The sequence below is a fragment of the Balaenoptera acutorostrata genome, chromosome 2, assembly GCF_949987535.1.
Source record: "Balaenoptera acutorostrata chromosome 2, mBalAcu1.1, whole genome shotgun sequence".
NCBI classification, from domain to species: domain Eukaryota; kingdom Metazoa; phylum Chordata; class Mammalia; order Artiodactyla; family Balaenopteridae; genus Balaenoptera; species Balaenoptera acutorostrata.
In genome coordinates this window covers 182,628,367-182,862,612 of record NC_080065.1, presented here as the reverse complement: position 1 = coordinate 182,862,612, position 234,246 = coordinate 182,628,367, and the positions used below count along the sequence as shown (strand labels likewise).

Sequence of the window (234,246 nt, the reverse complement as noted above, 5' to 3'; positions counted from 1 at the left end):
GACAGGATTTGAACCCAGACCCAGAGCCTATATGCCAGCAGGCTGTCTGTGGGTGGGTGTGCAGGCAGAGAAATGACTGCTACGCCCTCCCTGAATGCCCCCTGCCCGCCCCTGGGACAGGGGTCCCAGCTGTGTCCAGTTGATGGCTCTGGGTGCTAAGCTGGGAGGAGGGAAGGTCCAGCCACTGGGCCTGATGACCCCCAGGTCGTTTCCTTGGAGCCATCACTGTGTTTGCCAAACAGTTGGGGAACAAAACAGGGGTGTCTCCCAAACTCTCTCCTCAGCCAATGCTTCCCAAAGGTGGTGGAGAAGGGGGGTGGGAAACCCAGGGTGTGCCTCTCCCCTCCCCTCCCCTCCCCTCTCCGCAGGGCTGCCACAGCATAGCGAAGGGGCAGAAACCCAGCAAAAATAACAAAAATGATCATAAACACCGAGTTAGGTCCCTTCCTTCCTCTGCCCACAGCCCTCCAGGGCTCCCACCTCCCTCAGGGTAAAAGCCCAAGTCCTCCCTGTGGCCCACAAGACCCACCCTGTTCCCTCCCTGCCCTCCCCTCCTCCCTCTCTCCCCATCGCTCACTCTGCTCCAGACACATGGGCCTCCTCACTGTTCCTCCAACGCACCAGGCCCGGTCCTGCCCGCAGAACTTTGCACCAGCTGCCCTTTGTGAGGAATGCTCGTCCATCTTTGCACGTATGTCACCTTTTCAGAAAGGTCTTCCTGGACCCCTCCTCTCCTATTTAAAAAAATATCGCCCTCCTTGTACCCCTGCACACTCCCCCATCCTCCAGCTTGTATTTCTCATCACCTACTAAGACAAATAATTTACGTATTTTTCTTGTTTATGGTCTGTCCCTCCTAGAGGGCAGAATTTTTCTGCATTTTGCTCACTGCCGTGCCCGCAGGGTACAAGACTGCCTGGCACACAGCAGGCGCTATTTAATAACTATTTGTTAAATGAACCAACGAATGAGTGAATGAACGATAGCTTCCACAGGTGAACGGCCTACTAGGATTGAGGGCTTACTTACTTAAGGTAGTAAGGGCTACCTTACTCCTACTTTCATACCCGTTTCACAGAGGAGAAAACTGAGGTTTGGAGAGGAGCAGTTGTTTACCCATCCGTTTGTAGGCAAGGCGGGGACTCAACCTCAGGGCCTTAACTACTGCTCCCTCCCCCCAAATTCCAGGACTTACCTCATGCTCTTTCCCTCCCCTCAGTGCTGGTCAAACTGATTCCCCACTGCCGTGCCTTTGCCTGAGCCTGAGCCGGTCCCTCTGTCACATGCCCCTTCTGTGTGTCATTCGGCTCATCCTCACCAAGCCTGGCCCTCCAAGAGCCCCCAGCCTTGTGAGGGAAGAGAAGGCAAGGCTGCCTGTGGTTTATATCCAGGTAGAAAGCACTTGGAGCCCCAAGAAGGTGGGCTGCAGAGGGTTGGAGCTATCCCACCAGGGGAGAGTCAGGGAAGGCTTCCTGGAGGAGGTGGCATTGGGGCTGGGCTTAAGGATGGATGAGATGTATCTGAGAGATGGTGGGAGGCATTCCAGGCACAGCCTGAACAAAGGCCCTGAGGTGGGGGAATGTGCACAGTTCAGTGGGACTGCAGCAGTGTCTCTGTCAGCCCAAGGATGAAACCAGAAGTCCTCAAATGCTAGGGTGAGGAGCGTGGATGTTTGGTCTGAGGGCAAAGGGAGCCACGGACATTCCCGAGGAGGGGCAGGGAGGTGAATCTAACTGGTGGGAAGTGGTTGGGACTCCCAGAGCCACCCATGGACCAGATCCCAAGGAAGGCAGGGAACACCCTGACCTCACCACATCAGACCGTGCTTTCCCAACACCCTGCCTGGCCACAGGGGAGTTTGAGGGACAGCCAAGAACACGGTCAGAGGACGGGGGGCCCCCACGAGACTGGCCTGTGCCCCTTACCCTGCGTTTGTCTCCCCCATCCTGACCAGTGCAGCCAGAGAAACCACAGCAAGCTCAGCTCCTACAGGTCCAGTGAGGAGGGCATAGGAGGGGCTGCTCCCTCTGAGCCCCCTCCTCTCGATCCTGCTCCTTGCAGTTTCCAAGAAATTCATTAAAGTGGGAACAGCTTCCATTCCAGGAACCTACATCCGAATGCTTAACCCGGGTGGGTGGGGCACTAACGGGGAACTCCAGACAAGATGTCAAGCTGGTCAGGGAGGCGTCACTCCTTTCAAATTTCGAACCCTGGCTTGTGCCATACAGTCGCACACCTCTGAGGCCCCCAGCACCCCGACACTGAGACCCACCTCGGCTGGAACAGAGGCCACTGGCCTTTGGACAACACGAAGCACCTTTATTCTGGAGAGCAAAACCCCAAACAGCAAAGCAAGTGGGTGTGGCAGGTCCAGCTGTTGAAGCATCTTTGGGGACCCCTCAGTCCGGGATAGACAAGCTGGGGGAGGAAGGGGACACTCACTTTTCAAAACCCCAGACAGAAGCGTGTGCTTCTATCTGGGCAAAACATGCGACTCTCTGGGGAGTTTTGATCAGCTTCTTGGGGTGGGGCAATGCGGGACCACAGCCAGTGAACGCAGCTTGGGGCTAGTCAGACCTGAGTTAGGTTCAAGTCCTCATATGTCCAAGGGAAAGACTGGGGATGGTCTAATATCAGTGAAGCTGGTCTAGGATTCAGAGTTAGGTCCCCAGCCCCCAACTCCGTGCCTGGGCCAAGGCCAAGGCATCGGCTAGTAATGCTGATGCATGGCCGCTAGGGGGCAGCAGGGATCTCGGGGTGCAGGACGGCCTCCAGCTGCTTTCGCGGTCCCACGGCCCCATCGGGTCAGAAGTCCAGTTCTGGCATCAGGGTGTGCTTGCGGCGGCTGGGGGACTTAGGCTCCTCCTCGAGAATGTCCCCGGGGAGGCCCATCCCGTCCCCGTACTGGGCCTGCCAGGCTCTCTGCTGGGCCGGCCAGTTCAGGTGCGCCCAGCGGGGGTCGGGCCCCCCCACGACCTCGTCCACCAGGGCCTCCAGGTCGGGCGGGGGCCCGGGCCGCTCCACGAGGATGGGCGCGAAGGGCCCGACCAGCCAGGGCAGGGGCACGGCCTGCACCACCAGCTCCAGCAGCTCTTCCACGCACATCTGGGCCCGGGCCACGCGGCCCCGGCCCTCGGCCAGCACGGCCGCCGGCACGTCCTCGAAGCAGCTGGCGTCGGCGAAGGCGGCCTGCAGGGCGTCCACACTGCGCCGCACCTCGGCCACCTTTTCCTGGGCGCTGGGGGGCAGGCCCCGCACGCTGGTCTCCAGCGCGTCCACGGTGCTCTGCAGCTCCCGCATCAGGCTTCGGGACAGCACCAGGGTCTCCAGTTCCGCCTGCGGGGGAGGGGAGGGGAGGGGAGGGGAGGGGAGGGGAGGGGCCTGGGTGTCCCGGATGGACCCCCGCCAGGACCCCCGCCCTGCCTCAGTTTCCCCATGGACTCTCGAACCAGCTGACCTCAGTACTTGGTTGGAGCCGGCTGGAGCCCCGCCCCTGGCAACCCCTGGCAGATCCAGAACCCCTCCCACGCCCCCCCAACCCCCCTCCTCCACGCCATCTTACCTGACTGCGGCAGCTGTTTTCTGGGGAGTGCTGGCTCCAGCCCTCCCACAGCTCATGCACCTTCCCAGGGCAGGCTGGGGTGATGGGCGTCACCCCGCACTGCATGTGGTCAATCTGTGGGGACAGGGGCCACAGTAGTCAGAACTGGAGGATTTGGAATGTTGGGGGGACCAGGACCCCAGCCTGGATCTGGCCTCAATAGGCATTTCCGGAACATCCACTGTATGCAAACCTTCCGCGCCTACGGATCCAGCCTGGCCGATCTGCCCATTTTCTCCCCTGCCCGTGGTCAGACCTGAGACCTGTAGTTCCCCTGAAACTCAGACTCACTGCCAGGTTTTGCCTATGCTTGTGCCTCTGCTAGGAACACTCTTCTCTCCATCCCATCCCCCTGCCTGGTTCACTTCAGTTCAAGTCTCACTGTAGACGTCACCCACTCCAAGAAGCCTCCCTTCCCCGGCTCCTGGCTGGGTGGATCCCTCCCTCCGGGTCCCACAGAACCCAGCATGCTCTCCCATCATGACCCTAGCCCCCCTACTGGCCTGTGAGTGTCCTGAGGGGGCCACTGTGCCTTCAGTGCCCAGGACAGGGCAGGTATTAGAAGATTAATAGAAATAAACTGTGATCCACACAGTAGAACACAGTCTGCCCTCCGTATCCGCGGGTTCTGCATCTGCGGATTCAACCAAGATTCGCAGTTGGTTGAATCCGTGGATGCAGAACCGGTGGGTACAGAGGGCAAACTGTACTGCGCCATTTTACAGAAGTGACTTGAGCATCCTCGGATTTTGGTATCCGTGGGGGGTCCTGGAACCAATCCCTCGCAGATACTAAGCGATGACTGTTATTCAGCCTTAAAAAGGGAGGAAATTCTGAAACACGCTACAACATGGATGAACCTTGAGGACGCTCTGCTCAGTGAAATTAGCCCACTCCGGTGCTCACAGGTGCCCTCTGGTGGCTGCTTCAGGAAGGACAGACTGCGGGGTCCAGGATGGGAAACCAGGACCAGGTTGAGTAATCATGGGGGCTGGACCCAGGTGGAGCAAGAGGAAGGAGGAGGTGTGGGCGGGTTCTGGGTAGACTTTGAAGGCAGAGCCAACAGTACTGGCTGATATGTCGGATGTGGGAGAGGAGGAGAAGAGGGAAGTTGAGGGTGACTCCCCGGTTTTGGCCTGAGGCCCTGGAAGGACAGGGCTGTCATCAGTTGAGATGGGGAGAGGGATGCAGGAGGAGCAGGTTGGGGGCGTCTGAACTCATCAAACCCAGAAAACAGGAGCTGTTATGTTCCTTTGGAGCAGGGAGCGATGCACAACGGGGAAAGAAGCTGGGTTATCAGCTAGAAACTAAAGGCTGGGAAGATTGTGATTGGTGATGGGAGAGCCCGGGAAGAGGTACCTTCACTCTCTTCCCATCCATCTTAACCGCCTATAACTTCCCCTCCTCCACAAAACCTCTTCCTGCCTCCCCAGGCTGAGCCTTGACCCCCACTGAATGCCTCCAGCCCCAGGTCCCTCTGCCCCAGCCCTGCACATACACGGTTCTGCCTCCCCCTTTCAGACTAGCAGGGGACCAGGTAGTCCGCGGGCACTCAATCCACGCATGCTGGCCTGCATCACGAGGTGGGAAAGGGGGCAGGCAGAGGGCTCTCACCAGCTCCAGAGTCTCCTGCAACTGGGCCAGTGTGTCCTGGGCGTGGTGTTTCCTCCGTCTCAGTTTCCCCAGAGAGTGCTCATATGCCAGGTGGCGGAGCCGCGCCGACAGGGAACCCAGGCGTACAAAGTAGCCCTGCTGTCTCCGCTGCTCTTCCACAGAGCCCACTTCCGGGCCCTCAACCTCCGCTGCCAGCGCCGCTGGAGGACAGGATGGGGAGGGGAGTCAGCGTGCCCACGCCCTCTGCTTCTGGGTGGACACGCCCATGGGCTCTCCCACAGCTTGTATATTTCCCCTCTACAATATCAATTCATGCGACCATCCCCAAGCCCTCCGATGTAGGCACTATTATTAGCTCTATTTACAGATGAGGAAACCCAAGGTAAATAGAGGTGAAGTCCCACAGGGTGCAAGAGGCTGACCCGGGATTCGAACCCAGGCACTCGTAACCACTTTACTGACTGCCTCGGTTCGAATCCCGGGTCTCTTTACCTCGATTTTCCTCATCTGTGAATGGAGCTTATAATAATGAAAGAGTCGCTTACAAGTGTTCGGCCCACAGAAGGTGCTTCAAAAATGGCTCACAGCCTTTCTGCGAAGGAGGGGGCACGCCCCATGTTCCTCTAGTGCCATAAAGCAGGGTTTGGAAGTCAGACTGTCTCCAGGGTCAACGGACCAGATGTAGAACACTGGAGAATGGTGGGGTTTAAGGGAACCACGTAAAGGGGAGGACGCCATTCAACCCAAATGTCTGATTTTCCAAGGCAAGTTAGAAATCAGGATTTGTAGGGCAAAACCTGATTTTTAAATGCATGTGATGAATTAAACCATTTTAAAGGCATTGCACAGGCCAAATACTACAGTATGGGGGGCCACCAGCTGGAGGCCGTGGCCCTCAAGGCTATAAGCCCCATATACTCTTGGGGCTCTGGGTAGTCAGATTTCTAGTAGGATGCGGGTTGGGGGAGGTCAGGCCTGGGCTGGAGCTCCATGTTCCCTACTGATCTGCTATGTGGCCTTGGGTGAGGCCGGGACCTCTCTGATCCGTCACCGCCAGGGATGGGTAGGAGGATTCAGGGGCGAGCGGGGAGGGCTCTGGCCTTACCAAGCTCCTCCTCAGTCATGGGCAGGAAGTGGTCTACCAGCTCCTCTGACTTGCCCAGCACGACGTCCACGGCGTGGCTCATGGATCGTTTCAGCTCCACACTCCAGCGGCGGCCTTGCCGAGCCAGGCCCACCACGCCTGTCATGCCACTGGCCACTGCGTCCTTGGCCGAGTTCACCACCTGGCGGAAGGGGCCCAGCTCCAGTTGCTGTAGGTCTCCAGCTCCCTTCCCCTGCCCCCAGCTCCCTGGGGCTGCGGGGCAAGGACCCCTGGCCCCTGTTTGGCTCTGGGCCACAATTTCCCCTCTTACAAAGTGTAGGAAAATCAAATCTCTTCCTCATGGGGTTGCTGAAGGGATTCCCAGCACCAGCTGGCACATATTATGTGCTCAGTAAACACGGGTGTCAATGATTTTCATCTGGCTGCTGTTTTGTTCCAGTTGACCAAAGCCTGACTGGGTCCTGGAGTCCAGCTGGCCCAGGTGTTCAGGCTGCGTTTCTCGCTGCCACCTCCACCCCCTACAGCTTCCCCACAATCTGGTGGTGCTGGGTACCGTCTCTGAAGGTTGCTGGAGAAAGGGCAGCTTCTCCCCCAGCTTGTCCAGGCCCCTGCAGGCGAGATCGTTCACTGTGGCCACTGGAGACAGAGAGGCAGCGAGCGAGAATTGGGGAGATGTCGAGGGAGAGAGGGACACAGGGACATAGAGAGAGGGGATGCTGGAGGGAGAGGCAGAGAAAAAAGGAGACACACACACATACGGAGGGAAAGACAGAGGGGGCACCTGGCTGGCCCCCTGCAAGGGGCCGGGACCCTGAGCGTGTGGGTGAGCCACCAGGCTGGACGCTGCCTCTCTGCCCTTCCCGCCTCCGCCCTGCCACCGCTGCTGCCAGCACCAAGGTGACTCCTCACCCATGTCCAGCTCAGACGCCCCAGCGAGCAGGCTCAAGGTCACACAAGCTGGCTGAGAAGGAGGCGGGTGAGGCCCTGGGCTGGGACCCTCAGGTGATCCCCTTCCTTGGTCAGATGCGAGGCCGAGGGTCTCTCTGTCCCCCAACCCCACTGCCAGGTTGGACCCCCTGAGCTGGTCACAGGCTCAGGACGGGTGGAGGAAGGGGTAGACGGGAGGGAGATTGGACAGGCAAAGGGACCCAAGGCACATCAGGCTAGCCAAAGGGAGGAGGACAGTGAGACAAGATGGGGACAAAAGGAGGGGGCCCCAAGGAAACAGCTAAGGGCAGACGGGCAGGTGATCAAACTACAGAGGGACAAATAAGCAGAGACAGAGGGCAGAAGGGATGCAGGTAGAATGGGGGACGGGACAGGCAGAGAATGGAGGGTGAGATGGCACAGGCAGAAGGACCAAGAGAGGGGATGACACAGGTGGATGGGGGACAGGCAGGTGGACAGAGTAAAGGCACGCAGCATAGGTGAGACTGCAGAGGGACACCCGTCTCAGGGGGTCCACTGCAGCACCTGTCATGCAGATGGAGCATGAGAGGGTGGGGCAGTGGGACAAACCACAGGACCCAGGACTCTGGCCAGGGGGACTCACGCTGGGGCTGCAGGTGGCTCAGCAGCGGCTGGGCGTGGTCCAGGGCACGCGTGGTCAGGCCGCACACGCAGTGCTCAGCCAGGCGGCAGGCGGAGCCCAGCAGCGGGTGCTTGTCCTTGGCGGCGCTGTAAGCATCGGAGACCGCGGTGCACGTGGCCCTGACCAGGGGCAGGGCCGCCACACGCTGCACCACGTTCTGCAGGAAGGGGTGGCATCAGAGGGGTCCCAGGTGGAGGTGGGGGGCTCAGCCACATGCTAGAGAGCCCATTCACCCTCTCTGGGCCGGGACGAGGGGCAGGTGAGAGGGGTTGGGGGGGAAGTGTATTGAGCGCAGCTGCGTGCAGGCAATGGACACCCACGCCGAGGTGCGCCTAGAGCTCCTGTTCTCAGCAGCATACACAGAGCGGGACCGGTTCTGAAAGACTCAAGTCTCCTTAAGGGAAGAGCCATTAGTGTCTGGTCATTAAGGGCACAGCCTCTGGAGCAAGACCACCTGCGTTCAGTTCTGGTTCTCCACTTTCAAGCTGTGTGAGTTTGGGCAAGTGCGTGAACTGCTCTGTGCCTCAGTCTCCCTATCTGTAAAATGGGTTTCTAGGGCTGTGATGGGGATTCAAGGAGTACAATATGTGAAGCGCCTGGAACAGTGAATGATGCAGAGTATAGGCTGTGATTGCTGCTATTATTATTGTTGTTGTTGTTAAGAGTGCCATGATGGTGGACACAGAAACAGAGAGATACAGGTAGAGACCCAGAGATGGGAGTGGGAGAGAGCTGGGCAGAGGCCAGGTAAGCTGGCTGGGAGTGTCTGGAGAGACACATCCCAGAGACACACCCTTCCCTGGGCCTCACTTTGCCCCTCTGGGAAATGGGTAGAATGTGCCTCCCCCAACCATGCTCCAAAATGCCCTCAGAGTAAGGTGCTCGAAGCAAGGGCAGGGGGACCCAGTCTGAAACTGTCCCAGGAGGGACTGCTCCCCCACCTCCTCCCGTGCCGAGCTCCATGGGAGGAGAAGCCCCTTACCTGCTGGTCCTGCTCCCACAAGCTGGGTCTGGGGGCCTGAGCCGCCTCGTCTTCTGACATGCCTACTGCAAACAGGGTCACCCTGGGGGCAGGACAGAGTGACGGGCCCCTGCACGCCAGCCCTCCCGGCTCCCGCCCAGGCCCTGGGTTCTGTCTGGCTGGGCTTGGTGACCCGGGCAAGTCTCCTCCCCTCTTGGGGCCTCAGTTTCCTCATCTGCAAAATGAGGTAATGATAATGCCTACCTCAGAGCGCCCTGGGCAGGGACAATGCATGCACAGGGCCCTGTACACAGTAGGTGCATAGTAGAGAACCTCTGACAAAGTGGAGGCCCTGCAGTGATTCAAAGCATGGGCTCTGGGCAGAGAGACACCTGAGTTCGAGTCTGGCCATTACCTGCTGTGTGACTTTGGGCAAATGCCTTCACCTGTGTGGGCTGTTGCCTCCGCTGCAGCTAGGGAAGATCCCTGTTGCCCTGGCCCGGGATGGAACCGAGCAAGCAGCCCCCTGCGGGGGTGCAGGTGGTTGCCGCAGAACCCCAGTAAACCCACAGTCCAGTTTGACACACAGGGAAACTGAAGCACACAGCAGGTCCATGGTGGGCCCAAGGTCACTCAGCTAAGTAGACTCAGAGCGGGACTTCGACCTCAGACTCCCCGCCTGCAGTTCTTCCCCCGTCCGCACCCAGCGCCCTCAGAACCCTAGTCCTCTCCCAACTGGGTCCTGAGCTTTTGCCAACTGGACCAAGGGTCTCAGCCACCTGCTCCGGCCTGTCACACCACTCCTCTCCCCAAGCCGCTGGACTCTCGCCCTCCCACCCACCCACCCACCGCGCCCCCGGGCCTGCTGGGCACTCCTGGACGCCGCCCGCGAGGCACTCACCCGGGCGCGTTCAGCCTCAGCCCCCAGGTACTGCGGCAGACCCCACACTTAAACTCCAACCTCCGACGCCAGCCTTCCCCGCCCGCCTTATAGTGATTTGGGGGCGGGACCTTCGGGGACCGACCAATAGGGAGAGGCCTGAGGGGGGCGTGCCCGGGGCGGGGCTCCGGGCCCCCTCGCCCTACCCAGGGGCTCCCAGAGCGCCCTGCGGTTGCTATAGCAACTTGGGGACGCTGTATGCCAAGGATTGAGCTACTTTCCTTGGCTAAGTTTGGCCACCTGTCACCCTCACTGCTGTTGCCGCAGAGACGGTGGAGGGCGACCACAGCCCCCCCCACCGCTTCGCCCAGTGACCTTGGGCAAGTCCTCAAGGTCCTTCTTTTTACTTTTTAAAACCTGCCGCTTAACTAAGCCGGAAGACAGGCCAGCCCATTCACTTGGATCCCCATTTTACAGATGAGCAAAATGAGGATCAGAATACTTAAACCACTTGCCCTGGGTCGCCTAGGATTGAGGAATCTGATTCAAACCCAGCTCTGCCAGATTGCAGAACCCTGGCTTTCATCACCACACCTGGAATGACCACCAACGTGGGCATGACCCTCCTTCCAGGGAGCTGCAAAAACCGAGCATGCCCCAAACATCCCAGGGTCCCCCCAGTCTGACCTCGACCCCCATCACGCCCAACATTGTGTTGGAAGGTGGCCCTGAGGTTCTGGAGCTTTGAAAACACAGCGCCCAGGGCCTCTGCCCAGCTGTTCAGCCCCATCCAGCCTGCCCATGCTCGTCCTGGGCAGCTGCTCCCCTGGTTATCACAGGCCAGCATGAAAAATTGTTTGGAGCCCTGAAGCAATCTGGTTTAATTTAAACCTTCCCCAGGACACAAGCTCTGGAAGGAATCCACTGGTAAAATGACACCTTGGGCAATGGTCAGGGTTTTATTTCCAGTTAAATCCAAGGATGGGGAAAGGGGGAGGAGCAGTCACAGCCATCAGATCCCAATTGCTATCCGTTTGGGATTTCATGGCATGCCTCTCCCTTCCTTCTGCTTCATTCTGGAGACCTAGGAATTCGCCTTGGGAGAATGCAAGGAACACAGCGAATACATCCAATTCTGTTCAACAGTTATTTATTAACCCCTTCCAGTCTGACCTCAAACCGAGTGATGCTGAGTAAGAGGGAACCCAGCCCCAGGCCCTGCACTCAGAGAACCCCTGAAACTGGGGGAAACAGAGCCAGATTGAGCCAACCCCAGTGTGGCCAGGACAGGTTGGAGGAGCCAGAGACCAAGAGACCTGGGAAAGAGGGGAAAGAGATTTCTGGAAGAGCATACAGCTTGAGCAGAGGCAAGGAAGCAGGAAGAGCCCGAGGTGTGTTTGGGGCAACATGGGCGAAACAGGTCCCAGCAACTATGGGAAGCCCAGCCTCACCCTTAGAAGGTGGGATTATTTGCTAAGTGGTGTGCGGCGTCCTGCCAAGCCTTGCCTCCCCACCCCGCCCCCAGCCCCAGGCTTCAAGGGGACCTGGCCACCGCTAGGAGCATTTGGCCCTTCAAGGCTTTAGGGCCAGCGCAGCGTGTGTCATTGCGGAAGAACATCTTGTCTTCGTTGGCCACCAGCCACTCATAGAGGTCGTCCAGTTTCTGGTCGCAGATCCAGGGATTACCTGAGAGGTCAAAGCCGTCCTTCATGTTCCCAGCAGCTTTCCCCAAGGACATCCAGAGCCCCTTGGGCACGGTGGTCAGCAAGTTGTTGGAGAGGTCCAGCATGTCCAGCTTCTGCAGACCTCGGAAGGCGCCGGCTGCCACTGTGGTCAGCCTGTTGTCGCTCAGGAAGAGGTAGCGCAGTTTTGGCTGGTGCACCAGAAGGCCCTCTCCGAGCTCCTGCAACCTATTGCCCTCGAGGTGCAGCCGTTCCAACCTCAAGGGGCCGCTCAGAAGGTCAGGGGGCAAAGTCTGCAGCTGGTTATTGCCAAGGTCAAGGATGAGCAGGTCGGTGAAACTGGCCAGCAGCCCAGGGGGCAGCGTCTGGAGCTGGTTCCCGGATAGGTCCAGATGCCGCAGGGCTTTCAGGCTGTGCAGCCACGAGGCCTCCAGAACTTTCAGCTGGTTTTCCTTCAGCACCAGGGTGTGGAGGGCAGCTGAGACCTGGAAGAGGCCAGGAGGCAGCCGGGTCAGGGCGTTGCGGGTTAGATCGAGCACCTTTAGCTGAGGCACAGGCAGCAGGAACTTGGCGGAGAGGTCCTCCAGCTGGTTGCTGGAAAGGTGCAGTTCCTGGAGGTTAGGGATGCCCTGGAGGGTGTTGGCAGGCAGCTGAGTCAGGTTGAAGAACTCCACGGCCAGGTAGACGGTGTCAGCTGGGAAGTAGTGGGGGATTCTGGCAGGTGGTTGGCAGGAGACGGAGCTGCCGTTACCCGAGTGGGACACCAGGCAGGCGTCTGGATTTGGGGTGACCCCCTGGGCTGAGACCACAAATAACAGCAGCAGGAAGAGGATTCTAGAAAGATGGGAGTCCCAGCCTACTGGGCTGCAGGCAATGACAGAAAATGCTTAATAAATCAAAATAATGATATTATATACCCAGCAAAGTGAAAATATACCCAGAATCTGCCTGCTTCTTCCCACCTCTACTTTCACCACCCTGGACCATGCCACCTCATTGCTGGCCTGGACTAGTGTAGTAGTCCCCTCCTCCTCCTCTCCTGGCTTCCACCCTCAACCCCCACCCCCCACAGCTGCCAGAAGTAGCTCCTGTTCCAGGAAGAATTCTATGAAACCTGTGTTTCTTAGTCTGACCCCTACATGCTACCCTTCCCCATTGCCAGCCCAGCCCCAATGGACTATTAATTATTTGCAGTCCAACTTGCTAATTTCTTCTGCTCTCACTTGTTTTCTGGGTCATTTCTTGTCTCCCTGGCTCCACGTTTTGAAGGCAGAGCCTATGAACTCTTACTCATCCTGCAAAACCCCAGCTCCAATGGCCCCCTTTCCACAAAGCTTTCTCTGACCTTTCCAAGCAGAATTCTCAGTTTCCCCCTCTGGACTGCTCCTCTTTCTGTCTAGCCCTGTCTAGGTTATCTGTGCCCAGCCCCATCTTGCTCCAAAGTTCTGGGGTGCAACCCAGGACTCCAGATACAAACGAGACTCTGAGCATGAAAAGTGCATCCTGTCTTGTACAGGTCTGGAGGCAGGCATTTGGCTTTGGGATGGTGAGATTTACAGTTGGTACTGGAACCCTTCGAGGGCTGGGGCTTCTGCTCCTCCCGGTCCCTCCAGCAGTAATGCCCTAGCCCAGCAGCACTAGAGACCACCTGAACATCCTTGGTTACTACAGCCCGTGGACCACCTGGGCCTTCTGCAGTAAGTGTGTGTATGGGAATGAGTCTGTCCATAGGTAGAGCCTGAGTGTCAGTCTGTTGCAGCCTGCAGGCCTACGTCTGGCCCTGTGACTTCAGTGGGTCAGACGGAATGTCCATGGATCTCTGCACTGCCTGGTGTCCGGGCCTGCCCAGGGTGGGCGGGGTGGGGACCTACCTCTGTTTTTGCTCTGGGCTCCAAGAGGACATGGCGGCCTCTCTCTTTTCCATCCAGGTTCCCTTGGTCTGGCAAGGTGGCCTTATACCTGCCTGGGCTGGGGACAGGGGCACCAGCCATGGGGAAGTCTCCACCCACATCCTGTTCCCGTTAGGGGCTGGACCTGAGCCAGCCAGGGGGAAGGGAGGGGTCAGGATTGCAAAATTGCTTCCTGGCAGGGGGAGGACAGAAGGTGGGCTGCCCACCGCCTTCTCGACCCTGTTTCTACCTAGTTTTCCTTTCCCTTGAGTCCTGCTTTTGGGGAGTGGGTACCCAAGAGTCTCTGAGGCTGAGTCCCCACTTCCCCCAATCTAGGAATCAAGGGTCAAGTTTGTAAGGCGCCAGTCTGTCCTGGGAGATGGGGACAACTGTTTGAGCAAGAGGTACTATTTATAATAAATTTGAGCAACCAGGAAGCTCAGTGAAGAGAACAAAAAAAAACACTTGTCTTATATTCATGACATAGTCTTATTTTTTTTTAATAAAATAATTTTAAAAAAAGAATTCAAAAGCAAGTGATGCCAGAAGTCTCCACAGTCTTTGAACAATGGTCTGGGAGGAACTAAACCTGGTTCTGAATCCCAGCTCTTCTGTGACTGCTCTGCTTTGTGAACTTGGGCAAGTGGCTTAACTTTTCTTGGCCGCAGTTTCCCCATCTGTGAAGCTGAACTCAGTCTCCGAGAGCCCCTTCCATTCTTTCTTTCTTCAGCTGAAGCTGATGTGCTATTTGTTTTGGACTTTTCTCATTTCCTAATAAGTACATCTGAAGGCTCACACTTCCCTCTGAGAACTGTTTGACTGCATCTCACAGGTTTGGCTATTCAGTGCTTAAATTCTTGTTGAGTTCTAAACATTCAGGTGTGATGTATTATCTTTATCTGCATGCCTGACTATGGCCTCTTTCTCCCAGCCCAATCTCTGAAGGGTTTTGTCCCTATTCAGCTGTGAGGATGACTAAGCATTCTCTTAGTGGACATACGGGCTGAGAGGGAAACACACAGGCTGGCATAGACCGGCACAGATAAAGAAAGACAGATAACCACCTGCGTGAAATACACGGACATACATAGTGACAAAGAGACAGGGAAAAATACATAGACAGACCCAGAGACACAGACAGAGCAGGACACACAGAAGAGAACAACATATCTGCAGAGATGGACACACAAAAACAGACACATACACAAACAGGCAAAGGACCTGAGTAGATGTTTTTCCAAAGACATACAAATGGCCAACAGGTACATGAAAAGGTGCTTGACATAACTAATCATCAGGAGAATGCAAATCAAAACCACAACGAGATGTCACCCACACCTGTTAGAATGGCTTCATCAAAAAGACAAGAGATAAGTGTTGGTGAGGATGTGGAGAAAGGGGAACCCTTGTGCACTGCTGGTGGGAATGTAAATTGGTGCAGCCGCTATGGAAAACAGTAGGGAGGTTCCTCAAAAAAAAAAATTAAAAATAGAGCTACCATATGATCTGGCAATCTCACTTCTGGGTATGTATCCAGAGAAAATGAAACCAGTATCTTGAAGAGATATCTGCCCTCCCATGTTCATTACAGCACTATTCACAATAGCCAAGACATGGAAACAACCTAAGTGTCCATTCACAGATGCATGGATAAAGATGTGGTGTATATATGTATAATGGAATATAATTCAGCCATAACAAGAAAGCAAATCCTGCCCTTTGGGACAACATGGATGAAACTTGAGGGCATTATGGTAAGTGAAATAAGTCAGGCGGAGAAAGACAAATACTGAGTGATCTCAGTTATGTAAAATAACCAAATTCATAGACACCAAGAGTAGAATGGTGGTTGTCAGGGACTCGGGGGTGAGGGAAAGGGAGAGATGTTGGTCAAAGGATATAGACTCCCAGCTGTAAGATGCATAAGTCCTGAGGATGTAATGTACAGCGTGGTGATTAGTTAACAAGACTGTACAGTATACTTGAAAGATGCTAAGAGAGTAGATCTTAAATGTTCTTACCACACACACACAAAGTAACTATGTGAAGTAATGGATGCGTCAACCTTATTGTGATAATCATCTTACAATATATATCAAATATATCAAATCATCAAGATATGCACCAGAAACCTACACAATGTTACATGTCAAATATATTTCAATCAAGCTGAAAAAACAAGACACACAGGTACAGGAGGAGCTGCTAGATGCCATCATGGTGTTTTGTGTTTCTTTGTTTAAATCAGTCTCCCCATGATAAGCGGGGGACAGGGGGTCTGTCCTGTTCATTGCTCTATCCCCAGAGCCCAGCCCACAGTAGGTGCTTAATCGACATGGGCCGGAAGAGTTGTGAATTGTAGTGACATAATGCTAAAGTGATCTCTTAAAATGAAATCAGATCATGTCTCCTGCTTAAAACTCTCTGATGGTTTCCTGTCCCACTTAAAATTCATAAGGCTGGAGGGAGCAGGGAGTGGGGAGTTAGTGTTTCATGGGGACAGAGTTTCAGTTTGGGAAAACGAGAAAGTTCTGGAGATGGATGGTGGGGATGGCGGCACAACAATGTGAATGTACTTAATGCCACTGAGCAGTACACTTAAAAATGGTTCAAGTGGTAAATTTGATCGTATATGTTATTTACCACAATTAAAAAAAAAAAATTGTACTCCTCACTGGTGAGGCCCTGCCTGCCTGGGGCCCTGTGCTCCTCCCCCTCCTCATCTCCAGCTGCTCCCCTTTCACTCACCTAGTGTGGCAGCTCCAGGCATACTAATGGCGTGGGCCCTCCTCCAAGCTTGTTCCTACCGCAGGGCCTTTGCACTGGCTGTTCCCTCTGCCTAGAACACTCTGCACATCTCCCCACAGCTGCTCCTTCTAGCCCATCTTATTTCAGCTTACATGTCACCTCCTCTGGCAGGCTCTCCTCAACTCCCCCCCCCATACACAGTCACCCCCTACCTAACACATTATCTGGCTTTTTCTTCATTACACATATCGCTAATTCAAATCAAGTCCTAATTTGCTTGTATGTGGTTGGTCTTCCCCATTAGGCTGCGAACTCCATGAGGACAGGGGTCTTTGTTTCCACACAGTGGCTGGCACACAGTAGGTGCATAATAAATTTTTGCTGAGGGACCAGAGACTGGCCCCCATCCAGATGAAGACTGGGACCCCCGCAACTCTCCACATTTCCACACCCAGCTCCCCATCATTCTGTTTGCTGCAGTGACCCAGCCAGGACTCTCCCGGGTGCTCCCAACTGCCCCAGGCCAGGCCAGGCCACTGTCCAAGTCCCACCCCCAGGAGACAGAGCAGACCCAGAGCCTTGGGGGCCGGTGGTTGTAAACAGTTTTATTGACAAGGGGTTGGGGGAGGCAAACTCCAGAGAGGGTCCAGGACTCTCAGCTGGCCACTCAGCTGGCATGCATGGTCAGCTGGAGGTCAAGGGGGAGGTCACAGAGGACAGGTGGCATGGGACCCTCTGACCACCCTGGGGCCGTATTTACAGGGGGGCCCGCCCGCCTTCGCCATCCCCCAGACCGCCCGAGCCCTTAGACAGCCGCCAATACGACTTCTGGGCAGGCCGTCCCGACCCCCTGCCTGAAACCCCTTCCTCATCACCCCTCAAACTCCTAACCGGCACCTTGGAGACCCCCGGCTTTCTGGAAGCCACGGCATCGGCTCAGCCAACGCCCAGGCCGCTGGGGCCTCCGCGCTCGCACACAGACACGCACACCGCACGTGGCCGCCCCCACGCACACGCCGCAGCAGCCCGCGGGCACACGTGCACGCCTCCCTCCCCTTCCCGGCCCCTTGCACACGGACACGGCATGCACACATACACACACACACACACACACACACACACACACACACGCCGGGGGCCGGGTCGAGGAGGAGCCTCTGGGTGGGGCGGGGGGGGGAGCTGGGGTCTGCAGATGTGCCCCCTCCCCTTCCCACCGCCAAGCCCCCGGCCGCCACCCCGAGAACGGAGTTGTGCAATTGGTTAGAAAACTGCAAAAGAAACGCAAATTGGAAAACAAACCAAAAATCCACGCGCAGAAGGTCAACCTCAAATCCACAGCACATTCCGCCCGCCTGCCCCAGACCGCCTCAGGGTCTTGCGGCCCCGGGGCGTGGCGGGGCGGGGAGCCGAGCCCCTTGTGCTTCCGGGCGGCAGAGGGCGCCCCCCACCCCTCGCGGCTGGGCCGGGGGTCTGAGCACCCACTCGGAGCTGGCCCGGTCTCTCGCTCCTGGTTCCCGTGGCTGGCACCGCCGAGGCGCGCGGCCCCGGCCTAGGGCACGGGGGGCGCAGTCCTGTCCGGGCCCCCGTACGAGAGGAGGTGGGCCAAGTCCGTGCCGGGCCGGGCGTGGCGGCCGCGGGGTCGGGCCTCGCCGCTGTTGATCGTGTGCGTGCGGCGCAGCGCGGCGGCGGGCGGGGCGTGCGTGCCCGGCCTCCGGAGGCTGCCGGTGGGCGGTGGGCTCCAGGGCCGAGGGATGCCGTCGGCGGCGGAGCTCGGGTCCGAGGAGCCCGTGGGCGCCGACACCACCCGCCGGCGGTCCGGGCTGGCGTGAGGGGTGAGCGGGAAGTCGCCGTGGGAGGCGCGGCCGGGCCGCGCGACGAAGAGGCGGGCGTCGGGGGCCGGCTCGCCGGGCGCGAGGGGCGGCTCGGGGGCGCGGGCGGGGGCCAGCAGCAGGAGGGAGGATGAGACGGAGGCCGTGAGCAGCGCGTGGCCGTGCTCCCAGGCGCGGGGGCCCAGGGCGTGCGGGTGCGGGGTGGGCAGGCGCTTCTGGGGCAGCGGCGTCTGCTCGGGCGTGGGCAGCAGCCCCGAGTCCAGGTCGTGGGGGCCGCCCTGCAGCAGCGTGGCCTTGGCCCACCCGTTCTGCATCAGGGGCGCCAGCAGGGCCTCGGGGGGAACCCCGGGCCCGCCGCCGCCCCCGGCCCGGCCCCCGGGGCCGCCCGCCCGGCGCTCGCCCAGGCGGCTCACGCTCAGCACGGCCTCGCCACCCCCGTGCGCCAGGATGGCCTCCTTGTCCTTGCGGCGGGCCAGCTCGCGCCGCTCGCGGAGCCCCACATACCAGCCCACGCTGAAGCCGGACACCACGGCGCCCACCACGAAGGCCGCCACCGACGACGTCACCAGCAGGTTCACCGACACCAACCCGGCGCGCTCCTCCGAGAGGCTGGCCCGCAGGAGTCCTGGCCGGGAGGGCGGCGTGTGAGGGGCCCGGCCGGGGACGGTCCCCTGCGCACCTCTCGCGGCCTCCGGATGGTCTACCCACTCAATGTCTGTCTGCTTCTCTGCTTCGTGGCGCCTCTCTGACCCTTTAAACGCCCGTCTGCCCATCTCTCTGTCCCCTGGCATCTGTCTTAAAGTTTGTCTGCCCATCTGTCTGTCTCCTGGTCTCTCTCTCTCTGCGGTCCCCAGCGCCCCCTCGCCATCTGTCGGTCCTTTTCCCTCCTCCCTACCTGGAAGTGGGGCCCCCTGCCCTTCCCAAGCCCTGACGGAAGCCAGTACCGCACCCCCGCCGTTGGGCATGGGCGGCAGAGGGTGTGAGAACCCTGGAGGACCAGGACTCCGAGTCCCCAGGCCTCCTCCCCTCTCCCCGACTTACCTGTGCAGTCCCCTAAGCCTGAGGTGCTGGCCCCGGACACGTCCTGCTCAAAGGTGGCTCTGATGAGGGCAGGGGGGCAGAGAGGCACAGTCAGCAGAAACCCCTCGCACAGAGCTGTGGTTGGGGGGGGACTCCCGATCATCACGTGGGTCACATACCCGCCCCCCACCTCCCTTGTCCCCAGTACCTGGTGCCAGGGCTGAGGAAGATGCAGGAACCATCCGGGGCCCAGCCGCAGTAGGGGTCCTGACTGCCAATACAGTGCCTGGAGCAGACAAGGGACCCGGAGGGCAGATCAACCACAGCCCCTTCTGAGGCACCTCTTACTGTCAACTCTGGGAGTTCTCAAGGCACGTCTTAGCGGTGGGGGCTATTCCTTCCCCATTTTACAGATGAGAAAACTGAGGCTCAGGGAAGTTTACTTTTGCCCAAGGGACAGAGCCAGGGTTGGAGCTGAGGCAGGCTTGCCCCTGAGTCTGTGCTTTGGGTGTGTGCTATGGCATCATTATTGCCAAGTCGGCGGGCACAGGGTCGGGTGCTCCGTGTGAAGGGCACACTGTGAGTCCAGAGATGTGGCAGTGTTTTATCTGCATGTGATCTTCCCACCCATTTTATTTACTTTATTTTATTTTTTGGCTGTGCCACGCGGCATGTGGGATCTTAGTTCCCCGACCAGGGATTGAACCCGTGCCCCCTGCAGTGGGAATGTGGAGTCTTAACCACTGGACCGCCAGGGACATCCCTCCCACCCATTTTGTCTTTTTTTTTTTAATTTTAAAAAATTTATTTTATTATTATTTTTTATTTTTGGCTGCGTGGACTCTCTCGTTGTGGCACGTGGGCTTAGTTGCCGTGCTGCATGTGGGATCTTAGTTCTCTGATCAGGGCCTGAACCCATGTCCCCTGCATTGGAAGGCGGATTCTTAACCACTGGACCACCAGGGAAGTCCCTCCCACCCATTTTAGAGGCAGACAAACAGCTGTCTCCCTGGTCCCCAGCTTCTGCTCCTGCTGCTATTAGAAATGTCAATCACATCCCATCCTGCTCTGCCCATAGACCTCCAGGGCTCCCACCTCACTCCAGGGGTGGGGGAAGGAGCCCAAGTACTCCCCACAGCCCACAGACCCTGCACGACCTACCCCCCGCCCCGTCCCCTCCCTGACCTCCCTCCTCCCTCTCTCCCCCTCGCTCATGTTGTTCCAGCTACACAGGTCCCCTCTCTGTTCCGCCAACACACCAGGCCCAGTCCTGCCCCAGGGCCTTTGCACATATTCTGCCCTCTGCCCTGCTCATCGTTCAGTGAGTCAGGATGCTGTTGGGGCCTGGACTTGAACTTGACTCTCTCCCTCTTCCCGTGCTCACCTCCCCTCACTTCCCCTGCCCACAGCTGGCCCGGGAGTACTCACTTCATGCATCCTGAATATTGCTGGCAGCGCGCCACGGGCACTCGGACCACACAGCGGGGGAAGGCCGCCAGCAGGCCACCCGAGGCCGCATCCAGCTCCAGGCTCAGCAGCCGCTGCCCTGCCTCGCCACCCCCAGAGCGTCCACACCTGGGGGTGAGCAGATTGGTAAGACTCAAGGGGCACGCCCTATCTCCCTGCCCACTGGCCCTGTCCCTTGACCTCTGCCCGGCCTCACCTGTCCGGCCGGTAGGTCTCAAACTCCTCCAGGAAGACACTGGGCCCGGTGGTGCCCGAGGCACTGGCGTTGGGCCAGACAAGGAACTTGAGGACAGTGCCCGCCTCAGAACCCAGGAAGACGACAGTCTGGTTGCCCCAGGGGCCGGCGCCCACGTCCACGGCCACTCGCGTCAGCTGGTACCTGGGGCCGGGGTTGGGCAGAGGTCAGGCTGCCTCCCAGCCCCCTGGGGTCCTGGGCACACTCAGAGACTCCACCCACGCCCGGCAAGGTGGACATGGGCGTGGCTCCAAGGGGGCACATCATGGAGAGAAACAGACCCCCAAACCCGACTCCTACCTGGGCCTGCCTGTCTCTCTCCCTGTCTCCCTCCATCTCTCTGTGTCAGATGGTCTCTCTCTCCGTCTCTCTGTGTCTCCCTCTGTCTCCATCTTTCCGGGCAGCCCCGGAGCCACATGCCCAGCTGTCTTGAGTGTCCGGCTCCCCTCCTTGTGTCCAAAGTTGGCCCTGTGCTCCCTCCTTGCCCACCACCCTGGCCAGGGCTCTCCTTCCCACCCAGGCTCGGCCACCAGGACCCCGGCCCCGTGTAGGGACTGACCTCATCAGAGTCCGAACAATCCAGGGCGCGTGGCCCAGTGAGGGCACTGCCTCGTCCATCAGGGGGTGTGTCTTGACGAAGTTGAGGATCTCGTCTGGGAAGGCGCTGGAGGCATTGTACTGCATGCCGGGAGCCGCACAGCACCCGGGCCTGGGTGGGGACGAGGGGGTGGTCAGGGTGGACATGGAGGCCCCCACATAGGGGCTCTGATTCACCAGGGGACCTGCTGCCCTGCCCAAAGGGCCTCGGTTTTCCCCACCTGCATAATGGGTACAGCTGAACTCGGCAACAGCTATTGAAATAACTAACTGCCTGGAAGTCCCAGCCCTTGGTCCAGGATCAGGATCCTACCCAGGCACCCGTCTCAGGGTCGAGGGGGCTCTCACCGGGGCCGTGGCACCTGGTCCTCCGGCACGGGTGTCCAGATGGACTCAGGGGACTTCTGCTCACGGAAGCGGCCCTCAAACACGGCAGCCACCTGTGTCATGTCAAAGGCGCAGACGGCCGAGCCGGGGATGCTGTGGGTGGGGGCAGATGAAAGGGAGCAGTGAGCCTGGTTGCGGGGGGGACTGCCCTGGGCAAGCAGGTGGAGGAGTGTTTGTCCTCCGGAACTGTCACATGTTCAGTTACCTGGGCCAGAGGTTGCTGCCCCCCCCCCCGCCCCCCCCCGTCCAATCCAGTCACTCCACCTGCTGAACGGTTCTCAGACTGGATCATAGTTCAGCCCCTCCACAGCCACCCGTGTCCAGGCCCCCCCTTGTCACTTGCCTGGATATCCAGTCTCCCAGGTGCCACTCTTGCTCCCTTTCAACCCATTCCCCAGGGAGTTTTCCAAAAATGCAAACCTGACCTGGTCCCTCTTCTGCTCCTTACTCTCCCATGGCTCCCTAGTGCTCTCAGGATAAAATCCAGGCTCCTCCCCACAGCCCGTCACCTCCCTGTCCTCATATCCTCCACTCTCCCCCTTGCTTCCCTCCACGCCAGCCACACGGGCCTCCTCCCTATGGTTTAAACATAGCAAGCTCATTGCAGCCTCAGGGCTTTTGCACAGGCTGTTCTTCCAACTTGGAATGCTCTTCCCGCTTCTTCCATCTCACAACCATTGATGCCTCCTCCAGGAAGCCCTCCCCGACCCCTCCTCCAAAGGCAGAGGATGAGGACGCCCCCCCCCCACCCCCATCTGCCAAGTTCTGGCCAAAGGGCCTCAGAGGGTCAGTGTCTGGCTTGGTGCCCCCTGGCCTGGGACCGAGGCCTCCCGGGAGTCCAATCTTGCCCAGTGCAGGACCCAGGGAATATGTGGTGAGGTAACATGGGAACTCTATGCCCGTGCCCACCCGGTGCTCCCAGTCTGCTCCCGACGGTGCCTGCTGACCTGTTGCTGGGCGTGGAGAAAACAGCGAGGACCACGGGCCGGCCCCCCAGGCTGACCACGCCCGTGACGGCCCGCAGCACGTTGAAGTAGAAGTGGGAGTCCCCCGGCACCGAGCAGTTGAGCCGTGCCTTCAGGAACGACGTCCACTGCTTCTCCAGCACGCGAGGGGAGCCGCCCACATCATTCTTGCACACCCGGGCCACACGGGACACCACCACCTGGCACGTCAGCAGGCGGGGGGGGCGCCTGAGCCCTGTGTTCCGCAAGGCCTGCCCGCAGGTCGCACTGCCCGCTACCCAGGATGGGATGCAGGAGCCTGGCCCCGGGTCACTGTGGGTGCCCCAGCCAGTCACCCTAGCCCCCTGAGCACCAGATTCCCCAGCGAAATGTGGGGATGACGATGATCACAGCCACCACGACAAGCATAATCATCATCGCTTCCACTTACAGATCACTCACTAAGTACCAGGCACTTTATCCTCCTCATCTCTCACGTTCCTCCCAAAGCTCTACAGAGGAGGGCCTACTGATATCCCCGTGGTACGGAGGGGAAACTGAGGCACAGACAAAGGAAAGTGACCGAGGCCCAAGGTCACACTAGTAGTAAGTGGCAGTCTGTGCACTTAAATGTCTCCATGGATTGAGGGATGGGATGGATGTATGGATGGATTAGTGGATGGATGGATGAATTTGAAGGAGACAATGATGGACAGTGAAGATAAGGAAGAAGGAGATAATCAACTGATGGATGAATGGGTGTGTGGATGAATGGGTGGATGGATGGATGGTTGGATGAGTAAATGGGTGTGAGTCCGCATGAATGGATAGATGGGTAGATGAACGGGTGGGTGGATGGATGGATGAAAGGATGGATGGGTGGACAGATGGATAGATGGATGTGAGTGTGGATGAGTGGAGAGATGGGTAGAGGAATGGATGAATGGATGGATGGAAAGGCAGATGAAGGAGGTAATGACAGATCAGTGGATGGGTGGATCCATGGGTGGATAGAAGGTTGAATGGAGTGGATGAGCAGGTGATGAGGAGGAGATGGGATAGATAATTGGATTATGGAGGGGTGGGCAGGTAGAGGGAGAGATGGATAGGAGATGGATGAGCTGATCAGTAGGAGGATAGATCAATGGATGGTTAGGTGTATGAATGGATGGACGGGTAGGTGTATGAATGGATGAAGAAGTCAATGAGTGGGAGGTGGGTGGATGGATATATAGGTGCATGGAAGGGTAGATGAGTGGACGGATGGATAGAGGATGGCTGAGTCAGGGGGTGGGCGGATGGATAGATAAGTGGTTTGATTGGAAGTGTGGGTGGGCTGAAGAACAGATAGATGGGTAGGTGAGAGGGCGGCTGAGTGGGAGAGTGAGTGGGCAGACAGATGGGCCGTTGAGGAAGGATGGATAAATGATGGTAGATGGGTGGGTGGACGGGCGAACAGCAACGGCACTGGGACCGCATTCAGGGGTGTATCTGACTCCAGACCTGGGACCCTCACCCAGGGCTGCTCCAGAAATGTCTTCAAGCCCCAGGGGCCTGGACCCGGCTGGAGTGGAGGGCCCTGAGGACCAGAGGGACCCTCTTGCCCCAGGTGGAGTTTCATGGACCCACCTCTGCTCCCCACTTCCCGAGACCAGAGCCTCTCAGCTGCATGCCCCACTGCCTGGGCCTCTTTGGGAGGGGAAATAGGGCCCTACCTTTTCCAGGTAGTTAAACTCCATTGCGATCTCCCGGAAGAAGAAGTAGATATGGCTGCCCCACTCCACCACGTGGACGAAGTAGGGCTCTGCAGGAGAGGAGGGGCCAGAACTCAGCCCGTGACAGGAGAAAGGGAGTCTCTGGGGCTGGGAACACAGTAGCCTGGGTGGCTGGCTGCTTTTACAGTGAAGGGGGGAATATCAGCTGATTACCCAGGCAAAATAAAAGAGACCAAAGTTTTGGGGGTTTTTTGGAGGGGGTAGGTGTCAGAATCCTAAAATCACCGTGTCTTCTTTCCACAGACAGCAACGTCTATTATTTTGTCACCCTCCTCCCTCATGTGTTGAGCTGAGCTCCTACCATAACCGCTCGTGCTGTTCCATTTCGGGTTACTAAGCCACCCATTTCCAGCAAGTTCTACTTTAGATCCAACTTAAATCTTTCCTCTAACTTTATCTTCAAAGAGGCTAGTAGGGGCTTCCCTGGTGGCGCAGTGGTTGAGAATGTGCCTGCCAAGGCAGGGCACACGGGCTCGAGCCCTGGTCTGGGAAGATCCCACATGCCGCGGAGCAACTAGGCCCGTGAGCCACAACTACTGAGCCTGCGCGTCTGGAGCCTGTGCTCCGCAACAAGAGAGGCCTCGATAGTGAGAGGCCTGCGCGCCGCGATGAAGAGTGGCCCCCACTTGCCGCAACTGGAGAAAGCCCTCGCACAGAAACGAAGACCCAACACAGCCAAAAATAAAAATAATAAATAAATAATAAATTAAAAAAAAAAAAAAAAAAGAGGCTAGTAGGTTCCAAAGATGATATGGGAGTTCCCTGCCTGTCTCCTCTGGGACTGTTATTCTGGTGGGGGAATTTGATGAATGTCAGCCCTACCAGGTCTGCCCCTATCGCCCCACCTTTGAACCACTTGGAGTCATGTTTCACGGTGCGCAGAGTGGGCCGGTCCCCGAGGCTGCGGTAGATGACGGTGTCGATGGCTAGGAAGTCGGTAACGGTGGCTGTGAAGAGCATCCCTTCTGGATAGGGGTGAGTCAGGGGGAGGCAGGTGAGGGATTAGATCATAGAGGCTGGAGGCTGGGTGGGTCAAAACTTGACTTCAAGACTGAGCCCTGAGCCTAAGTGAGCCCTAAGCCCCAGGCTGAGCCCCAACCCTGCCGAGGCCCTGACTTCAGGCTGATCCCCAACTCCTCCGCTCATCCCCAACCTCGGCTGAGCCCTGCCCTTGAGATTCTGCCTGTTTCATAGCTGGAGAGATGGTTTCCCAGCCACCTTCTAAATGACCTGACTCCAAGCGTGTGAAATGCCATGTCTTGCTGGGGACTGGGGCCCCATCAGATGGTCAGAGTTGGGGGCACTCACCAGAGAAGAGGGCAACATTGGCGTGTTTGGGGTCGTATGGGCAGCGGGCCATGCCGCTGATGTTGTCCCCAAGGGGATGCAGTGTGTCCATCTGCAGGGGGGACAGGGACTGAGTGACAGAGCTCCTGTCTATACCTAGCAGCCCCTGGCTCCCCCAGCCACCCCCTCCAAGGGGAATCCTGGTGCCACCTTGGATGTTGTGTGACTTGGTCAGTCATTTAACCTCTCTGGGACTCAATTTACTGATCTGTAATAAATGGGTCTGAATCGATCCTAATTAATCCTATAACTGGTTTGTAGTTTAAGTTGCTGCAGCCTGTACAGGCCTCCTTTGGAAGCCTCCTCTGGAGCTCCGGGTGAGGGGCCTGGGAGGGCATATCCAGTAAGGCTTCCTGTAGGAGATGATGTGGCCTGGGGATAGGGCATGACCAGTGGAGGGCCGGTAAGCAAAGGCGTGGAGGTTGAACCTGGGGCAGTCAGGGCTTCGAAGAGCGGTGACTCACGCTGTAGTTGGCACACACGGGGTTGAAGGCATTGGAACCACACACGAAGAGGGTGGATTCGTCCCGAAGTAGAAGCACCTTTACAAAATTTCGACACTCGCCCTGGATTGGGGCGACGGGAAAAGAGAAGCCAGGGTGGGTGTGGTCACGGGTGTGGGCGGGGCCAGGGCAGAGGCGGGGCCTGCAAGGAGGGGCCAGGGATGTGGGCGTGGCAAAATCAGGGGGCTAAACTAGGACTAGGCTGGGGGCGAGGCCATGACTAAGGGAGGGGCCCAGACAGGGAAATAGGGCACTTGAAGGGGTGGAGCTATGGCAAGACGAGGGCTAAGGGCAAGGCCACGACTGAGGACCACTTTGGGGGCGTGGTCAGGCTCTGGGAGTAGCCATGGCAACACCAGGGCCCCGGCTTAGAATGAAAGCAGATTTGCCCTGGGGGGTGGCCAGGACGGATTGGGGCATGGTTGGAGGCATGGCCAGGGCTGATGGAGGCGTGGCCAGGGCCCACTTACCTCCTGCTTGCCCTTCATCCGACACACGTTGATGTCGCTGGGGTTGGAGCGCCAGGTCAGCTTCTGGGACACAGAGAGCTGGTGAGGTGAGCGGGGTCCTTGACAGCCCTAGGAACCCTGCTAAGCAGGCCCGAATCCACCTTGCTCCCCAGCTCAGTGTCCGGGCCCCCCCTCCCGCCTGCACCCCCTCCTCACCCGCTGGTACCGCAGCTCCATGGACGTGGGGGGCTCCAGCTCCACCCGGTACAGGTTGTCCCTAGAGGAGGGGTGTAGTTAATGAGATCGGAGAGCCTCCCCCCCTCCCCACTATTCTGGCAGCAGATGTGAGGTCCAACACGTGCCAAACAGGGGCGTGCCAGCGCCCCTGCCACGTGCAGCTCCGCATGTGCATGCCCTAACACGCCTCCTCGTGCCCTAAAGTGAGCCACGGGTTCTAGCACACCCCACATGCCTTACCACGCCACCTCACGCTTACACACCCCATGGCCTACACCCAACACAACGCACTGTCTGATGCCTTTACATCCGCTGTCCCCCCCTCAGCACCCCTCGGTCTCCCCCAGGCTCTCACCCCTCCCCCCATGCCGCAGAAACTGCCCTAATCAAGGTCACTGGCCCCTGTTAAGTCCAGCGGTCACTTCTCTGTCCTCCTCCCTCTCTCCACAGCGTCTCCCCTGGCCAGTGCACCCTCCTCCTGAGAACTCCATCCTCACTGGGTCCCTGGACCCTGCACTTGCCTGGCTTCCCTCCCACCTCTCCGGGCCCTCCTCTCTCGCTGGTGGGCCCACACCTGGGTCCTCTGGCCTCTTCCCTCCCCCATCCACACCCCTCCTGGGCCGCCTTGTCCACTCTCAGGGCTGGAACCACGTCTCTGCCCGGATGACACCCACAGTCCTGTCTCCAGCCAGGGCCTCCCCTGAGCTCCAGATTTGGGGTCCAGCTAACCCTCAGGGTCTCCACGAGGGGGCTCAAAGGTGTCTCATACTCTGTCTCACACTCAGCTTGGCCACACGGCACCCGACCATCCCCCAAATCTGCTCCCGCCCTGTCAGCCATCTCGGCTGAGGCAACTCTATCCCCACGACGTGGGAGTCACCTTCAACTCCCTTCTCCTTCCCTCCCAATATGTCACCTCTGCCTTCAGTATCTAGCGAGGGCTCACCCACTTCTCACATCCTCTATGACCACCACCCTAGTTCAGCCCCCATTACTGCCCACCTGGACCAGCATTGTCCCCTCTGCCCTAGTCTAGTGGCTCCTGCCCTCACCAGTACAGTCTGTCCTCCCCCAGCCGCCACCGGAGGGCACCTGTGAGCACCTGAGTCAGGTCCTGTCCCTCCTCTGCCCACAGCCCTCCAGGGTCCCACCTCCCTTGGGGGTAAAAGCTCAAGTACCCCCCTGCAGCCCACAAGGCCCTGCCCTCCCTGCCCCGTCCCCTCCCTGCCCTCCCCTCCTCCTTCTCTCCCCCTCACTCACTCTGCTCCAGCCACACGGGCCTCCTTGCTATCCCTCCACCATGCCAGGCAGAGTCCGGCCCCAGGACTTTTGCACAGGCTGTGTCCTATGCCCTGACTTCTCCCTCTCCCCCAGATTTCCTTATAGCTGGCTCCTCATCATTCAGGTCTCAACTCAAATGTCACCTTCTCAGAAAAGCCTTTGGGGTGCCACTTCAGCACCCCCTCTAGCACCCAGTGAATTTTGACCAAACAGCTGTCCCTACCTGGTAACACATCATAGCAAGCTCTGGGCTCCAACCACACCCAGAGTTCAGCACCCTTAAAAATCACACCCCAGGGACACACATTCACACTCCAGCCAAACAACAGGCCCCAGCATGCAAACCTCCCTAAAATGCTACCACCTACTCCCCCACACCTCACCCTGCCCGACAGTCCCTCGTACCTGTCCCCGATGAAGAGCGTCCTGTTGACCCGCAGAACCCGCTGGATGTTGAGGTCGTCGGTGCCCTCTGCGGGGGTCAGGTGTCCTGGCCCGCTGCCCACGAACACGGGATAGTGGTTCAGGTCTGGGGGGAGGGTGAGGAGGGGTGTGATCCAGGGCCAGGGTGAGCCTGGCCTGGTGAGCCCCCGGGGGAGGGGGCAGCAGTTCCAGCTGGGGAGCAAGACCCTCCCTCGGGACTCCCCCTCTCCAGACCCCCCACTCACAGTCCCTGGGGGCCACGCTGAGTGGCGGCGGCTCCTCGGGAAAGAGGCCGTGGGAGCCTCCCAGTAGCAGCAGCAGGAGCAGTAGGGCCGGGCGGGGAGGGGGCGCTCGCGGGGTCCGCATGGCGAGGTCAGGGCGACAGGAGGTGACACCTGCGAGCGAGGGGCCATGCGGTGAGCCGTGTGGCTTGCAGTCCCCATTGCTGCCAGCAGAGGGAGCGCGAGAGCCGCGGCGGCGGGGACCTTCAATTTCCAGAAAAATTCCCCATTGGGGGGGGGGGTAATCATTTAAAAATAACAACAATCATGGCAATAACAACACCACCACTTATTAATTACCAGAACAACTTTCTGACCACATTTTAGTGAAATCTCAGCAACCGGTTTCTAACAAAAAATGGATAATCATGAGAATATTTATTTTACAAATTAAATGATTTTAAATTAAAAATTAATAATAATAATAGATAAACAGGGACTTCCCTGGTGGCGCAGTGGTTAAGAATCCGCCTCCCCAAGAGGGAAGAGATATGGGGACATATGTATATGTATAACTGATTCACTTTGTTATAAAGCAGAAACTAACACACCATTGTAAAGCAATTATACTCTAATAAAGATTAAAAAAAAAAAAGAATCCGCCTCCCAATGCAGGCGACATGGGTTCGAGCCCTGGTCCGGGAAGATCCCACATGCCGCGGAGCAACTAAGCCCGAGTGCCACAACTCCTGAGCCTGGGCTCTAGAGCCCACGAGCCATAACTACTGAGCCCATGTGCTGCAACTACTGAAGCCCGCGAGCCTAGAGCCCGTGCTCCGCAACAAGAGAAGCCACCGCAATGAGAAGCCTGCGCGCCGCAACGAAGAGTAGCCCCTCCTCACTGCAACTAGAGAAAGCCCGTGTGCAGCAACGAAGACCCAACACAGCCAAAAATAAATAAATAAATAAATAAATAAATAAATTTATTTTTAAAAAACATTTCAAAACATATATTTATAAAAAATTCAACCTCAAAACATATGTTTTAAGAATTCTTAGAATTAAAACACAAAAACCTTAAAATGAAAGTCTCAAAAAACAAAAATTCAAAGGCTCTTGGAATTTTACAAACCACAATCTGGGAACTGCAGTTCTTTAGAATGCAGAATATTCTAGCTGGCCAGGGACCTCAGAGGCCCCGGTAAGGTATCTGACTTCCTTCCCGATAACAGCCTTTCTGCCCTCTCCCGGAATACCTCTGTGACAGGAGCCTCACGACCTCTTCAGGGGGCCTGTTTCCCGCTCCCGCTCAAGGGAAGTTGAAGAAACTTCCAGGTGTGTAGAGTGGAGACCACCCCCCACCCGTCCCAAGTGATGATCTGGTGGGCGGTGTGAGCAGAACTCACCCTCTGGAACCCAGCCCTCCACGCCCCTTCCAGAAGGAGTGCAGTCCGGAGGCCCCAAGAAGACACCCGCAGCCTCCGGGCAAGCCCCGTGCCTCAGTTTCCCCGTCTGAGCAGCAGGTACATCTCCGAGCCCTGCCCCAGCCTCGGGGTGCGGGGATCCCGAACCCGTGGAGGTGGACGCGAGGCGGGAACTTTGGCCCTGGAACGCCTGCCTCTGAGGATTCAGGGCCAAAAAACAGGAAGGCCTTGCGTGCAACAGCGGAGTTTCCTCTCTGTGACCCTGAACTTCCAGGATTTGTGACTCAGCGGACGCCAGCATCTCACGTGTGCGCGGATCTGGCTCTACTTCCTTAAGAGTTTCCTTCCCCGGCTCCTCCCCTTCTTAGTAACGTCCCGTGGCTCCCAGCGACCCCCGAGCCAGGCCCCAGACACTGCATTCAAGACCCCCAACGGGATCACCAGCCCCGCTGCTGCCTACCCGACCCTACATGCTTCCTCCCTACAACACCTGCCGGGGCACCCCGCCTCTGGTGTTCTGTCTGCTCTGTGCCTTCTTTTTCTTTTTTAAAGATTGATTGATTGATTGATTGATTGATGTATTTATTTACCTGCCGGGGCACCCCGCCTCTGGTGTTCTGTCTGCTCTGTGCCTTCTTTTTTTTTTTTAAGATTTATTTATTTACTTGTTTGTTTATTTATTTATTTATGGCTGCGTAGGGTCTTTGTTGCTGGGCGTTGGGCTTTCTCTAGTTGCGGCGAGCGGGGGTTACTCTTCCTTGTGGTGCGCAGGCTACTAATTGCAGTGGCTTCTCTTGTTGTGGAGCACAGGCTCTAGCTGCGCGGGCTTCAGTAGTTGCGGTGCATGTGCTCAGTAGTTGTGGCTCGTGGGCTCTAGAGCACAGGCTCAGTAGTTGTGGTGCACAGGCTTAGGTGTTCCGCAGCATGTGGGATCTTCCTGGACCAGGGCTTGAACCCGTGTCCCCTGCATTGGCAGGCGGATTCCTAATCACTGCACCACCAGGGAAGTCCCTAAACATTTTTTTTTAACATTGTGGTAAAATGTATAACAAAGTTTGCCATCTTAACCATTTTTTTTAAAAAAAAATCAACTTATTTATTTATTTATTTATTTTTGGCTGTGTTGGGTCTTCGTTTCTGTGCGAGGGCTTTCTCCAGTTGCGGCAAGCGGGGGCCACTCCTCATCGCGGTGCGCGGGCCTCTCACTGTCGCGGCCTCTCCCGTTGAGGAGCACAGGCTCCAGACGCACAGGCTCAGTAGTTGTGGCTCACTGGCTTAGTTGCTCCGCGGCATGTGAGATCTTCCCAGACCAGGGCTCGAACCCTTGTGCCCTGCATTGGCAGGCAGATTCCCAACCACTGCGCCACCAGGGAAGCCCCATCTTAACCATTTTTAAGTGGCACTAAGTATATTCACATTCTTGTGCAACCATCCCCACCATCCATCTCCAGAACTTTCTCATCTTCCCAAACTGAAACTCTGTCCCCATTAACTGACTCCCCATCGCCTCCCCCAGCCCCTGGTCCCCACCATCTACTTTCTGTCTCTATGGCTGTGACTCCTCTAGGGACCTCAGATAAGTAGAATCAGACAGTATTTGTCCTTTTGTGTCTGGCTTATTTCACTGAGCATCATGTCCTCAAGGTTCATCCATGTTGTAATGAGTGTCAGAATACCTTGACTTTTTAAGGCTCTGTAATATTCCACTGTGTGGATGGACCACGTTTTATTTATCCATTCACCTGTTGATGGACACTGGGGCTGCTTCCACCTTTTGGCTGTTGTGAATAGCTATGAACGTGGGTGTGCAAACATTTCTTTGAGACCCTGCTTTCAATTCTTTTGGGTGTATATGCAGGAGTGGAATTGCTGGATTGTATGGTGATTCTATGTTTAACTTTTGGAGGAACTGCCATGCTCTTTTCCACAGCGGCTGCACCATTTTACATTCCCACCGGCATTGCCCATGCGTTCCAATTTCTCCTGCCAACGCTATTTTCTGTTTTATGATAGCAGCCATCCTAATGGGTGTGAGGTGGTGCTCTGTGCCTTTTACCCCATGTCTTATCAGAATAATATTTAACTTCAGAAACTTCAGGACAACAGCTTCCACTCGTGGGCCATGCAGCATTGTGGTGAGGGGAGGGGCTCCAAGGCCATAAGGGTTCAAATCCCAGCTCTGCTATGTACATGCTGTGTGACCCTGAAGAGGTCACTCTACCCCTCTGGGCCTCAGTTTTCTCATCTGTGAAATGGGCATGGTAACAGTATCGACCTCACAGGCCTGTGGTGTTAGCAAAGTGCCTGGCATGCTGCAGGTGCTCAGTAAGTGCTAATTATTATTATTATTGTTGTTGCTGTTGGTATATTGAGTATCAGAGGCCGGGCTGGGTGGTTTCCAGGAATTGCTTCATGGAGACCCCTGATGGCTCTAGTATGGTTGGTATAACGTTCAGCCCATTTTGCAGATGGGGAAACTGAGGGGCTGATTGAGGGGCCACGACCCACCAGAGAGGATGTGGCAGCTGGATTGAACCCAGGGCTCTCTGCTACCAGGATTTTGCTCCTGGGGGTTGAGCGTACGAATGGTCATGGCAAGATTAATAACCACCCGTTCCGTCATCCCTCAACCCAGTGAGGCCAGCAGTTATTTAACACCCGGTTCACAGATGGGAAGACTGAGGCCCCAGGTCGGGATGGGACCTCACGGCTCATTTTTTCTCCTGGTTTTCATAACTTTGTGATGCAGCAACGCGGGGCTAGAAGGCTGTTCCTGTCCTCCCTCTGTCCACAGCTGCCCCCAGCCCCTCAGAACCACCCTGGGAACCCTGAAATCCAAACTGGGCTTTTCTTACCAGCCCCGTTGTTCCTGAGCCAAAGACAAGGGTGTCGGCCTCCCAGTCCCTCCCCTGCCCTGAAGGCCCCATAGCCCAGCTCCCACCCCCTACCTGGTCCCCTGGTTTCCAGTCCCGCCCCTTCAGTATCCTCCTCAAGGTAGCAAAGGAATCTTTCTAGAACCCAAATCTCACTTGTTTCTTCCCTGATCTAAACCAGGGTCTCTCCCCTTCGGCACTGCTGACATTCAGGGCCAGGTCATTCTTTGGGGTGGGGAGGCTCTGGGCACTGCCAGGTGTGGAGCAGCATTCCTGGCCCCCACCCACTCGATGCCAGGAGCACCCCTCAATTGTGACAACCAAAAATGTCCCCAAACACCACCCAGTATCCCATGGGGGGCAAAACCACCCCCAGCTGAGAACGTCTGCTCTAAACCCTTCTATGGCTCCCCAGTGCCCTTGAAATGAAGTCCCCTCCCTTCCATCTCCAGCTCTGAGCATCTGCACATGCTGTTCCCTCTGCTTGGAACACCTTCCTCCTGCTCCCAGTAACCTGGTGAACACGCTTGCTCATCAGGTCGCAGACATCTCCTCCAGGAAGACTCCCCAGATCAGCCCGGATTGACTTCCTCTGGGCTCCTGCCTGCCTGTGCAGGAGGGCCCTGCTCACCCTATCTTCCAAATGCCTGGTTAACTGTTCATCTTCCCCACTGGACTCTGAGCTCCCCGAGAGGGTGGGACTGAGTCTGTCTTGGCCACCACTGTGTCCCCACTGCCCAGCATAAGGCCTGGCATACAGTAGAAGCTCAATAAAGAATAAAAGTAGGGCTTACCTGGTGGCGCAGTGGTTGAGAATCTGCCTGCCAATGCAGGGAACACGGGTTCGAGCCCTGGTCTGGGAAGATCCCACATGCCGCGGAGCAACTAGGCCCGTGAGCCACAACTACTGAGCCTGCGCGTCTGGAGCCTGTGCTCCGCAACAAGAGAGGCCCGTGCACCGCGATGAAGAGTGGCCCCCACTTGCCACAACTAGAGAAAGCCCTCGCACAGAAACGAAGACCCAACACAGCCATAAATAAATAAATAAATAAATAAAAATGAACCTAAAGTTAAAAAAAAAAAAAGAATAAAAGTAGCAAACACCAAGCACTTGTGATATGCCAGGCACTGTCCTAAGGACTTAAATGAACTCATTTGATCCGCACAACACATCGGAGAGGTGGGTGCTGTGCCCCTTACACAGACAGGGAAACTGAGGCACAGAGAGGCGAAGTCACTTGCCCAAATGGAAACGGTGGAGCCAAGACTGAAACCCGCTCAATCGACATTTGTTAGTTTGACGATCATGCAGAGCTGAATCCCACATGCTCTTTGGGGGAGTCTGGGTCACGTCGGGGCCAACCCACTGCACCTGGCCTCAGTTTACTCCCCTGACCTGGGGTTAACGGAGAGGTGGCACCTCTCCCACCCCTCCAAGACCATCTGCTTCTCTCCATGAAACTCGAGGCGTCTCTGCCAGCAGCTGCCCGGCGCCCACTTGCCCAGAAGTGGCCCCACCGCCGGCCCTGGCACCTGGTCACTGGGAGCCGCACTACCTCCCAACCCCGGGGCCGGGCGTGGGGAGCTGCATGGCCAGCGTGTGCACCCCTTGGCATGCAGGGCACCCATGCATCCACGTGTCTGTCTGCCTGCAGCCCTGGAGACGTGCATCCATGCACTTGGGGGTGGGAGGGACGGTCATAAAGAGATAGAGGTCCACCCCCAGCCGGGAGGGCTTGCGCTGTGGCACGGCCTCTCTGCCTGACCTCCCAACCGTCACTCCAAGCCTTGGTACAGTCCCACTATACAGATGAGGAAACTGAGGCAGGGATGGAAACTCCCCCCAGGCCACCCGGCTTCACCCTCCCATCGACCTTCCCAGGTACCATATGGCCATAGCTACTCTAACTTCGTCAAAAGTTCAAATTTCCTTCTGGAACATTTTTTCCCACCTGGCCAGGGCTACCTGGGCTACCCCAGGGCTTCAGCATACATTTTAGGATCAGCTGGTAAGTTCCAAAACAAATAACATAAAACATAAAACCTGTTAGGATTTTCACCGGAATGGTGCTGAACGCATAGACCAAATCGATCTATTGACGGACAGGCTCCCTGTCTCCGCTAATGGCTCAGGCACCCCCCGGGAGTCACCCCCCACCCGGAACTCCCTTCAGCACCGGCGCCTTCTTTTCTCACCCTCACATCCAATGCCAGCAAGTCCTGTGGGGTCTGCCAAATTCATCCAGAATTCTCACCCCTCACTAGTCTGTTCCCTGGTCGGCCCCCAGCACCTCCTGCCTGGACCCCACAGTCCCCTCCACCGGTCCACAGCTCCCACCCTTCATCCCCACAGTCTGTCCTCCCCGCAGCCGCCACCAGAGGGCGCGCGTGAGCACCCGAGTCAGGCCCCGCCTCTCTGCCCCCAGCCCTCCAGGGCTCCCACCTCCCTCCCAGTAAAAATCCAAGTCCTCCTGGGGCCCACAAGACCCTGCGCGACCTGCCCCGTCCCCTCCCTGCCATCCTCTCCTTCCTCTCTCCCCCTTGCTCACTCTGCTCCAGACACATGAGTCTCCTCGCTGTTCCTCCAACACACCAGGCCTGGTCCTGCCCCAGGGCCTTTGCACGGGCTGTTCCTCACTCCTGAAAGCCTTTTCTCTCAGATACCCACATGGCTCCCTCCTTATTTCAGGTCTCCACCCCCAACCGCTGGACTCTAGCAACCCCTTCCCTCCTCATGCACCCACCTCCCACCTGAGGTCCAGTGTCACACTCTCAAAGGGTCCTCTAGACACTCTGTTACTTCGAATATGGTCCTTGGACCCCCAGCAGCAGCAGCCTCACTTGGGAGCGGTTAGAAATGCTGAGTCCTGGGACTTCCCTGGTGGTCCAGTGTTTAAGACTTCGTGCTTCCACGGCAGGGGCATAGGTTCGATCCCTGATCGGGGCAGTTCCACATGCCGTGAGGTGCAGCCCCCTCCCCCCCAAAAAAAAGTCTACACGGGATGCCCTCTCCTCCAGGAAGCCTTCTCTAACTGCCTTCCCTGGGGATCTCCGTTTCCCCGGGCTCCCCCAGCCATGACCCTGCCCTCGGCTCCACCCAACCTCACCAACTTGGGCGCATCTATGACCAGCTCTGGCTCTTTGTACCCCAAATTGGAAACTATTCATTCACTCATTGGATGAGCAATTACTGAGCACCAGTTGTGTGCCAGACACTGTTCCCAGCATGCGGACGCAGCGATGGCCAAGACAGTTGCAAAGCCCTGCCTTTGGGGGGTTCCCAGTCCAGTGGGGAGATAGGGGTACACGCATTACCAAAAAACAGAACTCAGCTTCTGACAATGATATCGAAGCCTGAAGATGAAAATGCAGAGAATGATGGAGAGTGATGGCAAAGGGTCTGCTTTGGATGGTGGTCAGGGGACTTCCTGAAGAGGGAACTGAAAAGGCAAAGCCCTGGAGGCTGGAACCGTCAAAGGAACAGCAAGGAGATGCCGATGGGCGCGGAGGCTGCCATATCATAAGAGAGGAGCCCTGGGACTTTCCCCCTTTTCCAGACAAGACACAGAGCCTCAATTTTCTCATCTGTAAAATAAGGCACTAGAACAGGGCCTGGCACACGTGTTTACTCTCTCTGAAATGACCTTGTTGAGTGACCTTGGGCCAGCAGCTTGCCCTCTCTGGGCCTCTCCATACCACAGCAGGTGGCTCAGTGACCCCAGGCCAGGCTCGGAGCCCCTGTTTCTCCATCTGCTGTGGCAAGGATGGGGGCAGGATGCCCGTCTCCAGTTCCATGGAAGGAGCTCCTGTCAGCCTGGCCGCCCCAGGATTCCAGCTCCGGGGCCCGGCGTCCCTGGGGGGATCAAGTAACCTGGCCAGGCAGCCGGGCCCCTGCGTCGTCCAGGTCTAGTTACCAGCTCTGCTTACAGCTGCCTCCTCCACCTGCCTCAGTTGCCCCCAGCGCAGCCCAGCCGGGCTCCGGGGCTGTCTAGGAACTTGGCAGAGTGGCCAGAGGGAGTCCCTTGGGGCCCAGGCCACGGGGGCGCTGAGGAGAGGGGCTCCCTCGCCCCGCAACGTTTGCACCACGCTGGTTAACTCGTCCCTCCCCAGCCTGGGAGGCGGCCAGCACATCCCCTTGGTCCTCAGCCTTACCTCCCTGTGTTCTCGGTTCCCGGAACCTCAGCTTCCCCATCAGTGACTTGAGCATGATAACCATCCCCAACGGGTTATCAGGATGGGTAAATGAGCTCCAGATAGTAGGTGCTTAATAAATATTGACTGCTGTGCAGCCTAGGGTTACATCCTTCCCCTCTCTGGGTTTGCTTCTGCCTCTGTAAATCAGGGATGAGAACATTGGCTCCATGGGGGCAAGGGGTCTGGTGCACAGTAGGCACTCAACACATACGGGCTGAATGAATGTCCCACAAAAAGATCCAATTTATGAAAGAGCTACAAGGATCTGTTTATTCCAGACTTCCTGAGCACCTACCGTGTGCCAACATGGCCGGGGATTCAGCCCTGACCAGGATCATGCACAGAGCTGGGCATGCAGTAAGCACCCAATTAATGCTGAGCATCTCGTTTAAAGATGGTGCTCAGAGTACCCGAGCCAACTCCCCGGTGCACCCCACAGCAGCCCAGCAGGGCAGGGATTTAAGCTAAAATTTGATGAAGCTCCTACTCTGTGCCGGCTGCTGGACCAAGCCGTTCACATGTTTGAACTGGTTTCCTGCCCACGCCAACCCTATGAGGCAGCGACCAGCACCATTATCCCCATTTCACAGAGGGAAAAACTGAGGCTCAGAGAGGTTAAGACACTTGGCCAAGGTCTCACAGCACAGAAGGGTGTAGTTGGGATTCGAACCCAGGCCACGTGGCTAAACTGCCTCTTGCTGACATTTACCGGGTGCCCACAATGTGCCATCTGTCAACGAGGCTGCACAGCCTAATTGAACATTTTGCAGGTAAGCAAGCAGAGACCCAGAGAGAGGCTGCCCCAGTGCCAGGCCACTCAGAGAGCCAGTGGGGAGACCAGGTGGCAGAAGCAGGACCTTGAGTGGGGGACATGGACAGGTCCCCGGGGCTCCCAGCCAGACAGACAGGGGGTGCTCCTGGGTAATTAATTTTAATCACTGTTTGGAAATTGGGCTGCCAGGAGGCAAATCGGAAGCAGCAACTTGTAATTAGGAATAGGGAAGGGGGGCGCTGCTTTCTTGGTGATGCGGCGACCATTCCGAGGAAATTAAAGTGTCATTTATACCCAGCGGGTAATTAGGGGGCCTGGGAAGGGGCCACTTGAGGGGGCTGGGGGCTCCTAGGGAATCCAGGATGGCGCTGGGGCTTGGGGGTCCGGAACCCACAGATTCCCAAGTGGGGGGCCCTGAGCCGGCCTGGGGGCAAACGTACCCCGGTCTCAACCACAATTTGGAGGAAACACAGAAGAGCAGGGTGCTGCTCTTGGGACCCGGCTTTGGGGGACAGAGGCGAGTAAGGCTCGGCTCTAGGGGGCTCCACTGTAGGGAGGGCAAACAGATCTGGTCCCCGCCCTTGGGGTCCTCGATCTGGAGGAAGCAGAAGCTGGTGAGCCCAGCCCCTCTCACTTGGGGTTCTGGGAGCCCTCCTCTCCCCGAGGCTGATCCTCCCAACCAGAAGTCCCCCAGTCACTGTTCCTCCCTAGAGGCCCTGTCTGGGAGGCCACAGGGATCCCCAAGTGGGATGAGACCAGAAAGGCAGGTCTGGAGGGGGACACCGCTGAGCGACGCTGGGCGGGAGGCAGGAGGGGCCGTGCCAACTGCTGCTGGGAAAGGAAGACCTGGCGATGAACTTGAAGAAGACAAAGGCGGGAAATGGGTCCTGGGGGATGGTCCTGGGGTCGTAGCGGACCACAAGTCCTGGTGAGTCAGGGCTCAGGAATGGTGAAGATGCTGGCAGAGTGACGTGGGTTCTAGGGGCTGGGACGTGAGAACTGTGCATCAATGGAGCAAAACGGTGAGGGGACAGGGGCCCCCGTTTTGCTGGGTGACCTCGGGGAATTTGCCACCCCAATCTGGGCCTCATTTCTTCCCAGACCCTGGGACTTAGACATTCAAAGGGGAATAACAGCAAACATTTATAGAGCACCTATTGTGTTCCAAGCCCTGTGCAAAGGGCTTTGCAGAAAGTACTGGTGGGGTAGGTAGGAGGGGTTTCCTCACCATTTTACAGGTGAGGAATTGTAGGCAGCTCAGAGTGGGCAAGTAATATGCCCAAGGTTGCACAGCTAGGAAAAGGCCAGACTGGTTTTTGAACCCAGGCCATATGGTCCAGACACCACACTCTTAACCTTAGTACTATGTGCCCCCAGAGAAAGGGGCTCTCAGTCCCCCACATCTAGCAAGTCCAAAATCTACCCTGATCCACCCACTTCTTTTCCCCTCTACTGCCTCACCCTGGCTGGCCCCCATCATGGTTCATCTGGACCAGCGCAGACCCCTCCACCCTGGTTCCCCAGCTCTGGCCCTTGCTGCCCACAGTCTGTGCTCCCTGCAGCAGCCAAAAGGCACCTGTGAGCACTTGAGTCAGGCCCCGCCTCTCCTCTGCCCAGAGTCCTCCAGGGCTCCCACCTCACTGGGATAAAAGCCCAAGTCCTCCCTGTGGCCCACAGGGACCTGCATGACCTGCGCCGTCCCCTCCCTGCCCTCCTCTCCTCCCTCTCTCCCCCTTGCTCACTCTGCTCCAGACACAGGGGCCTCCTCACTGTTCCTCCAACACACCAGGCACGGTCCTGCCCCAGGGCCTTTGCACAGGCTGTGCCCTCTGCCTGGAAGGCTCTTCCAGTTCTCTGCATGGCTGGCTCCTTTTCATTTTCCAGGTCTCAGCTCAAACACCACCTCCTCAGAGACACCCTCCCTGACATCATCAGCTAAAACAGCCCCGCCCTTCTCAGTGTGATTGTCCTCGGGGCACTTGTTATACTCGATTCACTTTCTTTCCTTAGTGTCCATGTTCCCATCTAGTGTGAGCTTGGCAAGGGCAGGGCCTGGTCTGCCTTGGTCATTGCTGGGTTCTCAGCACCTGGCACATAGTAGGCAGTCATTAAATATCTGTCAACTCATGAAATGAGAGCAAAGACCCCACAGCTCTCAATGAGATCAGGACCAGAGGCCACAAGCTTCTGCTTTTCAAAATTATTCCTTTTTCGGGCTTCCTTGGTGGCGCAGTGGTTAAGAATCCGCGTGCCAATGCAGGCGACACGGGTTCGAGCCCTGGTCCGGGAAGATCCCACATGCCGCAGAGCAACTGAGCCCGTGTGCCACAACTACTGAGCCCACATGCCACAGCTACTGAAGCCCGCGTGCCTAGAGCCCGTGCTCCACAACAAGAGTAGCCACCGCAATGAGAAGCCCGCGCACCGCAACGGAGAGTAGCCCCCACTCGCCGCAACTAGAGAACGCCCGTGTGCAACAACAAAGACCCAACACAGCCAAAAATAAATAAATAAATAAATAAAATTTATTAAAAAAAAAATTATTCCTTTTTCTAGAGTAAGAAAAGAACAGGTCCAGACCTGGCATTTTCCCTGCATCCTCTTGTTTAAATGTTCAACCCTAAGGGAGAGAGAATAGCATCCATGTTTCACAGATGGGGAAACTGAGGCTTAGAGAGGGGACATGAGGGGGTGAGTGAATGAAGAGATGAATTCCAACCCAGGTAAGTCTGCTCCAACTGTTGTGGCAATCTCTAAAGACAAAAATTCAGAGGGGCTGTCTCAACTGCCCCAGGGGATTCTAACTGGGCCTTCAGGAAAGGGAGAAGGTTCTGAAACTATCAGAAAACACGTGGTTTCCCCCTGGTGAACTCCTACACATCCGTCATGGTCTTAGCGGCAATGCCCCTCCTCGATGCATCTTCTCTGATCCACCGGGAAGAGCCAGCTTTCCTCAGCCCCATTTTGCCCCAACTCTGATCCCATGTAGCCAAGAGGGCCAGGGTCTGCCTGTTTCCCCTCCCTGAGCCTGGAAGACCCTTGAGGGCCAACCAGGCACTAGAGCTAAATCTCCCTCTCTGTGATCCCAGCATCACCCAGCCCAGGGCCAGGCACACAGAGGCCACTGGGAGCATCTGTTTAGTGACTGACCTCCCCTACCTCTCTGGACCAGGTCTTCCCCTGGGCCCTCCTGAAAACCCATGTACCCACAATCCTCTCTGGGATCCTGCAGTTGGGAAGTTCTCTCCTAGGTCAGCTCTTGGAAGGCAGGCTCAGCCTGGGACAAAATGCATCCTGGGAAATGTAGTCCTCACTAGACTGGGCTTCCCTTCCAGCAGGCCCTGGGGCTACCACCTTTGGACCCTGGGGCCAGTGAAGGAGCTTCAAGGGTGGCTGGTAGGGGGCCACCCCTGTATCCCTGCCCAAAGAGATGGAAGAGGGGTCCTTGGCCTCCCAAGTCACCTCCTTAGCGCATTCTAATGCCTGCCACTTCATCTGGACATCCCTCAAGGGCAGGTGATGAACGACTGTGATAATAAGAGAGAATTATGTGGCTCAGGCCCAGACCTCTCAGGCCACACATCAAACCCTGGCTCTGGCAAGCCAAACCTACACCGATCACAATGGTGGGGGTATCTAGCGTGCGGGTCTGTCCCCTGAAGCCGACTCCTAGATAATTTGACCACGGGATGTGGGGCAGGCGGCCAGGGCCCCCTCCCAGGCTGCCATGAGCCTCAGTGTCCCTGTTTCTGCTAAATGAGGCCCCACCCACGGTCAACCCCAATCACCGCTGGGTCTTGGATGAATCAGTCTGAGAATCTGCAGCCCCTTAAATGGCTAAGAATTTTGGAATCACTGTATCCTAAACATTTTTCCAGCATTCTGGAAAACCTGTCTCCTGGTAGTTATCCTTCCCCACGGCTGCTCAAGGTCTGAAACGTGGCCCATTCCCTCCCCTGCTCTAAGATCTTCGATGGCTCCCTATTGCCCTCGGGATAAAGCCCGCTCCCCAGCTTGGCATCCGCGGCCCCTGTCACCTCTCAGGCCTCATTGTTTATTGTCTCCCACCCTTAAAATAGCCCAGTCACTCAGGAGTCCCCCAACACACCCCTCCGTGGTTTTCCCCACTGCTTCCTCCACCTGGAATCCCTGTCCCCCTCGCCTCCTGGCAACCGCCTTCTCACCCCTCAAGGCCAGTGCCAGCATCCCCTCCTCCAGGCAGGGGGGATGCTGGCACTGGCATCCCTGCTTCCACCTGTCCTGACCCTGGCTGAGTCCTCTCTGGGCTCCCCATCATCACCTGGCATAGGGCAGGGCACACAGGACAGGGCCACACCAAGGGTCAGTTAGGGACACCCTCCTTCCCGGGAGATGGGCAGCGACCAGCACATCCTTCAGCCCCGCGGGACCCAGCTTACCTGTCCCGCCAGCTGACGTCAGGGTCACCTTTGCAAGGACAGTTTGATTTCTATCTTCCTGGTCCAGCCCCCGGTAACCCCAGCAACTCTCAGCTCAAGCCCTGGGCGGCCACTGCAGATGCCAAACCCTCCTGCAGCTCACATCTCCAGCACCTTCTTTGACCAGAGGACAGAAGTGAATGGCCCCTCCCTGGTGACTCAATACCTCCGCTGGGAGTTGTGCTCTCACCTCAAAGCAGAGGAGGCGACAGGACCCTTAGGCCCCATGGGTGCTCAGCCCTGGCAGAAGGCAGGTGGGGACTGGAGGGAGAGGTTACAAATCCAGGGTATTCCTTGGGACCTCTCTCTGCCTTATCTCCCTCCACTCAGGTCCTAAAACCTTCTGGGGAGATCGCAGCCCAGAGAGGGCTAGAGACCTGTCTGAGGCCACACAGCAGCACCCCTCCTCTCAGGCCCCAGCCTTCTCTATGATGTTTTTTTTTCTTTTTGGAGAGGGGTGGGGCATTGGAAGCTCCAGGTCTAATTTCTGCCCTGCCCAGGTTGGCTGGGTGGGGGGCCGGGGTTTCCAAGGAAACCTTTGGGCTGGCATTTTGGGTTTCAGCAGATGTGGAGGCTCCTTTCCCCCTTGACCCCATCTAACGGCCCCAGCAGTGGAGAGGCCTGGCTTCCCTCTCCACCCATTCTGCCGCCTCCCTGGGCCTCAGTCACCCTGTCTGTTCTTGGGAATGGGCCAGTTCAGGGTGGACACACTACAGTTTAATGAGTCTCCTGCCAGGCTGCCACCTACCCGATATCCAAGGTCCTCTGTGCCACAGGGACCCCCCAGCTACCTTCCCTAAGAGCTCTGGAGCCCCTCCCAGGAGAATCCTGACCCCACCTATGACTCCCAGCCTGTCCCCACACCCTGTACTCTGTCTAAATAGAGTTTCAGCAATTGCTCAGATACATTCAAAAATTTCATCCTTGAAAGAAAACATATCTACTAGGATGTGGGAAAGGGACTGGCCAGTGTCTGTAGGGGAGGGGATGCCCTGGGGGTACTGAACTTTGATTTTGGAGAGTGCGCTGTACCCTTGAGAAGCTGAGGGAACCCAGAAAAATATGAAGCAATGCAATTTTGCAAACTGGGGGGGCCCTTCTGAAGCCCCAGCCATTAGTCCCCCCCCTTCCTCCTTAAACCCAAAAGAGACCCCCAAAACGTAAGGGCCCAATCCCCTAACCCCGAGCCCCAGTTCCCCTCCAGTCTGGGGGTCAAAGATGACAGCCTCACGGGGAGGATGCCAAAGACCTCAGCCAGAGAGGGCCAAACAGGGGTTGAGGGTCTGGGAATCGCCCCCAGCCCCAGGACGCTTGCAAAAACTCCCAGCTTCAGTGCCTACAAGTCCGGGCAGGGGCAGAGCAGGGCGGAGGTGCCCCAAACTCCGAGGGCACCCCGAGGGGGAGAGCGGGACAGGGGGCACGTGACCCCCGCCCTGGAGACCAATCAGCGCCCACGGGAGGGGGCCACACTCGGCGCCCCCCACCCCTCCCAGCGCTCTCGGAGAGAGATGCTTTCTTTGTCCCTTTGTCAGCTCTTGGGGGGCCCCGAACCCCTGGGCTCCCACTGCAGCGGGGGGGATCCGGACCGGCTGACTCTCTCCCCGCACCGCGGCCCCTCCCCCGCGGCCCGGGCCCTGGACTCCTTCTGGGCCGGGCGTGAGACTGGAGAGGGCTCAGGGGCGCCCAAGGTGCGGCGGCTGGACCGCGGAGTGGGGCGGAGGGGCCTCACCTCGCCGGGACCACCGCACCAGCCCCGGGGGGCCCTCGACTTAGCGCCCAGGGCCCCGCCCCCCAGCACCACCTCCCACCCCCGGCCAGCAGGCCCCCTGCCTGCCCTGAACCCCCCACCTGGGCCCAAATCCAGCTCCCCAGCGGCGCAGCCGCGAGCCCCCATTATTGTGCCTCCTACGGTCCCCCCGGACAAAACCTCCACCCGTTGCGGTGCCGACAGAACCCCCATTATAGCTCCACATACAGGCCCCCAGTCAACAATCCAGGCCCCCCCCAGCTGCGGTGCCATTAAACACCCCCATTATGGAGTCTCACTCAGCGCCCCAGGCCCAAATCCAGACCCTTCAAAGCGTTGTTACTGGACCCCCATTATATCGCTCCATACTGCGACCCCCCTAAAATCCAGCCCCCTCCCCAGTTGCGTTGCCGGCAGATCCTCCCGTTACGGAGCTCCACAAACCCCCTCTCCGGCCCCAATCCATCCCCCTCGCAGTGGCGGGGCCCCCAGGCCCCCCATTATAGCGCCTGACCCGGCCACCCCAGCCAACAATTCAGCCCCCAGCTGCGTGCCGACAGACACCCCCGGGATAGTGCCTCCCCAGCCCCCCCTCTTGCAGACGCCCCGGGGTGCTTACCTCGGAGCCGCGGCCGCCGCGAGTGCGCGGGAGGGAGCTCGAGGGCGGGAGGGCGCGGGTCGGGGGTGGGTGGGGGGGTTCGTGCGCGCACCTGTCCCGGCCCGGCCGGCTCAGCCAGGCATCCCGGGGTGGGGAGGGGGGCTGGGGGCGCGCGCTCTCCCCGCCCCCGGGCCCGCTGCGCTGCGCTGGTGAAGGGGCCTCAGCCCCGGCCCCCGGCGCGCTGGCGTCGGCTCCGGGGGGGGCGCTGCGCGGCGGCCGGACCGGGGGCGCGCCGCGGCCGCATCTCCTCTGCCCGCCGCGGCCGCCGCTGCGACTCGCGACTCTGCCACCTCCGCCCCCCCTCCCCCCCACCCCGGCAACCCTCCCTTACCAAGCCGGGCCGGAGCCGCGCAAAACCCGGCCCGGAGCAAAGGCGGCGCGGAACGGAGGGCGGAGCCAGGTGGGCGGCCGGCGGCGCTGGGGGCGGGGGCGGGGGTGGGGGTGGAGGAGTGACCCAAGAGAAGGCACCCTGCTTTTGTCCCGGTGGAGGGCCTGATCGCCGCTCCCCTCCCCAAATTACTGCCCCGGTCCATTCTGGCCAGTCCCGCATACCCAGAATCCATCCTCTATCGGATCCGCGGGGAAGATGGGGATGCTGCGGCGGCAGGAACTCCGGGGGTCTACATGGCCCTCTTCATATATGGGGTCATTTATTCAATCCACAAGCAGTATATTAAACAATACTCAGTAGACATGTAAGGAAACTGAGGCATGGGGGGCGTCTTGTCCAAGGTCACCCAGTTAGAAAGTGGCAGAACTGGGATTTGAACAGAGCAAGCTGGCTGCAGAGACCATGGCTATCTTCTGTCCCAGCGCCCATGGGGCCTGACGGGAAAAGAGGTTCCCAGGGGGCTGCAGCATACCCTCAGCCGGTGGGGAGCACTTCGGCCCCCTGCCTTTGGGACTCCAAGACAAACTGGTCTTCCTGTTTCCGAGACCTCCCTGTAACCTCCCTGCCCCTTTGTGACCTTAGAAAGAGAGCTCCTATCAGGACCTCAATGTCCCTCTCTGTCCAAAGCACCTCTCCACATGGGTGTGACTGTGTATGTCTCCCCCACTGCGCTGCACGCTGTCCCGGTCCCTGTGGCATCTCCAGTATACAGGAGGTGCTCCATAAAAGTTTTACTATTGTGTATTTATCTAAGTGACATTTCTTGCACACCTGCTGTGTGCTTATGTTTGATGCATAAATCGCATTGTTCAGTCCTCAGGGCAGCCGCACGAGGCTCCCACAGATGGGAAACTGAGGCACAGAGAGGTCAACCAGCTTGCATAAATCCTCTTGCCTTTGGTTATTGAGCACCTTTGGTGCCTGCCTTGCCCGCTGAGTCCCACCCAGGGCTCCTAGCAGTCTGGGGGCTCAGGCAGGCTGTGTGGCTTCCCAGTGGCGCACACACGCAGTGGGACATTGGATCCTGGGCCACCTGCAGCCTCCCTGGCATGCGTGGAGACAACCCGGTTCTTCCAGGCCCCCAGCAGCTGCCCAGGGGCCGTCCTGGCGACCACAAACCTCTGCTAGCAGCCAGGCCTTCTTGCCACCAGTGGTTTTGCTCTGACCAGCTTTCCAGCTGAGCCAGAGTCCCAGGCAAATCAGCCAAGCACCTGCCTGCGTCTGTCTGGACTCTACCCCCTTGCCTCCTGCCCCCTGGGGAGACTGAGGCCAGCCCAGCAACGGGGGGCGCGCTAAGTCCCAGCACTTCAGCTTGGTGTCCAGGCTCTGCACTCCCCTCCCACCTCTATACCATTCCACGTGCTGTGCCCTCCCACTTGCAGCCTTGGCCCGACTGGGCTCCTCGGCAACCTATTCCATCAACAAACATTTATTGAGCATCTACTGTGTGCCAGGTCCTGGACTGAGCAGTCAGCAAGGCAAACTGGCTTCCTGCCTACAGTCTAGCAGGGGAGACAGAAGAATCAGTGGCTGCCGAACTCAAGGTACAGATACCTGCTGAGATAGACGGGGGCATTGTGCGGCCCAGGAGGTCCACGAGGTGATGTGGGGGCCCTAGAAGGACGACAGACAGATCTGGTGGAGTACATGGGGTGCAGGGGGTGGTGGGAAGGGTATACTAAGCAGAGGGACCCGCTGGGACAAAGGCCCTGAGGGAGGCCCCACCCCCGCGGGCCGGCTCAGCTGCCGTCCAGGCTTCGGCAGTCATGAATGGGTCTTTCATGCCCCGGACCAGGGCAAGGTCAGACCGGGCTGCTCCCTCCCCCGCCCTGGGCTCCTGACTGTCTGAGCCTTGACCTGGAAGAGGGTGGCAGGAAGTTCACAGCTTGCCCGCCGGCTGAGCCAGGGAGGCCCCGGGAGGGGCAGGGCCTTGCCCGAGGTCACCAGCGCCAGCAGAGCCCTCCAAGCTGTGTGACTCTGAGCAAAGCCCCGCCCCTCTGGGCCTCAGTTTCTCAGGTCACGTTGGGCAGCTCTGCGCTCCCGTCCAGCTCCGACCCGCAGGAATCCAGGGCGGGTTTTGAGGGTGCCCGCGGCCACCAACACCTTCCTCCCTGCGTGTGCAGGCCGCGGCCCCGGGTCCGAGGGGTCCCGGGGAGACCTGGAGTGGATCAAGCGGCCTTTGTTTCCCCCGGGATGGGCTGAGGCTAAGCCTGGCCTTGGTGCCTGGCGCCTGCGGGGAAGGAAAACCCCGCCCCGCTGCCTGCGCGCCCCCCATCAGGGCTCCCCGCCTCGCCGCCCTGCTGTGTGACTCCCGCCGGCCCCTGCCCCTCTGTGGGTCGCGCTGGAACCAGGCGGATGGGCAGAGGCTCGGAGGGGTCAGCTGGGTCCCGCGCCCCCTTCCTGGAGGGTCCCAGCCTTGGTTTCCCCAGTCAGGTCCGGGCCCTCTTTTAAGCCCAGGTTGGGGGTCTTAGCTGCTCGGTCGCGCCCCTGGTCCCGGCTCCGGCCTGGGAATCTCCGGGGGGGCTCGGAAAGGGCAGCTCCGATTGGCTGAGGCCGCCTGTGACGTCAGGGCCTCCCCGAGCCCCCTCCCCCCAGAGGCACGTGGGGGCGACCGCAGCAGGGGAGGGGCCCGGGGTCCGGGCGGATTCGGGGTGTCCCCCCAGTCTGAGCCTGCAGCTGGTTAGCGCAGACGCGATTCTCCTCGGACAGATTTTTCCCTCGTCCCATATCCCCCTCCAGCCCCCCCAGAACGGCAGCTGTTCCGGCGGCAGATGCGCTGGCTAAATCCGCCCAGCTGGTCCCTCCGCAGAGCTAACCGCCTAGAGCCCATGGTGGGGTGTGTGTGCATGTGCGTGTGTGTGTGTGTGGGGGGCATGGCCTTGACCCATCCCTGCCTCTTGCCCTTTGACCCCAGCCTGCTCGCAGGGCAGGCTGAGGGGCTCCTCTCTGGGACTCTTCTCCAGATTCAAAAATAGTCCTGGGGCCTTTGGAGCATTTGAGGGACCTGGTGCCCAGAGAGGGTGTGGCCCTTTCCAGAGACGACACAGCACCCCTGGGCTGGGAAAATGACCCATTTTGTGCATATAGTAATAATGATAATGATTAGCTAACATTTATGGAGCACCTACTATATGTAGCCCCATGATTCCAGAGCATGACTACTGTTTTTGCCCCATTTTCAGGTGTGGTAACTGAGGCCCAGAGAGAAATGGCTTGGCCACTCACATAGCCAGGAAATAAAACTGGAATTTGAACCCCATGCTTTTAATCGTTTCCAAGGGCTCAGGGACCTCCTAGCTTGGAAGGTTCTTTTTAAAATTTTTATAATTAATTTATTCTTATTATTTGTTTATTTTTAGCTGCATTGGGTCTTCCTTGTTGCGGAGCTCAGGCTCTAGGCGCGCAGGCTTCAGTAGTTGTGGCGCACGGGCTCAGTGGTTGTGGTGCATGGGCTTAGTTGCTCCACGGCATGTGGGATCTTCCTGGACCAGGGCTCGAACCCGTGTCGCCTGCATTGGCAGGCGGATTCTTAAACACTGCACCACCAGGGAAACCCACCAGTGGTACTTCTTTTATCCATTTACTTGTTTCTCTTCCCATTCCTGCCCCCTCTTCTGCCCCACCCCTGCAATCAGCTCTGCCAGGGCAGGCCAGAGTCTGCCTTGGTCATGGCTGTGTCCCCAACATCTAGAACAGGGCCTGGCACACAGTAAGCATTCAACAAATGTGTTGAACAAATGAATGAATGAATGGGGGCCTGAGAGCTCTGCCTTCATTGTACAGATGGGGAAACTGAGGCCCAGCTGGGCAGGAGCCCAGGGTCACTCAGTCCCCTCGGCAGCAAAATGGGGCAACATGAGGCCACCTCTTCAGGCTGGGGGAGAGGTATCCAGTGAAGTAATAACTTCAGGAGCACTTATTAAGTGCCCGCTGTGTGCACTGCATAGCTCCAGGTACTGTACACATTTTGAGCCAGAGCAAGGATTTAAACCCAGGATGCTTGGCCCTAGAGTTTGCCCGAGTCCCCCTCCATTTCAGTGGAGAGGGTGAATGCCAGGCCTGGGCACACAGTAGGCCTTCAGCCAGGCAGCCAGCGGGGATGGCTGGGGGCTGTCCAGCCTGAGACCCTCTCTGCAGCCCCTTGGACCCAGGGCTGTGGCTTGAGCTGACTGTGTGTCTGGCTGGAGCTCCAAGCGCCAGACATACCCCCGGGAAACAGTAGAGAGAGAAGCAGCAGCATTCCCTGCCTGATTTGTGAGTGGAAATTAGAGCAATTACAGTGCTTCCTCCCGGTCAGAACCAGTGACATCCCCAGAAAGGCATGGGTGTGTCCAGGGTCCTCCCAGAACCCCCAGCCCCAAGGCCTCATCTAAATATGCAAATGAGGCAAGGGGCACCCTGGTACTCAGAAGGGAGAAGTGGTGAGGGACCCAGGGACCTCTGAGCTCCCTGGGGTCTGTCCTGGGTGTGGATAGGAAACTGAGGCACAGAAAGGGCAGGAAGCCAGCATCACTTGGAGGGAGGTGGAAAAGTATCACATTCTCCCTGTTCAAAATCCACCCTCCCCTGAGCTTCCTGTTCCAGCCTAGCAAACACATAGAGCTCAGCCCCACCCCAGGATCTTTGCACTTGCTGTTCCCTCTCCTTGGGAAGATCCTCATGTGTTTGGCCAATATCCTTTTCTCCAAGAGGCCTTTCGTTAATTCATTTTTTAATCAGTGATGGAGTGGTAGAATGGGCGTGGCCACTGCAGGAAATTTGACACCTGCTACAACATGGACGAACCTTGAGGACATGATGCTCAGTGAAAGAAGCCAGACACGAAAGGATAAATACTGTCTGATTCCACTCATAGGAGGTCCCTAGAGGCGTCAAATCCATAGAGACAGGAAGTAGATGGTGGGGGCCAGGGGCTGGGGGAGAGGATGGGGGGTCAGTGTTTCATGGGGACAGAGTTTCAGTTTGGGAAGATGGAAAAGTTTGGGTCTAGGTAGTGGTGATGGCTGAACAACAATGGGAATGTCTTTCATGCCACTGAATTGAACATTTACAAATGGTTAAAATAATATTACATTAGGTATATTTTCCCACAAAAAAAATCAAATCAAATCAAAACTGTTATGGGAAAAAGAAACCCAAAACAGCCAGTGGCAGTAGAGGGTGTGTGTGAATGACCTCATCTGGTGGCGATTCCGTCATTGCCACCAAGGCTCTCGACTCAAGTGACGCTGATGTCAGTGTGTGGAGGTGCAGTTGGCGGGCCCTGAGCTCACCCTCCACGCCCAGGCTCCTTGTGCCCTTCGGGACCTGCCTGGGACGAGCTCAGCTTTGGCTACAAACACTCTGATGCGTTCAGGAAGCAGAGCCGAGTCCGCAGGTCTTGACCCTATTGGCCTATTTATTCAGCTGACTTTATTGAGCACCTACTGTGTACCAGGCTCTGCTGGGTAGTGCTGGTGACACAGTGGTGACCAAGACAGAGCCAGGTTCTGTCCTGGCAATGCTCACAGCTCAGGGCAGGAGACGATGAACTTATTTAACGAGTATGGATTGAGTACCTACTGGATGCCCCGCTTGTTTTAGTCACTGGGGACACCGCAGCAAACAGAATAGATAGAAGTCCTGGCCTCGTGGAGCTGACGTCCCAATGGGGTTGACAGACAAGAAGCAACATAAACGAGTGAGATCTATGCTGGGCCAGATGGTGCTAAGGAGAAAAATTAATCAAGGAAAGAAGATGGGAAGTGCCCGAGTTGGGGGAGATATTAGGCAGGTAGTCAGGGGACGTCTCATGGAGGAGGTGACATCTGAGCAGAGACCTGAAGGAGGTAAGGGAGAAAAGCATGCAGGTATGTGGGGGAAGGGAGCTCCAGATGGGGGGAACGGCTGTGCCAAGGCCCTGGGGAAGGACCGTTCCTGACCTGCTAGAGGAGGAGCAGGGGCAGCATGATCTAGGGGGAGAGAGGGAAGAGGTGATAGGGTGTGTGTGGTGGGGGGCAGGTCATGCAGGGCCTCGTGGGCCGTGGAGACCACTTTGGAATTCATTTGGTCCCTCAAAGACCCCAAGCTGTCTTGGTCAAGGCACTTGGTCTCGATCCCAGCACTGCCCAACACAGACCTGGCACACAGTAGGCACTCAATAAAGACAATGGAGTATTGGCTAAGGTCCAGGCAAGTGTCAAGGAAGCCTTCTTACCTCCAGGGTCCCGTGGAGCGGTGGGCCAGTTCTCATCCCACACCTGTCCTGGAATGGCCAGTGAGGCCAGCGGTTCCCCTCGTCCTGCCTCAGTTTCCCCTGCAAGAAGATTCCAATAGGTTATGATCAGAGTGAAGGTGGGAAGGTCACTCCACTGATCCAAGTGTGTGGTGGGGAGCAGGTCTGCCCCCAGCACGCCCTGAGGTGGGCAAGGGACCCCTGCCGGGCCCTCCTCCCTCATTCCTTCCAGTCTCCCTCTCTGCTTCTCTCCTATCCTCTCTGTGTTTCTCCATCTCCCCACCCTCTCCTTCATCTCTCCATCTTGCTCGTTTACTGTGTTGGTCTCAATCTTCCCCCAGGTCTCCAGATTTCTATCCCCCACGCCCACCTCCTGCCCCTTTTCCTGCTTGCCCCCAAGACTGTCCCTCTACCCCCAAAGATCCCCAAGAGATGTGGGCTGAGACAGCTACCCACCCACCCTCCAGCTTCCAGGGTCCCTTAGGCCATTGGGGAATTTGTTGGGGGGAAGGGGGAGGAGAAATAAATACTTGTGTCATTTACATAAAATCTGCATCAATTAGCATATTGATTACAAACAGTTTGTAAGGGAAATATCAATAGTAACTTGAACAACAAATGAGGCAGGCAGCCTCCCCAATGGAGCAGCTTGTCACAAGCCCGCCTATTTTATAGACAAGGAAACTGAAGCCCATGGTGGGTGAGGTCTCTGGCAGGGTCTCTGCCCTCTCGGGGCATTCATGGACAGACAATGAAGAACCGTGTGAAGGACTAAAATAATTTCAGATCATTATAAAGGCCAGGAAGAAAAGACGATGAAGAGCAGCAGCTGTCTGGAGGCATCAGGGAGCGTTTCTCAGATGAGGTGACTTTTGAGCTGAGACCTGAAGAAGAAATAGGAACCAGTCTGGGGAAGAACATATAGGGGAAGGGCAGAGGGAGCAACATGTGCAAAGGCCCTGGGGAAGGACCATGTTGGAGGAACAGCCAGGAGCCCCGAGTGGCTGGAGCACAAAGAATGAGGAGGAGAGAGGGAGGAGGGGAGGGCAGTGAAGTGTTGGGGACATGGGGAAAAGTTTGGATTTTATTTCAAAGGCACTAGGGAGCCATGGGAGAGTTTATAGTGAGCAAATGACATAATCTGATTTAACGTTTAAAAAGGTCCCTCTGGCTGCCTTGCCGAGACTGATGCACCCAGGGCAGGAATAGGCCCCAGGGGAGGAGGGACTAGTCTGGGGGAGCAACATGGGGGCCTAGACCGGGGCAGGGGCTGAGGAGGTGGAGAGAAATAGGCAGATTTGAGAGGCCTTCTTTTTTTTTTTTTTGGCTGCCCTGGGCGGCATGTGGGATCTCAGTTCCCTGACCAGGGATTGAACCCACATCCCCTGAATTGGAAACACGGAGTCTTAACCACTGGGCCGCCAGGGAAGTCCCTTGAGAGTCATTTTGGATGCAAAGACTTGGGGAGCAAGGAAATGGGAATCATCCAGGAGGACTCTGAATTCCTTCCCCTGCAACCTCCTCCCCTGTTTCACTCTTCCCTCCCCATCTGTCCCATCTTACATTGGGTTCAGCTCATGTCACTTCCTCCAGGAAGCCCTCCTGACTGCCCTGGCCAAGTCTAAACTGTCTGCCTTGGTCCTGCCAGCTTCCCAGCACCCAACACAGTGCAGAAGCCCTATGTGTTCCGTGAGAAAGAGGGAAGATTCCAGGGTTCTGGAATTCGAAGATTTCTACAAACCAGTAACCCTCACCTCTGGGCTTAGAACCTCATCTGCACCTCCCAGGGACAGGCCCAGTGATTCCCCTCTTTTCTCAGTCCACTGGCAGGGGAAGCGGAAGGCAGAAGAGGTTGAGCTCATTGGGGGAAACCGAGGAACTGCCAGCAGCTTTCCCCACTGTTTTCCAGCAGGGGTCCTTGGGGTTGGTGGCTTCGGCTCAGCTACCACAGTGGGAGCCTAGCCAGGAAAGATCTGGAGAGGGAGAGAGGCAAGGCCGGGAGGGGCTAGAAAAGTGTCTATTTTTCCTCCTGCAGCTGTATTTATAGATTCCCTTTGATGTCCCAGCGGTTGGCTGACCTGGTTCTCTGCTGCTTAGGGAAGACAGGTTCTCGGTGCTGCTTCTGGGAGCTGGGCGGGGGCTGCCTGGATGTGGAGAGCCAGGTGTGCAATGACTGGGCCCCCAGGCTTGGGGCGGGGGAGGCAGGGAACTTGCCTCAGTTTCCCCATTTGCAAAATGGGGCTGTCAAGGTACAGTTCTCAGAAAGTTGAAAACATAAACTCTGGTCAATGATTAATTAACTCATTATTCAGGGAACCAGTTAAATGGTCATTCTCCGCGAGAGGGGGCTACTCTTCGTTGCGGTGCGCGGGCTTCTTATTGAGGCGGTTTCTCTTGTTGCGGAGCGCAGGCTCTAGGAGTGCGGGCTTCAGTAGTTGTGGCTCACGGGCTTAGTTGCTCCGTGGCATGTGGGATCTTCCAGGACCAGGGATTGAACCTGTGTCCCCTGCATTGGCAGGTGGATTCTTAACCACTGCACCACTGGGGAAGTCCCCAAGCTGACTCTGAGAGCATTTAAGGGACTGGGTATTTATCAGGATTTTTTTTCTTAAGAATGTTAGAATAAGATTAGGCTGGGTACAAACTAGTGAATGTCCTACATGCAGCAAAACCATAATTGGAGTTTTTTTCTACCAGACAGAAACCTACAAGTTAACTGTAACTTACCAGGGCCTGGGCTCCTACCAGATGACAGCAAGCACTTTCTCATAGAGCAATGCTCATCAGTAGAACTTTCTATGATGATGTGTGCTCAAAGTTATACAGCTTTGTAGGTTTGAACAAATTGCTTATTCTCTCTGGACCTCAGTTTCCACATCTGTAAAAAGGGACTTCTATTAGCAGTCTCCACCACCTCATTTGGTTTGGGGGAGAATTAAATGAGCTAATCCACGTAAAGCAGGCACCCAGTGAGCACGCAATAGGTGTTACTGTAGTTATTACTGATTGGGTTATTTCACCCTGTGAGTCATATAACCTTGCTCTGTGCCTCAGTTTTCACATCTATAAAATGGGATCAACAATACTTGGGAACTCAGAATCCTGCTAGAAGATACAGTTCATTCATAGAAAGGCTCTAAACATGGCCCCGGGCATATAATATGCACTGAGGATGTGTCAGCTGTTATCATTATTGGTGGTGGCGGTGACCAGAGAAGCTGACTAACTTTCCCAAGGCCACACAGCCAAGCAATGCCAGGGCTAGGAGTTGAAGTGGGGTCTTTCCAGCTAAGGTTGGTAGCGGTGCCAGGGCTCTTCACAGGGTCAAGAGGGATGCCGTTGGGCCTCTGAAGATCCGGCGCCCAGGCTCCAGGGTTAAGCCCCCGTGGCAGCTGAACTTCCGCGCATCTACCCCTCTGAAATCCCTGGGAAGCAAGGCATCAGGTGTTCCGGAACAGGCGCCTGCTCTTGACAGGCGGCCGCACACATGGAGGGACAGCTGGTGGAGGACAGGTGGGCCCGGGGGGAGGGGCCCAGGGGACAGGGGCACCTTGGCCAGAAAAAGAGGTCACGAGCTGCCCCAACCCACTCATCCCCAGGCAGGGGCCACAAAGCCTTCTCTTTCATGACAACCCTTGAAACCTCAATTCCCTCAACAACATTTGGCAAATATTTATGGAGTACCTCTTGTATACCAGGTGCCCTGCCAAGCCGTTCCGTCGAGCATTGGTAGCTAAGGTTCAGAAAAAAACAGTCACTTGTCTGGGTCACACAGCAAATAAATAGCAAAGCTGGGACTGCAAGCCAGGGGCTCTTGCTCCTGCCTCAGGACCTTTGTACTTGCTGTTCTCTCTGCCAGGAACACCCTCTCTTGGCCCCTAATATCTTTAGCCTTCAGTTTAGATGACACATCCTGTGGGAAGCCTTCCTTCCCTGACCCACCAGCTCCCTGACCCCTATAGCTGCCTGTGTGCCCCCATCACAGCCCTCTGACCCCCATCACCCCACGGACTATCTCCCCCACTGGACCGTCGTGAGCTGTATCCGCAGCCTCCGGCACAGGCTTGCAGACAGTAGGTGCTCATTAAATGTTTGTTGAAGAATGTGAATGAAAAGATGAATGAATGAAGTCAGAATTTCTACCCATCCCCCATTTCAAAATTGGCTCCTAGATCTGGGAAGAATGAGAGGTCTAAGCGGGAATTTGAAGGGGGTATGCATGCCTGAAGGTCTTTCTCGCAGTTTCTGATGAGGAGCCTAGCCCGGGACTGGGTGTTGGAGGTAGGGGATCTCTGCAGGTATTTGCTGGATAACCGGGCCCGCGGGGCGCCCGGGGAGGGCGTAACCTCAAAAGCTCTGGTTGCTCCAGTCACAGAATATGAGGGTGATGCTGCAGATGAGGACAAGCCAAGGAAGCCCCCACCAGCCAAGGAGTCAAGTTTCTATCCGGACAGCCGGAAGGGGCCGTCCCAGGACACTCCCCACCCCAAGGAACTGAAAGATGGGAGGTGGTGCTTAGAAAGAGGGGGGCTCAGAGAGAGGAGGGGGCTGAGGTAGAAGAGGAGGCTCAGCCAGGGGAGGGGTTAAGGGAGAGGAGAGGGCGCTGAAAGGGGAGGGGCCGAGAGAGTGGAGCCGGCTCAGAACCGGGAGGGGCTTCAGGGAGGGGTGGGGCTCGGCGAGGGGCGGGGCTCAGAAAGGTGGTGGACCCGCCCGGTTCTGTTCTCCGCTGCGGCCCCAGGACGCCGGGGTCCGGAGTGTATCAAGTCACCGGGTTTCGCATCCACCCAGAAACTTGGCCGCGTCCCAAGAGCTCAGGGTCGCCTCCCATCCCGCTGCCCTACCCGCCCTCTTCTCGGGTCCTTCAGGTTCCCTCCGATCCCCCCTCCCCCAAGTCAGCTGTGTCCGTATTTATAGCGGTGCGGGGCCCCGATGTCACTTCACTTCCGAAAGGGATTGTGTCCCTTAGTCCTGCCTTCAGAGCCCCCCACACCTGTTCCCGGCACGAGCCCCGGGGCCGGGGGGAGGGGGCGGCCTCTCCTTCTGGAGCCGCCGTGGGAGAGGGGGCTAAGCTCCCTCGCCTCCGCGAGATCCCTCCTGGCTGGGTGGGTGCGCCTCCCGCCCCTCTCGGAGCCCCCGCCCCTCTTGGAGGCTCTGTCTGATCTCAGGACCCCCCTCCCTGCACACCAACCTCGAGCCGCTCTGTTCCCAGGCTCCCCGAGGCCCCAGCCCCGCCTGCCCGCCTCCTCCTCCGGCCTGCCCATTGTTCTGGATCCGGGGTCCTGGGGGCTGGGCGGGCAGGGGTCTGCGTGCAGGGGGCGGGGGCCCGCCGACTCCCTTCCCGTCTCTGGGCAACGCTGACAAACCTGGAGGGATGCTGGCCCCGCGCCTGACACAGAGGCGGCGCTGTTCCCTGCTAGGGGCCGGAGGGCACTTAGGTGACCGCCAGGGAAGGGGATCTCAGGCAGGGGGCGTGTGTGTGTGTGTGTGTGTGTGTGTGTGTGTGTGTGTGTGTGTGTGTGTGTGTGTGTGTGTGTGTGTGTGTGTGTGTGTGTGTGTGTGTGTGTGTGTGTGTGTGTGTGTGTGTGTGTGTGTGTGTGTGTGTGTGTGTGTGTGTCAGATCTAACTGCCCCTGGAGAGAGGTTGATGGACGGGGGCCATGGGAAAACTTTTCCCTGCGCCGTCCCCATTGTGTCCCCAACCCATGCAAATCAGACCCTACTGTTTGGCCAGACCCGACAAGTGGTGCTTTACAAGCCTGCACGCACGTGGTCCTCATAACCTGGATTCTGCAATTAAACCCACCTTATGGATGCTGAAACAGAGGCCGGGAGAGCCTTTGGCGACTGGAGTGGTTAAGAGACCCGGTTCTGGGCGCATGGCCTCAGGCTGGAGCCCCAGCTCTGCTATGTCCTCCCAGCACAGCCCAGCAGCTCCTCTGAGCCTCAGTTTCCTCATCTGTACAATGGGCAGATAACAGAACCCACCCGGCGCATGGCTCTGTAGATTCCACTGCTCCTGGGTGGGAAATGATACTTAGCACAGGCTGCGCCTCTCAACTCAGAGAGATAAGGGTTCAGACTCGGGGTGCCACTTACTAGCTGTGTGACTGGCCAGGCCACGGCACCTCTCTGTGCCTCAGTTTCCCCAACAATAAAATGGGGACTATAGGGACTTCCCTGGCGGTCTAGTGGTTAAGACTCTGTGCTTCCACTGCTCCACTGCAGTGGGCACGGGTTCCATCCCTGGTCCGGGAACTAAGATCCTGCATGCTGCACGGTGCGGCCAAAAAAAAAAAAAAAAAAAAAGGTGGGGCGGGCACTATAATAGTATCTAAATCATAAGGTTGCTTCTACAATTAAAAGAGTTACTACGCATACCCACTAGCATGGAACACACCCTTCATAAATGTTAGCTTTCTCTCCTGTTTTCCCTCTGAGTCTGTATTCTTCATGAGAGAGGCTGGTTGTGTGACTGTGAAGGGGTGGTATTCCCAGGGCCTCCCAGGCCCCCAGGCTTAGAGTCAGGGATTGAGGTGGGTGTGTCTGGGACTGGTCCCCCTGCCTGGGGAGTGATTCCCCCATCCCAGAGCCCCTCCAGGCCAGCAGCCCCCAGCCCTCTCCATCCAAGCAGTGGAGGTGGCAGCTTCCCCCTCCACCTGCCTGGCAGTCACCAAGGTGGGTGCCCCTGCCAGGAGCATCTTTCCCAGAGTACAATTTCCTGGTGTGGGGATCATGAGAGACCCACTGGAGCAGATTCTGGAGGCAACGGAAGAAAGGGTGAGTGTAAACAGCCGACTCTCGGATACCGGGTGGTCAACAGAGAGGAATGTGGGATCAAGAAAAGGGTTTTAAAACGTGCCTTGAGGGGATTCCCTGGTGGTCCAGTGGTTAGGACTCCACGCTTTCACTGCCGAGGGTGCAGGTTCAATCCCTGGTGGAGGAACTAAGATCCCGCAAGCGCGGCCGAAAGAAAAGTGCCTTGAACAGTGTAAAGGCTCACAAAATGGATGCAGCTAAATATACTTTTATTAGATAATAATTAAAATCATTATCCTAATGACGGTTATTACCAGCTCCCGATGCTCTGGGCTCCAAAGTCTGTCATCTCCTTCAGCTCACAAAGGAAGGGCTAAAAGCGACAGCACGCGGCCAGGGGCTCACAGCCCAAAGTCTAGGCCCCAGGGTGCCCAAGGGGTGGCACCGATTTCTATTTTAATATGTTGTTTTCAAAGCCCAGGAGGCTGCAGGTTCCTGTCTCTCGGGCTGGGAGCGGTAATGAGGTCTCTCCAGGGAGGATGAAAAGCTAGAAACAGGTTCTAGAAGCTGGTGGTGGTCGAGGCGGGGACAGCCGGGATCAAAGCTGGGAGGTGGGAGGCCCCCAACCTGGCCTCCCCCAGCTGCCAGTTTGCAAGTTCTGTCTGGGAGGGGCTGTGTTCCAGGGCCAGTGTGCATTTATTGAGCACCCACTGTGTGCCAGGCTCTGGGAACTCAGAGGCATCTGTGACAGATATTAATGAAAGAAGTTCCCCAGTACAGAAGTAGCCACAGCCAAGAGAGTTTGAAGGAGGCAGGGAACTGCAGGGGAGTGAGGGGATGGAAGGGCTAGCCTGAGGAAGTGACACTTGAGCTGAGAACAGAAGGATGGGGGGGGCGTGGTTTGCCTGGCAATGGAACAGCAGGGACAAAGGCCCTGGGGCCACATGAAGCATTGACTATTTCAGAAACTGGGTGGCCCCAAACAAACCCATTTTCCTTTTGTTTCAGAGCCTCATTTACTCCATCTGTGGAATGGGAATAATCACAGAAACTCAGAGAATGTACCTCTCCAGGGGTATCTGAGTGTGTGTGTCCACCTGTGTCCTCCCAGCTCACCCCAACATTTACTCTTTTATTAGGCTTACTCTCCCCCTCCCCTTTCAGATGTCAGCTCCCCAGAACAGGAATTTGTGCATATCTTGTTCACTGCCATAACTGCTAGGCCTGCCATGCATTAAGTACTCAATCAATACCTGTCAAATGCATACATAATAAGCATTATAGAACACTGAGTATGCACCAGGCCCTGTGTTAAGTATTTTCTAACTATTAATTTATTTAATTCTCCTGGAAGCCCCATGGATGTGTGTGGGGAAGAGACTATTATAATCCCATTTTGCAGATGGGAAGATTGAGGCACAGAGGGGTTATGTGCCCACGTGTCTCACCACCATGCTACACCGCCTCTGTCTGGACCTGTGGGTTGTGGGCTTTTGTGTGTTTGAGTGTCTGTGTGCATCTTGGTGTGTTCTTTGTTCTTGGTGTCACCAAGTATATGAAGATCAAACATACCAGAGGCTTGCAGGAGCCTGGGAAGGGACTCTGAGCCTGCAGGTCGGTGGGTGCCCTAGTCCTGGAGGGAGGCCAGGCCCTCTCTGGTGAGGCAGAAGGTCCAGCCTTCAGGCCTTGTTCCCAATCCTGGAGCGGGGCTCCCTCCCACCTGCCGTGGCCTGGCCCTGGCCCAGCTGCCGACCTCAGGAACTCGAGTTCCCCCGGGAGGCAGGCAATCAATTAGAACTGGCAGCGTCGGCCTAAGTAAAAGGCCTGCTTTAATGAGGAGGTCAGAAGGGCTGCTTGGAGCAGGAGGCACTGGGTTGGGCCAGGCCTAGCCAGGGCTATGGGGTCCCATGGCCACCAGTGCCCACCTGCCTGCCAAGTCTGTGAGTCCCTGTGTATGCTCTTATTATGTTTATCATCACCAGGCCGGAGCTATTTATAGACCTGAGAGGAGCAGCATCCAACTCATGCAAGCTGCAAACATTTACTGGGCGCCGACTGTGTGTTAGGCTCTGTGCTAGGTGCGAGGACCCAGAAGGGTCAAGACACACCTCCTATTGGATCTAGTGGGAGTGACAGACATCACCAGGTAACCCACATAGGGTGGTAAGGGCTGTGATGATGACACACAGGTGGCAGTGGGGACCAAAGGAGGCATCAGGGAGGGCTTCCTGGAGGAGGTGATCCATAAGCTGAGATCTGAAGGATGAATACAAGCAAGTCCCAAAGGAGGGCAGGGAGGAGGAATATTGTGGCATGGTTAGGAATGATGCCACATGTTCTGGGTGTCTAAAGCTGTATAACCAACTGTGGTAGGCAAAATAATGCTCCCCAAAGTTGTCCCCGTCTAAATCCCTAGAATCTGTGAATATTTAACCTGACAGGGCAAAGGGGAATTAAGGTTGCAGATGGAATTAAGGTTGCTAATCAGTGGACAGTTGAGTTAAAGAGATTATTTTAGATTATCCGAGTGAGCTCAGTGTAATCACAGGGAACCTTATAAAAGGGAAGCCAAAGAATGAGAGTGATGTAAAGGCAGAAAGACTCCACCAGCCATTGCTGGCTGTGAAGGTGGAGGAAGGGTTCCCCCCCACCCCCGGTGCCCCTGTTCCTTGAGTTGAGGAATGTGGGAGGCCTCGAGAAGTTGGAAAAGGCAAGGAAACAATTCTCCCCTGGAGCCTCCAGAAGGATCAGCCCTGCCCACACCAGGATTTTAGCTACAGAACTTTAAAATAATAAATTTGTGTTGTTTCAAGCCAGTAAGTTTGAGGCAACCTTGGTGTTCCTTGACTGGTAGCTGCATCACCCCAATCTCTGCGTCCATCATCACATGGCTGTCTTCCCTGTGTGTCCTAATCAGCCTGTCCTTTCTCAGAAACACACTGGTCATTGGATTTAGGGCCCACCCTAAGTCCAGGATGATTTCATCTCGAGATCCTTAATTACATCTGCAAAGACCCCAGTTGCTGGTAAGGTCCCATTCCAAGGTTCCAGGTGGGCATGAATTTGTTTGGGGGGAGCAGGGGTGGGGTGCGGGGCAGTGTTTGACTTTGGTGTGTCTCCTGCTCTTGAAGGTCACCTCTTGGAGGGCAGGAATTCTGTCCATCTTGGACCCCCACAGCATTCCCTATGCCTAGAATTCGGCCTGGCACACAGTAGGTGCTCAATAAGTATCTATCCAGCGAATGATTATGAACCAGCCGCTGTGTACCAGGCCTGCCCTCGAGGACCAGGTTACAGGGCCTTGGTCTCTCCACATGGAGAGGGAGTTTTTCATGCCTTGTCTGGAAAAGAGAGAAAACATTTGATTCTCCATTGTTCCAAGGGCCTGGGGCAAAGTGAGGGATGGGAGAGACCAGGGGACCAGACTGTGGTTCTTCACTGTGTAGCCCTGGGCAGCAGCAGCAGCAACAATGAGAGGTGTGGGAGCAGCGGGAGGGAAAGTGCTGGTGGAGATGGTGCTTCTGCAGGAGGGAACCCCCCTGGGAATCAAGATGGGGAAGCAGTGAGGGAGGGAAGGGGTTGGTCAGAGAGCTGGTCGGTCCAGCAGGACACTGGACCAGAGGGCAGCGTGCTCACCCGCCCCTCTCCGGAGTGAAGGCAGGGCCAAGGCGGGGAGGGGTCTCTGTGTGAACCAGAATGGGGGTGGGTAGAGAGAAGCAGAACCAGGGGGAGGGGTGATGGAGGAGGTGAGGAGAGACAGAGGGAAAGAACATTGAGAGACACACAGATAGTGACAGAGACAGAGAGACAAAGATAGTCAGAGATAAAGGGAGGCACAGAGAGACAGAGAGACTGAGATTGAGCCCCAGAGAGAGAGAGGCGCAGAGAGAGGGACCCAGGGAGAGTCTGAGAGAGACAGAGAGGGACAGAGACAGAGACAGAAGGAGACAGAGGGACAGAGAGAAGTGTGTAAGAGGCTCCCAGCCCATCCTCTCACTTGTCCCCTCTGGGCCGAGGGCTCTGGTCCTGCTCTGCTTACCTGCCCCCCATTCCCCTAGCTGCTACTTGAGACCCCTCCTTGAGGGACCGCAGTCCCTAACATCAGGCCTCCCCACTGCAGAGGCCATGGGCTCAGCCGTGAGACCCTCCTGATCAGAATCAGGACCCTGATCCCCACTCAGCCAGAGCTGGGTCCCAGAGACAGGGACACATTTGCTCCTAAAATGGGGGCGGTCTCCACCACCCAGGCCTGAACTGAGCTGGGGAGGCCACACTCATGATGCTCCCCCCGGGTGTGACCCCCTGGGTGTTTTCCTTCCCTTCTCTGGCACACCCCACCCTAAGGCTGCGTGGGAGGGTTTCCCTCCATTTTACAGGAGAGGAAACTCAGGCCTAAAGATAGGGAGGTTGTTGAGGGGTACAGGTTCATTCACCTAGAAAATATGTACCAAACACCTACTGTGTGCCAGGCCCCATGCTGGGGGTCCTGGGTTCACTGTGGTGGCCAAGACTGATTGGGGCCCTGTCTTCATGGGGCTTACAGTCCCACTGGAGTGACAGACTCGAAACCAAGCAATTACAACTTAGGGTGGTGAGGGTCCTGATGCGGGACATCCAGGCATTTGGGGGGTGCAGATGAGGCACCTGGCACAGTCTGGGGATCAGGGAAGGCTTCTTAGAGCAGGGGCTATTGAAGTTGAGACATGAAGGCTGAGTAGGAGTGGGAAGAGGAGAGAATGTGGTCTAGGCAGGGGGTATAGCATGTGCAAAGGGCCTGGGGTCAGAACCAGAGAAAGGATTCTTTTTAAGAACTGATGAAGTGGGGGCTTCCCTGGTGGCGCAGTGGTTGAGAATCCACCTGCCAATGCAGGGGACACGGGTTCAAGCCCTGGTCCGGGAAGATCCCACATGCCACGGAACAACTAAGCCCGTGCGCCACAACTACTGAGCCTGCGCTCCAGAGCCCGCGAGCCACAACTACTTTAGCCTGCAGGCCTAGAGACCGTGCTCTGCAACAAGAGAAGCCACCGCAATGAGAAGCCTGCGCACTGCAACGAAGAGTAGCCTGGCTCGCCGCAACTAGAGAAAGCCCGCGCACAGCAACGAAGATCCAACGCAGCCAAAAATAAATAAATAAATAAATTAAAAAAAAAAAAAAAAAGAACTGATGAAGGGAATATGATGTTAGTAAGGGCCCACCCATGCAGAGGTGGAACTGGTTTATTATTCTGAGGGCTCTTTTGTGGGGGGGGGGTTCATATTTTCCTGGTAACTCTTTTTCTATTCTTTGACATTTAAGCTTATCTGCATCATCCTTTTTACTTTCTTTTAACACTATATTATGAGACATTTCAAACATGTATAAAAGTGGAGAAAATACTACAATGAAACCCCATGTACCCATCATCAATGTCAAAAATTTATCAATTAATTATTGATCTTGTTTCATCTCTCTTGGTATTATTTTGAAGAAAATTCCAGAATCATATAATGTATACAGATATAGATCAGTTTGTGTCTCTAAAAGATAAGGACTCAGGGCTTCCCTGGTGGCGCAGTGGTTGAGAATCTGCCTGCCAAGGCAGGGGACACGGGTTCGAGCCCTGGTCTGGGAAGATCCCACATGCCGCGGAGCGACTAGGCCTATGAGCCACAATTGCTGAGCCTGCGCGTCTGGAGCCTGTGCTCCACAACAAGAGAGGCTGCGATAGTGAGAGGCCCACGCACCGCGATGAAGAGTGGCCCCCGCTTGCCACAACTGGAGAAAGCCCTCGCACAGAAATGAAGACCCAACACAGCCATAAATAAATAAATAAATAAATAAAATTAAAAACAAAAATAAATAAATAAAAGATAAGGACTCATTATCTTAATTAAAGATAATTGAATTATCTTAGTTAAAAAATTAATACTTCCATAATATCATCAAATATTCCACTGGTCTTTAAATTTCCAATTATATAAAAAGTGTCATAATTCTTTCCCTACAGTTTGAAGCAGGATCCAAATAAGGTCTACACACATAATTGGTTGATTTCTCTTTACGTCTTTTTCTTTTTTCCTTGCAATTTATTTGTTGATGATATAGCATTCTGTTTTAGGTGTGTCCTCCAAAGAATATAGAGATGGATTTTGTTTCTTTGTTTCTGTTTGTATACATCTAACTTGAGAGTCTATGTCTTTCAAGTAGTGGGTTTAATCCATTTATATTTATTGCATTTACAGACGTATTTGGATATATTCCCATCACCTTCTTTTATTGTGTTTTCTGTTCAACATGATTTTTTTCTGTTGCTTCCTTTTTACCTTCTCTTCAACCTTCTGCTGAATTTGTGGATTTCCTTTATTTCCTTTTTTATTCCCTCTAGTGATTTGGAAATTATTCATTCTATTTTTATCCTCTCAGTAGTCATTCTTATAATACTTTTTTAAAAAAATATGCATACTTAGCTTATCATAGCAGAAAGTTAATCTGTGTCTCTTTGCCTCTCTCAACAAGACAAATCTTAGGGTTCATGCACACCACAGCCTTCCCCACCCTCTCCCCGACACACACACACACACACACACACACACACACAGCATGCACACAGCATGTCACTCTTGCTGGTATTTGAGTCCTGCCTTGGCACACCCAAGGAAGGAAGTGAGGGGGGTTTGCCCATGTGGGTCATCAATGCTTGCAGGAATGGCCAAAGAGGTGGAGATGGATTCCAGAGGCCCTAACTCTCTGTGTCACAGGTCCTGCTTTGGGCCTCAGTTTCCCCATCTGTAGGAAAGTGTTGAGTCCCTCCTGCACTAACACCTGAGGATTTTGAGCCCCACCCCCCATCTTTGTTCCCACCATTCAGGCAAAAGACCGTGCCGGGAACTAGAATGCAGGACTGAAGGGGGGCAGTGGGGGCTCCAGGAGTTCACAGGAGACGCTAATGTCATTATTTACTTCACTGAGCTAAATAATCTTGGGAATTGCTCATCAGGGCCTGATAATTCGATTGGATTTCACGCACAATTAGGCTTTCAGAGCTGAGGAATTCCGTCGTTGAGTTCAGGGAAGAAGCTAGGCTCCCTGCCAGAAAGGCTCAAGGTGAGGGGGCAGCAATGTGGGTGCTCAGCCCCAGGAAAGGGCCAAATGTGCAGGTCAGAGGGAGGCCTGGATGTCCCAGTCAGTGGGTCCAGCTGGGGCTGGAGTTGAAGACCACCAATCAAATTCAACTTGTCATTGTTCATTTATTAGTTGATTTATATTTGGAGACTTTTTTTCTCTTTTTAAACATAAAGTCCAGAGAATACCATCACATAAGAACCAACCTCAGTTAATGAACACAGTTAATGTTTTGTCACTTTGGCCTGAGATTTTTGTTTTTCTTCTGTGAAAGAATTCAGAATGATCGATTTAAAATCTGAGCCAGATCCATCCTACTTCTACCCACAGCCCTCCAGAGCTCCCACCTCCTTTGAGATAAAAAGCCCAAGTCTTCCCTGTGGCCCACAGGGTCCTGCATGACCTGCCCTGTCCCCACCCTGCCCTCCCCTCCTCCCTCTCTCCCCCTCGCTCACTCTGCTCCAAACACAGGCCTCCTCACTGTTCCTCTAACACACCAGGCAGGGTCCTGCCTCAGGGCCTTTGCACATGCTGTTCTGCCAGAAATACCTTTCCCCAAAGTATTTTCTTCTTAGTGATTGGTCACCTATTCACCCTTTAATGCCCCTGCTCCAAGCCCCTTTCAGTGCAGCCTTAATTCTCCCACCCAAACCAGAGCCTCCTATCCCTGTTCCCCTCTGGCCAACACCCACCCCCAGCTCCAGCTCCCCTCTACCCCAGCCTGACCATGAGGCCTGGGGGTTGGTCTGTGGGAGACCACCTGGGCTCCAGTACCTGCGCAGGTACCCAAAGATAGCTGCTAAAAAAGACAAAACAGCTGTTGAAGCATTTATGATCTGAATATCCCTCTGAGTCTGAGGCTGGCCAGGTCTCTCTCCCTGATCTCTCTCCATCTCTCTTTATTCGTGTCTATCTCTGATCCCTAGTGTGTCTCTGTGTGTCTGTGTCTCTCTCCCTCTATCTGTCTGGGTCTCCTTTTGTCTCTGTCCGTCCCATGAGGCACCCGCTGCATTCACTGCCTCTCTCCCTCCCTCCCACAACTTCCCTCCTTCTCAGCCCCCTCCCTGCCCTCTCACTCCCTCCTTCATCCCCTACTCTTGTCCACCTTTCCAGTTTCCCTCCCCACTGCACCTCCTTCACTTTCCTCTTCTCTGTTCTCCCCTCCCCATGCCACTGGGGACCCACACCCCTCTGTCACTGGTCACAGGTGGGGAGGTGGTCTGGTCTCCCCCATCTCTTTGCCTCTCCTCTGACTTTTTTTTAAAGAAATTATTAACTGTTTTTTAAACTATTTATTTATTTTTGGCGGCGTTGGATCTTCGCTGCTGCACGCGGGCTTTCTCTAGTTGCGGTAAGCAGGGGCTACTCTCTGTTGCGCTGCGCGCGCTTCTCATCATGGTGACTTCTCTTGTTGCTGAGCACAGGCTCCAGGCGCATGGGCTTCAGTAGTTGCAGCACGCAGGCTCACTAGTTGTGGCTCGTGGACTCTAGAACACAGGCTCAGTAGTTGTGGCGCACGGGCTTAGTTGCTCCGTGGCATGTGGGATCATCCCGGACCAGGGCGCGAACCCGAGTCCTTTGCATTGGCAGGTGGATTCTTAACCGCTGCGCCACCAGGGAAGTCCCTCCTCTGACATTCTATTTCAGTTTTTGTTAGCAGGGATCTCAGATGTGCTGGGCACCCTCCCCCAGTGCTGCGTGTCTCTGAGCTCCACATTCCCCTTCTCTACCAGGCTGCCCCCCACCTCTATTTCTGGGTCCCTCCATCTGCTCCCCACCTCCCCAGGTACTCAACTGAGAGCTGGGAGGCAAAATTGAAATGTATCCTGTGGCCTCACCTTCTCCCTGCCTGGCTGGGAGTGGGGGTGGGGGGACCAGAGAGGGAAAGCGGCCTCCCCAAGGTCACACAGCGCCTGGCCTGGGACCCCCGTGGCTTCAGGTGCGAGTCCCAGCACTTGCTGTGCCCCCCTTGACAGTTCAGCTTCCTCATCTGTATGGGGACCCAGTGGCACCTTGCTGGGTGATAATTAAGCAAACTGGCACAGAGAAAGTGCTTAGAACATGTGAAAGATGGAGTCGGGGGACCGGGGGACCGCTGTGGACTTGGATGATACCAGGAGGTGGAGGGGGATGAGGGAGGGGGCCGGCTTGCTTTGGGACCCTCATCCAGAGGCCAATTTGGTTCAGAAAATGTGGCCGGGGGTTCAGGGGCTGGGTGTGGGGAGGAGGCGGGCTGGTGGGACAAGCTAGTCTACTCTACCCCAAGAAAGGAGTGTGGATTGGGGGGCTGGAGGAGAGAGTGAAGAGCATTGCGTTGCCTAGCAATAAAGATGAAGCTGAGGGGGACTTCCCTGGCGGTCCAGTGGGTAAGACTCTGTGCTCCCAATGCAGGGGGCCCAGGTTCGATCCCGGATCAGGGAACTAGATCCTGCATGCATGCCACAACTGAGTCCACATGCCGCAAATAAGGAGTCTGCATGCCGCAACTAAAGAGCCCGTGTGCCACAACTAAGACCCGGAGCAGCCAAAATAAATAAATAAATAAAATATTAAAAAAAAAAAAAAAAAGATGAAGCTGAGAGACAGGGTCAAGACCACTGATGTCCCAGGGTCTGGGGCGGGGGATGGGGGTGGCATTTAAGAAAAAAGAGTTGATATTCAGGAGTTTCAGCGGGGTGCTGACATTAATCAAAGAATCTGTGGGGAGGGGGCACAAATTCATTTGTTCAGTCTGTCTTTATTGAGCACCTACTGTCTGCCAGGTGATGGGAACACAGCAATGAAAAAACCAGACAGAGGTCCATGCCTTTGTGGAACTGATATTCCAGTGGGAAATGGAGGACTAACAAGATAAATATACAAGGTCCAGTAGTGAGCTGAGCTATGGACGGAACAAAGTAGGGTTGGGGGGGTCAGGGAGGGGAACGGGGCTATTTTAGACAGAGGGTGGTCAGGGAGGGCCTCTCTCAGGAGGTGACTTTGTTTATTTATTTATTTATTTATTTACTTATTTACTTATTTATTTTTGGCTGCGTTGGGTCTTTGTTGCTGCGCGTGGTCTTTCTCTAGTTGTGGCGAGCGGGGGCTACTCTCCGTTGCGGTGCACGAGCTTCTCATTGCAGGGGCTTCTCTTGTTGCAGAGCTCTAGAAGCACAAGCTTCAGTAGTTGTGGCACGTGGGCTCAGTAGTTGTGGCGCATGAGCTTAGTTGCTCCACGGCATGTGGGATCTTCCCGGACCAGGGCTCGAACCTATGTCCTCTGCATTAGCAGGCAGATTCTTAACCACTGCGCCACCAGGGAAGTCCCTCAGGAGGTGATTTTGAACACAGACCTGAAGGAGATGAGGGAAGAAGCTACGTAGAAACATGAAGGAAGAGCGTTCCAGGAAGAGGGCACAGCACATGCAAAGGCCCTGAGGGAGGACCACTACTAGAATATGAGGGATGTTTATATATATATGTATATTATATATATAATATATATTTTTCAACATATATATAGACATTTTTCAACAATAACAGGATAATAGTCTAAATTAAAACTCCATAACATTTTTAACAGCTGTGTAGTATTCCACAGTGTGAGCCTAAAGTGATATCCTTAATGAAGCCCCAGCTCTAGGATGGCCCTGCAAGGATCCCCACCTCCTGCTCTATCACACCCTGTGTAATCCCCTCCAATTGGGTGTGATGGGGCCTCTGACTCACTTCTGAACAATAGAATATAGCAAAAGTGATGGGATGTTACTTCTGAGGTTAATTAATTTACATGAGATTGTAAATTCTTTTTTGCTGTTCCTCTCTCTCTCTCTCTCTCTCTCTCTCTCTCTCCACAAGCTCACCCTGATGGAGAAGGCCACCTGGCAAGAAACTGAACACCACCAACAGCACCTGACCAGACTGGACAGCCCAGCCTGCCCTAGTTGCACCTGCAGATGAGACCGTGACCCCAGATGTCTCCCTGAACGTGGTCTCGTGAGATTCCGAAGCAAAGCACCCAGCTAAGCAGCGCTGGGTTCCTGACCCACAGAATCTACGGGCAGTGACGTGTGCTGCTTGCAGTTTTTACGTTTTCGGTCATTTCTTGTGCCGCCAGAGATGACTAAGTCAGCACACGTGACTTCTTCAGGCTGGAAGGCAGTTTTTCTGGGCGGGAGCACAGTGTGGGGCGGGGAGAGAGGAGTTTGCGTTTCGCTGACAGGGCGGTGGGGAACCATGGGCGTTTGGGGGCAGCGTGGGATGGGATGAATCTGGGTTTTAGCTTGGTCGTTCTGGTTATGGCTGTGCGGGGACAGCGCTGTCAGGGGGCAGGACTGGAGGAGGTGGGGGGCCCGGGATAGGACCCCAGAAGTCTCCTATCACAGCAGCTCAGGCTCTGTAGCTGCCCGGGGAGTTTTACATCTTCCTCACCCTCCAAATCCCACCTCTCCATCTTTCCCTGCCCCGCTCCCTCTGCCGCTGCCCGTGATGAAAAATGGAATTATATTTTTATAACTTCTTGTTTTTCCCGAACTGAGCTCCATGTGCACTGGGCTAAATTTAAAATCAGATGGATGTAGGGTGATCGTGTTCACTCTCTCTCCCCTTGGGAAAAAAAAAAAATGTGTCTATTCAGGTGCTGTTTCTCTCAGGGATGGGGGGAGGGGAGGGGGAGCGGAGGGAGAGGGGCATTTTTGCTGAGGAGTGACAGGGCTGAATTGCCACCTCTGGAGTCCCCCATCACAGTCCTGGTCACCCTGTGCGGCAACCACCTGTTTCTATGTTTGTCACCTCCTCAGGGCCTCCACCCTTGCTGTTCCCTCTGCCTGGCACACCTTTCCCACACATCTCTAGGGTCAGCTCACCCTTCAGGTGTCAACTTAAATGTCACCTCCTCCAAGAAGCTCTCCCTGACCAACTGGCTCCAAAAGCTGCTCAGTTGCTTCCTGTCCCATCATCTTCTTGCATTTTCTTGATAGCACTTATCATCACCTGGAAATTTCTTAGGCTAATGAGGGCAATTCTTTAGGTACAATTAAGGGAACTGGATCTTGGGTGCCCAACCGCTCCCGAGTCCAAACGACAGGCTGGCCAAGGCCTGCGCATCCCCCCCCCACCTTCTCTATGACTCTCCCCAAATAACTCATTTACCACTCAGCAAACATGTATTAAGTGGCTACTGCACTGGACTGTGTATCTAATGGTTCCTGCCACTGTGTGCCTATTTGAATCACCTGGGGAGCTATTAAATCCTGCCACCACCTTCCACCCTGTCCTTGCCTGCCCTGAGATTCTGAGTTAATTGGTCTGAAGTGGGGGCTCGGTACATAATTCAAATGTGCCACCAGGGTGTAGTATGGTCATTCGTTCTAGGTTTCCTCATTTCCCGAAAAGACCAAGCTCACCCATGTTTCCAGGTCTTTGTGAAGCTGGTGCCTCTGCTGGAACGCCCTCCCACTTCCTCTGCACCTATTTAAGTCCTCCACGACTGACTTTCTCTCATCCTTATAATCATTTACTTTTAATTTTGAGAAAAGTGAAGAAGAGAGAGGGCTTCCCTAGTGGCGCAGTGGTTAAGAATCTGCCTGCCAATGCAGGGGACACAGGTTCGAGCCCTGGTCCAGGAAGATCCCACATGCCGCGGAGCAACTAAGCCCGCGAGCCACAACTACTGAAGCCCTCGTGCCACAACTACTGAAGCCCTCGTGCCACAACTACTGAAACCCGTGCGCCTAGAGCCCGTGCTCCGCAACAAGCGAAGCCACCGCAATGAGAAGCCCGTGCACCGCAACGAAGAGTAGCCCCCGCTAACTGCAACTAGAGAAAGCCCGCACGCAGCAACGAAGACCCAACGCAGCCAAAAATAAATAGATAAATAAATTAATTAATTTATTTAAAAAAGTGAAAAAGAGAGAAAAGTGCAAAGACGAATATAGCAAACACCTGTGTATCTTCCACCCAGGGCTGACAATAAATGGTTAACACTTGTCATATTTGCTTCAGGTCTTTTTCATCTTTTTAAGAAACAAACAAAATGTTAGAACATTTATATATGTACATTCTCGCAAGCATATATTCCATGAACAGTGAATAGGATTATTTTGTGCATTAAAAAAAAATACAGGGGGCTTCCCTGGTGGCGCAGTGGTTGAGAATCTGCCTGCTAATGCAGAGGACACGGGTACGAGCCCTGGTCTGGGAAGATCCCACATGCCGCGGAGAGGCTAGGCCCGTGAGCCACAATTACTGAGCCTGCGCGTCTGGAGCCTGTGCTCCGCAACAAGAGAGGCCACGATAGTGAGAGGCCCACGCACCGCGATGAAGAGTGGCCCCCACTTGCCACAACTAGAAGAAAGCCCTCGCACAGAAATGAAGACCCAACACAGCCAAAAATAAATAAATAAATAAAATTAAAAAAAAAAAAGAAAAAGAAAAAGCACAGAAGCCACCCATGATAATAATCACTTGTGACATTTAAAAAAAAAAAAATACAGGGAATTCCCTGGAGGTCCAGTGGTTAGGGCTCCGCACTTTCACTGCTTTCATGGCCAGGGTTCAATCCCTGGTCGGGTAACTAAGATCAAGTCTCGTGGTGTGGAAAAAAAAAAAAAAAGACATTAATGTACTCATGGTATATATAATTCTGCAACTTATTTTTTTCACCCAATGTTGTATGTTTGACTGTCTGGGTTCAAATTCAAGTTCTGCCATGTGAAGGCTATGTGACTTTGAGAAAGTCACTTAGTTTCTCTGTGTCTCAGTTTCCTCACTATTTCAGAACAACAAAATATTCTAAAACTTAACAGTTTGAAAAAACAAACACTTATTATCGGGACTTCTCTGGTGGTCCACTGGTTAAGACTCCATGCTCCCAATGCAGGGGGCCCGGATTCGATCCCTGGTCAGGGAACTAGATCCCACATGCCGCAACTAAAGATCCTGCATACTGCAACTAAAAAGATCTCACATGCCATAGGGAAGATCTCGCACGCAGCGACAAAGATCCTGCGTGCTGGAACTAAGACCGAGCACAGCCAAATAAATAAATAAATAAATAAATTCAACAACAGCAACAAAAAGTTATTATCTCATTTCTAAGGGTCAGAAATCTGAGAGTGGTTTAGCCGGATGGTTCTGGCTTGGGGTCTCTCATGAAGTTGCAGTCAAGACATTGGTTGGGGGACTTCCCTTGTGGCGCAGTGGTTAAGAATCCGCCTGCCAATGCAGGGGACATGGGTTTGATCCCTGGTCTGGGAAGATCCCACATGCCGCGGAGCAACTAAGCCCGTGCGCCACAACCACTGAGCCTGCGCTCTAGAGCCCGCGAGCCACAACTACTGCAGCCCGCATGCCTGTGCTCCGCAACAAGAGAAGCCACCGCAATGAGAAGACCGCGCTCCGCAACAAAGAATCGCCCCCGCTCGCCACAACTAGAGAAAGCCCTCACGCAGCAAAGCCGCACGCAACGCAGCCCCAAAAAGTAAATAATTAAAAAAAAAAAGCCAGTCACTAAGTCCAGCCCACCCTCAAGAAGAGGAGAATTAGTCTCCATCTCCTTGAAGAAATTGTCAAAGAATTCATGGACATATTTTAAAACTCCCGCATTTGGAAAATACAGGAACTAATACTCTCTCCTTTTTAGCAGGTACTTTTATTTTTTAATTTTACTTATTTTTTTAAATTTATTTGTTTTTGGTTGTATTGGGTCTTTTGTTGCTGCGAGCTCTTCGTTGCGGTGCGCTGGCTTCTCATTGCGGTGGCTTCTCTTGTTGCGGAGCATGGGCTCTAGGCACGCAGGCTTCAGTAGTTGTGGCTCAAGGGCTCTAGAGTGCAGGCTCAGTAGTTGTGGCGCACGGGCTTAGTTGCTCCGCGGCATGTGGAATCTTCCCAGACCAGGGCTCGAACCCATGTCCCCAGCATTGGCAGGCAGATTCTTAACCACTGCACCAACAGGGAAGTCCCTAGCAGGTACTTTTTAGTAGTTGCTTTAGGGTCGTTTTCTAAGGGATGCTATTTGTTATCACACGCAGAGTGCTTAGCACAGTACCTGGTTCATTGTAGGTGCTCAATAAATGTTAGAAATTATTACTGTATAGATCTAACTACGTCCTTTTTTGACTGTTCTACACTATTCCATTGTTTGAATATGCCTTAATTTACTTGCCTGTTCTCTCGATGGATTTTTAGGTCAATTCCTGGTTTTTAATTTTACAAACACTGCTGCTGTGAGCAGTCTTTACATATCTCTTTATGTACTAGGCAAAGTATTTCTCTAAGGACGATGATTAAAAATAGAATCGCTGGGTCACTGGATGGATGCACTCAGTCGCATCAATTCTTCTCCCATCGTATCCCATCTGTCCCCAGAACAACAGCTCACCAGAGTTAATGCCTCAGGGCCTTTGCATATGCTGTGGCCTCTGCCTGTACCACTCTTTCCGCAGGTATCCACACAGCTCCCTCCTCACTTCCTTTAGGTCTCTGCTCAAATGTCACCTCCTCAGAGAATCCTTCCATGAACACCCTCTCCCTCTAGCAACCTGCTTCATGTTTGGTGAGAGAACTTACCACTTGCCATTATATTAGGCATTTTATTGGATTGTTTATTGTACGTCTTCCCCACTGGAATGTCAGCTCCATGAGGGCAGGGATTTATGTGTTTCCTCCACTGCTGCATCCCCAGCATCCAGAACAGTGCCTGGCACACAGTAGGCATCCAGTAAATACCAGCTGAGTGCTGATCCGATCTGGGTGGAGCTCTTAGGGGTCCTGACTTAGCCTCTCTCCCCCTTGGGTTCCATCCTGAACGCTCCTGAGCTGAAATTGAGGATTTCACTCCTTCTGGAGGCTCTAGGGAAGAACCCATTTCTTGCCTTTTCCAGCTTCTAGAGGCTGCCTGCATTCCTTGGTCCATGGCCTCCTTCTCCATCTTCAAAGTCAGCCAAGGCTGGTCAAGTCCTTCTCAAACTGTTAACTATCTTTCTCACTTTGTCTTTTTGCTTCTGTTGTCACATCTTGTTCTCAGACTCTGGCGTTTCTGCCTCCCTCTTATAATTACCCTTGGGATGACATTGAGCCCACCCAGGTAATCCTGGATCACCTCCCCATCTCAAGATTCTTAACTTAATTGCATCTGCAAAGTCGCTTTTGCCACGTAAGGTGACATACGCAGAGGTTCTGGGGATTAGGACACGGACATCTTTTTTGAGGGGGAATTATAATTCTGCCAACCACAAAGAGATGCCGACATGGATAAATTCGTTCATTCCACACTTATTGAGTGCCTACTGTATGCTAAGCTGTCCTAGGTGTGGCAGGCAACAAGGCAGACAATCATTCTGGCCTTCATGAAACATAAGTTCTAGCGAGAGAGACAGAGAGGAAACACATTCAATGAAGCAGACAGAATACCTGATGTTGGCTACCGGGGAGGGTCTGCCTGAGGGGGTGACATCTCGACACCTGGCCAGTGTTGCCCAAAGCTGCATGCCCCTTTTTCACAAATAACATGACTTCGGAGGGTGCTTGGCAGGGTGTGAAATAACCTTGAACTCCCGTTGCAAAGAGACTCTTCTTAAATGTCATTTCCATCTTCCCCAAGTCTCAGCTGGGTCCTGGGGGAGGGGGTGTCTGTAACGCCTTTTCTACCCACTAATCCCATCACAGGATCAGTGCCTCTGCAGGCGGCAGTAACCAGTGAGATTCAGATCAAATTGTTTTTTCAGTTACCTTCTATCTATGATGAGAAATGCTGATTTTTCTTTCACGTTTGTGATTAAGAGAAAAGGACTTCCCTGGTGGCGCAGTGGTTAAGAATCCGCCTGCCAGTGCAGGGGACACGGGTTCGAGCCCTGGCCCGGGAAGATCCCACATGCTGTGGAGCAACTAAGCCCGTGCACCACAACTACTAAGCCTGCACTCTAGAGCCCGTGAGACACAACTACTGAGCCCGCATGCCTAGAGCCCGTGCTCCACAACGAGAGAAGCCGCCGCAATGAGAAGCCCGCGCACCGTAATGAAGAGTAGCCCCCGCTCACCTCAATTAGAGAAAAGCCCATGCACAGCAACAAAGACCCAATGCAGCCAAAAATAAAATAAATAAATTTATTAAAAAAAAAAAAAACCCAAGAGAAAAGGACTTTCAAAAACCCCTATGGGTATCGATGTTCCAGATGTGAGCGGGTTTAAAGGAAAATATTAATTTACAGGTGTGGGGAAAAGGGAAAATGTAAAAAAATCATTGGCACAAGTTTGTGAAATGTCACCTGTCCACTTTACAGACTGAGAAACAGAGGCCCGGGAAAAAGGAAGGACTTCCCATGACCACAACCCACTGGTGGGCTGAAGGTCTTTCCCCAGGAGGGGAGGGGTGAAGGCAGCAGGTGTTTCATCATTTCCATACCTTCACCCATTTGTGAGCAGGAGTCTCCCCAACCCTCCTTGCCCGCAGCTGTTGAGAAAAAGCCCTATGAAGATATTCAGGAAACAGCATCCCAGGCAGAGGGAAAGGCCTGTGCAAAGACCCTGGGGCACAGGACTGTGCCTGGCATGTTGGAGGAACAGCGAGGAGGCCCGTGTGTCTGAAGCAGAGTGATCAAGGGGGAGAGAGTGAGGAGGGGAGGGCAGGGGGAAGACATGGGCTTTTATCCCCAGGGAGGTGGGAACCCTGGAGGGCTGTGGGCAGGGGAGAAGCCAGACTTGACTCAGGTGTTCACTGACGCCCTCTAGCTGCCACAGGGAGAATGCATTGAAGAGGGAGTGCAATGGCCGAGGGGAGACCAGTCCCAGCTCTCTCACTCGCTGTGTGTCCCTAGGCAAGTGAATTCCCTCTCTGAGCTCAGTTTCCTTACCTGCTAAAGATGGACCTTAACAACTCCTTCTTCCTGGGGCTGCAGCAGGGACTCTGCGATAACACGCGGATGGTGCCTGTTGCCCCAGATTCTGGCTGGGTGTGCTGCTACTGAGTTATTATTTTAGGGTGTCAGGGTTCTGCTAACACACTCTCCCCAAGGTGGGAGGATGAGGTCAGCAGCACCCCCTGCTCAGGCCCCGATGAAGTCAGCAAGACAGACGAGTGGGTGTGAGGACAGCCGTGGAAATAGATTTCCCACCTGCGCTTTGTGCCTCTGGGAGAGGTGAGGATGAGCAAACCAACGGGAACATCACACTTCACAGGCTGTGAGACGCAACACACCTCGCTGCCTGGGAGCTCCCTCCTGCAGGAAGCCCTCCCAGATTGCCTTGACTCTCTGGGGTCCTGCAGGAAGCTGTTGCGGGGAGGGGGAAGATCTCCGGGAAATAATAGGGACCCCAGAGAGGCTGGTCAGATGCAGGGAAGGATAGTCAGAGAGGACCGCGGAAGTGCCCAAAATGTGTGGGAAAGTGCTGAGCAGGATGGGAAGTCAGGCAGGTGTGGGTTAGAATCCTGGCTCAAACTCACTTGCTCTGTGACTCTCTCTAGATGACTCCTTTCTGCTTTCCCAGCCACCAAGTGGAAAGAAAAGTCTACTTTTTTTTTTTTTTTTTACAAGGGATCCAAGCCGTGCCCCCTGCAGTGGAAGTGCGGAGTCCTAACCACTGGACCGCCAGGGAAGTCCCAAGAAAGGTCTCCTTAAGTTGCTTAGCAAATATTTAGTAAGCACCTACTGTGTGCCAAGCCCTGTTTGGGGCACCAGGGACACAGCAGTGAACAAGGAAGACCCAGCTCTGCCCTCCCAGGGCTCTCAGGCCTGTGGGGAAGGCAGACGTTTAGCTGGGTTGCTAAAATACAGGGGGACCATAGGTGTGGTGGGGGGCACCTAGGGCTTTGTGAACCCCAGAGGAGGACCAGATTCAGCCTGGGGAGGGGGGTCAGGGAAAAGCTCCTTCTGAGATGACCCCTGGGGAGTGAATAGTTCTCCAGGCAAAGGGGTGAGGAAGAACGGTGCCTGGCAGCAGGCTCAGTATGGGCAAAAGTCTGGAGATGAGAGAAATTCTGGGTGATGTGGTGATGTGAATGCAGGGCCTGCCTGGAGGAGAACATTGGATATGATTGTGCCTGGTCATGGGGCAGATTAAACAAGAAAATCATCATAAAGTGCCCGGCTCACAGCTGGGTCCACAGGTTTTAGAAGCTAGAAAGTTCAGGGGCTTCAGGCACAGTTTGATCAAGGGCCTCAGAACTCAGCCTCCTTCTCTGACTTGGCTCTACTGTCCTCCATTGACTTCTGTGTCAAGCAGACAGACCTCGCAGACTGACCCTTGGCAGATCCCAGCTGATGTCTCCCCAGTTTAGAGATGTCTTTCCTATAATTATCAATCATTTCCCAGGGCTGGTTCCCCTTGGCTCACACGGAGTTGTGTGCTGTAGCAGATACTCTCAGAGCCCTGTATCTCTGCAGCACTCACAAACACTTAAAACACTCTGCTGTGGGGCTTTCTCTCTGCCCAGAGCCAATATTCCTGGGAGCAGCCCTCAGGCAATGCTGGTTGAAAGTTGGAGGATGGATACCCCAGCTCCCTCACTCTTGGGGAGGAACAACTGTGTGGTATAGTGTACACTGTTGTCTCCCAGAAGTCCTCAGCATGACTGAACCTCAACTGGCTCGTGACACACCCTATATCGGCTGCCTTCCCTTACTTATCTAATTTTCTGCTCTCTTACTGGTGCTAAGCAGACCCCAAGACAAGATTCTGGCTGCAGATAGTTTATCTGGGAGGTTGTGGTGATTTTAAAATATGCCCACAAATTCTTTGACATGCTTACCTTCAAAAATTGAAGCCTGGGCTTCCCTGGTGGTGCAGTGGTTGAGAATCTGCCTGCCAATGCAGGGGACACGGGTTCGAGCCCTGGTCTGGGAAGATCCCACATACCACAGAGCAACTGGGCCCGTGAGCCACAATTGCTGAGCCTGCGCATCTGGAGCCTGTGCTCCGCAACAAGAGAGGCCGCGATAATGAGAGGCCCGCGCACCGCGATGAAGAGTGGCCCCCACTTGCCGCAACTAGAGAAAGCCCTCGCACAGAAACGAAGACCAACACAGACATAAATAAATAAATAATAAATAAATTAAAAAAAAAATTGAAGCCTAATTCCCCTCCTCTTGAGTGTAGGCTGTACTGAGTGACTCACTTCTAAAAAATAGAATACGGCAGAAGTGACAGTGTGACTTCTGAAACGAGGTCATACATACGAGGCATGTGGCTTTCTCTTTGCTCATTCTCTCTCTCTGATCATCCATTCTGGGGAAAGCCAGCTGCCATGTTGAGAGGACACTCAAGCAGCCCCTGGTGATGCCGAAGTGGCAAAGAACTGAGGCCTCCTGCCAACGGCCATGTGCTGGAGCCAGCTTGGAAGCACAGCACAGACATGGGTACATACACACCAGCCATGTGGCATGCCCTCGTGTGTGCACACAGGCCACTTGCCGCCTCACATACACCCCACACCAGAGATGTGTCAGATACTTAACAACCAAAGTGGCCCCGGCATTGACTACCCAGATCAGAGGGTATGGGACGGTCTGGAGGTCCCAGGGGAGCAGCTGGCATTGAAACTGAGGGTGTGCCCGGGACAGGAGTGGGGACAGAATAGTATCCTCTCCCTGAGCTTCAAGAGAGAGTTTTCTCTCCCACTCTGGTGCCACTTCTCTGGCCTTCCTCACACAGGCCACTGTCCCTCTGCAGGCCCCCACCCGCCGTGCCACGGGCTCCTGCCACTTCCTCCTTCCTTCCACTGGACCTTGGCACATGCCGTGGTTCTTTCTGCTTCCCCTCACCTCACCCTAGCCCGTGCATTTGATGAATCTCAGGGTCACACCTACCTCCCCACCCCAGCTGTACCAGTGTTCCCTGCTAAAAGCACTCACAATCCCCTGCTTTTTGCCTTTCTTTTTCTCTTTTGGCGGTATTTTATTTTATTTATTTATTTTTAAAAATTTATTATTTATGTATTTATTGTGGCTACTCTGGGTCTTCGTTGGGGCACGCGGGCTCAGTAGTTGCGGTATGTGGGATCTTAGTTCCCTGACCAGGGATCGAACCCAGGCCCCCTGCACTGGGAGCTCGGAATCTTAACCGCTGGACCACCAGGGAAGTCCCCATAAGTTTAGATTTACTGAAAAGTTGCAAAGAGAGTACAGAGAGTTTCTACTCTTCACCCAGCTTCCCTTAATGTTAAAAAGTAGAACTACCATATGACCCAGCAATCCCACTACTGGGCATATATCCTGAGAAAACCATAATACAAAAAGAGACATGTACCACAATGTTCATTGTAGCACTATTTACAATAGCCAGGACATGGAAGCAACCTAAGTGTCCATCGACAGATGAATGGATAAAGAAGATGTGGCACATATATACAATGGAATATTACTCAGCCATAAAAAGGAACGAAACTGAGTTATTTGTAGTGAGGTGGATGGACCTAGGGTCTGTCATACAGAGTGAAGTAAGTCAGAAAGAGAAAAACAAATACCGTATGCTAACGCATATATATGGAACTTAAATAAAAAAAAAAAAGACACAGGGCTTCCCTGGTGGCGCAGTGGTTGAGAATCTGCCTGCCAATTCAGGGAACACGGGTTCGAGCCCTGGTCTGGGAAGATCCCACATGCCATGGAGCAACTAGGCCCGTGAGCCACAATTACTGAGCCTGCGCGTCTGTAGCCTGTGCTCCGCAACGAGAGGCCGCGATAGTGAGAGGCCCGCGCACCGCGATGAAGAGTGGCCCCTGCTTGCCACAACTAGAGAAAGCCCTCGCACAGAAACAAAGACCCAACACAGCCATAAATAAATAAATAAATAAACCCAAAGTTTAAAAAAAAAAAAAAGGTACTGATGAACCTAGTTGCAGGGCAGGAATAAAGGCATAGACATAGAGAGTGGACTTGAGGACACAGGGTGAGAGGGGGAAGCTGGGGCGAAGTGAGAGTAGCATCGACATATATACACTACTGAATGTAAATAGGTAGCTAGTGGGAAGCAGCTGCATAGCACAGGGAGATCAGCTCTGTGCTTTGTGACCACCTAGAGGGTGGGAGGGAGGGAGACGCAAGAGGGAAGAGATATGGGGATATATGTATATGTATAGCTGATTCACTTTGTTGTACAACAGAAACTAGCACAGCACTGTGAAGCAATTATACTCCAATAAAGATCTATTAAAAAAAAAAAAACCTTACATAACCTCAGCACATCTGTCCAAATGAACAAACCAGCGTGGGCACGTTAAGATGATCAGGCGCAGGACTTCCCTGGTGGCGCAGTGGTTAAGAATCTGCTTGCCAATGCAGGGAACGCGGGTTCGAGCCCTGGTCCCGGAAGATCCCATAACTAGTGAGCCCGAATGCCACAACTACTGAAGCCCCTGCGCCTAGAGCCCGGGCTCTGCAACAAGAGAAGTCACCGCAATGAGAAACCTGTGCACCGCAAGGAAGAGTAGCCCTCGCTGGCCGCAAGTGGACCCAACGCAGCTAAAAATAAATAAATAAAATAAATTTATTTTTAAAAAAAAGATGATGGGACACTCCAGACTTCCTTTGGATGTCTCCCGTTTTTCCACGAATGTGCCTTTTCTCTGTTCCATGGTCCAATCCAGGATCCCACATTGCACTGAGTGTCCACTGCCTTTTAGAACTGCATGATTGCAATTTTAAAATTATTTGCATCATTCCTGTTTCACGCCTCTCTGGAAGTTAGCTCCGTGAAGGCGGCAGATAAAAGAATCTGAGGCTGGGGACTTCCCTGGTGGTCCAGTGATTAGGGCTCCGCACTTCCACTGCAGGGAGCACGGGTTCGATCCCTGGTGAGGGAACTAAGATCCCACATGCCGCATGCTGCGGTCAAAAAAAAAAAAAAAGGAAACTGAGGCTGATCCACCGATAGGAAGTTACTCGGGTCTGAGCCAGAAACAGCCGGGTCTGTGTGATAAAGGAGCTAGACCTACTCCCTTGTAGAGCTGTCTCACCGACTGAGTAGAGGGGTGCTAGGAGGGTTCTGAGGGTGGAGGGAATGGTATGAGCACTGGTGTGGCAGTGTGTCCTCGAGAAGCTAGGTGAACACTGTCAGGAGGGAGGGTGATGGGGGTGGCAGGTGGGGGGAGGGGGAGGTGATGCGCGGGGAGCTCCAGGATAAGGTCTGGCAGAGCCTGTTACAGCCACTGCAGGTTTTGGAGCAGGTGATGACCTGAGCAAGCGCGGGGGACCTTGGGAGTTTCTTAGCCTCTCACTGAGCAGGGCCAGTCTCTCTGGGCCTTGGGGAAAGGAAGGCAGCTTCTTCTTTTTTTTTTTTTTTTTGGCCGCACCGCAGGCATGCAGGATCTTAGTTCCCCGACCAGGGATGGAACCCGTGTCCATTGCATCCCTGCACTGGAAGCACAGAGTCCCAACCAGGGAAGTCCCAGAAAGCAGCTTGTTTGGATGTGGGGTTGACACAGCCTCAGAGGGAAGCAGGTGGCCCGCGGGGATCCAGAAGAGATGCATCCCCCAGGAGAGACCGGAGGCTGTGGGATCTGGGATCCACGGAGCCTGGGGCCAGGAGGGGGTGGGGATGTCACAGAGGAAACAGGCTCAGCACGAATCTCTGCCCTTGACTCTCCCTTTGCCTTTACCTTGTCCTCAACTCCAGTCACGTCCCCAAGCATCTGGATTCTGAATCTTGCCAATGACCCCCCGCAACTGCCCTCACCCCCACTATCTCCCCCAGGAAAGACAGTTCAGCCAGGTCCTCTGCACTCTGGCTCTGCCTGACCGTCTACCCTCCTCAAGATCTCCAACAGCTTCTCCTCTGCCCCTTGGGGGTGCAACTGGGGCAGGGCATGGCAGGGCACCTCCTCTCCTTCCCCATAGCCTCCTCCTCCCTGGCCTCCCAACTCCAGCCTTGCCCACTGCTGTCCACCCCACACTGGCCACTAGAGAGATATTCCAGTACATACTCTAATCTCATCCAGGCTCTAACACCCTCTGACGCTCCCCATTGCCCTCAGGATAAATTCTGGATTTTTATATACAACGTTTGATGTCCTGAGGGTCCCTGTGGTCCGATCGGGGCACACACTGTCCCCTGTCGGCCCCCTGAACTTCCCAACGTCTGCACCCTTGCTCACACCTGGGGTGCCTTTCCTTCATCAGCACTTCAACCCTTTCTAATGTCCTTATTCCTCCATAGCCTGGGAGCTCCTGGGGGCAGGGAACACAACCCCACAAATAATAATAATGCATCCTTGTACTGGGTTAAGCACTTCCTGTATCCTCTCAGTCAGTCTTTGCAACAGCCCTGCAAGGCGGGTGTCATGAGTCTGATTAACAGATGAGGAAACAGAGGCTCAGAGTGGACCTATGATTTGCCCAAGGTCAGTCAGTAAGCCAAGAATAAAAGGGACCCTCCTTCCTGCTTCTTCCCATGGCCGACTCCTGCTCTTTCTTTAAGTCTCAGCTCAGCTGTCATCTCACCCTGGGCTCCCAGGTGGGGTCAGGTGCCTAGTCTGGGCTCCCACAGCTGGAGGTGATTACTGCATGACTTATGTGCCAGGCCTCCGCTGAGCATCAGCACTGTGCCCCTGAAGTCTTAACAAATCTCTGAATCTGGTGCTGTGACTGCCTGCACCCATCTTCCAGATGAAGCAACTGAGACTCCAAGAAGTGAAGTTTCCTCCTGCTGGGAATGCGTGTGTGTGTGTGTGTGTGTGTGTGTGTGCTCACTACCCTCGGAAGCAGCAGCAGATCCAGCCATCCCCTCCCCAGCCACACGCGCCCGCACATACACCCGCGCGCACACAGGCCCACACCTGGCCGTTTATACCCGCAGAGTCCCGCGTCCCACACGCGGGCGGCCGGCTGGCGTCTGCGCGGCTGGCGCTTGTACATACATCCTCCCGCTGGGGCCGACTTGCTCCTCGGCTCCTTCGCTGCCACCGGGAGGGAGATGGGGGGGATGGGGGCGACGGAGGCACAGGACTGAAATTGTTCTTAGGACCTTCCGGCCCCACTTTCCTTCTGCCTCCCTGATGATGGGGGAGAGGGGGGTCGCCCGGGCCCTGGGTCCCCACTCCAGGCTGAGCCCGTGACCCCGGGATGAAGACAGCCCCTCACGCTCAGTGTGCCTTTGGAAAAGTTCCACGGGACCTCGTGGCCTGGCCCGCGGTAGAGGCTCAAGCAAGGTTCGCCCCCTTCTCCCGTCCCCCGTCTGGGCCCGAACACCCACTCCCTTTCTTAAGTGGCCTTGGGAAGGGTCTTGCGGGGATAGACAGATGGGCTGGGGACAGACGGATCGCGGCACGTGGGAGTTACGCCTGGGCCTGGGGCGTGGGAGGGTGGTGCTCTGGCCACCGCCACCATCGGTCCCCAAAGAGCTCCGGCTGCGGGGAAGCCGCCAGGCGGGGGAGAAGGGGCTCCCGGAGGTTCCTGGAGAACAGGCTTTCCTACCATCTCCCCCGCCGCCTCCACCACTGTGGTCCCATTGCGCAGGCGCGAGGAAGACGCGCAGAGAAGGGGGTCGCTCGCTCCTAGTCACACAGCCCCGCCGGTGCAAGGTCTGATCTCGGGGTGCAGGTGACGCTGGATGGGTCTAGGGCCTGGGGTGACTTGGACTTGGGGGCCCTGTCCCGCACTACATCTCCCGCCCACCCGGGCGACCCATTCCCGGGAAAGCTAGGGCGCCGCGGGCCCCGGCTGTGGGCAGAGCCTGCCCCCTGCCGGCCACGGCAGGAATCGACGCAGCTACGAAGCCCGGGACCTTGGATGGAGTCCCCCACTCCGAATAGAGCACCCACCCAGCTCCCCGCTCCCCGGCTGAAACTGACCCCTGATAGAGCTCCCGACGCTGCGTTCAGCCCCAGCTCTGAGCTAAGCTCCAGACCCCGAGACCCTGGTCTCAGGCTAAGCACCCAATTCCAAGTCGAGCCTCCGACCCTGGATAGAGCCCCTGGTCTGTTTTTCAGACCCCTGCTCCCTAGCTAGACCCCCAAGGATGTCCGACCACCTAGAGGAGCTGTACACATTGCTCCCGACTCACAATGTTACAGGTTCTAATCCCATCTCTTCCACGACCTGGCTGAGTGGCCTCAGACAGGTCAGTTGCTTCCTCTGAGCCTCACTTTTGTCATCTGTGAAATGGGACGCTTGTACCCCATCGCAGGGTTGCTGTGAGAATTTGGTGAGTTAATGTACGTCAAGTGCTAACAGTCACTGGCACGTAGTAGGCGATCAGTAAATCTTAACTACAGTATTGTTATTATTATTACCAGATGTGCTGCTAGGCACTTTAAAAGAAAAACAGCTTTGGAACTTCCCTGGTGGTCCAGTGGTTAAGAATCTGCCTTCCAATGCAGGGGACTCGGACTTGATCCCTGATCGGGGAACTAAGATCCCACATGCCGCGGGGCAACTAAGCCCACTCGCCACAACTACTGAGCCCGTGCGCTCTAGAGCACACGCGCCACAACTAGAGAGAAGCCCGCAAGCCACAGCGAAAGATCCTGCATGCCGCAACTAAGACCCGACGCAGCCAAATAAATGAATAAATATTAGTTAAAAAATAAAAGAAGGGCTTCCCTGGTGGCGCAGTGGTTAAGAATCCGCCTGCCAGTGCAGGGGACACGGGTTTAAGCCCTGGTCTGGGAAGATCCCACATGCCGCAGAGCAACTAAGCCTGTGCGCCACAACTACTGAGCCTGCGCTCTAGAGCCCGCGAGCCACAACTACTGAAGCCCGCAGCCCCTGTGGAACAAGAGAAGCCACCGCAATGAGAAGCCCGCGCACAGCAACAAAGAGTAGCTCCCGCTCGCTGCAAGTAGAGAAAGCCCGCGGGCAGCAACAAAGACCCAACGCAGCCAAAAATAAATAAATAAAATAAATTTATAAAAAAAAAGTTCTAAAAAAAATAATAAAAGTAAAACAGCTTCATCATGACATAATTTATATACCATACAATTCACCCACTTAAAGCATACAATTCAGTGGTTTGGTATGTTACATTATTCATTTTCTAAAATTATGGTAAATATATAATAAAATTTACCATTGTAACCATTTTTTTTTTTTAAACACTTTTATTATTTATTTATTTATTTATTTATTTATTGGCTGTGTTGGGTCTTCGTTTCTGTGCGAGGGCTTTCTCTAGTTGTGGCAAGTGGGGGCCACTCTCTTCATCGCGGTGCGCGGGCCTCTCACTATCGTGGCCTCTCTCTTGTTGCGGAGCACAGGCTCCAGTCACGCAGGCTCAGTAGTTGTGGCTCACGGGCCTAGTTGCTCCGCGGCATGTGGGATCTTCCCAGACCAGGGCTCGAACCCGTGTGCCCTGCATTGGCAGGCAGATTCTCAACCACTGCGCCACCAGGGAAGCCCCATTGTAACCATTTTTAAGTGTACAGTTCAGCGGCATTATGTGCATTCACAATGTTGTGCAACCATCACCACCATCCACCTCCAGAACTTTTCCATCAACCCCAACACAAACTCTGTGCCCATTAAACACTAACTCCCCATTCCTGTCTCCCCCTCCCCAAGCCTCTGGTCACCTCTATTGTACTTTCTGTCTGTGGATTCGCCCATTCGAGGTCCTTCATATAAGTAGATCATACAATATTTATCATCTTATGATTGGCATCTTAAACCTATATTTTCAAGGTTCATCCATGTTATAGCATGAATAACTTCCTTTTTATGGCTGAATTATATTCCACTGTATAGATGGATCACATTTTGTTTACCCATTCCTCTGTTGATGGACATTTGGATTGTTTCCATCTTTTGGCTATTGTGAATCATGCTGCTATCAACATTGTTGTACAAATACCTGTCTGAGTCCCTGCTTTCAACTCTTTTGGCTATACATCTAGGAGTGGAATTGCTGGATCATATGGTAATTCTATGTTTAGTTTTTTTGAGGAACAACCAAGCTATTTTCCACAGAAGCGGCACCATTTTGCATTCCCACCAATAAAGTACGAAGGTTCTAATTTCTTCACATCCTCCTGGACACTTCTTATTCATTCTTTTATTTTTCTCATTTTTATTTTTAGTTTTTCTGGCTTGTGGGATCTTAGTTCCCCAACCAGGGATTGAACCTGCGCCCTCGGCAGTGAAAGTGTGGAGTTCTAACCACTGGACCACCAGGGAACTCCCCTTATCCATTCTTATTTGTGGACCTGTAGGTTTTATTATTCCCATGTCACAGTGCATAGGAATTATCGACCCCAAATGCCAATACCTAGTGCCCCGGATGAGAAACCCTGAACTCAGGAGAGGGTAGTACCTGGCTGTGGATGGTTGGAGGTGGGACAAACATTCCTGGGTTTGAATCCTGGCCCTGCCACTTGTGCCTGCATGTCCTCAGGCAAGTCACTTCCACTCTCTGGGCCTCAGTACCCTGTCCAAAAAGAAAAAGCGGGGGATGAGATAAAGAGACATTTCATTTATTTTTGCCTCATGAGGTCTGTGCCAGGGTTGTGTATCCCCCACGTGCAGGGCAGGACTCGACATACATTGGTTGTCCAGACTGCTCTGGCCCCCCTGGTCCTATAGCCGCAACTGGGACCCAGGGTTGGGGATGCAGGGAGGAAATGGAGCAGCAGGGGAGCTGAGAGCTGCTACTGGGCCCGGTTCCCAGGACTCACAGCTGCATCCTCCGGGGGCCCCAGCTGTCCCCACTGCCCCACCCGCTGGCGGCCTGGAGGCTCTTGCGTATCTCGCTGGCTTATTCCCACGGACACCGAGGCTGGATCTGGGAAGTCCCCTGGTGGGGTCTCCAGGGTCCGTCCACGTAGCAACTGCCACAAACCTCACCCGCAACCCAGAAAGATTTATCTTCAACCTTGGGTCAGATTCAGCCCGTCTGGGAGGTATAGCAATCTACATGTTTAAGGGGCTCCCACGTCCTTCTGCTGTAAAGTGTTCCCCGGGGCCGTACTTTAAACGGAGTCCCAGTGGTAGAAAGGGGCCTTCCCAGGGCCACGCGGTTGTTCTGTTTTTCTTTTTGGCTCTCTTTCTCTCCCCAGCCCCCATCTCTCTCTGTTTTTGACTCTAGGTCTCCTTCCTCTCATTTCTTGGACGGAGCCCGGGGTTGGCCTCTCCCCCTGCATCCGGCCCCTTTCGTGATTCCGGAGGAATTTCCCAGAGCTGCCTGACCCCGCCCCAGGTCCCACCCCTCCCACGCGGCGACCTGCTCCCATTGGACTCTTCGTACACCGCCCGCACTGCCATTGGCTGAGCCTACGTCCTCGCCCACCCCTACCCTCCCTCCCACCCGGTCCCTGAAGGTCCTATGCGCGCGGGCGGGGGCGGGGCCGCTCAGAGGGGCGGGGCAGTTGGAGGGCGGGGTCGAGCTTCCTGCCCCGCCCCGCCGGGTCCCAGTCCTCAGGCACGAGTCTCGCGGCCACAGCAAAGGCCCCTCGGAGGCGGCCGGACAGAGCCCTGACCGTCGGACCGACGACGGAGTCCCAGAGAGCAGGTGAGCGAGCGGTGCCGGGGCGCCCCCCAATCTCGGCTTAATCTTGGGGGCCACCTGGCCTCTCTGTTTCTCTCGCCCCCTATGTCCCTGACCCCCCTTCTGTTTCCCTCTCCCTCTCACTCTGTCTTTCTGTCACTCTCTTGATGTGTGGGTTATGGGGAGGCACCCTAGGTCTGAACTGCCCACCCTGGCTTGGGGTGGTGCTCTGGGACCAGCACCCCCCTCCCCCCAACAAGAGGACTCTGATGGACTCTGCCCCCTTTCACAGTGCAGGGCACCAGGTGCCAGGGCCAGATTCCAGAGCTAGGAGGGCATTCCAGGTGGTGGGCAGCCAGGCCAAAGGCGTGGAGGTGGGAATGAGTGAGACTTCTGGCTGGTCCAGGCATCCGAGACAGTCAGAGCCAGGCCCACCCAGACTGGCCACCTGGGAGCTCCCCAGTGGCCTGAAGCCTTGGCCTCAGTTTTGCCAGCTGTGAATTGGGACCTTCGTCGCTGAGGTAACTGGCAGTTGACCTGACCCAGATCTGCATGCATCACTACCTTCTCTCTCCTGGGGGGCTCTCCTGGAGGAGGAGCAGTCCCAGCTGTAAACAGGCCGCTGAGGTTACTTCCTGAGCAGGTCTGAGCCCAGCTGGGGGAGGTGAACGCCCTGGGTGGGGGCCGTGCCATAGCAGGGTGAGGGCAGTTCAGCCCAGTGGTTGGGTTGGTTCAGCCCAAGCTCAGACCTTGGAATCAGATAAACCTGGGTTCCCGCTCTGCCACTCATCACTGATAACTTGAACTGAGTGATTCAATTCTCCAAGCCTCAGTTTCCTGTCTGAGGGACATAACTCCCTGGGGGTGAGGGCAGCTTCCAGAATTAAATGCAGGAATGTGGGCCCTGCAAGTCTCTACCTGGCCTCCACCTCCTCCCTCTCTCCCCCTCACTCACTCGGCTCCAGCCACACAGCCTCCACATTCCACCAACACGCTCCAGGCACCATCCTGCCTCAGGGCCTTTGCACAGGCTGTTCCCTGTATCTCCATGACAGGTGCACAGGCGCCAACTTTAAAACATAACAAGTTGCCTAGATGGGCTGGGCCAAGGGACTGCCAGGCCAGGGCTGGGCGGCTGGGTGGCTGGGAGGGGCGGAGGAGGAGCCGGCCCAGGGACGCTGTACCTATGGAAACCGGAACAAAGAACTGTTGCCCCAGCCACGCGAACACCTGGGCTGAGCTTCTTCCACTTGGCAGGCTTGGTGGCCTGGGACGCAGGTGGTGGGTGAGTGCCCAGACCTCTTGGAGGGGGGCGAGTCAGGGACTCACACCCCGCTCTGATGGGGGCAGGGGTCCCTAAGTGAAGAAACCAGTCAGGCAGGTGCAGATTGGAGGCTCTGTAGTATCCCCTCTTGCTGTGTGGCCTTGGGCAGGTCAGGTGCCCCCTGAGCCTCAGTTTCCTCATCTGAGGCCTGGGTAGGGGATGGGCCTTTTGGTTGCTTGGTGATCTGATGTGATGGGTTCAGGAGGCCTCAGTGTCCCTGTCTGTCAAATGGGGCCACCAGAGGGTGCCTAGGACAAAACTCCATCTGTTGTCATGGAAACAGCCCCAGAGGCAGATGCTGAAGAAACGACACACGCTTGTGCAGATTCAGCCCCAGGTGTTACAGACTGAGATGGGGACCTAGAGACACGCAGGACTTGGCCCAGTTGCAGAGAACTTGGGCTTTTACCCCAGAATCCCCCACATACACCCCTCCATGAGACAACTTCCCCTGGAATCCCACCACCTGAGGGATTCACAGAGGCACCTCTGGCCCAAGAGTCCTTGGGATCTTCTAAGGCTCTGTCTTCCAGGCCTCACTTTTCCCTTCTGTCCAATGGGGCAGTGGAGGTTGGGGAGTGTCCACCGGGGGGGAGCCCCTTCCAGAAGGGTTCGTGCTGTGCTGCTGTGTGACCCTGGGATATCTGTTTTTCTCGGGGCCTCAGTTTCCCTGGCTGGACAATGGGGCCCTTGGACGAGATATCTGACTCTGTGCCCCTCTGGTGCTGGGAGGTCATCTATTCATTCAACAACTGGTTCTGAGCCCCTACTGTAAGCCAAGCCTGGTGCAGGGTGCCAAGGACCTGGCAATGACCAAGGCCCATCTGGTGTCCCCCACCGCCCACTCAGTTCACAGACTGGGGTTGGGAGAGATGGACATTCATCCAGAAAAGTCATTAGGGTTAGCTGTAATTGCATGAAGGAGTGGAGAGACAGATTGATGGGGAAATTAGTTTATATGGGGGATCTGGGAGGGCCTCCTGAGGAGGTGACATTTGAGCTGAAGCTCAATGGCAAGAAAGAAATAGCCATGTGGAGACCTGGGGGGAAGAGCAATCCAGGCAGAGGGCACAGCTCGTGCAAAGGCCCTGGGGCAGCACCATGCCTGATGTGTTGGAGGAACAGCCAGGAGACCCGTGTGTCTGGAGCAGAGTGAGCGAGGGGGAGAGAGGGAGGAGGGGAGGGCAGGGAGGGAATGGGGCAGGTCGTGCAGGGTCTTGTGAGCCATGGGGAGGACTTGGGCTTTTACCCCGAGGGAGGAGGGATCCCTGAAGGGCTGTGGGCAGAAGAGGGGGAGGACCTCACTCGGGTGCTCACTGGCGCCCTCTGGCGGCTGCTACGGAGAGGACAGACTGTAGGGTGCGAGGGCAGGAGCCAGGGGACCAAGATGGAGGCTGTGGGGCGGTGAGAAGTGGGTGGAGCCCGGACTCAAGTAGGGGCTGCATCCACATTCCTGCCAGGTGACCCTCCAGCCTCCTCCACTTGCTGTTAAAAATCTTTTACTTGGGAATTCCATGGCGGTCCAGTGGTTAGGATTCCATGCTTTCACTGCTGTGGGCCTGGGTTTGATCCCTGGTTGGGGAACTAAGATCCTGCAAGGCGCGCAGCGCGGCCAAAAAAAAAAACAACTTTTACTCAGCTTGAGCCTCAGCCTGTCCTGTCTTTCTCTGTAGAGGGGTGGGATATGGTCTCCCAACATTCATTTTTGCCCACTGGTGTCCCCCCCCCCCAACCCCATCCCAGCTCTTTCTTCAGTGGAGATCTGACCACAGTTGAAAGTGTCCCAACTCCCACCGCCGCCTGGCAGGCAGCCAGACCCTGCCCATCCTTGGGGTGGCCCCCCGAGGGCTCTGGGGAACCCGGTTTGAAAACCACTGGTATCTGCCCCCCCACCTCAGAAAAGCAGGTCCCCCCTTTTGCCATATCAAAATGGGCACCGACTGTGAGGTCTGCGTGATGGTTGATAAAGGGCTGGAAGCAGTCGGTGCCCTCATGCTGGCAGAGGGTAATAGTGTGGGAACCAGGACCGTGGGGGCATTTGCCACGGTGGGCGGAGACCTGGAGCCCCTGAGGCCACCCTGGGCTGCTGCAGCAGGGGCTGAGGGAGGAGGCCCCGCTGAGGGGGCCCATCAATTATTGACGCCCTTTGTTGTGACATAAAGAATTCATGCGGAGGGCGGGCTGCTCTGTGGACCAGTGGCATGCTGAAGCCAGCATCCGCCCTCCCCACCCCCGCTCACGAGAGCCACTTGCTGCATTGTCAGGAATTTCGCGACCCCGTTGTTAACATCACCATTATTAAAAAGGACAGACCATCAATAAAACTGGAAGAAAAAATAAATTAAAAAAAATGACATACCATGAACTTACAATCAAATACATTATATTTAAAACAAAGGTATGGATGGGAATTCCCTGGCGGTCCAGTGGTTAGGACTTGGCGCTTTCACTGCCGAGGGTGCAGGTTCAATCCCTGGGATCCCACAAGCCGCTTGGCAGGGCCAAAAAGAAAAAAGAAAAAACCCCCCAAAGATATGGAATATTATTCAGCCATAAAAAGGAGTGAAGCCCTGGGACTTCCCTGGTGGTGCAGTGGTTAAGAATCCGCCTGCTGATCCGGGGGACACGGGTTTAAGCCCTGGTCGGGGAAGATCCCACATGCCGCGGGGCAACCAAGTCCCGTGAGCCACAACTACTGAGCCCGCGTGCCTAAAGCCAGTGCTCCACAACAGAGAGAAGCCACCGTAATGAGAAGCCCGCGCACCGCAATGAAGAGTAGCCCCCGCTTGCCCCAACTAGAGAAAGCCCACGCGCAGCAACGAAGACCCAACGTAGCCAAAAATAAAATTAATTAATTAATTAAAAAAAAGAAAACCCCTTAAAAAAAAAAAACGGAGTTAAGCCCTGAGCCTTGAAAACATGACACTCAGTGAGAGAAGCCAGACACATAAGACCACATAGTGGGTGATTCTTTTTATAAGAAAAATAGGCAAATCCATAGAGGCAGAAAGTAAATTAGTGGCTGCCAAAGGGCTGGGGGAGGAGGATGGGGAGTGACTTCTAATGGGGAGGGGGTTTCTTTTTGGAGTGGTGAGAATGTTCTGGAATTAAATAGTTGTGATGGTTACCCAGCTCTGTGAATATATAAAAACACTGAATTGTACACTTTAAAGGGTGAATTTTATGGTATGTGACATATACTTCAGCACAACTTATAAAAAAGCAAAGGTCAAAAATCCTAATTTCTGATGATTTTACTGCACTTTGCAAGGATCTATGCTCTTGAGGTTATTTTCATCTAGTGTATCTGTTTGGTGGAGATGGTGAGCAGTTCTGCCCAACTCCATTTTCAAGTTGGAAGCTTGAAATTGGCCGTGGTGACAGAACTTACACCATGGAAATTGGCAAATGCTATAAATCAGGGTTTGATATATTGTTCTGTCATCATCTAATCCGGAGGTTGGCCAACCTTTTTTTAAAATTTATTTATTAATTTATTTATTTTTGGCTGGGTTGGGTCTTCGTTGCAGTGTGCGGGCTTTCTCTAGTTGCGGTGAGGGGGTGTTACTCTTCCTTGCGGTGCGTGGGCTTCTCATTGCGGTGGCTTCTCTTGTTGTGGAGCACGGGCTCTAGGCGCGTGGGCTTCAGTAGTTGTGGCACGCAGGCATCAGTAGTTGTGGAGCCCAGGCTTAGTTGCTCCGTGGCATGTGGGTTCTTCCCGGACCAGGGCTCGAACCTGTGTCCCCTGCATTGGCAGGTGGATTCTTAACCACTGCGCCACCAGGGAAGTACCCAAGCTTTTTCTATAAAGGGTCAGATAGTAAATATTTTTGGCTTTGCCAGCTGTTCTGCCTCTGTTGCCTCTCTTCAAGGCTGCGTTCCAATAGGACATGAATGGGCGCGGCATGTGCCAATAAAACTTTATTTATATACAAAAACAGGCAGCAGGCCAGAATTTGCCACCCCTGGTCTAACTTCAGGAAATGTCAATAATGAAAATTAAATTTTAAAGGGTGGCATGTCTCTAGCTGCTTCCTTGCGAATAGCACAAAAGCACTGGCAATATTCTCTCACTATTCGAAAACTGCCATCGGATTTGGCAAAGAAGTCGCTCACTTGGCTGATAAGTGAGTGAGTGAAATCCGAATTCTCCTTGTTCGTATGAAAGAGACCATCCAGCGACATCAGTGTCAGACTGCTCTCCTTTCTCCGTAGCAACTATAGATTGGCCACTGGTACCAGTTTGGCAAAACTCACCAAGAACACATAGTGAGCCTCGGTTGGGTGTGAAATTCACCCATGCAAAATCCTTTCTTATGTCTGTTAAGTTGCATGGGGCACGTCCTTTATGTCAGGAACATTTATGGTAAACATATGTATGTACCTACATGCCTACATTTATTTTTCCTGGAAAGCTGGTGGCTAAGAATTTTCCAGCGCTTAGTGAATGGGGTGCGACGCAGCATTCACGGTGCACCCGGGGGGCACTGGGGACCCTGGGAAGCAGGATCTTCTGCCCTGTGGAATCCCCATCACCCCCACACCTAGCATCCAGGACTGGGAATGTGTGGGTTGAGGGGCCACCCCAGCGCACCTGTGACCTGGGTTGGATGGGGGGCCATGCCTAGCATGTTGCAGGGACAGCAAGAGGGGAGATGAAGGAGGGTAGGTCATTGATGTGGGGAGCGGGAAGGTTGGCCCTGCTCCAGAGTTTGGGGACAGAAGGGATTGGGAGGAACGAGGTCCACTGGGGCCAGTGCCGTCCACTGCCGTGTGCCCTTCCCCTCGGGGGAGGCTCACATTCAGTCCTGCTTCCACCCCACCCTCCCTCCAAGCCCACCTTTGCCTGTGCGGGGAAAGGACGCTGTCACGTCTAGAGCAACCCAAGGCTCCACCGTCTGTGGCCAGTTTGGGAGCTGGAATGTCCAAAATGGGGACGGGAACAAAGGTCAGAGTCAAAAAGACAAAGTGGGCTTGGCAGAGGGTGAAAGTCTGAGCGTGGACAGAGGGCTGAGGTTCCGGGAAGAATGTGGGGTGCAGGGCAGCAATCAGCAGAGCCACGGACTCAGTGACTAGACACCCATTTCACAGATGGGAAAGTGCCTCCAGGGGCTGGGGCTGGTCTGAGGTCATGGAGGGGAGACCTCAGAGCTGTGGGAGGGCCTGGACAGTGGCCTCCTCAGGGGCTGTGGACCAGCCTCCGGTCTCCTCCCTGGCACTGTCCTGCCCCAGGGCCTTTGCACCAGCCATTCCCTCTGCCTGGCTCACCCTCCCCCAGACCCTGTCCTTCCAGTCCCAGCTCCAGGGGCTCCACCTCGGAGGGGCCCCCCTGACCACCCAGCCTGGGTCACCTGCCGTCCCTGGCTGTCACTGCCCCCCACCCCTGGGCCTTATCTGTCCCTGAAATTATCCTGTTTATTTCCACATTCGCTGCTTCCTGGTGCCTTCCCCTTCCAGCAGGGGCAACACCTCTTAGGGGGCCGTTTTGGAAATTCAGAGGGCTTTTTTTCCCTTCCCACTTATGATAATAACAGGATATGCTAGCATCTGGGGGGCAGGGACCAAGGCACTAGGCGTCTGGCCATGCTCAGGGCAGCCCCTGGCCCTCACAACGTCCTAATGTCCTGCCAGAAACAGAAACCGATGACTAGGGGTTTCAATATTCAGTGAATTTTCCTGAAATGCAACTCCTGGGTAAATCAAGGGAGGATGGAGCTCTTTTTTGATAGAAATTTGTAGCTACGTGTTCCCTGCGATGCCCTGTATGGGGCAAACCTCTGATAGATGCACTCCATCGAGTGCAGTGGGCCTGAGGTTTTAAGGAGGAAAATTTTTTTTAATACTTCTTTGTGTATTTATTTGGCTGCACCAGGTCTTAGTTGAGGCCCACAGGATCTTCGTTGCTGCATGTGGGATCTTTAGTTGCGGTATGTGGGATCTAGTTCCCTGACCAGGGATCGAACCTGGGCCCCCTGCATTGGGAGTGTGGAGTCCCAACCACTGGACCACTGGAGACGTCCCAGGAAAATTATTTTTTAATCAAACATGTATTGAGCATGTACCTGGCCAGGTGGAAGTGATTTGCTAATCTCCACTTGTGTAATCCTTTTCTTTTTTAAAAATAATTAATTAATTTATTTATTTATTTATTTTTGGCTGCATTGTGTCTTCGTTGCTGCGTGTGGGCTTTCTCTAGTTTCGGCGAGTGGGGGCTTCTCTCGTTGCGGAGCACGGGCTCTAGGTCCATGGGCTTCAGTAGTTGTGGCTCATGGGCTCAGTAGTTGTGGCACATGGGTTTAGTTGCTCCGCGGCATGTGGGATCTTCCTGGACCAGGGCTTGAACCTGTGTCCCCTGCATTGGCAGGTGGATTCGTAGCTGCTGCGCCACCAGGGAAGTCCCTGTAATCCTTTTATTTCTGTTTGTATTACTACTTGGGCCAAATCCTGATTTTTACATTTTTAAATTTATTTAACTTTTTTTTTTTTGGCCGTGCTGCGCGCAGCATGTGGGATCTTAGTTCCCAAACCAGGGATCCAACCCGCACCCCCTGCAGTGGAAGCGGGGAGTCTTAACCAGTGGACTGTCAGGGAAGTCCCAATTTATTTAACGTTTTTAAAATGAGGCATAAAATATAGAGAGAGTAGGGGCTTCCCTGGTGGCGTAGTGGTTGAGAATCTGCCTGCCAATGCAGGGGACACGGGTTCGAGCCCTGGTCTGGGAAGATCCCACATGCCGCGGAGTAACTAGGTCCGTGAGCCACAATTACTGAGCCTGCGCGTCTGGAGCCTGTGCTCCACAACAAGAGAGGCCGCGACAGTGAGAGGCCCGCGCACCGCGATGAAGAGTGGCCCCCGCTTGCCACAACTAGAGAAAGCCCTCGCACAGAAACGAAGACCCAACACAGCCATAAAAAAATAAATAAACAAATACTTTAAAAAAAATATACAGAGAGAGTAAGGGGCACAAAGGTATAAAGTATATACACTTGATATATATACAGTAAGTGTTCAGCTTGATGACATAGAATTCACATACTGTAAAATTCACTATTTTAAAGTGCTCACATTCCAGAACATTCTGCCACCCCCAAAAGAAATCCCATCCCCATTAGCAGTCACTCTCCATTCTCTGCTCCCCAGCCCCTGGAAACCACTAATTCACTTTCTGTCTGTGTGAATTTGCCTGTTCTGGACGTTTCCCATCAATGGGATCACACACAGTGGGTCCTTCTGTGTCTGGCTTCTCTCACTGAGCATCGTGTTCTCAAGGTCCATCCACGTTGTAGCGAGTATCAGGGCTTCACTCATTTTTATGATTGAATAACATCCCAGTGTGTGGATGGACCACAATTTGTTTGTCCATTTATCTGCTGGTGGGCATTTGGGTTGTTTCCACTTTTTGGCTATTACAAATCATGCTGCTATGCCCATGTGTGTATACGTTTTTATGTGTACGTATGTTTTCGTCTCTTTGGGGTAGGTACTTAGGAGCATAACTGCTGGGTCATGTGGTAACTCTGTGTTTGTTTGAGGAACTGCCAAACAACTGTTTTCTATGGCGGCTGCACCATTTTCTATTCCTACCAGCCGTGGATGAGGGGCTCCAGTTTCTCCCATCCTTGCCAGCCCTTTTGTCTGTCTTTTTGAAACGGCCATCCTAGTGGGGGTGAGGTGATGTATCATTATGATTTTGACTTCTGTTTTCCTAGTAGCCAGTGATGTTGAGCGTCTTTTCACTTGCTTATTGGCCATTTATATATCTTCCTTGGAGAAATGTTAGATTTTTTAAAAATCAAGATATAACTCACATACCATAAAATCTACCCTTTGAAAGTTTACAGTTTTCTGGGTTTTAGTGCATTCACATTTGTAACCATCCAGCTCGATGACTTTTTACATTGTGTAGACCCAGATGGAGACACAGAACGTGAAACATTCCAGGGACTTCCCTGGTGGTCCAGTGGTTAAGACTTCGCCTTCCAATGCAGGAGGTGCGGGTTCGATCCCTGGTCGGGGAGCTAAGATCCCACATGCCTCGCGGCCAAAAAACCAAAACAGAAGCAATACTGTAACAAATTCAATAAAGACTTTAAAAATGGTCCACATCAAAAAAAAAAAAAATCTTAAAAAAAAATTTTTTTAATTAAAAAAAAGAAAAAATTCCAGAGCTCCTCCCTGTACAATCCCCCTCACCTTTATCACCACATATTAATTTTATTTTTATACCAGCGGGTGGAGACAGACGGTACTGCCTGTGGATTCCATGTCAGGGAAATGGGGGCACCCAAATTCTTTTGTAATAAGGAGGTGGAATGATGTCTAGAAGGCTGGGATCCCGTGGAAGGCAGGGACGGGATCTCTTTTGGTCACTGCTATGTCCCCAGTGCCTGGGACACAACTGGTGCTCCATAAATGCTCACTGAGCAACTGAATGAGTGTTCCAGCCGAGCCCTTGAAGCTTTATTGGGCTTTTCTGGCTTGTGACGATAGTGGGGTGATCTGGCATTTGGTGGGCAGGGGCCAGGGACACTGGCCATCTGGCCGCTGGGCCCCTCCGCTGTCCCTGGGAAGGCCCTGCCCCAGAAGGGCTGCCGTGGTGCAGCCGGGCCCCTCCTGGCTTGTCTGCCCTTGGACTTGGCTGAGCGCAGCTGGCAGGAAGGAAGGCTGGGGTTTATTTTGGTCCCCAGCATGCTCCCCCGGGAGAGCAGTCATCTCCCTGTCTGGCTGCTTGGATGGAGGCGTTTCTGGTAGAACAATGGGTCAGCGGTGTGGGTGGGGTGGGGGGGGGAATCGCTCTGACCCATTGCAGCTGGGCTGGTCCAGGTGTCACAGGTCTGGGGACTGCCCCAAGGGGAGTAGGGGCTAGGAGTGTGGAGGCCAGGAGGGAAGGCTGCAGCTGCCCCCGCGCCCCGCCCCTTTTCCTCTGTGCTTGGCAGGGTGGGTGTGGGGCAGTGAGCTGCTGAGGGCCCAGGCTCTTCCTGAAGCTGGTAAACAGGACAGGCTTCCCCTCTGAACCAACACGCCCGACCTCAGGACTTGCAGAGGGGAAGGTCAAGGCCCAGAAAGAGGCAGAACCCTGCCTGGGGTCACACAGCAACCAAATAGGCAGAAAGACCTGGGCACCAGAGTCCTTGGGATCCAGGGAAAGGCCTTCTCCTCTCTGAGTCTCAATTTGTCCATCTGTAAACTGGGGAGCTGGACCCAGGGAGTTGGGAGTTCCCCCCGGGGTTCCAACGTTTGCAGACATCCTTTCCCTCATACATCCAACAAACACTTACTGGGTGTCTGCTGGGTACCAGGCCCTGGGCTGGTCACCAGAGACATGGCGTGAACAAGAAAGATGCAGGGGAATTCCCTGGCAGTCCAGTGGTTAGCGCTCTGTGCTTCCACTGCAGGGGCCAGAGGTTTGATCCCTGGTTGGGGAACTAAGATCCCGCATGACCTGCGACGCAGCCAAAAAAAAAAAAAAAAAAAAAAGATGCAGCCCCTACCCACACTGTCAGGCCAGGGAGATGGACACCGAAACCAAGGTACTCGGGGCCATGATGGAGGATGCCCTGGGCCCCATGGGAGCCAAGGGGGCACCTGGCCCAGCCTGGGGCATCCAGAAGTCTTCCAGGAGGAGGTGACAGTAACTCTGAGACTTGAATGAGTTTACGGGATGAGTGATGGGTGGGGGAGGGGTCTAGGTAGAGGGAATGGAATAGAACGTTCTAGAGAAACAGGTGAGAGGGCATCCTGGAAGCATAGTTATTCCTTGCTGCTGCTCTTTTTTCCAGAGAACATCACAGAGAAATAGGTCTCTGCATTCAGGGAGCTGAATGGCATAGAGCTTGAAGGTCACAAGTCCAGGCAGTGGCGTCCAGCCTCTTGCCCGGGGAAAGCTCACAGCCCGGGGGACACTCAGGTTGGCCACAAGCTTCTGCCCTAGGATGGAGTTAGTTCTCCCTCCTTACAGTCACCATCCTCCATTTTACAGATGGGGAAACTGAGGCACGGGGCAGTTATGTTGCTTGACCAAGAGGTTAGAGCCAGGAGCAGGCCCTAAATATCGGGGCTGGTTTTGTCGTGAGGGACAGCTCCCAGCCCCCCAAGGCTCAGGGCCACTCGCAGGAGTCAGCTGGGGAAGGCAGAGGGCGTAGGGGTGCAGAGGTGGTGGGAGCAGGCAGTCCCTGTGTTGCTGTGTGGCCTTGGGGAAATGGCTCAGCCTCTCTGAGCCTGTGTAATTTCTTCTGCAACTGGGCAACCAGCTGAATACAATACCAGGCTGAAGTGATGAAATGGGCACACGCCGCTGCACCAGGGCCTGCCACGCGGTGCTGAGTCACCCGCACCCCTGCTCTGCCCCAGCCTGTGTACAGGGTCTGGGGCTGGTGTGGGAGCAGGCAAGACTGGGTCATTCATCTCCAGGCCCGTCCTGACCTCTGTGGGCAGGGAGAGGGCGGCCGAGGGTTGGGACTTCTCCCGGGGTCTGAGCTCACACACAGATGGGCTTTGTGGAGGTTCCTGTGGCTGAGTGGGCACTCACGTGGCATTCCTGGTCTGGCTGGCCTGAGGCTGGGGTCAGGGTGGATTCCCACCAGAGCCTGGGGCAGCAGTGGGTCAGGGCTGGGGGTGGGTCTCAAGCTCCCTCATTCATTTGGCAGATGTTTCTGGAGCCTCGAAAAACATATCGGTTAAGGAGTCAGGCCCATTACCTCCCCCGTGGCCTGCGGTGAGGCAGACCACGGAAGAAGCAAAGCCAGCGGGGCAGAGCAGTGATGGGGGACGCCTGGGGTGCTGTGTGGCTCAGACGAGGTGCCTCACTGTCAGTTTGGCTGTTCGGGGGTGGCTTCCTAGAGGAGGTGGCGTCCAGGCTGAGCTGAGGGATGAACCTGCGAGGGCGAGAGGCAGGGGCTTAGGGGCCAGGGCTTTTGGGGGATGTATATGAGTGCACCAGAGAAGAGGCAGGGGTTTGGGGGCCAAGATGTTGGGGGATGTACAGGAGCTCACCAGGGAAGATGCAGGGGACGGAATGAGGTGTGGGCTTTGGTCCTGAGAGCCATGAGGAGATGCGAGCTGGTTCTTACAAGGAAAGGGCTAAGCCCAGATGTGCAATGTAGGAAGAATTCTGGCGCTGTTAGAAGGAGGTGGTTGGAAGGGGAGCCTCCAGAGCCTGGGGGATCTGGAAGACTGCCATGCAGGAAGGACAAAAGGAGACAGACATAAGGGACAGACAGAGGTCCAGGCTTCTGTGGTTGGAGGCCTGGTCACTGTTCCCAGAGAGCCAGCCTGCCATTCACCTTGGCCCCCTCCCTGGCCCTTTCCTGGGCGGAAGCTGATGCAAGTCAATATTTCTGTATCAGAGGAATCAGCAGAGTGATGCGTTTCCAGAAACCCCACAAATGGCCCTGGGGAACCCCCACCCAGGCCACTGTCCCCCTGACTCATTCAGGGCCTGACTAAGGCCTCAGGATGTCCGTTGTAAACTGAACGGGGTGAGGAGGCCAGGAGGATTGGTACCTGGGCTCCTCCACCCTGAACAGCCCAGGCGCTGGGCTGGGACCCTGTCTCATGGAGCTGCAGGATGAGGGGAATGATAAGCTGGACGCCCCCCCCCCCGTGATAACTCACCTTGAGCCCCTTCTCAACTCACAGCAAGGATACAGTGGGTTTGCAGGGCTGGTACCAGGGACCACAAGTAGTGGGATTCAGAAGGCCCTGCCCATTAATTTCCAAAACATACAAACAGCTCATACAACTCAATAACCAAAAAACAACCCAATCAAAATACGGGCAGAAGACTAAATAGACATTTCTCCAAAGAAAACATAGAAATGGCCAACAGGTAACATGAAAAGATGCTCATCATTCCTAATTATTAGAGAAACGCAAATCAAAACTACGATGAGGTATCTCCTTACACTGGTCAGAATGGCCATCATTAAAAAGTCTACAAATAACAAATGCTGGAGAGGGTGTGGAGAAAAGAGAACCCTCCTACACTATTAGTGGGAATGTAAGTCGTTGCAGCCACTATGGAGAACAGTATAGAGGTTCCTCAAAAACTAAAAATAGTGTTGCCATATGATCCAGCAATCCCACTCCTGGGCATATATCCAGACAAAACTCTAATTGGAAAAGGTACATGCACCCCAATGTTCACAGCAGCACTATTTACAATAGCCAAGATACAGAAACAATCTAAATGTCCATTGACAGATGAATGGATAAATAAGATGTGGTACACATACACAATGGAATATTACTCAACCATGAAAAAGAATGAAATAATGCCATTTGCAGCAACATGGATGGACCTAGAGATTCTCATAATAAGGGGAGTAAGTCAAAAAGAAAGACAAATACCATATGATAAAACCTATATGTGGAATCTAAAATAGGACACAAATGAAGTTATCTACCAAACAGAAACAGACTCACCGACATAGAGAACAGACTTGTGTTTGCCAAGGGGGAGGGTGGGTAGGGGAAGGAAAGATTGGGAGTTTGGGATTAGCAGATGCAGATGAGTATATACAGAATGGATAAACAACAAGGTCCTATGGTATAGCACAGGGAACTAGATTCAGTATCCTGTAATAAACCATAACAGAAGGCCCTGCCCAGATTTCACCATTACACATTAATTCCTTTGACTTTTTTTTAGAAACAAATTCCCTTAGGGTCCCTTGGGTCATCATAATGCTATTTTTTAAACGAGCTTTTCCTAAAAATAGCTTTTGCTATTTTTTTCACAAGTTTCTGCCGTTCTGTGCTCCAGCTACTTGGAATTTCCCTCCTCTAGGCCTTGGAGCATGGGGATCTTCCCGCCTGGGATGCCCTCTCCATTTTCTCACCTGTCCCCTCCTCCAGGAGGTCAGCCTGGGCCCTCTTGATCTGCTGGGGTGCCCGTGCTATGTGGGCTCTTGCAGCTTCCCGGATGGTAGCACTTGCTGTGTTCCCGGGGGCTCGCTGGTCGGCTCCGTACACCCAGTCCTGGCACACACAGTAGGTCTGTGGAATGGGCACGCAGGCTCCCCTGGAGATAGGCTGGTGGTGTGCGCCCATTTCCCGGATTGGGAAGACGGTGGTCGCCAACGTTAGCGGCCCGCCCAGGCAAGCCCCTGGCAGCCGGGCCGTGCGGGCTTACGGGTCTGTGTCCTCACCCCCGTGCAGGGCGGATGGACACCTTCAGCACCAAGAGCCTGGTCCTCCAGGCCCAGAAGAAGCTCCTGAGTAAGATCGCATCCAGGGCGGTGGCGGCCGCGTTCATCGACGACACCAGCAGCGAGGTGCTGGACGAGCTGTACCGCGCCACCAAGGAGTTCACCCGCAGCCGCAAGGAGGCCCAGAAGGTGGTCAAGAACCTGGTCAAGGTGGCTGTGAAGCTGGGCATCCTGCTGCGCAGCGGGCAGCTGGGCGGCGAGGAGCTGGCGCGGCTGCAGCGCTTCCGGCAGCAGGCGCGCCGCCTGGCCATGACCGCCGTCAGCTTCCACCAGGTGGACTTCACCTTCGACCGGCGCGTCCTGGCCGCCGCCCTGCTGGAGTGCCGGGACCTGCTGCACCAGGCGGCGGGCGCGCACCTGACCGCCAAGTCCCACGGCCGCATCAACCACGTGTTCGGCCACTTGGCTGACTGCGACTTCCTCGCCGCGCTCTACGGCCCGGCTGAGCCCTACCGCTCCCACCTGCGCAGGATCTGCGAGGGTCTCAACCGGCTGCTGGACGAGGAGCGCATATGACCTCCGACCTGACCTCCGACCTCCTCGCTCCAGCTTCCCGCTGGGGGCGGGGCTTGCGGGGGTGTTTTTAACCTCTTCCAGTCTGACTCTGGCCAAACCCCCCACCCAACCCACGCACGCACGCACGCACGCAGGCACACGCGCGCGCGCGCGCCTCTGCAGCTCTAAGGACCCAGGTCACCTCTTCTCCTCCGGCCCAGTCTCCGTGGGGAGAGGAACTCAGCGCGGAGCCCGGCACGGCCTGCCTGCGCCAGCGGCCTCCCGGGACACCTGGAGACCACTGCCTGCTCCGGCGCACCGTCTGCACAATGACCTTTGAGCCACCGGTCTGAACCCCTCAGATCACTTGGTGTCTCTGACAGCTGGCGGCTTCCCACTTAATAATGTTGCCTGGGCTTTTGCATTCCCGCAGAGAGGGTCATGGGGAACCAGGAGAAAGGGAGTGTTACACAGTGAGCTGTTCCCCCGCCCCAAGTTCCTCGAAGTCCTAAGCCCCAGGGCCTCTGAATATGACCTTATTTAGAAATAGGGTGATTGCAGATGTAATTAGTTGAGTTCATACTGGAGCGGGGGTGGCTAATCCACTCTGAGTGGCGTGCTTATGAGAAGGGGACGTTTGGACACAGACTCAGAGGACAATGCTATATGAAGGTGGCGGTAGAGACTGGGGGGAGGTGTCTGCACGACGAGGAACACCAAGGACTGCCAGCCACCACCAGAAGCTGGGAGAGAGCCTGGAACAGCCCTCAGAGGGAACCAGCCCTGCCGACCCCTTGATCTCAGGCCTCCAGAGGTGAGAGCGAACAAGCTTCTGTTGTTTCAGCCTCCCAGGCTGGGGTACTTCGTTCCGCAGACCAGGAAATGGGCCCTGGGAGCCACGCGAGGGCCGCGGTGGGTGCAGGTGTGTCAGTGAGGACGCCTCCTCCCTCTGGTCGGCATCGTGGCCCAGACTCCCACGTGGGAGAGGAACGGAGTGCGCCCCCGATGCAAGGCGTCAGGGGAAGCTGTCTGAGATGTGTGCATGTTTTTAAATGATGATTTCATATTTGGAAAACAAACACAAACAATTGTTTTTATAAGACAGGCTTCAGAAACAAAACTCAACGACTCTTGGCTTTGGCGACGCTGGTGCGGCGATTCTTAACTTGGGGCGTGGATGGACACGTTGGGGTGTGGGAGCGTATTTGTGATCTGTCAGAAGTGGGCATGGGTTTTAAAAGACTGCGAAACCCGGCTGCAGGTCTGGCCATGTCAGGGCCGGGAAGGTTATTTTGGGCACTCAGGGGGGAGGGGGGGAACGATGTCTATTTTTGCAGAACCTGGTCTGTTTAGGGCAAAGACTGCAAACAGGAGGCCTGCAGGCCTTATTAGGCAAGAAGATGGGTTTGCTTAGCCCCATCCGGTGTTTTGAGACATTTGGAATTAGTTGCCAACACTTAAAACCAAGGAAATTGCACATCCTGATCTTGATCTTGGCGTTTCTCTAGAAAATGTGCCTGCACTGCCCAGTGGTGAAGCTGCATAGAGGTTGCCTGTCTTTGCTTTGCCACAGTCCCCACCACTCCCTTTTGCCTCTCCACGGCATGCGGGGCTGACTGATAGATTAGGACCCCAGATTCAGGGCAGCGTTTCTCTGTTTGGTTTCTGCTGCTCTGAAAAAGTCAAAGGCTTTCACTCAGGATCCAGCTGTTCCTACCTCTGCCCTCCACTTCCAAGGCAAACTTTCCCATTTATCTTGGGTCAAAAGACATCTTCAAATGAACAATCGTGCATTTTGATTACGCCGAGAAGCCCCACATGAAATCCTTTGCCCTCTGCTCTGCTGGCATATATCCATGTGATAAGGCTTTGTACCTGTCTTGACTCTTTTCATACACTTGAGATCTAATTTAAAAAAACCAAAGAGCACTACAAAACTATGTAAATAAAAGCATCTGACAGTTTGCTCTCACCCACCTAGGGTTTTTGCCTTTTGAATCAAGGTTGCACATAAACGTCACACACCCGCAGCCTGTTAGCAGGTTTGATTGCCGCTGTGTTGGATGACAGACTAGCAGACTAGCGGGGTGGCAGAGCTTGGCTTCTGCAGCTCAAACAGGGCTCAGTCCAGCTCCTCATCATGACCAAAGGTCCTGGGGCCAGGCGGCTTCGCTCACCAGAAAGCTCCATAAAGGCACACGCACACGTCACATGGAGTAAAGGGGAAGCTTCTCTGTGTCCAGAGGTGCGCTGCTGTGTCCCAGCACATTGCACCTACCGCTCTGCATCCCTGCCGGCGGCCAGTACTTGGAAGTGGTAAGTGCCGCCAGGCTGACCACAGAAGAATCAATATCCCTCTCAGCCAGGGTCTGGCCCTCACGCACCTCAGGGCCCAGGGTGCGCCATCGTCTCCACCTGTGTCCAGCTGCCAGGTTTTTGCAGGAGGCCCTGGGCAATCATCTCCTGGGCCCTGTTGAGAACCGCAGGTCGCCGTGGTCGGTGGAGCGAGCCTCCCCGAGGACGCGTGTGCCTCCAGAGCCGCTGGCGAGGTGGTGCAGATCACGTGCGCTTGACCACTGAGGCTGCTGGTGCCCCGCCCCTGCCCTGAGTACCGTGGGCCCGAGGTCCCCCTCGGTGGTTACTGGTTCTGAGAACAGCTGTTCATCTTGCTTGTGCCTCTCTCTGGAGCCATTCCTACACCAGCACCGCTGAGGCCCCGGGGCAGGAGGGGTCACGGCAGCACCGGGCTCCTGGGTGGCATGAGGGAGGGCCAGGTGAGTGACAGGAACAGAGAGGCCTCAGTCGACCCAACGTGGTGATTCTGATCGTCAAGGACCCGCTTCACGGCCACATGGTTTCTTTCCTCACAGTCAGAGGTCAGGGTGACCGTCTAGTGGGGGTCAGACTCCCAGGCCCCGCTGTTGGCAGACCAGGCTCCCCTGAGCGGCTGAGGCCTTTGGGGATACCGTTTATTTATTTTGGTTTGCTTGCGGGTTTTTGTTTTTTTTAAAAAGTCACCGAGCTGCAATCCGGCCTCAAAAAAAATAAGCAGAGCCAACCACAGGATGCAGAAGAGCAGGTCTGCCCTGGAGCGCTCACCCTCTGCCGGGCGTGGCCCCGTGGGCTCGGCGAGGTCCAGCTGCCTCGGGACCGGCACGTCTGCGCCTGCAGAAAAGTCCCTGTGCCCAGGGTGATGCAGCTAACCCGTCTCCAGCAGCAAAGGGAAGCGGGGGCCCCCAGCCCCACGTGCCCAGCCAGGCGGGCACCAGCGCCAGATGCCAAGACTGTGTGGTTACTTTTTGTCTTATTTATTTAAATATGAAAGAACATTTCACTTCTGCCCAGTGAGTCTGAAAGTTGGTCCCCTGGGGGATGACAAGAAAGCAGCTGGCTGAGGGTCAGAGAGCGGCAGGGTGGCTCTCCCCAGGAGCGTCCCGGGGCCCGGCCTGATCCTAGGGGAGACGCTGCTGCCTTCAGAAAAGCTGTGAGCCCCGTGAGCCCCACCTTGTGCCCTGATGCCTCTTCTGATAAGAAGAGCAGTGGGTCTCAAAGCCACACTCCTCGCGGGGAGGGACAGGTGGGAGCCAGGAGAGTCCTGGCCCTCCGCACTCTGCCCCAGGGCCTCAGCTGCCCTGCGAAGCCCTCTGAACGGGGCAACGTCAGCCTGGGCAGAAAATTAACAGCCCCCACCCCCCACTGAAGACAAGTACTGGGCCCTCATGGGGCCCGGCTCCTTCAGCGGAGATGAGGAAAAGCCGCCCTCAAAGGGGCTCCTGGTCACAGCTCACTGCGTGTCGCCTTGGCCACGATCACCAGCTTGGACAGCTCAGCCTTGAAGGCCCCGGGCCTGTGGGACACTGCAAAAGAAGAAACCCTTGGTCAGCCCTTGCCTCAGCAAATCCTCCGTGTCCTGAGCCGGGTGCAGCCGACGATGGGAGCAGGGCAAGGCAGGGGAGCAGTCTCCCAGCGGACTCCACAGGGAAAGGCCCCTGGCCCTGGATGTCTTACAGGTGAGGGATAGGAGAAAGGCGGGGAGGCTGTGGGACTGTCCTGAGGGCAGTGGGAGGCCATGGGAGATGTCGACGTGGGAAGAGCCGTGGTCATTTTTGCCACGCTGAGAATGGCTGGGGTTTGGAGGTTTGCACTGGCAAACTTGTCTGACGCTCTTCGGGCAGGGTCAGGGAACCTGGCCGCCCCCCGCTCTGCACACCCAGCCTGCCCCCCACTCCCTGTCCATCCTCACCGCCTATGCTCCCTGGGGCTCAGGGTCTGCAGCAACCCAATTCCCTCTGTCCTTGATCTCCACTCTGAACGGGCCCCTGCCCCTACCCGGAGGACCTGCGGGCAGGTCGGGCCTCCTTCCAGGCCCTCCTAAAGCCCCGCTCATGCTGCCCATTCCCCTCCCCTCCCCTTGGTGCCTGGTGACGTCCACGGCCACATGGGTTCCTCATCTCTCCCCCATCCTTCAGGACCCTCGGGGCTCCCCGACTCGGCTCAGCCCCGTGTTCACCGTCTCACTCACTCATCCCCCCTTGCTCTCGCACCCTGAGCCCCAACTCGGGTGCCTAGCCCCCCTCTTTCTGCTCGGCATCTGGCCTGCATGGCTACAGCTGAATGGGGGTCAGAGGCCGTGGGGGTCTCAGGGCCTCAGGAGGTGGCCCCCGCCTCCCGTGTCATGCATGCACAAGGTCCCGACCGCACTGCTTGAAGCTGTCACGGAGCCCAGGACGGCCAGGCTGTGTAGGCGTCAGACCCCGCGGCCCCCTGCTCCCCGGCCTCCTATGGAGCTGAGTGTCCCAGGATGCAGCTCTCCGAGGACAGACTCTCATGCTCTCCGTTCTCTGCTAGGGATTGGGCAAGTGTGCCTGCCGCCCGTGAGCGAAGGGTGGTTTCTACATTTTCAAATAGCTTTAAGAAAAATCAAAGGAAAAATGGCATCCTGTGATGTGGGAAAGTGATATGACATTCACAGTTCAGTGTTCACGAAATAAAGTTTTATTAGAAGGCAGCCACCCCCATTCACTGACTAGTGGCTTATGGTTGACTTTGCCCTACGGGGGCTGGGTCGAGTTGTTTCAAAGGGGGCCCCAAACCTGAAAATATTTACTAGGTGGCCCTTTGCGGAAGCCGTTTAGGGATGGCAGGCTCCTCTCCCCACAGGGCCCCTGGATCGCCCTCTAGCGGGGGTCTTGTCCCCTCTCTCACCCACTCCCTGCTTGAGACCCTGGATTCCAGCTCCACGAACCCCTCTGCATACCTGCTGTTTTGGTCACTTCAAATTCCTCGTTTTTCAGGGGCACATCGCTCTCTCTTTCAAAAGCAGCTTTCGACTGAAAGGGAACAAGTGGAAACTTTTCTAATTGGGAAAGAACACGGCTCGCTTGGCTTTGCAGAGCAGCAGAGACTAAAGCTGCATGCTTCTGCTGAAGAGCCGCGCGATGCTTTTTTAAGCACATAAAAGAGAATCCAGCAGAAGCAGTGGGTTAATCCACCTAAGAGATTGTCAACTAGCTTAAAACTTCATGCCTTCCCTGCAAATCGAAGGGAATTTTTTTTTAAGTTAATTTATGTAAATGATACTAGCATGGCAGTCTCTTGCATGTAAGTTTTAAACAGCCGAATTGTGTCTTTTTCAAATCAGTAAAAATAATAGAGTTTCAAAGTAAGAAGGGACCCCAGAGAGCGATTAGTTAACGGTCTGACGGACAGTCTGATGTGTCATTGGAGTGGCCACAGTCCCCGTTATACAATCAGACCCTTGCTGGGGTTGCTGGGAGGGAATTCTGTAGATGTGACAGAGGTTCATCCTGAGCTGACTTTAAGTAAAAGAGATTATCCTCAGGGACCTGGGTGGGCCTGATTCAATCAGGGGGAGGGCCTTCAGGGCAGAGCTGAGGCTTCCCTGGAGGAAACCCCCAAAGCCAGGCTCCCAAAGTGGAAGCCGATTCCTGGCAGCGAATCTCTTAATGCCTGTCTCCTACTGGTTCTGCTTCTTGGACTGATAAGGTGGTTTTCAAACTGTTTCGGACCCAGATGGAGAAGCAGGGGTGGGCTCTGCAGAGTGGCTGGGCTCTGGAGCGGGGGTCATGGGGGTCAGGAGCGCAGAAGGTGCTGGCTGGGCTGTGAACCACAGGTCACTGGAGCCAAGGGGCGTGGGGCCCTCCCGACACCAATGAGCCGCCCACCTGCCCCCTGGGCCAACTTCCGCCTTCGCTGCCCCTGTCCCAGGGCTGAGCGCCCTTGCCCCCCGACTTCCTGTTGGCTTTGCCAGCAGGGGGCACTGGTGGGAGGCTGGCGGGCCTTACAGGAGGGAGGCCAGGTGTCCCTGGGGGTCAGCCGGGTTCCCCTCTGGGCACCGTAACCCCGGCCCCCCGCGCCTCCAGGCCTCCCTCTAAGGGCTTGGTGTCCATCTCCTCATTCCCCCCCCCCACCCCCCCGGGGTCTCCAAGTTGCAGTCCCTGGTGGCCCAGCCAGGCGGCCACCCCATGTGCAGGTGACACTCACGTAGGCCATGCCGTACTCGATCTCAGCACCCCGCACCTCCGCCTTGAACTGCGTAAAGTACAGGTAGGACTTGCCCTGGGGCCTGCGAAGAAAGGTCGGGCGATAGGGTCAGCCCAGGGCTGCGTGCCCCACCCCCCACTCTCCAAGATGGGATCTGCTGCCAGGCATTTCTGGGAAGGACAGATGGGGCGCCCTCAATGTGATCCACTGTTTCCTCTTTGCCAGGATGCTCTTCCGGCTCGTTGATGGACAAGCCTCTTTCCCCTTCTGGGTAGGAGCTGTTCTAGAATGGGGCCTCTCACATCCACTCACAGAACACTTCTCATCCAGTGGACAACATCCCAGGTGTGCGCTAGGGGTGAGGCCGGGCCACATCCCGGGGGTGAGAAGTACGGGGGTTAACTAGGAACAGGAGGGTGTCTGGGGCTGAGCGTGTCCCTGGGGGTGCCGCTGGGTGGTCAGCTAAGAGGCTGCGGGCTGAGGACCCTGCTTTGGGCCAGTGCGGCCTGGGTCTGTGCCCAGGTGGAGGGCTGGTGCCCACGAGCCTGTGTGAGACGGTGGTCTACAGGCGGGGGGATGCAGCCCTGATAGCTAACCTGTAATTAGGGAGCCCCCCACCCCAGCTCGCTGCCTCTGGGATGCTTCTCTCTGAGGCCGGGAAGGGGCACAGACAGGGTCTCCCCTCTCAGCGGAGCTGACAGTAACGTGTTGAGGACGCAGGGCTTCCGCCCCCACGAGAAGCTCCCCAAAAATACTTGGTACTAAAACGCCTGCGGTTTATAACGCTTCGAGCAGGAGACGGGGATTCTGCGCCAATGCCTGCAAGCGTGTTCTTTAACTAAATGTCGCTGTCGCTGCTCTCTAATGTGTCCCGTTTCTTGATCTGTCCCCTATGTTGACCCCGGTCCCCTGAGGGTGAGAGCGCGGCTGGGACTTCTATGTGAGGCGCGTGGCAAATGCTTGAGAAATCTGTTCTGCTCGGGCGACACATTCCAGGCCGTGAGGCCCAGGGGAGAAGGGCCAGGAATTGGTGAAGCTCCATCACCCTCCTCCCCGTCAGAGGGCTGAGCACCCCCTTCTTGGGCTCATGGAGCTGGGCTCCAGGAAGTGGGATTATGAGAAGGGTGGGCACAGCGGGAGATTAAGTTCTTGAGCAAGGAATGTGACTGAGGTGACCATGAAGGGGGTGGCGTCTGGGGAGCCCGGCCCCTCTCCCGGGGCTGCGGCCACTGCCTAGACCCCACCTCCCAGTCCCCCCGCCCCCTCTCGGCCTCAGTGTCAACGTGCTTCCCTGGGAAGCCCTCCTCGCCCTCAAGTCCCACACGGCACCCCCTCTCCCGCCTGCGACCCTCCAGGGGCGCAGGACGCCGTCAGTATAGGTACCGCCCAGAGCGAAGGTGTCTCGTCCGGGAGGAGATCCCACCACCGGACCCTCACTCACCTCCAGATGGTGCAGGTCAAGTGCTGGTGGTCTTCGCTGGTCCCCAGACTCATCTGCCACTTCTGGGGAGAGAGGACAGGCAGGTCAGTCCAGGACACACAGCCTCACCATCATATGTCTGTCCAAGCCCACGGCACGCACCACACCAGGAGTGAACCCTGATGACAACTCTGGACTTGGGGTGATGGCGTGTCCGTGTAGGTTCATCAACGACTGTCACAAACGTCCCACTCTGGTGGGCGATGGTTGGGGGGGCAGGGGTATACAGGAAATCTCTGTGCCTTCCGCTACATTTTGCTGTAAAAAATAAAGTCTATTGGGAAAGATAAAAACAAAAATAAAAGAAGGAAAGACAATACACCACCCATGCTTGCTTGCATAAGCATAGAGCAGTCCTCGGAGAAGATGCAAGATTTTAATAACCCCGGTTACATGTAGGACGTGGGTGGGAACTGGAACGACAGAAGGCACTGGAGAGCTTCCTATGTTTTTTTCTTTTTGAATGACGTGTGTTAGCTTTTTTATTTTTATTTTTTTGGCCGCACGGCACGTGGGATCTTAGTTCCCCAACCAGGGATCGAACCCATGTCCCCTGCAGTAGAAGCGTGGAGTCCTAACCACTGGACTGCCAGGGAAGTCCCTGTGTTAGCTTTTTAAAAAAATTAAATTAAAAATAAATTTTTTAAATGGTTCCAAAACACACCGCTACCAGTTTATTCTCATTTTCAGGGCCTCTGAAAACCCGGCCAAACGCAAGTTCTGGTGACCTGCGGCGTTTTTGCGTTTTGCTAGGAAAATGAGAGTGTCCCGTCCTCTCCTGAGAGTAAAGGTGGAATCGGATTGCTGATAATCTGGTTAAATGCCAGAGCTTTTCCATGAATAGAAACAAGGCCATTTGTATGTTAATTATAATGGGAGTAAATGGTGACTTGGAAGTCTTTTGCCTGCAGCATGAAGGTAGAAGCCAATTACTCAGGTGGGGCAGGCATGGCAAGGGGACCTGCCCAACACATTTATTTTCTATTTAAAAACTCCTGCCCACGGCTCCAAGGCCTCTGAGCACCCGGAAACAGTTTTATGCTGTGAAATATATCTGGGATGGTTTTCCATAGCTCTTAAAAGATTCATAAAAATGAGGCTTCTTTTTTTAAAAAAAAAAATTTATTTATTTATTTATTTGGCTGTGCCGGGTCTTAGTTGCGGCATGCATGCGGGATCTACTTCCCGGACCAGGGATCGGACCTGGGCCCCCCGGCACTGGGAGCTCGAAGTCTTAACCATTGGACCACCAGGGAAGTCCCGAGGCAAACATTTAAACATTTTTTTTTTTTAATTATGAAAGCAAACAAAATTAAAACCAAGAGCTTCTTAGCAATAGGGTCGGGCTTCCCTGGTGGCGCAGTGGTTGAGAATCTGCCTGCTAATGCAGGGGACACGGGTTCGAGCCCTGGTCTGGGAAGATCCCACATGCCGCGGAGCAGCTGGGCCTGTGAGCCACAATTGCTGAGCCTGCGCGTCTGGAGCCTGTGCCCCGCGACGGGAGGGGCCGCGATAGAGAAAGGCCCGCGCACCGCGATGAAGAGTGGCCCCCGCTTGCCGCAACTGGAGAAAGCCCTCGCACGAACCGAAGACCCAACACAGTCAAAAATAAATAAATAAATAAATAAATAAATAAATAAATAAATAAAATCAAGTAAAACTTTAAAAAAAAAAGAAAAAAAAAAAAAAGCAATAGGGTCAACATCCCTCTGAGTGGTCTTGTTATATGAACTTGACCTTGGTCTCCAGGCCACAGGCCGGGGTGGGCAGTAGGTGCCCTTGGTAAGGCTCAGGTTTTGGCCTCAGACACTCACACGAGGGTGTGTTTTGGGGCAGCCTGTTCAGCCCGAGCCTCTGTGACCTTCTCTGGGAGGCTAGGGGGCTCAGGATCTAAGTGGCTGGATGTAATCGAGAACAGGTAATTGGTAACCGCTGTTATTTTTTATTAGGAGACAAGTAACAGATGGTGAAATGGACCCATTTCAGTGTCTGTTCTATGAGTTTTGACAAATGCACACACTGTGTATCCACCGCCCAATCAAGATACAGATCAGTTCCATCTTCCCAGTTATCTCTCCTCCATCCCTCTGGAGTCAACCCCTTCCTGCAAATTCCTGGTAACCACTGATCTGCTCTGTCCCCATAGTTGTGCCTTTGCAAAATGCCACCTGAGTGGAATCACACAGGACATGGTCTCCTGTGCCGGTCAGTCTCACTCAGCCTAACGCATATCAGATTCACCCATGTGGCTTCATGTATGTCAATAATTCACTTACCTTTAACAGCTTTACTGAGAAACAGTTTACATAACATACAATATGGGGCTTCCCTGGTGGTGCAGTGGTTAAGAATCCTCCTGCCAATGCAGGGGACCCGGGTTCGAGCCCTGGTCTGGGAAGATCCCACATGCCGCAGAGCAACTAAGCCCGCGAGCCACAACTACTGAGCCCGCAAGCCACAACTACTGAGCCCGCGAGCCACAACTACTGAGCCCGTGCACCTAGAGCCCGTGCTCCACAACAAAGAGAAGCCCGTGCACCGCAACGAAGAGTAGGCCCCGCCTGCCGCAACTAGAGAAAGCCCGCGCGCAGCAACAAAGACCCAACGCAGCCAAAAATAAATAAATAAATTTATATTTAAAAAAAATACATGTATAGACGATATGCTTTTAAAGTGCATGCTTCAATGCTTCCTAGTATATTCAGAGCTGTGCAACCATCACCTGTATCTAATTCTCATCACTCCCCGAAGAAGTTCCATCCCCATGAGCAGGCACACCCCCATCCCCTGCCCCAGCCCCACCACCACGAACCCACTCTCTGTGTCTATGGATTTGCCTGTTCTGGACGTTTCCCATCAATGGAATCACACTCTGTGTGTCCTTCTGTGTCTGGCTTCTCTCACTGAGCATCGTGTTCTCAGGGTCCATCCACGGTGTAGCGAGTGTCAGTGCTTCTCCCCTTTTCATGGCTGAGTGATGTTCCCATGTGTGAAGGGACCACACTGCGTTTATCCATCATGAGCTGGGGGACACTTGGGTTGTTTCCACTTGTTGGCTACTATGAATCAGGCTGCTATGAACATTCACGTACAAGCTTTGTGTGGACATAAGTTTTCATTTCTAACGGGTAGATACCGAGGAGTGGAAGCATGGGGTCGTATGTTTAACTTGATAAGAAAGGGCCAGTTTTCCCAAGTGGCCGCATTCCCGCCAACCTTGGCCGAGCTCTCTGGCTGCTCAGGATCCTGGCCGGCGCTGAGGTGATGAATAACCCTGTGCCTGCTGTCACCCAGCACCAGCCGGCCTCTCAGGTGACCCTCTGGAGAAACGAACCACTGTCACAGCAGCCTGGCCTCCCGCTCTCCCCAAGCCCAGCCTGCATCCCGGGCCCCCTGGGAGCCCAGACCACAGACCCATTTCCCCTCTGTTGACGATGGCTCTAGAGAAGTGCCACTTGGGCCTCTGGGGCTTCCGTTCCAGCTGCTCCGAGGGGCATCGTGGCGGGGCCCCCAAGTGTGGCCAAGCGGATCCCGGAGAACATCTTGGACGGCCCCTGCACGTTTGCTGAGAATCCGGCCGGCTGTTTGCTCCTAAGCAGGCGGCAGGCCAGCAGCCAGAGAGCCCGTGGGTCGCACCGTTGGGTTCACGCAGCTCTGCAGTCGGCCCGTGGTCTCTCATGATCACAGTTCTAGGCCGCTGCTGCCGGAACAAGTCGGTGCTGGACGTGTCTGCTCTGCTCTTAGGTGTTTCCTTTAGGATGAATCCCCTCATCCCAAACGGGAGAATCAAGCCCGATGCTGGTTTTAGAATTTGTGACCCAGCCGCCTTTCCAAGAGTGAGCCTAGGTCTCTCCCCCTATGCTGCAGTGGAACGTCCATCCCAAGGGTCCCGTTAGGGAGGCGCGGGCGCTCTTTTCCAAGCTGCTGGTGACGCGAGGCGTGTCCTGGCTCAGGGCGGCGGTCAGGGGCCTGCGCCTTGGGGACCTTGGTCACGTCCCAGCTGGGGGAGCCAGGGCAGTCTTCAGCCTCTGGGCCACCGTGTCCTCATGTGTGAGGCGGGGATAAGGACAGCCTCCTGGGGTTCTGAAGAGGAAACGAGACGTGTATCTCTCCCAGCACGGCTCGGGCCGCCCGACAAACACCAAGGCGATGGTGCTATCACAATTTTATCGTATAATGAATTGATCATCTACACAACAAAGGAGGCATGGAAAGGGCTGACTGGGGGAGGAAGGTGCTTTGGGACTGATCTGGAGCTTGTGGCAGGGCACGGCTGGACCAAGGGGCCTGGATCAAGGGAGAATGTTCCACCACTTGTCACCATCCCACAATGGAGTGGACCACTTGGAGAAGCAGCGAGGCCTGGAGGTGGCCAAGGAAGGGGCGGACGATCGCAGGATGCCTGCTGTCCTGGAGGCAGTGGGAAGGGCGGCGATCCTCCCCAGCAGAGCTGCAACCCCCTGGTGACACCGCTGGGAAGGGTGTCACCAGGCGTTTGCTACATTTTGTTAAAATACTGTTGCTGGGGGACTTCCCTAGCGGTCCAGTGGTTAAGACTCTGTGCTTCCAATGCAGGGGGCGCTGGTTCAATCCCTGGTCGGGGAACTAAGGTCCCACATGCTACGTGGTGCGGCCAAAAAAATAAATAAAATACTGTTGCTAGGAATCATTTACTTTTATTTACAAACTGGAAATATCCAAAGTAAGGAGTGCATTTCATGTCACTCTTGCCCAGTGGTTTTCACTTGGGGACCCTTTTGTTCCCCAGTGAACACTGAGGGGGGTGGCTGCTGGCATCGAGTGGGTGGGGGCCAGGGAGGCTGCCCAGGACGGCCCCCCACAGAGAGCGACCCCGCCTCTAAAGTCAGCAGTGCCCGGTGGAGCGGGGGAACTCGCTCTCACCGTTTTTTTGTTTTTTTTTTGTTTTTGGCCGCACTGCCCGGCTTGCAGGATCTTAGTTCCCTGACCAGGGATCGAACCTGGGGCCACGGCAGTGAGAGCGCCGAGTCCTAACCACTGGACCCAGGGAATTCCCGCTCTTGCCCATTTTAATGTGCTGCCCTGAGTCGGGGAGTGGGGGTGGAAGAGAGGGGCTCAGAAGCAGGATGCTGGGAGGGGTAGGCACGTGACAGGCAAACATGGAGCGGTCCCCAGGCAGCCTCCATCTCTGGGACTCTCCGTTGTTATGGGACACAGTGCCATAGACTCTTCTGGAAGGACAGTAGTGTTCCCTACAGTCTGAGGGCTGGGGAGGAAAGCACAATTTAGGGGTACAAAAGATGCTTTACACTGACTTTCGCAGTGACAATTAATTCTTCCTTTTCAATGATCTTTCATTCTTTCTAACAATCACGAGGAGAAAATCTGTTTTGTGTCTCTTCTCAAACACGTGTGCTGCCCTCCCTTCAGACAGAACCAAGCGGCGGTGTCTAGCCAGAATTTAACAACAGTATTTTATCCTCAGAGTATTTATCTGTAATGGTGCATTACTGGCTGTAACAGTAGTCTATTGCTGTGTGTATTCGTTTCCTGGGGCTGCTGGAACAAATCACCACAAATTTGGTAGCTTACAGCTGAAATCTGTTCTCTCACAGTCTGGAGGCCAGCAGTCCAAAATCAAGGTGTGGGCAGGGCCGTGTTCCCTCTGGAGGCCCCAGGGGAGAATCCTTCCTGCATCTTCCAGTTTCTGGCAGCTCCAGGTGTCCCTTGGCTTGTGACCACATCACTCCACCTCTGCCTCCATCTTCACATGGCCTTTTCCTCTGTGTGTCTTCTTTTTATCAAATCTCCCATGTGTGTCTCTTACAAGGATGTGTGCCACTGGATTTAGGGCTCACCTGGGTAATCCAGGATAATCTGTTCATCTCAAGATCTTTAACTTAATTACATCTACAAAGACTTTTTCTTAAAAGTCACAGGTTCAAGGCATTAGGATGTGGACATATCTTTACGGGGGAGGCCTCATTCAACTCACTACACTGTGTGACAAATTACCACAAATTTAGTAGCATTAAAAGCTGTGCCGGACTTCCCTGGTGGCGCAGTGGTTAAGAACCCGCCTGCCAATGCAGGGGACACAGGTTCGAGCCCTGGTCCAGGAAGATCCAACGTGCCGCGGAGCAACTCAGCCCGTGCGTCACAACTACTGAGCCTGTGCTCTAGAGCCCGCGAGCCACAACTACTGAGCCCACATGCCAGAACTACTGAAGCCTGCGCGCCTAGAGCCCATGCTCCTCAACAAGAGAAGCCACCGCAATGAGAAACCCGCGCACCGCAATGAAGACTAGCCCCCGCCTGCCGCAACTAGAGAAAGCCTGTGTGTAGGAACAAAGACCCGATGCAGCCAAAAATAAATTAATTAATTAAAAAAAAAAAAGCAATGCCCATTCATTAGCTCACAATTCTGTAGGTCGGAAGTCCGGGCATGGTGGGGCTGGGTCCTTTGCTCAGTCTCATAAGCTGACATCAAAGTGTCAGCCAGATTGCGTTCCCACCTGGAGCGCTGGGTCCTCTTCCAACTCATGTGGTTGCAGCAGAATTCATTCCTTGCAGTTGGAGGACTGAAGCCCTCATTTCCTCGCTGCCAGCCGGGGGCCGCTCTCAGCTCCTGGAGACCACGTCCTCCCTCCCACGTGGTCCCTCAAAGCCAGCTGTGGTGCACTACGTCCTCCTCGTGCTTCGAATCTCTCTTACCTCCTCTTCTGCCTCCAGCTGGAGAAAACAGCCAGCAAGGAACTAGGGACCTCAGTTTCACACCAAAAGGGACCGAATTCTGCTAACAACTGGAATGTGTCTGGACGAGGGTTCTCCCCAGAGCCTGCAGGTGAACACCCAGCCCAGCTGACACCTTGACTGTCACTTTGTGAAGCATCCAGCTGAGCCAACCGGGACTTCTGACCTCCAGAACCGTGGGATAATAAATGGGTGTTGTTTTAAGTTGCTCAGTCTGTGGTAATTTGTTACTCAGCACAGAAAATGAACACAATACCCTTAATAGAGGCTCATGGGAATGGCAGAGTCACGTCTCACAACCTTCCTTCTATCCAGACGTTTGTTCACTCCGTGGAATTATGAATGGAATCTGCCATCACTATGTAACTTAAGCACTGTCTTTTATTGGTTAGGTAAGAATAGTCTGATGTCCAGTGTCCCCTAGAGAGCACCTCTGTATGACAATGGATATTGTCGTACTAAACCACGTAGAATTTTGAACAACTCACCTCATTGGTCCCTCCTTGAGATGCGTAGGTGAACACACAGGTATATTTGTCCTAGAGAATGGAAGGAAAAAAAAGTCTCGGTAGGAGATAATCGTTAGTGCTTGAGGTACAGGGTCTCAGGATGTCCTTCTGAGATCCAGAATCAAGAAGATCCTACTTTTGAGTATCTGCACTCAGAGAAAGGAGGTGGAGCCAGATCCCTCTGGCCAGCCCTGCAAGGCCCTCCAGTGTCTGCAGATCTGGAACTCCCGCACCTGTCTCCCTACTTGGGAGATCCTGGGTCAGGACAAACAACCCAGATGGCTTCTGGGGGATGAAGAACAGGAAGGGGGAGGTCACACCCCCCCTCCAGCACCCACCCGTCTAGGAACATGAACTTTGGAAGCAGGGGCACCTAGGGGCCCATCTCTGCTCCGCTGTGGACCTTGGACAAGTGCAAAGCTTTCTGAGCCTCTGTTTCTTCATCTGTAAAATGGGCCTCACATAAAGAATTTGGCACAGTATCCTTTGGTTATAAGGAAGCACTCAACAAATAGTGATGACTGATATCGTTGTTACAGGCAGGGAAAAGGAGACTGGGAGAGGAAGCGACTTCTCCAATAAGCTAGGGACGGGCTAGACTAGACCCAGGCCTGCTACCTCCAGGTAAGGAGGGCCTGGCCCCACATTTCAATGAAAAAGACGGGGGGACCTTGTGCAATGGAAGGAAAGAGCAACGCCTGTCCTCTTTCTCCTTGGTCAGAGCTACAGCGGGACGACCTTCTGCAGGCCCTGGAGGCATATGCCCATCAGCCTCCAGCTCCCCTCTCCCCATCGCTGGGCCCTTCCTGCCCTCCAACAGCGAGGGAGTCTCCTGGGTCTGGGGGATAGGGCTGCTTGGGCACGCTGGATATGAGACAGGAATTAGGCAAGAGGCTAGTGACCCAGCCCTCCCAAAGCCACCAGCCCCCAGGAGCCCCGCCTCCCTTCTTAGTTCTGTCAGGCCTCGCTACCAAGTCCCGCCCTCCATCGTCAGGCCCTACCCACGCCGGTCCGCGACCCCTCAGGCCCCGCCCCCGCCGGTCCGTTTCCCCCCCTCCCCCAGATCCCGCCCCGACGGTCCGCGCCCCCTCCCCAGGCCCTGCCCCCGCCTGCACCATTGCTCAAGCCCCCGGGGTGGCTGAGGCACATACCCCAGGGCCCACATTCTGGGAGAAGGAGTGCACCACGCCGCCGGGCCGCACGTCAAAGGCCACCGTCGTGGGCTCAGACACCGCCCGTGCCGGCCTCAGCGCCACGGCCACCAGGAGCAGGGCGGCCCACAAGCTCACGGCGCCGCCGCCGCCATTCCTTCTTCTGCTGGGCGCCGCCATCTTGGGATCAGGTTCACTGGGCAGGGACGGCGGACGGAGCGCGGCGAGGGACAAGTGGGGCGTCCGCCGGAGGCCACGTCGGCGTCGACACGACCACGTGATCCGGAGCGCCCCGCCTGTCCGGCCGGGCCGCCATCTTGAGGCGGGGCTTGGAAGTACAGGGAGGGTCCTGGGGCGCGTGAAATTGGAACAGGTTCCTTGGTTTAGGGTCCATTCTTCTCTCACTAGGCAAGTGATTGACCCTTCAGCTCCTCCAGTTCGTACATGTACAAGGAGTGAAGGAAATAAAAGATCACCACTAATATTCAGATTAATACATGTAGGCAGAATGAGGGAAATGACAGATCACCGTTGAGCAAACACCTCATGATTGTTACAGCCAAGATCCGTGGATCGCTGCTAAAACCTGGTGGGGGAAATGTATGGTGAGAAACAGGATATTTGCGTTGTCTCACAGTATTTTCCCCCCAAGATACATATTAGTTACAAAGGGAAAGTAGTAATTTTACAGTGGTGACACCATCTTTAGCCTAGTGATCCAGTCAACGTCGCTGAAAATGAGACAGTGACACCATGGAGCCGCCAACGGGATGCAGAGAAGGACATTCTCAGTGCCACCTCCGTGGAATTCCTGTCCAAAATGGACGACCTCAGTTTAATCAAAGCAAATACCAAATGAACCCAAGTTGAGAGACATTCTACCAGGATAACTGGCAGTACTCTTTAAAAGTGTCAGGAAAGACAAAGACTGAGGAACCATCGCAGAGGGAGGAGACCAAGACATGGAAAGGAAATGTGGGATCCTGGATTGGATCCTTGACTTAGTCTGGGCTGTTTTAACTAAGTCCCACAGACTGGCTGGCTTAAACAACACACATTTATTTCTCACAGATCTGGAGGCTGGAAATTCAAGATCAAGCCTCTGGCAGAATTGGTGTCTGGTGAGAGCCCATTTCCTGGTTCACAGACTCCATCTTGCTATGTCCTTACATTATGAAGGGAGAGAGGGAGCTCTCTGGGGTCCGTTTATGAGGACACTAATCCCATTCATGAGGGCTCCACCCTCATGACTTAATCATTTCCCAAAGACCCCCACCTCCTCATGCCATCACACTGGGTGTTAGGGTTCAACATGAATTTGGGGGTGGGGGACACAAACAATCCGGGACCAGAAAAATGACATTAGAGGGAGAAATGGTGAAATCCAAATAAGGTCTGTATATTAGATAATAGGATTGTATTGATGTTAATTTTCTGGCTTCAATAACCTGGCTTGTACCACAGTGATGTAAGATGTTCACATTAGGGGAAGCTGGGTGAAGGGCATTAGGGAACTCCACTATTTCTGCAGAAATAGCTCCCTCTTTGCAGCTGGCTGCTGTGGACCCGTTAGGAATTGGCTCCATAAATGGGAGGCCGGCAGACCTATTCTGTGTTAAACACAGCAGGATTCCCTTATATCTCCATATCCTCAGCGCTGTGTTTGACCAGCCTGTCGCTCTGAAGGATTCAATTAGTGGCCAAGTGCTTTTGCTAACAAGGTATTTCAGTTGTGAGTGGTCTTAAGTTTCCTACTCAAAGAGGGGTAGGTGTGTGTGTGTGTGTTTTCAGAAAGACTGAGCCCCAAGCCTCTTGTTTCTGTTTTCCTTTTTGCCTCCAAAAAACAAACAAACAAAAAACTGAAGGGATTAAAAGAAAAAAACCCATCATTCCCAAGATCCTGCTTTTTGATCATGACATGAAATCTAGCAGTCATAAAGGAAGAAAAGATTTGATAACACAGGTATCACGACTTTTCTCTCCATGGTCAGGACACCATAAACAGGGTGGGTGAGGACATAATAAAGAGGATGCATGAAGGAGCTCCCTTGTGGTGAATAAACAGCTCTGTATTTTTTTTTTTTTTTCTTTTTGGTCGCAGGGCATGTGAGATCCTAGTTCCCCGACCAAGGATCAAACCTGGGCCCCCTGAAGTGGAAGCACGGAGTCTTAACCACATGACCCACTGGGGAAGTCCCCAACAGCTCTGTATTTTGACTGTGGCGGTGGTTCTAGGAATCTGTACAGGTGACAGCGTGGAATAGAACTACACACACACAAATGAGTGCATGTGAAAGCTGATAAAATCTGAATAAGGTCTAGAGTCTAGTTAACTGCGTCCTATTCACATCAGTTTCCTGGTGTGACAGTGTGCTAGGGTTAGGTAAGATGTAAGCTGGGTGAATGAAGGGTACACGGGACTCTGCACTGTTTTTGCAACTTCTCATGTGTCTATAGTTGATTTAAAAAAAAAACAAACAAAAAAAGAAACAAACAAAAAAAGAAACAGAGGCTTCCCTGGTGGTCCAGTGGTTGGGACTCCGTGCTTCCGCTGAGGGGGACATGGGTTCGGTCCCTGGTTGGGGACCTAGGATCCAGCATGCCTTGAGGTGCGGCCAAAAAAACAAAACACCATACAGCATTATAAATCAACTATACTTCAATTAAAAAAAATAGAGAATTTAAAAAATACCATAAACATGTTTGAAAGGCAAATGACAAACTGGGAAAGTATCTGCAAACGATATGAAACGGGTTTTTATGTCCATCGCTTATGGGTTCTTGCCAGTTAGGGAAGAGCTGAGTGCTTCCACCAAGAAAGGACTCGAGCATGTACACGGGTGACCTGAAACAGAGCCAGAACCCTCCCTCAGATGGAAATCCCACCAGTGGTGGAGAAAACAAGTGGCCCTGTATCAACCATGAAGAAAACAAAGGTCTCTTAACCTGCCACCTCCAAGACCAAGACCTTCTGCCAGCAGACACTTGTCCTTTTGTAGCTGCCCGTCACCCATTCCCCCCATGTCCCTCCCCAGGCCTTGTTGTCCGGGCAGGAATACAACTGACTGAAGTTTGGCCGATGGATGCTGAGTACTGACCTAGGGAGGTAGGGGTAGTAAGTTCCGATGAAGAGCTCCTTATTGAGGGGCTTCCCTGGTGGTCCAGTGGTTAAGACTCCATGCTTCCACTGCAGGGAGTGTGGGTTCAATCCCTGGTTGGGGAACTAAGATCCCGAATGCTGTGAGGCACGCCCTGCCCCACCCCCCCACCCCCCAAAAAAGTTCCTGCTTGAGACAATTGCAGGACGCCGGCTGCCAAGCCTCGGGGGGCAACCCCAGTGTCCCCTTTCTCACCAGCTTCTGTCATTCTGTGACTTGTGACTAGTTGCCTCTCCACTTTCTTTCACAGCGGATTAAGGGGGCAAGACATCTTCTTGTTCCTGAGATGATTTTAAACATTCACTGGCTGAGATTCCTACCCATAAAACATTTTGAGATCAGCAACACAGTTCAATTTGCAACATGTATGACCATGGACTGATTTCCTTCATATATAAAGAGTGTCTACAAATCAGTGAGGTCAATAGATCAAAAGAAAGGTGGGCAAATGATTACTCCTAAACAAGTGTCTTAAAGCATGAAAATATTCGTACACGTAAAAGAAATGTGGGGGGCTTCCCTGGTGGCGCAGTGGTTGGGGGTCTGCCTGCCAGTGCAGGGGACATGGGTTCAAGCCCTGGTCTGGGAGGATCCCACATGCCACGGAGCGACTGGGCCCGTGGGCCATGATTGCTGAGCCTGCGCGTCTGGAGCCTGTGCTCCGCAATAAGAGAGGCTGCGATGGTGAGAGGCCCGCGCACCGCGATGAGGGGTGGTCCCGGCTTGCCACAGCTGGAGAGGGCCCTCGTGTGGGAACGAAGACCCAACACAGCCACGAATGGGGTAAATAAATAAATAAGTAAATAAAGGAAAAAAAAAAAGAAATGTGCATTTGAATTACAGTGAGATGCCATGTGTCACTCCTAAGACTGGCAAAAATAACACGTAATGAAGGAATGGAGGAGCAAGCACACTTCACCAAGAAGTGTGTACACTGAGGCATTCTTTAGAAGGTAATTTGCAATATCCTTTAAAATTAAAAATGAATATGCCTTTTTATAATGCTAGGAATTTACCCTATACACTCAGACATATGCCCCAACCATGTACGAGGCTGTTTGTTGTAGGATCCTTTATACCAGGGGTTGGTCAATTACAGCCTGTGGGCCAAATCTGGCCGGCTGTGTGGCTTTGTAAATAAAGTTTTATTGGCACACAGCCACGCCCACTCATTCACACATCACCCGTGGCTGCTTTTGAACTGCAAGGGCCAGAGTTGAGCGGTTGCAACAGAGACTGCCTGGCCTACAAAGCCTGAAATATTTACTGTCTGGCCCTTGACAAAATCTGTTGATTTATACGAAAAGCCCAGAATAATCTATGTTATCCCTTGATAGGTGCCTGGCAAAATAAATTGTGGCACATTCACAGGGCAGAATAGAAAGCAGGTATTAAAAAGAGAGACTGGGGAGGGGTTACCTCTCAGGAGGGAGTGCGTATTTTTCCTTTCTATATCCTTTTGTACTGGTTTGTTTTATTCTTTAAGCCATTAAAAATAAAACTGGACCTTCCGAAAGGATGGAGCGGGTGACGGCACAGGGAGAGGCTACCGTGCTATTAGAAACTCAAGTACCAAGAGTGCCCTCTGCGCAGACATGGTCTCAGGTCTCGTAGTCTCTCAGCTGTAAGGACAGACATGAAGAGGGGCACGGCCTGCCCTCCCTTGTCGGTGTGTCCTGACCCCCAACCGCTGAGTCAAGTCTCCGGACAAGGAGAGGTGCAAAAGGAAGTAAGGGCCAGGCCACCCGTGACACCCTGGGCTGGGCACTTTGGAGGCACCCACGGGCTGCCTCAGGACCTCTGGGACTGTCCTTACTGGGCCAGTTGACTGAGGGGTGGGGCATCTTCCAGCCACGACATGGCGCCCCACACCCCCACTTCGTGCCAGGGCAGCACCGCTGAGCAAGCAGCGCCCCATCCTTCGACTGCAAGGACTGCCATGCCCTTGGCTCAGCCTCCTCCCAGGACCCCCGCCCACTCAAGGAGCCCCCATCACCAGCCCCAGGGGTTCAGAAGGAACCTCAGGCAGGTGGCGACGCTTCCATCTGGAATCGTTTAATGAGTCTACTTCTTACACGCATAATTATAAAAGAATAAGAATCGACAAAAATATTTTCTTTCCATAATGTGTAGAGGTGGTTCGTCTCTGGTGGGGTTTTTTTTTGTATCGTTTTTTTTCCTACCCGCCCCTGGCAGAACTCTTGGCGGGAGGGAAAGGAAGGAGTAAGGATAACCCTGAGGCGGGGAGGGTTCCACTCCCAGCCCTGGAACCCCGGTCTGGGTGGGCAGGCCAGGCAGAAACGTGTGCCCGGAGGGCTGGGCTGGGGAGGGGGCGGCAGCCGCTGAGCAGCAGAGAACGGGGCTGGGCGCGCTTCAGAGCCTGCCTGAAAGCCGGGCCCGACGGCTGCCCCGCTTCCCTGCGCACCGCTCACGGCCTACCAGGCACGACTCCCGCTGTGGGCTTCGGGTGCTGGCTGGGGTGAATCCTGTGGCCTGGCGGCAGACCCCGATTCTAGATTTAGGCACCCCTTGCTTTCTGTCTTTTAAATAATTAAGAAAAATGCCCACCCCCAAAAAGAAAAACAAAACGAAACACAAATATGAAGTGGGCGGGTGGGGAGGAAAGGCAACCGCATGCTTCTGTGTCGGTGGCCGGGCTGGGCCTGGGGGTTCCCGGGGCAAAGGCCCGGCCCCTCCGAGTCTCTTCTGGCCTCCAGTGCCCAGTGGCGTTGAGGCTCCTGCTCCTGGACGACAGGGAGAGGAGGGATGGCTTGAGGAAGTGCCTCGTGGACGTTGGCCTCATCTCTCCACCCTGGCCACGAAGAAGCAGCAGGCAGAAACCCCAGGAGCGTTAACGAAAACAGTAAGTAAAAGGCGTTGGGGCGAAGGCTGCAGCTCCTGGGGCGGGCGGTCTGGCAGGGCCGGTGGGAGGAGGCGCTGCACAGGGCCTGTGGGGCCGCTCGGTCCCTCCTGCCTCGTCCCCCACCCCCATCCTGCAACGGTGGCGGTGGCAGCGAAGCCACTTGTGCTCTGACTGTGCAGGCCCCGCATGTGGCGGCCCGCGGGCTCAGAGGTATTCCTGTAGAAAGTGCAGCAGTGTGACTTCATAGTGCTCGCCAGACTCGGGGCAGCGGATACTGTGTCTCTCGTTGGGGTAGATCTGGGTGGACAGAGAAGGCAAGGCTGGTGGCACCGAGGCACCCCTGCACCCTGTGCTCCGCTATCCCCGAACCTCTCCACCCCCAGCTCAGAGCATCTCTCCTCAGGGCCTCGGTCCCGCCCCCGGCCCCCCGCCCCCCGGGGAGGGCACTGAGGGACCCAGGTTCGAATCCCCCCTCCACGGCCAGCTTGCTGTTAGCTCTGGGCAAGTGACAGCCTCCCTGACTGCAGCCCCCCATGAAAGCCGAGCGAAGAATTCAGACCCTGTAGGGTCTTTGTGGCCTGGGCAAGCTAAGGTCTCAAACACAGAGCACTTGCACATACGAAAGCCTTAAGAAACTGTGCTGCTTGCTCTATCCCCCAAACCCAGGGAGCTGCAAGGAACCCAGCTCCGCGGAGTGGCTGGGGCTTCATGTGTCACAGACGTTTGGTGCCTCCGCCTGAGCCACGTTCATTTCACCAACAGGCCCCGTTGGGGATTATACACGCTAAGGCCCCAGGACAGCCTCTCCACCCCAGGCTGTGCCAGGTGTTTTCCTGGGTCGCTCACCACCTGAGGGGGGGGTCATCCCCAAAGAGAAGCGGCAGCACGCTGGTGCCAAGGGCCATGCCCAAGGAATCACCCAGTCCCTGAGACCTGGCTGAGCGCATGTCCAGGCTCTTGGGTAGATGGTGACAAGGATGCAGGTCTTGCCTCTGGCTATGAAATGAGGGCTCCTGCACCCCAACAGTTCTCGGAGGAGCCCTAAGGGCTCATGGGGTAGGTGTGAAACCTGCTCTAGACTCTAGGAATGCATTACCCTAGGAATGCATCAAACTGCCCAGAGATCTCCCCTCCTCCACCCTTGCCTTGATGAATCCATCCTGGATGAATCACAAGTCTGATCATATGGTCCCCAGCTCAGAGGTCCGCAAGGACTGGCCAGCCTGAGATCAAGACCTGGACTCCTGGGTCCTGCTGCCCCTACAGCCTCACGGGCCCCACTCCTTCCGGGCCTGGGGCAGCGGCACTACCTAGGACAGACCCCGCTGCACCCACCCCTTCATACCACCCTGGGTCCTGGGTGTCTGGTTACTTCCTCCTTCTGGGCAATGAGGGCAGGGAGAGGGTCCATCGGCTCCCCACTGTGCTCCCAGCCCCCAGTCCCAGGCCTGACATCCGACAGCAAACGTGATGCACCAACAAGCTGGGGCTGTCAGCCTCCAGGCCAACTGCTGCCCGGTGTCTGAAGAGGAAGGTGGGCGTGCTCCATCTCCCCCACGCGCAGCCCCCAAGGGAGCGTCTTGTCTCACCTTCAATTTCCCCTGGGGAGGCAGGGGCACAAGCCTCTGGGCCCCCCTTGTGTGCCAAATGCTTTTCCTGAGAGAACTCATTTCACCCTCACAACCTCTGGGAGGCAGGGGTTATCATGCCCATTTCACAGATGAGGAGACAAGGCCCAAGGTTAAAGGACCTGCCACCAATGGCCGCACGGGCAGGGAGCGGCTATCCCAGCCACGAGGCTCAGGGCTTCAGGCTCAGAAGGGACAGGTGAGGAGCCATCCTGGACCCGCCTGACTCCTTTGCTCTGATGTGCAGCTGCCTCTGGCCTGTGTTTGGAGAGCATGTGCAGCTGGGGGCGGGACTGCCAAGCGGCGCCCGACCCAGCTTCACCCACAGGGAGCCCCGCCTCCCTCCTGCCCTGTCTGGCAAGCGCATGCCCAGCCACAGGCCCCTGCGGCCTGTCCCTCCTGCCCGGTGACCCTCAGTTTCCCCATTTGTTGAATGGCAACGTGTCTTCCCCTGACAAGTCAGAGCGCATGGAGGCGTCAAGAACGCGGAAAGACTGCGCGGCGGCAGCAGGTAATAAAATCTGTCCCTCTCGTCTCCAGCACACACCGCCCCCCCCCCCGAATCCACCAGGCCTCTTGCTCCCCACTCCCGCCCCCTTTCCTGCCGGGACAACTGACTGTGGCTCATGTCCCACTGGCCCCCATGGGCCTCTGTCTACAGGGCTGCCAGAGGGATGCCTGACACCTCGCCTCACCCTTCGGAACAAAACACAGCCCTCCCGAGGCCCACCCCTTACCGCTGAAGCCCCGCCCTCTCACGAGGTTCCGCCCCTTACTCCCGAAGCCCCGCCCATCACCGGAGGTGTCACGCGGCTTGCCATGCCGGTCACCGCACCCTGCTCCCCAGGTGTTCTCCTGCTGGCTCCAACCACGGTGGTCTCCCGTCCTGGAGCTGCTCCCTCCTACTAATTTCCTGTCTGGTGTCTTCCACAGCCGCCCCCCAGGCCTAGATGAGTGCCCACTTACTCCTTAGCACCCTTAAATGTCACCTCTTCGGGGAATTGTTTTCTGACCCCTGTTAAGGGGCACCCCCCCCGGGGCACCCCCCCCGCCCCCCGTCCCCAGATGCTTTCAGCATTCTGTACAGTTCCTTCAAAGCAAGGTTCCTGGCGCGCATGCGCAATCATTCCGGTAACATCAGCCTCCCTCCACCGGGCCCAGTTCCCAGGTGTCGCCAGCAGAGGGCGGCGCGGACCGGGAGCGATCAGCGCACGACTGCTGAACGGTGGTCGGGACTCAGGGAGCCGGCTAAGTGTGGAGCCAGGCAGTCAGGGGTGCGGACGGGGGCGGGGCCACGGGTGCCCCGCCCCACTGCTGCTCACCCTGCGGGCTCCTGGGAGGAGCCACCCACCTGGAGCTGGTAAGGCTTTCCTGCTCGGATCAGCTGGGAGACGAGGAAGTTCGTGTGGAAAAAGTGCACGTTCTCATCCAGGAAGCCGTGCAGGATGAGCAGGCGGTTGGGCCTGGAAGACAAGGTGGGCGTGAGCATCTGGGGCGAGACCCCCTTCTCCCGCCCATAGGCAGTCACACCACAGTCCTCGCTCAGCCAGGGCTGGGGGCCCAGGGTCCCGCCCCAACCCCAGGACAGCGAGGGCGGAAGCAGCGGCTCAGCAGCAGAACGTGGCGGAACTCAAAGCCCGGGCACAACTGGCGGATCTGGGAGACCCCTCACTTCCTTCCAGGCGAGGAGGGCAGGGGTGTGCTCAGGGCTGGAATGTCCTGAGCTCGGGGAAGCTTCTGGAGCAGTGCTGCCCACGGGCACTCTGAGACGATGGAATGTTCTAGACCTGCGCCACCCATCGCCGCCAGGTGGCTACTGAGTGCCTGACATGTGGCAAGGGTGGTCGAGGAACCTTTTTAAAATTTTGATTTATAAATAAAAATAACTTATTGAAGTGACACTCACACAACCTAAAATTTACTAATTTTAAAGGGATTTAGGGGCATTTGGTGCATTCACAGTGTCGTGCAACCATCACGTCTATCCTGAGTTCCAGAGCACTTCCATCACTCTGGAGCAAACCCCCGTGCCCATGAGCAGTCACTCCCCACCCCGGGCAACGACTGGTCGTCTGTCTCCATGGTTTTACTGTTCTAGTGAATTGGGATGAACGTGAACGTAAATCGGAGTGGCCACGGAGCAGCGGGTTCTGAGCTTGGCTGCACGATGGCACTCCACCGTGGAGCCCAGGCCACCCTCCAGACTAGAGAGCAGCCTTGCGGGGAGAGGGGCCCTGGCGGGGTCAGCCTGTGACAAGAGCCCTGGCACTAAAGATGGGGCCCAGGTTCACCAGACAGAGCCACACCAGAAACTGGCCACGCCAGTTTCTTTTTGATCGGCGAATCAGAAGCCAATGCCCAAAGCGGGACATGGGACACCAGAGCTGGTCCAACACACCTATATGTTAGAACCACTGTGGACCTGTGTTCTGAACCATGGTGTCAAAACCCACAAGACAGAGGCCGTTCAGGTTCAAAACTAACTCAGGGGGTCCATGGTGGGCCGCGTGCTTGGGGGGTGAGGGGAGCCAACACGTGCAAGGTGCGACTCTAGACCTTCCCTTCTATCTTTCTGGGGGCAGGGCTGGGGGGCTTCCCTCCCTCCTCGCTCCCAGGCACCTGCTTTCAGTGAGGAGCGGTGAGGAGGGAGGGCTGCGGGAGCAGAGGGGACCAAGGGGCAGGCAGAGTGGGAGGTGCGGAAGCCACGCCCAGCCGGCCACAGGCAGGCCAGCTTCATGGACGGCCAGCCCTGGCGACCCTGAAGTCAGAGCGGGTGGGGGCCTTACTCATTGGGCAGCTTCTCCACGTGCAGGGCCACGGAACCCGCCTCGTAGCCAAGCTGGTTGTTTTCTGGGACATCCATGTAGCGCTCTGTGTACCCTGTGTCGTAGGCCATCCAGACTGTGACCGGAGCGCCTGCGATGGCCACCTGAGGGCCACAGTGGATGGAGCGGAGGGAGAGAGAGAGAAAGAAAGAGAGAGACACGTACACACAAAGGTCAGGTCCTGGGAGCCTGCGCTTGGCCGGCTGTCCCGGGGCCTCCCCCGGAGGACGTGAGGAGCGGGCATGCACACGGGGGCTGGCAGGGGAGGGGCCCTCAGACGTGTCTCCCCCGTGGACCGTGCATTGTCTCGGGAGGGTGGGTGAGCTGAACGAGCGCGCCGGGGCCGGGATCGGCCCCTCCCTGGGCCCACTGCCTTCCTGCCGCCTCCGCCTCCTCATCGCCGCCCCGCGGTGCCCTGACAGTGCCGCCGGCCTGGGGGCCCCTCCCCCGACGCTCTTCACACCATGCCCCACCTCTGCCCATCCGAGGCCGGGGTCCCGGGCTCAGCCTCCCACAGAGAGCTGCTGGCGGGGTTTTGTGCAGCCGGACGCCATCCTGGGGTCAGCAGTGGCGGGCAATGAGGAGGGGGGCTCGGCCCCATGGGGCTGCTGCGGGGAGAAACAGCCACGTGGCAAGGCCCCTGCCAAGATGCCTCCCCCGGGGGGGCGGGCTCCAAGGGGCACGGGTGGGCGCTGGCAGACAGGAGGGAGGAGGCGGGGGCAGGACCCACCTTGAACACCTGGGGCTTGTGGATCAGCCCCATGAGCGAGAGGAAGCCTCCGTAGGACCAGCCGTGGATGGCAACCCGGCTCAGGTCAATGAAGCCATACTTCTCGGCCACGAAGTGCAAGCCCTCCACCTGGTCCTCGATCTCCACCTGGCCCTGGGGGACGAGGCCAGGCACCTCTCAGTGGCCTCTTCCCAGGCACGCGCCCTGCTGTCCCACCTCTTCCCTCGCAGGGAGCCCTCTTCCTCTTGGATCAAAAGCAGCTCTCTGGAAGCTACCCCTCTCTCCAGGCCCCATGCAAATCTGCTGTCTGGGGTGGCGGTCAGACCGGCCTGGCACCAACCCTGCCCCGCCATCCCCTGGCTGACTCTGAGAAAGTCATGTCCCTTCTCTGGGCCTCAGTTTCCTCATCCCCAAAAGGAGGACGTTAACATGAACAGGACCGAGTCTACAGTGGGTGTGAGGATGAAACGAGATGCTGAGTGTCCCGTACTCTGAGGCCTGGCGCATGCTGAGGCTTGATGAACAGCTGGTGTCATCACCGTCATCACCACCACCAGCACCACCACCGCCAGCACCATCATCACCACCACCACCGCCATCAACGTCCTCATCACCGTCATCCTCCTCATCACCGTCATCACCACCACCAGCACCACCACCGCCAGCACCATCATCACCACCACCACCGTCAACGTCCTCATCACCGTCATCCTCCTCATCACCGTCATCACCACCACCGGCACCACCACCGCCAGCACCATCATCACCACCACCACCGTCAACGTCCTCATCACCGTCATCCTCCTCATCACCATCATCATCAGCATCACCACCGCCATCACTAGCATTATCAGCCTCATCACCATCACCACCGTCAACATCCGCATCACGATCACTATCGTTATTATCACTACCACCATCACCATCACCACCATCAGCACCGCCTCCACAGCCACCAGTGCCCGTCTTGCCCAACCCTTGGGACTTCCTGCTGCTCAGGCCTATACCGACGTGTCTGGCTGCATCTGGGTTTTGGGCACCAGGTGGGGCATGTGTCTACCTGTCTCCCCACAGGCCCAGCTCAGAGCTGAGCAACAGAGTGGATGTTCCCTCTGGTTCCAAAGGCCGTCCCACTTATGACTGACATCCTGGCCAGGACTGCCCTTGATGAAGGTGCCCCAGGGCCGCCCCCAAGCCCCAGGTCCCCCTTCACCACACAGGAAGGGACTGGGGAGAGATGTTACCATTTGGTTTTTCAGGGCCCCTTCAAATCGGAGCCCTCGCTGACAGGAGCCCCTGCCGTCAATCACGACCACGGCGTAGCCCAGAGACGCCAGAGTGTTAAGCCGCAAATACTTGATTCCTTTGAAGGAGTTATTGACCAGCTGCACCTGTGGGGAAGGCAAGACGAGGCGAGTGTGAGAAATACAACACCAGCAGGATGGGCTAGACGGGCGAGACGCCAGCGGGACGGACGGGACGGGGGCTTACAGCCTGAAGACGGGGCCTGTGCTCTATCGTGAAGGCTATGGATGGCCCCAGGCAGGTTGTGGACGTGGGGGGAGGGGAAGGTCAGACGGGGGCCCACTGTGCACCAGGCCTTGTGCTTGGGATGTGCTACAGAGAGGAAGGCCCCGGCCAGGCTCCCTTCTCGGCCAGGGCCTCTGCCCCAGGCCCTCCGTGGAATTACTCCCTTATTTCTTCAGCCTCTTTCTTTTCTACCCTCAGTTATCTCTAAAATCAGACACAAAAACTGCCGGGGGTGGCGGGCAGCGTGTTCCCCAAGTAACGTCACTTACGCTAGTCCCTTACTTGGCATGATGAAGGTTCGGGGCCTTATCGTCCTCTGGGGGTGGGGGCATCCCGCTGGCTGTAGGGTGTTGACAGCATCCGAGGCCTCTACCCACCAGACGCCAGGAGCGTCCCCCACCCCAGCTGCGACAACTACAAATGTCCCCAGACATCGCCAAGTACCACCTGGGGGACAGACCACCTCCAGCAGAGAACCGCTCTCTTAGATGGACCTGCTTGCCAACCGGCCTGCCTGGCCTGTCCCCTTCTCAGAGAGCTGGGCCCAGGGCCCTTGGCCACCTCTGTCCCCAAGCTGGCGACCAGGGGTGAGAGTGGGTCACTGCTGGGCCGGTGGCCCAGACACACACGCCGGGTTTAGGGGGGCTTCCCAGAGGGACACGGGAGTATCAGCAGGTGAAAGGGTGGCTGTGGCAGAGGGTGGGGTGTGCGGAGAGCCAGGGGCCCCCAAGGACCCTGCGTGGTCAGTGGGGATGGGGAGGGGCACCGGTGGAGGGAGGAGGGTGTGGGGAGCAGGGCAGCGCCCACCTGCGGGCCTCCGTACACGAAGAGGACGGTGGGGTGCTTCTTCCCTGGCTGCACGGCGTGCGGCTTGTAGATCATGCCGTAGAGCTGCACGTCCGAGCGCGTGTGGAAATGGAAGATTTCTGGGGGCACGTAATCCGGGGGGCAGCCTGCGGAGACAGAGCGGCTGTGGCTCTGAGGGCCAGGCTAGGCCAGGGTGGGCCCGGGAAGCCCACCTCGAAGCGGGGCCCACGTCTGGCCGATGCCCACATTCCCCCAGCCCCAGAGGGTGGACCGGAGGCACCCCATCTCCTGCGCTGCCCGACAGTTAAAATCAGAGGCTGAGGGCGGAAGTGACCCTGCACCCTGTGAGCCAGCTCGGGCCAGGCCACAGTCTGGCCGGAACCAACTCCAGAGCTCATCTAGTACGACACTGGCTCATCTAGTATGGAGGTGACGACAGCGCTGGGATCTGATTAACGGCCAGTTTTATGGCGGGGATGGGGCTCTCTCTGATTTTCATGGTTACCTGTATCTTTGCAAAGCAACACTGGTTTTCCAATCCAGTGGTGAAGACAACTCTTCCTTTAAGTTCATTTAGGTTAAACAGGGTGTCGGTTTAAGGGGAGAATAAGTAAATAGTGATGTAGGTCAGGGGTCTGCAAATATTTACTGTAAAAAGCTAAGTAGTAAGTATTTTTGGCTTTACACGCAGAAGAGCCATCGTGTGTCTCTGGGTTGTAACCACACTCGTCCCTCTGTGTCCTCGGGGGATTGGTTCTAGGACGCTCCTCAGATACCAAAACCTGCCGATGCTCAAGCCTCTCGTATGAAATAGCATAGTATTTGCATATAACCTATGCACACCCTCCTGCGTGCTTTAAGTCACCTCTAGGTTACTTATAATACCTGATACCAAATGTTATGTAAATAGTTGTAAATACGATGCAAGTGCTATGTAAATAGTTGCCACGCACAACTCAAGTTTTTCTTTTTGGAACGCTCTGCTGTTGGCTGCATCCATGCATGCGGAACCTGTGGCTAGGGAGGGGCTGACGGTACTTGACTCTGCTGCTGCTGCAGCCCCAAAGCCGCCACGGGTGATGCCGAAATGACTGGACGTGGCCGGAGTTGGCCCACGGGCCAGCTTGCCAGCTTCTCACAGATGTGGCCCACAAATACGGCGAGACTGGACTTTTGGGGCAGTGGTGCCCCCGTCCGCCTGCCTGCACGCCCGGGGCTGGGCATCAGGACACCCGCGCCCCCATTGCTGCCCCACTGGCTGTGCTGGGTGCCTTGGCAGGCCCCTCCCTTCCCTCAGTTTCCTCTTCTGTGAACCAGGGCCAGAGTTCCCACGCTGTCACATCCATGGTGACATGGGGAGAGTCAGGGACTGAGCTGTCAGATGGAGGGGGCTGCCTACTTATTCAGCTTTCGGGGGCGGTGATGTGACAAACTGCTTTCCAGCCCATAAAACACACCCCAAACTCCAGGGATTCCTATTTCCTACAATGTTCTAGAAATCTGCAAGTGGCAGGGCTGGGTTCAGGGAAGGGCGTCCTCTTTAGTGAGCGCTTCCTATGAGCTGGGCGCTACGTGAGCGCTTGGTTTACATCCCACGAGCTGCCACTGGAAACATTTCAGAGAGATAAGCTGACTTGCCTTCGCTTCCGCAGCCAGAATTGGAACCCGGGGTCAGCCGGGCAGAGTCCTGGCCACCCTGGAGGCTCCTGGGCAAACTGACAAGCTGCCTCGTGCTCCCCGAGGCCCCTCGCGACCGACCCCCGGCTCCTTCCACAAACGAAGGCTTTGGAGCGTCTGCTCTGCACAGGCGCCCTTGGAGACGGCCGCCCCTGAGGACGAGGGTGCCCCATGTAGGGACCCCATCCGTCTGGCAGAGTCGGCTCCTGCACTGAGTATGTGCTCCATCCATAACAGCAGCACAGAAACCAGAGACTGTGTCGGGGGGCCCATAGGACAGTTCGGGGCCTGTGGTTACGCTCAACCCACTCTGGGGTCGCACCGCTCAATGCCTTGCGCTCGCCCAGATGGCCCCCTCACCTGCCTTATTTACCAGGCCCGCGACGAGCAAGCTGGGGCTCCCAAGGGGAAGGACTTCCTCAAGGGCCCGGGGGCCTGGGGCTACTCACTGGCCGCCTCCATCATGCTGGCCCAGAACCGGGGCTGCTTGTGCAGGGGGTCGTCATCGGGGCCGCTCAGCTTGTAGACGTGCACGCAGGGCGGCGTGCCCACGCTGCTGTAGTGGCTGATGAACATGTCGAAGTTCTGCGGGCGGGACGGGGTGCTGAGACCGCGGGGCGCCTCCCCCCCCCCCCCCCCGCTCGCCCGCCACCTGCATCAACCACATGCCATCTTCACCCTGTGTGCTGTGTTCCCCTAACTCTGCTGCTGTTACCACCAGCCCCGCCTTGCAGATAAGCAGACTGAGGCGAGAGAAGCCTGTCCCCTGGCCAGGGGTCCCCAGGCGGAGGCTGCTGGACCCAGCGGGGGTGGGGGTCAGAGCCAGACCTGCCCGACGCCAGAGCGTGCCCATCTTGCTGGTTCTGCAGCCAGCAAACGGCCACCGGCTGCTTGCCCGGGATGGGGGTAGCCCTGTGCTCATGTTCCAGAATGCTGCCTGATGTTCTAGAATGTTCCAAGGGAGGGAGCATCAGGGAGGTGCCCACCTGGCTCATGGAGCAGCTGTGGGAGAAGCCGGGCGTGGTGAGGCGCACGATCTCGCCGGCCGACTCGTAGCTGACCACGTAGAGGTGGTGCTCCAGGGGTGTGTCCTTCGTGCCTTGGAAGTACACCAGCTTCGTCTCCTCGTTGACCCAGATCTGCGGGGGCACGGGGGCTCTTGGTGACAGGGCCGCCCTCCCCACCCCCAGGGAGGGCCCAGCGTTCTGTGGACAGGGGACCCGTTCTCCCCGAGCTGGCTTGAGCCCGCCGGCTGGAGACCTGTCTGGGAGGCTTCACAGACCCCGTGGGGCAGGAGCAGACCCCACTAGGGCTGGGCTAACTGCGTGTTCTCCGGTCTGACTTGGAATCAGAACTCCAGGTCCGGACAGCTCCTTCCAGGCAGACCCAGAGCAGCCGCTGAGGGGGGCTGAGGCCCCAGTGCTGGGACAGAGGCTGAGGGAGGGCCTGTTCTGGGCCTGCCCGTCCCCGGCCCTGGTCCCCAGTGGGGACAGCCCAGGTGCTCTGACCCAGGTGCTCAGGGTTAACAAGTGGTAACTCCTGCCCCACCGGTTTCCTGGGGGGACGCCCATCAGACCCCCGGCATGGTTCTTAGGCAGTGTCCTCAGGAGGAGCAGGAAGGAACCTTGCTCTGGGGCCGGGAAGAGGCACTGCCTTGCTGGGGCTGACCGTGCAGCACAGACGCTTAAAGAGGCACGGCAAAAAGGCACACTCTCTGAACCGGCGGTTACACGCCTGGGAATTGCTCCTGAGGACTCCACCAGAGAGGCGAGTTCAAAACGAAGGCACAAAGATGCTCCAAGTGTTCTTCAGACTGAAGAGAGGTGACACCCTGAATGCCCAAGACGGACTGGTTCCGTAATTACGGCGCGGTCCTCCGCGGCCACATAAAGCTGCACTGCCTCAAAAAGCCCTATACCTCCTCTAACATTATGATGCTCCTGTGGAGACGTGTGCAAATAGGAAAGATCTGCAGTGATCTCCCCCCGTGGTCACCTCTGAGGCAGAGTGGGGAGGTCACAGGGGTCTGGGGTGAGGATGGAAGGGGATTATTTAGAACGATTCAATTTTTACAACAAACACTGATGTGTTCGCTGTCACTGTCCTTGAAAAATAAATGCAGGTTTTCTAGAAATGGAGGAGGTCGTGGGAAAACCCCACACCACACGTAGTTAAGTTGTGCGCTGGTGTTGTCACAAGGACCATGTGAGAAGATACGCAGGCGGGAAGGAGGATCTCCAGGCGGGGGACCCACCGAGGCCCGGGGCCATGGCACAGGCCACACGGAGCATGTGGCCATGGTGGCCGTGGCAGCAGCAGAGGGCTCTCTTTCCCTTTTTAATTCTTAAAATGCTTTTTTTTTTAAAGAAAATTTCTGGGTAAAAAGATAAGGCGTGCAGAGGGTAAAACTTTCACGTTAAAGAAAGGTTTTGGGTTTTGTTTTTTTTGGCCGCACTACACGGCTTGTGGGATCTTAGTTCCCTGAGCAGGGACTGAACCCAGGCCCTCGGCAGTGAAAGCGCCGAGTCCTAACCACTGGACCGCCAGGGCAGTCCCTAGAGAAAGGTTTTAATACTGTCCTGTGTGTCTGCCAGATGCTACGCTGAGGGCGTCAAAGTACTTTAAAGCAGGGTCCTCAGCCAGGGCTGTTCTGCCCCCCAGGGACGTTTGGCAGCCTCTGGACACATCTGTGGTTGTCACCCCCAGGGTGGGGGCCAGGGAGGCTGTTCCACACCCACAGTGCCCATCTCTGGCCCCGAGCGTCCACGGCGCCAAGGGAGAAACTGCTGTGGAGAGGACCAGCGCTATCTGATGGTCCCATCTCACAGGTGAGGAAACTGAGTCTTAGCACCCAGCTAGCGAGGGGCCTCCAGTGGGGTTCAACCACAGCAGAGCGGCTGAGTAGGGCCAGGTGTGGTCATACTGGAATGGACACGGTTACCTACAGAACCAGAACCCAGCAATGACACTTTTCTCTTGCTCGAGTGTTTTCTAACCACTACTTCCCACTGTATGAAGAGCACAGCAACGTACACTTGCGTGTTAACCTCTCGAGTGTGCCCTGGGGTGGCCTCGTAAGGTCCACGCCTAGACCTGGGGCTGCCGGGTCGGATGAGACGTGGGTTGATGCTGTAACAGATGCCGCCTCTGCACCCCAGAAAGGCCGAGCCACGTCACCTGGCCGCGCTGCCCAGGGGTGCCTGGCCCCCTTCTCTTGGCAGCCCTGGGCAGCACACGGGTGGCCCACCTCTCAGTTTTTAAAGGGTTGGCCTACACCTTCTCCTGGTTATTTGTATGGTTTAGTTTTTTCCGTCTAAGTTTTTGGTCCAGGAGGCCTTTATGCTGGTGTGAGGTAGGGATCCAGGAGGTCTGATTAAGGGGTCTCTCTGTAAAATCTGGAATTCTGTAGGCCTGGACCCCGGTGAAGGTACTCTGGTCACCACGTTTTTATGATGGAGCATCTGGGTCGGGGAGTGGAAGGTACACCTCTCAGCCCTACAGCTGCACCTTTTGTTCCCGAACCTCCCGGGGCAGGCATGGGGGTGGGCCCCCGTCGGAAGCTGCGGGACAGTTCTACGGTGGGCACCACCAGTGTCCCACAGACTCACAGACTGCTGTCCTGGGGACAGGTGGCTTCACGGAGTGGACGGAGGCTAAGTGAATGCTCCAGGTGGCACTGAGAATGGGCTGGGCCTCACCCACCAGGATCCGACAAAGGATGCTCAGGACAGCCTGCTTCTTGGACCCAGGGTCTCCAGCTGGTGGGAAGCACAGCCCCCGTGGCCCTTGGTGTGCAGAGCAGGAGGGAGTGGCCGGGGGTGGGGGGCGGAGAGAGAAGCCACAGGCCCGCGGGGTCTGGAGGTGGCAGGAGCGCGTGTGCATTGTGTCTGTGCACATATGCGTGTACAAGCATGCATGGAGACTCGGGTACCTTGGAGCCGTGCCTGGCCAAAACCTCCCATTCGCCGCTGGTCAGTGTGATCTCCTCCTTGATGGGGCATTTAAATTCATCTGGAAGAAAGGAAAAGAGGTGAAGGGGGCCCAGGAAGCTATGATGGGGACTCAGAGCACACAACGAATTCTCTGCGGAGCCCAGGCAGCCAGGTGACGGGCGGGTACACCGGCTGGGCCCCAGGGATGGTACAGGGACCCGCCACACCACGGCCCAGGGAGCGAGGTGTGGGGTTCCCACCATGTGGATGGGGCGCCAGAATTTCCCCAGAAAAACCAGGGATCTGCATTTTAATCAAAAGCTCCCAATTTCCAGGACTTCCCTGGTGGTCCAGTGGTAAAGACTCCGTGCTTCCTCTGCAGGCGGCGCGGGTTCAATGGCTGGTTTGGGAACTAAGATCCCGTATGCCATGCAGCCAAAAAAAATAAGCACCCAATTTTAGAATCCTTCAGGTCAAACTGCCACCTTCCATGCCCTGGACCTGTGACCGCTTAGGCCACATAACCAGATCTTGATTAAACTCTAGGGCTGAGCAAAGGCTCAGTGGAGTTACAGGAGGTTTTTTGGTGGGTAGGTCTTCCATGCCCTGGACCTGTGACCGCTTAGGCCACATAACTAGATCTTGATTAAACTCTAGGGCTGAGCAAAGGCTCAGTGGAGTTACAGGAGGTTTTTTGGTGGGTAGGTCTTCCATGCCCTGGACCTGTGACCGCTTAGGACATGTTGGGAACCAGATCCTGATTAAACTCTGGGGCTGAGCAAAGACTCAGTGGAGTTACAGGAGGTTTTCTGGTGGGTAGGTCTCGCTTTTGAATTTTTACCAGGTAAATAACAATACGGAATGTGTCTTGCCACGTATTAGAAATTATTAAGACAGTTTATGAGCGCTGGCTAAAATTGTTTTCTTTCCTTTTTTTTTTTTAATATTTATTTATTTATTTATTTATTGGCTATGTTGGGTCTTTGTTGCTGCACATGGGCTTTCTCTAGTTGCGGCGAGCAGGGGCTACTCTTCGTTGCGGTGCGCGGGCTTCTCACTGCGGTGGCTTCTCTTTGTTGCGGAGCATGAGCTGTAGGTGAGCGGGCTTCAGTAGTTGTGGTGCACAGGCTTAGCTGCTCCGCAGCATGTGGGATCTTCCCGGACCAGGGCTCGAACCCGTGTCCCCTGCATTGGCAGGCGGATTCTTAACCACTGCGCCACCAGGGAAGCCCCTAAAATTGTTTTCTGTCCTCTTGGATCTGAAGCAAACTACTGCCAACGTCACCTAGGGAGGGACAGATGTCCCCGCACAGACCCACAGGGCTGCACAGTCAGGAACGTCCAGTGCAGAGACCTGGGCCGAGTGACTTGTCACAAGACGACCCGGGAGGGAGGGCTGCTCCTCCGCCCCTCACTCACCGGGGGCCGATGCGCCACTTCCTGCCCACTCACGCCTTTGCTGACACCCACTGTGCTGGGCCCAGGCCGGGAGCCCAGCCGCACAGGCCTCCTCTGGGGCTGGCCCTGCCGACACGCCTGCCCCCAGTCCACAGTCTCTGTGCCCTCAGTTCTCCTGCTGCCCCCAGGAGGCCCCCAGGAGGCCTGGGCGATGGCTCAACCTGCGGGTCCCCCTGCCTTGCTCCCACTCGCTCTGACTGTCCTCAGTCGTCTTCTGGGCTCAAGCCCACGCTGCTCACGGTCCAGAGGGTCCCGCCGACCATGCCAGGCCCCTCCCTCCTCCCTTCCCGGCCCCCCGCTGGGGAGCCGCCTGTGTCACCTGGACACACTCCTCCTGACCGGGTCCCCCAGCCTCCTGACGGCCCTCCCACTCGGCCGGGACGCCCTCGAGGAACCCACCCCTTCGGCCTCGCCTTCTGGACCTTTCAGCCGCCTGCAGCAGGCGGAGGCCTAGAGGCAAGGCGGTGGACAGGATGCAGTCAGAGTGCCACAGGGCGGAGGGGAAACCAGCAGGGCCCCCCTCAGAGGCAGGGGTCCCCTGGGGGCACCTGCCGTGAGCTCCACTCAACAGCCACCAGGCAGAACGAGAGCTCCTGGCTGCCCGTTTCAAGAGGGAGGATGAGGATTGCTCCAGTGAAGTCTCCAAGGCGAGGGTGTTTCCAGACAAACAGAAAAGCAAACGCTGACAAGCACCTCTGAGACGGCTCAGCTGGCCTGTGACGGCCGCGCTCAACCCTGAAGGACAACAACGCCCAGACGGTGGTCACTCCTTGGTCCCCATCTCACCAGACGCCTCGGCAGCTTGTGGCTTCGTCTGTTCCTGGCCCTCGGGCTCCTGCGGCGCCTGAGCCCCCCCGATACCCTCTCCCTCGGGTGACCGTCTCCACACCGTGGCGGCCTCAGGCTCCTTAGCGGGCACGGCCTCGAAGCCCTGCGGCTCATCCAGGACAGTCCCACACCTAGGGGACACTGGGTGGTATCTGGGGATATCTGTGGTTGTCACGACGGGGGCGCTCCTGGCATCGAGTGGGTGGCGGCAGGGGGGCTGCTCCCCACCCCACAGGGCCCGGGACACCCCCCAGAGAGTGACCCGGCCCTGATGTCCGCAGTGCCGGGGAGACCCTGCTCCAAGCTCGGACAGCCCTGGCTTGGCACTCAGACCACACCCTCCCTACCCAGGCTCCGCCCTTGGTGCCCCGGCCTGTCCCCAGGCTGAGATGCCATCCGTGTGTGAGGACGCCCACGTTCCCACCGCGGATCCACCCTGGTCCCCGGAAACTGCACGGAGCTTCAACTTGAACACGTCCAAAACCCAACTCAATAGTTCTCTCCTAAACTGTCCCCTCAGAGTCTTTCCGTCTCAGACTGGAACTCCAAAACCCTTTCAGAAATCCACGCCATCCCTCTCTCTCTCTCTCAGACCCCAGTGCAATCCACCACGTCAGCTCAGCAGTCAAGTACATCCAGAATCGGGCCCACCTGGATCTACAGCAGAGTCAGCTCAGCCCCACTGCCTGACCCCAACTTTGTCACCTCCCCACTCCCTCAGGCTCTGCTCCATGAACAGCCACAAGAATCATTCTAAACCGGCCGAAGGTCAATGGTAAAAGCCCTAGTCCTCCCCGCGGCCGCCCACGAGGCCCTGTGCCACCTGCCCCGTCCCCTCCCTGCCCTCCCCTCCTCCCTCTCTCCCCATTGCTCACTATGCTCCAGCCACACGGGCCTCCTGGCTGTCCCTCCAACACGCCAGGCCCAGCCCTGCCCTGCCCCAGGGCCTTTGCACGGGGTGTCCCTCGGCCTGGAGCGCTGCGTTGCGGCTGCCTCCGCCTCCACCCGGTCTCTGCTCTGTGGCACGTTATCCACTGCTGTGCCCCTGGCCTCCTGGCCTCTTTTCACTGTATTTGGATGATGCCTGCTTCCTCCACCAGAGCAGAGGTCTTCGCTTTTCTCTTCCTACAGTGATACCCCCGCACCTAGGGCGGGGCAGCTTTTCCTATAAAGAGCCAGACAGCACAGACTTGGTGTGTGAAGGACCTGGCATGTAGTCGGTGCTCAATAAATACTGCCGCCTGAATAAGCCGGGAGCTGGCTGTGATAACCCTGCCAGACCAGGAATGGCGTTGGGAAAGGCCGGCCTCTTAGTCATTGGCACCCGCTCCCTCTGGGGCGGGACCAGGGAACAAACCACAGGCTTGAACCACAGGCGATGAGCAAGGTGTTAGTCAGGGTTGCTCACCTTCCCCGGGGCTGAAGGGCTGGGTCCAGTCGTAGCCGCGGGGCTTCAAAACAGCAGTGACTTTGTACAAGTGGCAGAAGCCGGTCTTGCACTCGTTGGCGCGGATGAAGCAGAGTTCGTCCTCTCCCTCTGGTTGGGGGAAGGGATAGAAGATGTCGTGAACCTGTCCGGGCAGAGAGAGAGAGAGGACGTGTCAGAAGCGGGGGCTGGGGGGGGCGGGCGGGCAGCACACATCCCTTTGAGAAAGGGGAGGCTCCGACAGCCTGGCTAGAGGTCAGACACCGCCGACTCTCCCTCCTGAGCTGGCTTCTCCACATCGCCAGCCCCTGCCCAGCTGGGGACCTGGGGGCGGGGACGCGGGGCACACCCCCCCGCCCTTACGTTGATCCACACGTCGGTGACCTCCTCGTACACCACGTGCGGCTGGACGTTCCTGGGCATGGCTCTGGCGAAGGCTGCCCGCTGCTCCTCGCTCTCGGTGGTGGGGATGAACAGGGCCGGGGGCAGGAGGACGAGCTGGAGCCGCTGCTGCGGCCGGTCCAGGAACATGGCCCAGGCACTGGGGGGCAAGACAAGAGAGGGCCGGCACCTCAGGGGCCAGCGGAGGCCAGCCAGGGCCCGACGGCCCCCTGTCCACACTTGTGTTTGATCAGAACGGCGCCTCCTTTGCCGACCTCACTGACACCTGAGCAGGTGACCCTGCAGCACGCAAAGGGTCCCTGGCCGGCACGCCCGCTCAGGGGGCGACGGGGGTGCTGACAGAACTGCGCAATCCAGCTAGTTCTGAAAACACCTCACATCATTTGTAAACCTGGCCAATTTCTGCCAAGTCCTCGGCCTTTATTTATCCTTTGTTTCATATTTTACTCTAAGTGGACAGTTTAACTTTTTCCCCCCCCCCAGTCGTGCTGGGCGGCATGTGGGACCTTAGTTCCCCGACCAGGGATCGAACCCGCACCCCCTGCAGTGGAAGCACAGAGACCTCACCACTGCACCACCAGGGAAGTCCCCAAAATACTCTTCTTTGGATCTCCCCCTGCATCACTGAAAAACGGACAAGCCATTCTTGGCTTGTGGGCTGTACGGTAACGGGCAGCGGGCTGGATTTGGCCCCCGGGTGGTGGTTTGGGGCCCTGGTTTAGAGGTGTCTGCCCCAACGTGGGCAGAAGGGTTAGAAAATGACTGCGAAGGGACACCTTCTACCCTGCGAGGGAGACACTCACTATTTGCCGTCGCGCGTCCAGCCGGCCCTGGCGATGTACTCCACCTTCGGGAAGAGCGTGCTGAAGGGCTGCACCAGCTCCTTCTCCTGTGTCGACACAATCTAAAGGCAAAGCAGACCCGGGTCACAGTCCGGCCTGGCCATGTGCTGCCCAGGAGGAGACAGCCACTGTTGGGGGCACTGTGTTCCCCCCACGGCTCCACATGTTGGAGCCCTAACTCCTGGTACCTCAGAAGGGGGCCTTATTTGGAAACGGGGTGGTCGCAGGTGTAACTAGTTCAGATGAGGTCGTACTGGGGTGGGGGTGGGGCCCAACCTAACAGGACGGGTGTCCTTATAGAAAGGGACAGAAGCACCACACAGGCAGAGAACGTCTTGCGACGAGACACAGGGAGCAGGCAGCTCTCTCCAAGCCAAGGGGGGCGGCCTGGAACAGACCTTCCCGCAAGGCCTCAGAAGGAGCCAGCCCTGTCGACACCTTGACTTTGGACCTTTAGCCTCCAGAACCTGGAGATGAAGAACTTCAGTGGCTTAAACCTCCCAGTGGTACTTTGCTACGACAGCCTGTTGCCTGGAAACCAAGGGCTCTGGCCTGGGGTGTCACTGAAGAGCCGGGTGGCCCTGGGTAAGACAGAGCCTCTGGCCGCTGCAGCTTCCTGGAGGTGACACGGGGCTGGCGGCGCGTCTCCCCGGGAGGGGCGAGAGGAGAGAGGCGGGCAGGGGCTCAGCACGGCCCACACCCAGGCTCGCCACCAACCCCCGCCTGCCCCAGCTGCCTGTTCAGTGGGCAAAACCCACGGCCGCCTCAGGACCCTGCCCATCCCACGGGGCCAGGAACCATTTACAACATCTGGGGGCTCGGCAAAGCCACTTAGGACAGATCCCTGTAGAATCTGCCGGAATGTTCTGGTCAAGAGTGCAGAAGGGGTTTGGTTAGGGTCTAATCATGCCCAAACCAAAAACCATCCCCCTCAATCATGAAAACAGGTGTATTTAATCTCACGCTTTTTTTATGAAACATTACATGAGAAGCCATTTCGGCAAACATACGCAGGGGCTTCCCGGCTCGTCTGCCTGCTCCAACCTCTGCCGCGAGGGGCGTCGCCCTCTGACATCCCCACGTGGGGCTGGGCATCCCTACCACCCTTCTCCCCCTAGCCTCCTCTGCCCTCCTGGCTGTGGGGCCCTGAGGAACGACTCCCTGGGTGATGAGGACCCTTGTCCGTGACGATGACCAGCTGACAGAGGGAAGGATAAAGAACACTGATGGGGCCGGTGAAGTGATATGTGAGGAGCTGCCCAGAGGCTGGGGTGGGGCACCCCTGGCCTGAGGTCGGGGTGCCCCAGGCAACTGCTCCCCACCCCTCTGAGCTCCCTGTTCTGGAAGCTCTGCGAGCCACCGCCCTCCGGCGCAGCCCAACCCCTGCGGGGCCTCTGCTCAAAGCTCACGCTCGCCTCGGGGCCACCTGGAGGCAGGTGGGGCCGGGCTCACCACTCCCCGTCTCGGAGTCCAGGTTCAGAGTGACGGGCAGCAGGGCCCAGCCCGGAAGCCAGGGCTCCGGGCAGAGCCTCTTCGGGTTCAGTTGGCCAAGAGAAGCACCTGCCATGCAATGGGGGCGAGCGGCCTCCGGACCCGTCTCCCAGCGCACACCCCGGCCCGCCTCTCCTCATCCAGAAGCTTCTCCCGGGCACCCAGGCCCCTCTTACCTTGCCCTGACTGTCGGTCTGAAACTCGGCCAGTTTCAAGGCAATCTTGGGATTCTTGCTGCCTGCAGAAACAAAAGCAAGGTGGATCTGGCAGGTGTCGCCAAGAGGGCTGAGAGCAGGTGTTGGGGGCGGCGGCTGGGGGGGTGACCCTCACAGGCAGTGACACAGCCGGCGTGGGGGGAGGGGAGGAAGGCGCCAGGTGGCCAAAGGTCTCTCTGTAGGTGCGTCACCCTCTCTGGCCCAGGCACAAAGTCCCCCAGGTAGGACTGTCTGACTTTGGGCCTGGACCTCAGTCCCGACAGTGACGTGGCAACAACTTTGCTGTTTAAGAACATAGGTCAGGCCTGGGCTGGTGGGAGGGCCGTGAGGGGGACACAAACACGAGGAAGATGCCTCCCTGCCACTGGAGAGCTTGAATGCTGGCTGCAAAGACAGCACACGCCCGTAACAAAAGCACCAATGATGCAGAAAGGTGGCCCATATCCCAGCAACACAGCCGGTCTTCAGCTGTCGGGAGGCAGGTGGCCTATAGGCTGGGGTGACCGAGACATGCCCTCCAGGGTGGGATTTGGTTCAGGCCCCTGTTATTCCTACGACGGATCTCAACTCTGGCCCCCGTGGCTCAGCAGGTAATGTCTCGGTGCCTCTGTTTCCTCGTCCCTACAACAGGGGAAGGGAAGGACCGGCTTCCCCATTCACACCAGGGACTGCAAGTTTCCCTAGGAAGGCTCTGCCTAGCACGGCCCACAGTTAGCAAGAAGGAGTCTGTCGTAGGCTTCCACGGAGGTCCCGAAGATGCTGAACCTGGCCTGCACACGTATTTTGTGTGGCTAAGTCTTTTTTTTTTTTTTTTTAATTGGCCGCGCCACGTGTGGCATGCGGGATCTTAGTTTCCCGACCAGAGATCGAACCCGTGCCCCCTGCGGTGGAAGCGTGGAGTCTTAACCACTGGACCGCCAGGCAAGTCCCGCTAAGTACTTTTAAATGATTCGAGCCACGTTTAAGAATTGGTAGATTTCTGGGACTTCCCTGTATTTCTGGGCCAACCCTGTATTCTCACAAGGCAGTGAGTGTCTGATGCGCTCCCGGAGGGGGCCCACACCTCCCACTGCCTCCCCAGGGCTCCTACTGTCTCCTGGGCCCCGAGGCAGGACACCAGTCACCACTGACGGTGGCGCTGGCCTGGCTGCTGTTCCCGCGTGCAGCCTGCTTCTCCGGGTCCGTCCCTGTCTGGGCCCTGTGGGCCCATCCTGGGTGGTGCCTCACCGTGTTCTGTGAGGCTTCAGACCACTGCTGAGCCGCCCTCATGTGTCCTGGGCCCTCACCTGTCCTGGGGTACCGGTAGGAGTCCGTCTTCCTCTCCTCTAGCGCGGGAGAGGGCACGTGAATGATCTCCACCTCGGACTCGTCCACTTCCTCGTACAGGATCCGCAGCGTCTTGCAGCCTTCTGAACCTGGGAGGGGGCAGGGCAGCTGCTGAGGGTGCCGGGCGCGTCGCGTCTGAGCTGCCCCATCTGTGGGACGTGGTCACGGCCGCCCGAGCAGACTAGCACTTGGGGCAGGGCTCAAGAAGGGGTACAGTGAAAGTTGTCATGAGAAGTAAGCGAATCACCGGGAGCTGACAGCCTAGCAAGGGGCGTGGGGACTGGCAATGCCAACATCAAGGGCACGGAGCCCACGGCTGTTCCTTTTTCGCCTGCCGAGAAGGGTCCCCATCTGCTTCCTGTACCCTCACCTGACTCCCTAGGAAGGACCAATGACACCCGTCGACCTCGGCCAAGCCCACCCTGCCTTCAGGTCTCCACACCTGCTCTATGGGGTGCTGGCGGCCACAGGGCTGAGGCAGCGGAAGTGCTGCAGCTCAGACTCAGCGCTATGGGCTTCTATTTCTATGTCTGTCTACTGGGCATGGGTCATTCCGGGGCCCTGAGTTTTCTGGCCAGGAAAGACCCTCTTGGGTTGCCATGGTCGTGTAGCTCCACGGGCGCATGCCATGAGTGGCGCTACAGCAAGCGGAGTGAACGTCCCTTGGCCTCAGCATTCAGGGGCTCTATCTGAGGGGTTCTGAGCTGTTAAGAATAGCAGAGTGAGTATCTTGTCACTGAGACCAGTGGATGGCAACCAGGGGCCATGTGGCAATGTCTGGGGACATGTGTGGCCGTCACGACTCAGGTGACACACTGAGTCACCACGGCCCCCCACAGAGAATGACCCAGCCTCCGTGTCCACAGGGCCGAGGGGGAGAGACCTCACTTTACAGGCCGGAAGTCGAAGGGTGGATGGTCACCTGCTTCAGGCGTGCAGAGTCACAAGCTGAGTGACCTGACCCAGGACCCTGACTCCTGACCTGGAGCCCTTTTCCCCAGAGACACAGACCACAGGCACACACAGCGCTGCGGTGGTGAAAGACCCCGGCCCGGACGAAGGGGGAGCGCGTGCGGCGTCCTCCCCAGAAACGTGCCGATCCCGGCCCCGTCTCGGCAGTACCAACAGCCCTTAGGCGCCTGACGCTGGCAAGTCACCCTTTTCCTGGGTGCCGGCTAGAATGTTCGGCGCTGGTTTCTCTCCGTTGCACAGTTTTCATGCCTAGCTTCTATTCATGGTAGGACCACGAAGTTTTCTTTTCAAATCGATTTTGACATAAAGGCAGGGGTGACTAACAGATGAGGTGGCACTCGGCTGCGGCGGTGGATGGCCAGTGCCTGGTCCCCGGGATCCTGGCTTGTGTGGCCACCCGCCCACTGACGCACACAGAGGCGCTAAAGCCAGGGAGGACTCTATGCGCAGCGGAGGCCTGGCCCACTCCTGCTTGTGCAGCAGAGGGTGTGATGGTACTCACGCACCCCAAGAAACGACTCTCCCCGCGCTCAGGAAACAGACTTTGGTCCACTGAACAGGGGAGATAAGACACCCTCGCCTCATGCACAGCACAGAAAAACAGATACAAAGGGGCCTGCTGATCTGGCTTCTTTCTAACTTGTTGGCAAAATCCGTCAAGATTTAAGATGCATGTAGCTTCAATTCATCTCTCTTACAGCTGGGAATTTTCTCTAAGGCAGCATTTTTGATAGTTGGCGCTGCGGACATTAGGGCCGGGTCATTCTCTGCGGGGGGGGCCACCCTGGGGTGGGGTGTGGAGCAGCACCCCTGGCCCCCACCCCCTCGATGCCGGGAGCACCCCCAGTCGTGACAACCACAGATGTCCCCAGACACTGCCCAGTGTCCCCTGGGCGCGGGGGGGTGGGGCAGAACCACCCCTGGCTGAGGACCATTAACATACTCCCAGGAGGTCACGAGGATAAATGTACGAAGATTTTGCTGCAGTATTGTTTACAACACCAAAGCAAAACCAAAACCGGAAACTGGCAACAACCAAAGTGCCCATCAGTGTGGGCTTCTTAAATAAACTGTGGTACATCCATGCCCCCAGGACATCCACAGTTAAAGGATTCTCTGGGTGCTGACTGCAATGGACTGAATGTCTGTGTCTCCACAGAGTTCAAATGTTAGACCCCACCCCCCAGTGTGATGTACTGGGAGGTGATTAGGTCACGAGGGTGGAGCCCTCATGAAGGGGATCAGTGCCCTTATAAAAAGAAACCCCAGAGAGCTCCCTGCCCCTTTACCATGTGAGGACAGGGTGATACGACAGCATCCATGAACAAGGAAGAGGCCCTCACCAGACACCGAATCTGCCTTGGACTTGGACTCCCAGCCCTAGCAACAGTGAGAAATAAATGTCTGCTGTTTATAAGCCGCCCTGGCTGTGGTATTCTGTCACAGCAGCCTCAAAGGACTGAGACACAGATGTTGATGGGAAGGTTGCTGAGGTTTATCTTAAATGAAAAGAGCAAAGAGCAGACTAGCATGTACACCGTGCTTCTGCTAACAGAAGAAGTGTCTGCAGAAGTGTTTCTAAAAACAGAAAGGCGCTTACCCTCCCAGGAGGCTGTGGGACACCACCAGTAGCCAGTGAAGCGGTCAAATTCTTCCTGGATGACGAAGGTGGCTACACCCGCGGATCTGGGGTCGTCAAGGACACTGGACAAGCCTGGAGGGGGAGGGGGCCGGGCGAGAGGCGAGGAGTCTGGTTTAGAGCAGGGCTTCTCCGCTGGCACGGCTGACATCGGGGCCGGACCGTTCTCTGTGGGGGCGTCCTGGGCGCTGTGGGGTGTGCAGCAGCCTCCCTGGCCGCACCCACTAGGTGCCAGGAGCACCCTCACCTCGCTGGGACAGCTGAAAATGTCTCGGCACATGCCAGTACCCCAGTCGCCCCTGGCTGAGAAGCTCAGTGAGGTTTAGTGAGAGGGCACCAGGGCCTTGGGGCAGGACAGGAGGCAGGGATCGGGGTCGGAGGCCGCAACCCATGCAGTCCCGCAGATACATCTGCACAGGGGTGATGATGTCACTGTCGGCAAGCAGCGGCCTGAGGGGCAGGCCAGCTCTGGTGAGTTCTGGGCTGGAAGCATGGTGCGGGGACAGGACAGCGGAGGCAGGAGGGGCTGAGGGGAGCAGAGGTGCACCAATGTCCGGCACGGAGGCCAGGCCCCAGTGGCCGGGGCGATTCACGTGGAGGAAGACCCTGAGCCAGGCAGCTGGACTCTCTGTGGGGCCAGAGGGGAAGCCATGGGAGGGAGGCCGTGAGATCACGGTCTGGGAAGGCGCCTGGTGGTCCGGCAGGGAGCACAGTGACGGGGGCGGGAGTCTTTCTAGAAGCTGGACTGGTGGCTGTGAGGACAGACCACACCAGGGGTGCGGTTCCCGTCCGCCCCGCCCTCCTCCCGGCGCCCTCCGCCCGGCCTCACCCTTGTGGCAGAAGGTCAGCCGCTGCTCCTCGCCCGTCTCGATGTTGGCCACCCACAGGTCGCTGTTGTTGATGAAGGAGAAGAAGGCGGGGTCGGCGGGGCAGATCTTGGGGTCCATCCGGGGCCCGGAACACTGGGTCTTGATTTCCAGGGGCTTCATGGGGGACACCTGGGCACACACAGAGACCCAGCTCAGGGGGTCAGGAGGCCGCCACCTGCCCCGTCCCCCCCACCAGTGAGCGGGGCTCACCATGAAGCCGTTCTTGCCGCCGTCCCGGCAGTGAAAGAGACTGTTGCTGGCCTGGAAGAGGAAGAGTCCGCTCTCGCTGTGGAAGTCGTAGGAGGTGATGCCGAAAACGCCCAGGCGCTTCCGCTCCCGCAGGAGTTCCTCTTCCCGGGAGTAGACCCCATGGTGGGGCGTGGCCTGGGGACACATTGGGCGGGGCCGGGGGGGCGGGGCGGAACACCGGCATCAGCAGCTGGAGGCCCCAGCACCCTGACCACAGAGCGGCACAGACTGGCAGGGCTGCGGGGCTCACCTGTAGTTCCAACCTCCTCACCCCCCACCAAATCACTCTCAGACAGACGAGGGCCTCCTCCGCCCCCAGGGCCACCCTACACCCTACAGACCCCCGCCCTCCCTCCCTGGTCACAGCCCCTTCCTGCGAGAGCATTCGAGCTGAAGCCACCCACCACCAGCCGTTCCTGCTCTTGGCATGGGTAGGGGTGGGGCAGATTCCACGCCTGACCACCCTAACGCCTGACCTTGGGCAGGGCGGGCAGGTAAACTATGGTGGACACCATGCAGCTGCCCCAAGAAGAATTCTGAAGATGATGTGGAAATTCAGAGGAACGTTAAAGGGAAGAAATACATTTTTATTTTTATTTTTTTAATTTATTAATTTTTTTTTTTTTTTTGGCTGCGCTGCGTGGCATGCATGATCTTAGTTCTCTGACCAGGGATCGAACCTGCGCCCCCTGCAGTAGAAGCGCGGAGTCCTAACCACTGGACCGCCAGGGAATTCCCAGAAATGCATTTTTAAAGAGCAGAATCCAAAGCAAAATGAGCCCCACGCTGCGAGGAAAGCCATGTAAACAGGAGTTGGTCAGCTTGGGACAGGGGACAGGCAAAAGAGAGAGGGGCTGCACGGGTTCCCTCCCCTGCGTACTGTCATATTTTATTTTTGATCAAAAATAAATTAACATACACCAGTGCACAAAGCACTCTTGCTGCTCACCGGCCATCTCCCCCTCTGGAAGCGAGATGACTTTGGGCGACATCCATTATTAGCTAAATTTCTATAAAAGGGTCTCGGCCCAAGTCACTTGCACGCCGTTGGTGAGGCATTTAAGAGGAAGACGTGCTTCTGATGGGAGCTGTCACCGCAAGCTACACGCTGGGGCTCGGGTGTGCACCGAAGGGAGGGGGCGGGCGTGGCACAGGGGTCCAGGGCCAGGCGCTCCTCTCCGAGGGGCTACCGTTAAGCAGGGGATGGGCTGGGACCCCCCTCGGGGGGTGGGGTGGGTGCAGGGCCCAAGGAAACTGAGTGAGGCCGAAGAAGGGGCTGTCGTGCGCCCGCCTGCCTTGCCCACCGGGAGGGCCCGACTCCCACGGCTCACCTGAAAGTGATCCAGCATCTGCTTCCAGGACAGGAGCAGTAGCGCTTCCTTCCGGACCTTCCTGGGGATCTCGGAGTAGAGGAGGGAGTTCTCTCGGCTGCCGTAGGGCATCCCTTGGGAGGAAGAGAGGAAAACCAGAATGGGCGCCCTCGCCAGGGTCGGGGCGAGGGACTCGGGCGGGACCGGCCTCAGGCCCTGACTCCCCGTGGCTCCCTGGGGCTGGGCCCGGCTGGTTCCTCCTGCTTCTACAGCACCCTGACGGCACACCCCTCCCCAGAGAAGCCACGCACCCTGGGTTACACCGCCAGCAGAAGCAGCAGGCAATTCCACCTGAGATGTTAGTGCTGAATGTCTTAGCCTCAGGTACTGAAGAAATAGTGCACAATGGGACTTCCCTGGTGGTCCAGAGGGTAAGACTCCACGCTCCCAATGCAGGGGGCCCGGGTTGGATCCCTGCTTGGGGAACTAGATCCCATATGCATGCCACAACTAAGAAGTCCGCATGCCGCAACTAAAGATCCTGCGTGCCGCGACTAAGACCTGGAGCAGCCAAAATAAATAAATAAATAAATAAAAAGAAATAGCACACAAGAGGATGAAAAAAGGGGGGTTGGTCAGTGATTCCCAACTCTCCACAGGTTGGGCTCTGGTCCAGGAATTAATCAAGGATCAGAGAACGGGCAAAGCTCCAGACGCACTGGGAAACGTGTATCCAATCCAGCCTCTCCCGTTCGGTGCTGCTGACACCGGGACCGGTCATCCTCTGGGGGGCCGTCCCAGGCACTGGGGGGTGTGGAGCAGCCTCCCTGGCCCCGCCCACTGGATGCCAAGAGCCCCCCCCCCACAGTGTGACAGCCACAGATGTCCCCAGACACTGCTGAGCTTCATCCCCTGGGGCAGGAACAGCCCGACTGACTGAGAACCGCTGAGCTAATCTAACCTTATCTGTAAAATACAGTAGCTGCCTAGTGAGACCTCTGTGTGGATTAAGTGAGGTAAGAGATAAAAAGCACTCAGCACAAACAGTGGCAAATAAAACAAGGCTGTTATCTTCTAACCAGGCTTTTTTCGGCCACGCCACACCGTGTGTGGGATCCTAGTTCCCCAACCAGGGATCAAACCCGTGCCCCCTGCAGTGGAAGCGCGAAGTCCTAACCACTGGACCGCCAGGGAAGTCCCAACTGGAAGTGCCTTTGCCTCGATGGATGACGGTACTACGGCTGTTAACAAAGTTAATGGTGGGAGCAGAATGGTTCTCTTGGGAAGCTTCGGGTTCCCCACACTCTGGGCAACGAGGTGAGGGACTGGGGCAGAGCCCCCCGGCAGCAGGCGGGATGCTCTGCGGGGGCCCGGGAATGCGCTGTGGCCGACGGCGGGTCACAGAAAGCAGGCGCTCCGCTTTGACCCCGCTCAACCCCAAATTCCTCCAGGAGGAAGGCTCGGTTTGGTGCTGGCCTCTCTTCCTCGTAGGCGCTCTCACTTCTAAGAGTGGGAGAACAGGAGGGCCGCCCCCCAAGCTCGGCGCCTCCAGAGCTGGATAGAGCTTCATAAATAATACCTATTCCACCACAGTAACTCTTACGGGCAGCTTCTCAACATGGCAAGCGACTCGCGTCTTCCACTCATGACAAAGTTTCCTCGTGAAGTATAGTTAGCAAAAAGAGAGTGAAAACGCAAAGCTACAAGTGGGAAGCATTCACAATTCGACTTCTAAGGACTCTCTAAGCTGCCACAGCTGGACTCATTCCCAGCTAGAGGCACGGATGTGACGCCGCCCGTCCGAGTTGCCCACGGGGCCATCTTCCTAAATTCACAAGACAAGTTGGGACGGGAATCGTGCGGTGCATGATTCCATTTCTATTTTTTTTTTTTTTTTTGGCCACACGGCTTGTGGGATCTTAGTTCCCGGACCAGGGATGGAACCCGCGCCCCCTGCAGCGGAAGCGCGGAGGCTTAACCACTGGACCAGCAGGGAATTCCCTGTGATTCCATTTCTGTGAAACGTCCAGAACAGGCAAATCCAGAGACAGGAAGCAAGTCAGTGGTTGCTACGGGCTGGGGGAGGGGGATAGGGAGTGACTGCTAATGGGCACAGCGCTGCTTTCTGGGGTGATGGAACATTCTGGAATTTGACTGTGGTGACGGTTGCACAATGCTGTGACTGTACCCAAAGCCACCGAGCTCTCCACCTTTAAGAGAGAGAATTTTATGGGATGTGAATTACATCTCAATTTAAAAAAAAAGCAAACACCACCCAGCGTGGTGGCTGGGAGGGCGCAGGTGGCCGCTCTCGGCCGAGCGCCGTGGGCTCTGCACAGCCCGTGTCCGCAGGCTCTCTGGGAGCCGGGGCCTCCCAAACAGGAAATCAACGGTGCGGCCTCGCCAAGGACATCGGCGCCGCCTCCCCCCGCCAACGATTCATAAGCAGTGACACGAAACGGCACATTCCCTGGAGGAGCTGCCCTCGGCACCTGCGACGGTGCGCACGGCGAGGGTCTGGGACGGCTGACCACGGCCGCGGACTTCTGCTGTCACGGTCCCTCCCGTGCCTCCTCTTACCAGCTCCACTCCATCTCTGGGGACAGCACCCCACCCCAAAGCCCACCAGCATGGCAGGTGGCCCAGGGGCCTGGGCAAACACTGCGTGGCCTGGATGAGGGGCCACGTGGGGTGTGTGACCCTGGACCTGGACACAGGACACGAGCGACCCCCTAAGGGACCCCCAGTGCTGTCTGGGGCCCCGTGCCCTCCTCCACCGAATGCAGGACACCCGTCTGCAGGGGGGAGGAGCCGACCCGCTAGGAGCAGTTGAGCCCTGGAACCGTCTTCCGGGGACGTGCCCGAGCAGCAGGCGTGTTCCCTGTTCTGCTCCATCCCACGTGCACTGGGCTCCCAATGAGCCTTCCCAGAGGACGGTGACTGGCAAGCCTGGGGCCCGCCCAGGAGGCAGGTTCCCAGGGGAGCAGGGGGTGGGCTGGGCATCACCCCTAGAGGTCCTTTCTGTTCAATCCATAAATGCTTCTGGCTGCCAGCATTCCCCCAGCACCGGGCTAGTGCAGACAGGTTATAAATACACGGGGGTTCTGGGGAGACCTGCCCCAGGAACTTGGACATGGAGTGAGGTCAAGGGTACCCTGAGGGTGTTGAGTGATGCAGACTGGATCAGCTCAAGGGTGAGCAACGTCACCCCAAGAGAAGCAGGATGGCTTTGGGCTGTTCTAGGCACTTTTTGGAGACGCAGTGGGTCCACACTCCTTGTCTGGAGCCGCCCCCTACAAGAGTGGGCCCTCAGCACCTGCTATAGACGGCAGGGACCGCCCGCCCCAGGCCAAGGATGACTGGCTGAGTGGATGTCTGAGCCAAACATACTCGCTCTCCCAGAAATTCAGAGAAAGCTGGTCCGTTTCTGCTGGTGGCTGGAACCAGACGTGCAATCCCGGGAGTGTGGCAGTGGAAGGTAGGTGGGCAGTGAGGGTGGATCCATGGAGAGAAACATACGAGGGCAGATGCCTGGACTCCACATGGTTGGGCTTCTCAGTGCTGCTCATGAGGCTGGGGGGCTCCCTGACACACCCGTGTCCTTACTATGAGGGGTCCTTGGTGGCTCAAAGTAGCTCAGAGCATTTCTGTCCCTTTCGGCAGCTCTGTGGTTGGCTTAACAACGGCTACGCTCATGTCCTAATCCCTGGAAACTGTATGTTACCTTCCTGGCAAAAGGGCCTTTGCAGATGGGATTACGTTAAAGACCTCTAGCTGGGGAGATTAGTCTGGATTATCTCGGTGGGATCTAAATGTAATCTCGTGCCTTATCAGACGGAGACAGAGAGATTACAGACACACAGGAGAGGAGGAGGCGATGAGACCATGGACGCAAAGACTGCAGTGACGCGGCCACAAGCCAAGGAATGCCGGTGGCCACCAGAAGCCTCAAGAGGCAAAGAACGGATTCTCCCCTAGAGCCTCCGGAAGAAGACTGGCTCTGCGGACACCTTGACTGGCCCAGAGAAACTGATTTCGGACTTCTGGCTTCCGGAACTGAGAGAGAATACGTTTCTGTTGTTTTAAACCACTGAGTCGGTGGGCATTTGTTTCAGTAGCAGCCCCAGGAAACGCATATAAGTACCGTGACCAGGACGGCACCTTGAACTTGAGAGAGCGAGAGGCCCAAGAGAGACTGTGTTGGGAGAAAGGGACTGGGGGCCACAGAACCACAGGAAAAAAGAAGAGAGAGGCAGCAGCTCACCACTGGCCCAGAGCCTTGGCCACTTTCGGTCCTAACAGCCAACTCTCCCTTGGGTAAATGAAACTTGAAGCATGCCCTAATCTCTCCTAGGCTAGAGTTGGCAAGCATTTTTCTGCAAGGGGCCAGAGACACTAAGTATTTTTGGCTTTGCGGACCACGTGACCTCTGTTGCAATTATGCTCGAAAGCAGCCATAGACGGTCTGTAAACCAGTGGGCATGGCTGTGCACCGGCAAAACTAGATGGCTAAAAACAGACAGCCGTCGCTTGCTGACCCTTCTAGACCATTCCCCTCTCTGCCTCTGCTTGCCAAACCGCCATCTGGTTTCCACATGGGCCTCTAGGAGGAGAGACGGCATGGACTGTGGGAAAGGGAGAGCCATCTGGCGTCCATCTCAGTCACTCTCACGGTCCTTGGCGTGGGGTCAGCCTCAGGCACGGGATGACCTTCACTCATTCGTTCACTCCATCACTCGCTTCCAGTACTGACTGAGGGCTGACTGGGGGCAGGCTGAGGATACACAGAGAAAGCGCTGGCCTCAAACGTACAGTGCTGAGGTTAAAAACCTGCCCTGGATCAACAATAACGTGTCAGGCTACTTACAGAGGGACATGCTTGGCACTGTTCCTTCCTGCCTTGGAAGACTTTTAGGCGAAATTCATTTGCTCAACAGATATTTGCTGTCCCCCTACCAGGAGCCAGGCCCTGGCCCAGCTGCTGAGGCCACAGGTGTACACGAGGCCTCATCCGTGCCCCAAAGGCCGGCAGGGAACACAAACACATAAATAATTGCCAATGACGTAGAAAGTGCTGCTCGCAAGGCACATACCAGGAGGCAGACGTGATTAGCCATTAACGTGCTTAGCCGCCAGGGATCTCGGGCAGGGAGAGCAAACCCCAACTGTCAGCCCACGACGCACACGGTTATGCCACCGTGGCACCTTTCCTTGAGCCTCAGGTTCCTTCTTAACGCGTTGCTAGCCGGCAAGCATCTACCAGAGTTACTTTCAACTCCCACTGGGGGGAAGTCAAATTGTTCACTAGCCAGGCCCAGCCCAGCCCAGGTGGTGGGGAAGTGACTCAGGGGGCGGGCCCCGCTGACGAGGGCTGGAAACAATCTCAGGGCCTCAGACCCACAGGCCAGGCCCGAACCATGGTGCTGCTGTAACACAGATGGGGCAGGCCTGCCCTCTGCTCTGGTCACATGCACATCTGAGCCCCGTGGGGGACGCCCGCCCCAGACTTTCACTGTAAATAGATGTCATCCACGGGTGGCATCACAACACGGGCAGCACTGCGTCATTCATGGGACAGTTTGCCCAGGGCCAGGCCCTCTATTGGGACCGTCTAACAAATTGGAGCGGCCAACATCTGGAGACTAGAGGACTTAGTAACAGTTGTCCCAAAAATGCTGCCCGGATCGAGGGCAGCCTGGGGGGTCCGAGGGGAGCCCGGGGGCTTACCCAGGTAGTAGAGGCGGTGGGAGTGGGGGCCCGACTCGTCCGTCTTCTGCACAAACTGGAAGTCGTGTGGAGCTTTGTTGACGATGAGGCCCGAGTTCTTGCGGCTGCCGTGGATGATGCCCCGGAGCCCGTCCCACGAGTGCTTCTGCACCTGGAAGCGGGAGGCTGGGTCCTCCATCTCCACGGCGTCGCCCCGGTCGGATGTCGGCGCCCCGGTCGCCATCCTCTCCGCCCCCTCGGAATTCAGCGAGAAGCTACGAGGAGGGAGGGACAGGCGGGAAGACAATGAGAAGGGGGCGGTGGTACCCAGGTTCCACTTACAAGCTGCCTCCCATCAGACTCTCCGACTCCCCTGGCAGGGCCCCAGCCCCGTGCAACCTTCCCCGCCCCCTTAAGTATTTCTCAAATCGTTCATCTTCTCTCCATCCACGAATCCCGAGATCCAGGCCACCATCACCTCTCAGATGAATGACTGCAACCGTCTCTCAGCTTGACTGCACATGCACTGCAAATCTGATCCCCTAACTTAAAACCCTTCCTTGGTTTTCCACACCCTCCAGGGTTAAAAACCAGCGCTCACCACGGCCTTCGATGGTTTCTGCCCTCTGACCTCTGCCAGGCCCTCACACCTCACCACGCTTCATCACTAGGCCTCGGGCAAACTGGCCTTCTCTCAGCTCCCCAAACAGGCCAGACTGCTTCCTGCCCCAGGGCCTTTGCATGTGCTATCCTTTCTGCCTGGAACACTTTTTTCCCTCTTTCTACTGGACTAACTTCTAATCAGATCTCAGCTTAAGTATCTGTCGGGTCCTCAGATGAACATCTGTACCGAAACCTGTCTCTCCGTTCACCTTTCACCTGCCACTTGGTTGCCCTGCCCTCTGAGCATTCGTCACAGTGGCTGTTCACGGGTCCCCTTCCTGTCTCCCCCGCGTCTGTCCCGTTCACAGCAGCATCCCAGCACCTCACACGGCCCCGGCACACAGGAGGCATTCCTCGGAGAGCCACAGAATCATGGTCTCCCCTACAGCCCGCTGGGAGACACGCTCGCTCCTGCACCAAGAACTGAGCGTAAGCAATGGGTCTGCAAACCTCCTCACTGGTGCCGTCAGCTTGCTGGCCAGCGGGGGAACCTCTCGTGCCTCACCAGAGGTGCTCAGAGGCCCAGGCAGATATTCGCTGGACATCGGGGGAGCTCCACATGAGAGGATGGATGTGCAACCCTCCCCCAGAGGCCATCCCACTCTCCTCCCCCTCCAGGGGCAGCGGCTGCTGTGCAACGGCTCCCCCCTACCCCCACCCCCACCCCCGCTGCTCAGCACACTTCTTGACTGAACAGGACTGGCCAGACAAATATTTGTTTTAGGGAAATCTAAACATGGCCACGGTGACCCGGTTCTGGAAGAGCCAGGGTCGTCTAGCGAGGCCAGCCAATGTGAGCGGGCCAGGCTCGATTTCCTGCGAGGGCACCGAATGGCTGAAGGCCTCGCCAGACGCTGGGATTCCTTATCCTCTGGGATTAGCGGTTTTGCGGGCACAAGTCGGTGTTCCCTTGTAGGAGGGGACGGCTTTAGAGAAGTCATGGACAGAGCTGGTGCTCCCCCTTCCAGTGGGAGCCTTAAGACTCCCAGAAGGCTTTGCCCCTTGCCAATACGAGACCCTGCAGTGACCACCACAGGACAAAGGACCCCTGCCCGCTCTGAGCGGCAAGGGGAGAAAGAGACACAAGGCGGTTCCCCTGGCTCCTGAGCACCCACTGTAGGCTGATTATCAGAGTGCCCTTTCCAACCGCGCCCCCTGTTCAGTCCTCCCTGACGCAGCCGGGCTCGGGGAAGAGCGGTGGCAGGGCAACAAGCTGGCGTGTCCTGTCCCCCAGACACTTCAGCTCCTCCCATGGCGGCTTTGGAGACATGGACCACAGGCCATCAGAGCCTTCGGGGCCCTCGGGTCAAATAAAGCAAGCTCTGGAAGGACGGAAGCCTTGCCAAGGGGCACGCATGGCCCGTCCTGGCCTGCCGCAGAGCTGCGGTTCACCTCGAGGGCGGCAGGGGCCACGGGCGGTGCTGGGCAGGGGCCGGGCCAGGACCGGCTGAGCGCTGCGGAGCCCACACGGCCCCAAGCGCTGCTGGCCCCAAGCCCAGAAAACCAAGGCAGGGGATGTCCTCTAACCCGCCGAGCCCCCCCACCGACTCGGCTGCCACAATTCAAGCCCCGCTCACGGCACAAGAACAGACCGTGGCCTCCAGGGCTCCCACGGGGAACCCCAGAAGCGGAGAGGCTGGCGGAAGCACTCCCGGAATCTCATGGCTTCCTTCCACAGCAAAGAACGATAAAAATGATCTTGCCTCCGATCCGCGCAGAGAGCCCAGGAAGCAAAAACACGATCCAGGAGATGAGAAACGAGATGAAACATCGGGAGAAAGTTCTAGGAATCTTGTAGATGTGGCCAGGCAGCCTGAGCTCCCAGGCTAAGGCTTGCTGCTACACCCCGGCCCTCCGCTCGCCCCTCTCCTCCCCAGACGCAGAGGGAGCCTCGGAGGGGGAACAGGTGAATGCAATGCAGCCCATAGGAAGCAAGCCTGTGCCGGCCGCGTCTCATTCAGTGCCAGCTGGGGCTCGGCTTCTTGACTCAAGAGTTTACACAGCTGGGGAAATGAAAGTGGATTCTAAGCCACTTAGGCCAGGTCCACCTACGCTCTCCTTCTGCCAATCGGTAGAACGCCTCACAGCCCGCGACACCGCCAGCGCACAGCTCGGGACCCGCTGGTGCGGTCACAGTAGAGGCCCGATGGCATTTTGTGATCTGTTTGAGCCAGTGCTTCACGGGCTGGGACCACCCGCCCACAGGGGCACCTGGTGGAGACCCAGGCGGGGCCGGTGATGAGGAAAGCAGGTTCTCATAAGGCACAAGGGGAGGGGAGGGGAGGGGAAGGGAGGGGCGGGGCCCGCCACACTCCGGAAATGCCTCAGAGTGGCCCTCAGGGAACTCGCGCATGCCTGCGGGTGCGGGTTCCCTGGAAGCAGCAGGCCATCCTCTGCCCTATGAAGGCCATGCCCTGGCACTGCCCGGGCCTTCAGCTTCTTCAAGTCAGTGTGCAGCCCAGCCCGTGCCCACGTGGTACCTAGCGCACATGAGAGACGAGACTCGGGGTCCCATCACTAACCGACACCGGAATGCACGCACACCACCCGTTTTCAGAGCCCACATCCGGGAAACGAGTGACCGCGCTTAACGTCAGCCCTGTCTTCCAGAACCGTCTCCCGTTCCCTTCCTGCCTCCCCGATCCTTGCGCTCCCTAAAAGCAGATGAGCCTGAGAATCAGAAAACTGATAGTGAGAGAGGTCGGCTAGGTTGCGGAACTCCTGTGGTCCCTTCCTCCCGTGCCGGGCCCCACACGTGGAACTTACAAGCGCCTGGGCCTTGTGTGGATGATTACGTTTAATCCTCACTGCAACCCTGGTTAGTGAGTTCTGGTCTCGTCCTCATTTGGACTGGAAAGTAGGCTCAGAGGTCATGTGGCTCGCCCAAAGAAACCCACGAGGAAGGGCAGGAGCCCAAGTCTGTTGGACCCCGAACCCACATCCTGACCGTCTGGCCAGCGGTTCTCACCTGGGGCTGATCCCGTCCCCAGGGGACACGGGGTGATGTCTGGGGACATCTGTGGCTGTTGTGACAGGTGGGTGACGCTCCACACCCTACAATGCCAGTGCGGGCACTGAATGACCCAGCCCCAGTGTCAAAAATGCCAAGGCTGAACAACCCCTCCCTAGCCCACGCTGCCGCCCACGCAGAACAGCCAGACGCGCACCCCGGGGAAATGCAGAAACGTCGGGGTGGCCAAGGTGCCTTCCCAGACCTAAGACTCCGCTGGAAATTCGGGAACCTCTACCACGTCCCCACCGACCAGGGCTCCCATGGCATGCCCCTTACCTTCTCCAACGTCCTGTGTTTGTGTTGTCCAGCCGCACCTTCTTAACCTTCCGCATTAACCACTCGGCTGACCTCAGGGTGGGTGAGCCTGTGAGGGGGCAGACCGAGGGGCTGCAACTCTGGCAGTGTGGGGTTGTGGGCCCCCCTCCCCGCCCCCATTCCTCGAGGCATCCAGTGGGTGGGGCCAGGGATGCCGCTCATCACCCTACCGTGGCCGTGATGGCCCACCCCAGAGAATGATCTGGTCCCAGTGTCCACAGTGCCCAAGGGGAGAAGCTCTGTATTCATTGTTTGGGGGAAAGAAATGGAGTTAGATCCTTAGGCTCCCACTAGACACCAAAATAAATCCCCAATGGTTCAGACGGTATAAATCAGGGTGGCCCCCGGCGTCTGTGAGTCGCCTCCTGTCCCTCCCTCTTGGTTTGTGTGTTTAAATGGGTGCAGCATCCTAGGACCTCTGAGGGTCAGATGGTCATGGAGTGCAGAGTCTCTTGGGGGGGGTCAGTGAATCCCCTAAGCCGGGGGGTCTTGACGAGGGCTGGTGTTCCCAGGAGACGTTTTTGGTTGTCACGACTGGGAGGCATGCTGCTGGCATCCGGCTGGTGGAGACCAGGGATGCTGTTAAGTCCCCCACAATTAGCAGGATGCCCTTCCCCCGCCAGAAAGAATAATCTGGCCCCAGATATCGCTAGTGCTGAGGCTGAGAAGCCCTCTCTGGGTGGGTGAGCACCCCGCACCAGGACGTCAGCTCCATGGAGGCAGGCCCCCATCTGTCCTGTTCCTGCTGTGGCCCTGGCACACAGGAAGCACTCAGTACAGCAAACATCTCAGGTTGAATGAACGAGTCCCTGTCCTCACGTGAACGCTGAACAAAGTCAAAGGGACCCCTGGTTTGGTGGGCACCCCACCCCCTTCTGGACGAGACAGGTGCCCTGATGGTTAAAGGAAAAGAAAGCAGCGCCTGGTCCCAGGACAGAGATCCCATGGAAGAAGTGAAGCAAAATGTCACCATAAAGAAGCACTGATTTCACCTCAGTCCAGTGGTGAAAACTGTGGGCTCTGGTGTCAGAGAGGTTTGGGTTCAAATCCTGACTCTGCCACTACTGGGTTATGTGACCTTGGAGAAGCCGCCTAACCTCTCTGTGCTTCAATTTCCCCAGCTACAAAATGGGACTGGAGGGCTTCCCTGGTGGCGCAATGGTTAAGAATCCGCCTGTCAACGCAGGCAACATGGGTTCGAGTCCTGGACCGGGAAGATCCCACATACCGCAGAGCAACTAAGCCCGTGCGCCACAACTACTGAACCTGCGCTCTGGAGCCCGTGAGCCACAACTGCTGAGCCCGCGTGCCTGGAGCCCGTGCTCCGCAACAAGAGAAACCACTGCAACGAGAAGCAGCCCTTGCTCGCCGCAACTAGAGAAAGCCCGCGTGCAGCAACAAAGACCCACCTCAGCCAAAAATCAACAAATAAATAAATAAATTTATTAAAAAAAAAAAAGTGGGACTGCAGTGCCTACGCCTAGGACTACTGAGAGGATTAAATGAGATTGTACTGGTAAAGTAGCTGACATAGCAGAAACTACGGGCCAGCTAGTACTGTCATCTAACCAAGTTACTTAAAATTACACCAAGGGGAGAACTGAACTCAAGTTCCTTTCAGAGCCAGAATCCACACCATTTACAGACTGAGCGCCAGGCACCGTATAAGGTGTGTGTGTGGGGGGGGGGGGGGGGAGATGCAGCCACACATCCACCAAATCCAGCTGGAATCAGTGCTCCCTCCTTTTTCTCCCCCAGTCCTTCCAGGGCGTCTGTCCATGGACATCTAGCATACGATGCTGGATAGAAAGAAAAGTCTCCAGCAAGAGCACACGAAGCTGCAGCCCCTGGCCTGGGGCCTGGCTAACTGTCCCCAAGACCAGTGACCCCAGGGCTGCAGAAAACCACTTCCTGCCAAATTCTGTATCCAGGAGCAGGCAAATGAATCCCACCAGCACACTCCCAGCCTTCCCGGCCACCCCAGCCCAGCACCACTGACCTTCTAAAGGGTCCAGAGAGCCTCCATTCCAGCCGCGGACGTGGAACACAGACCTTGACAGAGTAAATGTCTTATTAACGCGGCGATTTAATGGAAGGACCGGCTAACTACTCATTTTCCTGCCACTCGGGGAGTCCCTGATGGTCGGGCCTGATTTTCTGTACCCAGTAGTTCCTAAGGATGCCTCACAGCCCTGAAGCGCTGTCTGAACCACACCAGGGAGGAAAGTCCTGCCACGGGGCCCAATTTGCCCAGGATCCAGCAAGGGACGACAAGGATTGGTGGCCACAGGGCACCCCTCCTGGGCTTTAGTCCCAGCTCCTGGAAAGGTTTGTTCTTGCCGCTGAGGCAAGTGACTTCCTCGCTGTGGGGGGGAGGGGGGCAGGGATGGGCTCAAAGGGAACGGGCCACTTCTGAAGGCTCAGCTGTCGCATGGATGGGGAAGTGTCAAGGCTGGTCGGAGCCCTTGTGCGAAGAGGGTGGGTGGCTGGACTGGCCTGGGAGCGAAGCTGAGGGAAGGGGCTGGACCTGTGGGGATGTGGGTGGCGGGGAAGCCGAGCGCTGGGGAGGGGTGAAGGGGTGGGAGCAGGTCAAGGAAGTGGTCTCTGGTCTCGTACAGATAGCGTGTGTTTGCATGGGGAGGAGGAGAAGGTGGGGACCTCCAGAGCCGACAGGGAAGGGAAGGCGTTACTGGGTGCGGCCACCCCCGGAAAGGGTCAGAGCCAGGTGGTCTGGGCAGCAACGGGATGGGAGAGGAGGTCGGGACAGGCCGGGCGTTGGAAAGGCTGAGAGGTGGCCCTGCCGGCGGAGGGGACGGGCGGGGAAGGAGTGAGGAGAGGCCGGGGCGGAGGGGAAACGGAGGCGGGGACTGGAGGAACCGCGAGTCTGGGCAATGGCGGGGCCGGGGTGCGCGGAGGCCGGGACGGAGGGCACCGGGGAGGCCGGTCAGTGGAGGATCCAGAGTCGGGACTGAGGTGGGGCCGGTCAATGGCGGGTTCAGGGTCGCGGCCGAGGCCGGACGGGGCGCGCGGGCACTGCTCACCGGGGATCGGGGCCAGCGCGGGGCGAGGGCCGGGCTGGGCAGGGCGTCCCGGGGCCAGCGGCGCCTCAAGCTCGCGGCTCCATGCCCGGGACTGCGGCCCAGGAAGTGGCGGGCGCAGGGAACAGCGGCAGCAGCGGACACGGGATACCCGGCAGCTCAGGCCCCTTTGACCCGGAAGTCGAGCGGCCCAGGCGGCGGCCTGGGATTGGCCACCTCCCGGCCGGCACCAAGGAGTCCGGGGCGCTGGGGGGGCGGGACGCGCCAGCACGGCCCCCGCGGCAAGTGGGGTGAAACGTCCCAAACGTGGCGTCTTCCTGTGCGAGCAGGGACGTTGGGAGAGACACCCCCGGTAACTTGGTATCGCCCGGCCTAACCGATAATACTTCTACTAAAGGCTCCGAGAGAAGAAGCAGACTACCCAGGCGTTGGTGGTATAGTGGTTAGCATAGCTGCCTTCCAAGCAGTTGACCCGGGTTCGATTCCCGGCCAACGCAACTACCTTTTACGGCTTTCTCTTAGTTTTACCGTCCACTTAAAACTTTCTCGTCAAACATCGACCTAGAATTTGTATTATTTTGCAATAACATTTTAAATTCCATAATATCTAAAAAAGACCAGAGAAATAAGAAAAAAGAAAAAGGCACCGACGCTGAATTTCTATTGAAATTACTTTGAAGCAAGTTTTAAAATTCTACAGTAAAGATTTAGAAATGTTTCCGCTGGGGATCGAACCGGGGCCCTTTCACTTGTGAGGAGAACGTGATAACCGCAGCACTAGGGAAACAGGTGAGGGTCGCCCTTCTTAAGCTTATCATAAACAATGTTACGGAGATTGTTACATTGTAGCTCCTGAAATGAACATTATTTCTTTCCTTCCTTCACGGTGGTTTCCGCTCTTCCTGAATATCCATCACTCTGCTTGATGCAATGGAAGCTGGAAGGAGGAAAATACAGAATAAAAAAAATCCAATAACCCCCTTCGCAACACGCACAAACACACTATTAAAACAATCCAAGAGAGAAACTGCTCTCAAACCCACCCTGAAGCCCAACAATGTTTCATTAGTTCGTCTCATAGATAGATTTTAAACTCTTGCCTGTCTACAAATGTTGACGTTGTTGCTTCAGCCCAAACCACTTTCTGCAAGAACTTTCTGTAAGACCTCTGAAGGACGTCAGGTGCAGCAAATTGCGAAGGGAAAAAACAAAACAAAACAAAACAAAAACAAAACAAGCCGGACATGGAAAGAAGATAATTTAAATGACTTCTCATCTTATAACCCAGAGTTAACTCATTTTGGACCAATCTTTTTTCTTTTTTCTTTTTTTCTTTCTTTTTTTTTTTTTTAAGAGAGATAGTAGAAGGAAGGGAGGTAATGGTAAGGAGTTAGGATCAGATTGCTGTAAAATCTGTTTTGTTTGTTTTTTCCCCTTGCAGGGCCAGGATTAGAAGGTGAGTGAGGCAATGACCTCAAGTGCAAAAATTAAGGTGGCTCTAAAAAACTCAATAATCAATATAAATAATATTTTAATGCATTATTCTAAAATATCAAATTAATGGCAAAAAGCAACCCCATGCTGAACAAAATATCAAAATCTTAAAGCAAGACAGGTTCTGACAGTGTCTTACCAAGCCATATTGGAGTCTGAGGCAAGAGCAAAAACGTGTGCCCCTCTACGTCTGGTTTGTTTTGTTTTTTGTTTTTTTAATTTATTTACTTGGCTGCATCCGGTCTTAGTTGCGTTGCACTGGGCTTAGTTGCCCTGCAGCAACTAAGATCTGCTTTTTAATAGAGACCATGATTTAGGCGTAATTTCCCAAAGGAGAAAATGTCTGTGACACTTTTCTGGAGAAGTTCTGATACAATAGTGAAACTTTTCTACAGTTAGATGTGAAATAACAATGGTAAACATTTTAAAGGAAACCTTAAAAGTCCACGACTATTTAAAGAAAGTAGGATCTTTTTGCAGGGAGGTGTCTCACCACAGAGCAGGAATCATTGCGGAAGGACAGACGCACAGACACAGGACAGGCCCCGCCCCACAGAAGGCAGCATCTTAATTCCCTAACCAGGTATCGAACCCGTTTTCCTTCTATTGGCAGGCGGATTCTTAACCATTGCATCACCAGGGAAGGCCAGAAGGTGGGGTCTTAACCACTGGGCCACAAGGGAAGTCCCATATGTCTGTTTTTATGCATTTTTAATGGTCATTTTCCCCCAGGACATCGTTGAAAATATTGAAACTTTAAAATAGGTATATTAGAATTCACAACATTAAGAACTTACAATTTTACTTTTCTTTTTTTTTTAATAATTTTACTTTTCTGTGTTTAATGGAAGCAAACATATCGATAACATTCTCAACATATGTTTTTGGGGGGAGGAATTAACTACTAAAAATCACATAAAACATACCAAGAAGCACACAGTTTTCCTTTTGCCTCAGATCCCAATATGGCTCAGCAGGGCACTGTGACACAGTAATATATCTTGAAGATCTTCTGTTTTAGTTTTCTGTTGCTGCTGCTGTGACAAATTACCATAAACACTGGCTGAAAACAACACAAATTTATCATCTGACAGTTCTGGAAGTCAGAAGTCCAAAAAGTGGTCCAAAGGGGCTAAAATCAAGGTGTCCACAGGGCTGCATTCCTTCTGGAGGCGCTGTTCCTTGAGAATCCAGGAGAATCCATTCCTTGCCTTTTCCAGCTTCTAGAGGCTGCCCACACTTCTGGGTTCATGGTCCCATATCACTCCAACTTCTGGTTCTGTTGTCACATTTCCTTCTTTGATTTTGACTTTCTTGCCTCCTTCTTACAAAGACCCCTTTGTTACATCAGACCCACCCAGATAATGCAAAATAATCTCCCCATCTCAAGATCTTTAACTTAATCCCACCTGCAAAGTCCCTTGTGCTATGGAAGGGAGCATCTTCACAGGTTCTGGGGAGTAGGATGTGGACATTGTGGGGGGCATTATTCTAGCGACCACACCTTCCCCCATCATTAAACATTCTTCTGTGACATCCTTTTTGACGGCTGCATAGTATTCCATCTATTCATTCATTCAACAAGTATTTACTGACACGTACTATGTGAACTGGGGAAAGTGGAGTGGGTAAGGCAGAAGTCAAGCTGACCCGGAGCTGGTGATGAGTGGGCTGATCTGATGGATTTTTTTTTTTTTGGCTGCACCGCGGGGCATGCGGGATCTAGTTCCCTGACCAGGGATCAAACCCAGTCCCCTGCAGTGGAACTGCGGAGTCCTAACCACTGGACTGCCAGGGAATTCCTTTTTTTTTTTTTCCTGAGGGATATCTGGAACCTAATGTTGACCAGACTTACCAATTCACCCCTACTAAGAGGGCTGTAATCAAGAAAAACAATAACAGGGAATTCCATGGTGGTCCACTGATTAGGACTCCGAGCTTTCACTGCGAGGGCGCGGGTTCAATTCCCTGGCCAGAAATACATATGTACATACAGGAAAAAGAAAAACAATAACAAGTGTTGCTGAGGATGTGAAGAAACTGGACCCCTTGGACTTTGTTTGGTGGGAGTGAAAAATGGGGCAGCTGCTGTGGGAAATGGTCTGGCAGTTCCTCAAAAGGTTAAACAATTATCATCTGAGCCAGCAATCCCACTCCTAGGTATCTACCCAAGAGAAGTGAAAACACATCCATGTAAAAACCTGTACACACATGTTCATAGCAGCATGATTCACAATAGCCAAAATGTGGAAACAACCCAAGGGTCCATCAATGGATGAATGGATACCCAAAATGTGGTCCATCACACAATGGAATATTATTCAGCCATAAAAAGGGGAAATGTATTGGTGACTTCATGTTAAGTTCAGCATCTGATCCAACTGCCCCCTCCTCCTGGGAAATCCTCAGGGACCCTCCTCTCCTCAATGGCCCCATTGGTTTCCTTCTCTCTCCCTTGTTGGCCCGGGGCTGGGTCCACAGGTCTTTCCCCTCCCCCCTGGCAGCCTTCTCCTCCTCCACTCCTAGGATGTTAACCTCATCTATACCCCAATGACACCGAGGCCTCCCCTGAGCTCCAGACTCGGGATCTGACTGCCCCTGGATGTCTGCGCTTGGAGGGCTCATGGGGGACTCACACTTACCATGGCCCTAACTGAGCTCCTATCTTCCCCAACCTGCTTGCTAAGGACTTAATGTTTGTGTCCCCCTAAAGTTCATACGTTAAACCTAACCCCCTATGTGATGTCTGAGGAGGTGGGGCCTTTGGGAGGTGATTTGCTCATGAGGGTGGAGTTCTCATGAATGGAATTAGTGCCCTTATAAGAGAGACCCCAGGGAGCTCCCTCACCCCTTCCTCCAATGAGGACACAGCAAGAAGACATCATGTGTGAACCAGGAAGAACACCCTCACCAGACACTGAATCTGCTGTCACCTTGATCCTGGACTTCCAGCAATCCAGAATTGTGAGAAATAAATGTCTCCTGTGTATAAGCCACCCAGCCTATGGTGGTTTGTAACAGTAGCCCAGACGAAGTATGAAACTGCTTCTCCCTCCATCTCCTGCCCCAGTGGAGGACAGCTCCTTCCTTCCAGGCACTCAGCCAGAACCTGCTCTCCCACCCCCACCCAATCCCTTAGCAAATCCAACTGGTGCTGCTTTCAAAATATACCCAGAATCTGATCACTTCTTCCCTCTTTGATGGACATCTCCCTGGTCCTCCCCATCATGGCCCACCTGGACAAGTGTAGTCACCTGTTGTTTCCCGCCCACAGCCTGTTGTTTCCCGCAGCAGCCACTGCACCTGTGAGCACCGGACTCGGGTTCCCTCCCCTCCTCTGCCCACAGCCCTCCAGGGCTCCCACCTCCTTCGAGGTAAAGGCCCAAGTCCTCCCCAAAGCCCACAAGGCTCTGCACGACCCGCCCTCCCCTCCTCCCTCTCTCCCCCTCACTCACTCTGCTCCAGACACACAGGCCTCCTGGCTGTTCCTCCAACACACCAGGCATGGTCCTGCTCCAGGGCCTTTGCACATGCTGTGCCTGCTGGCTTCTCCCAGTTATTTCCAGGGCTCACTCCCTCTCCTCCAAGTCTTGGTTTGAATGTTACCTCCTCAGCGGTGACTCCCCTGAGCCCTGCTAACTTTAATCTTCTCCCCCAACCTTGGCACCCATAAATTCAGTGCCTATCAGTTCATTGTTCTTTCAATGACTTATCAGTCTCTGAAACAATCCCATTTGTAGATCTGTTTACTTGTTTCTCCTTTGCCTACCCCACTGGGCTGTGAGCTCCACCAGCTCAGGGTTTTTGTTGTTTGTTTGAATTGATTTTGTTCTCTATGTGTCACTACGGGCTCAGTAAACATTTATTGAAATTATGAACAAATGAACAGCTGGCCAGTGGAGAGAAAATGCCTGGGAGTGGGGATGGAGTAATACAGGTGGGCTTCCTGGTAGAGGGGGAGAACCTCCGAAAACATGTTCTCTCCCCCATGAGCCCCATCGAGGCCTGAGAGCTCACTTACCTGCAAAACAAAACAAAACAAAAACTTCCTTTAAAATTATCTCTTGTGTCCTTCAAACCCACTCAAGGCAGCCAGTGCACTGTGTGATGCCCAGAAAGTCGCTCCCCTTCTCTGAGCCTGAGTTTGCCTGTGTGAGGTCGGGTACATCTTCCTGGGGAGACTACAAACTCAGGTTCCTTGGATAAAAAAGAAGATAATTCTGTCATTCCACTAGGTGGCAGCAGGAGCTCAGACCCCGGGCATCACACAGTATCTCCGCCACCCACCCAACATTATCGCCTGACTGCCATCCACCCCATCTTCCCTTCCAGCGCCACTCTGAGCCCCAGACCTCAGCATCTCAGAGTCAGACACCCCTAATATTACCCCCCCCCCCAGTATTTGCAGAAGTGTCCTTGTCCCAAAGCAGGTGGCCTCAGCAGGCAGGGTTGCTGGCCTGTCCAGCCAAAGTGTCTAGCTTTCCAGGAGCCTTCAGGAAGGTTGGGGGGAAGAAAAGGAAGAGGAAAGAAAGAAGGGAAGGGGGTAAGGGTTTAATGTTTCCAGTCTGGGAAATATTGCTTGCAAATGCTGGCTGCAACAGATCCCTTTGTATGTCTGGGAATAGCATGCATAGAATAATGGAAATGTGAGAAAATGTTACATTTTAAACTCATTTAGTCCTCCCAACAACCCCGTGATACTGGCGCTATCATCAGCAGCAGCCCCCTTTTAATGGGTGAAGAGACCCTGGCATGGAGAAGTTAGTAACACGCTCAAGGAGACACAGAGAGGTTAAATAACTTGCCCAAGGTCACACAGCTTATAAGTAGCAGACTAGAGATTCAAAGCCAGATGGTCTTGCTCCAAAGTCCATGGCACAAGACTAGATTGTGTACTACATAGTTGAAGTTCAAGGTAATCAAGATAACTAAAAATAAAATAAAAGTCATTGCATCAGAACCAGCCATCGGAACATTCAGCCTGGGCCGTACCAGGGTCATTCATGAGTATATTAAGACAGTGTAGCCCAAGAGCTTTCTGGGCAAAAGAACAGAAACAGCCCAATTGTCCACTCAGAGCCATAAAATGAATTAAGAGGCCCTTTGTGTTCTGAGCTGGGACAGTTTGGGGAGGTGTATGTCCTACACCACCATTTATCAGAATAATCACGATCCAGCAAGGATACAAATGTATATGAACACAGTCGGGTGTATCCACGGAATATCCCTGGAAGGAATCCATGAAATGGGCAGCAGGGGTGGCTGGCCATGACCTTTGGGTGAGGCTCCTGGAGGCTGGGGGCTGGGAGCTTGGGCAAGACTGACTTTCTACTCCTCAACTTGTATACAAATTGAGATTCCGTTGTGGAAACCATTCCAAACATACAGAAGAGCTTGTGGGACAGGAGAATCACGGCTCTAATGCAAAAACCTATTCTCTTCAACAGCTCATTTAAAGAATGGCCCCACCCCACCCCGCCCCGGGGAATTCCCAGGCGGTCGTCCAGTGCTTGGGACTCCGTGCTTTCACTGCCCAGGGCGTGAGCTGGATCCCTGGTCGGGAACTAGGATCCCGCAAGCCGCGCAGCGCGGCCAAATAAATACATTAAATAAAGAATGGTACCCCGCCCCACACCCCCGCGCCCCCGATTTCAGTGGAGTTAGGGAAGGAGCAGAGGGGATGTGCTGTTGTAGAAAGACACCCCCCCCCTCCCCCAGCAACCTCGAGACATGTACAGTTAAAAAGAGCAAACAACAGATGGGTCTCCCCTTTGCATGGGCAGACGCGTGAAAATAGACGTGCTTTGGAAATTGCTAGAATCGAATAGGAGACACCGAGGAAAGTAATTTCTGGCAGTAACTAAACTAGACGGCCTTCTAGATAGATAAAATTCAAGGTCATCAAGATAACGAAAAACAAAGTAAAAGGCCGTCGAATCTTTTTCACAAGGCGGCAGAGAGCCTCGTGTTTCACGGCACACCCTTATGCGCTGTTGAATTTTGATGAGCCACGTGTCATAATTAAAACCCATTAAAATGGTAAGAATATAGGATATTTGCTCTGAGTCTTTTTTTGGCTTGTAGCCTTTTTTCACGTTTATTTATTTATTTATTTATTTTTGGCTGTGTCGGGTCTTCGTTTCTGTGCGAGGGCTTTCTCTAGTTGCGGCGAGCGGGGGCCACTCTTCATCGCGGTGCGCGGGCCTCTCACTATCGCGGCCTCTCTTGTTGCGGAGCACAGGCTCCAGACGCGCAGGCTCAGTAATTGTGGCTCACGAGCCCAGGCGCTCCGCGGCATGTGGGATCTTCCCAGACCAGGGCTCGAACCCGTGTCCCCTGCATTGGCAGGCAGATTCTCAACCACTGCGCCACCAGGCAAGCCCTGCTCTGAGTCTTTTAAAATCAATAAATAAGTCATTTCTGATACAGTTGATGTCCTCTGTGAGCTGGGATCACCTTTTTAATTAAATATTAATTAAGAAAATCATGATAGTTAACTCCTAGCTAATGAACTGGTTAACTAGTAGTTAAATAATGATAGTTAAGGTGCCAGGTCCTGAACTAGTTGTTTTAATCACTTCCTTATCAGAACCCACATTTATGGGGGTCGGGACTCTCATTATGCCCATTTTACAGGTGGGGAAACTGAGTCTTGGCAACTTAAGTTACACAAAAAGCAGTGTATGGGGGGAGAGGAGGAAGGGAGGGAGGGAGAAGGGGAGAGAGAGAGAGAGAGAGAGAGAGAGATTAATTTCATAAACAACCTCGCTCACTCCTTTTTTGCTGTTGAGAAATACTTTTAAACTATTTGTTCCCTGGGTGTTGGAACCACAATGATTATGTTTGAATCAATCAATTCTTTGACTGACTACCTGGGGAGGTTTGCAGTAGCTGGGAACTCCACTGCTCACCTTATCTTTGCAATTTTCATCGATTTATGAAATGATGCCTTTTCCTCCGCAGCCCATGTGGAGTCCCCCCGCCAACACACAATCCCTGGTGTTTGGGGGTCCCTAAATTCTATCTCACACACCACCATCACCACAACCATAACTGCAGATAACATTAATCAAAGACCTCGTGGGTGCCCTTCTAACGTATTTCATCCTCCAGGGACGCTGTGAAGTGTGATCATTAATACCATTTTATACATAGGGAAACTGAGGCTGAAAGAGATGAAGTCACCTGTCAGCCAGCCGGGGAGTGGCGATTCTAACCCTGGCATTCTGACTCCGGAACGCAAGTCTCGAAACCTGTCCGCAGCTAGCCCAGTACCTATAAATATAGAAAGGGCCCTCCTAATCAAGAGATGATGACAAAGTCGGCTTGTTATTTTTTTTTTATGGGGCTGCCGGAATGGTAGATAAGAGAAGAAGCAGCCCTGGGCTGTTGACAGAAGCTACAGAGCAGGGAGTCTGGGCGCGGGGGTGGGGGCAATGCGTGGATGAGACTTGCCTCCCTGCCTACTTCCTTCCCCTCATCTCTGCCTCTCACCTCCCTGCATCTCCAGGGCACTTTGCCGTTGAGGGTTATTCTTAGCTCCGCACAATCAGACCGTCACTGTCTGAAGGCTAAATGTGGGGGGAGATGGGATGTAGCGGGGGGGGGGGGGAGGGGGACACACACACACCCCACTGGAATTTCCCCAGGACTGCGTTTCTGTCTCACTCACTCTTGGGTATCCTGGTGAACTCAGCCTCACTGTGTGATACTGGGCAGGTGGCTTTCCCTCTCTGAGCCTCAACTTCTTCATCTGTGAAATGGGGGTGATAATAACGCTCTCTCATGGAGGGTGATGGGAGGATTAAATAAAATAAAGGCTAACTATGGGGTTGGCACAAAGTAGGTCCTTGATACATAGCATCCGTGGCGATTTTTATTTGGCCCAGGGCCCCTCCGGGTGGGGACACTGGTATGAATACTGCTGTTGACTGGGAGTGTCATCACACGGACACTTGTCAGTGCCTCAGATCCAACATAGGGATCCTCATCCCTGACGCCGTCTGGAGCCCACAATGAGAAAGAATCCGCCACCCCATCCGTCGACCAGGCGGGACCATCATGTGACAACTCCCACCGTGAATCTTCAGCTGAATTTTCCAGCTCCTTTACTGCCCTCTCTGTGTGCACCAGGCCTGCTCCTCACCCCCACCCCTGACACGGCTGGAGAGGCTAAAGCACGGATATGCCAGCGAGCGCAGCTGATGCTTGCTGGGCCCTGCCTGTGGTGCTGGGCAAGGAGGGTCCTGGGACGACCTCAGTGTTCTCATCTGAAAAATGGGGGCGACCATAGCACCTGCCCCCTGGGGTTGTCGCCAGCACTGAACGGCTCACGGCAGTGACACGCAGGAAGGGTTTCCCATCGCAGGCCCCCGGTCCCCAGGGAGTCAGTGGTGCCCTTTCCCCTGTTGCTCAGCCCAGCCCCCTCCCCAGTTGTGCCCTGACCTGTCCCCACTCAGGCAGGGAAACACCGCGGTCTCCAGATTGTCCCTTCAGATGTCTCCTTGCCGTTTCTGCTTTTCCCCAAGCCATGCCCACCTGTCTTAGCCACTGCTCTGTCCACAGTACACAGCCTGTTGTGTTCAGGAAAGACATTAATTGTGTGAATGAATGAATGAATGTTTCCTGTCTTCCTTCTAGAAATCTCTTTCCTTTGTTTGAGGAAGTAAGGCCAACTTGCCCATGAGTCTACTACATTCAAAGTTCATCCCCTAAGTTAATTCATCCCCTAAGCTACTATATCTTAGTGGTTAGGAACACAGGCACTGGACCCCTGAAGCCTTGGTTCAAATCTCAACCTTGCCCCAGCCTTTTTTTTTTTTTTTTTTTTGGCCGTGCTGCACAGCTTGCAGGATCTTAGCTCCCAACCAGCGATCGAATCCATGCCCCTTGCAGTGGGAGCGTGGAATCCTAACCACTGGACACTGGACCACCAGGGAATTCCCTCAACCTTGCCCCTTAATTGCTGTGTGACATCAGATATGCTACTGACCCTCTCGGTGCTTCAAGCCACCATCAAGAGTGGTTTTATGGGAACTCCCTGGTGGCGCAGTGGTTAAGAATCCAACTGCCAATGCAGGGGTCACAGGTTCGAGCCCTGGTCCGGGAAGATCTTACATGCCGCGTAGCAACTAAGCCTGTGCGCCACAACTACTGAGCCTGAGCTCTAGAGCCCGCGAGCCACAACTACTGAGCCCACGTGCCACAACTACTGAAGCCCGCATGCCTAGAGCCCATGCTCGGCAACAAGAGAAGCCACCGCAATGAGAAGCCCGCGCAAGGCAACGAAGAGTAGCCCCTGCTCACCACAACTAAAGAAAGCCCAAGCGCAGCAACGAAGATCCAACACAGCCAAAAAAAAAAAAAAGAGTGGCTTTATGTCAGGGTTAATCTATGTTGTGAGGGGAGGTGTGCCCAGTCTGGTGGGCCCACAGCCCTTTGCTAGATTCACAAACCATGACCTTGAGTTTGGGGGGTGGAGTAAGAGAGAGTCCATTAAGGAATGGGGCCCACTGGTGCCTCCAGGACATGGGGGAGGGGCGCCGATCTGAGCCGGCTGCTGCCCCCGCCTCCAAGTTGCGGCGGAGACAGGTGGGCCCCAGTTCCTGGGGACCAACGCTATAACCATTTCCTAGATGGCAAAACTGAGGCTTGGAGGGCCTTTCTGTTTTCCGGCCCTCTCCTGGCTGGGGGAGGGGAGAGGAGCTGGGCCGCTGTGGGAGGATGGAAGCGGGCCGGGGGTGCGGGTGAGACAAAGCAGGGTTGGGGTCCATTTATTAGCTCTAATCGCTGTCTCCCCGGCTGAATTAGACCAAATTACAGCAGCCCGCCCTTAAGGACAGCGGGCTCCCAGCATTGTCTGCGGGAGCGAGCAGGCGGCGGTGGGGAGCGGGGGGGCGGGGCTGGGGGGGCCTTCTCTCGACAATGAAGCCCCCCAGTTAGCCAGGCAGGGAGGCGGGAGAGCTGCAGCCCGGCCCCACCTCACAGGGCTGTGCAGAGTCCCAATGAATTCAGCTCCACGAAAGCCAATTAAAGTCGGCAGGGGGCCCAGTGGGCTGAGGAAGGAGGAGGGAAGAAGGGGGGGGAAGGGAGGGGACCACGTGATCCAGGGTCGGGGCACCTAGGCTGTGGCTCCCAGGCCCATGGGGACCGGTACCAGTGGGGGCAGCTGAAACCCCCCAAAGCACAGAAGGGCTTGAGTTCTGTCCATCACCATGCCTGTTCCCCCCAGACCTCATTAGGAAGACGGAGATTCACACACACACACACACACACACACACACACACACACACGCCCGTGGGCCACTCAGAACCTGAACTGGCGGCCAGCTTTCTTTGGTAAACCAGGGTCAGCTGGTCAGTCCCTCTGGCCATCTACTCGTGGGGTCCAGGGTCCACTCCTCCAGGTTGGGAGGTGGCGGTGGGAAGGACTCTCCCAGGGGGAAGCAGGCCAGGCCTCCTGGAAGCCCCCCAGGATTGCTGCAGGCCCTCTCTGGGGAGTCCTCAATCCCAGGTGCCCCACCCCTCTTGGAGCTTTCCCTCTCTTGGAGCCCACCTCTGAGACCCCCTCACCTTTGGAGCCCCCTCCCCTTCGCTGAGCCACTCTCTGACTTCGCTCCCTCTCTGTGAGCCCCCTTACCCACTCTGAGCCCCCTCTCCTCCCTGAGCTCCTTCCCCCCCCTTCCTCCTCCTCTTCAGCCCCCCCCCCCACCAGCCTGCCTCCCTGGGGACCTGGGGATGGAAGTCCTCAGCTGGGCCTGGCTTGAGAGGCCCCATGATTCTTCCTTGGCCAGGTTTTTGGGGTTTGGGGGGAAGGGGGCTCCCATCCATTTCCCCTTCTCAGTGCCAGAGCAGGCTGCTTGTGGGTCTGCAGTCCACACTGGGTGGGTGAGATGGGGTGGAGGCTGCCATTTGGGACCACAAGGTGACTGTCAGCCGTGGGTGGGTCCACTTCAATGTGGATGATGTCGTGCAAGGCGTCAGCCGCTGCCATGGTGACCCCACCCCCAGGAGCTGCCTTCTGTACCGACACACGCCCCTTCACCCACAGCACTGGCTGCCAGGGAGACCCAGAGACAGAGACTCAATGACAAGAGACAGAGAGTCATGGGGAAAAGCTGGGAGACCCGGGATAGGGGAGAGAGACAGGGAGGGAGGAGAGAGGATGCTAGCCTGGCCATAAGGCCAAAGAGCTGCATCCACGCAGGCTCTCCCTCACGCTCATGTGCACACACGCTGGTGCGTCGCAGCCCCCTCTCACCGTGTTCCATGCCCAGGTGCCTGGGTTTGGGGTCTTGCCGCTTTCTCCCCTGCCCCCATTGGCATCGGTGCCTGTCGATCTCATCAGCGGCCCCCAGCCATGCACATATAGGAAGGTCCTGCTAGGAGCATCAGCTCTTCGGTTTGTCTCCAAGGATCGTTTCCCCTTTATGCCTATTTCTCTCTCTTTCTCTGCACTCTCTCTCCGTATCTGCTCCTTTTTGTCTCTCTCTCTGCCTTCGTTTGTTTGTTTTTGGCTGTGCACCGCGCGGCATGCAGGATCTTAGTTCCCTGACCAGGGATCGAACCCCCTGGACCAGGGATTGAGCCCTCGCCCCCTGCAGTGAAAGCGCAGAGTCCTAACCACTGGACCACCAGGGAAGTCCCTCTTTCTCTCTGTCTTTTTACTCCTACCCTATCTCTGTCTCTCCCCATCTCTGGCCTGAGCCCCTAACCCCGGACTGCTAGGCGCTAGGGGTTAGAGGAGGTGACATTCAAGCACACACCTGTGTAACAAGGAGCAGCCGCGTGACCATCTGGAGGTGGGGATGGAGCCAGACGACGTGGCTTCAAATTTAGCCCAAATGAATTCAACACTCCATGCCTTACCTTCCCCATCTATAAAATGGGCATAGTAAGAGTACCTGCGTCTAAAGGATGTCAGGAGGGAAAGGTAGTCCGTGCAGACAAGCTCTATGGTGTAGACTGAATGCCTGGTGTACACTGAGCACCCACCACACTGCTGTCATCATTATGATTATTGTGAGTTTGATTCTCACGGTGATGGGACTCATGGAAAGATTTTAGGTGAGGGAGAACAGGACCAGATTTACTGTTTGAAAGACTTCCTTGGAGCCCCCTCTGGGGAGCCCAGAGTGTTCCTTACAAGCAGCTGGATGGTGGTTCCACTGTCTACACACATGTATGATCTCAGTGTGCTGAACACACAAGATTTGTCTGCTTCACGTGTGCAGGTGATGTCTCCATCAAAAGTAGAAGAAATACCATAAGAGGTCCCTCTGGCGACTTCATACAACGACAGGTGGGGGGCAGCAGGGAGGAGATGGGACAAGTGTCTCTAGAACCCCAATGTCCCTGCCCTGCTTGGCCACTTTTGTGTCCCCATCCTGAGCTTGGCTGGGGGGTTGGAAGTGTCAGAAACCCACAGTGCAGGGCCCTGGAAGCCTGGAGCCTCGAAGACTGGCTCCTTCCCTGGCTGTGTCACCGATGATTTGGGGCGATCGGTCCACACTCCCCATCTCGCTGCTGGCTCTGCACTCAGCCCCAACCCGGCCAGAGGACCCAGGCACAGAGCTCTTGGGGCACCAGGCTATGGAGAGTAGGTGAAGGGTCCTCCTTCCTGCTTTTTTGCGTCTAAAAAGCTAACCTTATGTACTGGCTTCAGTGTGTCCCCTCAAAATTCACAGCCACCTGGAACCTCCAAGTGTGACCTTATTTGGAAATAGGGTCTTTGCAGATGTAATTAGTTAAGATGAGGTCATGCTGGATTTGGGGAGGCCCCTAGATCCAATGAGTGGTGTCCTTATAAGAGGAGGGGAACCTCCAGGGAGACACAGAGGAGAAGATGATGGTAAGATGGAGACAGAGATTTGAGAGATACATCTACACACCAAGGAACACTAAGGATTTCGGGCAACCACCAGAAGCTAGGAGGAAGGCATGGGACAGTTTCTCCCCGACACCCTCCAGAAGGAACCAACCCTGCCAACACCTTGATTTAGGACTTCTGGTCTCCGGAACTGTGACAGGAGAAATTTCTATTGTTGTAAAGCCACCGAGTTTGGGATAATTTGTTACAGAAGCCACAGGAGATGAATATACACTGTTTTCCCCAAAGTTGTAGATATTTGTTGTAGAATCTTTAGAAAATATAGGTTCAATTTAGAAATTATAGTTGGGCACACCTGGGCTTCCAGGCTGACCCCCGTCTCTAACTAGCTGGGTGCTCCCGAGGGCAAGTCATTCCACCTCTCTGAGCCTCAGTTTCCTCATCTGCAAAATGGAATAACCAAGCCTGCTGCAGAGGGCAGCTGTCCAGATTAAATAAGATAAACCATGTTCTAAAGGACTTGGTGCTGAGGACACAGCAAACGCTCAGACAGTAAAAGCTGAAAGTCCACAGGTGACAGACACCGAGGTAAGCACATTTTTAAAATAAATTTTAACAATCATTATTACCATCTACAACCAGAAGAAAATAGCAGCCACTCCTAATTCCTTTCCCCACTGGTAACTTTTTGGTGAATATTCTTTTAGAAAAAAAAAATGTACTCCAGCACCACATGTGGGCTATTTGAAGAAACCAATTGTGCAAAACGTTATGCGTCCTGACAGGCTACTTACTACTCCATGATATTAAGCTTATTAAAGATTATTGCTAGTTTTTAAAAGAGTTGTGATGATATTGGGATTATACTTTTTAAAAAGAGTCCATATCTTTGAGAGACCATTAAAATATTTGTGAATGATATGTAATGTCTGGGAATGGCTACAAAACTGAGACAGGGGATGGGAACTCACTATTCTGTCTTCTTCCCTTTGTGTGTGTTTGAAAGTTCCCATAATCAAATGCTTTTAAGATGCCATGACCCACTCTTTCTACTCCTATGTATTTGCCGAAGAGAAAAGGGAATTTATATTCATATGCAGAATTGTTGTACCTGCATGTTCACAGCAGCTTTATTTGTAATCAACTGTTGTATTGTAAAGAAAGTATCTGGTCTTTGTCCCAGGTTCCTGAAAGATAACTTCTAAATCCTTGGCTTTTCCTTGAGCAATAGGAGTGTTGGTTGTTCGTGGTGGGGCGTGACCACACCTGAGTTTATGCAAATGAGATGACTCAGGATGGGGACTGGTCATGCAGGAAACACCAACCTTAAGATGTCAACCTGACCTTAAGGGATGGGGGGGAGGGTTGCTGCAGATTAAGTTCAATCTCATAGCCAATGATTTGATCAATCATACCTATATAATGAAACTCCAGTAAAAACTCTGAGCACCAAGGCTCAGCAGAGCTTGTTGGTCAGTGAATGCATCTGAAGTGAAGACGATCTTGTTGGTGACTATGCCCTTAACTTGTGGGGTCTGCCTTAACTCCAGGTGGTTAGTGCCAGAATTGCATTGTATTGTATCACAAAAAGCCTGGAAAAGCCAGATGTCATTCCAGGTGAATGGATAGACTGTGGTACATCCACACAGTGGAATACTACTCACCAAGGAAAAGGAACGAACTATACATCCACACAACAGCACGGATGAATCACATACAATTATGCTTAGGGAAATAAGCCAGACAAAAGAGTACATACGGTTAGGTTCCATTTATAGAAGACTCCAGAAAGTGCTAACTCATCTATAGTGACAGATAACAGGTCAGTGCTTGCCTGGGGATGGGGAGGGGTAGGAGGGAGGGATGACAAAGGGACAGGAGGAAAGTTTTGGGAGTGACATATGTGTTCACTATCTTGATGGTGGTGACGGCTTCATGGATGTCAATACCTAGCAAATTGTACACTTTAAATGCAGCTCATTCGATGTCAATTATACCACAAGATAGCTGTTTTTAAATGTATCTATCTGTTCTTTTTTGTCTATCAGTAAATATTTATCGAGCACCTACTGTGTGCCAGTCTCTCTTTTTGGAGCTAGGGGACACAGCTGTGAACAAGAGAGATCAAGACCCCTGCCCATGTGATAGTTTAGCAGGGGAATACAAACAATAAAGAAATTTAAATACACATTCTTTTTTTTTTTTTTTTTTTTTTTTGGCATGCAGGATCCCAGTTCTCTGACCAGAGATCAAACTTGTGCCCCCTGCAGTGGAAGCATGGAGTCCCAACCACTGGACTGCCAGGGAATTCCCTAAATACACATTCTTTATATAGTCAATCCTCATTATTTTCAGGTTTGGTATATGCAAAATAACCTCGTTGCTAAACATTTATTTGTAACTCCAAAATGAATACGTCTGACTTTCACAGTCATTCGTGGACATGTGCAGAATGGTGAAAAAATGTGTCACCCACCACGCATTTTCCCTGCTGAGGCTGAACCAGGCAATGCCCGTCTTCTGATTTCAGCTCAGATTGTGGACAAGTGTCCTTTTCTGGGTGATCTGAGTGTTGTGTTGTGTTTTTTGTGTTGGTGGCAGTGGTGGTGGTGATTTGGCTCTCTAAAGTGGCCCCAAGCGTCGTGCTGAAGTGCCGCCCAGTGTCCTAAGCTTATGGGGAAAATACGTGTGTTAGATGAGCTTCATTCAGGCATGAATTATAGTGCTACTGGTTGGGAGTTCAATGCTAATGAATCAACAATATATATTAAATGAGGTGTCCCTAAACAGAAACACACATAAAACAAGGCTATGTATTGACTGGTTGATGAAAATCTTGTGACCCAGAGGCTCCCAGGAACCTAACCTCGTACTTCCCCCAGGAGCAGTGGTCCAGCATTGGCTAGGTCCGTGTTTGTGGCAACTTTATAGAACAGAACCCCTATGAATAAGTAGAATCAACTATAATATAACAGGAAGGAGTAAGTGAAGGAAGAAAAATTAAGTGGGGCAAGGGGGGAGATGCTTTTTAGAAGGTTTCAGGGAAGATACATTTGTGCAGAGACCTGAGTAGAGGGGATGAGTGAATCGTGTGGGTCTCTGAGGAAAGGCAAAGGCCCTGAGGGATGTATGTGTGTTTCAAACACACATCAAAAGAATCACCATACACACTCTTTTGGAATCTGCTTCTTCCCTTAATGTAGGAGAAACATACTCTCATGTCAATACAGGGCCACCGAGATTTGTTTTCAAATTTAGCTATTTGTCAAAGGAAGATTTATCACACCAAACATCTCTCGTGCTAAGCCACTGTAGACAACAGTATGGCAGTTCCTCAAAAGATTAAACTGTATGATGCAGTAATCCCACTCCTGAGTATGTACCCCCAAGGAATTGGAAAGAAGGGCTCAAACAGATATTTGCACACCCATATTCATAGCAGCATAATTCACAATAGCCAAGAGGTGGAATCAACCCAAGTGTCCATTGACAGATGAATGGATAAACAAAACACAGTATATACACAAGAATGGAATGCTATTCAGCTTAAAAAGGAAGGAAATTCTGACACCTGCTACAACGTTGATGAACCTTGAGGACATGATGCTGAGTGAAATAAGCCAGACACAGAGGACAAATATTGTATGATTCCACTCACAGGAGGTTGGATGATAAAATGGTGGTTGTTGGTCTCATCTCAGCAGAGCTCCTGGTTCCCCTAATGGCCCCTGAACTTGGGCAGTCACATCAGTGGCTGGTTTTATTTTATTTTATTTTGTAAAATTTTTATTTTATATTGGAGTGTAGTTGATTAGAAATGTTGTGGTAGTTTCAGGTGTACAGCAAAGTGATTCAGTGATACATGTACCTATAACTATTCTTTTTCAAGTTCTTTTCCCATTTAGGTTGTTACATAATATTGAGCGGAGTGGCTGGTTTTAAATTCGGCCCAGAAAGAGTTAAGTTCTTAAAAAGAACCGTGTTTCCCAGGCCTTACCTGCCCCACCCACCCCCAGGGACTTTATTAGCACACAAGAGAGACCTGGAGTGGCCTAAAAGAACAGTGGCTTGGGAGGAAACCTGGAAACATTCTTCCCAATTGGAAAGCCATTCTCCCCAGGACCCAGATGTCCCCTCTAGGGACACTGTATTAACCATGCCTTTTTTATTTCTGATGCTTTGGCATCTGGGGCCTCACAGACCCTGGAAAACGGCCCCTCCCAGGGCTAGCTAATTCCTAGAGATAGTTAACAACTTGACCATGAGTGTACTTTTCAAAAACCAACCAACCAATCCAGGGCCCACACCCTCAACCCCCTCCTCTATGGGGCTCTTATACTCTGGGTCACTATCCCCCTGCCCTAATGACCCCAGGGCCAGGAACCAGACAACCAGGGACAGCCCCTATGCCCCAAAGCCCATTGAAATTCTTCAAAGTAGCCCATCCTAAGCCTGCGTACCCTGCCTTGCCTGTTCATTCTCTAGTAAACCACAATAAAGGTTCTGGCCCGTACTCTCTCCCCCTCTCTCTGCTTCCTGACTGACACTGGTGCATCCCCATTTGGCCCTGATTGGCATGGAGTGACCCCTCCTCTTGGGAACTGTAACAAACTCTTTTTCAATGGCAGTTGTCTCCTGATCTGTTGGCCTTAATATGCCTCAAATTTTCTATTAATGCCATATATATAATTTTTTTTGGCCACGCCAGGCATCTTGCAGGATCTCAGTTGCCCAACCAGGGATTGAACCCGGGCCACGGCAGTGAAAGCGCTGAATCCTAACCAGTAGACCACCAGGGAACTCCCCGATGCACTATATTTTTAAAAATTATGTATTTTTACAAAATTTTGGTCAAATACACATAACATAAAATTTATTTCTCATTGTAACCATTTTTCAGTGTATGGCCCAGGGGCATTAAGTACATTCACACTGTTGTGCAACCATCACCACCATCATCCATCTCCACAACTCCCTCATCTTCCCAAACTGAAACTCTGGTCCCGTGAAACACTAATTCCCCATTCCCCCCTTTCTCCAGCTAATACGCTATATTTTAAAACAAACACACCTGCAGGAGTTGTCCCACTCACGTGGGAAGCAGTGGTACCCAAGATGTAGTTACAGCAACATTCCAAAGCCACCAAAATTCCCCCTCATAGGGAACTGGCTAAATCAATTATGATAGGTCTATACGCTGGGATGTTGAAAAAAATGAAGGGGCTGTGACATAGGAAGCAGGATGCTTTCACTAAATAGATCTGGAAAAATCTCCAAGATGGATTGCTAAGTTAAAAAAAAAAAAAAAAAAAGCAGAGCACAGAATGTGTAGAGCGTGTTGGCTTTTATGTATTAAAAGGCTGGCAATACTGTATCAGATATTTGAAAGTTGCTATGAGAGACATCTTAAAAGCTCTCATCACAGGGAAAATATTTGTTACTATGTGAGGTGACGGATGTTAGCTAAACTTATTGGTTGTGGTGATCATGTGGCAATATATTCAAGTGTCAAATCATATGTTGCATGCCTTACATTAATACAAGGTTCTATGTCAATTACATCATAATAAAACTGGGAGAAAAAAGCAAAGGGAATTATACCGCCCCCCCCCCCCAAAAAAAAGGATGGAAGGAGTAAGAATACGTTTTTCCAAAAGCTAAAAAATTTCCTTTCTGGGAACTGGGCAAATGCAGACAGAGCTGGGACCCTGGTCACTCATTATATCTCCCTCTCCATCTCTCTATGTATAGATGAATTATACATTTTATATAAAATTCTGTTATATTTTATATAATACATACATATATTCCATATGTATTTATATTCTATATGTATATATTATTTTATCTCTATATTACATAATATATAGGAATATACATTATATATTGAATAATACACACGCCAAGAGTGAATATTTCTATGTATATTTGTCCCAATAAAACTAAAATCGCAGAAGACAAAATAAACCAGTATCAATGGTCCCTCTGGAAGAGGCATTTGGGTGACAGGGAAAGATTTGCCAACATACACTCTTCGGAATTTTGTCCCACGGTGAATGGATTGCTTATGCAAAAATAGATCCTATTTTTAAAAAGAGAGTGATAGGGGCTTCCCTGGTGGCGCAGTGGTTGAGAATCTGCCTGCCAATGCAGGGGACACGGGTTCGAGCCCTGGTCTGGGAAGATCCCACATGCCGCAGAACAGCTGGGCCCGTGAGCCACAATTACTGAGCCTGCGCGTCTGGAGCCTGTGCTCCACAACAAGAGAGGCCGCGATGGTGAGAGGCCCGCGCACCGCGATGAAGAGTGGCCCCCGCTTGCCACAACTAGAGAAAGCCCTCGCACAAAAACGAAGACCCAACACAGCCATAAATAAATAAATAAATAAATAAATAAAATTTAAAAAAAAAAAAAAAAAAAAGAGAGTGATAGATCTATGTGTCCTGATTTGGCGTGATGTATGAGATAAGTTCAATTTAAAAATCAATGAGGGACTTCCCTGGTGGTCCAATGGTTAAGACTCCATGCTTTCAATGCAGGGAGCGAGGGTTCGATCCCTGGTTGGGGAACTAAGACCCCACATGCCGCGTGGTGCAGCCAAAAAATAAAAAAATAAAAATCAATGAAATGAGGCTTTGTAAAGCAAATCTGTGGGAGGGGAAGAGACTGGGGAGAGAGAGACAGAGACAGGGAGAGAGACAGATCTGAGTTCCATCAGAAAATGCCCATGACACTCTTCATTCTTTCTGAAAAGTTACTGGTGGGGATGGAGCGAACTCCCGCTCCTTAATTTAAATGCTTTAAACAAATGAGAGAATATGTTAACCTTATGAGTAATTTTAACACCCTCTCCCCATGTGTTTCTATACCTTGAAAACCTTTGCTAATAAACATGTGTTGCTTCTGTAAGCCAGGTTGGTCGGGTTTGTAGGGTCCGTAGAGTCCCCTGCAAGTGTCACTGGGTCACATGAATCATGCTGCTTATGAACATACATGTACGGGTTTCTGTGTGGACATATGTTTTCATTTTTCCTGAGTAAATGACTAGGAGTTGAATTGCTGGGTGATATGGTGATTCTATGTTAACTTCTGGAAGAACCTCCAGACTGTTTTCCATTATTTTCTCTTCCCGCCAGCCATACGCGAGGGTCCCAATCTCTCCACAGCCTCGCAGACTTGTTATTGTCTGTTTTTGTCCTCGAGCCATCCTGGTGGAGGTGCTTCAGGTTTCATCTTGCGTTTCCTTCATGACTATCGATGTCCAGCATCTTTTCTCGTGCTCCTTGGCCATCTGTATACCTTCTTTGGAGACATGTCCATTCAAATCCCTTGCTTTTTAAATTCTTTATTCTTTTCATTGTTCTTTTTTTCATTCTTTTATTTATTTATTTTTTTAAAATTTTTATCGGAGTATAGTTGATTTACACTGTTGTGTTAGTTTCTGCTGTACAGAAAAGTGAATCATATACGTACATCCACATATACATATACATATATCCACTCTTTTTTAGATTCTTTTCCCATATAGGTCTTTACAGAGTATTGAGTAGAGTTCCCTGTGCTATAGAGTAGGTCTCTATTAGTTCTCTATTTTATATATAGCAGTGTGTCTATGTCAATCCCAGTCTCCCAATTTATCCCCCTTGCCTGTGAGGGAACTCTTTTCCTCCCCACTTTACAGATGAGGAAACTGAGGCTCAGAGAGGGGCAGTGACTTGCCCAAAGTCACAGAACAAGAACCAGTAGCAGCCAGAGACAGGAGCCGGGGTGGGGGTGGGGCTCCTGGGATGGGGACTCGGATAGAGGGGCCTCCATTCAAGAAGGTGAAATGAAGACCCAGTTTAGGCAGAGGTGGGTCTCAGAGCGGCCCCTCCCCACCGCCCATCCCTAACATGCATCCCAGGTGCACAGAGCCACACACCCACGTGTCAGCTCATGGCCCGCTGGTATGCGGGCAAAGGTACACAGGCAAATGCAGGCACACCAGGCACCCACACACACACATATTCCTCTTCAGATTCTTCAAAATCAAAGCCCCTGTGAGAACCTAACTCAGCCCAGTGGCCTCCCTGCCTCTTCCTGGCTGGGCTCCAGGCCACTCATGTGAATATGTGTGTACATATGACAGAAAGACAGAGAAGGGGTAAGACCCACCAGAGGAGCAGAGGCAGACAGACACGGGGAGATGAAGGGGGCAGGAGGCCCTCCCTCTGTCCCCTGGCTGACTTGGCATCATGCCACGGTCCTCACAACAGGCCCTGGAGAGGAGGACCGTTATGATGGAATTTTCCAGAAGACAAGGTAGAGGCTCAGAGTGGCCTAGGGGTTGCCCAGCTATTCATGGTGCGACTAGGGGCCCTTTTGCAAAATGGAGGCTGAGGTCTAGACCATCAGTTCTCCTGGTTTGGGCTGCACACTCTTTATCTTCTTTTTAAGTGGTTTCACATAAAAATCCAGATCTCCAGCTTCTCTGAGGAAAAAAATGGGCGGATCAGGCCAGGATGGGCTTGCTTTTCTGCCTGGCGACACGTGGCGGTGAGCAGAGGCCAGGGTGGACCAACGTGGCTGGCTGTGGTGGTGTGTGTCCTTTGTCACCGATGCCGCTGTTTCTGCGTGTGCTCGTGTGTTTGCGAATCCGTGGATCTCTGCAGCACGGACCACGCCTGACCACGGCGTGAGGGTGTGTGACGGGGAATTCGTGGCCCACGCGTATTTGATGTGGTGGCCGTGCCCCATCTGTGCATCTGCAGCCCGTAAGCGTGTGCCTGGCTGTGTGCGGGACACTACTTGAGTGCGTGTCCTTTTCAGTTCTCCGTGCGTCTCAATGCTGTGTGTGAGCGTGAGTGCGTGAGTGTGCGCGTGATCTGTTCATTTGCGTCCATTGGTGAGGGTCTGTGCCTGTGTCCTGGTGCGTGTTTGTGCTGATGACATCGGTGATCATGGGGGTTGGGGAGAGGGGCCGTGGGGTGTCCCTGAGTGGAAACCCTTGCATGGTGCTCTCTGGGGTGTGCAACTGTGTGTACAAGGGGGGCCCTGCTCCTGGGGCCCAGGGTCCAGCCTCCCTGCCCCTCCCAGCCAGCCCAGTGCATTTTCCCAGGACATCCCAGGCCTGAAACCGAGAGCCATCCTCCTCCCACATTTCCTCCCTCCCCTCTCTTCCCTCCCCCCTCTCACTTCCTTCCCCTTTCTTTCCCTCCCCTCCCCTTCCCTCTCCCCATCTCTCCCCCCTCACTCCCCTCTCCCAGCTCTGCTTGAAAGCAGCAGGGGAGAAGTGGCCGCAGGCTGCCATCAGCTCCAATAGGCTTAAGTGGCCCATTTCCTGGGCCAGCTGTGCGCCCACTGCAGATACCATTAGAGTAATGAGCCCACAGCCCCTCCCCGGCCCCAGCACCCTGGCAACCAAGGAGGGAGTGTCCCCAGAGCCACGGGGCTGCTGTTCCCTGCCTTGTGCACTTAAAGGGGATGGGGGCAGGGAGGTGGGAGGGAGAACCCCAGAGAGAGGCAGAGACAGCGGACAAAGATGCACACAGGGTCAGATGGAGCAGAAAGGCAGAGACAGAGGTGGAGAGGAAGCGAGAAGGAGAACCAGAGACACAGAAGGTCAGAGACAGAGAGATAGAAGGAGACAGAGGGGAAGAGATGGAGATACAGACAGACCAAAAGTCCGGTGGGCAGGGAGAGAGGGAAATGAGAAAAAGGGGGAAGAAACTGACAGACAAAGACAGACACACAGAGGCTCCAAGGGGGAGAGTCCCAGAGGACCAGGAGAGAAAGGGCAGAGAGAGGGAGGGGGCGGGGGAGGAGAGAGATACGAGAAAAAGAGAAGGAAACAGAGAGAGTAACAGAGAGGAGAAAGATGCAAACGACCAGACATAAAAAGAGAAAGTGGTCCAGGCCCGTGAAGAGCCATCAGGAGGGAGATGGGGAGGACAAGAGAGAAAGCCTGGGGGATCCTCCCATGAAAGGAGGCAGGAGTGGTGATTCGGGAGGAGACCAAAAACAGACTCAGGCAGGGACACAACTGACAGAACCGGCCTAGGACCCCCCACCCCGCCCCCAAGTTATGTTGGCAGTAAAACCAGTAGCTACAGGTACCCTGTGTTCACTGTGTGCCAGGCCCTGCGCTAAGCCCTGGATGGGACTCATTTTGATCTTTAACTTATTTACCCAGCACCTGCTACATGCCAGGCGCTGTGCTAGACCCTAGGGACACCCTGGCAGCGAAAAAACAGAGGGAAATCTCTGTCCTGGTGGTGCCGATCTTCCAGTGGAAGAGGCAAACCAATAATTCCATAAGAAACAGATAATCAGAGACAGCAGTTACAGTTGCCCAGCCTGGGGGCCTGGAGCATCCCCTTCCTCAATAAGTTGCCACGTGATCTGGCAATTCCACTCCTGTGTATACCCAAGACAAATGACAACGTACATCTATGTGAAAATGTATACAGCAGGGTTCATAACAGCATTATTCAGAATAGCCAAAAAGTGCAAGCAATCCACACGTCCATCAATGGATGAATGGATACACAAAATGTGGTACACCCGTACAACAGAATATTATTCAGCCTTAAAAAGGAACGAAGCACTGATTCATGTGACACGCGGATGAACCTTGAAAACATGACGTTTAGTGAAAGAAGCCAGACACAGAAGGCCACACAGACACAGAAGGCCAGACACAGAAAGACACAGAATCACACACAAACAGAAGGTGTATGATTCCATTTATATGAAACATCCAGAACAGGCAAATCCACAGGGACCAAAAATGGATTAGTGGTTGCCAGGGGCTGGGGGAGGGGGAATGGGGAGGGTCTGCTGATGAGGACGGGTTTTTCTTCTAGGGGAATGCAAGTGTCCTGAATTAGATTGTGGTGATGGTTGCACAACTCTGTGAATATACTAAAAACAGACAGAATAAAAACAGTATGAATTGTACACATTAAAGGGGAGAATTGTATGGTGTGTGAATTATATCTTAATAAAGCTGTTAAAAAAAAAAGCATCCTAGAATCCAAGCTGAAGCTCATGAGAATGCCTTGAACACAAGTTTTTCGCAGCCCCCAAGACAAGGTCTGGGGACTGACGGTTCATGTAGGAGAAGAGGAAGCCCCAGGAAGCGGAGGGAGGGAGGTGAGACAGAGCAGGGAGGGGGCAGCACAGAAGGTGTTCCTATAGGACATACCTAGGAATTGTCTCTCCCTTTATCCATCAGTACCTGAGGGTCCCTCCTGGAGCAGTGGCTCCCTCACGTGCTGACCACGTTCAGTGCCCACCCAGAGAACACCCACAACTTCCAAGATTCAGGAACTGACAATAGGTGACGTTTGAGGTGGGCTGAGGGGATGTGGATGGGGCATCAACTGTGCCTAAGTTAGAAAATTGGGAATTGCCCTGTTGGTTTGATCTTCCACATCTATCCATATGCTAAAGTCAGTGGGCAAAAGTTTGAGGAGAAGCAGGGTATGTGCATCATCTCATTGAATCTCCCCCAAGATACTTGTGAATTACAAAGGGAAAAATGGTAACTTTCCAGTGGAGACTCCTGGCTGGCACCACTGTAACCAAGTGATCAAGGTCAACGTCATCAATGATGACACACATTGACATCATGTACCTCCCTCTATCAGTTGCCCTGAGAACACATCATTTCTATGGCATCCTTCTCCCAAATGCCTAACTTCAATCTAATCATGAGCAAACATCAGACAAACCCAAACTGAGGGACATTCTACAAGAATATTTGACCAGTGCTCTTCAGAATTGTCAAGGTCATGGAAGACAAGACTGGAGGAGATGAAATGCCATGCGGGAGCCTGGACCAGCATCCTATTAATATTTAATAAGATTAAGTTAATAATTATAATAATAGGATGAATAATCCAATGATATTAATTCCATTAAGAGGAAAAAATGGTGAAATTCGAATAAGATCTATAGTTCAGTTAAATAGTATTCAATAGGACAATCAGGGAAACTTGAATAAGATCTTAAATTAGTTCATTGTGCTGCATCAATGTTCATTTCCTGCGGTTATCAACAATGTTAAATTAAAAGAAGATGGGTCAGGACTTCCCTGGTGGTGCAGTGGTTAAGAATCTGCCTGCCAATGCAGGGGACATGGATTGGAGCCCTGGTCTGGGAAGGTCCCACATGCCGCAGAGCAACTAAGCCCGTGCGCCACAACTACTGAGCCTGCGCTCTAGAACCCACGAGCCACAACTGCTGAGCCCGTGTGCCACAACTACTGAAGGCCATGCGCCTAAAGCCCGTACTCCGCAACAAGAGAAGCCACTGCAATGAGAAGCCTGCGCACCTCAACAATGAGTAGCCCCCATTCGCTGCAACTAGAGAAAACCCGCGTGCAGCAGTGAAGACTCAAAGCAGCCAAAATTTTAATAAATAAATAAATAAATAAAAGAAGATGGGTCAAAGGTAGATGGGACTTCTGTGTACTATTTTTGCAACATTTTGTAAGTCTAAAATTATTTCCAAGTAAAATAAACTAAAAGGAAACAAAATGAAACAAAATCTGACTAGAATCCAGCCTCCTGCCAACAGCTGTGTGAGTAATCTCAGAAGCAGCTCCTCTAGCCTTAGTCAAGCCTTCAGATGATGCAGCTCTGGTCAAGAATCTGACTGTAACATCACGAGGGACACTGAGCCAGAACCACCAAGCTAAGAGGCTCTGGATTCCTGGCCTACAGAAGCTGTGAGATAATACATGTTCATTGTTTTAAATGGCTACATTTTGGGGTAATTTGTTATGCAGCAATAGCTGACTGATACAGTAAGAAATGGACCACTACACAGGAAGTGTTTCAAAGGCAGCCTCTAAGAGTTTGGGGACACTTAAATATCCATTTGTTTGTGGTGTTCCATCTAGAACATGCCTGTGGGCAGCTTCAGATCTCAGAGAGAGATCCACTCACTCATTTAACCAACATTTGTTGAGTGCCTACTGTGTACCAGGCACCGTTATAGGAACAGGGACATAGCATGCACAAAGCAAGTAAAAAAAAATCACTGCCCTGGTGGAGTTCACACTGTAGTGGGGGAGATAGTTAAGAAACAGTATCAGTGCATAAACTATATCATATTAGATGGTGTTAAATGCTAAGGAGAAAAATAAATCAGGGGAAAGGGATGGGGAATATAAGATGGGGTTGTGTGAAAAATCTTAGATAAGGTGCCCAAAGAAGGCCTCACTGAGAAGCCAACATTTGAGCAGAGGCTTAAAGAAGTGAGGGAATGAGGCATTTTAAGCAGAGCAAATAGCCAGTGCAAAGACTCTAAACAGAAACATATTTCACACACATGCACATACACACGTGATCAACTGGTAACAAACCGTTATGCACTTTGCTTTATTCATTTAATAATAACATCCTGAGGTATTTCTCTCTCTGTAAATAAAGAGCTTTCTTGTTGCTTTTACTCACTGTATAATATTTCATTGCGTGGATTTCTCATAATTGATTTAACCAGCTCCCAGTTGATGGGCATTTATGTGGTTTTCACTCTTTTTTTCTATACACACACAGTGCTGGGAGAAAGGGTCTTCTACGTGTGTCATGTAGCACACGTGTGGTTCCACCTGGAGTGTAAATTCTCAGCAGTGGTATTATACAGTCCAAGGGCATGCTTATTTGTAATTTTGGTAGATGTCATCAGATTGCCCTCAGGGGAAGTTGTCGTCATCTTTGAACAGCTTTCTTTCAACTGGCGATTACAAATAAAGCTGTTATAAACGTGTATGGACACATCTTCATATGGACATATGTTTTTATTTCTCTTGGGTAAATATCAAGGAGTGGAATGGCTCCCATGGGAGGTATATGTTTAACATTTCTAAAAGCTGCCAAATGGTTTTTCTGAGAGGTTGTACCATTTTCTGTTCTCACGGAAAGGTTTTATACAGGAGAGTGACTTGCTCAGGCTGATGTTTCCAAGAGCTCCCTGGGGATGTGGGAGGGGGGAGGTGGAAGTGTCCTAGGGAACCAAGAGGAGACGGGGGCATCATCCAAACGAGTGATGATGTCAGCCTGAACCACAGCCGCGGTGGGAGGATGGAGAAGCATTGGGAGGGGGAAGGGGAACCCTTGGCAACTGATGAGAAACGTGACTCAGGGTTCTGCTGAAGGTCTAGAGCAGAGATGTGGGGGACTCCTTGACCCCCTTGGGTACCCTGGAAGGAGCTAGATGAGAAGAGGGGAGCCAGGTGCTTCCCAGGCTCTTAGGGGCAGTTGGAGCAGCTGGGCTGGGTAGCTGAGCAGCGGGCCATCCCTTCAAGGACTATCCAATACGCAGCCACCATCATTTCAAGGTGGAACGTTCTGGATGGCACAGGCAGGTTTGACTGGCCTTACCTGAGGTTCAAAGATGGTATCCCACAAGTCCAGCTCGACCTTCCTGACTCCCATCTCCCCTGCACCAGCGAGACCTGACTCCCAAACTCACTTGCTAGTCCTGCAATTCAGCCCATGTGGAACCCATTCCCTTCCCCAGTATATCAGTTACCTATGGCTGTGTAACAAATTACCCCCCAAATGTAGAAGCTTCAAAAAAATATTTATGATTGTGTTGTTTCTGAGGGTCAGGAGTCCAGGACAGATTCATGGGATGATTCTGGCTAAGAGTTTCTCGTGAGGTTGCAGCCAGATTGTCAGAGAGGGCTAAAGGGTTGACTGGGGTTGGAGAATGGTTCCCTTGCATGGCTGTTGGTAGGATGCCTCAGTTCCTCACCACATGGGCCTCTCCAAGGGGCTGCCTGAGTGTCCTCATGACATGAAAGCTGGCTTTCCCCAGAATGCATGATCAGAGAGAGAGAGAGAGAGAGAGCTCTATTGGTCACACAGACCAACCTTGGTATAGTGAGGGAGAAGCCCGCCCAAAGGTGTAAATACCAAAAAGGTGCGGGTCACTGGGGATCATATTGTAGATTGGCTACCACACCTACCAAATTGGAGGGTTTGACTTCCCTCCTCTGAGGCATAGGCTCATCAGCATCTATGACATATTAGAGATACACTCATTTTCCAGGGTGCTAGGGTCTCCTCATTTTGAGCCAGTTTCCTGGGGGTCTGTAAAAGGATACCTGTCCTCTTTAGAAATCCTTTGGTTATAAGTAAAAGGAACTCAACTCAAACTGTCTTGAGGAAAAAAAATAAAAATTAAAGGAACTTGCTGGTTTGTGGAACTAGGAAGAACAAGATTAACTCATCTCAGACATGGATAGATACAGGGGCTCAAACACCAACATCTCTGTCTTTGAACTCTCCATGCTGTCATCCACTCCCCAGACACACACTCTTCTCTCCTAGCAACTCCAGTGGACAAAGAGAATCTTAACATTAGATCTAGCATGAAAGTCCCAGGGAAGGATCTGATTGGCTCAGCTTGGATCATCTGCCCATCCCTGAACCAATCACTGCAGCCAAGTGGATAGGATATTGGCCAGACTGGGTCACATGTCCCACCCTGTGGTCCTGAGAGAGAGGAGCATCTCCAATGATGCCCCCCCAACCATGTGCCATTTAAAAAAAGAAAATATACCCCAGTCAAGCCTTGAACTGCTACTGATCATAAGGCATGCCCTACCTTCACAGATGTTAAAATATGCATGGCTTAGAATCAATGAAATGTGTTTTATTACCCCCATTTTACAGGTGAGAAAGCTGAGGCACAGAAAGGGTAAGTTGCTGACCCGAGGTCACACAGCTAGGAGGCAGACAAGCCAGGTTTTGAGTCTAGGCTGAATGGTCCAGAGCCCCTGCATCTAACCACAGCCCCATATTCAAAGCTCTCTTAATCCATGGCCTCTACACAAATATCTTCCACATAGTAGGTGAACACAGACATCTTTTCACAGCTTTCCTGTGGCTGCACTGCTCAGAAATGCTTCAGTGTTCCCAAAGCTTGTTCTAACATTCTCAAGTGTGCTTCCCTTGTCATTGGAGTGGTTGTCACTTTGAGAGTCCTTAGGGGCTCCCATGTGGTCCAGCAGCCACTGACATTTCTTGGCCTCTTTTTTTTTTTTTTTTTTCCTAAAAGCGTCTCTGGATTTGAGGCATTATAGTGTAGTGTTTAAAAGCACCAGCTTTAGAGTCACACTGCCCGGTTCAAATCCCTACCTCTGCTACTTCAGAGCTTGGGTTCTTGGAAAAAATATCTAACCTCTCTGGGCTCAGTTTCCTTATCTGTCAAATGGAGTTGTGAGGATTAAATTAGTTAAGTCATATCAAATGCTTAGAATAGTGCCAGTATCCATTAGCATTAGACATAGTTTGTCTTTGTTAGTATGCCATTATTTTCTTTTTTAAAAAATTGGTGGGTCTTCCCTGGTGGCACAGTGGTTGAGAATCTGCCCGCCAATGCAGGGGACAAGGGTTGGAGCCCTGGTCCGGGAAGATCCCACATGCCACGGAGCAGCTAAGCCCGTGCGCCACAACTACTGAGCCTGTGCTCTAGAGCCCGCGAGCTGCAACTACTGAAGACTGCGCGCCTAGAGCCCGTGCTCCGCAACAAGAGAAGCCACCGCAGTGAGAAGGCCACGCACAGCAATGAAGAGTAGCCCCCACTCGCCACAACTAGAGAAAGCCCGCATGCAGCAGCAAAGACACAATGCAGCCAAAAATTAAGTAATTAATAAATTAATTTAAAAAAAACTGGTATGAGTGTCTCATTTCTAGAGAACATTCCCCCTCCCCCATCTCCCAAGTTAGCCATTAATTCTGTCCTCCTAAAATGTCCAGTGTTCTCCCAGGCAGAATTGCACTCCCCTGACCCCCATGAAGTCAGCTGAGAGCCATGAGATTTGCTTTGGACCAGTTAAATGTGAGCTTAAGTGACATGTGCCCTTTCTAGGTGGAAACTTTAATAGCCAGGGCACTACTCATCACTTTGTCTCTTTCCTTCAGCTACAGTGACCAGTAAAGCTTGAGACGGTTGTGACTCCATCAACCTGTATCCTGGAGGAGTACACATACAGCCCTCTGCCAAATCCCAGCAGAGGGGCTGGCACAAGCAAGAAATACATCTTGGCGTTTTGAACCACTGAGATTTGGGAGATGTTTGTTACTGCAGCATCAACTTAGTCTTCCCTAACTGGTACACCCTTGGTTTCTGAAATCTCATTGTTTCCACCACAGAGACAAGCAGAGATTTTGTAGTACCTGATTCAATATGCCATGCCGTATCTGTTGGTATGCCCACACCTAGGACAATAGAGGTAATTTTTGCACCCCAGGACCCTGGCAACATCAGCTACTGTGCACTTCTTCACCCAGAAATTGAGACCGAATTGAGGGCTTGAAAAAATTGTTAGCTATGCCACAATCTCCCCTGATGTCTGTACATCTCTCCATCCTTTCTCAGAGCTGGCCCTTCCCAGACCAGTGACATTTTAAGGCTTTATCTCTCAACCATCTTGCTGATGACTCATTTTTTATTCCTGTTCTAGAAGCAATCCTGCACACAGAGAAATTTTCTCCCATTCCCTCCCACGCCTTTCCTCCACGCCCCCACCCCCACCCTGCCCAGCCACCAGCAGGAAAAGAGCTTCATCTGGCATCACTGTGTGATCCTGGGCAAGCCCTTCTGTCCCTGCTGGACTCAGTTTACCTTGCCATGGTTCAAGTAACATTTTTCTGAGGGCTATTATGGCTCTGCTATTCCATCTGGCTCCAGCATTTCTGCTCTTTGCTTTGGTTGAGCTGGGAACATGACCTCATGGAAATCATTTTCCTTAAACTAAATCCTCTGCTTCCTTCTGGATAAAACATCCATCCATGAAGACTTCACCTTCCTGACCACATCAGTTAGGATTCTTTGGGTTGCAAGTTAACAGAAAACCCATCTCAAACACGTTGTTATTGGTCAACAACAACTGTCAATGAAAACAGCAACAGAAATTGATCCTCCATTCCCTGCCTTTCAATGCCCACAAAAAATGGTACATGGACCTTCACGCCTCTGTTCATATCACATCACCACCCTGCTTGCCAAGAAATACAGCACAGATGGGGCAGAAACATAGCCTCTGAATCAAACACTGCATGACTATATTCCCTTAACAGAATTTAATTGCACCCAAAGTTTAGCTTCAAGAGATTCTGAGAAATGTAGTTTCTAGGCTTCCAGCCCCAGCAGTACAGCATATAGAAGGAGATAGAGCCTAGCTTTCCAGATCCCCCATGATACAGACATGTGGATGTGACCATATTAGACCTTCCAGCCCAGCTCAGTTGCCCTTTGAACCCAGTTACGTGAATGAGCCCAGGCGAGAACCACCCGGCCAGACCACAGAATCTTTAGAAACAATAAATTGTTGCTGTTTAAGCCTTTAAGTTTTTGAGTTGTTTGTTATGCAGCAATAGATAACTGATACATTACTGGCCTGTTGAGAGAATGCCATTAGTGGACCAATTAATTGATCCATCCTTTTAGGAAAGCAGACAAAGGCTCAACAGAGGCAGCAAAGGCTTAGTTTCTCTCTGTCTCTCTCTCCCTCTCTATCTCTAGGTGCCTGTGTCTGTCTCTTTCTCTTTCTCTGTCTCCATCTCTCTGTCTCTCTTTATGTCTCTGCCTCTCTGTCTGTCTGTCTCTCTGCTCTGCCTGGCCTCTGTCTCTCTCCCTCTCTTCCTCATTCTCTCTCCGCATCTCCATGTCTCTGCCTCCCTCCCTCCCCCCACACCCATTCAACCTGGGACCGTGGGGTCTCAGGAGGGACTCCACAGCAGCAGGTGGTCAGACAACCCGAAACCCAGGGATTAGTTGCTCTGCCCCTGCCTCCCCTGCCAACCCAAGAGATTTGATATCACTGACTTGTCCTCTCCACCTTGATTAAATTTCCTCCACTTCACCTGTGAAGTCCCCCGCGTTAGCTGATGCGGCTGATCCTGCCCTTCACTCTGCAGGCTCCCAGTCCCCTCCCGGGTCCTCCCGGGTCACCAGACGGCCACATGCATACTAACACCAACTGCACCTGCCTGAGCCTCCCCACCTCCCCCTCCCCAGCCCCCAACACACATGCCTGGATCGTCATCTCCCACCCAGGAGACTTGGGAACATCAACCATGTTCTCAGATAGAAAGCTCACTTAAAAGAAATCATTGGTTGGCTGCTTAGATTTTCTTTCCATTTTTCTCTTGCTTGTTTTGAGGAGACACGAAAATGTATGAAATTCGTGTTTCTCATCCTCAGATTTTTAAAAAACTTTTTAATTTTTAAATAATTATAGGTTCTACAGGAAGTTGCAAAAATAGCACAGACGGTCTCTTGTACCCTCCTGCCAGCTTCCTCCCCAGTAGTATCATCTTACATAACTCTAGTACATTCTCAAAATCAGGAAATTGACATCGGAACCAACTGTTAGGTAGACTGTGGGTCTTCATTTTCCCGATTTTCACTTTAAGCTCCCCTCGGGTGCACACAGCTAAGCATGTGCAGACGCACTTCTGGAGTTGCACACACATGACATACACATGCACACGGAGACACACCTGCATCCATGGGCATGAGTCGCTCACGTAGCGTTGCGTGCACACATATGTGCAAGCCAGTTCAGATGCCTTCACAGATGTACACATACACACAGCTGATCGATCACACAAGTGCATGGAAAGGGACACTTGAACACACATGGGACTCTGCACACCTATGTAAAAGTGCACCTCACACAGTCACACGCATGCATGCATACGCACACACACATACACACACACACACACATACACACACACACATGCACACAGAGGCAAACACACTGCCTTGCCTACACAATAACCCATGCTGGAAAAATCCACAAAGCAAATTATTATTAATATCCTCAGCAGCCCCCCTCCTAAGTCATTCTAGTCACCATGGTTTCAGGAGGACATTGTCTGCATTCGCCAGTTCCCTTCCTCTCTCTCTCTCTCTCTCTCTCTCTCCCTCGCTCTTCCTCCCCGCCCCTGTTTAAAGAAAACATTTGCTACCTTGGTATAAGTTTTACTGGCTTTGGATTTAACAGACATAGACATATATTCAAAGTTCTAGAAGGGGAGAAAGGAGGCTGTACCGAGACCTGCAACTTTAACCTTCACAGACCCCACCCCGTAATCTGTCCCCTACAGACCTGGTCCTCATCAAGACTCACCACCATCCATCCTGCCAGGGTCTTGGGGGTCCCCTCGACACTTCCTGTGCTCCCTACCCAATTCCCACCTCCCCACACCCAGCTTAGTCTCAGCCATATTCAAAAGCAGGACCCTTCCAGCGACATCCCCAACGAGGATCCCCCTCACTCACTCTGCTCCACACCGACCTGGTTGCAGTGCCTAGAACAGGTCATGTTCCCTCGCACCTCAGGGCCTTTGCACATGCTGTGCCCACCTCCAGTAACATTCTTTCCTCTCTGGGTCTCTTAGCTGTGCCAGTGCACCTTTCTGTCTCAGCTCACACAACCCCTCCATAGAGAAGCCTGCCCTGGTCACCTGTTATTTGCTCACTCGTATCACTCTATACTTTTCTCCAATGCCCTGTGTTAGAATGCTTCCTCGTTTAGTCTGTCTCCCTTTCTGGGTTATAAACTCTGTGAGGGCACGGATATTTGTCTGTCTTGTTCATTGCTCATCTAGAACAATGTCGGGCACATGGCAGACGCTCAATAAATATGTGGTGAATAAACAAATGAGTGAGGAAATTTCCAATCCCCAGGTCACACCACCTGAGAAAAATGAGAATCAGATGGGTCTACGTGATTTTGAACTGATTAGGACAGGAGAAGGGGGGTGGGTGGAGATGGTCTTGCTCATTTTAAAAGGAATTTTACATTTAGGAACAGAGCAGCTCACATTTTGTAGAAGTGCAATTCATGAACATAGGTTTGTGTCCACATAGAAAAAGCTCTGGCAGGGTGTGCTCCAAACTGTCAAGAGAGATGGTACTGAGTGGTGGGGCTAACTGAGATGTGTACTTTCCCTCTTCACATCCTTCTTCAACCTTTTTTACAAACTGCATTTTCAAATTGCACTGTAGTGAACAATGCAGTTATCAACTGCCTTGTAGTTGTAAGTAATAGATAAGTTGTCATTTAAAAAATACTTTAAAATGAGCGTGTTTGCTAATATGGCAGTTCTGCCTCCAACCACTTATCTTTAGGAAATAAATGTGAACCTGTACAAAGAATGAGTCCTGAAGAGCTCTGTCACAAACGTGCTTTAGCCCTAAACTGTGAGCAACCAGTAAGTATGTCCAATGATGAGGCTCTTACTTAAACGGTGGGGCAGCTGTATCAGAAAACATAACGGAGGAATTTCAAGATACAAAAAGATTTTCCTATCTGTTACGTGAAATAATGTGCTGAATTATCCCATTTTTGTAAATATACGAATGAGAACACAGATATATCAGGGGGGAGGATATTAAAAACTGCTAGCAGCAATTCCCTCTGCATGGGGTAGTCGTGGGTGACTTTTATTTTCTTTGTTGTTTTTCTCTAACCTTTATCTGCAGGTAATATGCACTCACGTAGTAAGAAAAAGACGACCAGTAAGACTATTTTTGAAAGGATGAAACGAGATGAAATGAACCCCTTTCCATCGACACAGATCTGGGTCCCTCCCCCTCGGTACTAATGACATTTGAGGCCAGATCAGTCTTGCTTTCGGGGCTGGTCCTGCACATTGTAGGGTGTTCGGCAGCATCCCTGGCCGCTACCCATTATATGCCAGCAGCACCTCCATCTAAAAATGTCTCCAGACATTGTCGAATGTCCCCTGGGGGAGCAAACGCCCCAACCCAGATGACTGCCACCGACTGACTGTACGCTCGCCCACCCACACACACTCTCCCTGTTTCTCGGGCCCCTGAGCTGGCTCTCACAGGTGAGCTGGGACACTGCAAGGGACAAGAGTGACACAGGGATTATCGGGCTCCGTCCTCATCTGCGAGGCCTTGCTCCCAACTCCCTCCCCTGACCGGGGCCTCCCAGCAGCTGCCCCGAGCTGAAACCCGAGCCCCTCTTCTCACTGGCTGAGGCTGGCGACAGAGGCTGGGTGGGCCGGCGACCCGGACCCATGGAGACACAGCTGATGAGCCAGGGGTGGAGCTCTGGGGGCCCAGCGGGCTGAGCAGCAAGCAGAGTGTCTGACCACAGCTCGGGGAAATCTTACCCTTGTGAAACCAGAGACCCTTAGATGCTTAGAACGTGACTTTATATCCCTCGGCATTGCTCAACCCTTGGTTGAGTAGGCGTGGAGTGCTTGGTCTCTTCATCATGGATTGCTTCAATCATCATCATTCTTCGAAATCACTTATCACAGATCAGTGGTCCTCACTCCAGTGGGGCAGCGGGGTCCTTCCTTCCCAGAGGACACTGGGCAATGCCTGGAGACATCTGTGGTTGTCACGACTGGAGGGGCTCCTGGCATCAAGTGGGTGGGAGCCAGGGATGCTGCTTGGCACCCTACAATGCACAGGATGGACCCACCACAGAGAATGATCCGGCCCCAAATATCAGCAGTACGGAGGTTGGGAGACCCTGACCTAGATTCACACAATAATAAAAATCACAAGTTAACTTTGTTTATCGTGCACTCGGTATCTACCAGTCTCGCCATGTGTAGTCCCACTGAATTCTCCGAACCCCCATAAGTGGTAAAGACTAACATTGGCCACGTTTTCCACGTGAGGAAAGTGAAGCCCAGAGAGGGTAAGTGTCCAGTGCAAGGGCACACAGCGAGTGAACGGTAGAGCCGGATGTTTGGCCGGGAAGGGCTGGAAATCTCAAAGCAACACTACAGCCCATACACTTGATGGTTTCACTACACAACTAGGAAGTCCTATTTGCTGTGTGATGTCAGCACCTGGCATGCAGTAGACACTCAATAAATGCTTGTTGGATGAATGAAATGAATTAGAGAGACCATCAGACAAATTCAAAGCAAAACCATCTACAGAACAACTTTTCTGCTCTCTTCAAATGTCATGGAAGGCAACGACAGCTTGTTGAGACAGGAACACCAAATGCAACGTGTGGTTCTGACTACATCCCAGATCGGAAAAGAAAAGAGCTCGAATGAACACCATGCTGACTGTTGGAAAAATTTGAATATGGATTATATATTGGATAATAACATCGACTCAATATTAAATTTCATCAATTCATTGTATGATTATGTAAGAGGACAGCCTTTTTCTTAGAGGTGCCAAACCCCTTAAGGGGCTCGGTGACAATGACAGGATATATATATTAAAACGTGAATAACAAAATGTGAAGTGGAGTGATGGGTAGCCAAGAGGTCATGGTACTAGTCTTGTAAACTTTTTTTTTTTTTTTTTTTGGCTGCGTTGGGTCTTCTCTGCTGCGCGCGGGCTTCTCTCTGGTTGCGTCGAGTAGGGGCTACTCTTCGTTGCGGTGCATGGGCTTCTCATTGCGGTGGCTTCTCTTGTTGCGGAGCATGGGCTCTAGGCGTGCGGGCTTCAGTAGTTGTGGCACGCGGGCTCAGTAGTTGTGGCTCATGGGCTCTAGAGCGCAGGCTCAGTAGTTGCGGCGCACGGGTTAAGTTGCTCCGCGGCATGTGGGATCTTCCCGGACCAGGGTTCGAACCCATGTACCCTGCATTGGCAGGTGGATTCTCAACCACTGCGCCACCAGCGAAGTCCCTAGTCTTGTAAACTTTGATATTCATTTCAAAATAAAAAGTGAAAAACCAATATATGGAACTACTCAGCAGTTAAAAGAAACAAATTACTGATAACGCCAACAACTTGAATGAATCTTCAGAGAGTTATGTTGAATGAAAAAAGCCATTCCCAAAAGCTTACATGTTGGATGCATCCCTTTATAGGACCTTCTTGAAATGACAAAACTGGAGAAATGGAGGATGGATTAGTGGTTGCCTGGGGTTAAGAGGGTGGAGTAGGAGGAAATTGGGTGTGGCTTTAAAAGGTGAACAGGAGGGACCCCGCAGTGACAGAAATGTTTAGTGTCAATATTCTGGACGTGCATCTACAGTTTTGCAAGATGTTATCATTGGGTAGAGGATACACTGGATCCTGTGTTCTTAGAAATGCATATGAATCTACAATTATCTCAAAAGTTTCATAAAAGATATATAATATTATCTAAAATTTTCTGGGCACTTACCACGTCCCCAGCACTGGTTAAGCATGTGACATGTGGGTTTAAAAAAAGATACTCGCCACAACTTGTCAGGGGAATCCTGTCACTGCATCCATTTTACATAAGCAGAAACCACTTCTGAGGCATAATGAGAGTTTTCTGAGCAGAAGGAAAGCATATCAGAACCTCTGGGGGCGTGTGAGGGGAGATGTGAAGGCTTGCAAAAGCCGATGGAAGATGATAATCATCATAAAGATAACTATCATCATGGTCACTGTCATTTCTTGAGTGGTAACTATATGCCTGACACTGTTTACATGCCCTCCCTGTGTTAACTCATTTTATTCTCACTACATCCCAAGGGGGTTGATGCTATTAGCAGCTCTGTTTTGCAGATGAGCAAACCGAGGCATGGAATTTATCTTGAGGGCACTAGGGAGCCATGGAAGAGGTTAGAGCAGGGGAAGTACAAGGTCAAACTTGCTGCCAGGCTGCATGCGTTGGGTGACTCTTACCACAGAGACTTTTCTCCTGCACGTGAGGGTCAGCTCATTCCTCTTTATCCCAATGCCTGGGTTCCTGAGGCACTGTTTATAGTGAATTGGTGGGGTTTGAGGGTTGGTAGCACCCCGATTTACTGCCGGGGAACACCTCCTTCCCTAGGTGTTGGGTCTTGGATGGGCTGTCAATTCACACATCCCACTCAGTCAGGGGACAGTTTCATGACTTTGAGACAATTGGTGGAACTTTCTCAGAATGTTCCACCTGAGTGGGAGGAGGTCAAGATGAATAATGTCTTTGCTACAGGCTCAACCGTGGTAACTGAAGCTCCCTCAAGGGGATGTCCATTGGGTCTTGTTCTCCAGATCCCCAGAACTGCCCTGGGTCCTATATTCAGCTAATCCTGTGAACAACCCAATTCTTCTGTAAGGCTCATTGGTGTGGCTTCTGTTGCCGGCAACCAGAGTTCCTCCGTTGAAACTCCAACTGGAAGAAAAAAACACTCCTGTGTTTCCTCTCTATGACTGCTCTTAATACTTCAATTCTGACACCAAAATGTGTAGGCTATTCCCCCACACAAAACAGTTCTCAGACACCAGCTGGGTACCCTGAATTCAACTCAATTCTGACACTACAAACCCTGAGATAGCATCAGATTCCACAGGTTAAGGACCCAGTCCCACAAGACTGCTCCCACTTCAGATGCCAATCACAAGTCCAGGCCATCACCTGTGCCTCTGACTGACCAGCTATAAATGGGAGGCTCCCTTGATACCTTCCTCAGGTTGGATAATTTGCTGGAATGGCTCACAGAACTCAGGAAAACAGTTTACTAGATTACCCATTTATTATAAAAGAATACAACTCAGCAACAGTCAGATGGGAGAGATGCACAGGGCAAGGTATGGGGAAAGGGGCGGAGATTCTATGCCCTCTCTGAGTGTGCCACCCTGCCAGCACCTCCACGTGGTCATCAACCTGGAAGTTCTCCAAACCCATACTTTAAGGGATTTTTACGGAGGTTTCATTATGTAGGCAAAACTGATTAAATAATTGGCTATTGGATAACAAACAACACCCATTTCATCTTTATTGCTCTTGTCACTTAGGAAATTCCAAGGGTTTTAGCTCTGTGCCAGGAACAGAGAAAAAGACCAAATATATCTATATCTGTATCTATATCTATCCTATTATAAATCACAATATCACACCACTCCAACCTCTTCCAACCACTTTCCTCTCTGCTTTTCACTCCTATAATCCTCTTGGTATCCTGCCCCATGACCCCAAAGCTTTGGGGTAAACCTGTAACTCCCATTTCATAACCAACACATTGATTGATTGAGTCCCTCAGTCCTTAATCGCTCTTTGTCCTTCGAGCCTCTCAAACTCACCTGGCAAGACCTTGTTACAAAATGCACCCAACTGTCACACCCTGTTAGAATTTAGAAAAAAGAAAATCGCAAGTGATGTTGAGGATGTGGAGAAGTTGGACCCCTTGCAAACTCTTGGTGGGAATATAAAATGGTACAGCCACTGTGGAAAACTGTATGAACAGTATGTAGGTTCTCCAAAAAGCTAAACATATAATTACCATATGATTCAGCAATCCTACTTCTGGGTCTTTATCCGAAAGAATTGAAAGCGGAGTCTCAAAGAGATATTATCACACCCATGTTCATAGCAGCATTATTCACAGTAGTCAAGAGGTGACAGCAACCCAAATGTTCATTGACAGATAAATGGATAAACAAAATGTGAGCCATCCATAAAACGGAATATTATTCAACCTTTTAAAAGGAAGGAAATTCTGACACACACTACAACATGGATGAACCTTGAAAATATTGTCCTAGAAAATAAACCAGACACAAAAGAATATTTTAAGATTCCACTTACATGAGGTACCTATAATAGTCAAATTCATAGAGACAAAGTAGATTAGAGGTTACCAGGGACTGAGGGGAAGGCAGAATGGGGAGCTTTTGCTTTAATGGACATGGAGTTTCTGTCTGGGGTGATGAAAAAGTTTTGGAAATAGTGGTGATGGCTGCACAGCATTTTGAACATATTCAATGCCACTGAAATGTACACTTAAAGTGGTTAAAATGGCAGATTTTGTGCTATACATATTTTACCACAATAAGTAGGTGCACACACACTAAGTAATGGAATGTCATCTCCATGATTAGGTTATAAAAGACTGTGACCTCCATCTTGCTAGGAGACTGTTGTCTCCTGGGCTAATATGCTTTATTTTAAAATTATTTTTATTTTTTAAATTATTATTATTATTTTGGCCACACTGTGCAGCTTGCAGGATCTTAGTTCCCTGAGCAGGGATTGAACTTTCACCCTCGGCAGTGAAAGAGCAGAGTCCTAACCATTGGACCTCCAGGAAATTCCCTCCATGGGCTAATATGCTTTAATGAAGCAATCCACCATGTTGGAGAGACCCACAAGGCAAAGAACTGACAGCCACCTCCAGCAACAGCCCTGTAGGAACTGAGTCCTACCACGAACCACATGAGGTTGGAAGTGGATCCTTCCCCAGTCAGATCTCAGATGAGACCACAGCCCTGCCCAACACCTTGAATTCAGCCAGAAAGGCTCTAAGGCAGAGCACCCAGCTAAGTCACACGCAAATTTCTGACCCACAGACACTGTGAGATGATAAATATTATTGTTCTCAGCCACTAAGTTTTGGCATACTTTGTTACACAGCAATAGCTAACATACTATTATCATTATTACTATTACTATTATTATTGGCTTAAGTTTTATAAAGTGAATTAAGTATGTGGGCTTTAATAGACACACCCTTGAAGGGTGGAGTCCCTTCCTCCTGGCTAGATGTTTGCCCCATTCTAGCCTCAGTTTCTTCATCTGTAAAATGGGAATAACTTAGGAGTGTAATGAGGATGAAATGCAGGTTCAGTGCTTAGCTGAGGCCCTCCACGTGGGAGCTGTCACGTGCAGGGGCTCCTGTGATGAGGATGATGATTGGGGGCACAGGGACTGTCTCATCTCTGCCTTGTCTAGTGTTGCCCCATCTGAACACAGGCTCTGAGGTTGGTGGGCTTTCAGCAAGTGTTCGTCAATGCAAGATCGGTGCCCCTCTGTTCTGCCTGTACACCCTGTCTGCGCATGGGGAAGTTCCTGGCAAGGGTTCTGCGTGTGCCCCCTGGCTCCATCTGCGACCCTGAATCTGCTGTGTCCACCTTCACAGATGACACGTCCACGGGGGACCAAGGGCGATTGGGCTGCGGGGGATGGGCCTGGGAAGAGCTGGGGGAGGGAGGCAGCTCGCCTCGCTCACCAGATCCCCCCTCCTTGTCTCCTGCGAGTCTCGAGACCCTCAGCACAGCCACTTCTCTCCGGCACTTGGCAGAGAGGACACGCGGCAGGCGTTGCCCTGGCAACACCGGGATGCCCAGCAACAAGTCCACGGCGCGTGTCACGTGCCCGGCGCAGACCAATCCGAGCGCCCGCCCGGAAGCAGGTCAGTCTGGGCCAAAGTCCGCCTCCCTCCCTCCTCCCTCCCTCCCCCGCCGCCAGCAGCTCGGAGCTAATTACCGTAATTGCTGTGGGAGAGCTCCCGGTTGCGAGGGGGCTGGGGCTGGGGGCTGGGCAGGCCCCGAGGGGTTGAGCAGGGAGGGCACGGAAGCAGGACCCTCTTACTCCAGCAGCCTCGCCTTTGCCTCCATAACCGCCATCAAAGCGCTCATTAAGCGCCTACTGTGTACACCTACTGTAGGGGAGGAGAGTCGGCGCGCTTGCGGTGGGGTTGGAGGTACTCGTGCTTGGGTATTTCTGGGTTTGGGGGCGCGAATCAGATCAATGGGTTTGATTCCTAAGATTCGTGGTCTCAAAGGAACTGTTCAATCGCTGTTGGCTTTATCGAATCACACACACACATCTCCCCCCTAACCAGCCCTCCCAGTCCGCTGAGTCTCGATTTCCGCCTGTACGAAAAATACGGAAAATACGCTCTTGAAGGGAGTGTATAAAGGCTTAGCTCTGGATACAGGGGTTCGAATCCCATTTCGGCCTTTTACCGTAGTGTGACTCTGAGTCCCTTAACTTCTCTGAGCCTCAGATTCCTCATCAGTTAAAAAACAAATCGGGAGATCCCAATATCTATTCGTGGGAGTTGTATTTATTGAGAGAATGTATGTGAGGCACATAGTAGGCATTCAGTAAACAGAAGCTAATCATCATCATTGTCTGAGCTCTCAGTTATGGGCTGTGAGACCTCCCAAGTGTCATTTAATGGCTCCGAACTCAGTTTCTTCCATAGATAAAATGAAGGGATTAGATAAGGGGCCTCGTGCCAAGTTGGCTGCCACTGGGGTTTGTTTCCTTGAATAATTTTTTTTTTTTAAAGAGCCCAGATCGGGGGCTTTCACGTGAAACGCTCCTGTAGGCATTTGAGTTTTCCATCCTTCGACTGGCTGATCTCTTAAATTCCTTCCAGTTCTTTGCTCTGTTCATACTTTCATCAACAAACATTAATTGAGCACCTACTGTGTACTGAGCCACGCTGTGGGTCTGAATGCTCAGCCTTGTAACAGAGAACATAGGCTCCAAGGACTAGATATATCATTGACCACAGGATGTGGCCCAGGATCTGAGTGGACAGGAGTGCATATCTGGCCTTTCAGTTTCTCCAGGGCTGGTTGCCACCTCGAGGCCTTCACACTTGCTGTTCCCTCTGCCTGGACAGCTCTTTCCGCTGACTGACTCTCACCTTTCCTGTCCCGGTACAAACAGCCCAGCCTCAGAGAGACCTCCCTGATACACGCACATCTTTTCTCCGCCTCAGCTACGGATGTGCTGCCCTCCACCACTGTCACTGTCAGCAATACTGTTCCTGTCCCCTCCTCTGAATTCTGTTCCTGTCCCCTCCTCCACCACTAGGATAAGCAGTCAGAGGAAGGACAGTTGCAGGGGAGGGTTGAACCGGAAATTTTGTCAATACTGTTTCTGAAGCATGTCCGAAAGCTTAGAAGGGAGAACACGGCGTTCATTCAGGGTCCTTCCAGGACTCAGGGCTGGAGAGGAAACCAGGTCTATACAGACTGGCAGCTTGGCAGCCCAAGAACCACCCTCGACTTGGCAGCTCAAGAATCACCCGTCACAGACCGGGGGTTGGTCCCACACAGACACCAACCACGGAATGTGGCTACACATGGGGACTCTGGTTTCAAATGGCAGCCCTCTCCTCTTCCCTGCTCTGGCGTGGTTGCGCAAGTGTCTCAACCTTTCTGTGCCTGCTTCTGTCTCTGGGAAAGGGGGTTAATAGCAGGGAGCTTGGGATGTTAATGTGAGGATATGATGAGGTAGAGAGATCCCACACCTAGTAGGTGCTCAATAAATAGAAAATTGGTTTTGAAAACAGGTAGGTACTGAGAGAGGAGGCATTCAAGGGAGCGTCAGGATGGCATGGGAGGAGACATCCAGCCCCAGCCAACCACCCTCTCTTGGTGTAACATTAAGCTAGCAATCTGGCCTCTCTGTGCTTCCCTTTCCCCTCGTCTTTCAAACAGGAACAAAACTCCAAGTTCTGGCCTCCTGGAGGGCAAGGGTGTAAGATCAGAGCAGATAACAACCTGAGAAGGGTTCTGGAAGGTTCTGGAAGGCCCCAACCTGGTACCCACAGCATCACTCACAAATATCTATTGGGGGCCAGTGTGTTCCAGACATTGCATTTGGTGCTAGGACTGAAAGGAACTATGGGAGAGCCAAGGAAAAGAGCGTCCAAGAGAGGGGTGGGAAAGCGGATTCTAATCTTGGCCAGGTCCCTGACATGCTGTGTGAGCTTGAGAAAGTTGCTTTCCCTCTCTGGGCCTCATCAAAGGGGCAGGGCGGTCTTTGTAATAGGAAGACCTCCTTTCAGATCCCTCTGCTCCCCACTTGCTGCGTGTCCTTGGGGGAATCTCTCCACTTCTCTGGGCCTCAGTTTCCACATCTGAAAAATGGGATTCAGTTATTCTGCAGTGTCTGTGAGGAGTAAATGAGATCATTCATTCACTCAATGGCTATCAATTCCGAGCACTGGGAAATACAGTGGGGATTAAAATGGGCAAGATCCTTATCCTTTTAAAGCTCTAAGCGTACAGTTAATGACAGATAATTAAGCATTAGTATCATCATAATTATATTATACATAAAGTTCTCCAGTATGTACTTATTACATACAAAGTGGCAGTGTTTGGCACAAAATAGATGTTCAGGAAACACTAGGTCATATTACTGCAATAGTTCCAGGACACACACTGCAAGATGCTCCCCTCTGTCACAGGGTCTGAAGTGTTAAATTGCCTGACCTTTGGGGTGATTCTCCCTCAGGACTGAGACCTTCATTAGGGATTCCCTGGCGGCCTCAGGTGGGGAGGGCAACCTGTGTGTGGTCCTGTTTGCGCGCTCTGCCCCTTCTGGGTAAACGCCTCCATTAATCTCCGCCTGCCTGGGCTTGAGGGTCAGGTTTCAGGGCTCCAGGCAGATGTTGTCCAGAGTAGCCCTGTTTCCTTAATCCTTGGGGCTCCAGGAACTGCCCTTAGAAGAGAGAACAACAGGCCTGCTGAGGCCACCATCTGTGCATTCTCGATTTGTAAATGCTCATGAGGGTGGCAGGAAGGAGGTCTCTATAGTAACGGCTGAGGAAGGGGCTGCGTGTGTGTGCCTCTGAGTGTGTGTGTGTGTGCGTGTGTGTGTGTGTGTGTGTATAAGGCAGGGGACAGGGAGGAAGAATCATCCCAGACCCTTAACCCTCACTCCTAAACCTTTATTTCTGCCGTGATGAGCTATTAATTAATACTCACTGCTGGCTTATTATCCCCAGAGATAATTAGCTACTATTCCTAACTGGAGTCTCCTGGGGAACATTTTCTGAAGAGATTCATTCATTTCTGCCCACCTGCTCCTGCCTGGGATACAGGCAAATGTTGCAGATCCTGGGGACCCAGGGAGAGAAAACTGAACAAAGGGACTCTCCGTGAAGCTGAGATTCCCAGCAAGATGACAAGGGCAGAGCTCGAATTAGCAAGGGCACATTAAGTGATTTTTAAATGCCAGCTATGATGATTCTGGAAGGTGGAATGGAGCCTCCTAAGATGCCAGTGTTTGCAAGAGAAAGTCACCCCATTTGATTAAATGGACCAGTCAGATCCAAAGGCAGGCACAACGGAGCAAGAGGAGGAAAGATTCTGCAACCAGTGGTCCTGACTCCAAATGTGCCAAGTCCAGATTCTTTCCTGGCCTTTGCACATGCTGTTCCTGCTGTCAAGAACACACTTCCTGGGCTTCCCTGGTGGCGCAGTGGTTGAGAATCTGCCTGCTAATGCAGGGGACACGGGTTCGAGCCCTGGTCTGGGAAGATCCCACATGCCACGGAGCAGCTGGGCCCGTGAGCCACAATTGCTGAGCCTGCGCGTCTGGAGCCTGTGCCCCGCAACGGGAGGGGCCGCGATGGAGAAAGGCCCGCGCACCGCGATGAAGAGCGGTCCCCGCACCGCGATGAAGAGTGGCCCCCGCTTGCCGCAACTGGAGAAAGCCCTCGCACGAACCGAAGACCCAATACAGACAAAAATAAATAAATTAATTAATTAAAAAAAAAAAAAAAAAGAAAATCCTTAAAAAAAAAAAAATCTTTAAAAAAAAAAAAAAAAAAAAAAAAAAGAACACACTTCCTGCAACTTAACCCAGCTCGCTCCTCCTCAGCCTAAGGTCTCAGTTTAGACAGTGCTGCAACCTCCAGGAAGCCCTCCTTGATTTACCCCTCCTTCCTCGACCTGGATGGGGGCAGGTGACTCCCTTGGGTTCCCACAGTGCCCCAAGTCTCCTCCATCACAGCTTTGTTTGCTTGGAGCTGTAATAGCCTGGGACTGTCTATCTCTCTTACTATACATTTTGTCAAAGACTATGTCTTGTTCCTGGGCTTCCCTGGTGGCTCAGTGGTTAAGAATCTGCCTGCCAATGCAGGAGACACATGTTCGAGCCCTGGTCTGGGAAGATCCCACATGCTGCGGAGCAACTAAGCCCGTGCGCCACAACTACTGAGGCTGCGCTCTAGAGCCCACAAGCCACAACTACTGAGCCCGCGTGCCACAACTACTGAAGCCCGAGGACCTAGAGCCCATGCTCCGCAACAAGAGAAGCCACCGCAATGAGAAGCCCACGCACAGCAACGAAGAGTAGCCCCTGCTCTCCGCAACTAGAAAAAGTCCGCGTGCAGCAACGAAGACCCAACGCAGCCAAAAATAAATAAATAAATTTATATATAAAAAAAGACCCAACGCAGCCAAAAATAATTAATTAATTAATTTAAAAAAGACTATGTCTTGTTCTTCTACACGTACTATTAAGTGAAAAAGAGCATTTTGCAAGGTATGAATAGAATGCTTCCTTATGTATTAAAAAAAAAGGAAGAGAAGACAATGCATACTTATTAGCTGGCTGAAAAAGAAACTGACAACACCAAGTGCTGACGAAGATGTGGAGCAATTGGAACTTTCATCCACTGCTCACAGAAATGCCAAACAGTGTGGCCACTTTGGAAAAAAAAAATTGGCAATTTCCCTTTTTTAAAAATATTTATTTATGTGGTTGCATCGGGTCTTAGTTGCAGCATGCAGGATCTAGTTCCCTGACCAGGGATCGAACCTGGGCCCCCTGCATTGGGAGCACAGAGTCTTAGCCACTGGACCACCAGGGAAGTCCCTTGGCAATTTCTTATAAAGTCAAACTTACCAGGTGACCCAGCCATCCCACTCCTAGGTATTTACCCTACAGAAATGAAAACATATTGTCCACACAATCACCTGTACGTGAATGTTTAGAGCAGCTTTATTCATTATCTCCAAAACCTAGAGATGTCCCTGAACCCACTGCCCCTGCACTGGTGAATGGTTAAGGAAACTGTACTCCATCCACATAGTGGAATGCTACTCAGTAATAAAAAAGGAGCTGATTCCCAACATACACAACAAATGGGTGAATCTCCGACATATTATGCTGGTGAAAGAAACCAGTCACAGAAAGTTGCACACCATGTTATTCCATTTTTTTTTTTTTGCAGCGTCCCCCCAGCCCCCCTATGTGATTCCATTTAAATGACGTTCTGGAAAAGGCAAAATTGTGATGATGGATATCAGTTACCAGGAATTATGGGTGGGGGAGGGGATAGACTACACACCCCCATCCTAATTAGGGGGCAGTGAGAACTTTGGGGGATGATGGAACTGTTCTGTATCTTGATTATGGTGTTGGGTAGATGACTATGTATTTGTCAAGATTTATAGAACTGGGGACGTCCCTGGTGGTCCAGTGGTTAAGACTGTGCACTTCCAATGGAGGGGGCCCGGGTTCCATCCCTGGTCAGGGAACTAGATCCCGCATGCCGCAACTAAGAGCCCACATGCCGCAACTAAAGATCCCGCATGCTGCGACTTAAAAGATCCTGCATGTCTCAACGAAGATCTTATACGGGGCAACGAAGATCCTGCGTGCTGCAACTAAGACCCAGTACAACCAAAAAAAAAAAAAAAAGAAAGAAAGAAAAAGATTTATAGAACTGTACACGTAAAATTTATAGAACTATATACCTAAAAATGTGAATGTTACTATATATAAATTATACCTCAATATGTCTGCTTTATGAATTCTTTAAAAGTTTAAAAACATAAAAGGTGTGTGTGTAGGATAATGTATAAATTCGAATATGCATACAGGACCTCTGGAAGGGAACAGGGAACAGAATGGACATTGACAAGAACTTAGATCTGGGAGTCAGCGGACCGGGGTCCCCATCCCAGCTCCAGCCCCCACTCACTGCAGTCTGTGGAGAAGGGGCTTGCCTCTGCCACATCTGTAAAATGGGGCATTTCATATCTGCTCTGCAGCTTGGAAGAATTGGCAGGAGAATCTCAAAATTCTAGGTGTAAAGACGTTCTCTGCTCTCCCGGAGGTATGAGGGGGAACCCCAAAAGAAGGCAATGTTGGGGTAAGTGGTGAGGACCATGAGCTTTGGAACCAAGAGTCAGAGCTGTGTTCAAATTCCAGCTTTGTTGCTTGCTCACTTGCTTTCCGGGTGGCCTTGGGTTAGTTTCTTAGCCTCTCTGGACCTCAGTTTCCTCATCTGTAAATTGGGGGCAACAATGGTAGCTATCTTACGGGGTTGCCTTAGGAATACTTGGCATGTAGAGTGTTGGGCACAGAGCCCCGCACAGAGTAAAAGCTTGAGCAGGGAGAGAAAGAAAGGGGGAAAGGTTTTTCTGTGTTTGTGATCTGCTCCTGTCCTGAGTGACCAGACTCCTGGCCATTTCTCTCTGATTAAATCTATTACCACCCTTGATCATCCCCCAACACATCCATCAGGGCCGTTACCCCTGCCCCCAGGGCTTTTACACCAACTGTTCCTTCAGCCCCATATTTGTCCTTTAAATTTTCCCACAGTCATCGCCTCCCCACCTTTCAGGTCTCAGCTCAGATGGCCCCACCCCAGAGAGACCTTCCCCAACCTCCAGCCTAAAGCAATGTCCCTCTCACCAGCCAATTCCAGTCTACCACAGGGGCCAGCAAACTGTGGGCTTTGGGCCAAATGAGCTGCAACTGTTTTTACAAATAAAGTTTTATTGGCACACAGTCACATTCATCCATTTATATATTCTCCAAGGTTGCTTTTGAGCTACAACAGCAGAGGGGAGTAGCCACGAGAGAGACCGGCTGGCCTGCAAAGCTGAAAATATTTACTTTCTGGCCCTTTACAGAAAGTTTGCTGACTCCTGCACTATCACAATCCCCCAGTCTGTTTTTTTCATAGCAGTCATCGCTGTGTGAGGTTATCTTGTTCCTTTGTTTACTTGTTTATTATCTTCTGCACTAAATGGAGGCCAAAAATCACATCAGCTGGGTTCCCTGTTGTATTTCCCAGTGCCCGGCACATAGCAGATATTCAAAAATATTTTTTTGTGGAGTAAATGAATACATAAAGTAGGCTTGGGTGGGGGGAACAGATCTGGCCAAATCTTTCCAGAATGTTGGAGAAGGAGGGGACTTAAGAATCCTGTAAACAAACTCTTGTTGTAAGTAAGGGGGGGTCAGACCCTGTGTACACTGCACAGCCTTGTAGAAGACAGTGACGAAGCCAGATCTCAGGGATGAAAGGAAGAGCCTGGGGTCTGAGTCTTCTTGTTACTACAAAGCCCACCCCTCTGCAAAAGAGATGGAAGACGGGACAATGAAATGCAATGTATAATTTTGAATTGGATCCTGGCTTGGGAAGAAATGCCATAGAGGACAGGACTGGGATGACTGGTGAAACCGAAATGTGGACTCTGGATTAGACAGTGGTGTTGTAACAACTTTAACTTTTTGGTTGAGATCGTTGCATTGAGTTACATAGCAGACTTGATCTTGGGGAATGCGTGCTGAAGTATTTAGGATGAAGGGGCAGTTGTGTTTGCAATTTACATGATTAGAACAGAGGCAAAGATCTCTATAGAGAAAAAGACAAAGAGAAAGCAAATGTGGCCAAATGTTAAGGATGGGTGGGTGAATCTAGGTAAAGATGATATGAGAGTTTATTGCCTGGTTCTTGCAACTTCCTGTGGGTGTGAATTTCTTTTTAAAAAAATAGAAAGTTTTTTTTTTTTTTTTAAAGAGGGAAACAAATAAATGAGGCAGCCACCCCCAGGCTGCATTCCTGTTTCTTCCTCTTCCTTTTGTAGCAGGCTCCCTGCTCCTCCTTCGGAGCTGGGAAGCCAGGACTGGCCTCCGCATGGGAGGCAGGATGGAAGCATTAAGTCAGAGTGTTTCAGACGAGCTCCCACAAGTCACATAGCTGACAGTGAATGTGTTGAGTACCTACTATGTGTTAGGATTCCCTACAGCTTCTGCACGCATCCTTATGGGTTTGATTGAACTTTCCTCCAGTGTGTAGATGGGGCTAATCTTTGGTTTGGCACTTTGCTGACAAACGCTAGGTGCCTTATCTGATGCTCCTGAATCCATGGGTGATCTACAGGCAGCTCACTTGTGAGCTCAAATTCCACAAAATGAGCAGCTCCTTCAGAGGACGTTCATACTAGGGAGAGCACAAGCTATGACACAAATCCCTCTATTGTCACACATACTACATTTGAGCATAGTTATAACTTCATGTCTTCACCCTCCCTAAAGGCAAGATTGGTTGCTGAATTCATGTATATGTCCCTGGTGCCTAATACAATAAAAGTCTGTTGAGTAAATAAATGAGTGGAATGTCTCAGAAAATAATAAATAGCTACATTATTGGGAAACTTATCATGTTCAGATTATTTCTAGTGCCATGCCAAGCTGCACTGGAGCCTGAGGCAAAAGGAAAAATTAGTAATGCCGATCCTGTCTTTACTTAAAGTTTGGTATTTTGTTCATTGTGGATTTTTTGCATTAATTCTGATTTCTTAAAACATTGCATTGAAATATTATTTATCTTGATTACTGAGGGGTTTTTTGTAGCCCCTTAAATTTTGCACCTGAGGCCAGTGCCTCCCTCACCCTAGCCCCAGTCCTGACTATTTATTTCAACATGCAATCCACACCATATCATCAATTCCTCATCACAATGCTCTGAGAAGTTACTACCATCGTTGCCATTTCACAACTGAGGAAACTGAAGCACAAAGAGGTTTGATTATACCCAAATACCCACAGCAAGGAGGAGAAAAATCTGAGTTTGAACCCAAGTTCGTGTGTTTTTTGGCTCAGAGCCTGCTCCATAAAGCAAAACAATACACTAAGTTATGAGTTGGGTTTTGAATCAAGGAATCAAAAGATCTAGGCTAGAGTCTCACCTCGGCCCCAGCCTCCTCTAAGCCCTCCAGTCCCACAGACCTCAGTTTCCCTATATGGAACTGGACTTAAATATTCTGCACTGTGCCGTTTTTACCCCAACACAGTTTACCAGCTTTCTCTCTCCTGATCCAGCAATAGCACAAACTGGGGATGGGGAGAAGCAGGTACTGGCCAGCGTCCCTGAGCCAACACGGAGTTCAGAGACCTAGGAGGGGGTTGGACCCTGTGGGAAGACCCTGAGGAACCCAATGAGCGTCCCCTCCCCCTCCAGAAAACCCCTAACCCAGGTTTTGGGCAGATGCCAGACTTTTATTCTGAAGCTGAGGCCACAACCTATGAGGTAATCTTTGGAGTTGCATTCGAGGCGGAGTCCCATTGGCAGGCTGGCGAAGCCCCTCCCTGGGTTCCCGGCGCCCCGCCTCCCCTGAAGCCCATAAAAGCGCAAGTCCCCGCCTAGGCAGCCAGTGGACACCTGCATCCGCCTGCAAGACTGGAAGCAGGTGAGGCACACAGGGGAAGGGCCGAAGCCGCGTGGGGGGAGGGGTGGTCTGAGGGATCCGGGTCCCTGTGAATGGGGCTGGTTTGCAGGTCAGCGCATGGACAGTTTCCCAGAAAGCGACAAACACTGTGAAGTTTGACGGTCTGGAAAACGGAGACCAACCGCGCTGACTACCTGGGAGGTAAGTTCTGGAAACATGCCACTAGGTGAGGAGCAGGTATGAGTCCTAGTTATGACCTCTCCGTCTCTCCCCCGCCTTGTGCCGGGAGGCGCACCTGGAAGAGGACCGGAGGGGAAAGAATTGTAGTGGAGGGGAGTTCCCGAGAGGGAGAAGAACAGAGGGGACTAGGGTGAGCTGGGGAAGAGAGGGAAGCAAATCAAGTTTTCTTCAGCACCGAGGTTGAGGACAGCTCTCCGAGCAACAAGGAAGGAAACTGCTATTTATTTCAGCACCGAGACTCAGGACAGCGCCGCTCGGGGTCCAGGAAGGGAGCCACAATCTGCTTCAGCACCAGGGCTCCGGACAGCTCCTAGGGGTTCCCGGAGCCGACTTCATTTCAGAACCAGGACACTGGACAGCTTCCCTGGTACCGGGAAGCCCCTGTCCCCTGACGGGGGAACAGAGGGTAGTCTGAAGTGTCTGACGTTTCTGGAGACTTGACCCTCATTTAATGGATCTTTCAACGAATTGTATTCCAGATAAGCAGGTGAGATGAAACCGCACACAGAAAAAAGTCTGTAATTCCCAACAGGTGAAATGGCCAATCTGTAGGACGGAGTGGGGACAGGCGCCTGCCAAGATGGCATTACTGTGCTCTTTCCAGACTTCTGTGAGAAGCATTGTGCCAAGCATGTTACATACAGTATATCATGCCATCTTCAGCCCCAGGACATGGGTGTTATTACACTCAGGTGACAGGTGAGGAAACTGAGACCCAGAGAGGGGCAGGGATGTAACAAGCCCAAGGGCTCTCAGCCCAAGGGGGAAGCTGCAAGTCAACCCCACATCTGTCCAACTCCAAATTCCATGTTTCTGATATGGCTGGGTGGGAGTTGGGCCCTTGGAGATCGGACCCTGCCTCTCTCCAGGAGGACCAGGAACGGGAAACAGGGGGCAGTGGAGAACAGGTGTTATGGCTTAGCTCAGGTGAGGGGAGAGAGCTGGGTGGGGATCTCAGACATGGGGCAGGGGGTGGCGAAGACGACTGGAACGGTTGTGGTCTAGTGCTGTGTGGAAGACTAGTGATTTTGTTGTTCTGATGTACTATGACAACAAGTCACAGCTTCCTCATAGCGTGGACTCCCGTCGACCTCCGCCCAAGACGAACAAGCAAGTGTGAGGGCTGGGGGCTCAGGGGGGAATCACTTCCACCCAGGGGTTGGGCTGACTAATTCCACAGAACAAAGGCAGGGGAGGGAACAGAATAGGGGCATGCACCCCATGAATACAGCGATGTGTGGTGTTGGCCATGTCACTCCTATGCCCCCACAGGCCTGGAACTACAAAATATCTGACTCTGAACCCAAGACTCTTAACCATCTCACTACACTTTCCTGGAGGATCAATGAGGGAACGGCCTTTGAAGGCCTCCCTAGATCAGGATTCTAGGGAGACTTTTCAATAAAAGTTCTGGGGAATGATTTTTTTTCTCCCCCCACCCTACCATCAGTTCCATGGACCAATTACAGGACACGTGTAAACTTGTGTCTAGTAGGTGGGCTGTGGTATCATCGAGGCTCACCCCCAATTCTCTGTGACACCCTAATCAAGTCACAGACATGACATTCGGCTCAGCCCAGCCTCAGAACAGCCTTTGCCTTTGTTGTTCCCTCAGCTTGGAATGGATGCCGCCACCCAGAGTGCCCCATGGCATATTCTGCCTCCTCATCCAAGCCTCATTTCATCAAAGGAAACTTTCTTTGTTGCCTCACCGTTCCCCATGTCAAGCCTATATTATACATTCTCATAGACCCGGGATATCTTCCACCTGGCACTTAGTCTAATTATTTTTGTGTTATCTATTTACAGAACTGTCTCCCCCATGATACTGTGAGCTCCATGAGGGCAGAGACTGTGTTTGTATTTTCACTGCTGAGTCCCCGGCACCCAATCCAGGGCCTGGTATACAGCAGGTGCTCAATAAATATTTGCTGACTCAATAAAGGCATCAGGGAATAAACCCATACATCAATCAATACATGAATTGATGGTTTCGGCACACACATGAAGATCCTACTTCTCCTCGGTCTCCCCCACAGAGATACCACAGGGTGATGGTTGCTGCAGGTGTTTATTGGGAAGTATAATTAAATTTGTGGACACTCAAGGGCCGGCCAACCAACTAATGCCCCAGGAGACAGCCAGGCTCGTTTAATTAGCAATTATGAGGCATTGATTCCTCATTAGCTCTGGCAACCCCTGTCTCCCTCCTCAGCCCCAGACAAACGAAATCTTTCTCTCTCCCCGGAGTACTGCCTCAGTGGGTCCATTAACAAGCAGAGAAAATATGATTACAAGACACCTAAATGCCAGAGGCTCCTCATGAATGAGGAGTGGAGAGAGAGTTCAATGTCTGGGTTAAGGCTAACTGTGAGAGACTTTCTGGTATATTTAGAATTGTTCTCTGGGAACGGGAGAGCTTTCAGATAGGAAAAGGCACCCAGATACTGCCCTTTAGGGACACCAGTGAAAGAGGAGGTACTGCCCTGGTATTTCTCTGAATCTCTCCCTAGGTGTCTCACCATCACTCCAAATTAATAATGTCAAGGTGAACACCCAATCCACCCAACCCCCAACTTGCCCCTTCCCTCCATGCCCCCATCATGTGGCAGGCTCTCCACATTCCAGAGACCCTCCCCCTCCCCCTCCCATATGCCCCAAAGCAAGTCATTCTCATCAAATCTGTCCTCATCTCCAGCCCCCTACCTCCATCACTGCCTGGTCATCTCATAGTCTCTTCCCTCCTCCCCCAAAACACACACACACAGCCAATTCATTCGCCACATACAGTGAGGGGTCTTTCTAGAACACAAATCTGATCAAGTCCCACCCTTGCCTTCAACCCTTCCAAGACTCCCACTGCCTGCAAGATGAAATTCAAATATCCTCACACAACTTGCATGACCTGGCCCCTCCCTGCTGAACGTAATTGCCTATCATTTCCCCCACCAGCGACACTCAATAACTAGCTCACTCACGACCATCTCTTGCTTGAATTCTCCAATATTTAAAAAAAATTTTTGGCCACGTCACACGGCATGTGGGATCTTAGCTCCCTGACCAGGAACCGAACCCACAACCCCTGCATTGGAAGCACAGAGTCTTAACCACTGGACTGCCAGGGAAGTCCCCGAATTCTCCAATTTTATTTATTTATTTACTTATTTTAAATTTTATTTATTTATTATTTTTGGCTGTGTTCGGTCTTCATTGCTGTGTGCAGGCTTTCTCTAGTTGCGGCGAGTGGGGGCTACTCTTCTAATATTCACTGCGGTGGCCAGGCTTCTCTTGTTGCAGAGCACAGGCTCTAGAGCGCGTGGGCTTCAGTAGATGCGGCACGTGGGCTCAGTAGTTGTGGCTCGTGGGCTCTAGAGCGCAGGCTCAGTAGTTGTGCACGGGCTCAGTTGCTTCGCAGCATGCGGGATCTTCCCGGACCAGGTCTCGAACCCGTGTCCCCTGCATTGGCAGGTGGATTCTTAACCACTGCACCACCAGGGAAGTCCCTATTTTCTTCCCTTTGACTCAGCAGTTCTACGCCTAGATCTACACAGAAGGGAAAAGAGTATCTATTTCCACAGAGCAAATTTTACAAAAACAGTCACAACAGCTTTGTTGGGAATAGCCAAAAACTAACTGGCAAATGGATAAACAAACTGGTATATCCACACTATGGGCAAGAAAAAAAAAGAAAGGAACAAACCGATGATACAAGCAGCAGCCTAGATGACTGAAGGTCATGCTGAACAAAAGAAGTTGGACACAAAAGGCTACATACTGCATGATTCCATTTATATGGCATTTGAGAACCGGCAGGGAATTCCCTGGGAATTCCCTGGCGGTCCTGTAGTTAGGACTCCGCACTTGCACTGCAGGGGGGCACGGGTTGGATCCCCGGCCAGGGAACTAAGATCTCGTAAGCCATACGGTGTGGCGAACAAACAAACAAAAACTGGCAAAACTAATCTATGTTGATAGAAATCAGAATTTTTGGTGCCCCTGGGGGAGGGTAGGAATCAATTGGAAAGGGACCCGTGGGATCTGTCTAGGGTTCTGAAAACATTATCCATCTTGATTAGGGTAGCGACTATATGGGTGTCTACAACTGTCAAAAATCATTGATTGGGCTTCCCTGGTGGCGCAGTGGTTGAAAATCTGCCTGCTAATGCAGGGGACACGGGTTCGAGCCCTGGTCTGGGAAGATCCCACATGCCGCGGAGCGGCTGGGCCCGTGAGCCACAATTGCTGAGCCTGCGTGTCTGGAGCCTGTGCTCCGCAACAAGAGAGGCCACGATAGTGAGAGGCCCGCGCACCGTGATGAAGAGTGGCCCCCGCTTGCCACAACTAGAGAAAGCCCTAGCACAGAAACGAAGACCCAACATAGCAATCAATCAATCAATTAACCAATAAAAAATAAATCTAAAAAAAAAAAAAAAAAAATCATTGATTTGTACACTTAAGGTCTATGCATTTTACTATATGAAACGTCCAACTCAACTCCTCTTTTTTTTTTTGATTGTGCCAGGTCTTAGCTGTGGCTCCCAGGCTCCTTAGTTGTGGTAGGTGGGCTCCTTAGTTGTGGCTCACGGGCTCCTTAGTTATGGCACGTGAACTCTTAGTTGCGGCATGCATGTGGGATCTAGTTCCCTGACCAGGGATCAAACCCGGGCCCCCTGCATTGGCAGTGCGGAGTCTTAACCACTGCGCCACCAGGGAAGTCCCCCCAACTCAACTTCTTTAAGTAAAAAAAATGTAATACATTTATTTTACGTCACATAACTGAGTGTATGCAGTTCAGGGCTGGTCTGGAGCTCCATGATGGCAGGACCTGGACTCCTTCTATACTGTTGCTCTGCTATCCTTAGTGTGTCACATTCACCCCCATGGTGTGCTGCACCATTTGTTAAAATACTGCCTGTCTTTCACACCGCCAGCTATGCTCAGATAAAAACTGGGGGCTCTAGTGCCATGAGAAAGAAGGGAAGAACAGTTTTTGAGGACAGCTGGCAATCTCTGCTACAGATATCTCAAACAGTTGTAAATCCATCCAATGTTGTTCACATTTTCCAAGCCAGTTTCCACCTGAGACCTCCTATAAGCCTGTATATCCAGGCTCATATTTCAAAACAGCGCTCGCTGTAAGCTCCTGAAGAGGGAAGGCGTACGAATGGGCAACATGGCAGAGCTAGTGGGTAGAGCTACCTAAAACACACCCATGTCCTGGCGGCTGCTTCAAGACGCTGGAGAGACATACAAGGGCAGAACAAATAAAACAGACAGTCCAGCCCACAGTGGCAGCAACACAGTTGCAAAAGCTAAAAGCACTTGTGAGAAGACAGGGGATTTGAAATATGGAGTTATCCACTACAGGAATGAAATGCCTCAGAGGCTCATGGGGAGCATATGAGATTGTGCCTTTGAGGCACTATTTGGGTTGAAAGTTAAAATTAGCCAACTTTGTACTTCCCTGGTGGCGCAGTGATTAAGAATCCGCCTGCCAACGCAGGGGACAGGGGTTCGATCCTGGTCCGGGAAGATCCCACATGCTGCGGAGCAACTAAGCTCATGAGCCACAACTACTGAACCTGCGCTCTAGAGCCCGCGAGCCACAACTACTGAAGCCTGCGTGCTCTAGAGCCTGTGTGCTCTAGAACCTGCATGCCGCAACTACTGAGCCTGCGTGCTGCAACTACTGAAGCCTGTGCACCTAGAGCCCCTGCTCCACAAGAGAAGCCACCGCAATGAGAAGCCCACACACTGCAACGAAGAGTAGCCCCTGCTCCTTGTAACCAGAGAGAGCCCACACGCAGCAATGAAGACCCAATGTAGCCAAAAATAAATAAATTAAAAAAAATAATAATAATAATTAGCCAACCTTGGTGCCTGTTTCCTGGCATTATAATAAGTCTTTGTAGGATGGTGAGGGCTGGAGACCCACATGCAATGTTTTGGGCACCAGGAAGGTGGGTGCTAAAATAATTTCTATTCTGTGATGGGCAGTGGGGCAGGGAGGTGAAGGATGCTGAGCAGGGACATTGGGCAAGTGCTTCTCCTCTCTCAGCCTCAGTTTCCCTGTCTGTAAAGTGGGGTGATTATGGCCTCTCTCTTCAGGCTGTTGTAAAGATCAAGGAGATAGTGTATGTACATGCATGGTACCACAGACAGTAAGTGCTCAGGAAATGATGATGACAAAAGTATAAAGGTGGATAAATAATGGGTTGATAGATAAATGAGAAGGAAGGAAGGAAGAAAGGAAGGAAGGGAGGGAGGGAAGATGGAAGGAAAGAAGGACAGGAGGGAGGGTCCCATTTCTGAGGCCCTGGACAGAGGCTGATCAGTTCCTCTTGAGAAACTGCCTGAGTCCACACCTGGACCACTTCCCTTATCAGGTCTCATACTTAAGGGCCACCACACACCTGCTTTGATTGCCCCAGGGCCAGGAACCAGGCAACTAGGGACAGCCCCATGGTCTTGGAACCCAAGAAATTATTCAAATTAGCCAATCCCAGGAAGCCCAGGAAACCTAGCTAACCCCACTACAGCTCCAGCTTGCTGTTACCCTGTCCAGTGCAAGCCCTGTATCCTCTAGTTTGGAGCTCCAAGTAACATAAAGAGTTTTGTCTTTCTTCGATCTGAGTGTCACTGTATGTATCACACCATCAAAAAAATCTTGAAATTTTATAAAGCAAATACGCATAACATAAAATTTGTATTTCAACCATTTTAAAGAGACAATTCAGTGGCACTTAGTATATTCACAAAGGTCCAGAGCCATCGCCACTACCTACTTCCAGAACATTCCATCACCCCAAAAGGAACCCCATTCCCATTAAGCAGTCACTTCCCATTTCCCTCTCCCCACAGTCCCCAGCAACCATCAGTCTGTTTTCTGTTTCTGTGGATTTGTCTATTCTGGAATTTTCATATAAATGGCATCATACACCACGCATCCCATTGTGTGTGGTTTCTTTCACTGAACTTAATGCTTTCAAGGTTCCTCCATGTTGTAGCCTATCAGTGCTTTGTTCCTTTTTCATGGCTGAATAATATTCCATTGTATGAATATACTACATTTTCTTTATCCAGACACTGTTTTGATAGCTTTAGCTACATGACCTGCTATAAGGTAGGTACCATCATTATACCTCATTTTATAGGAGAGAAAACTGGGGTCCAGAGAGGTCAAGCAAGTTGCTCAAGGTTGCACAGCTAGTGGGTGGCAGAGTCAGGAGATGAATTTGGGCACTCTGTGGCCAGGATATGCATGTTGAACCACTACCTTACACCCCTATCATAGTTTGGAACGCAGAGACAACATGGCAATTGTGACGTGTCCCTCTGTCATTTCCACAGGGGAGGATGCTGAAGTGCTGACAGGAGCAGAGACTTATGGTCACACAGCGCATTGTCTCCAGCCAGTGCTGGAAACAGATGGTGAGGGCGGAACTCAGATGCTTCATCATCCAGGGGCTGCTGTTGAAATGGTGGTCGCCTCCCACCAGCGAGCGTGGGGGTCTGCCAGAGACACCGTTGATTATATCCTGCACCTTAATGGGTCCTTCAAAAGAGAATGGCTTGGGTTTCCATGACAACAGGTAGGCAGCATCACAAGGAGATGGCTGAGTTTCCTCCCCCAACCCACATCTGGCTCTGGAGTCTGTCCCCTTCCATCTCTGCCTTTCTGGATCCCGGTAACCCAGCCGGTGCCCAGCCCAGACCCAAGCGGACAGCCGTGTGGGTGTTCAGTGTTCACACCCCTGGGTACACTCAGAGCTCCCTCTCTTCGGCCCAGACCCAGCCCAGTGAGGGAGGGAGGGACAGACGGAAACAGCACACACCAGGCACACGTGCAAAGCAAAGCAGAAGGGACAGGGCATGGGGAGGAGGTGGTCCCAGGGGTCTCCACGTCACCCCAGGTTTCCCAGACATGTATCTAGCCAACCAAGGGGATGGAGAAAGCTCTGAGGTGGAAATGGTTAACAGGGCTCGACTAGGTGAGACTTATTAACTAACAGTGACCTGACAGGTTACACAAAATATGCTCCTCAGGGCAGAGAAGGGATATTTGACAGACGTCAGAGTAAAGGTTGCCAAGACTCCAACTTATTTCTTCAAATTGTCCAGGAAACATTATATACACATTGTATATATATTTTTTACTTTATATGTTATATGAATGTATATTTATACATTATATATTATTTTATATATTATTATGTATAATATGTATACATAACATGTAACATAGTATTTATAACACATTATTATATTTCATCATGTTATGTTATAAAATATTATGTATTATATAATATGAATATTATGGATAATATATTTATACACTTACAATATGTTACATGCAAAAATATATACTATATAGACAATAGTCTATATAATTAGACTATACAATACAGTAGTGTATATACAGGGAGAGAGAAAGAGAGAGCATGATAAAGCAAATGTGACGAAATGCAAACAATTGAGGAATCTGAGTAAAGAATATGCAAAAATACTTCACCTCTTCTTGCAACTTTTCTATATGTTTGAAATTATACCAAAATAAAAAGTTACAAAGAAGGTGAGGTTGGCTTAACATTTGAAAAACCAATCAAAGTAGGGACTTCCCTGGGTCCAGTGGTAAAGAATCCGCCTTGCAATGCAGGGGACGCAGGTTCGATCCCTGGTCAGTGAACTACGATCCCACACGCTGCGGGGCAACTAGGCCCGCGCGCCACAACTACTGAGCTCATGAGCCTCAACTAGAGAGCCTGCAAGCTGCAAGCTACAGAGCCCATGCGCCCTGGAGCCTGTGCGCCACAACTAGAGAAGAGCCCACACGCCAGAACGAAAGATCCCGCATGCCTCAATGAAGATCCCACATGCCGCAACTAAGACCCGATGCAGCCATAAAGATAAATAAATAATAAATAAATCTTTTTTTTAAAAAAAGAAAACTAATCAAAGTAATTCATTATATGAACAACTAAGTGAAAAACTACATGATCATCTCAATACATGAAGAAAAAGCATCTGACAAAATCCAACATCTATTCTTGATTTTTTTTAAGTCTCAGGAAACTAGTAATAGAGGGGAATTTTCTCAACCCAATAAAGGGTACCTATGAAAACCTAGGGTGAACAGTATTTTCTTTGGAAGGAAGAAGCAAAACTGCCTTTATTTGTGGATGACAGGATTGTGTGCTTTAAATATGTCTAGTTTCTTGTATGTGAATTTTACCTTAGTAAAGCTGTTTAAAAAAAAAAAAATCACAGACACAGGAAAACAGTATGTTGATGTTTCCGAAAGTTAAACATAGAATTACCATATGAGGCCACAATTTCACTCCTAGCTCTATACCCAAAGAACTGAAACCAGGGACTCAAATTCTTATACATGAATATTTATTGCAGCACTAGTCACAACAGACAAAAGGTGGAAATGACCCAAGTGTCCATCAATGGATGATTGGATAAACACAATGCGGTCCATCTATATGGCAGAACATAACTCAGCCATGAAAAGGAGAGAAGCACTGACACTCGCTACAATGTGGATGAACTTTGAAAACATGATGCTCAATGAGAGAAGCCAGACACAGAAGGACACACGGTGTGTGATTCCATTTACATGAAACGTCCAAAACAGGCAACTCCACAGAGACAGAGAGTGGATTTGTGGTTGTCAGGAGCTGGGGAAGGAGGGCGCGTAATGACTGCTAATGGGGATGGGGTTGTCTTTGAGGCTGATGAAAATATTTTGAAACTAGATAAAGATGACAGTTGCAGAATACTGTGAATATACTAAATGCACGTAATACACTTTAATATGTCAGGGGGTGGTCTTTACAGTTAAGACTTGTGCAATTAAAAAAAAAAAGACACTTCACCATAGACAGCTAGGAAAGTAGTGCGAATGACGTCTGTTTATTACTCAGCAATGTCTTGTCTTGAGGGAAAAATTAAGAGGACTTTGTTGAAACGTCCTTTGGATAGATGTGTTTAATTCTGACTCTCTCATTCATTGTGTTACAAAAAGAACCAATTTTGTGATTAATTTGAGGGCTTTTAAGGAGAAGGGAGTGTCCCCTCATCTTTGGCGGAGAAATTACCTGAATTGCTGTCTTGTGGATGTGGGGTGATTCAATGAGGCACTGAATGCATAGCGCCTACCCTGCGGTCTTATCTTTGCAACCGTGTGTGTGTGTGTGTGTGTGTGTGTGTGTGTGTGTGTGTGACTTTAAAACATATCAACAGGGACTTCCTTGGTGGCGCAGTGGTTAAGACTCCCCAGTGCAGGGAGCCCGGGTTCAATCCCTGGTCAGGGAACTAGATCCCACATGCATGCCACAACTAAGAGTTCACATGCCACGACTAAAGAGCCAGCGAGCCGCAACTAAGGAGCCCGCCTGCCGCAACTAAGACCCAGCACAACCAAAAAAACCAAACAAACAAACGCACAAAACATACCTACAAACTTATTGACATCCCTCCCACACCTAATTCCCTTCCATTGAGAGGGTGGTGTCTGCTTCTCTCCCCTTAGAGTGCGCAAGACTTGGCGACTTCCGTCCAGCAAAGAGAATGGGGAGGAAGTGACACTGAGTGACTTCCAAGGCTGTGTGGTTCCTGTATCTGCAAATACGGTCACATTGCGGGGGTTAGGGCTTCAACGTAAGAATTTGGGGAGGACCCAATTCCGTCCCCAGCAGTCACTAAGCTTGGGGTAGTTTGTTAAGCCAAAATGGACAACCAGAGTGATCTGGAACACTGCTTCATTCAAACACTACCTGAAAAACCCCTGTCCATGAATGAAGCCTCTCTCAACTTCCTCCTTCCCTCCCCAGCCAGGCACAATTTATGGGTCCCCTGGGCTCCCGCATCCCTGCCTACACACCCTGACTTAAGTTCTCTCCCTCCACCAGATTCCTGGCTCCTGAGAACGCTGTGTGTCCTGCTCACCGCTGCATCCCAGCTTCCAGCACATGGCGCAGCGCGTAGTAAGTGCTTAGAATATAAATCAGCGTGGCTGCATGAATGAAATGAAGACATATACCAGTACCTCAGGCTGTGCTAAACAAAATCAATCTATCTGTCCCTTCGGGGAGGGGAGACATATCCAGGCTATTTCTTAGAAACTCAACTATGGCATATTCCCCGATGAACAGGCAGTGCCCCAGAGAGGGAGCAGACAGTAAACAAACTCTCAGGGGAACTGTGTGATTTGCTCGGTAATTATAGACACGCAAATTAAAGCCACAAGCTACATTTAACGCTGTTCTAGTTACTGCTGCTGCATCAATCTATTCCAAAATGTACAGGCTTAGAACAATCATTTTTGTATATCTCACGGATATTTGTATGTCTCAGGTCAGGACTCTGGGCAGACTCAGCTTCTGTGGCCTGTGGGTGGGGTCAGGTGGATGGCTGGTCTGGAAGGTCCTAGATGGCCTCAGTCACCTAGGGGACACCATGGAGGGGAGGGCTGGAAGGTGGAGCTCAGCTGGGACAGTGGACCAGAGGGTCTACATGTGCCTACAGCATGATGGTCTTTGGGTAGTTGACTTCTTTCATGGTGCCTGACTTCCCAGATGGGGCACCTCAAGAGAACCAGGGGGAGCTGGTGACCTTTTCTGTCCTAGCCTTAGAAATCCCAGCGTCACTTCTGCCTTACCGTAGAGATCGAAGCAGGCACGCACCCACCTACATTCAAGTGGAGCAGACACAGACCATGCCTCTCGATGAGAGAAGGGTCAGTGAACGTGGGGGCCATGTTTCAAAAGTGCCACAAACACCTATTAAACTAGTAAGGAAGGAGGAGAAGGAGGAACAGGAAGGAGAGAGGCCTCAGGAGAAACCAACCCTCCAACACCTTGACCTTGGACTTCCAGCCTCCATAATGTGACACAATAAATACCTGCTGCTTAAACCACCCAGTAGGTCTTAGTCAGTTTGGGCTGCTATAACAAAATACCAGAGACCCAAGGGCTTACAAACAACAGAAATCTATTTTTCACAGTCCTGGAGGCTGCGAAGTCCAAACTCAGGGTGCCGGCACAGTCCAGTGAGGGCTCCCTTCCTGGTTCATAGGCACCGTCTTCTTGCTGTGTCCTCGTTGGGCAAAGGGGCAAGGGCGCTCTCTGGGGTCTCTTTATAAGGGTACTAATCCCACCAGGAAGGGCTCCACCCTCATGACCTCACCACCTCCCAGAGACCCCACCTCCTGATATCATCACCTTTGGGGGCTAGGATTTCAGCAAATAAATTTGGGGGGGGGGCACAAAAATTCAGCCTGTAACACAGGCCTAGCAAATGAATACACTGATTTAATTTCTTACCAGCCTTCCCCTACACCCCACCTCGAACCAGATTCCAGAGTGAAGGGGGTTTGCTCTATTTTTCTCCCAGTTCTACCCCAGCTCCTAAAACAGTGCCAGACACACTGGTAACCTCATGAAATACTTACGGGATGAATGAGGACGCCTACTCTTTGGCATTGCTATCTTGGGGGGGTCTGTCATATTATTTTCCCTATTTTCTTGAATGTTTAAAATATTTTCTCATTAAAAAGATTTTAAAGCACCCTACGATGAAAAGCCCCCCAGCTGGGGTTGGGCACGGCCCGAGAGGTCCCCGTGGCCTCCTTGGTTCTTGGTGCGCCCGGATCGCGCAGGTGGCTGGGCCGTGGCCCCGCATCGGCTGCTGCGCTTAGGCTGCCGCGCTTAGGCTGCTGCGCGGCAGGGGAAACGCCGCAGCTGCTGGCGCCCCGCGATGCGCACCCGGCGGGCGGCCGGGGACGTGCCGGCGCATGGGGGCCGGACGTTTGCAGCCTCCCGGGCCTGGCGCGGGGACAGGCATTGGGACAACAGGCTCCCCAGATGCAGAGGGGCTGGGGAGGGGGCCGCCGCCTGGGTGGACCGCAGTCACGGCCCAAGTAGCGGCCCCCACCGTGTCTCCTCGTGGCCGCCTCCCTGGAAGCCTGCGGGGCGTCAGAAATAAATCAGAATGAAGGAGGAGAAGGTGGATGGTGCCCGGGCCACGGAACATTAGGCGGGGTGGAGCTGTGGTTAAAATGCGCTTCCTGGAGTGACCCCTTTATTCACATCCCCATATTTATTGAGTGCCTACTGTGTGCCGGGCGCTGCTAGAAACTGGGACACAGCAGTGAACATGACAGACCAAAATCCCTGCCTTGTCCGAGCTGACATGGTAAGCAAGCACACTGAGAATAAAGGTCGTAAACGCGTCAGTGATATAGGACGTTAGGTTGCAAACTGATACGTGCTGTGGGAAAAAAAATAGAGCAAGGTCGGGGGGCCTTGGAGGGGAGGGTTGGTGAGGATGCAGATACCCCATCAAGGATGGTTTCTAGCCACCTGATGGCATCATGGAGTGGGAAATTGGGAGGAGATGGGCAGGTCCGCACCATCATATGGTATTTCCGCCATGTACCTTCATAGGCATAAGTTACCTCGAAAGCATAGATAACAGTAATACTTAGTGAATAATTAGGACGTGATGAGTATTTGCATATCACCTTTGTTTTTTTATGATCTGTTAAGTGTTAAATCTCTATAATTTAATGTTCAGTACTGGCTGGGCTTAATCTCTGGTTGTCAGAAATCTTGAAAATTTGGCCCTTGTAAGCCAGGGCACACCGGCTTCAGCACAGCCTGGAGGGGAGAATTCTGAACAGGACTGAGGTCCTGATACGAAGTTGGGAGCCCGGACCAGTGAAATTAGAACTTGCTGTGAGCGTGTGTCTTTACTCTGCCTGCAGCGGAGCACAGCTGGGGACACTCCATGACGTGGGGGGTCCCCAAATCTCCCCATTTCCATCCCCACATCCTGTTCTCAGTCTTTTCTCTGGAAGGTAGATGAGTGCAAGGGGAGCTCCTCCCACTTTCTGGATGCCCCTCCCAAATTCCTCTGCTATCTTGCCCTATCAATTATCCCCAACCTCATTCCCATTCCGGCCTTCTTCTCCCCAGCTCTCCCTCCTAAGATTGGGCCGGTTAGGACACATTCCCATTGTGTGTCAGAAAATCCACAACTATAGCGGCTTAAAGAGGATAGAAGCTACAGCATGGATGAACCTTGAGGACATGATGCTCAGTGAAAGAAGCCAGACACAGAAGGTCATATACACTCTGCTCCCACTCACAGGAGGTCCCTAGAGGAGTCACATCCATAGAGACAGGAAGTACATGGTGGGGACAGGGGCTGGGGGAGGGGGATGGAGAGTCAGTGTTTCGTGGGGACAGAGTTTCAGTCTGAGAAGATGAGAAAGTTCTGGAGATGATGGTGGGGATGGTTGCCCAACAATGTGAATGTACTTAATGCCATGGAACCGTACACTTAATTTAATGTTATGTATCTTTTACCCCAATCTAGAAAAATAAAGAAAACACAAAAATTTAGCTACCAGCATGTGCACTAGAGTGGAGGTTTTAATAGCTGGGGGTTATCTACATAAATCGTGGCACAAATCCACACCATGGAATACTATACAGCCATGAAAAATACTATCAGGGGAAAAAATGTGATTAGAATGTCAGCTCTGCCACGGTTGGGAATTTTGTCTTTCTTGTTCATGATCGTAGCTTTAGCATCCAGAGCAGTACCTGGCACCTAGTGGGCACGCAATAAACGTCTACTAACAGGAGACTGTCTACCTAAAACATGGTACCTGTTGAGTACCATGGGGGTACCATGGGAAATATTCAAGCTATACTGTCAAAAAGCAGGTAGTATAACACCTGTATTTCCTCGATCCCCAAAATGATCACTTTTCCATGCTTTTGTGTTTCAGGAACCAGAAAAAAACTGAACTATATTTAACTAAAAGCCATGTGTATGTTTATCATGGTGTGGGTTTTTGTTTGTTCATTTGTTTTTTGTTTTTGCCCCTGAAAGAGCTGTTATTAATCGAAGGTGTTCTTTTCAACAGTCCGTGGCAGGTAAGAGTGGAAAAAATTCAGATTTGTGACCAGAAAGATGCAAAATGAAAGAAGTGCTTGTAGATCATTGACGGTTTTTGTCTCTGGCTGGAGGACGCTAGGAAGGGTTTTCATGATTTTTCTTTCTCATTTGCTTGTCTGCATTTCCTGATGAGAGTACGTAACATTTATGCAATCAGAAATAGTCAAAACTAGGTGCACTCAATGGCATAAAGGATATAAGTTCATCAGGACCTACAGTGCTGTGGCTATGGGCACAAACAGCCTGGGTTCAAATCCTCAAAGCACCATTTATGAATCAAAGGGCATTCCCAGTTGCCTTTGCCTCTGGTCCCCACATTCAGGCATGCTCCCCTGCTTCCAAAAGAAACTTGCCCCACCAAGCCTGTGGGAGGGGGTCTGTCCTCACCCCCTGCTCCTTGGAGCTCCCTCAATTCTCCCTCTTTTATGTTCAACAATTCAGGAATTCCACTGACAAGCCCTGAATCTCAGGAAGTCATTTTGGAGTATGTTACGGATGGAATGTTTGCACCTCCCCACCAAAAAAACCCCGATATGTTGAAGCACTAAGCCTCAACAGGATGGTATTTGGAGTTGGGGCCTTTGGGAAATGATCAGGTTTAGATGAGGTCATGAGGGTTCTGCCCTCAGGATGCGATTGATGCCCTTATAAAGGGATGAAGGGAGCAAAGCTCTCTCTCTCTCTTTCCTTCTCTCTCCTCCACGTGAGGACGCAGTGAGAAGGCAGCTGTCTACAAGCCAGGAAGAGAGCCCTCATCACAACCTGATCATGCTGCCACCCTGATCTTGAACTTCCAGCCTCCAGAACTGTAAGAAATAAACGTTTGTTGTTTAAGCCACTGTGATGGTTAATTTAATGTGTCAACTTGACAGGGCTAAGAGATGCCCAGGTAGCAGGTAAAACATTATTTCTGGGTGTGTCTATGAGGATGTTTCTGGAAGAGGTTAGCATTTGATTCAGTAGACTAAGAAAAAGAAGATCGCCCCCACCAATGTGGGCGTCATCCAATCCACTGAAGGTCTGAATAAAACAGGAAGGTGGAGGAAGGGTGAATTCTCTTTTTTCTTGAGCTGGGACATCCATATTTCCTGCCCTCAGACATCAGAGCTCCTGGTTCTCAGGTCTTCAGACTTGGACTGAATGACATTACCAGCTTTGCTTGTTCTCCAGATTACAGATGGCAGATCATAGAACTTCTCAGACTCCATAATCACATGAGTTAATTCCTAATATATATATATATATATATATATATATATATATATATACACATACACACACACACACATATACACATATAGATAGATATGAAACTGAGCAGAACCCTGCAGGGCCCTCCCCAGATACAAAGGCCCCTTTATGTCCCCTGCCTCTTGTCTGTGGAAAAGCTGAAGTCTCCCAGGCCTCCCTGAGTCACAAAAGAGCGGGCTCAAGCAGTTAACGATTAGGACACTAGAGTCACAGACTCAGTGTCCGATGAAAGAATGGGTTATCATTACTGCTCATAATAATCTATATCTGTGTGGGCATTAGAATAATTATAGCTTGCTCTGCCCCTATATGTAAGCAGGAGACTAAAATTGTCAGCAAAGAGATGCTACAGTCCCATGTCGACATCTTCCACCTGAAAACACAGTGTCCTATGTCAGCATGAAGAAGTTATGGAAGACGGACCTTTGCCCTTAATCCCACAGAAATGGAATGATGTCTGACAAGTGGGAATTTGTAAGCAGCTCTTTGGCCCCTTTCCTGTTTGTCTGTTTCTGTTCCCCTTAAACCTTAATCATAAAAATGAGATCCCTAGGTAACATTTACTCTAACTCCTGATTTTTGCTTTACTGAATGTACACAACGCCTTGCCTAACCTGTTGATTCCTTTCCTAGATTAAAAGGAGTAAGAATGAAGGATTAAAGAATGACTGACTAGGGCTTCCCTGGTGGCGCAGTGGTTAAGAATCCGCCTGCCAATGCTGGGGACACGGGTTTGAGCCCTGGTCCGGGAAAATCCCACATGCCGCGGAGCAACTAAGCCCGTGCGCCACAACTACTGAGCCTGTGCTCTAGAGCCCGCAAGCCACAGCTACCAAGCCTGCGTGCCACAACTACTGAAGTCCGTGCGCCTAGAGCCCGTGATCCACAACAAGAGAAGCCACAGCAATGAGATGTGTGCCCACGCACCGCAACAAAGAGTAGCCCCCCGCTCACCGCAACTAGAGAAAGCCCATGCGCAGCAGCAAAGACCCAACGTAGCCAAAAATAAACAAAATTTTAAAAATGAATAATATCTATCTTAAAAAAAAAGAATGACTGACCCTCTAACCTCAGCTGCCCCATAGCAATTTTGCAGGTGGACCACGCGTGCAAGACAGCATCCAAAAGAAGATCAGGAGAAGTCAGCAGTCTGTACACAATGGAAAAAGGACAAAGAATCTGACCTCCTACCGTAATGATTAACTGAGATTTCCCCCTTTTTCCCTCTAAAAATTGTCACGGCTGAGCAGAATCTCTGCAGTTGGTCTCCAGACATGAGTCCACCTTCTCCCCAAATTGCTGGCTTTTCTGAATAAAGCATCTTTCCTTTCTACTGACACTTGCCACTAGAGTATTAGCTTCTGAGCGGCGAGCAGCTGAACCTGAGTTCAGTAACATATCTGTCTACCTATCTCCTATTGGGTTCTGTTTCTCTGGAGAATCCTGACTAATATAGCCACCC

At 53.6% G+C, this 234,246-nt stretch overlaps 6 protein-coding genes, 1 long non-coding RNA gene and 1 other non-coding gene across 15 annotated transcripts; 3 read left to right on the top strand and 5 right to left on the bottom strand.

Annotated features, from left to right (window-relative positions):
• Positions 1–2,304: 2,304 nt before the first annotated feature.
• On the bottom strand, positions 2,305–9,858 carry PLIN5 (perilipin 5). Of its 3 annotated transcripts, none has more exons than XM_057538342.1 (8): positions 9,774–9,858; positions 8,894–8,958; positions 7,873–8,068; positions 6,874–6,956; positions 6,321–6,501; positions 5,216–5,415; positions 3,563–3,676; positions 2,305–3,336 (listed from the first exon to the last, which is right to left on the bottom strand). In XM_057538342.1, exons 2-8 carry the CDS (start codon positions 8,951–8,953, stop codon positions 2,806–2,808), a joined length of 1,365 nt encoding a protein of 454 aa, XP_057394325.1. In that variant the 5' UTR covers positions 8,954–8,958; positions 9,774–9,858; the 3' UTR covers positions 2,305–2,805. The 3 variants fall into 3 exon arrangements, with proteins under 3 accessions (XP_057394325.1, XP_057394328.1, XP_057394324.1); XM_057538345.1 differs by having other exon boundaries at positions 8,894–8,955; positions 9,774–9,856; XM_057538341.1 differs by having other exon boundaries at positions 8,894–8,975; positions 9,774–9,852.
• Positions 9,859–10,885: 1,027 nt separating this feature from the next.
• On the bottom strand, positions 10,886–13,386 carry LRG1 (leucine rich alpha-2-glycoprotein 1). Its single transcript, XM_007169160.3, has 2 exons — positions 13,306–13,386; positions 10,886–12,298 (listed from the first exon to the last, which is right to left on the bottom strand). The coding sequence occupies exons 1-2, from the start codon at positions 13,356–13,358 to the stop codon at positions 11,287–11,289; spliced, it is 1,065 nt and encodes a 354-aa protein (XP_007169222.2). The 5' UTR covers positions 13,359–13,386; the 3' UTR covers positions 10,886–11,286.
• A 3,276-nt stretch (positions 13,387–16,662) lies between these two features.
• SEMA6B (semaphorin 6B) lies at positions 16,663–87,363 on the bottom strand. Of its 3 annotated transcripts, XM_057541663.1 has the most exons (19): positions 87,247–87,363; positions 86,593–86,706; positions 51,499–51,597; positions 28,811–28,960; positions 28,548–28,671; positions 26,841–26,901; positions 26,646–26,708; positions 26,137–26,238; positions 25,634–25,724; positions 25,171–25,290; positions 24,266–24,354; positions 22,554–22,771; positions 21,568–21,699; positions 21,182–21,331; positions 20,584–20,766; positions 20,349–20,495; positions 19,129–19,206; positions 18,942–19,000; positions 16,663–18,525 (listed from the first exon to the last, which is right to left on the bottom strand). In XM_057541663.1, the coding sequence occupies exons 2-19, from the start codon at positions 86,663–86,665 to the stop codon at positions 17,621–17,623; spliced, it is 2,844 nt and encodes a 947-aa protein (XP_057397646.1). In that variant the 5' UTR covers positions 86,666–86,706; positions 87,247–87,363; the 3' UTR covers positions 16,663–17,620. The 3 variants fall into 3 exon arrangements, with proteins under 3 accessions (XP_057397646.1, XP_057397648.1, XP_057397647.1); XM_057541665.1 differs by lacking the exons at positions 51,499–51,597; positions 86,593–86,706; positions 87,247–87,363 and adding an exon at positions 44,873–45,157; XM_057541664.1 differs by lacking the exons at positions 51,499–51,597; positions 86,593–86,706; positions 87,247–87,363 and adding an exon at positions 30,193–30,442.
• Positions 87,364–87,681: 318 nt separating this feature from the next.
• Positions 87,682–104,761, top strand: TNFAIP8L1 (TNF alpha induced protein 8 like 1). The gene is made up of 2 exons (XM_007169159.2): positions 87,682–87,786; positions 102,245–104,761. The coding sequence occupies exon 2, from the start codon at positions 102,250–102,252 to the stop codon at positions 102,808–102,810; it is 561 nt and encodes a 186-aa protein (XP_007169221.1). The 5' UTR covers positions 87,682–87,786; positions 102,245–102,249; the 3' UTR covers positions 102,811–104,761.
• A 1,320-nt stretch (positions 104,762–106,081) lies between these two features.
• Positions 106,082–119,407, bottom strand: MYDGF (myeloid derived growth factor). Of its 2 annotated transcripts, XM_028163278.2 has the most exons (7): positions 119,166–119,407; positions 117,994–118,044; positions 117,467–117,484; positions 110,735–110,796; positions 109,294–109,375; positions 108,047–108,119; positions 106,082–106,646 (listed from the first exon to the last, which is right to left on the bottom strand). In XM_028163278.2, exons 1-7 carry the CDS (start codon positions 119,343–119,345, stop codon positions 106,567–106,569), a joined length of 546 nt encoding a protein of 181 aa, XP_028019079.2. In that variant the 5' UTR covers positions 119,346–119,407; the 3' UTR covers positions 106,082–106,566. The 2 variants fall into 2 exon arrangements, with proteins under 2 accessions (XP_028019079.2, XP_007169220.2); XM_007169158.3 differs by lacking the exon at positions 117,467–117,484 and having other exon boundaries at positions 119,166–119,403.
• Positions 119,408–124,357: 4,950 nt separating this feature from the next.
• DPP9 (dipeptidyl peptidase 9) lies at positions 124,358–164,243 on the bottom strand. Of its 3 annotated transcripts, XM_057540606.1 has the most exons (22): positions 164,081–164,243; positions 163,039–163,091; positions 161,001–161,088; positions 157,070–157,323; positions 151,364–151,476; positions 149,994–150,167; positions 149,744–149,912; positions 148,876–148,989; positions 146,264–146,392; positions 144,939–145,000; positions 143,233–143,333; positions 142,391–142,568; positions 142,010–142,172; positions 138,315–138,394; positions 135,370–135,522; positions 134,833–134,968; positions 132,707–132,852; positions 131,614–131,760; positions 130,370–130,522; positions 129,601–129,743; positions 128,166–128,277; positions 124,358–125,483 (listed from the first exon to the last, which is right to left on the bottom strand). In XM_057540606.1, the coding sequence occupies exons 3-22, from the start codon at positions 161,054–161,056 to the stop codon at positions 125,391–125,393; spliced, it is 2,676 nt and encodes an 891-aa protein (XP_057396589.1). In that variant the 5' UTR covers positions 161,057–161,088; positions 163,039–163,091; positions 164,081–164,243; the 3' UTR covers positions 124,358–125,390. The 3 variants fall into 3 exon arrangements, with proteins under 3 accessions (XP_057396589.1, XP_057396591.1, XP_057396590.1); XM_057540608.1 differs by lacking the exon at positions 164,081–164,243 and having other exon boundaries at positions 163,039–163,108; XM_057540607.1 differs by lacking the exons at positions 124,358–125,483; positions 128,166–128,277 and adding an exon at positions 130,113–130,247 and having other exon boundaries at positions 129,606–129,743.
• Positions 164,244–164,502: 259 nt separating this feature from the next.
• Positions 164,503–164,574, top strand: TRNAG-UCC (transfer RNA glycine (anticodon UCC)). Its single transcript has one exon. It is a non-coding gene; the product is annotated as a tRNA-Gly (tRNA).
• A 51,714-nt stretch (positions 164,575–216,288) lies between these two features.
• Positions 216,289–216,943, top strand: LOC103013113 (uncharacterized). The gene is made up of 3 exons (XR_449890.2): positions 216,289–216,341; positions 216,430–216,521; positions 216,791–216,943. It is a non-coding gene; the product is annotated as an uncharacterized LOC103013113 (long non-coding RNA).
• Positions 216,944–234,246: the final 17,303 nt, after the last annotated feature.

Coding starts and splice junctions, on each gene's coding strand:
- LRG1 (XM_007169160.3), bottom strand. CDS start 13,358: ATGGAAAAGAGAGAGGCCGCCATGTCCTCTTGGAGCCCAGAGCAAAAA. Junction 12,299..13,305: donor AGCCCAGAGCAAAAACAGAG/GTAGGTCCCCAC, acceptor CATTGCCTGCAG/CCCAGTAGGCTGGGACTCCC.
- PLIN5 (XM_057538342.1), bottom strand. CDS start 8,953: ATGTCAGAAGACGAGGCGGCTCAGGCCCCCAGACCCAGCTTGTGGGAG. Junction 8,069..8,893: donor TGTGGGAGCAGGACCAGCAG/GTAAGGGGCTTC, acceptor CCCTTCCTGCAG/AACGTGGTGCAGCGTGTGGC. Junction 5,416..6,320: donor CATGACTGAGGAGGAGCTTG/GTAAGGCCAGAG, acceptor CCTGTCCTCCAG/CGGCGCTGGCAGCGGAGGTT.
- SEMA6B (XM_057541663.1), bottom strand. CDS start 86,665: ATGCAGGCACAAGTGGCAGGGCCAGGATTCAAACCCAGGAATGTTTGT. Junction 26,902..28,547: donor ACGCTCTTCATCGGGGACAG/GTACGAGGGACT, acceptor CCCCTCCTCTAG/GGACAACCTGTACCGGGTGG. Junction 21,332..21,567: donor GACCAGGTGCCACGGCCCCG/GTGAGAGCCCCC, acceptor GTCCCCACCCAG/GCCCGGGTGCTGTGCGGCTC.
- TNFAIP8L1 (XM_007169159.2), top strand. CDS start 102,250: ATGGACACCTTCAGCACCAAGAGCCTGGTCCTCCAGGCCCAGAAGAAG.
- MYDGF (XM_028163278.2), bottom strand. CDS start 119,345: ATGGCGGCGCCCAGCAGAAGAAGGAATGGCGGCGGCGGCGCCGTGAGC. Junction 118,045..119,165: donor CCCAGAATGTGGGCCCTGGG/GTATGTGCCTCA, acceptor TCCATTCTCTAG/GACAAATATACCTGTGTGTT. Junction 106,647..108,046: donor TGAAGTGACCAAAACAGCAG/GTATGCAGAGGG, acceptor CTTCTTTTGCAG/TGTCCCACAGGCCCGGGGCC.
- DPP9 (XM_057540606.1), bottom strand. CDS start 161,056: ATGCGGAAGGTTAAGAAGGTGCGGCTGGACAACACAAACACAGGACGT. Junction 142,569..143,232: donor TGGACGCGCGACGGCAAATA/GTGAGTGTCTCC, acceptor CTTGCCCCCCAG/TGCCTGGGCCATGTTCCTGG. Junction 134,969..135,369: donor ACAGCTGCTCCATGAGCCAG/GTGGGCACCTCC, acceptor TCCCGCCCGCAG/AACTTCGACATGTTCATCAG.